This window comes from Anticarsia gemmatalis, chromosome 10, assembly GCF_050436995.1.
Source record: "Anticarsia gemmatalis isolate Benzon Research Colony breed Stoneville strain chromosome 10, ilAntGemm2 primary, whole genome shotgun sequence".
Classification (NCBI taxonomy): Eukaryota; Metazoa; Arthropoda; class Insecta; order Lepidoptera; family Erebidae; genus Anticarsia; species Anticarsia gemmatalis.
The window spans coordinates 7871735-8152315 of NC_134754.1; the positions used below are offsets into that span (position 1 = coordinate 7871735).

The window sequence follows — 280581 nt, forward strand, 5'->3', positions numbered from 1 at the left end:
ATAATAATTATATTAAATTGAAAACACTCTTGAGTAAATTAGGAATAATATGTATAGTCACATTAATATTGACTATAGCAATGAAAGCCGCGGCCCCTATACACAAAATGTCCTATTTATAACAAAATTGTTTGTGAGACATTCAGTAAGCCAACATTTATTACCATATAAATACATAGTTCAATATCACACATGATATTCTAGAAAGTTCATTCGTTATAAACTAGAGCACGCTACTTCACAATTGCTACCTAGTCACAAAGTTGAACACTTGTTTTTATTGCACGAACTTAGAGTAGTTTTAGAAGCATCCGGGTCCTCTAATCATGAGTATCATCGTGTTGAATCTTCAAACTTTGTTGTTAAAGTTCGCGCCAGTTTCTTGCAAGCTGTTTTAACACTTCTTTTTTTACACTACTCAGATGTTTTGAAGAAAACCTACTTAAGCTGTAAGTACTAGATGTATAAAAGTCGTGAGCTATTCCTATTTCTGCTTTCTTAGTTATATTAAGGAATTAACATACTTCCTTTCATTAATTTCAATTACGGGAACAAACTCGTGATGATGTCATGAATTAGTTCGCTTTCATCAATTACAGTCGATTCAAAGTAAGAGTATAAAGATTTCTCATTTCGTCTTAAAATAGAGTAACCTTGTCGTGTATTTTGTAATGATTTAAGCCAATGTCACTTACTAATGTAGTTGGCTAAGCACCAATTAATGCTAAAAGTAGTCTAAATATGAGTATATATGTTTGTGTAACACGAGGCCAACTTAGTAAACAAACTCCTCTACACCTTTGTACGCCACAAAATATTCCCGAGATCATAAAACAAAGACTCCCCATTTTTATTTTACATAAAATCTAACGTTTAAACCCGCAAAAGCTGTAAAAACAACCCTATAAACGGTTTTGCTTGAACCGTATACCGCACTGAAATCTACAGAGTGACGTTCTCTATATTGAATATTTGATAATGTCGTTAAAGAAATGATGTAAAAATATTTTTTGCGGCGGTTCTATCCGAAGCTTAAATTATTGTGGGTCCTTCGAGTCTCCGGGCAGTCGTAAAAACTTTCTAGGAAGTTTTATTATAACATAATTAGGAAGAACATAAAACGACGTCTGGATTTACGTTTTAAAATAAAGTATCTCAGAAGCTAATCGCGTTAAAAGAACATCCAGGCTTGCTATAAAAATTACCAATTAATACATTACCTCTTCAAGAATTTCTCGGAACAAAAAAATATATTTGAGTTCCTGTTTAAATATTCGTTACAGCAAATTTACTCCGCATACCTCATTCCTTGGAGCTTAACTTTTCTTGCGAAGTCACTTTTCTTCTGGGCAAGTTTAGTTTTTTTCGCCTCATTAAATACCTACGTAGCTTCCCAAGACATTTTTTGTGACTAACTCCAAGTCTCTAAGCTAGTGGAGAGTTTTTTTTTAATATCTTTTAAAACAATTGGGATCTATAAAACAATTTGTTTTCTCTTAAAGTGTTCTTTTTGTTTTTCTACTTACAATAAATAATTCGGTATTTTCGTTCGAACAAAATTATTGTCGAGTCGCTTTGATTTAATCGGGATTATCTCCGAAGTAATTATTTTTACTGAGCTCAATTGCTGCAACACTGCTCTAAATTAATGAAGACTCGTATTGCATTAAGAGTTTCAATAAATAATTTACATTGAAACAGTCGTTTATTTTCAACTTCCGTATCGTATAAACGTATAAAATTATACTAATTAAAATGTTACTTGTTGCTAACTTCGAAGAACTACATGCGAAAGTTGGAATAAATTATGTACTTTAAACTCAAAGGTAGAGAATATCATTAACATGTGAAATTAAAATGCGATAAAATGTTCTGTGTTAATTAAAGAAATTAGTTCACAGTACTTTTTTATGCATTTCCGAAGACGGAAAATGCATGGTACGATAATATGATTTGAATCCTTTAGATCCGTTTAAAGTTACTTTTATAAACAAACAACATTGTAACGAAATAGTCAATATAATGCTTATGATAATGAATACGTTAATAATCTATTTAAAAACATAATGGTTACGTCTCAGAAAACCCATAGCAATAAAGATAAAACTGAACTGCATGAATTGTTTTTACTCTATTGGGCACTTATTCAATTAATTAGGGGCTCTTTAAACTGATCCTTATAAAGCTTTGGTTTTAAGATTCAATTAAGGGCGTTTATAGGTTCAACGTGTTCGTTGAACCGATGAGTAAAATTACGTCACGGTTGTTACGTAAATTACCTAATTTACTATAGATGAGCCCCTAAACACAAATAAGTTGTATAGAGCGAAAAACTTTTCTTTTATAAAACAGATTATTTTTAAATTTAGCTTTTATGATCAAGTCAAGTGGACGTGACCGAAATTTCGTTTTGAAAGTTTAGAACGAAATGAGTTCTAATATTAGACGGTAAAACTGAAATATAAAATCATCTTGCGTATGCTTGTGTTCGCAAATGTGATAGTGTTATTACCAATTCTACGTGAATTGAAGTAAATCGAATCGAACATTATAAAAAATATGTATTGCTCTATATATTATAGTAAGACAATGATAGTAATTATTTGATTGGATGCGATCAATTGATTGGATAAAATCACAAAAATTGTATACCAAACTTTAATAGTGTCTGAATTATATTGTGTAATATAATTGAAATGTTATATTAGAAGTGATTATAATAGTCAAAAACTTCACTTCCATGTCACCCAGTACAAAACAAAGGAAATCTCAACCAAATTAATATTGAAATTCAAGTAATTTATACGCTAAAATAACACGGGGTTAATACACAACGTCTGTGTTACTGCGAATATTATAATTGACTTAGACTGATGTATTTGACTTGATCCAGTCTGTTTAAAGGATTTACGTAATATATTCTGTACTTATATATTATAATATAGACACTGTTAACACAGTAGGTTTTGAAGATCGATTTTAGCTTATGACGTGACATTGTGAACTTTCCTAATCACTCCTACACACATACATTTTTGACTAATTTATAGAATACCTTCCTCAATAAATCAACAATTTTGTAATAGCCAAATTCTCTGCTCACAAACGGCTACTACGTAAGTATTATAACTAGATTTTATCTTACTATTACTACAATAGTAAGTTATTATAACTAGATTTTTTCTTACTATTGTAGTAATAGTAAGAAAAAATCTAGTTATAATAATTATTTTCAACGCTCAATACAAACACGGTATCATGTAAAAGTATCCTAGATCCGTATCCCGGTACCTATAGATCAAACATTTTTGTCTTTTCCCGGCATTTAGTTTATAAAAATATCAAAAAAACAAAAACCATCTCATATAGGCGATGTTGCAAAACTTATTATTCACTTTTACATCTGCAAGTGTACTACGTGCAGAACACACAATAAAACAATGCATCTTTGTAATTGTTTTACAGTTATATAAAAAGGGATTCATGTTGTATACATGAATGGTAAGTCCGAACATCCTCGTTCAGGTGACACGATGACATTTCATTGTTGTTTCAAAAAGCACAAAGGGTAGGACGGACACTTTGAACGTGTCTCACAAATCAGAAACGCCTAGTGCGTACAAAACAAAAGCGTTGACGTGTTTGTAGGTCATATTTTGTTACAAAAATATATTCACGTTATCTAGTTGTAAAGTGCATAAATTCATAGCAAAAACTATTTATTTACATTGTTCTGTACTCTCGAAATATGTGACAGTTAAATGTTTTACTTCCGTGGATGGAATAATGTATTTACACAGATACGTCACACTCGGGCTTGTATTTCACTGTGTGTTTTGAATGTTTAGGTTAAATCGTAGATCAGGGTTAACTTAAAAAAATATGTAGGGTTAATTTGATAATAAAAATAAGTATAGGTATAGCTTATTTTTACTAGGGTACGAGTTTAAATGTTCGGTACTTGGTAGTAAACAACACTAAATAAAATCGTATTTTTTTCCATTTTAAAGTATTCAAAAGTTAGTTCTACCAGTACGAAGTCGTTTTACTAACAAGAATTGATAAAATATTGTGGATTTTTTTATATTTTTCGTGAAAAATTTACCTATCTTCGAGAATTAAGTACAATATCACGGCTTTGGCACCAATATCATAAGACCTAGTTAGACTGTAGGCTATCACATGTTCCTATAAATAATAGGTATCATAGAATTCCATTTCCTTCCGAGAATTTTATATTTCTCCGAGATAGTGGGCTGACAGATGCCTATTTGTAGTGATCTATATAAATTGGATGTGAAAACGTAACATTCAATGAATTCTGGTCTGTTTTCTCTGTGTTCCTATTTTTACAAGGACTTGTGTGAATATTTGATTTCTCACGTGTTTGTAGAACGAAGATTTGAACAAAGATTCTTCAAGGAAATCCTGACGCTGAAGTGTTAAGGTTGGTTTGTATGCTTAGGCTAAATAAGTTTATGATTTTGAGCCAGGAAAAGCACTGTGCTATTTTCAATCAAAATTTGGAACTACACATTGCACTTGGTCAGTTCACATGCATAGCATACTATTTTAAGTTCTCAAAGAATAATTTACAAGTCTGAAGAACTTCTTGTTGCAACTGAAATGTCAAGAAATCAATACTAATATAACGCGCTAATCTCAGGAACTACTGGTTCGATTTGAAAAATTCTCAAATTCAGTGTTAGATAGCCCATTTATTGAGGAAGGCTATAGGCTATATACCATCACGCTCCGATCAATAGGAGCGGAGTACCAGTTAAAAGTGTTACAAAAACGGGGGAAAATTTCACCCATTCTCTTTTATGTGACGCAAGCGAAGTTGCGCGGGTCAGCTAGTTAGGAATATGAATTTCTATAAAGAACTCGTTCTCTCCTAACTGGCAGTGCTGTATGACAAGATATATGAAACAAGTGTATGAAACACGGGAAGTTTGTAGGGTTCGTACTAAATAGCGTTTTTTGGTCTCTGCCTACCCCTACGACAACAAAGGCGTGATTTAATCTATGTATGTAATTTAGTATTAACATAAATTACCAGAACCGGAACACAGCTTCCTTATCTCTTATCAGACGGTAACAAAAGACTCAAGGTATCAACATAATCAAATTGATGGCTCTAATAAAAACACATTACCATTTAGCACGTAATATTGTTTTTTTTTTTTTTTTTTTTTTTTTTTATTTATTTAATGGGTTTAATCGCTTAGCGATTATATCACCCAATAACATTTAACAAAAAAATGTTACAAAACAACAAAAAATAATAATAATTCTAATACATATTACTCAATCAAGACACAACTCAGCCAACCTATACAAACATAAAGCCTCATCAGACAGAGGGGAAGCTAAGACACTATTGCAATACCCTAACTGCAATCTTTTGAACTTATCAAATAACAGTCTTCGATAAGATTCGTTCCGTACACACTCCGACAAAACATGCTGCACATCCTCAATTACATCGCACGCGGAGCATTTGGGACTAGTGACTCTCTTCATTAAATAATAAAATTTGTTTGTCGGAATGTGAGCAGATCGCAATCTGAGCGCCGTAACCAGCGTCTTTCGACACATTACATTATTATCAATCCAAGGAATCCTATAAATCTGAGGTTGAATGGTCCGAAACCAAATACCTTTTTCTTTTGATCTCTCATCAAAATATTCCTGCCATAAAACTGTACATCGGTTCAAAAGTAATTTAAAGTAATCAGAAAACAGAGGCAATATAGTCAACGGAATGCCATCAACAGACGCCTGTTTGGCTAAAATATCTACCCTATCATTTTCAAAAAGTTGAACATGTGATGGAATCCACTGTAAAAATACTTCAACATTCTTATTTTGTAACCGTAAAATAGAAGCTAATATCCGATACGCAATGGGTGTGCCTCGCACCGGCATAGATACACATCGAATCAAATGCTGTAAAGCACTTTTACAATCTGTCAAAATAACAAATTTATCAAAAGAAAGTGACTCTAAGTAAGACAGCGCTTCAGCTATAGCAATTAGCTCAATATGCATAATCGAAATATCTGAATCAATCTTAAGTTTAACATAACAATCCTGTATAGGATCAAATATAGCTGAACCTCCACTAACACTGTCCTTAGAGCCATCACAAAATATTTTGTAACAATCTTTATAGTGGGAATCAATATAATTAAAGCACAAAGAGCCTAGATCTTTACAATTATACATTCTCTTAGGACGATCAATTGAGGGCACAGAATCAAACACTACCCGTAATAAGTTAATATTACATAGCCACGTCTCTAATGAAAACATTTCAAGCTTATCACAACTATATACGGAAATATTATTAAAATCTAAATGTATTGACAGTAGAAGTGGATGTTTCTTGTTAACCCAATATGAAGAGCGTATATTAACGGATAATTTATTCAATAAATCAATGGTTTTGTTATTTACAAAAGATTTTGACTTTAACCAAAATTTACCACCTAAATATCTTCTACGCACTGATAGTGGCGGCAAACACAGATCACATTCCATAACATGAATAGGTGAACTACGAATATAACCTCCTATCACACGTAAAGATTGATTCTGAATGCGATCTAATCTAAACAAATTAGATTTAGAACTGTTGTCATACAAGAAACTTGCATAATCAATACGACTTCTTATCAAAGCAATGTACAGTCTTCTCAGATGCTTTTGATGAACACCCCAACCTGATCCTGACAAAACTTTTAGTAAATTAAGATACTTTAAAACCTGTTGAGAAGTCTCATTGATGTGCTTACCCCATCTCAAAGAGCTATCCAACCAAAGACCCAAATATTTATAGTTATAAACAATAGGTAGTGATACGTTATCTATTTTAAGTTCGGCTGTACCTCTAAATCCACCTTTCTTAAACACACATAATTTACTTTTAGATGAAGAAATACTAAGGCCTATTGAATTGAGCATAGAACAAAGGTCTTGACATGCAACTTGTAATTTGGCAACTGTTGTACTTAAATTATTTCCTGAACAGTACAAAACAAAATCGTCAGCATATTGAGAAACATTAACACTGTTTATAAATTTACAAATGTCCAACGTAGCAACATTAAAAAGAAGAGGAGATAATGGATCTCCTTGAGCCAAACCGCGCCCTGTAGACCTAACTAAATTGCATCCATCAACATTAACTGTTAGCCGTCTATGGCTTAAAAATGACCATAAATATAAGCAAATTCTAGATCCGACACTTAATTTATCTAACATAGAAATCAAACAAGGCACATCCACATTATTGTAAGCACTATCAATATCAATAAAACAAGCCGCAGTTATCAGATTTTTAGAAAATCCTAACTGAATCTGTGAAACTAAGCGAGACAAACTATCATAACATGAACGGGATTTCCGAAATCCTATCATATTATCCGAAAACAAAGATTGTTTTTCTAAATACCATTCCAATCTTTTGTTGATAATTGAATGGAAAATTTTGCAAATACACGATATTAACGAAATTGGACGTAATGCAGGCTGAGAATTAGAATTTTTAGCTGGTTTAGGAATTGGAATAATTCTAATTTCACGCCATTGTGTTGGAACAAAACTCTCACGTAAACATCTATTATAAATTGAAACTAAAAGAGATTTCCCAATATTTGGAAGATGAGTTATCATTGAAAAAGAAACACTATCACTGCCAGGAGCTGTGTCAGATTTTTTCGTTGAATAAATCAATTCCTGAATGGTAATATCAGCCTCCAAGCAAACATTGTTTATTCGAATCTCAGGTTCAGAAGGACTAACGAAATCAGGTGTCAAATCATTTAACAATTTCTCGGCTCTCTCTTTATCTACCGATCGATTAGTAGCATTCGAATGATGACCCTTAATCCATTTCATTTTTTGCCATAACTCAGAAGAAGTAGACGTTTCATCTAAACTTGAACAAAATTGTTGAAAAGAACGACATTTAGCTAAACGAATCAATCTCTGTGCGGTACTAACCTTACTTTTTAAAATCTGTAAGTTCTCAGCCGATGGACACCTTCTTAAATTTCTAAGGGCAAGACGACGTTCAGCCACAGCTTTAGATAAATCAGCGCTCCAATAAGGCTTAGGGCAAAATTTGTTACTAATATGCTGTGGAATTCTAACATAAGGAATAGAGGAATTGGCAGCCGACTGTAATATATTTTCAAATTGGTCATAAAAATCCTGAGAATCGGAAGGGATAGTAAAATTTAAAAATGCATTTTCAATTGCCGAAGAATAGCTTTTCCAATCACTTTCCTTAAAGTTGCGTCTTTTAACTAACTCTCGAGGAAGGCTCAAGGTTGCTGAAATTTTAATAATCAAGTGATCACTTCCCAAACACTCATTTGTAACTTTCCAAGAAAATAATGTCGCCAAATCACAAGAAACAAATGAAATATCTGGGGAAGACTGTTGCAAAATGCCATTAACATATTTAACTCTAGTAGCATCACCATTATTTAAAGAAATAAAATTATGATCTAACATACAATCAAAAATCTGTAAACCTCTTTGATCATTTTTACTCGACCAATTTAAATGATGAGCGTTAAAGTCTCCCAATATCAAAGTCTTAACAGAACAAAGTGAAAAGATAGCGTCCCAATCCCCGAATGAAGTGTTTACAGACGAAGGACAATACACCGAAAATATATTCTCAATATGCCGACAATTCAATAATTTTACTTGCAATATTTCAATACCCGAATTGTGACTACGCGATGAACACAAAATGGCTTTCACCGATTTATGAATCAAAATAGCCACCCCTCCATATCCATCGTCTCTATCCAGTCTAAATGTATTGTAACCACTAACTCTAAAATAACTGTCAGGTTCAAGCCAGGTTTCACTTAATACAGCTATGTGAATAGATTCTTGTGTAAGAAAGGATTCTAATGATAACGTCTTAGGTCTCAAACTCTGACAATTCCATTGGATAACATTGACGTTAATAATAGAATTACTATTAACCATAATTATTAGAAAAAACGTTCATTAACGTTGTCATTAAAAAACTAACCGATCCACTACTAATTTTGCTCATCAGCCATTCAAAAATGTTTTTAAATAACTGACTTAACTTCTCTTCAAATGATTGATTACTTACAAATACATTTTTCAGTTTGATTAAAAGTTGAACAATCGAGTCTTCTTTAAGTTTTACATTTTTAACGCAACCTTCATTATTAGAATCTTTACTGCCTTTGGAACACTCGACTTCATGTTGATCACCTGGTACCGAAGGAGGAGGAGTTGGAGCAGGAAGGGTCTTGCTGTGCTTCCTCAGCTTCCTCTTATTGAGCACCGGAATGCTAACTACCTTCTTGGCAGGCGACTTGACTACATCTGACATAAGTCGTGTACAGTCATTTTCAGTAGTTACAGGAGGCGGAGATAAATATAAAACTTCCGAATTCAAGACTGGAAAATTCGACTCTAATATTGGACTGGCTGATCCCTTCTCCACCTCTGTGCTCTGACGTATATATAACTCCAGTGCCTGTTTATACGTGTAATTATATTCGGCCATCAGCTCCCTGATCCTTCGCTCCTTTTTGTAAACTGGACAGATCGACTGTAAGGCTAAGTGATTACCGGTACAATTAACACAGCGGAAAGAACTTGTGTCACAATTTTCATGATTCTTGGTACATTTCGGACATATTACTCTCTTTGATGGACACATTTTCCAAATGTGACCAAATTTCCAACATCTTGAGCATTGGGTTACCGGAAAGACATACGGCTCGACCTTGATTCTCAACCCATAAACAAGTACATGCGGTGGAAGTGTAGGGCCTCTGAAACCAAGTCTCATTGTTTCGGACTTTATCCAAATAGAATCAGTTTCTTTTAAATTATTATTTTTCCTATTCAACCTCTTTACAGAAACAATTTCCAGATCACACGTAATACTTTTTTCAATGTCTTCATCTGTCACATCAAGATCTATGCCCTTTATGACGCCGTAAGACAATCCAACCTCCGTTGTCTTTTGACATCTCCAGCCGAGATCCTTAAAAGCTTGACACGTGATAAATTTTTCGGCATACGTCACATCATCAAATGTTAGAAACATTTTATGAGGATTAACATGCTTGAAATGACTTATAGATTTTATATCATATTCTTTAAATAAACGGGCAAGGCCAAACTGCTTGGGCAACACATCAGAACTGATCACGCACACTTGAACACCCTCCTTCTCATCTGAATAGGATGACCGTCGAACACTTTTGCGACCCTTGGAAACTGTCTGCCACCCATCATCCGATGAATTATCATCACGAGCTCGCTTCTCCGCCCTATTTAACACATCTTCAGCGAAATTGCATTGCATTACTGTTGCTGTACTAGCTTCTTCCAGACTGGCGTCACTACGGTAACATTCGTCCATGACGAAAAGTCGCCGCGTGGCAACGACTCAGTTATACCGTAACTGGGACAGTTATTGACAATTTCAACAATAAAATACAAAGAAACAGCTTGAATAAACTAATTATAGTGAATAAAAACGGGAGAAAAATTAAACACGTCCGTCACGGATGACGTCTGTCAATCCGAGGTAATATTGTTATGGCCGTCATTACAACGCCCTATGAGATAAGGTCGGTACTAAGACTCTAAATGACCCAAAACTAATGGCGTCTTCATTAACACTCCTCATAAGCGCGGGGAAATTAATTTATTGTGTATGTGTGCGTGACTGTAATGATGAGAAACAATCATTGTGTGATCCTCTAGGTCAAGATAATGTAATGGGACTTCAATAAAAGTGTTTTTTTTTAGGTAATTGCTTTCAGCAGACAGTTCTGAGAATTCCGAAGTGACTAGTATTTGATAATTGGATTGACACTTGTGGCCATGTCGGTGGTAAATAATAATAATTGTTACAGGCTAAAATGCTGTAATGTCTGCCGACAGCTAACTGTACCTTCTTTTTTATTGTGATTTGAACTTTGATTGATTTAAATGTATGTCTTTATGATCAGTATAACTCCATTTAATATAGGTATATGAACGACAACATAACTTTAAGCCAGTAATCTCACTAAAGTTAATGACTTAATAATAAAATTTACCTGGGAATTACTTGAAATACTTTCACAGATCTACCTTTTTTACATGCAAAGAAGAAAATGCGCGTAACTATTTGCATGCACGAGATTTTCTTAAGATTTGCCAGTGAAAATGTTGTTGTATTTAAACTGGCATTACAAATTTACATAATGGCAAGTTGCCAGTTCGATGTCCACGAACACTATGTAGGTACCAACTTTTCTTGTACACGAACGACAAAAAAGTCGTGTCGGAATCTCGGTCATGTTACTTCAAGCGGGTTTTACTAAAACGCCTTAAAATAGCCTGTTATTTTAAGCCCGGCTTAAAAAGTCGAGGTTTCGTCATGATTTTTTTTAACTCTCTTTATGTATACGTTTTTAAGGCAAATATTTTTTGGAGATTAGCTTTTTGGTAGTGAATGTTTTAATAAAACTAACCATAAAGATATAATCATTGATTCTCGTATTAAGAGAGGAGAATTATATTAATTTATGGTAATTTTGGCATAATATTTACAGCTTTATGCGCATTTTTATAAAACTTCTGTCACAATCACCGTCCGTAAATAAATTCCCTAATCTAACGGTTATTAACTTTCAGGCATTCAATTTGCTACGTATATTCCGGTACGTAATTTTTTTCATTAAGACCAGCTAATGAGAAATTTCGACGCTTCTCGACGTCAGACGTAGATGTGTTAAATGAAGGACAAAATCATTTAATTATTGACTTGATTACAAAAAGAAACTTCGTATAGCACAGATTTAAAAAAATTACCTGCGAAGTTACATCACCTATCACTATTCACATACCTATACGATTAAAAAAAGTTTATTTTGTGAAAGAACTATCAATCAAACTTTAAACCTAATTTTACATATTGTTACACCTTACTGTAAAAGTGCAATAAACGCTATTTAAGCGCTTCATATAAGGGCGTAAGTCATCCAAATGCATAACTAAAAAGCTGAACTTTACCTACTCAGGTAGGTGAGCCTGAGCCTGAGCTTGAAATCTTGACTACGTAAAACATTTAGATATAAGATTAATATTCTTAAATATGCAAACAAAAACTCAAATTTTACATAGAATAAAGTTAAAACTACCCAGCAAACACATCTCATTAGCAATTAAACCTCAAGTTAATCAAGAGTATGATATGTTGACAACACTAACTTCTACAAATATGAAGTACTATGTAACCACAGTTCCTTAGAGACTCGAGTTGTCTCAGACGTTTGCTATGCATTCATAACGAGAATGCATTGACGAAGCGCCTTGTTAAATCTTTAAGCGTACAGTTCTAACTTTGAAACAATGTTGTGGAATTATCAATGCAGTACCGTCTCGGGTTTTGAATGAGTAAAGGGAAGTATGTAAGTTGTTTTTCATTGTATTTTGGTTTGGATAAAATTAAGATACATTGCAGTTACTTTTCGCAGTGAAAGTTTCAGGAATAATTTTTATTCTAGTAAATAATAACCTTATATTGGTCCCTAATCACATTTCTGAACTTTTGCATCGCATGAAAAGTATCTAATATCACACTTGAATCAACTCGAACCGTATCCGACAAAACAAAGAAAGAGCAAAATCAGAAATAACATCTATAAACAAACAAATTGTATTGATTTATTAACGAATAAAATCAAAGAGAACTTGTCACAAACAAAACGTAGACGACGCGATAATTTCGCAGTCAAAATTGTTCTTCGCCGGCGGGTATAAAGTTCGTTTGATTTCTCGTACCGAGTCTATCTGAGACATCTGCAGTCTTATTGATCTTCCCTTATCTTGATTACTCGACACCGAAGCCAAAAGGGTAACGTATTCTTTTATTTACGTGCACATATTTCAAAGCCAAGCATTATTGTACAAAGACTCGACTTCTACGTTCGAAACAATAGGAACTCTCGCTTTGAATCTCACCACGGTTTTCTAAGGAAGGTCCTGATGTAGGAAAGTATGAATGAACGTCTCGGTTCTGTAGCTTTGAATGATGAATGCTGTAAGTACGTTTGCTTTGCAATAATATTCATTAAAATTGTGCTGTGAGAATGTTTTTTTCATGGTGTTTATAGGAGCGTAATGTAAGTTGAGGGTCCGATTTTATATTTTTTTTTGTAGCTTGCAACTATTTTAACCCACAACGAATATAATATCGTTGTAAGATTAAACTCATTTTAGTCTTTATCATCAGAAGAAACCATAATATATTTTTTCTTGGGAATATCATAACCGGTTGTTTTGGTAAAGGCGTCTGTTCAAATTGCTTTCATTCAAAGTTAAAAACAAACTGCACAGATGCAATTAATTCGTTTCGACCACCAACTTCGCCAAAGTTGTACTTCCGATCGCAACCACTATGATGTATTGTTTATGTTATTCAAACAATATAAGTTGTAGAAATATTATTGTACAGAACTTTGCATACCAACCGTTTATTATTTCCACTGACTTTACAACTAAAATACTAATAAACCACAACTGGGTGCCATCACATGGAAAACACAACTCTATGAGGTTCACATAAGGTTGATATTAGTGTAGTGGTTGTGTTTACCGTGTTTTATAGCCGCTCCCATCAATAATGCAACGTACACTCGCAACATTTAACCCTTCGGGATTCAACCCCTAATTAGCTTGGGTCCGCGCCACCACTGAGATATTACGAATGCAAAGCCAGTGTCAAAGTCGGAACAATCAAAGTAATAATGACGGCGCGGTGTTAAATGACTTGTGTCTGATATTATGTGAGTTGTTGGCACTCGATTGTGAATTGTAATTGTGATTTAAAAGTGCGTAAAATGTTATCTTAGTTAACCCCCGGCTTCTGAGGTCCAGTAGTTTATCTATTCAATAGTGTCAAAACTCATATAAAAAAAACGCTATTGAATAGATAAACTACCGTTAAACGTACTCAAAAACCGGGGGTTAATGATTGATCTTTTACTCTCTTGCCGTTCGGGTGCCTATTACTTAGCAGTACGCGAAAGGTGAAGATGCATTTTTTTGTTAAGCATGACGTATTTGTCATTGATTATAAAGATGATTGTTTATCTCAGTTACGTTCATCCGAAATTACTTTATGGTTAAAACTTTGTTTGTGAAGTCTAAGGCAAAGTAGCGTAAAATGCCTTCGAGATGTCGGTTACTCATTACATAGTTGATGATATAGTGAAACATTTTTAGTAATAAAATATTTTCCGTTGTATATTTTTATTAATTAATAAATCAATCTGTTTGATTCTAATTGGACTGATTGGAACATTGGCAATATTGATATTCAATTTATTTCGTCCGGAACCAATAAACAATTATTTCTATCAAAATAGAAATATTATTATTCTATTTCCATCTAGATTTTATTAATGTTTATAAATGTTTAGCCAAATATAAAACATTTAAATTTGTATAGTTTGTAAATATTTCATTTTAAAATGAACAACATAATTTTTCTTCCAAAATATGCCTATACCATATTATTATTTTTACCTTTTAACACTACCATTTTATTTAAAAAATAATATAATCAAACAAACGCACACATAGTTGTATAACTACGAATCTAATGCCAAAGGTATAACTTACCTTTTTTTTTAGTTTTCAGACCATTTTTGCCTGCGTATTTTAGGGTTAGGCCACTTTTGCGCTGACGGCCTGATATAGTCTGTTTGATAGACTGTCTCTCTCTCTCTCTCTCTCTGCCATTCACCACTTTTTCATCCGAGACATCTATGTATGATTTTAAAGCCTAATATTTGAAGGAAACGCATAGGTTTCCACGAGATCTAAACTCTCTTAGAAATACACATAATTTTGTGTCAAGCACAGAATATTGTTATCAGTATTGTTCTACTGCTATCTACTTAGGTTCCCAGAAAACCACTCAGTGATGCTTCAGCTCCACATGCTGCGAGCTTATCTAGACGTTCAATAGTATACTAAATATTAAATCAACCTATAACAAAGCTTCCCTGAAATTGATTTAGAATATTATGTTTTAGTAACTACTATCTACGTATATGAAAAATTAAGTTATATTATTACAGATTTATATTTTTTGGAGTTTTGGGGAGACTTTTGCTCAACATTGGAATAGTATAGGAAAAAATCTTTAAAAAGGAGTTGTATTCGTTTACTACAATTATGAGCGCAATACTTGCAATCCTGTTAACCCCTTCCAGTAGGCTCGAATCCAAACCTGTTACCATAACCACTGGGCTAACGCTGCTACAAATTAATTTCAGTTATATTCGAGGAAAACGTAACGTTTTTACTATAGATTCATAAAGTACATGTAAAAAAGACATGTAATATATCATCGCAAATAAAGTGCTCAGTAGTTAAATGTGGACATTCCTACAATTTATCATTTTCCACCGACTTGCCCTGGGGCATGGGTCGCTTTTATCTACCGCCCTTGCCACGCGGCCGAAAGAATAATTCTTTTCTCTCAACCCAACCAAGAATTTGATAAGCGAAGCCTGAAGGCTTTTGAAAAGTATTGTTCTGAATTCAAAATCGGTTCGACCCTCATTTTTAACATGAAAATGTTTATTCTATCAAAATATTATAATGGGATGATTATGTTGAGAATTCTTAATAATATAAAAACGAAAAGAAGTTTCTTGTTCATTTGAATAAATATGAAACGGGTTGAGAAAACAAAATTTTCGTCTTCTAGGTAACAGATTGAAACAAAAAAATATATTGCAATGTGCTAGATACTTCGATAAATTATTTGAATAGGATCAAATATTACAGCGCTGAAACATAGGAACCGACATATAACTTGTATTTAAATCACTTATTTAAATTCATTGTTCAAACACAACTGAGTCGAACAGTTGTATGATTGTCTACAAAGTCCCAAGATAGATGAATCACACAGGAGAAATAAAAAGTGTCGCGCAGTCTTTAGGGAGCAATTCACGTAATCGTACAAACTTGTTATACACTCGTGATGTCTCGTAACCAAAAGCTTTGCTAAACAAAAATACTTTTTATTGCATTTTAAACGCATAAATCAAGAATTATAAAAACATCATAGTAAAAAAAGACTATACCATTATTCAATATTAGAAGGAGAAACCTTGGCTGAAATCATTGAGTGTATGGGATTACTCAATTGTTCGTTAAAAAAATATGCAATACTGTTTTGGCTACTGACTGTCTAACCAAGTTGGAAAAAAGGATATTAGTATATTTTTTGTAAATACAAGTTAGAACTTTAAAAAAATATATTAAACAGTCGCTATCGTGCTATAAAAACGTAGGTATATTTTTATAGGATTCATGTGTCACGATGCCTGTGCAGGAAATTAATAACACATTCAGTCAAAAAAGTATTTGTAAATAACTAGTTTTCAATTTGACGGTGTCGTCAGTACATCAAACACCAGTGTCGCGCCGCGAGAGGATTATGAAAATATTGGATGTATTCGAAACATATATTCAAAAATATTTATCACCTGCTCTTGGGAAATATTTTGAAAGAGATCTCCTCAATATTTTCCATTTGAAATTCTAAAAAGTTTCACGTCTCAGAAATTGGTTTCGTATCTATGTTGAATTCTAAACTCGCTGTGCAAAGTTTTTGAAAACACCTTGGTAAATGCTCGGTAAAGTATTACAAAACGTTTTGAAGAAGTTTACTGAAATCTAGGTACATGGCGTGATATAAATATTGGCGGATTTATTGTAATGAAAAATCGTCGCGTTTTTAGTTGATACCCCTCTATTTTGCCATCTTTAGGCGTAGGTGTAAACCATTGTTGTATTAAACAACAAAACGGCTAATACCTAGTTTGTGCCTCAACCTGTCAATATTATTACATTAGTAAATATTCAATCTAAAATAACCAAAATAATTAACTGGAAACAAACATTTATTAGAATACTGTTTTATTATGCTAAATAGCCACATAACTAAAATATTTTACGCAAACAAACAGCTATTCCACAAAGCTGCAATACTCGAATAGTTTCATAGTTTTAATTACGTTTTCACTTAAATGTTGGTACGCAGTCATTGTATTTGCATTGCAAAAATTGCAAATGTTGTTGGTCTCACCGACCCGCGCCTGTGAGCACGCGATGCGAATACATACGGATTATGTTCTCATTCTGCTTAATAATTTAACGTGTGTTAATGAATATTAAGGCTTTAAATACATGCTAGGTTGTAAGATAAAAATATGCTAATTGCATTTGCTGTGTTCATTGTAACGATGAGCACGAACAAATGCAATAAAGACTTGTTTGGAAAACGATATTATTTGCTAGGAATGTTTTTTATACAAAAATATTTTCTAGATATTCTATGTGTTTTACAATCTACACAAGCATAGAATAGAAAGCAGTGTATGTTGTAGTTATGAGGAGCCCAATCAATACAAATAATTTGTCTTGGTCGAAGGAAGTGAAATAGCTACTTGAGGAATTGTATTCTGTGAAGATCAACCTCAGGATATTTATAGACATTTATATTTTTAACATTTCAGATCACGATCAGCGAAATAGTCAATCTATAAAATATCATACGCTATGTGACAAAACACGCTGTTAAAATTTAAAAAATAACTTAGTTACATAAATTTTACAGAGATCGACTTTGATATTCATATGTGCGTCCCGGGGCTTACAAATATTAAATCATTAATTATGAATACGGTATTCGTTTGCGATCTGCGGTCCGTGATACCTTCAAGCGGTCTATAGCATAATTATTTTGGCGTTTGACGTCATAAAATCAGATAATTAATTTTGCTAATACATAGAACTGTTGACGTATGAGTTGTTAATTAATGTTTTGAACTGTGCCTACTTATGTAACGATGGATAGGATTTGAAGACCTGCTAAAACTTAATTAATTCCTCATATTTTGCTTTACGCGTTACAGTAAAGTTAAATATGAGGAAATTAATAAAAAATAAAAATTTTGTTCTTAAAATAAGTAAAATGCTAAATTTTTATCCAGGTATGCAACGTTTCATGTAATGACTTATTAAAATAGTACTGCGAAAAAATACATAATGATATGACTGCCTCCGTGGCGCAGTGGTTTAGGTCGCCACGCCGATACCACTGCATCGGGAGGTCGTGGGTTCGATTCCCACACGGGACAATTATTTGTGCGATCCACAACTAATTGTTTCGGGTCTGGTTGTGCTTTGTGTCCGTTGTTTGTATGTTTGTAAAAGTCCCCGCGACACAAGAGCAATTCTTAGTGCGGGAGTTGTCTTTTAAAAAAAAAAAAAATAAATGAGTCTCTATCTACAAAGAATAATCTTTAATCTAAAGTCCAGTTCAGCTTCGTTGCATCCAACAGAAATTCCTTGCAGTAATTCCTACTACGGAATTCACATGCTCAATATATCATTTTATATGAGCTTCCATACTTCGCTGGTATGGCGGCTATATACGATTTTATACCCAGTACGGACATTATATTTAATAGTAAACCAAGTTGCATATTATCGTTATTTTTTCCGTTGATTAATATTATTTTATTGGTTTTGTTGTTGTATCAGTTTGTCAATAATACATACATAAGTATTAAAATGCCTTTTTACCATAGAGGTGGGCAAATACCATAGAACTCCATCCTCAGTCCTAATATCCATTAAATGAAGATGTTAGGTATCACACAGGGTTCGGACATTTGATCTACAAAACAGTAAATTTGTAAATTTTACTCGTCATAATAATATTATTCTTCGTCTTTGAAGGCTTAACCACTCCACTACAACTCACTCACTTACATGACGTAAGTAAATAGTAGACATAAATGTTAATTTAGATTCGCACCGAGAAATGTTGGATACCACATTTTCAGAGCTGTCATGTCCTGCAAGGGACAAGGATAAGTTTATAAGGATAAAAGTCGACCTTAACCTCGAGAATGTTTTATGCATACATTTCCCTAGAAGCCTTTATGCATAAAACATTCAGCGGGTCAATAAACTTCTACATTTAATAAGGGTCTAAATCCTTCTAAACAACTGCCGAAGAAAAATAAAGTACGACCGAATAACATACATTATTTTCACAAGCATTTCGCACCCATATACACCCTTTCAACACAATACGTTAAAAGTGATTGTTCATTTACATAAAAATACATCGACAGCTTAAAAACTCCGTAAATGCTTTCAACGCACTCTTAGCTTGACAGCTCTTTAGTTGTTTTAAGCAATCAACATTTCTGAGGCAATTGCGGTCTCCGACGATTTGTGCTATGGTATACGCGCGCAAAAGATATGCTTTTAAAAAACAACTTTTACGATATTTTACATTTTAAATGCCGACTTTATTTTTTCGAAATTAAAATGCGTACCTAGTGTACGAGCACAGGAAGCAGAACTTTTTCACGCGAGAAAATTAAACGGTTGAAAACGCAATTATTTTGCTATAACGATAATATTCCCGTTTTAGTTAGAACAATTATAAAATAAAAAGAGATTTCTTAACAATATCTACTCAGATACCGTAAAATGGACAAAGAGAAGTGGAACAAACCGTTTGGTAAAGTGGAATTTCCGTTTGAAACGTCTGTAGCGACAACGGCATTTAAACGAACTTAATTTGCGGGAATTTGCGATGTAAATAAGGAATTGTTTAATGACCTAAAAGTCCGTTTGGACATTTAAAAAGAGGGAAATGAGCCTTTTAAAGTTACCATTATGACGAAGACACTTATTAATAGGACGAGAGGGTTTTGTTTAGTTTGTCTTTTTATTCGTTTGAGTTAACTCTTTATTTCTGCGGTCTTTTCTTAAAAAGTTTTATATCTGTGTAAGATTATTCGAGTTCTTTTTGAACATGCAGTGTTTTGTTTTCAAAAATTCGAAACAACTGAAGTGATAATCCCGATTTTCATTACGTTTGAATAGTTAAGAGATGCTTGAAGTACTTCGTTTTAATGCCACTTTACATAGAGTTAGAGTGCTGACTTAAACGAATTTAAGTTTATGTAAACTGTCTTTACAAGACATTTGAATTGTAAAACGTTGCAACTAAAACGTGGTTATTAACTGCGAGTTGGTGTGTAGAATAAATAGTAATGACCTTTGTAAAATCTGTTAGATTAAATATGCATTTATTTGTGAGTGCTCTCTGCACCGATTAAATTTCAGATTTTGGTATCGAAAAGCTTTGTGTAAATAATATATTTTGCATTTTTAGTTTATTTGTTAAATCTTCTCGATGTTTTATTTTTAGTAATTCCTGTGTTTGTTATAAATAAGATTAGGTAAACAAATTACACTGTTATATGGGCAATTTGTGTATTGTAAAAAGGTAACAATGACATGTAAATAATATTTACTGATTGAAAAAGTAAACAAAGCGAGTCTCACAAAGGAGTTTATATTTTCAAGAAAAACGCGAACCCTCAGCAGCAATTCCATATTTTATAAGGATAACCTTACTTAATGATATTACAGCCATCTTTTAGTCCGGGTTGATTTTATAGACCTACGATAGGGTGCACGATTGTTCTTTTATGTCGGCATTGTAGCCAAAATACGCGTCTTTGATCTTTCATATCTCGACCGTGATAAGACATATCATATACGGTTATACCAGTTCGATATCAAACAAATTACGTCATACAGCTCAATTTAGGCGGCGTGGATCGAGGCGGATTCCTCACATTTAGTTTCAGTTCTATTAGTCTTGGATGTTGTCGCGATGCGTTCAGCTAAGGAGCTTTACTTTATCTTAATATTGTCAGAGTATGCCGCCTCATACATATTTAGTGGTAGGAAATCTCCGGTTTGATCTCGAGATTGAATTGTGCACGTATCTTGGGACGTGTTCGGTAAATGACCGTGTTACTTTAAAAGCATTATTAGGATTGGAGCGCATTAGGCACTCGGGATAAATTATCTAAAGCGACGAGTGACTTCATACGCTTCCTTCACGAGAATTACGATTGTGCGATGCCAATGTTTTTTTCACGACATGAGGGAAAACGCGGAAACGTGCGTATGCGTTTATGGTAAAAGGTTTTTATTTACTTTTTATATGTATGTTTAGTATACGCTGACGTTTGAGCGCTGATATTATTCATATGAATTGCTTCATATACTTTTATTGATTCTTAGCATTTTTTGATCAACAAAATACAACACATATATTTTACTTTCATAACATGTAACGAAGTCAGTAAGATCTGGTCCGGTCTAAAATATATTTTGCATGTAAATACCTTCAGGTCATACCATCTGTTTGAATTCGTTTATAGTTTACCGCAAGCAATACAATGAAAATTCAAACGACTACTACGTTTTCAACACAAAATTCCTCAAGTGTTTTATCAACGCAAATCCTCGTAAAAGCCACAGAACAAGCAATAACAATTCGCGAAACGACGTAACATCACAAACAAGGACATATTATTTTATAAACGTACGTGTTTACTTACGAACCGGTAAACCTTGTTCTACAACTACGCCAGATATCTAGACAAATGGTTATCGAAACAAATAATCCCATTTTGTAGGTGGAAAAGATAAAACACAGATACCATTAGTTGGAGAAAATCGCTTACGATTGTATCTAGTTATATTCTGAGATTTCATTCCCGCTATGTTTTTCATTCGTCTACTTTCTTTTACGTCATTTGCACGACAGATTATTGCCGACTGCTTTTGTTTGACGATTCTTGAAATTACAAGTACGACCTTTGTTGTTATTGTTGAAGGACTAAATTTATATGATAACATATTATTAAATGTGCGAATATATCGATAAATATCATATAGTATACATCAATAATCCACACTGGAATGTCTCAAAAGTTTGCAAATGAAATCTATTTATATGCCTTGATTTACTATTGACGAGCAGTGATTAAAAAAAGTTGAACAAACATTCTCATCTCATAATCTGTCTTGATGTCTTAATCAAATAAAGTAACGATATCAAACTTTGCTTCCACGTTTCCTTCAGTAAACAATGAATATAAACCGCCGCCAACCGATAGTAAGACCCCACTGCATTCAACATAAGCTCTTAAAAAGATTTTACGCGTTTTCCTTTCGTTTGCACAGCGATTGAATGCTAAATTGCTACTAAAATATGGTATCGCCGTAAAATATATGTTTACCCTTTCAAAGTAAAACGGTTTGATAAAGTAGGTTTGGGTCTGTTCATCTTTTAGCAGTTTGTATGTAGCTACATATATCAGTACCCAGTTGGTGTTTTATTCTGATTACAATATGATTTATTTTTCCATTTGTTTTAGTGGTTCCTTTGAAGTTATAAACATAAATTATTTTGCTACTTTTGGACTGGGATACTTGCAACAAGTTTGTATTACTTGGCACTGGTTTTAGTAAGTTAATTCATGTTTGTTCACTTTAATTACAGATGCGGAACTAAATCACTCCGGTGATGACGCAATCTTTATGACATTTTCGTAGTTCATTCCAAAGTTCATAGTACTAAAGTTTTATCGTAAAACATCTTACGTAAGAATACACTTTTTTTTTATTTTGGATGTTAACACCAATTGCAATAATTTCATGATTTATATTTTTAATCTTAGGTTATTTGGATCTGAATTGTAGAAGAATGCTCTTGTGACGTCTATATCACTCTCAAGTCAATCGCAGAAAATACTACTTCACTGTTTTACACAGAACTCTATAGAGGATTTGCGTTTAAAATCGAGTTTATGACGCGTAAAGTTATAAGTTATGCTCACAGTAGTAGGCTCTCGGGTGCACGTGGTGCAGTTAACAGCGCTCTTGCCGATACCTATAAACTTTATACTATCTAGGTTTTAATAGAGTGTTATGATTTTTCTTTGATTTTCTCTTATATCTTTAATTATAGTATTTAAAATGCCATTATCTTCCTTTTACTTTCGCTTAAAAGGTTTGCTAACGCAAAATAATTGAACTATAGAAAAACATTTAGAAAAAATTCATTTCATTCATTCATTCAATCTATTTATTTACGATAATAAAGGGCAATATGTAAAAATTTGTAAGAGAAGCTTTAAAACTGTAACTATTTTCGCTTTAATAATAAATTGATGTTTACAAAATAAAGAATTCTGTAGCAATTTAATTTCGTAAACAATGTTTATCTAATCTTAATGATAGATGAAAACTATTCTTAAATATTAAACTAATGTAATATTGTAGAAAATAAAACGTAGTCGTGATTAATGATTCAACATTTTTAATAATTGAATTTGAAAATTAATCTTGTCATCTAACGTATTTTTTCAGACTTGATTGATGAGTGAATTAAAAAGACCCACCAATTTCAACCCAATTTATGTCCTCCAATATTTTTTATTTTCATACATATACATAGCATCACGCCTGTTATGCCTGAACGCGTAGGCAGGGAGCAAGCTTAAAGCCGTAAGTACATACCCAAAATTCGAGCTACTTTTGGGAATAATCTAAAATTATTAGAAAAGATTAAATAATAAATAGCACTTTTCCCGACACCAATCATACTCGGGACCTTTAGTAGTCGCATAATTTAGCACAAGACCCCAAAAGTAGTATGTTTTCGTCGTGTATCTGTGTCGTGATGCACTCAATAATCGTTTTTGCTCATAGCTCACCCGATAAAAGGCAAATGTGGCCACTACATTTGTACTCCAATTTGCACCTAAGTGCATCGTGTCGGCAATTTGAGTATTTCAGAAAGGTGCCGAATTCTTTACGTGTAGCCACTTATATTCGAATTTATTTGCAAATTGCGGTTGAACGCAAAATGAGAAAAAAAAAACTTATTTTCAAAGATAATTTCGACTGCTCCTTTTGATGCCGTTAATAAAATAAAGGAATTTATTTACAGATTCGAAATAATCTCAAAGTCTGCATTAAAATTCTTAATTAAATTCGATCAAATAGAATATAGAATAACCTTAGTACTTGTTCTTAAACTTTTATCGTTATCACATGTATGATCGGGCAAAAAAAAATGTTACTATATGTACAGCAACATACAACAAGTGAAAAGTAAAAAATAAAAGTAACAAAAGAAACGAACGAATGGTGGAGCTGTTAATAAAATCAGCTTTTACTGCGCTCATGGAAATTACGCCGTCGTCCCATTGTATCCGGGACTGTACGACAGTTGCTCACAGGTCATTGCCTTTGAGTGCTTCTTCCTACAATATGTAGGAAACACAAGGAGACGCGCTTCCAGTCACTGCGCTCAGATTCGAGATATCGTTAGTATGATACTCGTAATATAATATGATATTGATATGAGTCTCTTGGATGTATTTGTCAAGGTTATCGGGAGTTCCGATTAAGATTACAATCAGTTTATGTTTTGAAGCAAAAATGCCAAATTTTTTTGGAAGCTGTGCCATCGTCAAAGTAAACAGCATTGATAAAAGTGACTAAGCAACCCTTGTCGTGATTTAATCATTTCTACTGTGACAATACTCATAAATTATATCATGGCACCCATTATTTTTTTGTTATTGGCTGATCGATGAAGTGTCCTACCGTCATCTACGAATATTTCACAATCCACATCTATACCAATTTCGATGGCACTACGGCGTGTAAAAATAGTTCATTCATTAATGTCTACACAGACATAACAGAAAATGACAGTTTCGGTTAAAATTAAGGTTGTTTGTGAAATGTTTTGGTAAAAAGCTGACTAATTTACGCATAAATAAATGTATAGTTACCTTACCTGTAAGTTAAACGCACGAAAAGGGGGAAAAGTTAGTCGGGGAAAACAAGTTTGTAAGGATAAACCTTTCACTAATGATCCACGAATATTTACCATGATTGAAGGTAGGGGAAATTTGTTAACAAACATTTACATGGTGAATTTATACTGCAGTTATAAAAAAAGTTTTCCAATTTTCTTTTTTGCTTGTTGTTCGAGTACAAGATTATATTTATAGTAACAGATTGCATTTATAAAAAATGGGAAACTATACTTCTGATATAAGAGAGATTATATTTTGTCCAAAATATATCACTGCAACAAACGAAAAAATAAAATAAATTTGAAAAATAACGTTATTAAACCACAGCAATGTACGACAATTACAAAAATAATTTGTAAAATTCAATCCGAAAAACGCAAGCTACGCACAGGCCAACAGAAACTCGCTGTCTACTTGTATACTAAAAGCAAGGAATTCAGTACAACGGACAAAAGCTGTATGTACCCCATTGTTCGGTCTTGCACCGCGTATGGATTAAGCGATCCACAATGCACGAGTCAACTGACTCTGTAGATAACATTATCTACTGATTATTTAGCGCTGGCTTGGGGTAAAGGATAAGGGTTTTTAGGTTTCATTTTGTAAGTAAACTTGAGTAAAATAATCTTATTTATGTTCCTACGTTACATTGTGTGAGTACATTAAAAATGTCTATAAGATTAACTCTAGTATTAATAATGTATGTTATGATTTAATGGTCAGATTAGGCTTACGCATTTTTTAAATAAATAAAGAGTACAAAGAGTGTGTGAGAGAAAGCTGCCTTTTTTGTCATAGTATTTTTTTATTTCATTTTCTGAACCATTTTTATTTACAAGACCAGTAAGTGCAACAAATGCATTTTTATTATTCCACCCATATTCTCAACGCACAAAAGAAAAATAGAAACTTAAAACTACGTGCCCTACATACTCCGAAGGTAGAAATAATATGAAATAGCTCGAGTTGCGAGCACAACACAAACTAAACTTAGTTTTTCAATCTGTTCATATAAGGCACGAAGGAAAATATAATTTCTCAAGTAGCGTAACTTTCATCTGACAACAATTGTTCCGTGTTATAAGTCCACTCAGTTATATTGTATTTTTAAAATACAGCATTCATTTTGAAATGTAATACTGCGTAGATGAAATAAAATTTTATTACACTTTATTTTATTTACAGTAAACGGTAAACGATATCTTTTGTACATGAAATAATACCATGTAACGTTGGTATTTACTTTATAGATAATAATTTTACTACTTACTAGTTAATATCAGTATAAAATAATAAAAAGAAATACCGTTTCACGTTCGTAGAAAATGTTGTAAACCGTCTTATTAAGCTAGTTTATTTGGACAAAATACACAGTATCATTAAAAGAGGCTCAGAAAATCTTTATTTAATGAGATAGAGACGACGCGACGTCCCTGGACAAAATTAGTCTACTCGGACAATGACCCGCTACGGTGCGTAGCTCTCTGTAGCGCGTCTACGAGAACTTCTACGAACGTGCTACGGATCAGAACTGTAGTATTTAAAAGCTGTTCATAAGTTATGACGTTAGTGAACTCTCAGTTTATATACTTTAACCTATCTCGAATATTACACTTTTAATTTTAATATTCTTTAAACCAATTATCAGCTCAAAGCATGGACATACAAAGATGTTATATTAATATTTGAGCTAGTATAAGCAAAATAGTACTATTATATTTTCAGGTTGATCGTATCATAACGTGAATGTTTTTTTTATTCGTGTTCGTGGATTTTCACTTTATGCTCCCGAAGCGAGTGGTAAGTTAATTTATTTGTAAATGCACTTTACATGATAATACCAACAGAAAAAACAACGGTGGACCGTATTAATAATTCCTCTGTTTCACCCTGTCGTCGCATAATACCGGTGCCAGCGCAAACCTCAAACTACTTAACAGTAATTGGATATTTTTGCAGCAACACTAAGTTCTAATGGGAGCCATGTTATCAGCTTAACCTCTCACATGGCTCTCTCCCAATTAGTAAAAAAAGTTTCTTTTCTCATACAGTATTATACCTATTACATAGAATTTTATGCACACTTTTGTAAAAACTCTACGCGCTTTTTATGTCAAAAGACGATATTCCTGGAGAAGGATTTGTCAAAATTCTATGACATATTTTAAGTATGTCATTTTAGGTATTTTTTGTTACACCGGACAACATCTAAACTGGCTAACTATACTTGAAAACATGGCTACAGAACAGCAGTCGAATTGCATCGCAGACAAAGGGCACGTAACATTGTTCGTACACGACACGCAATACAGACGGAATGACATTACATCAGGTATACAGCAATGGAACTGAATAGGCAGGCGTCTATTCGTGAAACAATGGTTGCTCCACGTCCCGAGTCCACTTCAAAACTCACCACGTTTTTGAGCCGAGCGAGGACATCCGAGGAGGTCCTTTAACACGTTCATGTCGCGTCAGCGGAGTCCGCAACTTGTTCGAGTATGTCGTTGGTACCCCTGGACAGCTCAACATTAAATTAGGATATACGTCTACTCAAAGCGAGGTGCGCTCGTAAATCATGAGTTTTTTAGCTTTCGACTTAATTTATTGTGTATTATGTTAATGTGTGGTTTACTTTTTGGTGATGTGATTATTATTCTGTGTTAATAAAAATATTGTGACATTCATATTTGTGATGTGTTATAAACTCCGATACAATGTATATAAATTTTCATATTTGATCGATGCCGATACACAAAAATAAAATCACGCCGTTCCCATGAGAGGAAGTCAAAGATCAAAGAACGTCACTTCGCTCATGCAGATTCGTTCGCTTTATTGATACACGAAATAAAAATAAGCCGTTATGTAATGTAATGCTAACAAATTAAACGAGAGCTTTTTCCTTTTTTTTAGCCGGTTAAAAATCATCGAAATGCAAATAAACTGTTAATCCATCCATACATAAAATCACAATGGACCTTTTGCTTGAACATTTTCTTTCAATTATTTTCTAGTACAGTTGTTCATTGCATTACAAATGTACCAAGCTGCCTTTAACAAGTTTTATTGTAACGACTTTATATGCATTTGTAAATATTCGCTTAGCTCAAAGCTTTGTGTTCTTTGTAAATATTAAACAAAATTAACTGAAGCTGAAAATTAAGGAACTAAAATTATTGTGGTTAACTAAGCAAAATGTAAACTCCAAAGGAAAAATTATACAATCTCTACTAATTTATTTTTGAGTTAACAATACTAAAAAAAAATACTATTGAAGCATATTCACCATGAAACTTTTGCTATTACGACAATCATAGAACTAACTGCATTGATGTTACTTTACCAATAGAAATTTATTGTTAGTATACAAACAAATCATTTTCCATTCATTGAACTATTTTTAGTCTACGTTTCTGCAAGTATTTACACACTGTTCAGACCCTTAAAGATGTGTAATACAAGACACTTGACCCTTATATATTTTCTTATTTGCTTTTCCTTCGATGGTCAACAAGCTTTAACAAGCGTCGAGTAATCCTACCAAGGGCTACAAAATTTCGCTGGAAAAGGTCTAAAATTTGCCCAATGACGGTGAGGTCCGAATTCGGTTTTGTCAAACTAATATTTGACAGACAGAGAGGATTTTAAGGGTAATGCGAGTTGGTAACTTTCAAATTATCTGCTGTTGTCAACTGTGAATGTTGCGTATTAAAGATTAAATGTTGCTGATGTTTTGAGTTTTGTTTAATTAAATTTCGTAATTGATATTTTTGTTTCAAGCCTAATTATTTTAGAAAGCCTTTATAAACAGAAGTTACAGTAATTATATATCTCATTATTTGACATATTACTTGTGTTTTTCAATTCTCAGAAAAAATATATGAATTTTGAACTATATTTTAATAAATCAAAATCCTTCGTCACTCTTCAAATAAAACGGTAGTGTATGCAGAGAAAATCGAGCGTGTCACATCTGTAATACATTTTTCTGTCTGTACCAAGTTCATGCGTCAAAGACAGATAGCACACGATAGCGTAATCTATTCCTTGTTTCTGAGAAAAAAGCCGTTGATACATTTACATGAGATTCGTACGTCAGTACTTCTATTCTCTGCCACTATCGACTACCAACAAACTGCTAGCCTTCGAGAAAAGTAGTGTTTAAAAAATTATCAGCGCCTCTAGCGGGCTCCGTAGGAACAATTTTCACAGTACATTTTAAAAATCAAACTCTCGATACTCGCCAGTACCGTCTATAGAGAATTGAGCTACAGGCGGTTTCGTGTACAGGCTTGTTAGCCTACAAAAATAGTCATAAGCTTGAAATTTGTATAACAGACATCCTCAAAAATACCTTTATTCTATTTACTTCGTTTCTTTTTGGAAACAATTCACATAAAACATGTAGAAGCTGTACACGGATCTCTATCCGTTACGGAAACAATTCTCTAGTTTTACCGACGCGTTTTTGAATGAATAACGAGATGCAATGGCCACAGCTTGTGTATTACCATATACCGTTTTTTATTTGTAATAGATTAAGCTTTTATTGGTTTACCGTTTCGCTTACTTAAGATTTATTTTTCATTTTAAATGCGAAACTGTAACGTGTGTATCTTTCAATCGTACTTGCAAAATAATTTCTTGTTTCTCTGAAAAGTGACTTAATCATTAAAATTATTCTCTCTGCCAATAAACCAACTATGAATATTAAAACGTAATTTGAGTGTAGTTTTAAATAAATGCAAAGCAGATGTCATCAAGCCTGACACTGATATGGGGGATTAAACGCAACCATGATATAACATACATGTCATAAATTTCACTTCGCAAAATGACAAATTAATGACAGAATCACCATTAATTTTGTTCGGTAATCACGCACTTTCGTCGTTGGTATTAATGTCAATAGTGTATTGTTCAAAATATTTTTATAAAATAATATTTCAATCATATGTGCTGAAGATATGATACGGTAATAAATATACTAAGAATTACTGAGTGACAATTTGCTACTACTATCGACTATTGACAACCGGCTAGTGACATAACCAATTATGTATAAAAATCACATCTGTGCCCCTAACAGGTCCCGCAAGAACAAATTTAACACTTGACAGAGCACACATTGCATTCTGCGAACTGAAAAACAGCCAAAAACAATATGGAAGGGTAAATACGAGAAAGTTGGTCAATGTTGTCGTTTCATGGTAATCAAGGACGGAAAAATAGCAACTTATAGAACTGGTGCCAAGGTTTCTTGAAGTGTAAGCTTTCTATACAACTATAAAAGTAGCAGATAACGTCCCCTATCTTGCACTTAATCTAACAAACCTTTATCTACCGATACTTGGCAAAGAATGGTCATCCAATTTGGTTAATGACCCATGTAAAAGATTCACACAAAAGGTGACCTACCCCATTAGGGGTGTGCAAACTTCGTAAAAGTTCTGACCCCCGCTAACATACATATATTTTAATATTTATAGTTTTGTTTGTTACGTGTGTTTTGAAAAATGATGAAAGTTTGACAAATTTTTTTTTTGGTAGTTCAGAATTACGTTTATTATTTTTTAAAAGTTTGTATAAACGGTGAAAACTCGCAATTAAAAATGACTTATTGCTAAATTGTTATTTTTCATTTTACAAATTTGAGAATACTCCGTATATAAGAAGAGGGTTTATTCTAATTGGGTCATACAAGCCGTGAAAATAATAGATCAACAAGATTACTTCTGTATCATGTGTAGTAAAAGAACCTCAAAAAAGAGTAATAAATATTGCAGCAGCTTCTGGGGTTTGTGTTTGGTACTATAACAGCAATGTACATATATTCGTTATATGTATAATGTTTCCAAGTTTTCGTAACATTTTTCACTGGTACTCTGCTCCTATTGGTCGTAGCGTGATGATATATAGCCTATAGCCTTCCTCGATAAATGGGTTATCTAACACTGAAAGAATTTTTCAAATCGGATCAGTAGTTCCCGAGATTAGCGCGTTCAAACAAATAAACAAACAAACAAACTCTTCAGCTTTATTAGTATAGATATCTCCGAGGAGTAGTCAAACAAATATATAACATTTTATTTTTTCAAACCAATGAAATGAAATCTCTACCTAGTTTGAGAGGAGACTCTTGCGAAACTGAAAGCTCTAGTGAAAGTGAGAGTGAAAATGAAATTAAAAATATGTTATTCACAACTCCTGTTTACAAAAATATTTGTAGTTTGTAAACGTTGTAAGCTTTCGTGAAAATTAATGTTATAAATTAATACCAAATAAATAATGATTAATTCATTAAAACATTACTCACCGATACAATTTCCACATCACTGATATTCAAAGAAACACTAACCAGTTCCCTAATTATATATTTCAGGTAATTTAATAAATAAACTCAATTTAACGGTACTTTATTTAATCCCTTTAGTGAATATTAAAATCATATTGATAAATGATTCGGCGGTTTATAATAGCCTTCAGCGAATGGTAACTCGAAGACCTTTCTTTGTTAATTCAACACAGATATAATGAATTTAAATTAATGAGAGAGGTATAAAACAAGGATCAACTCCTGAAAAAATACCGACCGAATTACAACATGAGCCGGGTTAAATCAAATATTCACGCAGAACCGGAACAAAAAAAACGGGAGCGCAAACGTTCGCACAATCCCATAACACTCGAAGGTCTTTAATCAATAACCCGAAGGAGGAATGGCATAATGTAGTAAGAGCGATCTCGTTAATCATCACGATTCTAGAGGAGTAAACGGTAAATATGCCGCCTCTGCCATATCTCCTCCATGGCTCTCGGCACATCCAATTTGCGGGTATGATACCCGAACAATCTCGCTAACAATAGAACCACAATGAATGGAGCGTGATCCAGCCGTAAATATATCAAAATTATGTTCACTCCCGGACGGTAAGTTGAGAAAAATTGTTCTTTTTCTTATTTTATTTTTCTTTTGTACTTTGTTATTGAAATTAATAGGTGTAGGATTAATTATTCGCAGCTTTATATTGGACTTTCAATATTCACGCTGCGGATGTAGATTAATTTGAATCGGAAAATTTTGTCGAAGGTTCGCTTTGTGGGCATTCTTTTGCCCGGAATTGAAGCTATGAATCGAGTATGGTTGATATTGAAATATTATACGAATAAAATATATGATACTTGTATATGATTTAAGACCATATTTATAATTATATAACACTCTTACACAAAGATATAAAACGATAAACGAACATAGAACGTTACTTTGGCACATCGCCGGTCATCGTAACATTCCCAACCTTTAGGATTGTTTCATAAAAAATGTAAAAGCGTGCGAATGGCTTCCTAGTGGGGGACGGAAGGGCCACGATGACCCGGAAATCTTGTACAAAGAGCAAGGCATTATGGAGAAGGTAGGAATAGCCATGATTTAACTGTAGGTTCAATTTCCCATAGCCTTTGGTCCGAGGTGGTAAGCGAGCCTTTTCGACTCGCTAAACCGGCGTTGCTAATTGGAATTCAAGCTTGTTAATATTCAACATCGCACTGGATTCACCAATCATCCTGCCAGGCTTTGAAATGGTACCTCGGTGAAATCTTCGATAATTGGCTGTACCTACTGCTGTTTAAGAAAACCCTATTGATGTTTTTTATTCGTTCATTGTAAGGTATGTTTATTTTAAAATTGCAGAACCCATTCTACCGGACCGACCTGAATAAATAGATTATGGGCGAACAATCAGTCAGTGTTTGAACGCGAAATTCCTTGATATTCGAATATAAATTACGTTTGTTACATGCTTCTAGTTTTTGGCTTCACGGATTAAGCTTATTAGGCTCTCCTTCTAACACTGGGCGGTTATGCTTAGCCATTTAAAAATTTGGCTTTGAAAAGTTAAGATTACTGATATGCCTAATATTATTATTCTCTATCTGGGGGCACGGAAGTGCCCCCGCAAGTCGAGCAAAAAAAAAGCGGCACGGCCGTAACATCCTTTTCTCGAAGCAATTCGGGCTATTTTTGACACCCCTATAATTTCGTAGTGGATAAAACAAGAAGCCTGGATTTTCAGCAACTAATCAGTCATTGTATAAACACGGTATATTTAAAATTTCATTCAATTTGATCCAGTAGTTTAAGAATGACAACTTGTTAAAATTTTGAATTTTGTCACTCACTGATTCACTGACTCACTGACTCACCGATCATCAAAAGTCTAAGGTACTTCTAGCAGACTTAGAAGCTTAAAATTTAGAATACAAATAGGGTTTAGTGTCTTCATCATGGGAAAAATTCAATATTTTCTAATTTCGGTCAAGTTTTCTAAATACACTAACTGCAACAATAACTTTGTAATCCCATATAAATGTATAAGATTACAAGGTTACATTTGCAGTTAATGAATTAAATTATTATTTCTGTAGAAAATAAAATAAATAGGTGTAAATATGTATCTACTATATGAGACATAACGGGAACAAACAAATAGATCGACTTGGTCATCGCAAGAAAACACAAATTCGCCATTAACATTTCAGGAGCATTAACTTCTCGTCGTGCTGTGTAGTGTGATACATACTAATAATCAAATCATGCGATGGCCAGGTCGGTCTATTTGTTTTAGAGGTATTTTTTTTTTAAATTGGCATGATAATAACATACGTAATAACTTAAGACAGAAGGTCCTTTAAGTAGAGACTAAATAGATTAATCGACTTGGTATTATATAGATCTCACAACTTTTTACGGCGAGACTTGAGGTTTTTACAGAATGTTTTTGATGGCATTAATTAGTCTATTAATAATTTAGTACTACTTAATCTTTAGTCCCACGTTATAAAGAAGCAACTTATCAAAAAAAAATTTAAACTAATATTTATTTTGTTTAAATACTTATGATGGTCAAAGCTCTGGATAATTATGTACCTTATTTATATACTTCTTGCTTTTTATACATATTTTTATTAAACATTTTAATGACTTTACTTGTTGAAACAGTCTGAAGTTATTTTTAATGAAACGTTTTCCTAGAAACACCATAAAACAGCACGTGTGTTGTAAAAAACTTATAATGGGCAAAAAATATTAAATTTGAACGTTAACGTCAATTTCAGTGGGTTTATAAGGAAAGCTCACGAAGTAAAATGGCTCTTAAAATTACTAAATTTGGCTGAAAAAATATTTTCCTTGGGATTAAAAATAGAAAAAAAAATAACTTGTATTATTCGCATTTATAATAAAAGAAGTATCGAAAACCTTATACTGAAGAGTAAGAGTTCGCGATTTAGCTATTATGGTTTATTTATGAGTTATCCAAAAGTTGCGTATGATGCCAGCTTGTAATGATATGATAAATTTAACTCATTATTGTCCCTGCTGGGCAAGGGTCTCCTCTAGTAAAGAGGGAGGGGTTAGGCCTTGAGTCCATCCCCCATTAAGTAATGATATTAGCTGTAGGTAAATTAAAGATCATCTTTCTTAGTAGTCTATTAAGCCTTACCCATTTTTTTTATAATAAGACAGTTTATCGTCTCCTACCTATAGCGAGAAATTGCAGACAAAACTTGTTCATTAGATTAAGCGATCCGATTATCTCTATTAAATTACCGAGTTATCTAATGCCAATTAACAATACATCGTACTACACTACCAGGTAACTAAGCGTTAGAGCACTAACACAGACCTCGGGAGAATTAGAGCAATTATGCCAGATAGTTCCCTTTGCTCCTAAGTGACTGCCTGTGTCATAATTTAATTTTAGGACAAAATAGCTTGTTATATGCAAGGAATAATACTCGTAGTTGCAGATTTGCAAAGATAATTATGGGATTTATTATTGTTTTAATGCGAAAGATTGTTTCGGATCAATCCAGTATCACTATGTAAGTTGCTGTGTTATAGTATCTGATTCATTTTGCATTTTACTTTTACATCGTACATTATTTGTTGTTTGAGAGCCCTTATTCTACCTTTGAGAACCCTTTAAAGGAAACTTTTCTTTTAACTAGTCAAAGACTACCTACTCAATCACAGTAAGTCTGTTCTAGTTTATAGAAAAGAAAACTCATTTTTAGGGGAAAATTAAACGTTATGCGCAAACTAATGTTTAATGATGAATTTATTTCAAGTACCAGCGGATTAATTTGTTTAGTTCATCTAGATGTCCTACAAAGTGAAATGCCAACTGCTCTCTACTACTTAATTAGAGAAGCTTAATGCTGAGTACCCGTAAGTTAAAGTTAAGCGGACTGGCTGAGTTTTTCTGGATTCGTTGACCTTTACAAATGGACGTAGTTCAACAGAAAGGACTCCATCCACACTTTGACCACAATAAGTATGCCGTCATTCTCCTGAGGGTCAAATCTATGATGTAGTGAAATCTCTATTTTTAAAATGTACATGGAAACTACTTTTCTTACTACCTCGACTCAACCCACAGTATGAAGAACAGACAGAATTTACCCTCAAGAGAATGATGGCATACTTAACTCCATTGTGGTCAAAGTATGGATTGAGTCCTTTCTGCTTAACTACGACCAAATGACAGAATTATAATTAGACTCAGGATTTCGGAAGATAAAATTGTAGGCATTGCTGTAGAATTATTTTAATAGGGATGTTCCATATTCTTTTCTTATTTTAGACTTACATAGCTTTGATGTTTATCATGATATTATTTCTATTTCGAAAAAAATGTTACGCAGTTAGTTGAAACCATCGTATTTATTTCTGCGTCGCGTTGGTGTTTACCTATCGCCTGCTTTAAACTAGTTTAATATCAAATATGTTACACATAAAGATGTTTGTGTCCAAACATAACAGTTCATTGTTATTTTTATAGCTATCATAAGATACAGTTTCTGTAAATTACTGCTTCTTTCCCCGATATGATTCCCCAATTTTGCGATGTGTCATTGCAACTTTTTGCTTTCTTCCCACTTTTTTTCCTTATTACTTAGATATATATATTTTGGGTTATAAAAACTCATATTTCTACCCGACTAAAGGATATGAGTGAAGGTAATGCCTTCCATGGGTATAGCCATATGTTTTGTATGACCCCATAGAGTCTAAACAGCTGTGGAAATTTCTATGATTGAACCATTCAATAGGGCATTTTATTGATGATTTCATTTTATTTTGTCAATAAATATGGTGTTTTGTTGTGCCGCTTTATATGGTGCAATGTTAGCTATTTTATTTGCACCCTTTTCCTTTATCAAATGCCATTGGCACGTTCCTAACACTTCCACAATGTAATAACGATAAAATAAATTTTGATAAATACACAATCGCAATTATATTTTGTGTTATTTTTGTAACACAGTAAGTATCAAAACTAAACTTAATTAGTATATGTATAGACTGGAAATATTGTTATAACATTTTGGATGTAATTTACTAAAATCTATACTAATATTATAAAGCTGAAGAGTTTGTTTGTTTGTTTGTTTATTTGAACGCGCTAATCTCAGGAACTACTGGTCCGATTTGAAAAATTATTTCAGTGTTAGATAGTCTATTTATCGAGGAAGGCTATAGGCTATATATCATCACGCTACAACCATAAAGGCAGACAAGCAATAAAAAATGTTACAAAAACGGGGAAAATTTTCTCTTATGTGACGCAAGCGAAGTTGCGCGGGTCAGCTATAAACTATAATGTTTACCAATGGAACTAGAATTTACCACAGAATGAGATTATATCAAAACGTTATCGATATTAAACACGTATAAAGCGCTTCATCGAGTATCACGTTCAAAACCACTATTATCGCCGCTTTCCTCAAAGTGACTTTACACAAGCAAAACATGCACAATCGCGTCTGCAAAACATGCACTGTCTCCGCTGTAGTAGCGTGGCGAGCCGCAGATGTTTCAGAGCGAGTTACGATGACTGTTAAGCGAAACGACGCGAGCATCCTCAACTCAAAACTTTATCTAACACTCTAACTTTCGTTCGCTGTGTCGTTGCACTGTACGTCTTGGAAGCGAAACTTTAAACTGGTTGGTTGTACGAGAAATTGGGCAGTGATATGACTTTGGTTTATGGTAGCGGAATATGTAATACGGGTGATGTTATTGCCTTACTTGGTGTACGGTTTGTGTTCATGTAAAGAGCATAGAGTATTATCTCAAGCTTGTTTCTCGAACTGATTCAAATTTGGTTGATTTATTTTAATTTGTGTGTAAGTGTAAGAGTAGAATTAAACATAATTGCATTATCTTTGCGGCATTAATAAAATTAAGTAATACATTAGTAAACAAGCAGTCATGCAAGATTCTACAGATTTATTGTTTCTTATTTTGAGACTCTGACATTCAAGCTAATACAAGGGGTAGGCAGAGACTACAGAAAATGTACACTCAAAAAGTACTTAAAAATTTGTTCCTATCCATTAAGTCAGCTGACCAACTTTTCATACAAAGTTTGTCAATAGCTAGCCTATTTTATTAATTTATTGCGCTACAGCTAGTTTTGTAACATTTCTATACATCGAGCTTTAGAGACAAAAATGGCACAAGAGTATCAATAATTCTATAGTTCCGTCAGCTCCACGTGTAAGCAAAAACAAAAAAAAACATAATAATATATGTATTTCCTTCATACTAAGACGTGGAATGATGTCTACAAAATACGGAACAAACAGCATATACATGACAATCAAACCACGTACAGTAGATTGTGGTACAATGCCTCGAGTAAATGTAATTGTTCATGTAACCATCCCTCCTAATATTGTCCCTTTGTTATCGTCAAGGACATCGCCGATAAGAGATGGGGTAGTCTATTTATAACTGAAATCAAATGGTACGGACACATGGGATAGATATATTATAATACTTATAAACAAATTTTACTATTCCTTAGCCTTCTTTTTAATAATGTGTTGAGTTTGTCTCAATAAAATTTAAAAAAAAAAAAATTACGAAATCAAGATTTTTTTGTGCATTTTGAAGCGTAATTGTATACGAATTGTGCACGAGTTATAACTACGTAAAAAAATAAATTTTCAAGCATTCATAAATTTGTATAAAGCGCTTATAACAATTGTAATCATAAAACAACGTATTTTTGACCTACTAACTTCTGTTTGTTTGATCTCAGTTTTATTTTACTTCGCAAGCTTAATAGAAACTATAAGTAAGTCAGTAGGCCAGAGTTCATTTAAAAAATCTGCTCGTGATTGTTCAACCGCTTTTCTTCGGCGACCTTTCAAGTGAGTAGAAAACAATGAATGTTCAATACAATACAGGGCCTTAATACAAAATACTTATACGTAAGGCTGACGGCGAAATTTCATTTGTCACGTTACGGTCGCCCGCCTATCTATACATGTCATCTAAGTAGGGAATTTCTTATCACCGAGGCCGTCATTCATTCAGATTTCGCTTCAGAAATAAACCCTTTATGAATAACCGATAGACTTGAAATCAAGTGGCCATTAAATAAAGGTAACCTCGAGGATCGCAAAGCCGATAAGTCGCCTTGACGCTGTTATGGAAAGCCCTTACTACGACGAAATGGTTTAAGGCGTAATACACACGAAGGATACTAGTTTTGTTGGGTGTTACACTGATTAACTTGAACCCCATGGACAATGGGGGATCTTGTTGAATGTTGTGCTAAAGTAAATGATAACACCTTGCTACTGAGTTAAGAGGACTTGTTTTCACATTTTATAGTTACGTATTAAAGAGAAAATCTACCTAAAGTTAAATCAACAAGTTACAAAAATACAAAATTCGAAGTGATTCAAATTATTCATCAAGTTGATATCAATAAATTTCTTTCGTAATTTTATGCCTTAATTAACAATCCTCAACTTGTGTTTTTTTTTATTAATTTGAAGGCAATCAACTAGAAGTTATCATATTATCATAAATATAATCATAATCCATAACTCTAAATCAATGTATGTACTCACCCTAAAGCAGTGTGACAGCTTTCCGTCCACAGAAAGTGCCTATAAATCGATGTACAAGAACCGCTATATACGATCCCTTTGGCTCACCAAAAGCCGCCAATTCTCCATAAAAGTAACAAAGTGACTATTACGAGTATTGCTATGAGTGTTCTTATAAAAATCTTTGAACCAAAGCACATAATGTTTTTAGCGACATTGTGTCGGCACTCCTGTGTTTTTTCAAATAGGCCTCGTGTTTTGTTACGAAAATTCCATTTTGTTTGAACGACACAAACAATTTAAGAGCATTTCAAGATTCTTATTTAAGAAAATAACGTTAGGGAATCTAACTTCTTTGTGTGGTTTTGTTAGAATATTTACACGTATTTAGATGTTTATGTTGCTTTGTTGTTTCAGAATATATCAATAAAGTATGATTATACCTACTTATTTATTATGAAGAAAGTAAGTTGGTCCATGATTATCAGATGGGTAAAGTATGACGACATATCTTTTCGCCCCATCCAGCAAATCTTGAAGGTTTAGGCTATAGAGGCATTTGAACCTCAACGTCTTGATAGCAAGCCTTAGTCTGATATTTTGTCAATACTACCGCTAAAACAAAACAAATTATTTAGTGTTAAGCAAAGCGTAAGACAAAACAAGCTTTATTCACGCTCAACAACACAAGTTTCGTAGTTACAAAGAACCGATTAAAACAACTGTACAAGCACTAAACAGAATTCGCTAAGACATTTATAATCCCCAAAGACAACATTTATCTCAATCTAAATGTAATTTTTCAAAGGGATTTTTCTTATAAATATCTTTATTTTAATACTGAGATAAACGGAAAGCAATTTGTTTTGTAACAATTTTGGGCAAGGATTTACGCTTTCCTAAAATACAATTCAATTTTTGATGACAATTCTGTATACTTTTATTTTAGACCTTGAATTGGGTTAAATTTCCGGATTACAAATAGGTTGGTACTTAATGCTAGGCTTACTGATACTTTTCGAAATGTCAAAAGTTATACGCAATTTTAGCCTCTGTACATACATATAAAAGCGTTGATTCATATCAAATTAGTGAGATAGAAATTTCAAATCACATTTTTTCTCGCAGCAAGTTTCATGTTTGACTTCAAAACTAACAAATCTGATCGAAAGGGTGTTTCATACAAAAAATATTGTCCCATGAAAAATCTATCACACAACAGAGCTCTAACGTAACGGTAGCGGAGCAAATTGAATAGACACGCTTTGTCAGACCGAGGCCGCACAAAAGATTGAAAAACAAACAAGTATAAAACAACGAACGACATCTAGTACCCACATCATCAATATTGCATCTAAACCTTCCCATGTATTGGAGTAGGCTTTTGTATTGAAAAGTTTAGTGGAAGCTTTGGTATAAAATGTGAACTACAGCTATATATTTTTAAACGAAATAGCTATCTATTTGGTAGTTTTGTTTGTCGTATATGTAATTATATAAGCTGCCAACGATTTATTATCCAGTGGTTGTTATTTTTTTATTGACTTCAGTAGCTCGATTCTCTACTACTATCAACTACCGACAACCGGCTACCTGTCGAGAAATTTTACACAAAAATCTGTTTAGTTCCTCTACCTAGCTCCGTAAGTACTATTTTGGCAGCAAATTTTAAATGTCAAACTCCTGTTGCTCGACAGTACCAACTGTAGAGAATTGCGAGACTGACCGCCTGGCGTTTCAGTGGGTTAAAAATAAGAAAACTATCAATGTTAAAGTAGATCTGACACAGATCTGAGATGACGTCCGATGCCAAAATTGCAGCGAATTTTATGCGTATTGATTCTTTCATCGCTAAAATGTATGATGAGTATCAATTTTAAACTGCTTTATAAAATGTGTCAGCTATATCTAGCAAACATTCGACTAGAAAATCCGAATAATATTATGTAAAAAAGAGTTCCATCTACTTTGGAAACTTCGGATTCGGAAAACTTTCGCCATGGAGGAGAAAAACTCAATTTAGAAATTCCTAGACTTAGTATACCGTGTGTGTTGCTGAAACTTAAACATAGAAGCTCTGCCAACTAGTTCAGTGAAAACTTTCCTATATTCTTTGTTTATCTTATTTTGTTTCTTTTAAAACTAATTGGATTATCTAGGAACTATCAAGTGTGAGAAAAACTGTTCAACTTTAAGTATACAATTTATTGCCAGTTAACATAATATGTTACTTTTGCAAACCAACTCCTCGTAAACTCGCTTGATTATTTCCTTTTTCATGTTCAAGTGAGTTACCCGCTCCAATTTTATAAAAGCCGTTTCCATTATGCTTTTGTTAGATCATTTTCAGTCCCTCGACTATTTCTTTGCTGGCTGGAAGTTAATCACTTATAGAATTTCCTCGTCGGTCACCGTCGGCTTGCTTCTCGTAAATCTTCGTCAACTAAACTGTCACCTTTATAAAGAGATACAACCTTTTTTTATAAAGAGACGAGACGGCCGAAAAGGTTCAAGCTCATTTTGACGTCACAAGCTTTGAACATCACGCGATATCGGTTGACCCCGGTTTTTTGTAACGTTAAAGCTAACAGTTTTCCAGCGATAAAATATAGACGATGTCTCGCGATACACTGCAGCTTATATTAAAACTTTGTCTCATAAATTCTGGTAGTTATTTGCTACCGTTTCTGGCTAATAGAATAATCTAGTGCGTGTCGCATAATGGATAAAGTATGCAAATAGGAATAATATCAGGACTCTATTTGTGGTAGAATTAATCTATTAAATTGAAGCTATTTAGCGGCCTAGGTTACACGTGCGTGCCCTCAGTCCGCTATCGGATTCCTTTGACATGAGTAATGCTTTGAACAGGAATCTCATCAAAATGGCCTAATTACAATCGCTATTATTACCTCTTAGGTAATATAAGCTCCAGCAGCTTATTGCAAGAATGTCAAACTAATAACGAGCCTATTACCTGGAATCAATATCAACGTAATTTGTGGGTGCTGATCTTAAAGCATAGCTACTTCGTCGCTTCTTAGAACTAGTTATAAGTTATAGGTGAACAACGCATGTCGACATTATTTTTAATGCATATTTCAAATACCGTACATTTTTATTTAGTATTCTTATGTAAATTCCTGTTGCCTTGAAAGTATCACATAAAGACAACTTAGACCGCCGTTTAAAAAAAAAACTAATTTCCTTAAAAACAATGATTGCACTGACACCACAATTCTCTAAATTTAGGTAATAGCACTGAAACTTTAAGCAACCAAGTCGTAACGTCAGCAGTAATATCTTACCAAATGAAATTGTCCTAATAATATTGGAGTAGTTCAACACTGCGCTACTCACAGATTGATGTTCTAATGAAAGTTAACTTTACGTCTAGGCTTAATCTTATCCCAGTCTAGTTTATTAACTCCCTAAGCTATAGCTCCAGATAATCACGGATTCTCATATATACGCAATAAAAATCTTTACGGATACTTACGAAGTTTATAACTGACGCAGGAAAGGATTACAAGTAATATCACATAGGTAAGTTTGGTTATAGTGTTGGCCATTTACCCCTATAAAACAAAGTTCAAGCCGAAACCTGCCCACGTCTAACCTATTTATTACAACTACCATCCTACCGGCTGCCAAGATAAACATGTTGAAAAAAATATGAGTGTAATTGAATTTTTAGTTCGGCCGATACCCGGAACGAAAGTGATTCTCACGACCTAAGGTGTTAGGGAGGGTCTTTTGATGTATGAATAGAAACCAATTTCGCATCGCTTTATAAGTGGCTACGTCAGATTTCACGGAAACCGTGAATTGAAAAATTGGTTATTTGAAAACTGTCACACGTATTGTATTGTTTTATTGCATAAACTTTGTTGTCGACCGTTTTGTTAGCAGATAAATTGTATAGTCGGGTTATTGAATTTTTTTAGATTGACAAAACAAAGAACTGAAGTTCTCTTAGGTAAGATCTTCAAACAGATTCCGAATAAAATTGAACACTTCCCGGTTGGTTAATTGAAACACATTTTACGGTTCAAAGATAACGGGATAGATAATTGAGAGTACGTTTATTACCTACAGCATCAAATAAACAAGGCCAACAACCTTCAAGCTAAGAGAATTGTCCCATCCTGCAGTAACCTTTTCCGAAATTCAGACATAACTTTTACAATATCATTGTGTTTGAGACACAAAATAAAGGGTTTCTTAAGTACTTTTTCGCCACGGACCGTAATATTAAATGGTACCAAAAGGACTACTTGTACTTAAGATTTCTTGATAGAAAAATCCGAGTAGGGTTGCGCCTTTGTTGTTTTCAGTGCGTTGTAAACACTCTAACAATTCCGTCGCGCAGTAAAGAGCTTCACTAAGCCCGGAAGAAAAAGGTATGTGAAACACATTTGGTGTAGTTTCCTTCCCTCTTACCGAAATAAAACGGTAATGTTATCTTATTTCTTATGTTGACTTCGTTACGCACCATTAGCGGTTCCCTACACGCAGCCAGAAAGGATTACGTTACTATAATACCTACATTCAACGGTTCTGTGGCTTTTGTATGAGCTGCCTTAATACACCTCCTTGCCGTCGAAACATCTCTGTTTATTCTAAATTTATAAAACACGATTTTCCCCTAAAACGTTTAAGCTCAAAAGCGTGTAACATTTTTATTGCAGTCTGAAACACAAAATGTTGCTAAAATTCTAATGAAAATGTACGGTTCAGCGAAAAATGTGATGAATTTTGACGTGAGTAACAATTTTTTTTATTTAATTTAGTATGTCAACCAAGTGAGGATAAAGCTGCGCTTTTCATTTTGCGACCACGAAATATAAATGTTAAACATGGGATAAACACGTACACATTTAGAGGTAAACTGTGATGATGATGGAGCTTACGCGATGCTGTTTTGTTCATAATTATTTTTGTGTTAGCATATTTTTTATGTTTGTCTTTTTACATTTAATAATACAAACAAAACACGCTTTTTATTTTGTCAAATTCTCTCTTGAAGAATCAAATCGTAACCAAAGAGACCCATCAGAAAACTGATTATGAAAACCATGCTAAGAGACTGTTCTGGTTATTTAGGAGGCAAGTAGGCTTGTCACTAAGCAAAGTCTTTAGTGCTTATCAACCTCATTGTCATTTCTACGTTAGGAAATGAGGAGCGAGCCAAATGTCTAGTTTAGAACATTGCAATCTAGATTCTAACTCATTGTATTTAGGCAGTATTCAGCTTGAAACAAAGAGAAGCAAGGCACACACAGATCTGCCACAAAGGATGTCAACGTCTATTCCGGTGTGATTGTGTTATCGTGATTTCTGACAACCAATAGCGTGCGTGTTTTTAGTGACAACCCTCAAATGTAAGATGATTTAGGTACATACTGTTTTGTTGTAAAAATTGTCTTTAGACCTATTTATTTATTTTATGAGTACTTCTAAATTCTCAATTTCACAACTCATCACTATCATGTATCTTAGGAACAGTACCTCGATTCTCTACCACTATCGACTACCGACAATCGGCTAGCTATTGAAATTTTGACATTTAGAATGTACTGCTAAAATATTTCCTACGACGCCCGTCAGAGGCGCTGATCAGATTTTCATACAAAATTTCTCGATGACAGTTCGGTTGTCGGTCGAAGGCAATCGAGGCACAGTATCTAATTGATATTCGTATATAGTTTGATACCTACACAAAGATTAAAAAATATTGAGTAAATTGTTATCGTATTTTTATATTACTCTACACGGATAATCATAAATTTAAATTACTTTCAACCGCAAAATAAATACAGCAACGAAATCCAATACAATAAATAGCTATCAACAACCAATCAACTCTTAATAATTCACTTCATAATTATGATGTTCATCTTTACTCCGAAACTGCATTCAAAAGTTAAATATTGAATCAATTTGCGGAACATAAAACTGATTGGACGAAATTTTTAATTTATCTGTTAAACGCCGACGAAAATATTTAATATTAATATCATCAAGAACGATGAAATGTATCAATGATTTATAGCTACGTTCAAAAGACGGATATTGTGCATATTAATTAAAGGCCAATTTTAAAGAACTCAATGAATTTCATGTAATTAAGATTCAGTTTTTCATAAGAAAGCGTTAAGCAAATTTTAAATAATGATCTACTTGCGGATTAATTCATTTATAGGGTATCTACTTGATTAGCACGTACTAATAAACATCTTTTTTTTTTGCATCATCTTACCTGGTGTGAAGGTAGGTGCCAAGAATGAAGCAATTTTTCTTTTATTCTATGTCTGAGTGCTCATTGAGTTAGGCAGGGTGGAAAGCCAATTTACTTGATTGAGTTATATTCACCGAGTTATCCGATTGTCCGGAGAAAAGGCTTAATCCCATGACGTCACCGATAAAGGGTATCGGAAATTTATTAACTCCCTAAAAGCGATTCGAAATGAAACAAGGTCGTTTATTTTAAAAATCCATTTAATGATGAGACTAAATAAATATCAATCATTTTATTTTAGTATTTACAATAAACTATCGTATGTACACCGTTATCGTTCGTGTATTTACAATAATTATATCCTGTACAAAATGCCGTAGAATCTTCACAAAACACAATTTATACCCGGACCTTTGGGTTTCGGCGATTCAAATTTCCGGGTACATTAATATTTACACTTGATATAAATATTTATAATTTAACGATAAACCAAACGATACTTAGGCGGGTGACATAATCTATTAGCCTTGATATTAGGTAGCGCCCCGTGATGAACGTAGCGGGTAGCGAAGCTGGCGAGCGTGGTGCGCGCTCATCTGACATGACGCTTGAAGCGACGACTATACGTCGACCGCTAGAACCGTCACTTCTCGTTTCATCTGCCGCTGATACGCTGCTCACTTCTGGAGGCACGCAGCTTTGAGGTTTTTCAACCTAGCAGAAAATAATGCTTTAAAATTTTTGCCAAATGTTCTTAAGGAACATTATCAATTTAAACACATTCTTGTAAATCGTTGTAAGATTAATGCAAATGTATATAAAAACATAGCAGATACAATTTTCAGGTTGTTACAACACACCGAAAAGTAGCAATTTAGTACAAAGTGACAGTCACGAAGAGAAAGAAGTTCGACATAACGCGATAAAAACTTGAACACTTCCGTCATATTTCCCTTTGTCTGAAAAGTTATTTATGCTAAAATGTAGACCGCAAGTGGAAAATATTCATGAAAAATATGACAAAAAAGGCAAAAGTTTGTCGTATTTTATTAGGTTATTATTTGAAGCTTACCGGCGGTTGAGTGAAGTTGATTTTTTCTTGACACCTTCGGGACTGGTGAGCGATGCAGGATGCATACGCAATAGCGTGAGGGATATAGCTTTGCTCGACCACTCCCGCAAATAAAATAGTTGCCATTGGACCTAGAAAAAGATAATTTTATAAGGTTTGCCGACGCAAATAAATTGCTAGATTACACGCCACTTTACGGATAGTTGACCTTAGTCGCCCTTTACTGAAACCGTTAGTTTTCATTTAGGTGTCTTTTTGTCTGTTTCAGACAGGCCCGTGTAATAGTAAATTCAGCAGTGATTTAATACATCGTCGTAAATTGTATAGCGTACCCTCTTTCTGCCAGCACATTTTTAATAGTTAATGTCCTTATCGTCACCTGATTGAAATATTTTTGCGTAGTTTGTATAATATCTTCACAGCTACTGATTCGGTACTATTTTCGATTCGATTTTCGATTTCAATTGACTAAACAATTGTTTTTTTTATACTAGGAGTGTTGATCAATTTTTATGCAAACATATCTGAATTGCAACTTGGTTGCTGATAAGAATTCACCCATTCAAAACACATTATGGTACCTATTAGAAGTTTAACAACATCCAACCAGAACTTTCAAAAATGTATAACCTCACCTAGAGCATAAATAGGAACATCCTCTCCGCCATGTGTGGCCCACTGCCTTGGCACTGCAGACGCGTGAACAGCATCAGCAGTTGCTGCAGCAGATGTCGTTGTATTTAATGGAACAGCCCTGGGCTCAGAATGGCCAGGACCGGTACCGTACAGCAACGTAGTGTAGCGCAGACCATCGATGTCGGAAGCCACAGTGTCCGCACCTATGGAGAAAATAGAGTAACTTTATTTTCTATTCTTCTAGAAAAATATTTAAATTTTGTCCATCATAACGTAAATTGATTATTTTCTTAACTTAATCTTAAAAAAAAAATATGTTAAGCTGTGATGACGTCACGTACTCCCTTTTGTTTATATTGTAATATATTGGGGAGAATTAGTTTTAATTGAAGCTTAAAGTTAGGATTAACGTCATATTAGATTATGAAAGTGGGTACTTGCCACCGATTTGTGAATTTCAATTTCAAACATCCAAAAAACATTTTTTTCGTCAATAAGGAAACTGAATTTTCGACGTTTCATTAATATTAATTTATGTTAAGCGTAGATTAAGCATTAAATCTTTTGTACAGCAATAAAGATTTCTAAAAACGAAATCAAAAATTATGGTAAATTTGTTTTTGGAACGTAAATGTATTAACATTTTAATTCCGCCTGGATATAAACGTATTTAACGTTTAACACGCTTTTTGTACCAAAAAATGTTGGCACAGGACTTCAATTAGTAACTTTGTTCGCAGTGCCAAATGTTGCCTTTCTTGATACAGTTTTGGCCATACACTTAACACAAATTTGCGCTTAGACGGAGTTTTATGAGGGAGACAGTTTGCGTATATTCATTGTACTCTAGGCATACTACATATTCATGGGTTTACTTTGTGGACAAAGATATTATGTGAATGCATACGAGTATTTAAGTATTTGGCTTTAATAAAATCATATAGCTAAACGCTTTAACATTAAATGTATATTAAAATAGTAAGGGACGTAGGAGGGCGAGTGATGGAGACGTAACAACGACGGAGTTGCTCTTCGACTTTTGTTTCCATCTTTTGCTTTCCCCACAACTGTTTGTTGCTATATTCAGAAACACAAAGTTAAATGGCGCATACAACACGTGTAGAAAAAAAAATTACTACTTATAAGAACAAACAAGGCATTGACAAATTTCAATCTACCGATAAAATATATTATGATATTCTCACCTAATACAGGGTGTCCTCTAGGCGTGGCCTGGCCGCCGAAAGTCATTACATGGCCATGATCGGCGGTGACTACGATCAAAGTTTCAGCGGGATTAACCCGCTCTAATGCCGCCAACAGCGCGGTTTCCAACTCCAAAGTCTCGTCTAGAGCTCTGTACGGATTGTTGTAGTGATGGGCGTGGTCTATCCTTCCGCCTGTTTGGGAAATGGTTTATCTATTAGATATCTTATTACAATAGAATTTTACACTTGTATAGGACCCCCTATACAAGTGTAAAACTATCCGAGTTATAGGACCGATCGTTATATAGTCATTTGCAGTAAAAAACAGTATTTAGAATTAAATAACTGTCCAATCACTGACGTTTACTGCATGTAATACATCTTTATTGCTCACACTAGAAAGTGATGATGTATGAAGCTTTTCTTGACACTCAAAGTTTTTTAAACATTACCTCTGAAAATTTAATACTTTATTTCGATGAATAATATTTTTTTAACTGCATTGTAAACGTTCATGTCAATATCGATTCTGAAAGCACGTACAAGTTATGATAAGAATAAATATTTATCTTTTGTATTTCGATAAAATGGATCAGGCGCTAGGGAATAATATTTCTCAAAGTTTTACCAACATTGAGAACATACAACGCATAATGCAAATATTGGTTATTGATCGAAGGGAACGAGAGTATAAAATATGCAAGTAATTGTACCAACCTTCAATGAGTAGAAAAAATCCCTTATCATTCTTAGTTAATATGGAAAGCGCGGCGCGAGTCATGTCCGCAAGCGATGGATCATCGGCTTTTACTGCCGACGTCGCTCCCGTGCCCTCTTCCGCGTCCGCTACCGCTCCTCGCTCCGCGTTGAACTCCATGTGAGAATATTCGAACAGACCTATTAAAAAAAATCTTTTATGAATGTAGAGATAACGTTACCAATGTTTATATAGTTCTTGAAATTTTAGACCTTAATGTGATTGGTGTCATGTTACTAAGTTACACGGTAAGCTTCTTCTATTTTTAAAGGTAAAACACTCCTTGCATTATTTCGTCACTAATAATTAAGTAAACCAAGCATTACAATTTCACCCCAGGAATCTAAACAAAAGCCATGTACTCAGTAGTTACAAACTGGTGTACTTAAATGTACTGTAAAATACTGTAAAAGTATTCGAACTTATATTTTTTGAACATTAAAGTGAATTAAGAACGGAATAATACATCAACGCCATATGAGAATAATAACAACTGCGAATAATGTGCACACAAATCACTTGAGTTTTACGACCGAAACCGGTAGCTATGAACTCTATTAAGGTAGTTTTACACCAGCCGATATCGCGATAAAAAGGATGACAATACTCTTATTATGGAGTACTAAAATTTATGTGAGATCTTAAGTAATGTGATTATTGAAGATAGCATAAAATTTTTATAACGGTCAAATAATGCTTAGTGGGCGTAGAGATGCGACTATGCAGTTAACTGCACATTCTATGAGTCTACAATAGCCAATCGTCTTTATCTTTAATCTAAAATTAATGTGCGTTATTTACCGCCAATCACAAAAATATTAATAATGTAACTATTTACAAGATTTTGGTCAACATAGAATTTTTTTTTCAAGACGAGTCTGTGACTTCCTGTTTTAGCGTTACGTCAAGGCATCGTCGATTTTCCGTTTTTTTCACATACTTATTATTATTATCACAACCCGTCAAGTCACATTGAATGGCGTTGTATTTGTTACTCTACGTTTTGGGCCTTGTTTTACACAGTATTCTATATTTCTGTAATAGTCTCCGGCGACACATAGTTCATTCTATGAGCGGAAACGGTACATTTAAAGATATTTTTTCCCACGTTGAATATAAATATCCATTTATAATGCAAAGACATTATCGCTTTATCAACGCGTAATGTACGAGTTCAGTCACTTTTGCGTGTTTGCCGACGATAACTTTGACAAATTACAAAGGCTGGTAGGGTTGCCACAATGCGTAAGTAATTATGAAAATTATTTACATCGTTTATCGTAATCGTAGCGCATTAAGAAAACGATTTTTTAATGATGGCAATACGGATATTTAGGTTAGTTTATAAGTCTAATAATATTACGTTATTTTGGTTTACGAGGTATTTATTACAGATTACAATTTACAGATAATTCTTAACGAAACGTTGAATAATAAGTGGATTACTTTTATAAATGGAAACAATTTCCTAAATACTTAACAAAATAAGGATTAACAAAATCTTTTCTTATTTTAATAATCTTAGTATTAAAGGATCAAAAAATAAAACGAGAGGAAAAAGCACCAAGGAGCGTGGTTAACAATACAATTCCTGAATTAAGAATGTTGGTAACAGCATAATCCATATTTGAAATGCAAATGCTACTTTATGTCGGTCGAGTGAGATTAAAAAGGATTCAAACGGGATTACAAAACAACGCGGCACTGATCATAATGTACATTCCGTAAACGTAATCTGGCCAAACGTAAATATTTCATAAACTCCCCTACAGTGGCTTCGCCGGAACCGTATTCATATATTTCGCACCTCCAAAACGAGAATGGTATTACGTGGCGTTATCGTGACTCCAGTCAACGTTCCCAACACATTATGCGAATTGCACTTCGTTTATTTAAAGTACTTTTCTGCACTAAAAATCAATTTCGGGTATAGTGCGGAGAACAATCGCGGAGTTCGATCAATAATGGGTACAAACAGTGGAGAAAACTAGACTCGAAACCAGTTTGATATACAGATATATTTTATGTTGTTAAGTCTACCGATTGTCACTGGTAAAGGAATAAACTACCTAAGATCGTTTGCCATGGATGCGGAACGAAAGCTTATGCGCTGTGCTCTTATTCCGCTGAGATGCGTTTCCTTAAAGAAAAAATCTACCCACCCTGTTGTTGTCGTTCTTATAAAATTTTGTTACGGAAAAATCTCTAATGCCCACCGTCCTCTGATATTTCCGCCTTTCAAGGGCTGTTAAATTTAACAAAGAGGATTTGCATAAGTAAAATCCGATTAGATCGTAATTATGTACCGCTTTTAATTGCGACATTAAAATATTACTTCACTAGCAATTCGTTCTTCGTAGCAATTAATATCGTGGTTTAATTAACGTACACTGTATATTTTATTGGTTCCACAGTGTGCATTCAACTATAAAGATATTTAATTGTTTGTAATTATCTATGTGAAATGAAATTCACAATTCAATTGGGTATTTGCGCTCATCACACATAGAAATTGTTACGAGTCTATTAATAGTCAGTCGTATAAATATTGTTCCTTGTAAACTACAAAACAAAGAACCGGGCTACCTGTTTATTTTGACTTTTAAAATTATATGCGTTCATTGTGAGGGTAAGGTAAGGTTTAAAACAGGAGCCACCTTAAAAGGCTTTGTGGGCACTCAAATTGCTGACTAAGCTTTAACCCTTAAACAAACCGAACAAAAGCACACAAAAGGCGCCACTTTCTTTAATATTCCGTCCGCTAGGTGAAACATTTTAGAAAATTTGTATAAAAACGCACTCTCATAAAAGTAATGGCTTTTAAACTGTGGTTTTGAGCCATAATTTAAAGACATAATAACGAGTTTTTGGGTAGTTTTGGCGTCGGTAAAAGTTTAATGTAATATTTTCCGGGCGTCAATAATGTAGACTTCGGCTATCTATTACACGGGGCGACCTTTTAATATTTCACAACTGTTACATCGAAATATTATAGGAATTCGTTCGTGCGTTACTTTTCGCTAAAATATTTCATCCGTTCGAACTGAATCAACAAATCCGGGCGACTAGGTTTCTGCAAATATTTTTCTTTGCGGTGATTAACACTGGTTCGACAGAAGCAAAATAAACAAACATATTTTCAATATCGAGAGAAGTCTCGCAACCCTTTGCCTCTTTATGGTCTCACATTTTACCCGCAATATACAGTGTATCGAATATCATGATTTATATCTCCATTCACATCATGTAAATAAACCTAGCAGATTAGATTGACTTTCTTGGCTATCTACTATGCCTATTGCGTATGTACTATGATCGTAGATCAATCCGATATTGTAGCCTTGAGGAATATATTATGGAAATGAAATTCCATCTAGCAATCTAGTTTAGTTTATTGCTAGTTTCATCTGGGTATCAATGGCTTTATGGCTGTGCAATAGCGATATCACGATTCATTTCTATAAAGATTTAGTTAATATTTTATCATGCAATTCAAACCAATCAGACAAAACCTCAATCTTAGTGTATACAATAAACGTAGGCTCAGAAACTGTGGTTTAAATTTACAAGTAAATCGATTTTCACACTTTATTGCAATGCATAGTTGAGGCAGGCACGTTTGCATAGTACTTAAAATTGAATGTTCGGGTCAAACGGATGTGAATAGAGGACGGCAGTCGAGCGCATCTGGGATTTCAACGTCCATCTGCGAAAAGCGTCTTCACTCGGAATATTCCCACAATTGAAACGATCATTGACTACTTTCAAAGAAATGCACTCTCGTTGTAGTTTTATATTGAGAAGAAAATGTTGCAGTTACTGCAATATATTGCTACTCGTAGGTTTTGAAAACGAATGTAATATAGCTAAATTCACTTATGTATTAGGAGACAATAGCCAGACCATTGGAAAAATTTATCAGTTTTGCATCGGTTATACGGTGTGATTAATTGTACCATACATTTACAAAAAGTCACTATAAAGTGAAATCAACGTTATTGTAAAGGTGACATCATCTTGTAATGAAGAATCTATATAAAACCTTGTATTACTTCAATAAATGTTCAGTATTTAGACAGCATTACATTGTTTCATTTCATCGGCCAGGGCCATCCTTATATGGCGACCCTGCCAGTGCGCAGTGACGTTGAGTGTGCGGCGATCGGGTTTAAATTACATTCATTGTAAAAGGACATCAGAATGTGTTGCGATATTAAGTTAATTGACTCTTACTTGGGTTGGCTATCACACAAGCCTCTTGGAAAAATACGAAATAATAGACTACAATATGGGAACTACTAAGTCAAAGGAGGAAATTATTGTAGCCCAGAATGCAGCAGGTTCCAACAGCGCATCAGTGGACCAAGTAACTTTTCACCTAAACTCCATCGGGATAATATTATCGATTTTGTTGCTGGTAATCACATTGGTATTTTTGTATGGGATATATCGGGTGTACCGTCGATGCCACAAGAAGTGGATACATAATGAAATAAATCGGCGTGACCTTCAGCTTTCGAGTTGGCGCCGCCGTACTGTGCGCCGTGAAGAGAACACAACTGAAAAAGTTTAAGGCGAAGACCAGCGCAAAGTCGGGTACTCCTACGATATGCCAGTGAAGTGAGTTAAAGAAAGTAAATAATATGCAGTGCAGTGCGTATAGATAAATGTTTATCGCGTTGTGTAACTCGTCCGGGAAATAGATAATATAAGACACTAAGTTTAACCTTGGAACAGACAATACTAGTAAGTGTCCATAAAAATAGTTGTTATTTGAAAGTGTATACGTAAAAATGTCTGGCGTACTGTTATGTCAATTAACTGGTAAGTTATAATAAATACAAATTGTTAGGTTGTTTATAAAACAAAGGATTTATGGCTCAGGAATTGAGGGATTTATATAGTAAATTGGTAGAAATAAGAAGATATTTAATAAAAATCGGTCCTACTAGACGTAAAGGCAATATTATTATAACGAAATTAGAGGAAACAGATAAGTTAATAAGTTTTTATAACGAATATTTAGGAGAAATAGGATATCTTAAAGGGAGTGTCAAAACAGAAGACTTTATATTAATTGAACAGGTTTGTTCAGACATAGATAAACTTTACGAAGAAATATTAAATTTGTGTTGCGAAGATAGTTCACAGAGGCAAACGGTAACTAGTAAAGGTATCGCAGAGACACTAACAATGGCGAAATTCGATTTAAAGACGGCTTTAAACTTGTTACCTATTTCAAAAGATGATGAGACCAGTATATTGCAATTAATTGACGGAATAGATTATTATAAGTCAGAATTGGACCATGAATCCCAGGGTAAATTAATAACATTTGTATTGAAGAATAGGCTTTCTCGTGCTGCGAAGCTTAAATTATCAACTAATTACAGTAATGTAGACGCTTTAATCAAGGACATGAGAGCATTCTTGTTACCGAAAAAGTCTGCAGTAGCGATACAGCGTAGGTTACTAAACGTTCGCCAAAATGATTTATCGATTGATGAGTATGGCAAACAAATATCAGAAATGTTTGTAGATCTGACGATTTCACAGTCTAATGGCGATGATTCTAACTTTAAGGCTATGTACTCTTTAAATGAAAAACAAGCTATTAAGACTTTCGCTGATGGTCTGCGAAACCGCAGATTATCAACCATAATTGCAGCAAGAAATCATTCTTCCTTACAGGACGCAATTCAATCAGCGATTGACGAAGAGGTGTCACAACCCTCAACTTCGGGGGATGTTATGGCATTGAGTAACTACGATAATAATGCTGGTTTTCGAAATTTTAGAGGTCGAGGTCGAAAATTTGTGTACCAACGAGGTTACGCCCACGACGCAACCCAAACCCGTCAGCTAGACCCACAGGCTACCACTCAGGAGTATGGTGCTCTGCGGGGCCGGCGGGGGCAGCAGAATTGGAGAGGAGCCAGGTCGTTTTACCGAAGCAGAGGTAAGTCAAACTTTGAACAATACAGGAACCAGGGTATACGTAACATACATGCTTTGCCAGAACAGGAGGACCAACCAGAGTCAGAATTAGAAAATAAAAATCAGTTTTTTCGTGACTGAAAAGTTAATTCTATCATGCAGTAACGAATGTTATATTAATATAAACACGCGTAGTAATTACTCATACACTCTTTTAGTTGACACGGGTGCTTCCATATCGGGCATAAAGTATAAACATATCATTGAACAAAATATTCCAATACATAAAGGGAGCATTGTCGTAAATGGAGTTGGGGGCAAAGTTCAGGCTATTGGATACGTTAATCTAGATTTAATGATTGGCAATCAAATTACAACACATAAATTTTTTGTTTTTAATTGTTTGCCATGTAAAGCAAGTGGCATACTCGGACATGACTTCTTAAATAAATACAAGGCGATTTTGAACTTCCAGAGTAATGACTTGACACTTTGGAATAATAATTGTAAAATATCATTCCCGCTACTTAGAGACAACAATGTACTAAATATACCCGCGAGATCGGAGTCAATACATTTTTTAAACACGAAAATGACAGGCGAGTGCGTAGTTATTGCAAGCGAATTGTGCGAAGGAGTCTTTATAGCTAGCTCATTGGCGACGCCCCGAGACGGTAAAATACCTGTTCGCATTCTTAACGTTACTGAAACTGATTTCACGCTAAAAGACGTAAGGCCCGTTGTTCACGAGGCCTCAAATTACCAAGTGTGCTCGTTCACAAACACAAAATTAAATGCGGAACGAGTCAAGAAATTATTTTCGTTGCTCAATTTAAAGCACATGAATAGTGAAGAGCAAGTCTCTATCGAGAATATATGCGCAAAATATGCGGATATATTTTACGTTCCCGGTGACACATTGACAACGACGAACATTTACCAGCATACTATTACTGTAAAACCAAACGTAACACCAGTCTACACTAAACCTTATAGGCTACCGCACTCTCATAAGACTGAAGTTAATAAACAAATTGATAGCATGCTGCAGCAGGGAATAATTGAAAGATGCAATAGCGAATGGTCTAGCCCTGTTCTTCTGGTTCCAAAGAAAGTAGATTCAAGTGGCGAAAAAAAGTGGCGATTAGTCATCGATTACCGTAAATTAAATAACGTCGTTCAAGATGACAAATTCCCCTTACCAAATATTACTGAGATCTTAGACTCATTATCCGGATGCATGTATTTTAGTCATCTAGACTTGCATCAAGGTTATTATAACGTAGAACTAAGTAAAGACAGTCGACAGTACACCGCATTCGCATCCGGACAATACCAAATGACTCGAATGCCAATGGGACTTAAAACCAGTCCAAGTTCCTTCTCCCGAATGATGAACATGGCAATGTCGGGTCTAACGTACGAAAAATGCTTAGTATACCAAGATGACCTCGTTTGTTTCAGCCAAAACCTGGGGACGCATATTAGTAATTTACAGGAAATTTTTGAAAGATTACGGAAAGTCAATCTTAAATTAAACCCACTTAAATGCAACTTCCTAAAAAAAGAATTATTGTATCTAGGTCATGTAGTGTCCTCAGCGGGTGTAATACCAGATCCGGAAAAAATTAAAGTCGTTGAAAACTATCCAGTACCTTCAAAAGTAGAAGATGTAAAAAGATTCGTCGCATTCGTAAATTATTACCGAAAATTTATTCCAAATTTTGCAGAAAAGGCTTACCCACTAAACATGTTATGTCGAAAAAATATGCCGTTTATTTGGGATAAAAGTTGTCATAGGTCGTTTGAAACATTAAAACAAAGTATTATTACACATCCAGTTTTACAATACCCAGATTTTTCAGACAAAAATACGTTTATTTTACAAACTGATGCATCTGGATATGCAATCGGTGCAGTATTAAGTAATGCAGATGGGAGACCGGTAGCGTATGCTAGCCGTTCATTGAATAAAGCCGAAAAAATGTATCCCACCATTGAAAAAGAATTATTAGCTATAGTTTGGTCCGTAAAATACTTTAGGCCATATTTATACGACCGGAAATTTAAGATAAAAACTGACCATAAGCCGTTATTATATTTGTTTAACATGAAAGACCCAGCTAGCAGACTATTGAAATTTAGAATAATACTCGAAGAATATGATTACGTTGTAGAATATGTAAAAGGAAAGGAAAACGCGGCAGCAGACGCTTTATCTCGGTTAACTATTTCATCTAATGACCTTAAAGAGATGACTGAATTTATATCCGTGATGACACGTGCACAAAAACGCGCGAGACCTGACACCGCATCAACATTTGATGCAAATATTGCAGAAAATAATGAATTTACCGACTTAAAAGTCATAGAAACACACATAGCACCCAGAAGTGCCGTAGAATTAAGATTTAACAATAAGACTAACTTAGAAAAATTAAGAAGACAGGGTTTAATTACCTATGAAAGTACCAATTTTTGTTATAATTCGTCAGAGTCAACAATTGAAATTAAACCCGCAGTTCTACCACAAGTGGCGCGAAGCGCATTTGTGAGAGAACTGGGTGATTTTTGTAACAAGTTAAACATAACTGAGATATTTTTCCTAAAGAATAATGAAAATAAAATATTCTTAGAAGAATTAGTGAAAGAGATTAAAAATATTGACTATTGGAAAGGGATCAAATTATTAGTTTTAAAACAAGTAGAAAGGGTAGAAAATAAAGATGAAAGAAAGGTAATACTAAATGACTTTCACTTGTTGCCTACAAGCGGACACGCGGGTATGAGGCGAATGCTGAACAGTATTAAAAGGTATTATTTTTGGCCGGGGTTAGAAACAGATATTAGAAATTTCGTAAAAAAGTGTCCGAAATGTCAAAAACAAAAATATACAACGCAAATAAAAGAACCTATGGTAATAACTTCCACTGCTCAATCAGCATTCGAAAAAATATTTTTGGACTTAGTAGGACCGTTAGATCGGGATAATCATAATTATACATATATCTTAACACTTCAATGTGAATTGTCAAAGTATGTTTGTGCGTATCCCCTTGTTTCTAAAACAGCAGCAGAAGTAGCGCAAGCTCTGGTAAACAATTTTATTCTTCAACACGGCGTACCTAAGGAAATAGCTACGGACAGGGGCACAGAATTTATGGCAGACACACTGAAACAGGTATGTACATTACTAAACGTAAATAAAATGAACTCAACAGCATACCATCATCAAACTATAGGGGCGTTAGAAAATTCCCATAAAAATTTGTCAGCTTATTTAAGGATACAAACGGAAGGAAGACCAGAAACATGGAGCGAATGGCTACCTTACTGGTCCTTCGCTTATAATACGACGGTACATTCGTCTACTAAATACACTCCGTTTGAACTAGTTTATGGTAAAAAATGTAACTTGCCTAGTAATTTAACAAAACATGTTGAACCTTTATACAACCATGAGAGTTATCCTTTGGAACTAAAATACCGTTTGCAAGTCTCACAAACAGAGGCACGAAAGAACTTAATCGATAATAAACTAACAAGGAAAAGTAGGTACGATTCTTACTTAAATCCCGTGCGATATAAATGTGGTAGTCAAGTTTTAATAAAGAACGAAACAGGTAACAAGCTTACAAGCCTATACTCAGGACCTTACAAGGTAATCCGAGATGTGTCTCCCAACGTTGAAATAGACATAAGAGGAAAAATAGATTTGGTGCACAAAAATCGAACTAAACCATTTCATACATGACCTGAGAATAAAAAAAAAGGTTATATAATTATATTTACGGTTCAGTGATTAACAATAATGGCAGTCAACTGCGAATATGTCTGTTCGAATCCGCAAAAGGTTGCCGGTTACGTCATTCATTGTAAACACACGACATATGAGCTACGACTTAAGACTAGGTACTTAATAATTAGATGTGTAGAAATGCAACTGAGCCATAACATAATAGATGAACACATATGCATAAAATATATAACGCGAGTAACATAACGCCACTTGTTGACTAGGAGATTGACATAATTGTTATAATATGTAATCGTAGGAGTACGTGATGTATTTAGAACATAAGATATTTACTACGATACATTGTAACATGTTACATTATTATAATTTTATAAGATTAACATATATATCCTTGTATCTTTAGACTATAGTATATAACGTAAATAAAATAAAATTGTACTTTTATTTTATTTTCTATAATGATGGGCATGTAAAGGTGACATCATCTTGTAATGAAGAATCTATATAAAACCTTGTATTACTTCAATAAATGTTCAGTATTTAGACAGCATTACATTGTTTCATTTCATCGGCCAGGGCCATCCTTATATTATCTATAAAAATCCATATCAGTCAATAAACAGCCAATTGTTTCAAACATGTAAATAAATAATTCGAAAACAATCAAATACGATACGCAATTAAAATAAGTAAAAATAAAATCATTGTTACTACTCGCAAAAGGAATAAAAGAACTATATTCCAACATTTTATTAAGTTTTGAACTGTTAACGAACCAGCGAAAAAATTTCAGCTTGACTACAGTTTATTCTCTACAACTTCTCTCGTGAACTGAATGCCTGTATTATACAATTACAAAGGAAAATTGATAAAATTCACGCCATTGCTCGTTGTGTTGGACATTCTTTTCATAACACGATTGGAAAGAACGAGTTGAAAAAGTACGAAATAAATAATATAGGTAAGTTATGAGTTTGTAGGCATTTTTATGTTATTTACTACGTTTTGTAAATAGTTTTAAACAACAAATGATAAATTAAAGCCGTTCGCCGAACTTGATGTCGGTTACTTAATACGAAAACCTGCCGTATTTTTTCTAAGGTTTTCGTCACTTCTATTAGTAATTTTAAGTTCTTTACACATTCTCTGATAGAAACTCTTTTATGATTTTGAAAAATAAAATTTATAAACAACGCTTAGTACATTACCTATCTTTTGAAAACATCAAGTCAATTCGTTGATTAACTTAGAAATTATTGAATTATCGAGTGGCACGATGCCCTAAAACTATCACGACCACTGAATACCTATCGAGAAATGATGTATGAATATATGATCAACGCCTCCAGCGGGCACTGTAGGAACAAATTTTACAGTATATTTTAAACGTCACACTCTTGATACTTAATAATATCGACTGTAGAGAGTCACGCTAAGCATTAATCAAAAGAATACTTGTCCTAGTTAATAAAACTTAAATTATTCAAAACAGACTTACCTAACAAATAATCCACTGTCCTAGGATCTAACTTAGCAAGTTGTTCTCTTGTATGTATGTATTGCGCTCGTAACCGCCGTCTCTTCTTTTCCCTAGCCCAGTCTTCTGCCAGGTTCCTTCCATCTAATCTTCTACCTTCACGGTTCGGATGCTCTGGATCTGGTGTCACTGTCGGTAAGAAGTGTCTTCTTCCACCACCCATTATAACCTGGGAGAAAAAGGAAGGTTAGTTATTGCAAGTGGAATTTAAGGAATGTGTGTATAATAATAATGATCACGCTTTCACGAAAACACTACGATAAAATTGTAAGGTGAAATCGATTTTATATTGCCTTAATGTCAAATACTCGATGAACGATAGCGATTTGCTTGCGACACATTCGTTGAGTGGTTAAATATAATAATTGAAATAACCTTTAACTAAATTTCATAAAAATACAACTAAACTATGCATTTATGCTTTCGTTTGCGTTTGTGCTTAACATTTAATTTTAGAAAATCTAGGTTGAACCACCTCAGCTGCAAAGTGCTACATTAGCAAGTACTAATATTCACCGGCGGTTTTATTCTGACTACGTTATGATAAAAGCGTTATTCCATCCATCACTGAATAGCTGTTCAGTGCTCGATTTTTTACACTCTAAGGATAATATTTTTCGTGTACGGGTTTTTTCACATTGAAGTTTTTATTTTTTAAATACGCACAGACCGAGCGTCGAGCTTTGAGGCCAGTAACCTTTTCCCGTCGTTCGATATAAGGCATGATATTTATTTAAGAGATAGACCATTGCTATTTTGTGAACTTCATTTACTTAATATTAGTTTTTTACACAACAAAAATGGTTTCACTGTAAGTATTTTAACGATTTTCAATTTCTATATGCCGTTGAAAGCAAAATTGTATTGAGAACATAGCCGGCACGTTTACACAGAAAATGACTACTGCAAACACCGCACAAACGAAAGAGATCCTACTAAATTGTGTGGTTTATATTTCTGTTGTAAGCACTGCAGATTGTTGCGAAGAACGCAAAAGCGGTCACGTTCTATAACTCAGAAATATACTTATATAAAACTTGATTAAATTCTGAACGACACTAATATTGTTAGGAATTTCATTTACATTTTTTAAACATAAGTAGGGAGCACTTCGTTTGTTTTAATTCTTTGTTCTTCTCGCTTTAACAGCGGTGATACTATTTTTGACAATGTGTGGGTCATTGACCGGCCACGCAGAGCTAACAACATTAAGCAACAATTAATTCGATATTTCAATTATGCATAACATGGTAAATAAAAATTCTAGCGAAATTATTTGCACAAATTTGAAATGATGTTACATTCATTAGTAGACCAACTATGATCAGAGAGGAAAATATTTAGTGATTTTCAGTTGCATTCCCATACTAAGTCCATGTTTATCCGCACAGTCATCGTACACAACAAATTGAGCAAAACCAAAGCTAGAAACTGCGATTGCGAACACGAATTCGTAGTATTCACGCGGGAATATCCGAATGTAATTACACTCCATCAACAGAAGATTAGCACCAACAGAGTATTCACGCGAAGTCATTAAAATGCGCAACCCGCTACATCATAACAGCCCTGATACCTCTAACACCAAGTTAAGCACTCGTATCTAATTAACTTTACTTACTAATTTACAAAAGAGCTTTTGTACTACTCAAGAATTCATTTTAATTTATCCCTCGACTGCCATTAATAAAAATAAAAAGAATTTCTTGTAGCTTTTTTAAAATTTCACAATCTCTCCTTCCTTTTCGTTCTGGTGAGCATTACAAGTTTCTAGCCTTGAGCCTTAATTTAACAAAACATTGCGTTGTATTTTATTTCGAAAACATTTCTGGGAGTGCGAGCTACAAGAAAATGTATTAGCATGGAATTTTTGTGAATAATAAAGTGATGTAATGCATAATTCTTTAAAAGAAAACAAGTATTTTACTTGGAAACGGAACATCACAATAAGGAAGAAGTCGGACAATAGCAATTAAAACTTGGCCAATTAGGGACTTTAATAAAGCTGAATATTATGTTAAAACAAAAAATAGTACAACATACTTACTGGAAACAAGCTAAAATACTTTGTAAAACTTTAAAAGGTCACGTACTAAATATTTCTAATAACGGTTGGGAAAAGTATGGTAAGTGTAGGCGTTGGTGGCCAACGATGTTCGATATAATACAAAAAAGAATAGACAGCTCATAGATAAGGCAGTACAAAACTAATACTAACTTTCTAAAGCTCCGTGAGTTTGTATAACTTTCGTCTATTTTCAGACAGAAAATTCTCTCATAAAACTTCGTAACGAATAATTGCCAGTTTCGCCGCTTACCTAAACTATCATGTAATAGATTAATGACTGTGAATGTAAATATGAGAACAACAGTCATCTGATAAGCTATTTAATATCGTTTACAATTTCATGATAGTTATCATCAGCTCTCCAGATTATAGTGATTTCATCCATTTTCGTATCTACAATCGACCTGTAAACGACGCTATCGTATCGTATTATCGATACGGAAATGGTGAAGTTACTAGTCAACAAAATACATTTGGTCACTTACACTCATACTTCTCCCCGGTTCATTTTCCACTAGCTGCATGGCAATATCCTTGCAGTCTTTTCTCACAGTAGGCGGGACTCTGCTGTCGTCTTCCCAGTATCGTGACGGCGCATGCGCATACAACGCGGCGGGCGTCGCGTGTGTTATACGAGCTGTCGTCACAATGCCGCTTGATTTACCTGTACATAACAAATTATAGTTTAAGCATTAGGGTTAACTAAAATGTACATAATATTTGCAAAAAGTGGTTTTAACTGGAAAGTAATAACAAGATACTTAGCGCGGTTCTCTACCGCTATAGACGACCAACTGGCTATCGAGAAATGTATGAAATCCTGATCAGCGCCTCTACCAGGCGACGTAAGAACTATTTCCGCAGTACATTTTAAATGTCAAATTCTCGATATTCTATACAAATGATTTCATTACTGTATGTTTGTGAAATTAATGACGACGTAATAGAATTTATGAGAGCAGTCTCTATCATAACGGGAAAGCAAAGACTTGTGCCTCTGAGTTTAAAACTAATTACAAAAACTACAGAACCTCAACTCTAAGCGTATGACAAAATTTTATCCCTCGTCACTTTACAACAAGCACTTTTACAACTCATTTCGCTCAAAACTTGATAGAATACTTAATTTACACACCCGCAAAACACTCACTTACCTAAAAAATATGTAAAAAACCCTTTGTAGAATGGTTTGAATATTTCAGAACCTTGTGAAACCTTGAACAATGAAGCCTTGAAAGCCTATTTTGTTTATGCTAAACTGTTTATGTTATATAAATTCTTAACTTTGCTTTCAGTCGTTGGTAGGTTTACGGTTATGATCCGTGGAGTTCGCGGGAATGTTGAATTTGACGACAAAGTGGAAATTGTATGAGCCGTGAAGTAAGACTATGGGTTGAATTAAGAATGAAATGTCGGTTATTTCAAGGCTCGACTGAAAAATTGACGCACATATGTAAAACGCAGTTCTTATGAAGCTGCTTGTGTGTAATATTCTAATAGTAGTAGTAGTCTACATTCGGATTGATAAGAGATACAAGTAACAATTTTGTATTTTTGCAAGTTGTCTCTGAAACAGCCGACTTCGACCGACGGAGGTTTATTGGTAAAAAAAATATTGTAAAACTTATTAATAGCATTATTATAATAACTAGCTGACCCGTGCGGCTCCGCTCGCGTGAATTTCGTACTGTTGCTTATTCGTTTGAGCACGCGAATTGCGAAGCACTCGATACACCTACACATAAAAATGTTAACAACTCTTTTGTCATCTAATGGTTATTTACGAAAGGGACCCGAAAGGCACACAATGTGACACAGGCTCAGGCAGGCCTGATTTCCTGTGGTTACCTTCTTTTCCGCTCTCGTCTGTATCCGTAGCAGTTTACAGTGTAAAATATAATACCTTATAATAGACTGACCATTGCGCCGGAGCTCTTCAGACGCGTAGTAATGTATACTTGCGATGATACGTCCGAAACCGCGTAACCCGTAATTATTTTTTATACTTATATCATCCGTTGTTTATTTTTTAAAACTTACCACATAGTCTGTTTCATAGCTATCCAATTTATTTCCTTAATGCAACCAATTAATTTGGTTATTAAATATTATGTGATTCGAACAACAACGCCATCTGTCAGTTGCGGCGAACAACGACAACAAACGAAATTACTCGGTTTGCCATCTAGGATATCCCGATCGCACCGGACCCACGTAAACCAACATTTTTGTGTAATATATCATACATAATTTATGTTTAAAAATCTTATAAATGTATAGCATGTTTCAAAGGTATTTTTTTACAATAAAGCCATCAAAATAAATTAATTAGAAAAAACATGCTTTGTTGCGGTTTATAACGCCATCTATTGGTTGGTGCGAACAACAGGTATCGATACGGCAGGCGCCGCGTTAACTTTATGTGAATGTTGTACAACGCCATCTATGGTCTCTATAGGGAAACGCAGGTTCCAACGATTTCTACGTATTTTTTTCAATTTTCTAAAAATCTTTAAAATTTTATGCTATAAAAAGTATCTTAGAAATTGCTCCACTACTTATTCTATGCATATACCAAATTTCAGTGCATTCTATCCGGTAGTTTTTACGTGATAGCGACACATACAGACGGAGGACAGACAGACAGACAGACAGAAAAGAAAATTATAAATTGCAGATTCGGTATCAGTATCCGTTACTAAACATCCCCCATTGGTTTTTTTTTAAATATATTCAATGTACAGAATTGACCTCTCTACAGATTTATTATAAGTATATGCTATAAAAAGTATCTTAGAAATTGCTCCACTACTTATTCTATGCATATACCAAATTTCAGTGCATTCTATCCGGTAGTTTTTACGTGATAGCGACACATACAGACGGAGGACAGACAGACAGACAGACAGAAAAGAAAATTATAAATTGCAGATTCGGTATCAGTATCCGTTACTAAACATCCCCCATTGGTTTTTTTTTTAATATATTCAATGTACAGAATTGACCTCTCTACAGATTTATTATAAGTATAGATTAAAGTTTATTTTATCACTTAATTGTCAACATCGCAATGAAAATTAATTTTAATTTTACAAAGTAAGCCGAGTATTTTATCGAATGAATTCAGTAAACTTACAATGAAAACAATATGCCATCAAAAACATTCTGTAAAAACCTCAAGTCTCGCCGTAAAAAGTTGTGAGATATGTATAATACCAAGTCGATTAATCTATTTAGTCTCTACTTAAAGGACCTTCTGTCTTAAGTTATTACGTATGTTATTATCATGCCAATTTTTAAAAAAATACCTCTAAAACAAATAGACCGACCTGGCCATCGCATGATTTGATTATTAGTATGTATCACACTAGACAGCACGACGAGAAGTTAATGCTCCTGAAATGTTAATGGCGAATTTGTGTTTTCTTGCGATGACCAAGTCGATCTATTTGTTTTAAAGGTATTTTTTTTAAATTGGCATGATAATAACATACGTAATAACTTAAGACAGAAGGTCCTTTAAGTAGAGACTAAATAGATTAATCGACTTGGTATTATACATATCTCACAACTTTTTACGGCGAGACTTGAGGTTTTTACAGAATGTTTTTGATGGCATCTCACTTCTTTTTGTAGAGCGAACATAAGTCCAATTTGTATGGAAAGACGTTATATTTTTTCATAATTCAACATATTTTCCTATGGGAATGTTGTTCAGTTTCATGAGCTAAACACCCTTACCCACCCTATTCCCCCTCCCGTTATGCCTCATATAGTATGTACCTATTTACACCTATTTATTTTATTTTCTACAGTAATAATAATTCATTAACTGCAAATGTAACCTTGTAATCTTATACATTTATATGGGATTACAAAGTTATTGTTGCAGTTGGTGTATTTAGAAAACTGGACCGAAATTAGAAAATATTGGATTTTTCCCATGATTAAGACACTAAACCCTATCTGTATTCTAAATTTTAAGCTTCTAAGTCTGCTAGAAGTACCTTAGACTTTTGATGATCGGTGAGTCAGTGAGTCAGTGAATCAGTGAATCAGTGAGTGACAAAATTCAAAATTTTAACAAGTTGTCATTCTTAAACTACTGGTTCAAATTGACTGAAATTTTAAACATACTGTATTTATACAATGACTGATTAGTTGCTGAAAATCCAGGCTTCTTGTTTTATCCACAACGAAATTATAGGGGTGTCAAAAATAGCCCGAATTGCTTCGAGAAAAGGATGTTACGGCCGTGCCGCTTTTTTTTTGCTCGACTTGCGGGGGCACTTCCGTGCCCCCAGATAAAATTAACAATACAAATTTCCTAGTATTCGATACATTTAATAACAATAACCAACAAAATTCATTGCCTCGTAATAAAACTTTAATTATTTCGTCGAACACTGAGAATGAATCTCACATTACACTGTACATTGCGACTGCGAACTATCATTGTACCAGCACAATGCATTTCACCAGAGAATATTATAAATTATGATGGCTCCATATAACTCTGGATATGTCTGTCCCATTGAGTGCCAGTCATCGTGGCAAAATTGTACAATGGCCTTCCATATCTGTTGCAACCATATTTTGTACAGAATGGACAATTTACTGTCCTCGAAACATTTAATAGAATAGTGAATTTATTTATGACAGTATAATTATTTTGCGGTATTTTATAAAAGCTTCAAATCCCCAATCAATTTGATTGGAGATTTAGTAGATTAAAAAAGTTTTATGTTGTTGAATTTTTCAGTGAAAATTGCAGTGCTTTGCAAATGTTTTGGTCGATAAAGACACATACAGACTGTAAAACCACCTATATAGAAATATTTTGATGTAAATATTTAATAAACTATTTTTCTCACCTCCTAGATACTGTACGTAAATACAATACAAAATGTTGACCTCAAAACATCGGTTCTGTTTCTGTCTATTTTTATTTTCAACACACCTGAATGTTTACGCGAATCGAAAATAAAATACAAAGAATTGTACAAAATAACAATCACGAACAATTTGTTATTCTAAATAAAGTGTTTGAAGCGACATGAAACTTTATTCTTTATCACCCTCGGGGCAAGTTGGAATGTGCTATTTTTATCTTTTAGGTCATACATTGTAGAAAAAAGTATTTGTCATCGAACGAATCGATGTAGCCGCAAACAATATCGCAAACATGTTATATTACACACACATTTTGGATAAAATAAGTGATATTTTGCTCAAATATTCTGTATTCCCTTATGTAACGAGTATCATTGTTATTGGATAGTTTCCTTTCTATCTGAAATATGTACCGAATTCCTAAAGGAATAGATACAATCAAACTTTGTTTTTGTGACGTCACTCTCTTAAGTGATAGGCACAGGTTTGATGTGTCGGGGGAATAGAGGATTGAGACCAAATCTGTATTATTAAATTTTAGAGGTCGTCAGAATTTATTGTTTCTTCATATCACTTCTCGTTAGTAACTGTCATTTGAGATTTATGGGTGAATGCTTCAAGTGGCGCAGTGAGAAGAAAAACAAAACACTTGCCGACTCCACTCGGATGGGATAAGGATAAAACCATGACAATGATAAACACGTACTACTGAGATTAATATCTAAGAAAGGATGGTTTTGTGGGTCTTAGAAATATTCCGAATAAAATCAGAATTTCAAAATATAAACTTCTTTCAGTGCCTTGATTTTCTACCACTATCGACTACCGACAACCGGCTACCTATCGAAATTTTGACATTTAGAATGTACTGCCAAAATGTTTCCTACGACACCCGTCAGAGGCGCTGATCAGATTTTCATACAAAAGGAGAATGGGCAAAATAGTATGGAGCCTGGGCGATCCGCAGCCAAACTTGATTTTTTGTTTTTTTAATGTAGTTTAGTCCTATAATTACCGTGTAGAAGTTTTATTGCCGCGACGCACTTATATGACGCACAAAATACATTTTTGTTTTTGAGCACTTTTAATAGTATAAAACATATTTTTGACTTATATTCGGAGATTAAATAAAAAGTACTATTTATATTATTGCATACAAATGTAGACATTATTAATATTCGAACAATCATAACATGTAAATATATAAATATCGTAACAAGTAAACATCTTGCTCTTCTATAATATATTCACTGAGACGACTTATCTGTCTTGAATGCTCAGCTTAAAAACGAGGCGTTCATAGCCAGTTGCGCTCAGTGGTCGGTAAACGATCTGTTGGTTAAGCAACCGTTGGCGCAGTCATTCTATAGATGGGTGACCGCATTGTGGTATTTGAACTGAGCTTCCGAGGGCGCGTAAAAAGTCGGTCCCGGTTGTTGTCAACTAAGATAACATTCAGGCGGCTTGAACAACTTTGAAACTAGGTGAACCATATGATAGATAGATACGAGTTACGATTATTGTTCATTTTGATGGCATTGCAATCGTTATAAGAAGATGTAACGTTATTACACAACATTAAATGCATTACAGACACGAAATAATTGTATTTGTTCTATGAAATTCCATTATATTTACATGTCAATATATTGTTTCCTGAAAGGATTGCAGCGAAACGTTCTTAGTAAAAGTTGTTCCTAGTTATCATTACTTTAATTTGACACTACTTTCATTAATGGCCGCCGACCGCCCAGGAGTGCCCATTCTCCTTTCTCGATGACAGTTCGGTTGTCGGTAGTCGATAGTAATAGAGAATCGAGGCACAGAACTAGTGTATTTTAAAGATTTTATCGTCAAAATGTCAAGTAAAAGCAAAATTTGACGTTTGATCGTCAACAAAAGTAGTTAAGAAATTAGCAGAAAGCTAGAGAATTTAGTCTCCATCGTAGTAGAGAGATATAATTTAACTTCGTAAAGTTAAACTATATTTACATAATAATATATAATGTTTATTAGATAGATGGATATTAATAAATCAAGTCTGCTCACTTAGATACACGATATGATATCTGTATTCACTACGTGCCCTCTGCTTAGGGATGAGGATTATGAGCCTAGTTAGAAATTGACGGCGGCTAATTCAAGACATATGAAGGTTAATAATTGCACAATTATGATTTTGTTTGAAGACAATCAATATCTTTTAATCACTACATTCTACATTGAGAATTATGATAGGACTGCAAAGAGTTTGTTCAATGCATTGAAAATACAATTTCACAATGTCAATTTTTGAATGCTTACTTCTACGTTTCCCTTGTCCGGACGAATACTATAACATGTCAAAATTTGGCACTAACTGACTGAGTTCGACTAAAAAAAAGTACGTTCTACCTTTTAAATTAGGTAAGAAATCGCTTACACCGTAAATGAAAAATATCTATTTATCTTATTTAAATACCACAATACTAATAGTTGAAACTTTAATTGCTTCTTCTGAAAAAGTAAATTTTTAGAGTTAATACAGTATTCTTGCGGGCAAGCGGTTTGTGTTTCACGTGTAATTGTTCAAAATTGTCTTATCGGAACTTAGAAGACGAATGGAGTTCAAAAGCTCTGAATACGATAAATGTATAGAATCTGCTTGAACAGGGTAACTAAGAGACAAATTACAGCATTATTTCAAATTCACAAGGTTTTGTTAGCTGTCCGAAGCGTATCTTAGCTTATTATATTAGTAAATAGGTTATGATTTACTTACCGGCTTCATGTGCCCAATCCACCAACGACGTAACTTTAGAGTTGATGGTAGACGCGCAGTTGTTGAACCTGCCTCCAGCATCAAGTCCTAGTGTCTCGTACCGAGCCTTCACTCCACATAGCAAGGCTGTGGCGCAAGCTGACGACTCTCCGGTTTGAGCGTCTATGTTGTATGTCTGTTGGAAAGAAATGAGCTTAGGGAATAGGTCGTCGTTGAAATGTACAATGTGTGGGAGAAAATGAGTAGAATACGTAAATTGTGTATTTACATAAATACCGAGGTGATTTTCGCTAGTTGGTAACTTTAGTGCGTATGTCATAATTTAAAGAAGCGTGCATTATTTTGAGAACTAAGAAATTAATAAATTTTACGTTCATTTAATTTGGTTTTCGTACAAAAATTCAAGAAATCATGTGATTTTTATTTTTTTTATTTTGTTAACTTTAAATTATAATGCATACGAAGTGTTACCAATCATAACGTAGAGTATACGCAAAGAAATGTATACGCAAAAGTAATAACAAAGGAATAATCCGTTGCCTTTCATCTGTTTACTTAACAATCGCTGATTATATACATTATGCATGTAAATTTTATACGATACTCCTTCCGTATGAATTTGAACAGTTTCATTTTGGATCTTATTTAGTTGCTAAGTACACTCGGAAACCACATCATCCTACATAAGAGCAGAGGGGAATGGAATTACCACGAGCAAAGACTCAACTCGCTAAGGCGTTACGATTTGATTAGTAAAATTCTACTGTGGAAGTCGACATTTTATATAAAGCTTATATAATAATATAGAGAGAGCCAAAACACTCAAAATATAAAGCAATTTTTAACACACGAATGTAACTTTCGCGGTATGTGAGTGTTTAACAAAAGATACGGATAAAAGGAACCTTGCCTAGAATCTTCTAAGACGTAAAACTAACTAAACTAAAGCACTCAACAAGGTCCATTTTTTCGCAGAATTTGTTCCATTATGTTTAAGAATATAAAATCCTTCTATTTCTGAGAGTTTTCCTCAGATATTGTACAAGATAACCAGGATTATCCGGGAGTAGGGTACACGCTATGTAACATTAGGTTCACCTCCTGTCACGCTGAGGCATTGCTTCTACTTCAGGCTTCAACTAAATTACACATTACGTTTACGGCCTGGCTTATACAATAAACAGTACGTAGGACAATGTAGGTATAAACAAGGTGAATGAAAATTTCGGAACATAACCATGTGCTTTGTAAGTGTAGGAACTATAAAACACCCTCTAACGTTGTAAGTACATTCAGTGTTTGAACTCATTAAAATTTTAGCACATACTTGCTGTTTACTTTATCCTTGGTACATTGTCATATATTCCGTTCTGTGTATTAACGGTGTTGTTATGCATTACTTGTTTTAAGCCATACCATCGTGACTAAGTAAATTTTAATGTTTTTATCAACATTGGGTTTGTTGCAAACTTCACTAAGGCTTTATTAATATAAATAAGGAATTCCTAAAGTAAGAACATGGGCCCCTTATCTAATAATTTCATAGTAGCTAGCTTAGTGGTTTTAATAATAATATACTAAGAAACGTAAAAATAAACAAACAGAGAATATAATCGCAATCGTTTGACGATTCGAAAGTGAGCTAACGTTCTATTTAAGGAATATTTTGTTTAGAAAATTCTCTCAATCATAATCATTTTCAGATTCGCCCACGGAAACATCAAAAGACTTTATAAGTCTGCTTTAATTCACAGAATTACGAATAATATTATTGAGTTACTGGTTACAATTCCGTCAAAGAAGGGCAAAAGAAACGAAATGAAAAGAAACCCTAAACTTTTAATTGCTTGGTAACAGATACATTTGAAACGAATTATAGGACAAGATCAATTGAATTCCGGAACACGATAGCACTCATAAGGCTTTAATTGGAAAAGTATTAATGAAGGCTATGAAATTAAACTCTGTCAAGTAGAATATACTCAATTATTGGAATATTCAAGATTTACAATTTCTTCTTCATACTTTCATAACGAATATGTAACGATTGATTCTCGGAAAAATGCTTTGATCACTACTTTTATTTAATTTAAGAGTCAATATCCTGATATTTATGAGAATATTATTACATTTCTTGGAATTCACCTGATATTTGACTTTTTCGAAACTAAGTAAGAATCTCCAAGTAATATTTATCATTCATATAAATATGATCCCATCAAAAACATTCTGTAAAAACCTCAAGTCTCGCCGTAAAAAGTTGTGAGATCTGTATAATACCAAGTCGATTAATCTATTTAGTCTCTACTTAAAGGACCTTCTGTCTTAAGTTATTACGTATGTTATTATCATGCCAATTTAAAAAAAATACCTTTAAAACAAATAGACCGACCTGGCCATCGCATGATTTGATTATTAGTATGTATCACACTACACAGCACGACGAGAAGTTAATGCTCCTGAAATGTTAATGGCGAATTTGTGTTTTCTTGCGATGACCAAGTCGATCTATTTGTTTTAAAGGTTTTTTTTTTAAATTGGCATGATAATAACATACGTAATAACTTAAGACAGAAGGTCCTTTAAGTAGAGACTAAATAGATTAATCGACTTGGTATTATACAGATCTCACAACTTTTTACGGCGAGACTTGAGGTTTTTACAGAATGTTTTTGATGGGATCTCACTTCTTTTTGTAGAGCGAACATAAGTCCAATTTGTACGGAAAGACGTTTTTTTTTTCATAATTCAACATATTTTCCTATGGGAATGTTGTTCAGTTTCATGGGCTAAACACCCTTACCCACCCTATACCCCCTCCTGTTATGCCTCATATAGTAGGTACCTATTTATTTTATTTTCTACAGTAATAAAAATTCATTAACTGCAAATGTAACCTTGTAATCTTATACATTTATATGGGATTACAAAGTTATTGTTACAGTTGGTGTATTTAGAAAACTGGACCGAAATTAGAAAAAAATAAATTTTTCCCATGATTAAGACACTAAACCCTATTTGTATTCTAAATTTTAAGCTTCTTAGTCTGCTAGAAGTACCTTAGACTTTTGATGATCGGTGAGTCAGTGAGTCAGTGAATCAGTGAGTGACAAAATTCAAAATTTTAACAAGTTGTCATTCTTAAACTACTGGTTCAAATTGACTGAAATTCTAAATATACCGTGTTTATACAATGACTGATTAGTTGCTGAAAATCCAGGCTTCTTGTTTTATCCACAACGAAATTATAGGGGTGTCAAAAATAGCCCGAATTGCTTCGAGAAAAGGATGTTACGGCCGTGCCGCTTTTTTTTGCTCGACTTGCGGGGGCACTTCCGTGCCCCCAGATAAAACAAGTACCTACTTCTATAAAGAACATGATAAGTTCTTGAAGCAATATGTTTTAGTCCCTGTCTTTCTTACGTTTTATACATTTTATTTTGTATATTCTCGACTTTCAATACAATAACAACTACAAGGTCAAGTTTCACAGTTAGTGAATAAGTGGGATAAACTATTCGATGGGGAGGAGTGGACTGTAATCCCAAGTGGAATTGGGCCGGTCATGTTCGCCGATTGCACCCTGATAGATGGGCTAACATTGCCACAAAGTGGGTGCTACAAGATGGTCGGCGGCGACGGGGAAGGCTCACACGGAGTTGGCGTGATGACTTAAACGCGTTCCTGGACAGATGGCAGTAAGCGACCAAAGGGACTGGGAATCCAAGAAATCTTTGCTCAGCAGTGGGACACAGAAACGGACTATTAAAATAAAAAATATTTGATTGATACAATGACAACATTAATGTAGGAAAGCTAGTCCATATTCCATCTGATTAGCTATGCTGAAGTAGTGAACTGAACCTTATATTCAATGATATTATAACGATAGAATAACTCTTAATCTGTCTCCCTTTCTCTAATCCTATGCGGTTGTCCCGTCGCTACTCACAAGCCAGAGGCATTAGGTGGATTAATAGAAATTCATTATCGCTATAAACTAACGATGAACACAAGTTTGGTTCTGTACATTGATCTCAGAGCTTCCTCAAACTATGTCGAATGTAATGGTTGGATTCCATATGTACGATACTGCAATGGACTGTAATCGTTTTGTGATTGGTTCTAGAAGAGAATATCTTGTTTAATTAACTGAACATTACTGTCACATGTAAATTATTTTGGATCACAAATGCCTTCAAAATTATTGAATTTAGCATGGATTTTTTTGATTCCTCAGGAATCAAACGAATATTCACCGAAACATAAAAAAAATACGAGTGTTCTTGAAGATTTCCGTAGCTTTTTATTAGTGTAACAATCACAGTTATAAAAACTAAATATGTTACAACAGAACACTTTCACCCATTTTATAGATTCATGAAATAAAACAATGTATGTATTACCTTAGCCAAAGCAACAGCAGGGAATGTATCCCACGCCAGGTCGGTGTCCTCTCCCGACTGCCCTCTCCGTTGACCTCTGAGGATCCTGGCTGCTGTGGCCGTGGTCAAGCTCATGCCGTCGCCCACCACCAGGATCACGTTCCTATTTAAAAAAGGGAGAAGAGTATTAAATATCAAATAGCCACGATAATGTGAGCATGTGATTTTAATCAAATTTGGTACACTGATAAAACCTAGATTAACACATAGCCTAGGATACTTGTCGTGCGGTCGAAGTCGCGGGCAGGTTTTACTATGTATATAACTACCTACTTTGTAGTAGGTTTTTGTGTTTAGTGTTTTTTGATAAAATAGTCTAAATAAGTGTCTCTTGATGTGAAATAGTTTTTTGATAAAGCGTCGGTAATCTATTTATTGCTGTTATAAAACAACGCAGGTTTATTTTTGTTCCGGTTCTGATAATTAATAATTGGGGTTACAGTAAACAGTAAAATATTATTTATCACTAGGTTTGTCGCTCTAATAAACTTCTTGGAAAATACATGATCATTCAATAATCAAGTTGATTATTGGCAATTATTTTTGTTTATAGATATTTAATTATATAGGGTATTTGAATTACTGAGTTAAATATAGCCTCCCTACATTTAATTATATGCGGTTGAACGCAACTAGAAGGACGATCCTTGGGTTGTATAAAAATAAAATGTTATACGTCCTTGAGTAATAGCTATGCTAACTTGTTGGGTTATAGTGAAATTGGGCATCGGTTTTTCTATTTTGTGGTCTAAGGTACTAAGATACTAAGAATGATAATGTGAAATTACCATAACCAAGAGGCGCCCGTAGCCTGTTGCGCTCACCGGTCGGTAAACGATCTGTGAGTTAAGCAAACCTTGGCGCGGTCATTCCATACATGGGTGACCGCATAGTGGTATTTGAACAGGGCATCTCCGTGCTTCGGAGGGCACGTAAAACGTCGGTCCCGGTTGTTGTCAATGAGATAACAGTCGTTAAGTTACGTCAAAGGCCTTTCGGGCGGCTTGAACAACTTTGACACTAGGTTGACCACTAACCATACGATAAGAAGAAGACCATAACCATATATTTAGTTTGCAGCTATACTACTAATATTATAAAAGCGAAAGTTTGTGAGAATTTATATATCCATGTGTGGATGTTTGTTACACTTTCACGCAAATACCACTAAACCGATTACAATGAAATTTGGTATATAGGTAGCGGAAGACCTAAAATAACATATAAGCTACTTTTTATCGGATAAGGGATCAGGGTTTACACGCGGACAAAGTCGCGGGTGGCCTCTAGTATGACATAAAGCTACGTCGTATAACAAAACTTGCCACTAATTACGATATTAGATACCAGAGATAGATACGTTACTAACTTACTTTTGGCAAAGTTTCAATACCGACTTAGTAAGTTTTATCTAGCAAAAAAAATTAACATAGTAATGATACATGTTTGGGGCCACTACAAAAGAAACGGCCGATGACCTTTTAGATTTCCTAATATTTGCTAAACAAGCAGACTTTGCTAGACTAGACTCCTGATAGGCTTATTACCTTTCCGTTTCAGTTTTGCTGCAAAATCAAGATAAAGCGTGAAAATGATGCATTTGATGATAAATTTATCGTTTTTATCAGAGTCATTTTTAAAACATTGTCAAAAATGTCTCTACATTGTGTAAAATGCAATATGTGTACATTTCCAACAATAAAACGAGGTAAATTTTCGTTAACCGACTACATTTCATACTCCATAAAATGGTACACCAAAACACAATACCAAACGCTTTGCATACTTTATTTCGAATCAAACGAAACCCCTTATTCCCAATCTGCATAACTCCACTCTGTCCTCAACTTTAGCGACATAACAAACAAACAACAAAGCCTTTCGTATTTTTTATATCACATTTATCAGTGTCAACGCTCCCTGAAGACTAATGTAGGGTGAAGTGAAGGGTCTGAGGGCTTTACTTGCCCTCCAAAGGGTTCCGCTACAGGTATGTAAACAAATTCATTAATTACATATCAATCTTATTCTATTCTGACGTTAGAATGAAGGGTTTTGTTCAAACCTTTTTAATCTCATGTCAGTGGTTTGTGTTACATTTTCAAGGTTTTCTCTTGTAGAAAGATGATTGACAGATATGATAAAGAAAGCGTCTACTTCATTATAAGTCTTAATAAAGTAAAAGCTTAACGTATTTCCGATGTATAGAAAAGAACAAGATATATCTTGAAGCTAATATCTTCTTAATGAAGCCTAAAATTGGTTAGGTGAAGTTACTTTTCATTACTTTGAGGATAAACATTTGATAGTTTCCAATCATCCCAAAATTAGCCAACCGTGGAAAAGAAAATACAATTACAGATGGTCACAATGAGGCTATAATACTGCACTATCTAAGAGTATACCATCGAATAACATAGTTCCAGTTTCCTCGTGCAATCTTCTAGAGCAGTAATACCTTCGTTATAATACCCAAAGATGTAATTGCTTGAACTGAGTATAGCTATTACCTTTCAACGGAATTATCTTCAACCCGAAGTGCCTGTTACTAGAATAGTTAGGGCTGTTATATTGTGATTAAATCCTTGAGTAGTTTGGTTTCTATTGAATTGTTTTCATAGGAACTGTAGTAAAGATTACGCGTGCCTGAATTAACGGAAACAATTTTCACTGTTTCCATTGTATTTACTTTAAGTGCGGGGGAAATGGCTACTGCCTAGCCATACTATACAAAAATGTATTTTTAATATGCATTAAGGGTGCAATGCATGTTTGTAGTAATTTCCGTATTATATCAAATAATTAGTAGATATGTTATTATTTTTGGACTACGGGTAGATTATCTTGTGTTTGTAGAAGCTTTGTATGATACGCAAATATATTTTACTCCGCATACGTAAACGAGCGTAAAGCTGGAATTATTTTAAGTAGATAGCTATCAAAAGCTAACCGAAAACCTGCTTAGTTATTTATTTGCTCTTGAAATAAAACGAGCGTGAAATTACATTACGTTTATCTAGAAGGCTTAAATCTTAACTCTCGTTACACACCAAGGACGTCTACTAATCTGTAATTCCTAGTAGCATAAGTTGTATGACTTTACTTACCTTCCAAAATGTTCAAGGCTAAAGGAAAAATATAGGAATCGCTTGTACTATGGAGAACTACGATTGGCATTGTATAAAGTAAGTAACGTAGGCTATAGTATAAAAAAAGGAAGAACCTGAACCATACGTTCTAAGGGAATCATAGTAAGATATCGTGCGATGAAACCATTTGCTTCGCAAACAAAGGTATGCGGCGCTTCGATAGAGCAGTTTTCAAGTTATGTGTGTTTTAGAAGTTAATTTTTACTATGTGTAAACATGGTTACATAATCGACTTAGTTGAAATCCCTTTATATCTCACTGGGGTGCTTTTTTTGCTAACCCATGAATCAGTGTAGAGTTTAGCCTTAGTATATCCTTGCCTCGCAAACGGTTTTTTAGGACCTTTGAGACAAAATTAAATGAGACCTGGAACAAACTAAAGAAGTTTGAACCAAAGAAATCACTCCTTGCAAACAAAGTAGCGGGCAAAGTTAAGTTAAGTTGTTCTTTTTTAAGTTTTTTAGTTATGTTTTTTTCTGTAAATATGCTAAATTAAAATATGTTCAATTTATTTTTCTCTTTTTGATTTATGTTTTTAGAAAATTTGAATTGCCTTCAGTTAGAAAATTAGTTTTTTTTTTAAGATTTTACTGTACACTTTGTTGTAATTTGAGTTTCCCTATGAGGCCGACATAGCCTTTTGTTGGCTAAAGGCCTTGACAATAAATATGATTAAAAAAAAAAAAAAAAGTAGCGGGCAGAAGTTAGTAAGTATAAAACAGTCTACTGAATCTAGAACACCGTTTTTAGTTCACTTATGGACAGAATCAGATATTGAAATGTTAAAAGCAAATATACAACTGATATAACATTTATTTACTTCAATACACTGAAGGCATTTTACTTATAAGGACCTTATTTGCTTCTAGTTTTAGTACTGTTTATCTTGTATTGTCTCCCTGCCTATAGTCTACCTACTTTGGGTGGAGTATGTTTGCTCGTATAATAAAGAAACAGTGTGAAAGTTGGGCTTCGCTTCGCCCTGAGTTCTGGAAAAATGGGAACACAGGCGGAAAATAAACACGATGAGAAAAAAGACAAATAATATGACTTGTAGCCGGTGGGTATTGGAATCTCATATGACTGTTTGTTTATTTCAGTTGTAGTTTTATGATAACTAATATAATTTTGTCTGGGTCATTTCTCTGTAAGACACGAAGAATTAATATAACTTTAGAATTCTTAATATTACTAAAGTATAAATATTTTATCTTTAAAATGACCTTCTACTGTGGAATTTATAAGTCACAAGAGTATTTAGAAAGAGAAGAAATCAAGTATTCTATACAATATCTTTGAACTTTAAAAAATATTTTTGTAACATACACACGATACCTATTACAAACATGATTATAGCATATAGTAGCGTTTAACAATTCTGCACTGCACAATATAATGAAGTTAATTGACCTCCGTAGTTACAAACTCTACATGAACATACGATTCATTGAAATCTGATCTCTCTCTCTTATCGTATGGTTAGTGGTCAACCTAGTGTCAAAGTTGTTCAAGCCGCCCGAAGGCCTTTGACGTGGCTTAACGACTGTTATCTTAATCGACAACAACCGGGACCGACTTTTTACGTGCTAGCTATAATAAGCTATCAATAGCAAGAAGATATAAATAATTCAATACCTAATCCTTGTAATTGTATATAAGTAACTATTCGTAGTGTTTGTCTAACCGCATTAACCGCACTGTCATAATAAAGATCTATTCTGAGTGTTATTCGCTACTAAAGTCTTCATGACTTCATAACTTGTATGAAACTATTGACACTGTGGTACGCGTCACCACCAAAGTTCGCTGTATTTTTGAGTGGAATCCGCTTAGGATTGAACAAATGTAATACCATGTAAACTTATGATATGGCATACCGCGGGCGGTAGCGGATGATGTTTATATACTTTCATAATACTCGCCTACGGTAACGACCAACTCAAGGAACTGAGATTCAAAGCTCCTGGAAAATATTGATGTCAAAGAGTCAGGTATATTCATACTTCAAAGTTTGTGGTCTTTCACGGAAACACAAGGTTTTCTCAGAATATAAGTGACATTTCTACACTGTTGAGTTATGTGTTAATGCTCAATATGGGAATGAAATTTGTCAGAATTCTTGCACGAGATGAATTTTAGCAGGATCCCGGAATTTGAGACTGACGCTATACGTCAGTCTCAAATGTGACGTAAATAGCAAAGCCACGCTCGGCCCTTTTAAAATCTCGATGTACCTTTTAGCATAGATACGAAGTGAAAATTGTACGTGAATGAGTAGATATGTTAAAATAATCATTTTCTGTCTCAAGTAACGCTTTATAATTCATGTGCCCACGTATTAAACACAAAAAATATTTACCTATCGTTGTACCTGAAAACATTTTTAACGGTTTATTTGCACTCTAATTAACAAAAATGTTAAACCGTCCTGCGTAAAATTTTAATTTCGCCCCAAAAATATGTGATGGCGAATGGATTTATCCGGCATGAATAAAGGCTTAATTATGCTGACAAATATTGCAAGCCTTTTCATTACAAGACAGAATAATAACAGCGCAAAGCCTACAACGACACTTTTATTGACACGTGAATGTATTAACGCTTACAGAAGAATGAGTTTATTGAAACTGTTCCACTGCATCGATGGACTGAATGTATTATGTCGTAAACGCGACGATATTTCATCGCGTTTTATTTATCGCACTGTTTTGGCACCTCACGTACTGACACGTCTGTGATATCGGTACTCAAGTTATTTACGACTGTTGCAGAGAAGACTCAATGTATTGGGGTTAAGGCACTTTTTATCTGCGAAAACAGGTCCGTAAGGTCCTCTTATCTACTTTTCTAACAGATGGTGATGTTTACTGAGACAGTTTGAGCGTGTAACTAACTACAAACAAAGATTGTATAACAAACCGTAAAAACTTACTTTGCGACAGGATTTTTATCGGCTGCGTATTGCAGACGTTTCTGCAATGTTTCCTGCGCTTGAGCGTACCAGTAGTGGCGATCTGTGAAACAAAAAAACATTTAGCAAATCAAAGATTAGGATGTGACGCAACACATATATTTATGGTTTAAAAGTAATAAAAATGTTGCAAAACAAACTTAAGAAAGTAGTTCTAAAAATTTCCTGATTAATTTAGCCAGCAAACTCCGTTTCCCCTTTAAAACTTTTTTTATTTACCGTTTTTTGTTTTCTTCTACACAATGCTGCATTGCCGTATTGGCTGCATTTTTAGAGGGATCACGTTGATCCTTGACCTATATATCAAAGTAAACAACTACATAACATTGGGGTCAGTCATCGTGAGTGATGGGCACTCGACGTATCGTTGTCATATCCGTGCCAATCACGTTCACTGTCATGACGTCATCAATACATGATCCATTGGGATCATTGTTGGTTTACGATCAAATGTCCATTACTGGTATTGGTTTTTTGAATATCAGAAAACATACGCCTACCAAATAATTAAGAACCATGTTTTAGACTGCGTGTTGGAAATTCTTATAGAGTACCTTTTGTATGCCGACTGTCTTTATTTGTTTTGAAACGGATAAAACAAACATACGTCTCGACACAAAAACGATTTTGAAAAACAGCTTACTAGTCTAGATTTGCTATCATACACATAAAGAACGTCTTATAACTACTCAAAGTAGTTATAAAGTTATTCTACTAGATCTAATATAACACGCAAAATATGAGTACATACGACAAACTTTATTCTAACGTTTCATAGTATCCAGTTACTTATAAGTTTTCTAAGCACCCCATATAACGTTCTAACACAAACAACTCGGCAATTTAGATTTTGATAAATATTTATTTCGTGAACTGACTTCATTGTTTTTTACGAGGCGAATGAAAAACGACGCTATTTAATCAGAATGAAACTGGAAGTCCGTTGTGTTGATGGTCTTATATAAATTTCTTTAATATTGCTTTATTCGACTGAGAGCTTTATTTTGAAGGGAAACTAATCGTTTTTATATTGATTAAGGCGTGTTATTTATTGTTAGGGGTTGAAACGTTTACGCTTCATAAACTCTGAATTATTATTGTGTCTAGTTTTTATGTTTTATCTGAAGCTTAGTTGTTTCGTGGCCAAATTGTTTTGTCAAGGTCATACAAATATTGATTGTTATAAATTATTTGTAGGTCTTTGTACTCGAGACCCAAAAATAATAATTTCACTTTTTTACTTTAAACATAATTTTAAGGTATTGCAAAATTTACCAGATTACGAATTAAGTAATCTGTCATGTAGTATTTTTAAAAAAAATTAGTTGCTTCACACAATACGTTGATAACACTATTAAACAGACTCGTAACTAATTGGCGAGTTGCCTTCATTACTAAAAGTAAGGTAAGGTATGGTAATGCTTACCGTAAGCTTCCTTAGCCTCAGTCTTCTGCGGTGCCGGTGACAGAACACTGGTGCTGATAGTAGACATCATGATCGCGATGCAACACCAAGCACTCATGGTTCACAAGCCTCATCGGTGCTGCAGTTATTGTCAGGCGTACCAAAGAAACTCAGATTTTGTTCTCACTGTCACACTACTAACGTTGATGTCACACTTGATGGTTTATCTGCAAAGATGAAAAAAATTAGGTTATTTATAGTTCATACAAATTTACATATAATCGTCTCTTTTTTAATGGACATGTGCGCCTCCACGTCAAAGGAGGAAACTAAAGTTTCATACCTTATATCAGCAACTAAGATTCGGAATATTGAAGAAAAAGTCGCCTATGTACATTCTCGGTCTTTCACTATATTTGTGCAAAATTGAATAATTACCTATCTGTTCTGCTACTAAGCCGTAAAATAATCACAAACAGTACTTCCCATTTAAAATGTTAGTAACGGTATTAAAAATAATTTATAGAAAAATAAGTTAACTCTACGTAATGACGCTGTAACGTTTCAAATAGAAACATAGCGCTAGATAAAGCAAACTAAATTTTCCAATAAATATAAACGCTTGCAAATAAACTCACAATACTCCACTGATATCAAGTTTATTTGCACTGCTACTCCATTTCTAGCTAAGTATTAACTCGTCAGTTGGATTTAAACCTTATTTATTGTGCAATAAAACACACATTTCCTCAACTTCCGTTAGCCTAGTGTTAGTATGTTCCTATATTTCTAAATTCCATCACTACTACATGACTTATGGACGAAAACAACACGACCCGTAGATCATAAAAAGTCCGTAAACGAAAAGCACAGGAAAAAACATGGACGCTCAATCATGCGGATCGCTGACATAAAATCTGTTTTGTTGATAACACATTCGCAGAAAATATGTGAAATATTAATGAAAACCAGGTACGAAAACACGACTGCCTATTGTAATCATAATATATGACAGAATCATTGCTCGTAGCTGTTGTTTTCTATAGCTAACAGCAACAAATACATTTTTACAAATAAATGATGTTTTTATATTGGTGTTATCGATATTTTTAATGAACATTCGAACTTTTCATATTAAAATAACGATTTAAACTATAAAAAAAATGCATTCAATGTGTAATACTCGCACCCAACTTCGTAGAGTCAAAATGATTAAGTCGAAAATTCGTAGTAGCGCTGACACATGACTCGATAAAAATAATATAACGTGTTACGAATACATAGAATATGACTACTTATTACTGTTATAGATGGTATCTCTAACCTTTGATAATAATATAAGTGGGCTGATATTATTATATAGGAATCTTTAGCGTCACATTATTTTTACGACGGCAGAATTACTGGAGCGTCGTAGGAATCACAGAAAGCTTTATATTTAGGTGATAAATTAGCACTGTAGGTTAAAGGTCACGGTACTATATTTATTAGATATAACATAGGTACATATAGAATTTCCTAAGATGGTGCTCCACAATACTTCTTTCCGTAAAATATAAGTTAGAAAAAAAAAACAAACTAGATTTCTACTACTACTTTTGAGGAAACATTGATTTTCGAGTTTTGCAAAGTTATTTTTGTTAATTGTTTTAGTGTTAGTTGTAATACAAGCTTTTATAAAATTGTATGCGGGAAGGTTGTCATCAAACTTCTTTCTATAACACGAATCGGAAAATAATGCTAAGTAAAAATTGAATTTATTTGTTTACTGATATAATATTATATTGTTTAAATCGCAATCACCGGAGGGTTTCCATTTAACCCAATTGAAAAAATGAGCGCGAATTACAATGATGGCCGTTAATATGGCTTGCAATTGTACGATAAAAAAAAAACATTTAAATTCCTTCTGAAATAATTCCGGAACACAAAAGAGAGGAACCCGGTTAAATACATAAGCTGGAATAAAAGAGTTCTTTAAAAGTGCTACAAAAGCAGCAATCACAATGGGTAAAATACGCAAGCGGTGTTCATCGCTTTATAATTGGAAACTATATTGTTTCAACTGTGGATTTTTGCTACGATTGCGGAAATGTAAAACAATTACGAATGCAGGATTTTAAAGCCGAGTAGCTGTTCCTACAATCCTACCACTTCATGTAACAGGAGCTTAAAACGTTCTACCAATATTATTATTTGTACATTGATCTGTGAATATATACTTTCGTTAATTTGTTAGCAAAAAATAAAGTTCTTCATGTAGAAAATATTTGATGTTACCTTTACTAGATATAAAGTCAAAGTTAGTTGAGGCGGCAAAGATTACAATACATATTTTTTCTTGAATACTACTACAAGTCTAACTTAATCAATAACGACGAAATGTTGTAACAAAACTATTTTGAGCTTCTCAAGCAGAAAATTAAATCATGATTTCTTGTGAAAATTCTAAGTCTAATCATTCAATTACCTTCACTCGAAGAAATCTTAAACAAAGTAATTAAACAGGCTTATTAACATTTTCTTTCACAATCATGATATCGAACTTGTTAACACGGAGCTCACTAATTAAAATCTGTGGAGCCGCGAGCAGTTGTTATTTAAATGCCTTGATAATACAAATTGTATTGATTGAACGTCTGTTCGTACAAAACAATTTTAAAGTTCCCCGTCCGTTTGACCGCAATCAGAAGAATGGAGTTTGAAACTTTACGGTTGTCTGTTCCTGCCACGGTCTTCAGAACTTTGTCTTATCAATGCGTCGCAATTCCTTCGGGATAAATGAGATTTCCCCTTGTTCTTTAATCGCTTTGTCGCTATATACTTCTGTTTATTCTGCAAGCGCGGGCCAAATATTAATTTGCGAGCTCACTTCCTTAAAGACGTGTACAGGAAATGAGAAACGTCTTTATAGTATTCAGAAATATACTTGTGTACACAGCGAGGGCCTTGGAAAACTCTGCACCGAAAAGAATTATATAACAAAATGTAAAGCCTGATTCACATTAACAATACACAGCATACCAAAAAAGAGGTAAAATAATCTCTTTTTTGGTATGCTAACCAAAGGATAATCTACATCATACAAGTTAGTTGTTTTTCACCGTCGCAAAAAGCATGTACAGTGATAGTAATACAACATCATTATAAAGTTCTCTTCACGAATAATCCCTGTTTTCTACCAAAAATAATATAAAAATTGTGAACGTAGCTCTATCCGTAAATAAAAATTTGTAGGCCAAATATGTTTTCTGGCCTTCGATCGGATCTAAAGCCTGGAGGATATTTAGCCGGATATTTACTGACGCTAAAATAATGAGCTGAAAAAAAATGTAGCTGTTCTTTTCAGTTTGTTCTGGCTTTAATCTTATTCATTCTTTTTATAGCTGTCCTGTCGGCGAAGTAATTTTTATTATTCAGTATCTCCCGTTTTCTTGCACCCCTCCAAGATTATCTGTTTGTTAAATGCTTCAACTGGTGCTCTCGTAATTCTCAAAATGAAAATAAGCTGTGCAATAACAATGGTTTCGCGCAAAATGTTGTAATTTTTACAAAGACTGCTACAAAGAAACATGGTGAACTTTTACACTGTTATTACTACTCTCGGAATCTGTTATTTTTCCAGTAGATTACTGTCTCGCGTCGATTCAAGTTCAAAGAAAGGTTGAAGGTCGTATTTGTAGTACATTATTGGGAGACGTTACCATAATTTCTCTTATAATGAAGTTAATGGATACCTGTCGACAGATTATTTTCTTCTCGGTATTTTTATTATGTAAGGCTGTAAGTTACCCAGTATCAAAGGCATAATAACGAATTTTGATGAAGGAAAACATTAGTATGAAAGGTTGATTTTGTATTGAATTATAAAAATAACAATGTGATATGAGTATTTACAGTTGTTATTCAACATTTTGATGAATAAATATTTAGATTTTGTTGATAGTTAAGTTAGGATCTAATACAATGGTTTTGAACACGATTTTGAGTTCCTCCTCCAATATTTGTTGCTAACTGTAACAATAAATGTAAATGTACACATTTTATATTGCCATTGAGTTATCAACATTACATTCTATAACCCAATATTTCTTGGCAAGCAAACTAAAGTAACAATATGGACTTAAAATACTCATAAAACTGTCTTGTCTATTTTATGACTGTAAGGACTCAATTTAGTTATGGTAAGACAATAAAACGGCCATATTAAATGTAAAGTCATTTTTGGAAGGCACTGAACGTACTCGTATATATTAAAGGACCAGATTGCCTAAAAAGACACTAGCCAAGTGCTGTCCAAGAAATTAACTGAATTTAATGTATTTTTTAGAGCAGAGAAAGTGGTTTGTATAACTTGGCACCTCAAACGCATTTGAATCAGAGGTCGAATCAATGACTCGACACCATTGGTGATGACTTAGTCATGTTTTAATTTGTGAATTAGACTTAATTATCTCTCGTTCTAACGGTGAAAGAAAACACTGTGATGTTACTTGAGAGTTATTTAGGACCGTTCTTGAAGTTTTAATTCCATACTTGGCCAGGGTGGTGGTATCAAGGCGTACCGTTGCCTAGCAGTGGGACATAAATGGGACAAATTGTTATTTTTATGTATTTTTCACGGATAATATTTAAGATGTTTGAATGTGAAACTGGCGTAATTTATAGTATGTCATGTATGAACCTGTATCTACTAATAATAATGAAATTATTTGTATCAAACATTTAACATTCATAACAGTTACCGACGTAATTACAAATTTATTTAACATTCAATCAACAACGTTGATCACTATTTATTGAATACATACATGGCGCTAGAAACTATTTCGACTAGTTTTTAATTAATGGGTTTTGTTTAAAATTCACTGATTTCTTACTTCAGTATTAGTTCAATTGTTCACCACGAATTTTAAATGATATGACATACTGCTTGCCTGGCAATTTGGGGGACAGTCAGCAGATATGACCTCTTCCTAGTTATATTTTCAATCAAGTCAAGCTTTTTGTTATTCTTATTCGACACAAAAATACTTTTACCCTTGATTACGGTTCTCTACATAACAATTCTGTAATCTGTTTATGTTTGATACCACATTCATGTTAAAAGCTATAAAGTGATGATAGGACGGATGTAAACCCAAGAGGGATCAATAGAGTTTCGCCGGACCCTTTGGGTACGGAACCTTAAAAACCACCGTGATTGATGGTGCAACACAGCCGGAACAATTAATTACTCGTTGTGGTAACTGGCAACACTCCAAAGAATTGTACGTTATTTTAACTTTAAGATGCATTACAATGCTGCTTTTGTATTAAATCCACACGATAAGAGTACATTAATCCAGTAACAAGATAAAAGAGACCGACCAATGGAATAATGTAGTCAGTCCAACAGCAGAAAATATATTAGAAAATACCATCGGACTTCCGCTTATCGCAGAGTGACCAAACATCATGATTGCCTACAAAGTTGTAGCGGGCCAATAACGTGAAAGAACAAACAGGCAAGTCAACCAGATTTCAATACATAAGTCATCACTCCAATTCCTTTGGAAAACTCCTTCTGAAGCAGATTAACATATTGCCGTCTGTAGAATTTAATCAAAAAGTACAACAATGTAACGGATACAACTGTTTCACACAGACATTCCATTAGCAAAGTTCAAACTCCAATCGGAAGTTTCCCGAACACGTTTCGTAACGGTCAATATCCGATACCCATCTCACGAAATATCCATTTCATTTATCATATTGTACCTCATACCTAATTACGTTTTATCCCGTATAAAAGTTACTTTAGGGTACTATAAATCTGTACAACAAAAGATTTCATTTCGGTCTCTTTTGCGGACTTCGTAAGTTGTGTTCAAAAGTTCTTTGTAAGGACTACGCCGGCTACAATGGTGTGGTCGAAGAGAATTCAAGGTGAGTGTGGAACTTGTACAAAAGTTTGTTTTCGAGCTTCACATAGTTTATACGTTAACATTTTGTTAATATTTTACACGGAATTATTACCTGCTGACATAGTTATTGTACTTTTTCGTGTGCCGAAGCGAACTTTTCGTTTTTATTTCCAAGCGTGACGTCAGATGGTATCCGTTGTAACCACCGTGATTCTTATAAAGCCATTTTGGTACTAAAATTGTTACGATGGCAAATAAAAAGAATGAAATAGATGATGTGGCAGCATTTGTTTTTTTAAACAACCTGTATATTTTGTTGCCATGCTGATTATTATGATGTAAAAAAATGTTAGCTACTAAAAAAAGTGGATATGGTGATGATGATAATGAAGTGGAGATGATGACGTACATGAACTACCTTTACGATTATTACAGATACAAGAATTTTATTATATTACACTAAAAATACACGGCTTCATTTTCATTCAAAAGAACACAATCTCTCGTTGCTAGGAAACTTCTTAATTAAGTTTTACATATCCAGTAATAATCCATTTATGTGAAATAAATTGGTGAATTTCTCTTACAATGAGATTTAAACAATGATAATAATCAAATCATCAAACGTTTGTTTAACAAAGCAAAACATCAACGTTCATATACATGACATCATAATAAAACCACTACTAAAATTTCCACAATCGAATGCCAATTCGAATTCGAAAACACTAGAATAAAGCGCTACAATATTTTCAATTTCACGTACTATAAAAGCGAGTAAGTACTAGTTATTACGTCAGAACGAGAATAATAGCACAATTAGTACAATTACCTTCCACGACGGCAACGGACGCTATTACTCAGTAGAACCAATTTGCACTTATCAGAGATCGCCTGTGAAATACTACGAGTAGTTCACGAGTGGTTTTAGTTGGCGGGTTCTGCTTATTCATTGATAGGATATAGAGAAGAGGATTTAATAAGTTTATATAGATTCTTGAGCTAATGCTAATAATAAGCATTCGGGTATTATGTCTGTATTTTATGAAGCTAGATAATAATTTATACGATACTAGCTTATGGCCGCAGCTTCGTCCGTGAGAGATGTTTTACCAGGATAAAAAGTAGAAAATGGATTCATTCAAGTTATAAACCATTTGTGGGTCATCAAATTCTCATAAATATGAAAAAAATGTGACGTGATTGAGTAGCAGACAAGCACCCTAACATCCAAAATTTCGCATTTATAATAAAGAGAGGAGTAAACTTACTAAGTATGAACATAAACTCTCAACCAATTCTATCAATCTTTGAACTTTATATAATAAAGCCTACGTGCCAATTGAAAAAGCCATTTCAAACCAACCCAAAACAATCAGTGCTAGTGAACTATGTACGGTGACCATCGTAACCACTGCAGACACACGGAGATAGATAGGATAGTAGCGGTAGTAGTAAGCAGTATCAGCAAAACGGCTAGTTAAGGCTTTTGGTCAAAGTAAAACTCTAGGCTTGGAGTAAAATTTTACCTTGTTATTTCTTACATTTTATTATGTACAACAAAATCCGAAATTCCTTCAATCTGTTAGCAGCTACTTGTTCTCATATATTATTCGTAAAGAAACTCCAGACAGAGCGGCGTTCCTATTTTTCCTACATATCTTATAGACTCTATATACCTACCTACATACAAAATTGAATACCGTCACGAATGGGCGGACAATCTGAAAGGAACTAGACTACCAAATGGACTTAGATAGACAAAAGAGCTTCCATAATGGCATTCCCATTTCGACGGAACCTTAAAAATACAAATATACCTTGGATTTCTGTTTGTCACGCGACTACCGGTATTAGACGACTCTATTCGACTTTGTGGATATACGCCCCAATTTTTATACTCAAACTATTAAAGCAAATACACTTAGTAGTTTACGAGTCTTTACGTTAATTTTATAGTATTAACCAGTAAAGACTTGAAACAAGCGGTCTTGTTATATAAAACGAATAGGCTATATCAGAGGAAAAAAGGCATAAGTGGACACTAATACAACATGACGCGTGCCTTTTTTACTCACTCAATTTCCCAAAGCGTACGTAAGTTTGTACCAGGTACTAGAGCTGACCGTCTTCGGTAAAAACCAAGATGGAGATCCAAGACCGCCTGGAACTGTTGCGGCGTGATATGAAGGCTTGTGAGGTCAAAAAAGACGACGTCAAGGATAGGACAAAGTGGAAGAAGAGTTTAAGGAAGGATGACCCCACCACCATATGGGACAAATAGCCACTAAGAGTGAGAAAGAAAGAGGGAGAGAGAGAGAGAGAATACATAAGTTTGTAAGTTTTAAAAGTATACTTCCGCATCGTGTATATAGTAAGCGCTTTAGCGAAACTGTTTGTATTTACTTAGTGTTTAACATCATTACCGTTATCTAAAAGAGCAACAGCTAATTAACATGCCAGGCAATATATTAAAAAGGTCGTAAGTACATACAAGTTTCGTGACTTTTATACCTTTCTTAAGCTTAGGTAATATTTGGTCTTTCAAATAGATTTAGTACATGTATTACGTGTGCTAATGTACGTCTGAGAACACTATCTGTATCTTCGGTACTTCAAGAGGTAAATATTTGATGCCTAGAAAATATCTCGCCATTATGAGTTAACTCGTGTAATGTACTATCGGGGCTTGGAGCGGTATCTAGGTAACATCGTAGTATCTTTTGTTGGAAATAGTAAATTAAATTCCTACATAATGTAGAGTTAAATTATTATATTATGTAAGTAACTAAACTTACTTATAATAAATTATAACAGTGTATTTTTTTAGTTTCAAAACATTTTAATTCTTAGCAAGGTATGATAATTCTCGTTAAATTTGGTCAAAAAAACAAAATTCACAGCTCAAAACAGTGATATTTTGACATATTTTGACAACAAACTTAATTTCTAAAATAATGAACCACAATAAACTTATAAATATCATTTACCATCAGCATTCTTGAAGATTATAAAGAAATACGCGCAACATGCCAAGAAAAATGTTCGTTAGGTATTTTATTCGAAATTCAGGTCATAACGTTCCACATTTAAAAAAAAGGAATTGTGTCGTGCCTGGTACAGCTATGAATGAGAAATAATATTTTATCTAGAAAATAATGAAAAAGGATTTGTGTTAGTTTTTGCATACAATTGAATCCCGGATATTTCTTTGGCGTGTACTTATTTCAAAAAAAGCTTCAACGATCGACCAATTGAAGGAAAGCACTGCAAATATTGAAAATATTTTAATATTAAAAGAATTGTTAGAACATTTAATATTGCTACGAATGCCAATACTGCTTGTTCTGAATATTGGAAAAGAGTCCAGTATTTCAAAGTTTAAATTTAATTTATAGTATCATAACCGTCACTCTCATCCCCATTTTACGAAAAAGTATGCTAAGTGGGGTTAAATATTTCCCTCGAATTTTCTTTCAAAAATCGCAAATGTCCGTGAGAGCTCAAAATCTTTTTTTGAAATTTAAAACAAGAATTGTTTTGTTATTAGGTATCATTATATTTTCAGCAAATTGTATCATTGAAAACATGAACTATAATTAATTTCAAAATTAACTCTTAATAAAATATTATCGGTCACAATAAAATTTCACCTCTCATTTTCGGAAAAGAATAATCCCAATTACATTTTTAAATTTTAAATTCGAACAGCGACCGATACCGACCCAAATCTTACTTTTTAATCTTTACTTTTTTTATGTCGAACGCAGCTGTTAGGCACAGGATGTCGCGGTCGTTCGGCCAGCTATTACAAAGTTATTAAGTGCTTCTGACCCGAAACATATTAATTTTGTATAGTAATCTGTTAATAATACTTTTGTAGGAAGGTTGCCATCGTAAAATTTAAGGAAAATTCGAAAACAATTACCGCTTATGTGTGCTACGTCCGTTGTTTACTTACTTATTAAGTTTGTTTGTTTGTCGTATGGTTAGTGGTCAACCTAGTGTCAAAGTTGTTCAACTTATTAAGTAGGATATTTGCTTAACCCACACTAATTAAATAGTAACTGAATTAACGTTTTGTAAACCAGCGGTTACAAAATGTAGTACAAATCTAAACAATAAGGGTAATAAATCAACAGCCGTACGGTGATCTCAATACCAGTAATTATCACGGTACAAATGTTTAGGCGCCAACACCGGCGACCTTTGTTTGTCCCGTGAGAAAATCCCTTCAGATATTCTAGTAATTAGGCTCAGATGTTGTTGATGTGACCCGCTTTGTTCACGGAACGTAATCGTTACCTGTTTTGTCGTCCTATATTTGGAATTGGCATACGGTTATTGGGAACGCGTGTGTACTCGTAGGTATTTCGTTATTATGAATAAACATTGTATGTTTGGAAACTTAAATTTACTTTTAGGGTTAGATGCCCAAAAGAGAAAAATAGGACTGTAGGAATCTTATTCTGAGACTTCGCTGTATGTCTGTCAGTCACCAGGCAGTATCTCATAAACCAAGATATTTAGTTAGCTGAAATGATCACAAATGAAGATTGATGCCTCTGTAACAAAAATACTAAAAAATAATAAAACAATTTCATATATATTTTGGAATAATTGAGATGGAACTAAGCGAAATGAAGGTTCAGATTTTCCAATAAATTGACAGCCTAGAGTCACTTAACGCAACTGTGCCAAAGGTTGCTTTTGTAACGATTTTTGTTAGAAATAGTTGATAAATAAATAAATAAATAAATATTATTGAACAACTCACACACGGTCATTTGATTCCAAACTAAGCAGAGCTTGTACTATGGTAACCAAATAACTGATAAACATACTTATATACTTCTAAATATATACTTATATAGATAAATTGACAACCAGGAACAAATACTCGTGCTCATCACACAAAGATTTGTCCCGGGTAGGATTCGAACCCACCACACGCGGCGCTACGGTTGTTACGGCGAGGCGACCGCTTAAACCACTGCGCCAAACGTGCAGTTAGTTAGTTGATGATATTAGTTGACTTTTGTCGGCACGACTGAACTACCGTCTGGTTTCATATCTGTAGCGCGTTTCCCTACCACAGTCAACAGTCAACAATTACAGACAAGGAATCGAGAAATTTTGTATAAAATTAGATCAGCGCCTCGAGCGGGCACCGTTAGAACTTTATTTGCAGTACATTTTAAATACCAAATTCTCGTAATCGATAATACCGACTGTAGAGAATCGCTCTACTTCTACAAGCTTAATAAATTATTTTAAGACTTTATTTTGACTTCTTCCCAAAATAGCGTTTATTTAAAAGCATAACATTAAAACGAGTTTCCTTGTACGAACAATGAAATATCAAGCCTTATAATAAATTTATGTGTTATCTTACTAAATGTAATGCGGTAGCTGTCAGTCAAGCTGCGTCACAATGCTAATTGATTAAGTAAATTGCCCATTGTTGTTCATGAATATCAATTACATAATTATATATTATTATGTGCTAATAATTAATTTGTTATCTGTAATAATGCGAAGTGTTTTATAATTATTACAATTTTCCTTGGTGTTTTAAACTCTTGCCCAATTATGCCTGGCTTTTGCTCCCGGATCCGCACTTTAATGAAATAAAGTTTGAAAATAAACAGCATCTGGGTATATGAAATCTTATCAAAATTTTACAAAATCATTATATTGCTACTGCTGCTTCTAAAGTATTACTATATTCATCTATTGATTTATATTATATTATCTATGGTATACGCATACAAAATTATTTTTCATATGCATTGCATGACAGACATTTTTGCTAATCTTAGAAATCGATTCTTTGAAAATTATGAATATGAAATTTCATAGTACTATGTTCAGTGATCCAAAAAAACTTCAAAGCCGTTAAAATTATACGAAACTTGTTAAAGTGCCTGCGCAAAGCGAAAAAATAAGCACTGAAGCTGAATTCGCACCTTCAAAAGTCTACCCAGATTTTCAATAGGCACTCCACAAATACAGCAAAGCACGCTTTGTATACCCAACTCACTAAGAGACTCAAATACTTTAATACTCAGTAAAGACAAATCGAATTTTCTTTTGAAGAAAAAACAAACGGATGAAGAGATCAGAACAATTCGTCATGTAATCAAATAAGTGCCTTACGCAACCGAAGATTCGATAACTTACACAGAAATAACGTTGAGACAATCATGTTTTCGTTTATCATCCTCTTTCCTAAGTATTATGGGACATTGTTTCTGAAACTATATCGATAGTTGTACCTACATAAATCATTGGGATGTCTTTTGTATGAAGGAAAACCATATTAATGGCATTACTGACTTTTGCTTGCGGTAATGTCCGCATAGATGTTTTTATGTACAAGGCATCCTGTGATCCTTTGCGAAATTTGGTTTTAATAATGCTGCTGTTAATCCGGAAGAACGTGGAAAACGTACGAATAATTTTCGATTTTAAAATATTGGTATTGATCCATAATTTAATGTGTTCTTTTGACGTTGAAGCTAATTAATAAACACAATAACGATATTATATTTATTTATGTATTTCAATAAGAATATTAGCCATCACCAATAAAGCTTCCAAAAATAATTTCTTACGCCGAAGATTTTAGTGGAATGAAATTCAGAAGCGTTGTAAAAGTCATGTCTACATAGTGCATCACTAGTTAACGGACTGTGAACGAACGTCCGGCTGAATTTCGGTTACCAACCAAAGTTAGTTCGGATATCGTTATTTATGCATGGACATATTTCAGTATGCAAACACTGGGTAGCTTTAGTAAACTTTATCTTCGTCATTTAAAGATAGTGGTTTAGTTTTCAGTTTTAGTTAGTTGTATGTTTTACTTACGTCTTCAGCAAATAGAAGAGCTGATATACAGTTACAACGATCGTTGAAACCAGCTAACAAAGACTTACTACTACTATCAAATCGGCGATCTATCGACAGATTTTGTATGTAAATCTTATTAGCGCCTCTAGTAGGCGCCATAGTATCTAACTATTTTTAGCACGTCATAAAAATGATAAACTGTCGATACCTGACGGTACCGATAAGTGTAGAAGATGTGTGCTACTGTGTATATTTGAGTCCGACCTCTATACAATCCGGTACAACCTGCGGCAGGCAGACAGGCGCTGTCGTGCCAATCCAAAAGACTGTAAGTCAACATACAGTGTTTTTGCTTAACAGAGTCCAATCAATTCCTTTAAGTCAGTTTAGTACTTGTGATCAACTTATTTATCATTTTAACTCTTATTACCAAGATAAAGCAAATAAAAGAATACAGTATTAGGGTCAGAATAAGGTAACAAAAAAACATTTTTGGCAATTATCTCAAAACGGGTTTTTGAAAGTTACAGTGTTTTGGTTTGGCAGGGCAGCGCAGCCTTAAATAGATCGCTTATTTAATAAAAAATCTGTGGAAAGATCACATCACAGTCTCTTTCTCTGTCTTTTTTACAAAAATAAATGTAAATGCGCCGCAAAACTACAAAAACGGCTATCTGGAGATGTTCTTTGGAAAGTGTCCAAGACACTTGATAACTTTTTCTTACATATCACATTGCGGCTGTACAAATTGTGCAGACGTAAGTTTTTATAGTAGTGATAGCATAGAAATACCTACTGGAACTATAAACGTTTTCAACAAATATTTTATAATGATGAAAATATTTGTACTTAGTTAACTTCACAGTTCACACTTGTTATTAGTTAACACCACAAGAAAGTATTGCGATAAAAACAGATTTATCAAAGAAAACTAGTCTTCGCAGGGAGCAAGAATTTAAAAGCAGTAAATAAGTAAAAAATATTCCAACTGAATCATCAAAGAGCGGTATAATAAAACATTCGGCAACGGTTGCCAAAGTAAGGCTTTTGTTAAATTCAAAGCCAAGTCAAAAGCCCTCGGGCGGCTTGAACTACTGCGACCCTAGGTTAACCACTAACCAAACGATAAATAACTAAATGCCACTTATATACAGTTGATATGAAAATAGATTTTCAATTATCAAGTTAGAATTTAACTTAAATACTGAACTATTCATAGTCATAATATTTTGATTAACTGATTGACCATGTTATTATACGAAATTATTTCGTTTGAGTAACTGCTAAATTATTAGGTGTTTAATCTTGTCTCTTATCGAATTAGTTAGTTAAAGCGTAGACTAGACATTAATTCAACATTCTTGGAAAAACTTAAAAAATAAATTAGAGCTATCAAGTGCTCATAAACGTCTAAATTATGCTTAAGTTTCTTACGCTATTTTTGGTTTTTATTACCACTAACCATACGACAAGACAAGAAGGTTTTTATTTAAAGTATATTATAATACTTACACAAGTTAATTATCTATTTGTTTATATCAAATATTAAGTTTTCGCAAACTTACGGGTCACGAAAACAGCAAACCAACAGGTTTCTTGACTACACTCGGAACTCAAAATATATATTTTTTTCTCTTTTTTTTCTCTTTTTTTAAAAGACAACTCCCGCACTAAGAATTGCTCTTGTGTCGCGGGGACTTTTACAAACATACAAACAACGGACACAAAGCACAACCAGACCCGAAACAATTATTTGTGGATCGCACAAATAATTGCTCCGTGTGGGAATCGAACCCACGACCTCCCGTTGCAGTGGTATCGGCGTGGCGACCTAAACCACTGCGCCACGGAGGCAGTCAAAATTGGCAAACTTAAAACAGAAAGAATACCAAAAATCTACCATGTTTTTTTTGAGTTTTTAAGTCAGACACCAAATAACCAATGCACCATACCTCTTGGACTACCGATGTACATATTTTTTTTAAACCCATAAAATCATTTTCATTGCTGTTATAGAACCGAAAGCGTTTTCGCCAACTTTTTCAACGTCATAAAGCCATTTCACTCACATTACACCAGCTATAACACAAGAGAAAGCCACGGCCATCAAGAATAAATTTATAGATACATCGTCCGTAAAACAAGCTTCATATAAAATGGCCAGAGCCTTTTATTATTAAAACGAAGCTCTAACACTCGTGGACATAAACTTTCAATATTTTTTCATGAGGTAAAGCAATCTCTCCGAGTCCCGGGACTCTCGTCAAAGGTGAGTGTTCCATTTTGTTCGGATCATTCAATTACTACGATTCAACTCATAAACGTTATGATCATGTTTATTATATTTTTTATGGAGACCATAACGATGTTGACTTCGTAATGTAATCATGCATGACGGTTAGGACTCTAATCTTGTAAAAGATAAGGACCTTAACTGTTTATTATTACTTTGTTTAAGACTGCATAAGAATTCGAAATTTTCATCCCTACAAATTACAATGAGAAGAAGGAGAATTAATCGATGTTTAGAAAAATGTTGATTGAAAATATTCAACATTTTATTAATTGTCGTCTAGAAAACGGTTTTAACTTAACGTTTAAGGGTTTTATTGTTTTTATGGAATACGGAACCGATTACCAAACTACTACCGAATTACGTATTTATTGGCACGCATACATAACCAAGAAAAACACTACACTTGAACGGGCAAAACATTTTCCTAACAAAAGTATTTAAATTAAATCGCAACATGTCAGGAGCATGTACAAACTTTTACTGTAGTAGAACTGCGCTTGACACTTTATTATTTACTGAAATTGGCTGCTGTCTCGCCCTGTAACCCAGATACCTGGAAAACGGGTAATTGAGTTACCAGTTTTCCGGCTGTCACTATTTTTCAGGCGGCTATCTCACTTGCCAGTTTGTAGGTTAACTTGTATTGACACATGGAACAAGAGACAAGGAACACACGAAGAAAATGGAAAGGAAGAAACCACAATAAAACGTGGGTAAGAAATTTTTAAGAGAGGTAAATTAATTTGTAAACAATAGAAAACATCCCATTATTTTAGATACCAATTTTCAGCAGCATCAAAATGAGAAATAATAGTCCAATTCGTTTCCTCAACCTCAAAGATTAAATTATTTATAGAAGCACATTGTATCAGTTAAAATAACTTAATTCTAACAAACAATTTCCAATTGATTTACTTAGATCTACGTTGAACGACTCATGTTTGTAACCACAGCAACGGTTACTCTCAAACAGCCTCAAGTCGGATAAACCGCTGCAACATACCGACAAGAAACTTAAGGGAATCAGAATCACTTTGTCTAACTAATGTTGCTGTTCGCCGAAGATAGAGCATTCATAAATGTTAATATGCACTTGCGCTGTACAAAGTCTAAGTATTTGTTAGTCTGTTGCAAGGAATTCAGTAAATAGCTGTTGAGCCAACACGGTTTGCGTTATCACACGTTTTGCAGAAGCCTGGGCGACGGATTACAACGGCATTTGTTCAAGCTGCCGTATTCTAAGAGGAACGTTGAAGGTTCTCTGTTTAATTCTACAAGTATGTTGAAATACTTGTTTTATGTTAAATGAGTGAAAGTTTTTCAGAGAGTGTGTGTTTTTCTGCTCCGTCACTTTTTGCACGTCTCGCTTTTGTGGCTTTAACTTACTACACTATAGTTTTATTGCTGTAATATAAAAGTAACATTAATGACACTTGTAGCTGTTACTGCAGTCTGTAGTTTGCGTGATAAAAATGTAAACTTGCAATTTGTGTTGCAATAAAAATACTGTGTACAAAGTTTGCGATCATATTTATGGATCATAAAAACTAAGCGTATTACGAAACCGGTCAATAAAAGGCAATCAGGAAATATGACTGAGGTCAGGCGGGAACCGTTCAAAGAAAACCAAACAAAATTAATCAGTATTAATCACTAAAGCAAACAAACTGGGAACTAAGCGCTACAATATAAATCGAAAGGTTCGCTTATCGAACTCCAAGCTTCTATAATCGCCATAAGCCGGTTTCGCTACCCGCCAAAATAATAGATTAACTTTTCTACACCAATTTCGTTTACCGTCGCTTAACTAAAGAGGTCGTTAATAATGAGAAGGCTTTTAGTGTTGCCAACCTTTTACATTATTCACATTTTACGTGCGTGACCGAGCTTAGCATAACATTAAAGTAGTATTCTTTAGTTAAATGTTTAAGATGCAAGATTATAATGCTGAAGATGAAATTATGTTGTTGACAATAGAACAAGAATTAAGATTGGTTTATCGTTGAATGCCAAGCGAATGAGGTGTTGTTTTGTTTTAAAGCTTGGCACTCTTTGTTGCTTTAAGTTATGATCTTTCACTTGATGGTTTGTTTTCCTCTGATTATGAACTCAAGCCTGCAGTATTTTATTTTGTACTAGCTGACCCACGCAACTTCGCTTGCGTCACTTAAGATAATCATAATTTTCCCCGTTTTTGTAACATTTTTCACTGTTACTCTGTTCCTATTGGTCGTAGCGTGATGATATATAGCCTATAGCCTTCCTTGATAAATGGGCTATCTAACACTGAAAGAATTTTTCAAATCGGACCAGTAGTTCCCGAGATTAGCGCGTTCAAACAAACAAACAAACAAACAATCAAACAAACAAACTCTTCAGCTTTATAATATTAGTATAGTATAGTATAGTATAGATAAAATTGAAATAGTTAAAAAGCTAATCAAATAAACATGGGTATGAATAGTTGTTGTACCACTTTATTCAACCTCGATCGAACAAATAATATACGTAAAAAGTATATCAACATTCATATCCATATTACAAAAAGCGATGTTGAATACAGGTATCAAACAAAAAATAACACGTACTACAAAAATACATCAAACGTACTTTTACCTTTTGGCAACGTTGAGGTTGAGTGAAAAGGTATCTCTACATGAATATTGATTGAAACCGAATACAGAATACTTTTAACAAAAATATGTATTTAATGTTACATATCTCTGATTTCGTTATATTTATTCATTTGTATACTAGCCCTTTGTGAAGGATATGATTTGATTACCTTAAGAGTTCTTTTCTTAACAAACGTTTATAGCTTACCTTATTTACTTAGACGATTACCTTATATAGAAAAGTAACATTTCTTTCGACTAACTTTAACCTGTGATTCTAAAAAACGCTATTTTCCAAAATTTGCTATTCGAATGTCACTATATCCTCAATCACATTTTAAATTCGTCATCTTAAGATAAGCAATTAGATGATTAATTTAAGACAGTTTAAATAATCAAGTCCAAACTATACTGCGAATTTACAGTCGAACTTTTTGCTATTCACCTGTAGGGCCTTATATAAGTGGATTCCTCGACGAAAGAGACCTTTTAACGACATTCAATTTACCAAAAGACAATACATCACAAGGTCTAACAATGAAAGATACATTTTAATTACGTAGAGAACAAAACCGAATACTGAGGTATTTTGTGGTCTTCAAACAAATGTATCTAAGTAACTGAATAGTGACTAATCCGATTATCTCCTTACTTTTAGTATCCATTTCACCTTCAAATGAACGCTTGTTAAATGTATTTAGTTGACGAGAAGACGGGTTCAACAAAAGTTGCGGTTAAATTCGCAAATTAATGACGAACTAGATATCAAAGTGAAGGATTTCTAGTGGAGTAAGTAGTTAAAATTATTATACAAGTGGTTTTAAAGCCACGTGTAGGATTCAGTGAGTGGGCAAGGTTTAATTTTTGAACAAGCTTCAGAAGTCTAAACACCTTAAATTTGATCTCTAAAGTAAGATCCTTCTAACATAACCATATTTGTCGATGGTAATAACAATAAATAGTCTGTATATATTGGCGTAATTTATAAATAACTGACGGTGTAAGGGTTATTTTATCCTTAAAATTTCAGCGGTACAGTATTCCATAAAACTGAGTGTTCATTCCCATAGTAAGTTAACTATTTAAAAGCAATTTCACTTATCTTTGAAAATAAGTACAGCTGTAATTCCTTTGAAGAAAATGTGCCATCTCGATACTATTATTAAGAGTAGTATTTCTATAAATACTCTAGAGTCTAGGTGGTATTTGATCTTACCACTTTATATATTTTCATTGAGAAAAGTTTCGCAAAGGCTTCAAGATATAAATAGATGGGTTTGTATGAAGAAGTCATAGATTACGTGTTATTATCTTGTATTTACATATTTATATACGTTCCTTTGAAGAGTATGCTTGAGAATGATCTCATGTCTTTATATTAATGAGTGGTAGAGACACGTGTAGATATCTGACTCGTGGGGATTATATTATTTTTGTTTCTCATGTACAACATAATTATAATGCTTTTCAGCGCCTGGCCAAAAAATATCGATAAACGTTGTTACACGAGTAATTGAGTTAATGATTTGATTTTTATTTTGAACTAATGAGTGTCACCTTCTCTACATGATTGCTCAAAAAATAAGTGTCAATGCAATGAAACTGTTTTACTAAAAGCTACTACAGGCTTCTTCAAACCACGTAGAAACTTCGATTCAACTCGCTACAAACCTATACAATCTTGATCAGCCAAAAGAACATCGAACAAGGTACCTAAGATAAAACACCTACAAGCAAGTCGCACTTCCATCGGTACTTTGTGCGGAAGTTTTGTTCAAACAAAATAACACACGCATACCCAGAAGTTTTCCCTCTCGTTAACACAAACACGTGAAGATAACAAATACTAACTCGACTCATTCGACTCAACCCAGTTTTACGTCGACAGTCTGACCGTTTAACCGCTAAAAGTCAGGACTAGTTAGCAACTAGTCCGTTTTCAAGGCAATTATGACTTAGGCTTAGCTTTGAATTAACGTGGAAATGTTTTGTGTACTTTTCTATTATAGATACGAGAAAATATAACCATTTAATTAGTTTAGCATTTTAAAACTTCTGTTTGAATTGGGAAGTAAAAATGAACTAGTGAATACTCTATACAATTTTTTTTTTCTAGAGATGTAAAGGCAATTTGCAATGCTCTCATTAATTACTCAAATTACGCACGAAGGTGCACTTTAGAATCAAACTATTTAATAGTCAAAGCCTAACCCAAACTTTGTAGACAAAAAAGTATTCTATACTTTTGACTTTTGACGTCCAATTAGGAACTTGGGCGCCGAAGGGATCGTAATCACGGCTTCGCATGCCATTCGGAATAGCTAATTAATTCATGTCCCTCACCCGTCCAAACGTGTGCCCTTTGAAATTTCAACAACATGCGAAATAAACAGGAATTTATGAAGCCGTTATGGGTTGTCTTTGTTAAAACATTTACTGTTCATTTCGCGTGTTAATCCAATGGCTTTGAGTTTACGGAGTTAGGTTCTGTGGCTCCACTCGAGTGGACAAAGTCAGCGAAATGGATAATTTTTGGTGTTCTCGCCCCTTGTGCATTGTAGCGCAATAATTTTCGTACGCTATTTATTGATGGCATGTGTGGAATGTGTAGCTAAATCGACGTAAAAAACGGCTGCTGTGTAAAAAATGCCCTATTAATGAATAAATAATTTTGCTACTAAACTTTTAAAAATTTTATTCCAGTAATCGGATAGGTACTAAGTGTACTTTAGTTACAAGTTTTGAATTTACAGCAAAAACGCAGCTTTTGAAAAAAGTATTAAAATTATATTTTGTCATAAATCCATTTCAAACATTCGTATAACATTGTCCAAATGATTATTTTAAATGACTGCTCAATGCTCCATGCACTTAATTCAAACTATTGTTACAAATATTTACGTGTTACAATTTAACACAATTAGTGTACATAAAACCGCATAGTTTCTATTCTGGTGTCACGTGCACATAATGATTTCATTATATAAGCACCCCATTTGCCGCTATTGTGCTCATTAGTGCTAAAACCAAACCAAATTGGTAACCGACATAGGAAATCATAATCCAAATTTCATTTCAACTGTGCAAATTTAGGCAATTATTGTTAGTAAGTACTAACAAGTATTAATACAAACAACGATGTTGTTTGTTTTGTGACGGTGCTGTGTTATTGATTGTTATCACTTTATTTTGTTTAGTATATTTTAGAGTGGTTTATAAATTGGAAAACTTTTTGAAATAGATTTTACATGGATCATCGACATGAACATGTTCATGTGAAACGGTTGATTTAAATGCCTCGGGTTTTATATCCAATATTAAGAAAAGTATATATTTTTTTCAATAATTGTAAGTTCTTCGCAGCACCTGCGTCATAAGTGAACAGTTATAATTATGTATAATTAAATTTTAAACGAATGTATCATCAATAAAATACTTCGAAACTTTGCCAAACAACTCAAAGAAGTTAATAAACCTCTAAATACGTACCTATACACATATAATAGATAAATGAGCAACTAAGCTAGGGACAGATACTCATGCTCATCACACAAATAGTCCCCTGTGGGACACAAAACTACCACACGCGGCGTTATGGTTATTGCGGCGAGTTTACCACATTACCCACTGCAACAAACTTGCAGCTATAGTCATATACATAAGTTACAATTCTAGAAAAAAACCTTCCCAACTTAAATCTTGAATCAAAGAAAGTAGTTTAGTCCATCGCAGGAAGACAAATAGACGTACACGTCGCACTATCTCTGAATACTATCGTTATTTACCCACCCCTTCTACTTAATGATTCGGAGACGCCTTAAATTTTGTAGAAACGACTATATATCCAAGAAAGGTCGCAAGTTAAAATTACGTAGGTAAACGTTTGTGAAGTTTAATGTTTATATATATTTAAGAGCGTATAATATAGTCGATTTTGAGTAAATTGGCCAATAACCTGTTTGCAAATTTAATATACCGTCCAGACAAGTCCTAATCCGTTATTTGGGTATGAAAAACTGACATCCGTACGTTAATATCGGTTTATTCGGTATAGGTTAAAAGTATAGTGGACAATGTTTTATTTCGCTATAATGAACAGCACTGGTTTATCTTAAGGAAAGCTCATAATAACAATGCCATAAACATTTACCATTCTACTTTTTACTTAAAAAAAAATGTTATCGTCGCAATTAGTAAACTAACCTAACCTAACCTAACCTAACCTATATTTTGTAAATGTAAAAATCATGTACCAAACTATTACGGGTAACATTTCTCAGTCATTTCTACAACCATAGCTTTACATTACAAACTAGTAAGCGGGTTTTTAGGCCAACTTCGTAAGCAAAAAAGCGGAAAGATTTCTAATCAACCTTCAAGCGGCATATTAAAGAAATATGCCATGATTTAGCTCACAATTTAGTTCGCGTGCCGCACGACTATAAAACTATATATTCGTTATATAAATGTAAATATGAACAAACAAAATCAGCAGTGATTCCATTAGAACTTTTTCTTTGAAGTTTAGAAGTATGAGCCAATCTTTTTAAGCCCACTCGAGCTTCAGTTGATTACTAACTTACTTTACTTTTTATATTCTGTTTAGGAGTTGACTATTATTATATTATATAAAACTTGATTTATTTTAAAAACCAAAAAAGTTACAAAACATATTAGAAAACGGCTGATTGAAGTGTGTACGTACTTTGAATAACGAAAAGTAGAGTAAATATCGTAGAATTATTAAGTTAAAAGTCTTAAGCAGATTATTATCACATAAAACTTATATTTTATTTCGACACTAAGACTCTCTACCTGGTAAACAGTTGGACTATTATAAAGGCTAAAGTAGCTCTCTGGCAAATTTCACGATTACAAAACTTGAGTTATGCACATGGAGATTGATTACATCCATCCCTAATATTGAGGATAATTACTACTTTAAGGCTTTCGAATACAGAGCCGAACACATAAACTTGTGTTTGAAATCATTTTCTTATACAATAAACTATTTATTCGTTCCCTACCAAAATGATATAAGTTATTCAAACATTGTTTGGCAAACAACTTAGTCCACCAATTATGTAAATAGTTGTCTCAAGTCTAACGACTTTTTAACTAGTTGTAAAGACGAAACGATATTCAAATATTGTGGTGATCGAAGTTCGCTTCATTAAAGAACCATTAGGGCAATTTGTCGTGAAGATAAGAAGTTCAGAAAACGGCAGAAATAAGTTTTGGAAAAAATATGCTACCCATCATTAGGTTTGAATTACCATAATACTAACTTGCTATAATCATAGCAGTACTTTCTCAAGAAATTCGTCATCGATTTAAGGTTAAAAGTCAACCAATACTAAATTGATATATTGTACTTTATAGTCAAGTAACTGACAACGCGTAAACACAACAAATAAACTAGTATGTGAATTGTAAAAAAGTTAACAAAAAGTTATCAAATCGATTTTTTACAAAGCTGAGTAAATTTTTTTCTTATAATTTATATTAAGGAGCGATTAAACAGAAAACGGTTCACATCACAACTTTTTGCGTTAGGATTAAAAGAAAACAAAAGGATATATCAGGAAAGAAATGTTTGTTATTTTATTATCCCAACCCCGTCATCTAGAGGGACACCGTTCCTCCTAATCGAATTTTTGTCGAACAAAATGAGTTTACCATTTTCTTCAACGGATTCAATAAGGTCTGGGAGGGCAACTTGAAAACAAGCTGGCCTAAATCTGGAATTGACGGCAAACTCAAAATTTGACAAGGCAAGTCGTTTATTTTTGTTTATTTCCCTTGGCTCTTGATATTTCAATTCAAAAGCGTTGAGAGTAAGCAAAAAGATTTGAGGGAAAGCAAAAAATCCTCGATGTTTTCGTCAGCCCTTTAATCATGCGCTGCACCGCCATCTCTTATGTGTACGTATAGGTATCAACAATATTAAGATATACGAACAGTGACCTTTTGTGCCATTTACTTAACTTTATGTGACCAATAAAAAGCTAAACAAGTGTTTGAATGTTGAAAACACACAATTATAATATGTGTATGATTCAGAACTATTTATAAAAGTAATAACAAAAATATGACCATTTAAGAACGAATATCGAGTTTATATCGGACTGTTTATCTCAGCAAAACGAAACAATTATTAATAGAGAAAAACTTTTTTGCCTAACAAAAACTTTTCCAATTCATACAAAATATGGTTTGCGGTCACAGCGTCCAGATTTACACTGTACATTAGAGCTGAGGACAAAATACGAGGAAATGGAACTTGGTTAATAGGAACACGAAGATAAAGTATTGCCGGTGTCCCGTTTCATTTGCCGTAGATAGTACGGTAGGGAACAAATACGTGAGAATGTGTGTTGTACAGACAAGAGCAAGAATGCGTATGAAATATGACATTATCCAACTTATTACCGTGCATGGAAACGTTGAATGAATGTCGCTATTACTTAGCGTTTTTTGTAAATGTGATAGTTAGATCATTTTAAAACCAAAAAACTTTTTGTACGTTATGGTTTCATTGAACATTTTTTGCCGCCTACCGTTCGGTAAACGATCAATGGTTAAAACAATCTAAGAAAAAGACATTTAATATTCTATAGAATTGAATCGCGGATCAATATTCAAAATAAGCTACTTTTAAACAGTGTCAAACGCTTTCGCGTGTCTTGAACTACATTTAATTAAGGATCACCATTTTATACGATAGTGAAAAATATTTTGTTCCACAGATGAAATATATATTGAAGATGTGACAGAAAATTCATATTTTGCTCTCAACTGTACTTATAAGAGTGTACGTAGCAACACGCCAGCAATATGGGCAGTGTATTGCTACACGCTATTCGATCGTATCGCTGCGTTTTCTATTTCTGCCGGTTATGCCGCTGCACATTTCACAGGCTTTTATTTAACGGCTGTGTTGTGTGAGGTAATAATCTCGTTCATTAGTGTTGTTTACAGGAAATATTGAAATAGTGCTGACGTATTATGGTTTAAATATAAAATATGATACTTTGTTAGATATTTATTTTGAACGTTATGATTTATTTTGAGGGACTTACAAAAAAAGTGGAGGCTCTCAATTGCATGGGAAAGGGTGAAAGGGAAATGATGACAAGCGAAGAAATTTGATAACTCACGGTCTTAGTAGTATTATAGATGGACAGAACCAGTCAAGACTTTTTGGATGAATTAAACAACATTTCTAGCGTCAAGCTTAGAGGTTTTTTGTGACTTATTCGGACAATTAAATAAAGAAACAGACTACTCATAGGAGGCGGACGTTGTTAACAACTTTCTGCGTTGCCAGCTCATGGTTAATTAGCTCATATTATAATCAATTAATTTAGGTAGCTTTAAACTTTGTTGTCTGAATTATTTTGTAAGATTTCCCGGGCCTCTTTGTGGCTATTCCTTAAATATATAGATTTGAATTGAATACAGTAAGACACGCTCCATTCTTTGGAATTACCTACGATTTAGCGTAGGTACTAGCAGCATAATCGCAGGCCGACTGACATAATACACCTGCAACGTGAAAGTTTAAAGCCCTTATAACTTTATTTCCGTTCTTCATTTACAAATATTCAGAATACACACAAAAACACGTACATTGAAAAAATGCTTGTAGCAAAAGCCTGATAACGAAGGTAGCCACAGCCATTACCAAGTGAACTGTTGTGTATGAGCCACTTCGCAGCAAACATTGTGTCGGGCATTTGCCAGGGCTTCGTTTCATGGGTCGTAGCTCAGTGTATTTGCGCTACGTATAACCGCCATTTTTGAACTGGTGTAACGGTATCTGGTGATTTTGAATGCTGATATTTATTGGGATAAACAAAATATATGACAAATATGCATACATATATAAAATGATGTCTTTTTTGCAAGGGATAGGCAGACACCAAATAATGCCACTTGCTACGACTCCACCTTACTAACTCCCTTTTCTATGTGTATGTATATTATTTACATGCCGTGGAAAGTTATAAAAACATTTTTCATAAAAGAAAACCAAACGAGCGGAGTTGCGGACAAAATGCAGTTTTATCATAAATCTACTTTCAATATAAAATTTTAAATTTTGTACAGGACCTAATATTGAATGAGTAAACACTAGAAGCAACACTAAGTGCACAACAGTTTATGTGCCATTCATGTCACTATTAGTTTGATCGTTTACATTACATCTCTCACAAATCCAGCATTGGATCTAAACCTCTGCGACAATCTCGCCACACTGCAGGTATTGAAAAGTGCTGAATACAATAGTACAATGCTTACATAAAGGAGGGCTGCGGTCGAACCAATCGCCTCACCTGTTTGCTCTCTGTTGTACCTTGTAATTTATTTTGTAACCATCAGAGTCGATCTGTAATGTAAACGTTCCGAGAACAATAGCCTTCTATCAGCTACAAAGGACTAGGCGAATATTGATTCAATTATCGAGTTCGCAGGTGAAATTGCAGCTTTAATATGTATGAAAGGATTTAGAGTGGGGTAACATTTTACAAGGTTAAAAAAACTTTGCTTTTTGAGGTGTCATTGTATAGACGACCAAAGTCATTAGATTCTTGCACGTTCATCATAAATCATTGTCAGTTGAGCCATCGACTTAGTATTATAATTAAATCGTCACTAATTATGTAAATGCAATCCAGGATTTGAACACCTAATTCGAGGCTAATAGCGATCGGATCATACTAAAAGACAAATATTTATTAGTATTCGAATTTGACTTCGACATAATTATACTTATTAATATTAAAAAGGCTTCAGGCGTAAAACATGTATAATATTGAAGCACATTCAATTTTCCATACTACAGTCAACGATACCTATTCACCGACAGGCTTGCTTGTAATTCGCAGTCGCCCCTCCTTGCAGGAAAATACTGCAGAAAACCCAAGAATATTATACCACAGATGTTTTTACGCAGAACTTACACGCCTCTAAAATCTTACCTAAGAAATAAACGTAAAAGGAAGTAAGAAGAAAGTTAATAAAATATTTTATTCATCGCTCCTCGTCACGAAACGGGGATTCATAGTATTAGAACGCACTATGCATTTTATAGTCATCATAAAATAGAGAAGGCTGTTTCTCTTAGAGTACGAGTAAGTCGGCACTCATAAATTCCACTTGAACGATTCCTTCTCAATTATTAGCATTTAATTTATTACGGTGAAGTAGTAAATGTTAGTGTAATATAAAGGTCTTAGCTAAAACCTTCTGAGGTGAATCTATTGAAGTGGATAGAACGACATTCAACGAACTGGAAGCTCTACAATATATTAAGGAGGTGGTTTTATGAAGGATTTTGTTGTAATGATTGCGTGAAAGATAAGGAAGAAAGACTGGATATACGATGCCTTAGGACAAACGACAAAAATAACATAACAAATCATGCAACGAATTTGTTTTGGTAGCTCAATTGTTGAATGAATCTCTTTAAAGTTCAAAAGTTGTTTACCAAAATAATAGAGATTTTGGAGTTAAAGTTTGTGTTATGTAAATATGTATTTCACATGATAAAGTCTCTAAAACCGGAGCTGATAAAAAACAAACTTTCTCGCACATAAAACTAGTGACATAAACTATGCAAAAATATGTAATAAATTTTGCATTTCTGATGACGTGACCTAGTTTTGCTGTAATCTGTACAAACTAGGCGCTTAATAAAAGTTTAGATTGCTATTTGTCTAACGTTGACCTGTGGGGATGCAAATACACTCGCGCAAATAGTGACACGCGGTAATGAGATGAGGACTTTGTTTAGTAATATCCCACTTGCGTTTATTTGTTTATATATTTTATAATTCAATATATGTAGTAGTAGTTAGGAAGCTAAGTTTCAATATAAATGACAAAGTCACCGACAAACTACAATAAAACAAATCATTTAAACAGTAAATAATAATTTTACTCAAATTATGACCATTCACCCTTAAACGAAGTCCCTCTTAACAAAGCTCAAGGAATAATAATATTTCGACAATAAGTACTCGAGAAAGATTCTCCTAAAAATGTTCCTTTGAAAAAAAATGTAAATTGGATTTCTTTGAACCCTATTACAATTCATGAAAAACGTTTTAATACCTGTTTGAACCTAACACGGAGGCTCGGGTATTCACAATTGTAAAATATCTGGTTCTAATAAAAATTCCACAAATACTTTTTCTCTAGGAGGTAGAAAATCCCGAATGACACTTAATTAGCGCGGCACTGTTAGGGCCGGGACGCCAAAACGGCTCGTTTTTTCAGTTAAACTTTTTTACCCGTCCGACGGTATTCAATTAGTTAAATTAAGCGGCGCAGTCGCTTTGCGCTTTTTTTTCAACTTCGGATCGTTTTACGAATAAAAACAGACAAAAAACAATGATATAACGGAAAAAGTTTTATACGTATCCTCATTGCCGAATTACGATCCTAAAATAATATTTTCAATCGCTGATACCTGGTATTATTGGAGCCCACCTTCCTTGAATATATATTTTAAAAATACATGTTAATTTCTCTCGATTTTGAATTCCAAAGCGCTATCAGTTTCAATGGGATACGTGAGTACGCATAAGAATATAATATTATTTAATATAACTTCTCCCCACGTTTCTCGACGTAGATTTTAATATGTGGATAAAAAGGCCCGTATGTTGATCCATGGCGTAATTTATAACCCGGTTGTAAAATGAAGAACGAAATACGTTTTATTTACTTTGTATTTCGTGCCGGATTATTATTTATTTAATATGTTTGGTTTGTTAAATATTTCTCTCAGTTATTTTAATAGAAGTTTATGTACAAACACATACCTAGAATTGAATTTAAACATCACTCCAATATGTCTCAAAAATACCGTTAACGTAAAAAATACTTAAGGTAAAATAAGTAGTCATACTAGAGAACTAGGATTGTTAAGAGATGATTATTAAGGTCACGATCTCTACAGAATTAAATCACGGGCTCGCACAATTCTTCAAATTAATTTTATTATTCGGTCTTTGACCTTGACTATATACAAATGGAAGTCACGAATATTAAGCCCGCTTCCAGCTATGGATATAAAAGTTTATTTAAAAACAAAACTGCTACTTTATTTGTGTAAAACAGTCATTTTATAACAATATGCATACTGGACAGTAAATAGTAAGTGACCAAACCATTTCTATATATTTTATACTCACCAAAAATACTTATTCAATTTATTACACGAACTAATAACAAAATCAAACCCACTGAGTACAGTAAACATAACACAAAAGTTTGTTAACACGTCATGTAAACACTGTCGCATACATTTTGTTTGTGTGCATATTGACAAGTATCGACTTCGAACACGTCCGACGGCGGTCTCGTGACGTGCAAATCCTATGCAGGGATGGCAAGAATGCACACAGATTCTGACTTAACCGTAAAAGATTCTTGAGAGTTTTCACACCAAGTGGTGACGCTGGTTTAACTGGATTCTTTTTATCTCAAAAATATGTTAGCAATGATCTGCGATGGACTTTTATACAAGGAAGTATCCGACACGAATTTTGAGTATATTTGTAGCGCAATTTTATACCACTATTGACTATAGACAATCAACTAACTGTCCATGAATCTTGTAAGAAACAATCAGCGCCCCTAGCGAGTGCTTTAGGATCTATTTTGTAAGTACATTTTAATCATAAAGTAAACTTGTGCCATTGATCGAAAGCAAAAAAAAACAAAAAAAACTTTGAGTAGGAATCAAAAACCATGAACTCAGATTTAGCAATGTGACAATATAATCAATGAAGCGATTTTCTAAAATCGGTATTAACCATTTTCAATAGAAAACCTTCTACGGTAAAGGAAATATATTGGAATAGTATAAACAACAATAAATTGACATTTTATTCAACCAGTCGCTGTCCAGTCCCACACTATTTGTTTAACTATTCTGTGAATGGTACACAGATACCAAACCTGTTAACTAACTCGCCGAACTGTATCTATCTTTCGTATTTGTATTGTAATTTCTGTGGATGAAAAGTTTTCCATTGGGTTCTTTTTATAAAACCCATTTTCCACGTATTCCTATTTCTACGTATTTGGTGTTTTTTTGGTACATTGCCGTATTGCATGGCTTTAATTAAGATCTGAAAATATGCTTGGCGTTTTTTTATTGGGGTTATCCAAATACAAGCCTTAAAACGTTTAATTAAACACATATGTTTTTAAACCAGAAATATGTAAGAACTACGCTATTCCTTAATTTATCTCATTAAAAGCTTATATATATAAGCTGACAAAAGCTGTGTCCGTATCATTTACTTGAAAATAATCTGATCCTTTAATGGACCATTGCATTTCTCCTGAGTACATTCTCCGTCTTTTGTTCTCGTAGACAGTGTCTACGACGTAGCAGGCTACGGCGTAGGACATACAATAACGGGCTGATGCTAAAAGCACTACTGTGTAAGGTGAAGGCTTTTTGATGTTTATCCTTGTTATAAAGTATTAAACAATGAAGTAAGTTTGTTTGCTTACTTTGTCACTGTTTCTACTTTTAGTCTTAATTCTTGTTGAGAACCAAAATATAAGGCACAAAATCTGTTACAGCTACATACTCTTCCAAAAATACGGGAAGCTACATAAATTGTCACCGGTTTTGGCGGTACAAGATAAGGCAACCTGCATGCCTAACAGTTATTAAAACAGTTTGACAATGTGCCAACTTTGCCAACATGCACTTGGCCAGGTTGAATACAACTACATCACAATTACACGACATCCAATCTTGACAAAATTCAATACAAAGTTATCTACACTACCTTATCTACCATTGTCTTTTTTCAGTATAAACAATTTTGAAGGTGTGTCTTGGAAAATATTGTCCTAATGTACGGTACAACCCGACACGAAAGTAAGCCGCAAACGAGAGCAAAGAAGCCTGCATGTAGGTCTCAAGTCGTGTCCCACAACAGGCAAATAAATCACTAGCTTTCACTTGTTCATGTTATGCATACGAAAATATTTGCGGTTTTCTAGTTCGTTGACCTCAGGTTAGAACTTGGTCTAAGCTGGATTTATTTGTGGGAAATTTTGGAAAACTGTTTTAGTAGTGTAGGTATGTGACGTTTGACGTCACAAGTCCTGGAAGATTTTCTTAGAAGTATTTAGAAAGCCAATCTAACTTTTTATCTTTCTATGTTGTTTGTAAGTCCTTTGATCTTATGAGATCAAGTTAAATATAAATATCTACACGGATAAACATATATTATGACTTATTTTTAATACATAAAATAACTTACTGCGTCATGACAGTAATATTTTGATAGAATACTTTTAAGAGAGAAGTTACCTTGACCAATCAAATAGAATCGTTGTAAGCAAAGGTTGTATCGTTTTGTACTTTCAGAAGAAAAATATTCAGAACTGTTTTACAAAATCAAGAACAAGTTTTGCATTTCATTTCAAGCTCGTTTCTTGATAAAATATATACACAACTACATCCATTAATTACACGAACTTAAACATGCGAACTCACCGCAATAAATCTCTCGCAATATATTCACTAAAGAAACTGATTTCTTTCTCTAAGCTCCAAGATCAATACAATATGTTTTACACTATCCCCATGAGTGCTCTTTTTCAAAGCTCATACTTATCTTCATTTATCACAGGAAGCAATAAAGACGGTCTCGGCAATATATTCCCGTCTCGGTCCCACACGTTGCGGCTAATGATACCGTTCGCAAATAATAGCGAAGCTTTTAGGTATTGTTGACACGTTTTCTTGTGTGAAAGCCTCTTAATAGCATGTGTTTATTTGGTTTTTGACAAATCGAGGTTCGTTACTATTGTTAAGATTGTTCCGGAATTCGGTGCGGCATGAGAAAAGGGCTGTCAGTTTTCGCGTGTTTTTGGACACCTACCGTGTCTAATGTTGTCGTGAGATGGGGCTTTTAATGATTATGTTCGGGATTGTTTATGACCGTCTAGGGGCTTTTGATGGGTATGAAATATTTCCAACGCTTTTAAAAGATATACTGTCGGTAAATTTACTATTTAGCCTAATTATACATGAGTACATACTTCATCTAATTGCGTATGGATACAATAAAGCAATATCTGATTTATATGGTCTATGCAATGTCTACTGCATCAATTCACTGTTCATAGTTCCGTAAAACAATATTATATATATTATCGGAACTGGCAACCTTATTTCTAGTACAACACCGTAATCTCTGATGCATGAACAATTAATCAAGATGAACGTCGTGTGATACGATAAATTACTTTAGTCTGTGGTTTTACAACATGGATTGGATTAAAGGATTATGTGGCATTATTTTCTTATATGAAACGGATTCTACTGGTTCTTGGTATGTCTGGATTATTAGTACTTATTGGAGGAGTATGGCAACGAAAACTTTGACGCGAGAATTTTATATATTAGATTGTTCTTTGTATCTTGTTCTTGACCTAATTAGTCGGCACTTGTTAACGTAAATAATTGATCTAATAAATAGTTTTCAGGCAGGGTTTAAAACAAACAGAAAAGGGAGTCCAGGAAGTTGAAGGTATTCTCATAAATAAAAAAACTAAGGCTATTAATACAACAGTAAAAATCAATGACTTCGATAACAAGGATGTTTTAATGAACAATTCATTACACCAACTTTTCCAATAATTTTGCGAAATAAAAGCTAATTAGTTTTATGAATATAAAATAACTGATTAGTCAAACATTGGCTTAATTTAATATGAATACCTGTAAAGTTTGAACGAATTAATTATCAAGTAAGTTATAAACATGATTTTGAGGAAATTAAAAAGAAAACCTTTTATAGGTAAAGTTTGTTCCACAACGTTGTAAGTACCGTAATAATGTCAGAGGTAAAATATTGCCGGGGAAATGCCCACAAATAATGACTGTAATTGTTATTTTTTGCGAGAGCACTTTGAAAGAATGGAAACCTTGAGGATAATTTGGAACATTTTGCTTTAGCTTAAAGGTCACATCTTGTAACACAAACTTTATATAAATTTTACTGTGAAGTCTTCTTTACAAACCTAGATAAAATTACAATTTGATACCGTATCGCTATTCTCAAAACTCAACTATGGCTTTCGTATTGAGAGTTTGACATTCAAACTTGAAGAACTTCTTTGAAATATGTTATAAGCATTGCAGTGGGTTTCTTTACAGTCGATACTAACGAGTATCCAGAATTTGACATTTAAAATGTACTGAGCAACTAGTACCTACGCCATTTGGTAGAGGCTAATCAGGGTTTTATACAAAACTACTCTATAAAATAGAAAGCCGGTTTTCGATAGTCAATAGTAGCAGAGAATCGCCCCACTAATCAACTTACTTGGAAATGAAGCCTATAAAAGTAAGCCAAGAATACTTATATAGTAATCAACAAAAAAAACACTTTGTAAGTTTTCGCAATAAGCAACAATCACCCTCTAATTTTGAAACTGCGAAGCCGAATAATTAAGTTAAAGTTATTGGTCAACCTGAATTAGACCACAAATTGTACTACTACCCTACTTCAGTTGAAATTCCAGCAATTTTCAATAATAGCTTATTTCTTTCGCTGTTGCATACACAGTCGCTTGTAATGGACTTGCAAATAATTTTCCCTAACACGCGAACATAAAATTACATAATAATTACTCATAAATACAGTACTTGCATTTCTTTGTATGACTATTTTATGACATAGTGGTATTATATATAACTTGACATTATATGAGTTCAAAAAAGCACATGACTTCAGTCTTTAAAAAGTGATATGTGCCCTTTTCGAAACAGGAATGAATTTCGATTAATTAGTCGTAGATCCATTTAGAGTTACTAGATGCCGTTCTTAGCAGACAAGAAATTTTAATGTGAAAAGTGGGCGGTATATCAAATATAAGGGTTTTTTATAAAGTATCTTCAAACGTATATTTCGTGTTATATTATTATCTGATGATTTTAAGACTCTATGAGTCAAAATATGAATATCGCATTAGATACTGCTTTATATCCTATCCGGAAATTCTATTCGTTCCATCAATTTGTGTTTCAGTAGAAGTTTGAAAATTCAAGCACCTGGCGATCGGTAAACGATCAGCAAAGCTACTCGTAAGTTATTTTTAACGCATTCAGTGTATGACGGATGGATTTTTGAATAATGCAGCATAGTCCATGTGAAAATGCAGGAGTAGCTTATAATGTATTAGCAATGTCTATATTGACCCTTAAATTGATTTGTCGTAGTCATATTTCTTTTGCCGTAGTCATATATTATGAGGTTTAATTGTGTATAATACTAAATAACTTAAGAAATAATTTATTGAAAGCAAAACCTACTTTCCTCGTATCGCTGTAATTTAACAGTAACTATTTAACTTCGTACTATTACTAATACCCTTAGTTACCTAACGTTGTTCAGAGCATAATTAAATTATAAAGTCATATTTTTATATTAATTTAATTTATCTAAAGGTTGTGGCTTTATGCTAGCCTTCAATGTGCCTTTCACTAGTTCCGCTATACCTTTCAAATGAGATTATAAATCCGTGAAACTCAATTGTGGCAGCGGCCTATAGAGGTTCGTGATTATCTGTAGATAATTACTAGATAATACATCTAATGATGTGGAAATTAGGGCTTGAATTCAATTATAGTAATTCAATATGATAATGGAGAGTAATATTACCTTCCTCACAATACGTACTATGAGCACGGTTAATGTGTTAAGAGCACATTAGTAATACGCACCGTTTCATTATTTTTTTTTAACTAACACGTTTTTTATACATAATACTTTATTACCAAACGGGTCTTAAATGCGATGACAATTCCAAAGGTTATATATAATACCTTATTTTGAATTTTTTGCGTGCCCGTGACCGCGACTGGTGTTACTCGATCGAAATGTCGAGTAGCAAACATTATTTTAGTACCTAACCTCTGAACTTGAATACGTTACCATTCAAAATCATCATTGCGTTTAAGACCGGTTTAGACATTTTGTATTTTATTGCTCACCCCTAAAAAACTAGGGCAAAAATTCAACAAAATTCATTAAGCTGCCTTTCCGAGTATGTAGCTGTTACACTTGACAGCCATGCCTAGTATTCGGCAACCAATGCGAGTTTAAAATGCCAATAACTGAATCTGGCATTCTAACTTTTTTGCATTTGGGTCAAGAACTGGACAATCAGTGGGTACTTTGTTCTACGAAAACGACGTTTGTATATCATAGATAACTAAAGTTTAAAACTCAAGTATTAAAGTATGCCTTAAATACAACTTAATGGAAAGCCTTAGTACGCACGGTTTGCCTAGATCATAAGTAATAATTCTATGTAATTAATATGATGTATCTTCACCTTCCTTTTGTGTATCAAACAGACCATCATCAGCTGCATAAGCCTACGGGTCAATGATGTACTAAATTCGGAATTTTGCATAACCCCGCCACCTGCAAACCTTGCTTACAAGGCTCTGTACTAACATGTAAACATGTTGGACTATAGAACGGTGTTTATTCCCTTAAGTAACCGTGAAGGATTCCCCTATAGAAATAATGCTGCAGTTCAAACAATGCTTGTGTTACAGAATTCTAGGTAATAGTTGTGAACATATTAGAATGTATGTTATCAGGGTAGTATCATAGAATGTAATAGTGTTACTGCTTTGCTACATCTAGAGGTGAATATTGCACCTTTATTGTAAGCTACATGAGTAGAATCTAGCCTCAATGGAGCCACTTAAATGCAGCTGCAACTTGGTATATTTCTTTAAAGATTTTTGTTTGTATAACATGATGTATTGACGTAAATAGACCAAGGAATTTTGTTAAGTTGTCGTTTTTAATTATGATACTGGACTGACAACAACAACACACAAAAACATGTGTTTTATACATACATATGACGACGCCTCGTCTCACAGGGGTAGGAAAAAACCAAAAAGCGCCACTTTTCATACCAAACAAACACACAAAACACATTTTATGTGTTGGTTAGTTCAGTATTATTACATCTCTTAATAGTTTCGTGACAAATAACAAACATGTTATTGTAAATTAAATTCAAAACACGATACAATTGGTTGGAAACAAGTGTCAAAATTCACCATCAATAGCACTAACCAAGTTTCCTGTCTTTGAAGCGAATTAAACAAGATTAGACAATCAAATTCGCTCTAAATGAGTACAATACGGCACAATTAGAACATCTTGAATCTCATCAAAATTTCAACTTGTTTTATCCTACTAATCCTACTAATATTACAAAATGCGAAAGTTAGTGAGAATGTATGTATGCATGTATGGATGTTTGTTACTCTTTTACACTAATACTACTAAACCGATTACGATAAAATTTGGTATATCGGTAGCTGAAGATCTGGATTAACACATAGGCTATTTGCACATAGGTTTTAATCCCGGAGTTCCCGAGGGGTCGGGATTTAAACGCGAAGGTTTTCGACGCGGACGAAGTCGCGGGCGGCCTCTAGTTGGTAATAGATGAACTTTAAACGCGAACTATGTCGGTTCTCGTTCATTTAGAATTAACGATCTCAATTCAACATCACGTCGACGTGCCTCACATAATATATTATTAAACACCGCAATATTTATACCGAACTTGGTTCAAGTATTTTCACGCTCGATATAATATGTTAGAATACGCTTGAGGTATTATAAAATCAGTATTCATTGAGTTTAAACATTGTTGAATTATACATAAACTTTAAAGGTTATATGAGCTGAGTTATCATGTATTGCAGCATTATAAACATTTATTAAGGTGAAAATTCGACTATAATTTTTAATGTCACAAGAGGCGAGCAAACTGTACTAATAATTCAATTATAATTAAAATTAAATTAAAGAAGTTGTTCAAATGTGTTTTTTTTTTCGAACTATACTTAAATTTACCATATTTGTACTTTATTATCGAAAAAAAAAATACTGGTCAAACTGAGTGTGCGTACAAAGGAATCGAAAACTATATATCTGGGGGCACGGAAGTGCCCCCGCAAGTCGAGCAAAAAAAAAGCGGCACGGCCGTAACATCCTTTTCTCGAAGCAATTCGGGCTATTTTTGACACCCCTATAATTTCGTTGTGGATAAAACAAGAAGCTTGGATTTTCAGCAACTAATCAGTCATTGTATAAACACGGTATATTTAAAATTTCAGTCAATTTGAACCAGTAGTTTAAGAATGACAACTTGTTAAAATTTTGAATTTTGTCACTCACTGATTCACTGACTCACTGACTCACTGACTCACCGATCATCAAAAGTATAAGGTACTTCTAGCAGACTTAGAAGCTTAAAATTTAGAATACAAATAGGGTTTAGTGTCTTAATCATGGGAAAAATGTAATATTTTCTAATTTCGGTCCAGTTTTCTAAATACACCAACTGCAACAATAACTTTGTAATCCCATATAAATGTATAAGATTACAAGGTTACATTTGCAGTTAATGAATTATTATTACTGTAGAAAATAAAATAAATAGGTGTAAATAGGTACCTACTATATGAGGCATAACGGGAGGGGGTAAAGGGTGGGTAAGGGTGTTTAGCCCATGAAACTGAACAACATTCCCATAAGAAAATATGTTGAATTATGAAAAAAAAAGTCTTTCCATACAAATTGGACTTATGTTCGCTCTACAAAAAGAAGTGAGATGCCATCAAAAACATTCTGTAAAAACCTCAAGTCTCGCCGTAAAAAGTTGTGAGATCTATATAATACCAAGTCGATTAATCTATTTAGTCTCTACTTAAAGGACCTTCTGTCTTAAGTTATTACGTATGTTACTATCATGCCAATTTAAAAAAAATACCCTTAAAACAAATAGATCGACTTGGTCATCGCAAGAAAACACAAATTCGCCATTATTAACATTTCAGGAGCATTAACTTCTTGTCGTGCTGTGTAGTGTAATACTTACTAATAATCAAATCATGCGATGGCCAGGTCGGTCTATTTGTTTTAAAGGTATTTCTTTAAAATTGGCATGATAATAACATACGTAATAACTTAAGACAGAAGGTCCTTTAAGTAGAGACTAAATAGATTAATCGACTTGGTATTATATAGATCTCACAACTTTTTACGGCGAGACTTGAGGTTTTTACAGAATGTTTTTGATGGCATTTATCTTGACAGCACGGACCATATAATATAAAAAAACATACTTAATGTGCAAGTTTATAATTGATTTTCGTAAATCGAATAAAAATCCATCTCGAGCTTCTTCAAAAGCATTTATCATCGTAGCATTAGATGTATCCATTTTATATCCAAGAGAATATTGAGGTGAAACTCTCGAACAATAAGAAACTTTGAAAAATAGCATCGTTGAAACTCTTTGATGTTTCCTCCTTTATTTTATTTACTTCTGTATCGCTATAACTTGTTGTATTACGGATTAAACTTTGTAAGTATGATGTTCTTACTTTTTGTATCAGATCTTAGTTTCTTCGGTCTATTTTGTAGAAATAAATTGGCAAAAGTTTAGTATTGCTTTGAGTTGTTATACCAATTTCATATTAAAGTTGTAGATAACTTAGCAGCCGAAGAGGAATATAGCACTTTATAAACGTAAAAATATGATAGCAGTGTACACATATATTTTATAACTAGCTGACCCGCGCAACTTCGCTTGCGTCACTTAAGAGAATAAGTCAAAAATTTTCCCCGTTTTTGTAACATTTTTCGTTGCTACTCCGCTCCTAATGACTGTAGCGTGATGTTATATAGCCTATAGCCTTCCTCGATAAATGGGCTATCTAACACTGAAAGAATTTTTCAAATCGGACCAGTAGTTCCTGAGATTAGCGCGTTCAAACAAACAAACAAACAAACAAACAAACTCTTCAGCTTTATAATATTAGTATAGATGGTATGTAAATAAATATCAAGGTAAATAAATAATTGTATAATTGTCTGCGCTTAATTAATGTTTGCGACTAGATCAAAATGAAATATAAATATGTACTCAGAGCAACATACACATTAATATGCATAAAGCTTGAACCATTAAACCGGGAACACACAAGAGACAAGGGAATACGAAAACCGAGGAAATGCAATAACAATATCGTGCACCTAAACAATCCTATCGAGCAAATAACAGTCACAATTCAAAGCAAATAACTGAGAAACGTTCTAATTGAAATAGCCAATTAAAACCGGTGGCCAGATGCGTCATTGTTTACTAACATCCGGCGTCTGGCCGGTTCAAACAATCGACGAATGAGACAATAGAAACAACGCGGAATATATTGAAATAGCAATAGCCGTCTAAAATAGATACGGTTGTGCAATTCAGATATTGATGTCACGATTGTGTGGAAAGGCAAGGGCGCATATCCGTTTCCTGGAAGCAAGGTATCCTACAAATAATTTAAATGCCGGTGTGGATATATGTATGTTTCTCTTTTAAATAAACAAAATTGTGTTAATTATCGAAAGGCCTTACAACTCTCTTGATTCTGTAGGAGACCCTTGTTCAGCAGTTGGTCAGTAATGGGACTCAAAAAAGGATATTATACTGGACTCAAAAGCTATTTTAAAAACAAGTAGATTTTAAAGCATAGCATTAGAAATACCGTCGTGACACTCTTGCAAGAATGCGCAATTTTTAATAGACAGAAAAACTATCTCAACGCCGGCATTTATATACTGTCAGCGTCATAAAAATACGTAAATTAAGTAAGTATTGAGTCCATGCGACAACTGTGACCAGTGCGTGACCAACTCACAATTAAAACCCTATAAACGAGAATTTTCTTTTATTGACTGTTACTATTTAAACTGACCGAGTGTAGCCCCGTTTTTTCCGGTCCAACACGAACATGAAAACGTTTTACATATTTCAAGAATCGTGTACCTGTTTTAATTAACACATAAAATGTCAGTAGTTGAAAGTTTGTTCTATAAATATTGAGTATATTTTTTTGTTTTTACTGGCTCATTTTTTTATTTTAACTTGAAGAAAAGTTTTTATTTAAACTTTAAAAACTCTTGAAATTTATAGGCGTTCCATAACTTAAAAAAGAGTACACATTTAATGTAAATTTATACATAAATTCACTCTTATTTGGAATTTGTATGTGTTTAAAATATGCTCTAGTTTCACCGCACATAATAAATTAAAACCCGATCTTTTAGTATTCTGATACTTCATAAAAATATTTTATGCCTTTACTAAAAACATAACTAATTTCTTATTTTTACAATTACTTTATTTACATTGAAATTGAAACATACAAAATAATCTCTTCTTAAAAACAACAAACTTAAAACTTACCAAAATCCTCTCCGTATTCCACTCGCAAAATCTGTAACACAAACAATACAATCAATCTTCAAATACTCCCGTGCAATACCTCCTATTTGGTTTTCTTCATCGCATGCGCATATGCAGTAAGCAATCGCCAAATTGGATTTCCCAGTACTGTGTATCGTTATTGAGACCCAATGTTTATAATTACTATCGTGCCATGTTATGTAAATGCAACTGGGTGATCCGCATAGCAATCAGATGCACTATACTGTGAAGGGTGTATAAGGGGCCGAAGCCTTCTGTATACTGTGTGTGGAATATTGCTCTGTGAAAATGAATTGGGTATAATATTTATTATAGTGTATATTTTTATTAACGGCTTGTTGCTGTTTTTTATTGTAAGTCGGATAAAGTTTTATGGTATCGTTTGATATAGAACATTTTAAGAACAATTTTCGATTGAGTTTAGGTAGTGTGTAAATGCAGTTGAATAATTATTATTTGTCTGCAACTTTATGTAGATAGTTGTTTTGTTCATCAGATTATTTCCTGGCTTAAAAAGTATGGTTTCGATTAGTATACAGTATTTTTTTAAGGAAAGTTATCAGGATTAAAAGTTAATTAAAAATACTTACAAATAAATAAAGGAAAACTTAGCGTCTCTATTTACGGGAGCTTGCATTTCTTTACTCGTTTTTATAAAAGAAAAAAATGTTTACGATGCTCGTGACTGAAACAGTCGTAACTATGTAAAGTAAAGAAAATTACAATGCAAACAATACATTATTAATTACAGACTTAATGTTTTACGAAGCAGAAACTAGAAAAAACTATTTATATTTAATAATAATAATAATAATATATTTATTTCACAAACATATATATTATTTATATTTATATTATATTTAATTTATATTTACATTACCTTACTTGAGAGGTCAGGTTATTTTAAAAGTTTTACATGCCCGTTACTTTCTAAGGAATCATGAGAAACGGTAGGCTTCAAAGCAGAAATAATTATATGATTATAAGTGTACACGCAATACTTGACTACAACGCAAGTTCCATTGAAGCGATCAATTTGAATAATTCGTAAATAGTACGTACTATAATATTCTGAGTATGAGTAATACCTATGCAGATGGGCAGATAGTTTCGTAATTATATTATAAGAATGGTTTTACAGCAGGAGCTAACTTTTTGGTAAATACTAATAAGAATAAAGTTATAACATATTCTTTCAGAAATGCATTGCAAAACAAATCCCGACTAATTAAGGATCTCCTCCTTTTTTTAAGACTGCTGTTAAAAATCTGTTTAAAATAACGCACAATAATTAACAATAAATATATCCAGGTTTCCAAATGGTATCAATATTTCTGACACCCGATCACCTGTATCAACGCGGTCTAAATATTATGATTTAGATTGGTTACAAGACGATACACTTGACGTTGACTTCAAATCAATCTAGCACAGTCAATTCTATCATGTATTTCCATTTACAAACATGCGTCAAACAGACATGCCTCCACACAAAGCAAAGCGTGACATTGTTCAACAGTATTCAGCTCGATACCACTCACGTATTCCAAAAGTTATGACATTTCAATTAGAAATTAAATTGTATTCGGTCCAACAAATATCTGTTTGTTTATTGTTTGCCACAAAACCGTGTATTGCGTGTTAATCGCACATCATAACACATAGATTTCGTTCCACAAATAGATTTAGATGTTTTATGTTCATCGTATAGTTAAATTAAGTTATGTTATATTTGAAATTGAATTATTAAATTTGGGTATTCTGTTTTAGTACATTTATTAATAACTTTAAATTGTTTTGAAAACTGATGCTATATTTAGATACGCTTATAACCAGTATGTTGTTTCTATAACGCTAATGTTAAGCAATCCGTAGCGGATTTTGCTTTCAGATGGATGACCCCAGAAAAATATTTGTGTGGTTACATAAAACGGTTCTACCGAAAACATCGTCATGAATTATCTAAGCCACTAAGCCTTCATTTCCGTAAAAGTCTTTTACCAAAACATGTACTAATGTTTCCTGTCCTCATTTTTTATGAAGGAAAGCCATATAGTAGGAGAAAGAAATGAGGTGTGCAAACATGTAGACGGATGTTTGCACAACCCATTCGCTTTCGTACCACGGTCGCAAACACTTGACCTTTGAGAACATCTTCAATTTGTTTAGTATAATATATCTCTAGGACTGCCTGGCTATTGTGAGAGCAACGACTATTGTAGCAACACAAAAAGAAAACAAGGCTGTTTTTTCAAGAAAAAAAAACAGTAGCTCGATTCTCTACTACTATCGACTACCGACAACCGGCTTGTCATCGAGAAATTTTGTATGAAAATCTGATCAGCGCCTCTGTCGGATGTCGTAGGAAATATTTTGGCAGTTTTTTAATGATTTTTTTTATGTATGAAAAGAAATTCTTTTCATACAGTCTAAATGTCAAAATTTCGACACTCGACAGAACCATCGGTATAGAATCGCGCTACAGTAGCTATCCCTTTCAACTATTGACTATCGACAACCGACTACCTATCGAGAAATGTTATATGAATAAATGATCAGCGCCTCTAGCGGTCGCCGCAAGGAACATTTTAAATGTCAAGATCATGATGCTCTACAGTACAAACTTTAAATAGTTTTCGCTCGCAACTGCACTGACATGTTCATAGTACAACTAGCTGACCCGGCGTTATCTTACTATATAAATAAAAAAATAGTGTCACTCAGGGGTATGAAAAATAAATGTTGGCCGATTCTCAGACCTACTCAATACGCTCACAAAATTTCATGAAAATCGGTCAAGCCGTTTCGGAGGAGTATGGCAACGAAAACTGTGACGCGAGAATTTTATATATTAGATGTAATGCAATAACTATTGCTATGTCTACATGCCACTTCTCTTAAAGGCTGCTATCTCGAAAAGAATTGAAAGTCACACACTTTTACTCCAAACATAAAATTTCGATGTACAAGTTCGAGTCGATAAAATGTATTTTACTTTACTTTATTTTCAAAGCAAATATCAACGCTGCTTCTATCAATGTAAACAAATATCGAAATGTATTTCCAGATACGCGTTTTGAATAAAATTCTAGTCATCTTTTGTTATATTATGTATGTATGTAACTTCTGTATAATATAGGAAAAGGAGCAGTCCCTTAGATAATGTAATCACGAAATTACAGCTCACGATGTATGAACTCATATTGAAGATCAAAGCTAAAGAAAATTACTTCCAAATTTTTACTAGAAGCAATATGCATACTTCGTTCCTGTGATAATAAACTTACTTTTGATTATCTTTTGGACGAATATTCTATTTAAATACGTTGTTGTTCATGTAATATGCTAAATTTAATATTCATATCTCACTAATAACACAATGTTGTAAATCAAAATACATCAAACTCGACGTAAGACTATAACCACACCATATTTAAACAAAGGGCATATTTTATTTTTTGTTTCTATAATATAAAGCGACCAACAAGTTTTTCATAGATTCTAAAAAATAAATATTTTGAGTTACGTCACTATTGTATTATTAGCGCGATAAATAATATAAAAACACGCAAGAGCCCCAAAGGCTATGCACATCATACTCATTTTGTATTTAATGCCATTCAGGTAATTACTTTACTGGAAAAATAAAGCGAGGTCATTAAACTCTTGCAGCTGAAAATGAATAAACCATGTAATAAAAGTCGTAAGTACCGGTAAAGAGGTAATATGTTGCAATTATTACCGCAACAATGTTCCAACCAGTCATCTGTTAAGTATTTTATGGGTAATAAACACTTTGATACTTATCTAATTACAGTAAATTAGTTCATAACTTTTATGGTCAGTGGTTAAAATAATGCAAAGGTTATTCGCGCTTTTAACATTACTACTGAGTGGATAAACGTATTACTCATTAAGATACTAAGACCAAAACGTATCTTCTTTGAATCGTGGATACTCTTAGCTCAGATATCACTTGCGGTGTCATACTTATTTTACCAAACGATAAGTGCAATGCGTTGCTTAAACTCATGAATAAAATAAAAATTCTATATTAGAAACTTACCATTTCTTGATACATAGAAATTAACTAAAATCTATCAATGGCAACCTATTTAAATATGCAGTAATAGTACGAATATAAGAGCGAGTTAGCTTGCAATTGATCCGACAACTCACTGTACAAGTTGTGTTTTAAGCTCCTTCCAACGGTTGGCGATTGTTGGCCTTAGCAAGCCAACATTGGCCACACTTCATCATAATTTACGAAGCTATTCAAATATAAATCGAAAGCGGTTGAATTTCATCGAAGTAGATCAATTGGATTAAGCGCTTGGGAGTTCAATCGACACTATAACTCCCGGTGGAAATAAAAAGCTTTTTTGTAATTGAACTCCGGTATGAAAACATTAATTCCATATTGTTCGGTTCAGAATTTGAATCATCAGTAAATAATATATTCAATTTGTTAGCGTTTACAATACGATAATATAACACCGAAACAGTATCACGAACTTTTTTTTTTGATATTTTTCGAAATTATTGCCGATGTACTTAAATTGCCATATAAATTGTCAACTGCGACTCGAACACATCACACACAGTCGCAAGTGGCCCGTAATCCCCTCTGCATGTTACGTATAGCTATTCCCGGCCCACTAATTAGTACGCACCCTTTCTTGCAATAAAGTTCTCGCCCCAAAGAATCCAATAAAGCTACATAACGTAGTTCTATCGCCTCGGAATAGTACTAAACGCCCTAAACGGCAATTCCCTTTACTCGTTTATCTTCGTTATTCGGGACAAAAAAGTTTTTCTTGTAATTCATCCTTTACTAAAAGTTTCCTTTGGTATAAAATTGCGGGTTTTTGTTGTCAAAAATGCTCGTTACTTTATTTTTTAAGTCGCTTTTTTTTTGTAACTTCCCTTCCGTCCCTAACAAATACAAATGAAAGAAAAAATCGTAATATCTTAAAGATTTGCAATTTAAACTTGGCTTTCCGATTTATTTGCACTAGCATCATTGAAAGCACGTCACCCCTAACAACAATCTCTTTACGCTATTTCCCACACTATTTTATGTTTCGATGGAAAGTTGAACTGAACTCTAGTCTATTCCAAATTCACGAAACTTGCTCCGAAAAGCTTTCGTCTCCCGTAGATAATTTCGAAATATCCTACCAGACTTGTGTTAGTGCAGATTCAGTAATCTCTATGAAACAAGCAGGCAACAAAGCCTTGCGGGTAAAACGACGGATTATCACTTACCACCACATTGTCCCCCAGTTCACAACTGAAAGCCGTAGCTCAATTAAAACAGGATTTGGTTTTAACACGGAAGCAAATATGAATAGGCTTTAGGGCTTCTAGGTGCGGTGTTCGCAATAGTGTTATCGGCTTCTCGTTACGTTGTCAAAGTTAATACTAAAGTTATAAAGGTAAGCTTGGTTAGTTTCTCTTTCAACTAACGAAATTATATCACTTACTGCTGGTAAAATGGTTTTCTACAAACCTTAGTGAGATAATGTGTTTTTTTTTTCATCTTTTTATAAAAACCACTTTTAATTTGGCTGCGTCATACCACATGTCCTCAGCTGTTAGTTAATTGCATCGATAAAAGAAAATTGTGGGTAATTTAAAAATCTCTACACATTTGAAGCGAAGAATACTCTGAAGATTTCACGCGTAGGTACTAAGATTATAGAAAAATAACATCACTTCTACTTCTTTGTATTTCCTCCACGATTAAACTACCAAAGCTTTTCACGAATTTTGCAGAGTGGTTCCTTGCAAGTTGAAAAGAATATAGGATACATTTCGTTACATAATACGAGAGTGGAACAGCGGACTACTGTTGTGTAAAGTGATGACGTCATGCTGAGACACGAAGACGCTCAATCTAGACTTTCCAATTTAGCTTGATCAATACTAAGGCAGGCCTTCTTTCTAACGTATCGGGAACAAATCTATCAGACCTTCGTCAGTTGCCCTCGTGTGATGTATTTAAACGGTGAATCAGTGTCGTCTTACATTCTAAACAGAGGGCTTATTTAAAAAATACATATAGACTAAAATAAAATAGCAATTATCTGTGACATTTTTTAACGCAAATAGTTAAGAATTTTACCTGATACCAAATCTCTATTAATCAGTCGCGCGATTCTGTACAGTTGGTACATATGGTATCGAAAATTTAATTATTAAAATGTACCAAAAAATAGTTGCTACTCAAAATTCATAAAATTTCTCGAATTTTCAAAACTTAAAAAGTTTTCTTACTCAATACGGTTATTTACAAAACCAATACGAGTTCATTTGTATAGGCAACATGACTGAACGAGCTTGTCCCACATTCGACCAATCCATTCGGCGATTACCCCACAATTGTCTCTCAAAGGCACCACTATATACAATGATTGTCTATCAAGTTCCTATGCACGACGCAATCGAAGCTAGACTGCAATGTACATTGCCGCATGCGATAAATTATACTGAATAGCCAAAGGTTGACGTCATAGAGAAGACGATTTGATATTCAAGTGATAAAATTGGAGTTCGCTCACTTGATATCTTCATAATATAATAAGTACGTTATGAATGTCCGTTACTATAAAATGATCTTCCAGTATTGACGAAACTGTTACAATAGTACTAACATTTATAAAAAATACTGTTATATTAATTACTTAGGAAGGAACTTTAACTGTGGGTTACAATTAGAAATCTATAAATAACGGCGAACCAATAAAAGCCAAAAGTAATAACGTATTTTTCCATAAACGCAAGTTAAAACAAGAAGGTCGTAACTAACATAATGTAAAATACTGTTTGATCCCAGTTCTCGATTGTCAATATTATTATGGTCTGATGAAAATAAACGGGATCGACGGCTGCCGATATTACTTCCAGCCAAATAAAGTGTAATGAAAAAAGTCTCAAGGACGCCTTGTATTCTGATGAATAGATAATAAAATAGAAATATAATATGATTGAGCAATATCTCGATAAATTGACGCTTTACATATTGAACAGTTCTAAATAAGTCTGACTTTGACATGTCCTAGATTATAAGATTAAGATTTTACGATTTAAATGATGCGTAATACCCAAGAGAGGTATCAAAGGTTTTAGTCATAATTGAAATCTAGATTTTCGTTTTTCGTAGAAGTAGCGTGCTTCAGCGAGCACAGTCGTATATTTTGTCAAACACATTGGATAATGTAATTTAGAACTCAAAGATTCTAGTTATCTTAAATAATCTAATATATGAAATTCTCGCGTCACAGTTTTCGTTGTCATACTCCTCCGAAACGGCTTGACCGATTCTCGTGAAATTTTGTGAGCGTATTGAGCAGGACTGAGAATCGGCCAACATCTATTTTTCATGCCTCTAAGTTTCAGTTTTTTTTTTAGTTTTTATGGCAAAACAACGTTTGCCGGGTCTAGCTAGTATAGTATATGAAACTAAACTCCTCGTCTCTTCGTCCCTCTTTCGCGGAGACTCTTGCCAAAAATATGTTTTTAATAATTCGTAAAATAGTCTATAATAATAGGTCATACGTTAAACTTTAACAGATCACTCAAATCAATCAATTAGCGTATAAAATATCGGCTACAATCAGTGATTTTTTCGTAATTGGACACGTAGTAATGGCAGGTTGTGAGTCCGCAGTTACCGCAATAACCTCTCCCAGTTCACAGTTGCATTTTACTCGCGCAAACCACTTTACTCGATCGTTTTTATTTCGATTCGAGTACCAGTAGTAGCTTTAAAAAACACTCGCGAATAGTTTTCAGGGAAAATCAACAATTGAAATGTCACATGTCAGTATAGTTCGTAAACAATATTTTTTTACTATTGTGATAGTTTTGAGATATTTTTAGATCCAGGGATTAATAAAAAATGTGTGTTTTCTCTCAAATTCCCACTATTTAATTTAAATAAACATGAAATATATCGGTTCAGCGGTTTATTTATAAACCGTGGTATAATAGTCGGACAGATTGTCGTATTTATAGAAATAGTGAGCGTCAGTAGTGAGAAAATTTAGTGGCCGAAATAAAATCCAGTAAAGACTGACAAATATGCAAAGTTTTTTACTTAATTCTCGAAAGACCGTTGGTCGGACGCCAAATAAACATTCAATAACTTCAAGAACAGACAACTGTCGCTAAATTACACAAGTTTATATACAACTGAGGGCAGTAAGTAAACAAGTTATTAGAAAAGTTATTTCATAAAGAGCACTAAAAGTGGCATTTAACTGTCTTTGAGATCTAAAAGTAGTGTAATTTACCATGTTGCTTGACACTTTCGAGATCGAGTCGAGTTCGAGTTCAAGTAGTTTTATTTGTGTAAACAAATTTCAACAGCAATATTTATGCAACTTATTGTTTCTTTTATAAGAAAAGCGTAAGCTTATATCTCGATAATAACTCTTCAGGGATACAGATACAAAAAAGTAATATGAAATAATTATGAAGATGCATAAAACGGAGAACTGCATTGAAAGAGCTGGTCAAAATCTATTAAAACCGTAAGAAAATAATATAATAGTAAGTAAGGCTTACTACACTTGCCTTTGCTGACTTAACAGCTTAAAAGTTCGCTAAAGCAAAATCTAAAGTGCTTACTACTGAGTCTACTGACAATGGTCTATTTCTGCGAGCCTTAAGAACTTGTGAAAACAGCCAGCTGTTGCATCCTGTTTTCCTTTGCCTCTGTAAAGCATGGAAATGTCATTAAGAAGTTAAGAACTTTGTCCTGATTTTCATACTATTTTCCCTTTGAGGTCAGCAATTTTTTGGTTCGCAATCAAAGCCACAGATTGTTTTATTTTGGTTAGGTATTTGATGAATAAAAATTGCAATTCAGAAGTTGGTTATTTTATATTTTCTTCCATGTTCGTGCAATATTTGGTTGCATGGACCTTTACCCAATTTTCAAAAGCAGTTGTTATGTAGTTTAGTAGAAGTATGTAATGTGGTTTAGTAGAAGGTTTCGGTAGGTTCTATTTTGGGTACTAATAAAGCATTGATATCCTAATAACAAATTCGGACTTTATTGATAAAGACCTTTTCCTAGAAACTTATATAAAATCTTGCTAATTAAGAAAACATGACATTACATGACTTCTGAAGAGGTTATAAACAGTAACGCTTATTACATATTAACATTTGAACAATCAAGAAAACCAGTACCAGGTGGTAGAAATAATCTAACTTGTAATTAGTTCTGAAAACGTTTGACATAATTACTTGAACCGTCTAATTTCATAGATACGTACTACGCTCATAAAGAAAATGTCCTAATTCAGGAACAGGCAGTTACATCGAAGTTGGCAATATCATCACGTGTATGTAATACCCAGTAATTGTGCTTCGGTGGCCGTTACTTTTTATTACTTCAGTAACTGTTCTTAATTTCTTTCGCTCGTACTATTTCTTCGAGTCCAGGATCAGTGAGACAAGAATGACCATGCTTGGGACTGAACTCAACGCCACCGTAATTTATAGTTTCTCATAAAAAAGAGAGATTTATTTGCCGGTCCTTGCGTAGTTTTCTTTGTGGGCCGGTCACTTATGTGTTAACATCAGAATTCATATATTCCGGTTATAACCGTTATTCTTACAAAAGAGTGACAATAGCGCGGTAGTTTTTATATTCGCTACTTGGCTTTTGACCGATGGTCATCTGTTAGAGAATCATCTTGTATGCAATGCTTTCATATATTATGTTTTGACGACCACGTATTACTTTTATAGGTTCGCTATGAATAAACTTAGAGACGTCTTTTTAGGTACTTATCCAACGCAAACAATAAAATATCTTTCTAAGTAAACTATATAGATCTATGACACACACAAATTATTATAATATAATTACTGTATTATAAAAATTGTTAAATGAATTATAGACCTTCCAATTTTTGGAATAGACATGGACGAAATATCTTTTGATTAAATCATTTGCCTCTCTCTTAGAAAAAGAAGATAATATGTACAAAATCACACAATAATTTTGATTTAATTAAGCTTGATTAAAAAATCTTAAAAGAGTTGTATAACTCAACACAATCGAATTCCAAAACACCGAAACTCGTTTATCTTTCTAATCAAGCATCAAATCTCGTAAGTACCTACCAAAACCCAATGAACTAAACATCACAACTAACCCATTTCCAATCTTGTTATAAACGTATTTCAGCATACCTGTGACATTACACTGAACATACGATCTGGATTAGCTTCAAACATAACAAGACTGTGCATGAGCCTCATTATTAACTTAGTAAAGCATGACGTTTAAGTTAAAGATGTTGATGTATCTCTTGAACATGATATCGTTGAATCTCATTTAGCAATAGAAATAAACACAATTTACGCGCATTTCTATACAAACAAACAACCATAGTTTCTTTTCAAAAATACAGTTTAAAAATAAAATGGTTTAGTTCCACCTTAACGCGTTAACAATAAATTTAGCTCTATATTTTTTCAACAGCTAAAAGGCGATCGTGGTGTATGTTGTAATTTTGAATAAAATAAAAATACAATCACTTTTTGCCTACTTATACATCATGGTTCAGTGATACATAAATATGTTGGTCAAAGTCCAACTTTTGGTCGATAGAAAGTCTTATTCAACCCAGTTTCGTTTCAGTGGAATAAGGCGCCGAATCTTAATACAAGCCAAACGGAGGCCCAATAAAACGTTATTTGCTTAATCATACAATCCGTTTAATTAAATGCGTTTTTCATACTAAATCGTCACGTCCAGCTGCGTCTACAATTTACAGTTTAATTGAATCGTCGGCTAATTTGTTGCAAGAGGATATTTTAGAGGCAGTTAATAAGGTTGGAGCCTCCAACGCTATCCAGATTTATTACAATAAAGTCGTTTGTCTTACAAATAAGGGTGTAGAAGGAATAAACTAAGGGTTTAATGTGTGGAGATTCTGAAAGTTATGTTGCCGTTTTTATTTTTTTTATATCCGAGTAAAAAGTTAATGGCGTTAAGTCAACTTGTTACTTTTATCTTTATAATCCATTTTTTCATCGTGTTAATAAAATACTTTGTTTACCGTTACTTAATAGCTCCTTAACTTAATAGAATTATCAAATGTCGATTTGATGTTTAAAAGAAAAATACACAAAGCTATTTCACAAAATAGTCAATTATTCACATAATTTGATTTGTATTTTGGATGTAAATATTATCACGATCCAAAATTATTCCAAATTATAATCACACTCAATCTAGAATATAATTAAAATTATTCTAGGGGCTAAAAAATAATAACACTATTTAGCTAAGCAACCATTTGTTAGTCTAAGATATTCTTATCACCATTTCAATGTTTACCATTCAATGTATTAACATTTTTTACTTTGAGGAAATTTAATTTCAGTAATTGCGTTCTTCAGTTGAAATGGTATTGGCTTTCCATTTCTGAAAGGACGATCGGGAGTTATAAGACGGGGTTCAGTGCTTTTTGCAATTGAAAGTGCGCAAAGGCTGTTTGAATTTCAATCTCCTAAAGTCTTTGGTGGTGAATGCGTAATCAGTAACGTAACTATCTCAGTCAACAATAGTTCCACAGAGATGAAATCGCAGTTTAAATTTTATTCATTTAAGTTTCCATTTCGCACTAGATCTTAAGTTGGTTTGGGAATTGAGTGAAAGCTTAAGGGCTTAAACTTTAATATACGTGCAGTCCTGAAATTGCCGTGGGAAATCCTACCCGACTTTCATCTAATTTGTCTAATTCAGTGTTTAACGTAGAAAAGTTTGTTTGTTCCCGGTCCATATAAGTTCGGTTTGTTTTGTTCCGGGTAAAAATAGGGGTACCTTTTTCCCTTCATGGCTGCCATACAAATGAGCAACGAATTTTACCCGGAATGGAAAACTGGACAAGGTCCAGAAATTCACTTGGCAGAGTTGCTGAATACGACAAAACATGGCTGTAAAAGTAACTACATGTGATTGCCTCCTTACTTTAACAACCGTATCAAAATATATTTGTAACGTAAAAATCAAGGAACTTAAGCCAATCGATTAAAATATATTTTTTTAGAAACAAACTCTAAATAATTTCTCCACTACGTTTCCTCCACGCAGGATAAAATGTAAATGACAACAATACCAGAGCAATAAATATGCAAGCAAAGAAACTCATTTATTGGAATGTGAATATTCATAGTTCAGACTTGAGACTTTGTTCAGGGACCTAACGAGGTTAATACAGAGACTTGCAGCTTTCAAACTTATAATGTTGCCTCGCTGTATTGCAGTTCCGTATATTTTAATTGCAAGCGGTTAATGACTCCTTTTCTTGATATAATTATGAGTTTGCTTAACGAGACGATTGTGTAATGTGATTTTTATTTGAGCTTTGTCGGCGAGGAGGAAATACTGTTGATTTTGTATTTTATTTAATGTAGTCCTCAGTAATTAAATTTTCATACAATTTTACTTTATAAGTTTTGATTAAAACAGCCTATTCATTTTGGTTTTCTTAGAGTCAATTTTTTCAATAGCACAATGTTATGACAGATTTATATTATATATCCGGTTTATTTATGTATCACTTGAGTTTGTTCTTTTTTATTTTGTAATTTGATGCTTTACAAATATTCATATAAAACGCCTACCCTTTACTATAAAGCTGCTTATGTGAAAAGCGTCACAAAAATTACTTTACGATCCAATCAATTATGTATGTCACAGGAACACGTGTTAAATCAAAATCCCTGAAGATATCGTAAAACGTCGGATTATGTCTGAATATATAACGTTACAAAATCATGGATTAGGCCGTTAACCCGCAGCCTACGCGGGAGAATAATGACTTACTGTCACAAAATATATTCCAACGTTATTCGTATCACTAGATTCTTTTGACAATTTAAGCTTTGAAGGTTGGTTAGGTACGCTGAAAGGGAAATAAGATAAGGCCTCGTGATTTTACCTGACATGGAACAAAATCTTTGAACTGTGTTTATGACATGTGGAAATTTGCTCTTAGAAGTGACGTCGGGTCATGGACCTTTTTTCAATCTAAATGTTTCAACTTACGTATTTGCTACTTACACGTTTAACTTACAGAAGAAGGAAAATATTTCGTCTTAAGTGTATGTAACTTGTATTATAACTATTCGCGTTTTCAAATATCGTTTATTGTGCTCAAGTACTGCAGATATGTAGTCATTTTTCATTGGTAGAAAGGTGACCTAATGCGTCTCTTTGCCAGGAAGTTGCCAGAGATCTTTAACTAAAGGAATATTATAACCTAATTGTGCTTTAATTTCATATCATATCTAATGAAAGGATCTACTTCTTTGTGCATACGTGACTTGAACAAAACATAACATTTCTAAAATACAGTCCAATTCATTTACATGCAGATATTAACCATGTCATACAGAATGAATAAACAGATACACAAGACAAGAGAATAATATGCGCAATATGTGTGCTCTTCGAAGCATGAAGAGGTCACAATATGTAAATAGAAATCACCCAGACAGTCTGACGACGGATCACTCTGTATTCTCACTGCGCCATGCCTTTAGATTATAGAGATTTATTAATTCTATTACGTATTCTATTATTAGTAGTATAAATATGCATCTTATATAGAATTCGACGAAGCGAAATATTGAATATGTTCTGTGACGAATGTATAGAATCAATTCGCTTTTTCGATACCAAAAACGCAATGAGAATATTAATTATTTTTGGTAAAATAAATAAGTCTTGATATTACGTGTTGCGGTAAACATGTATTCCCGATGAAATAAATACAAATTCTCAGCTTTTTCTTCTGCTTCTATCATCTTACCACATGTTGCCTAAACAGTTCTTGACCAGAACTTGGCAACGTCAACTACATAATGGGTCGCAAAGTTAAAGTTAATTCTCAGCTAATATTATAAAGTGTCAGTTTGTCTATTTCTATTAGAAACAAAAGTTTTCAAAGGAAAGTCTCATTTACTGGCCGTTAGTCTCCGATAGATTAGGACCTAATTCCATTATCGGCTAACAGAGGGCACAATGGAACAATTCTGTCCAAACTGTTTTGAAACTTCTTTAGCGGATTAAACAACTTTCGTACTGCTTAGGGGGACAGAAAGATTATTATAATCTATTGTAAACATAACTTTACGGTTATAATTTTGTGACGACGGGCTAGAAATGTTACAACAACAATATCTCGTGTGTAAAATATAGTAGAGTTTAATATACTTACATATTACCAGTTACACTTTGTTGTATGAAGATGTTTTAAAGTTATCATTTATATATTAAGTCCAACAATATATAAATAACAACTTTAAAATAAGTTCTTAAGCAAACAAAAACTCCAACAAAGGATTATAATAAGTCCCAACTATTGTGCCCGCAACATTCTGCTGTAGAGTCAGCACGCATTTAGCAGCACAATACTCGAGCATATTTCACTAATCAACCAATAAAGAACTTAATCACAACATCATAGAGCTCAAAATAGACTTGGCTTTTATAATATGTGCGACGTACACACTAAGCTCTTTGCACGCATTTCAAAGGACATGCTGTGCGAGCGCCTGAATAGAAGCGAGCTTTTGCTGAGACTTGCATTTGTATGGAAATCTATGGCTACAAGGACATGTGCTGCAAAACACCAGCTTGCGTTTGCATAACTTATACCGAGGACTACATGGGTTGTCAAAATATTTGAATTCTTTTAAAATTGTATGGGTGGTAGTCAAGTGGTCATCAATTTTAAATCGTATTTTAGGATTTTATACAAGTTACAGTGGAACGCGCTCGGAGATGTCATTGCCAAGCAGCGGGCGATATAGGCAAGAATAAAATAGTTCATTGAAATGCTAAAAAAACTAACTATTTTTCGGAACATACTCTGTTTTAGACTTACAAACAAATACAAGCAAGTACATAGTATTAAGTATTATATTGCTACCAATTAGTTTCTTATTTTTGGCACAGCTATAGTTTTTGCTGTTCTATCTAAGGTTCTCTCTAAATATTTCAAGTGTTTGATTATTCTAGCGATAGTTGTATTGACGGATGGTTTGATTACAAAACGCCTCGATTCACACTCGAAGAAGCTTGCAGTTGACAGCTAGGTCAAAGACAGGTCGGTATTTCTTAACTCAGTGCGAATCGTGAAGAGGATTGTTTCTGGATTCTTAATCGTCAGAACTTTGACCTATAAATATTTTTAATTGTTTTTCAATCTGCCTGTGACTTTACCTAATGATAGATCGGAAAATGGATAATTTAGTCGTTTCCCAATACTATGAAACCAAAACAAATCCTAATCGAAGCTAACTAAAAGGAATACTTCTAATCCGTCTTTTACTTAAGTAAGCATAGCGATAACGCCAAAAAATCTGGTTTCAATTAACGTGAGGAAACGCTTGGCAAACGGTTTTCAATTTCCTTTTTTAAATTATAATACCATAATCACCGTCACGTGTTTTACATTTTGCTTATAACTTATATTATTTAGGTATGTATGTAAAGCCGCATCGCTTCGTTAACGTCATTAATCCACTTACGGTGGTTGGTGGCTGAGTTTTACATAATACATCTACATAAACATACCCAAAGTATATTCTTATGTGTTTAACGTGTACACGTGTAAATCATTATTAATTAAATAAACCTTTCATGTAGAAAACGGGAAGAACTTGATATATTGTTTCGTCCTTTCTCTTAAAATTATAAATTGCAAAATTTATGGATACACGTCTACGTAAATAAATGCTTCTTCCTTGGTAACGTTATAATAATATCCCGAATCCTTGTCGCTGTTTTAATTAGCTTTTTAAATAATCTTTTCCGTATCCCAAAAATGCTTTGATTGAAGTAACTATTTAAAAGGCTCTTGAGAGACATTTTCAATATCATATAATAATATTAACAGATACTTTAACTACGTCATAGCTTCTCAAGCAAATGGTAGAAAGAATAAGTGAAATAATACTACTAAAGAAATGTTCTCAAAGTTGCAGAACAAACATATTTCATTGAAATAGATTGTATCGCTTAATGCCACCTGCTGCGTCTACTGCGTACAATTTACACAACGTTTGTGGTCTGACCTCAATCGTTGCGAACTATACCAATAACTTGACATTTTCAGTACATTGTCATTGTCTGACCTCTTTAACTCTAAAGCCGGTGTTATCAGTGACACTGCAACTAGGCATCAGATAAAACTATTTCTATTAAGATAGCTAAACTATGACTTGATACATATCGAATTAATGAGTTTGCTTTTCGCTACTAAGTAAGTAATAATATAATTTATTATTTGTTGTTAGGTTCGATACAGGACTTCGACAATGTGCATTTTCAAAATATTTCCAAGCATAACATAGTAAATTTCTAAGCTTTACGTTAATAAAGTTACAATAATAATGCACACAGCTGCTAGAAAAACAGGTCTTAACTTGGATAGATTTTTTTTCCTTTTAAACTTCTTTTTCAGTATTAGAATTATATTTGTACATCTTCTAGTATCATTTTTTACTTTTAAAGTAAAGTTTAATTTAAAATATTCCAAGAAGTGAGGCGTTCACAAACGGTACGCTTGTGAACGCCTCAATCATTTCAGTAAAAAATCTATAATAAAACGTAATAAGCATTTTAAAGAGAGGGAACGACGTCACGAAGTAAAATCAACAAAACGTGTCTCTCAGCATTTGTTTTTCCTTTAAGAAATCGTGACCAGCCCACGTATCTCGTTATAAATTCAAATTGGCAAAATTTGAACAAAACAAATTTTCGTCCAACACATTTTTGAAACTGCCTGTCTGCTGACTTAGCAAGACAAATGCGTTTCCTTCGAAATACGATCATTCGTTCTTAAGGCTCGTACATATTGCTCTAGCGGGACCGCTACAAATAGCAATAAACGTGTCATAGTGGAGTGAAGTCGTTAAAAAGACGCTTGGTAAGCGATTCGCCAGTGCGCTGCGCTGCAAAATAATATAAAGATCGTTGTCACTTCATACAGAATTTACGGAAGTGACGTATTAGAATTTTTACGACGCGATACGTTGCGTCGTCTTTCTAATATGCGCAAGCCTTTAGGAGGAAATTCTATAAGTGACGACAGTTTTACGAGTTAGATAAGATCTTCCTTCGGTACACTTCGTGGGTGGATTCGGCCATCTGTCAAACGCTGGTGGCCTCTTTGGCACTTTGTCATTGTAATAGAGGTTACATTATGCGACGTACGGCACAAGTTGTAATGGAGGTAAACACAGAATATTATTCAAAAACGTACATGAAAATCTGGCTTAACATCAGGACTTTTTGAATTAGACGCAATAATTTTTGTTAGGGAAATGTATTTTACTAGCAGACCCATTTTCCTCGAGTTGCAACGGGATAACCTTAATAACTTATACACTAAGACCTTCCTCGAAAACCACTGTATCTATTTGTAAAACCCGCATGAAAATCCCTTTAGTAATTTTTGATCTATTTGATAATATATAGTGATACTGATGACTGAAAATAACATTATCAGAAAATAATTTTCTCTAACGGCTACTGATTGCCAGTAAGAAAGACACTTCAGCCAAGATCCGGCTCAAAGTTTCTTAATCTTTTTAAGAGTGTTTAACGAAGACGTGGCTGGATCACTGCGTAAGTTTTGTTAGTAAACTTTTTTCTTTTGAGTTTGTTGCTTTACTAGTGCACAAACACTCGACACTCAGCGAGAGTGAGAACTTACTTTCTTTGTCTTCTTTTTACTACTTATAATACTCGTTACACTTACCCCCGGTTTCTGAGTACAGTTTATTCTATTCAATAGCGGTTTTTTGTATGAGTTTTAACGCTATTGAATAGATAAACTGCTGTTAAATGTACCTCAGAAACCGGGGGTTAGTGGTATAAAACGATACATTGAATATTAGGTGTAGGAATCATCTAGTATCTGGGGGCACGGAAGTGCCCCCGCAAGTCGAGCAAAAAAAAAGCGGCACGGCCGTAACATCCTTTTCTCGAAGCAATTCGGGCTATTTTTGACACCCCTATAATTTCGTTGTGCATAAAACAAGAAGCCTGGATTTTCAGCAACTAATCAGTCATTGTATAAACACGGTATATTTAAAATTTCAGTCAATTTGAACCAGTAGTTTAAGAATGACAACTTGTTAAAATTTTGAATTTTGTCACTCACTGATTCACTGACTCACTGACTCACTGACTCACCGATCATCAAAAGTCTAAGGTACTTCTAGCAGACTTAGAAGCTTAAAATTTAGAATACAAATAGGGTTTAGTGTCTTAATTATGGGAAAAATTCAATATTTTCTAATTTCGGTCCAGTTTTCTAAATACACCAACTACTACAATAACTTTGTAATCCCATATAAATGTATAAGATTACAAGGTTACATTTGCAGTTAATGAATTATTATTACTGTAGAAAATAAAATAAATAGGTTTAAATAGGTACCTACTATATGAGGCATAACGGGAACGGGTATAGGGTGGGTAAGGGTGTTTAGCCCATGATACTGAACAACATTTCCATAGGAAAATATGTTGAATTATGAAAAAAAAACGTCTTTCCATACAAATTGGACTTATGTTCGCTCTACAAAAAGAAGTGAGATGCCATCAAAAACATTCTGTAAAAACCTCAAGTCTCGCCGTAAAAAGTTGTGAGATCTATAATACCAAGTCGATTAATCTATTTAGTCTCTACTTAAAGGACCTTCTGTCTTAAGTTATTACGTATGTTATTATCATGCCAATTATAAAAAAAATACCTTTAAAACAAATAGATCGACTTGGTCATCGCAAGAAAACACAAATCCGCCATTAACATTTCAGGAGCATTAAGTTCTCGTCGTGCTGTGCAGTGTGTGACATACTAATAATCAAATCATGCGATGGCCAGGTCGGTCTATTTGTTTTAGAGGTATTTTTTTTATAATTGGCATGATAATAACATACGTAATAACTTAAGACAGAAGGTCCTTTAAGTAGAGACTAAATAGATTAATCGACTTGGTATTATAGATCTCACAACTTTTTACGGCGAGACTTGAGGTTTTTACAGAATGTTTTTGATGGCATTATTACTTTCTTGCATTCAAAATAGTTTATTTTTTTAACCCCTTAAGTTAATCTTCGCTTTGCTTTAATCAATTATAAAGCATAAAATGCAGTAACAGGGTGCAAAAGATGTCAATCAAACGGTAATTTTCGTCATTCAAATGAATTTCGGTGCGAATTTGTGGGAAAGTATTTTGCATACCTATATTAATTTAACCAAATTGTGAGTGGGCTTGCTAAACTACTATTACAAAAGTCATGGAACATTGGCTTCAATAACATTTCAAAAAGGATCGCCTACAACTATCAAAAGGCTTAAAGTCTAATCTGAGTATAATTTGAGAACGAATTTAAGCTAGACATTTAGCCGATCGGGAAGAATTTATAGAGCTTAATTGCTAGTTAATATTACTAAGCCTTGAATTCGTGACGTATCTAACGAATATAAACTTCAATGACGGCAAAAACTACAAATTTCTCACCATTTTTTTCAGACTACCTCTATTGATTTATAGAAGTCACGGCATAAACTATGCGCCAGAAGTAAATCCTTTTTATTGTGGAAACTCGTATCCTGAAGCTGTAAAAATTTCAGTGCATGAAAAATCACTGCCATTCGCAACCCGTTCTAAATTTAAAGTATTCACGGGTCTAAATTCATTCAGGCGGTCTAAATGGCCAATAAAAGTTGTAAAAAGTTTTAAAGTTCTTGGTAGAAATAGTTGTAAATTTTAAAATTGGACGACATTTAACGCGGCGTTTTGCTTCCATTGCCTCTAACGTGTTTGGTGTATTCCACAATACATTTGCACACCTTCCCTTTGTTATATTACTAATAAATTAAAAATAATTTATAAACCATTGTCCAGCGGACAAAATTGTGAATCTTAACCATTCTCAGATCCCCTTGAACACACACAAACAATTTCATCAAAATCGATCCAGTCGTTTAAGAGAAGTTCAGTGACATACACACTTACAGAAGAATTATATTATATTATATTGGTTGATATGTATGACAAAAAACTGTAATTTCATGGACTCAATTTTTCGAATCATTAATGGCGGCATGTCTGGCCATATCGCCATTGGCCAAGACAGGAGTAATATATATAAGTTTCAGACAAAGAGGAATAAAATGTTTTTATGGTCTGCAGATTGCTAAGTTAAAAAAGCTTTTTAACTTTGCAAAGGCCTTCACAAAAAGACAATTAGGTATACTTTATGCTTGGATAACATTAATTGAAAAAAAGAACTAATACAATTACAGGCTCACAAATTTTAATCGCCTTACATCGTTTACTTATTGGCATCAATTTCAACTGAATAATTAATTCTGTTTTGCTAGCCAAAAGTAATTTATTAAAACTACTATCTCAGTAGTAATTTAAAGTCAAACTTAAATTTAGTGGTTTTAATTTAAGTCATTTGTTATCGCCTCTTGTAATTAAATATTGCAGTAGATTATTTTAGTGTTGAGTCGATGATAGGCGTTGAAAAACCTTTAACACACATAACCATCAAATATTATATCATTTAGATTATAACATGTAATATTAATACAGCGAGATACATTGAGAGAAATCGAGAATACATTACTTTGGATTGGAGATAGTCAGTTGCGAGTTCAAAATCTCTAAATCAAACTATCAAGAAATTATGCCAGCAGTATAAAAATCCTCGGACTTTAGCAATCAACTATCTAATCACTTCATGGGTAAGTCAAACTGGCTGTTTATAAAATCTATTGACTGTAAAAGTACATTTTATGTAAAAAAAAAACACGAAACATTTAGACTAAATATTAATACTGAAATGTCCTGAATTGTTAAAAATTTAATATATTTTTTCACAATGAAATAAAACGATAAGCCACTGCTTAAAATGTAGCCACTTCCATGCACTCCACTCGCCAAACAATGTGGTAATCTTATCAGCCCTCCCCGCTCTTCTGACTGTCAGGTATCTTTTGTCCAAGTTATATTATTATGTAAATCGTTCAAAGACGGTCCCAAACATCTATCTACTATTATATAACTAAATATGTAGAGGATTAACTTCCGTAAGGAAGTATTATCACGTATTCATGTCCCAAGTTTGAACAAAGGCGACCCATAAATAACTCACTAAGTGTCGACGTGAATAATTCGTGCGAACTTTTGTCACTTCACGAAAACGTTAGCGAGTTTGTACACTATGAATTTACTACACTAGGCCCGTTTTAAAATTTCAATGGTAAGGGTCCACGTAAATATGTACCTACTTACATACAAATGTGATTTCATTCTCGTGTACGAGATATTATCTTAAAATTTGGCAGAAAAACTGTATAGGTTGGAGACTGCCAAGTTTCAAACGCCACTTGAAAGCCTTTGACAAAGGACGACAGAGGTCAAAGTTCGACAGCGATTGAAAATTCGAATTTAGAACACGAATTGAAAGCGACAACCCGCATCGTGACGCATGCGTCCAAAGGTTACATTCAATATCCGTAATGAATTGGTATAAAGACTATACAAGTTAAGTAGGCAAAATTTTAGATTCGTTTGTATTAAATCGCTCCATTTAGTCCTCAATCCTTCACTGCTCGCAGCCTCCTTTGGACTTTCAAAGTGTTTCCACTTCAATCATTGCCAGGCCAGCGTGAAAATTACACAAAAGATAAATCGTTCGGATACATTAGGCCAGATCCCGAGCGATTACTGTCTTTTTAATGGCCACTGTTAAAAAATAATTAAATCTAGTTCAAAGCAAAGGTTCTCAATTACACTAATCACTTTAAAGCGCTTTTTAATTAATTCTCTAGTCGACAAGTAATTTGTTTAGTTTTGTACCGACTGATATTAATTGATAGTGTAATTATAATGCCATTTGCAGACGATTTTATCATATTTTGAACATAATCGCGAAAATTATGAGGTAAATTAATCATGACAAAATAAACTGTTTTGCCAAAATGTTGTTAAAATAAACTCATTAAGTTTTAATTAGAAAATTGATGTAATCTCATCAATAAAGTAATACATCTATTTGATTGACACTGTTCTATTTATATCATTATTTTTATAGCTATTCCTAAACTAAAACCCAGATTTTGAGTACCCTCAAAAGTAAAAAAAGTTTTCCGGTACACGTCATCGAGAATCGATAAATTATTGTTCAGAATGACAATAAAATTCATCATAGAATTAACTAATTATTTACATCTTATCTTAACATTGAAAATATAATTTCTACTTATGTACTTACATATACCTTTCATTCAAAGTAAATTAGTGTATAACAAAGTACGTTTCCACAGTGGTTATGTTAAAGTATTGTTCCAAAATTTGATTATTAAATCATGTGAAATATTTGATAGTAAATCAATCCCTCATCAATTGTTCTCAATGAAAATAGACTTGCTTTATGATTGTGCCAATTAATTAAATATTCGTTTTGAATGTAATTAATAGCCAGTCTGTAAATCACTACTAAAACTAGAGATCAATGGATGTCAAACCACCAAATTAATTTAAGCTTTCATTTGATTTAATCTTGATTTTGAAATCTATTTTGAGAAGGCCTAAGTCTATAACGATTATAATAGAAATGATCATAACCTATACACACAATTAATGATTAGGAACATGTTCATGCCTGACAAAGACAGGGTGGCCTGTGGGGGAAGAATAAACATATGTACGGTGTTATACCCGAAAGCACTGAACGTGTTTAAAGCAAATCATCCATTATTTGAGTGGTACACTATATCAGGTAGACATATTTAAATAAAATGTATCTATCTATGTGTAAATTTATTATAGCTAAAATAGGCGAAACCGACGCGGACCGCTAGTAAGAACTACAAACAAATTCAACCACAAAGGATTTCTTTGAGCCCCAATAAATTAAGGAGAACGTGTTATTTGAATCATTGAATCAGAACGTACAACCCGTTACCTTGTTCCTGAACAATAGCCGCACCCGTAAATAGATTTCGATCCCACAACAAACGATCAACGAGAAGGGAAGGGAATAAATAAATCATCTATGTAATGTAGGTCAACTAGTTGAAAATATCGGTTAATCAAAATAATAATTATAATATCTGGCACCGATTTCAAATTTAGCACGTTATTTATTTCCAAAGCTATTGTGACTACAGTACGACCACTTAGTAGAAAGCTTTGGCTTTCACGATTTATCTAGATTATAGTTGATAGTTCTGGGTATTTTCAATAAAAAAAGTAGCTTTATCAAACAGAACACAGTCATCTGAACAAATCGGCGGCTTACGGGTGTTCTAAATTCTAAGAACACGATACAACATCACACAACCCGGAGCAATAACAAACTTTAAGGATATGTGAAATAAAAACAAATCTTACCACGATCCACCTACATACAAGTAAAGTAAAGGGAACATGTAATTAAAAAGCAAAATAGTATAGTCTAGAAAATTTTATATCGGCCCAGAACTATTATTAGAATCCAATTATATGAGATCAATAAATCAGATCGCCAATTAAAAAACAGTCAAATCTAGAAATAGAATTTCAATACCAGACAAGTCACAAAGGATTGAACACGACATAAAACGTGTGGTAGGAGTACTAAACAAAAAATAGCGCAATAGGGTCCAAGCTCATTACAATTCTACATACAAAGTGTAATCGACAACTCGAGTAAGACTTAACACGACTCGACCACAAACGGAAAAAGGCTATCCCTTTCGGCAATTATATTTTATTTGTCCCCAGACCCTATTCAACACTTTCCATTTACAGCCCACGGCTTATCTGTTTTTCTTTCTTTTATGATAATTTAAGAAACGGTCCCTTGTTACAAATCTGAAATAAGATTTTTAAGATTTCAAGATAGCAACAGATAAAATAAATTATTATTATAAATGCTTGACATTTAAGAATGATAAAATGTAAAATTGAAATATATTTTGATCGTTGTTGCTAACTTCCTAAAATAAGCTGTAAGGATTTTCAAGCGAATTGTGCCAAAGATTACATTAATTTTTGTCGGACGAAAAAAAAACTTTCACATAAAATTATCGTGGCATAGTCAGTAATCAAGCATAACATCATGTGGATGAAAAAACAATAGTACGTGGAAAAATCACACACATTTATTCAGCAACAATCAAGTGACCACCTAACTAGAGCGAGATTTCAAAACAAACGCTTCCTAGAAATCTACAAATCAGATAAGCATATTTTTCTCAAGTTCACCAAGTTACCTCAGAAAAAGCGGTAACATTTTAACCTCAAACAATTTAGTACATTACCATAATGTTTTCCGTCGAACTAAAACACGAGGTGTCGACAAGGTGTGTATTTTTCACTGTCGCTACGTCAATGGGAAGGAAGTAAAGAAGATGGTCGTCGTTATACTGAACAGGGGAGAAATAAATGAGTTTAGGGGAAATGTTGAGTGATAAAAACATAATGTGGCGAGTTTTGTGTTGCTTTTGTAATTTTCACCTCTAAATATGGTGTAACGTTAGCCATTATATTATTTTTGTGACCCATTGTGGAGTGGTTATAAAAGGAATTGCTAGTGTACTATGCTGAAGGTTCAGTGCTGAGTATGTAGCTGGTTGAATGAGCCATATGCACAAAGAAATATGTTATTTGAAGAAATATTCGACCAGTATTATATTAGCTCCATTGTAAATAAAATCCTTGTAGTAAAATTGTACTCGTTATGTAGTCAAGATTGGATTATATAGTTCTTTTTTTTTGTAGATATTGTATTATCTTGGGCCCTTTAGCTCAAGTAGGAAATAATAAAGTAAGTAAGCAAGGTAAAATTCATAAGTTATTTTTACAATATCTTGTTAATGAAGGAAAAAGAAGTACTGTAAATAAGGTACGTAAATCAAATACAAATTCAAGAACCATAAACAACCTGCTATTGTTCAATTATTTACCTATTCTCACAAACTTATATAACAATATTTGTTTGTTTACATAAACTCCATTTTACCGGAACAGAATCCCTGTTTTGCGTAAATTTATTCTCATTAATAATTCTGCAGGATCTATTTAATATTACAACAGTCTTCAAAGCGTATATTTAATACAAATTGCGAAGTGACCCTAACTATAAAAAAACTTTCGTTCTGTTTGGGTTCGAAGCAAAAAGGCTTATTAATATGAAAGTTTTGGTCACGAGTAGTTTATTTCGACGGTGGGTCATAAAGTTTTCAGAAACAAAATTGTCGGGATAACATTAAATAAGTTATTGCGAGTTTTTTGTTTTGAATATATTTCTGTGTGGTACAAATCTAGTTAGTTATACGCACAAACTCGTTAACAGTGGATTTGGGTTACATAATTGAAATGCATGGACGCTGAACATTCGTATTATAAAATCAAACGGACTACTACCATTTTTTTTAATCGCAACATCATCGCTCATAAATCCTAAATCGTAAATTATCGTTTCCTAAATCGTAAACTCTAGGAGTCTCTCTAACCCCCGGTTTCTGAGGCACATTTAGCGGTAGTTTATCTATTCAATAGTGTCAAAACTCGTACAGAAAAATAAAGCTATTGAATAGATAAACTACCGTTAAATGTACTCAGAAACCGGGGGTAAGAGTTTTCAGTTTACAAATACATATTAACCCATTACCAGCTCAAACAGACGATGAAACTTAGGCCACGCGAGTGATCTCGTACTAAAACATGTCATATAATATAATGCAAAATATTTATAGTAACATGTACTACGTAATGAGTACTCTGCTAATAACCTTACATTAACGACTTTTAAATTCTTCAGGTCCACTACGTTGAAAAAGACCCGAATATAAATCTGGAATTCGTCACTACGTTTCAGTCAAAGAGCATCACGATCAAAGAAATTTCAAACATCAATCGCAAAAGTGTAAAACATGCTAAAAGCTTATCACATACTCGACTCTGTTAACCCAATTCCTAAGTAGTGGACGTGTCACGGAATAATGATTACGTAGTGACATTTTTGTAGCTCCATCACCTTTATGAGATAGATAAAATACTAATATTTTGATTCTGTCATTCAATGGTTTTTATATGCATCTCTGAGAATAAACATGAATTGGGGCCTTTGACAAATATGCAAACAACGGTTATGCTGGATGGTTATTGCAAAGTTAGTATTCACTAAGCTAAGCTTGTACCTTACCCACATACATATGTATACAGTGTAGGATCTGTGGGTAATGCAACTCTTAACGCGTTCATTTCATAGATAGGCGTCCGATTAATAGTATTAATTAAAATGTCAGTCTTTAAGCCATTTCATAGGCGTTTGGGACGTTTGAACAACTTTGACAGTAACTGGTGGACCACTAAACGTACGATAAAAACTTTAGGTAACATTTTAAAATAAATATATAACCGTTATACACTCGTTGTTTAAACAATGAGTACTCTATGAGAAACTTACGATGCATAAAATGAAATACGTAGTAGTTAAACTAACATTTTCTTTGCGAATCTAACACGCAACAGTAACTTTTATTGTTTGATAAAATAACATTTACTTTTACCTTCTACCAACTTTTAAAATTCCGTTTTATTTCGAAACAAAACAATGTAGATTTATGAGTTAACATCCGACAAACGCATTTGTAACGTGTATATGAAGAAATTTAAGTCAAACATTTTATATAAAGTACGGCTATAAGTGAATAGCAAAGTGAAATACAAAACAACATACGAAGCCACACATATTTTGGCCCTTGTTATTACCAGATCAGACTCCCAACGATAAAATAAAAACGGTACAATTTATTTAACGCGGTTCTGCTTATAGGCGAGAACGAAATGTACATTAGTCCGGGCGATTATCGTCTGTGTGGGACACCAAGCAAAAACAACGTAAACGAGGGAAAAGTTTTTGCGTGGTCGACACCAAAGCAACGCGTCCAGAATTTCCCCCATTAATTTTGTCCTCAGGAAATCGTTTGACAGACCAGTGGGCATGTCATCAACCTATTATATCTATTTAAGCCTACGCACTGACCTTTTTATAAGTGACTTTCTACAAACAATGCCTACATCAGTTTCGGTACTACACAGTATGTTGACAAAAATACATTCGTAGTCGAAGAAAGAAATGAATTATTTTCTTGAACTCTTTTGTTTTGGTAGAAGGGTCGATCACTGTGACATGTCATGGAATTAGATGTCAAATCTTGAACGTAACAAGTCAGTCAGTTGACAAATGAAAAGACTTACAATACTTACATGCGGACGAAAATATCTGGTAAAAGTTCAAGTATTGTTGTAGGACACATACATCAATCAGATTTTTAATGACTAAATCATTTCTATTATCAGTTTAACTTATTTATTTAAAAAAGCAACTAAAGAATTTCTCGTAATATCTGCCTTATTGTTTTATTTAAACTATTCAAAAACTACCTAGAAGCCTGGTATTCACCAATATTTTACAGCTACACTCCAATAAACACCTCTTAAAGCTTTAAAAGGAAAACCTTTATAGGAACAAATAAACAAGGAGACATAACCATTAATTAACTATATCAGAACTGAACGCAATTGGAATCCGATTACATTTTCGACGTGAGTGGATAACAAAACGCGTAGATATTAATTAAACTTCACGGTTCCATTGGCGTACAAAAAAACTTTACCAGTTTAATTTAAGTTCTAATTTTAGCTAAAGTATCGAATTAATTAAAGCAATATAATTAAATCTTAATTCAATATAATGTATTTGTTTAAGCCGATCTAATCAGTTCCAATCTAATGAAAGGCCTTCAAATAACTTGAATACAAAAATAAATTTCCTTTTGAAATATTAAATTAGAAACCACTTAATATAAAAAATATGATCAACGTCCAAAAATCAAAGCCTTTTCGAAAGCCTAAAACAATTTTTACCCTGTCTTGTCAATAAAAACCATTAAGTTCAATTGACACTGTTCATAATGATTAATAATATAATCAATGTCGAGACTTGACAAGCCCGAAGATGCATAAAAGAAAAAATATTACAGCAGTGCCCAAACCAATCTGCTCACAGCCTATGAAGCTTCGACTGGTGCCAACACAATTAATAACAACGTCTCTTCAACTTAGCTTCTCTAATTGAGGAAAACGAGCATGAAGTCATAAATATAAATAATGCCTGCTAATAAACAAGAGGGTTTATGAACGTTGGTAGTAAGTCGACCGCTAAAGTTGAAGCTCCTACAGTTAGTAATTAGAATGGCTTGGAAACTGAAGGCTACATTTGTAAGTGACCGTAGACTGAATGTCGCGGAGTTTAAGCCTGACTGCGACATTAATATGTAAGCTGCTCTTCAGGTGAAGACTAAGTAATAAGTTTAGTGTGCATTAAAGTGTAATATGCAACTTGCATCACAGATGCTCTTTCCCATTAGGAAAATTACACAAGTTTGATATTTGAGACTTATTTTGTTTGTGCAATGCAACTAACTAACTTATAATGAAATGTTTAATCTAAGTTTTATCATCATTTGTACAGTATGAATCCAGAAAATATTAATTAATATCTGGCTTGACAAATTCGCCAGAAGATTTGTCAGAGATCTTCGATACGAAGCATTTAATATTTTTTAAATATGTGACCAACGTAATATATTCGGCTGAAGATATTATTATGTAAGACGTTGTTTGGGCTGTGATTAAGATATTTTAGTCTAAAATTGGTAGGTATATCATTCTCTGCCCCCCGTCAACCAAACCAAGCGCGAACTATGGACTCCGATAAACTTAATATTTTGACGTATAACGTAAGAACTCTGCTCAAAGATGAAAGACTCTTGGAACTAGAGAATGCTCTCAAAGACATAAAGTGGGATATTATAGGACTTGCTGAAGTGAGAAGAGAGGGCGAAAACACTATTGAGAGAGAAGACAACATATTCTATCATTTTGGTACCACCAGTGGGCAATATGGAGTTGGCTTTCTTGTCGCAAAAAAGTGGAAGGATAACATAATTGAATTTTGTAGTTACTCTGAAAGAATTGCTGTTTTAGAATTCCGAATTTCTCCAAAACACACTATTACAATGATCCAAGTTTATGCACCAACTTCTTCCCACACTGATGATGAGGTGGAAGACTTTTACGACCTTCTGAACAGGGCATGCGATGGACATCGGGGCACTTATAACATTGTTCTTGGTGATTTTAACGCAAAGTTAGGTACTAGGCAAGAACTGGACAACGATAGCGTTTTAGGACCATACGGATTGGGAAACCGCAATTCACGTGGAACTCGCCTACTCCAGTTTGCGTTTGGTCAAAGCCTAAAGGTCTGTAATAGTTACTTCCCAAAACCAAATCAGAGGCGCTGGACCTGGATATCACCAGACACTAACACCACCAATGAAATTGATTTTGTCCTCACTAAAGATAACGCAATAATTAACGACATAGGCATTATTAATCAAATTAAATTTAGCTCCGATCATAGACCCGTAAGAGCAAAACTAAAATTTGATTTTAAAATTCTCCGAAAAACACGCTTCAAAAAGCAGTTTCATAAAATAGATAACGCCATATTTGCTTCTTATTTTGATGAGTATAACTTAGAACTTCAAAACCAATTTTCACTTTTAAACACGGACGTCGAGGATGTAGAGATACAATACAGTAACTTAATAAATAGCATTACACAAGCATGTAGAAAACTTCCACAAAAACAGAACAACCGTAGCAAACTGTCAACACAAACAAAAATGTTAATTGATAAAAGAATAGCCCTAAAGTTTGGTTCATTAGAGTATCGATGCATAGATAAATTAGTAAAACGTAGCATTAGAAGTGACATTCGAAATTATAACACCAACCTTGTTCAATCAGCCCTTATAAGAAACCGGTCATTACGAGTAGCAAGACAAGGAATCAACAAAGGAAAATCTTGGATTACCTGTCTAAAAGACGATACAGGTAAGAAGCAAAGCAACCGAGAGCAAATCGTTAATATTAGCACCAAATTCTTTCACTCGTTGTATTCAGATCCTACAAAGATTAAAAACATTCAGTCCCAATTAACCAACAATGCCGCTCCGATAACTGGGGAAGAGGTCAACAAAGTATTACAGAGCATGAAATTTGACAGAAGTCCAGGTCCTGATGGAATCACCACTGAAGCTCTAATATTTGGAAAACCCACACTTCTACTCCATATCACAAAATTGTTTAATTCCGTTCTCCAGACTTCTCAAGTTCCAACAAAATTTTGCCACTCTAACATCATTTTGCTACATAAAAAAGGCGATAAAAGCGAAATAACTAATTATCGACCTATAAGTCTGAGTTCTCATCTTTACAAAGCCTTTATGAAAATTATAGATAATCGCATAAATGGCGAATTAGACCAACACCAGCCACCCGAGCAAGCCGCGTTCCGTCCCGGCTTCTCCACCACTGACCACCTCCATACCCTAAATCAGATTATTGAAAAGTTCTGTGAATTTCATAAACCATTGTATTTAGCATTTGTAGACTATTCGAAAGCGTTTGATAGCATTACACATTCTGCAATAGAAACAGCCCTCATAAATCAGAACATAGATCCTACTTATATCAGAATCATAAAAAATATATACAACAATAGCACGGCAGAGATTCAGTCTTCTGGTCAATCCTTCCCAATAGAAAAAGGCGTCAAACAGGGTGACCCGCTGTCCCCGAAATTATTTACAAGTACCTTAGAGGAAGTATTCCGTAGCCTGGCGGTTGCGTGGCAGACGAAGGGCATTGTTGTCGGCGAAAAAAGATTGACAAATCTCCGGTTTGCCGACGACATTGTCCTTTTTTCAACATCGGCATCAGAGCTCCAGCTGATGCTTCAAGATCTCAGTACAGCAAGCCTTCAAGTTGGACTTCATATGAATCGGACAAAGACTCAGGTCATGACCAATAGCACGACGCGTAGGATCGAGATAGATGGGCATGTCATACACTATGTCGACGAATATGTCTACTTGGGCCAGATAGTCTCGTTCAACAACCGGCAAAACAAAGAGATTGAAAGACGCATCGAGAACGCCTGGAAGAGCTTCTGGTCCATGAAGCATCTAATGAAGGGCAACCTTCCAATCACCCTAAAGCGGAAGCTCGTCGACATGTGTATACTGCCCATCCTAACCTACGGTGCCCAAACATGGTCCCTGACTGAGATTCAGAAGTCCAAATTGAAGGTTTGCCAGAGAGCTATGGAGCGTAGCATTCTTGGAGTAAAGAGGACGGATCGCGTCCGGAACTCTTCAATACGCTCCAAAACGCGTATTACCGATGTGGGCAAACAAACCGCCAGGCTAAAGTGGAATTGGGCCGGACATGTTCACCGGATGCACCCTGAGAGATGGGCTAATATAGCCACGAAGTGGGTGCCACAAGATGGTCGGCGGCAACGGGGAAGGCCCAAACGGAGATGGCGGGACGACATAGACGCGTTCTTGGAAGATTGGCCGGAAGCAGCAAGTGACCGAGGGGACTGGAAGTCTAGGGGAGAGGCCTTTGCTCAGCAGTGGGACACAGAAATAGGCTAGATAAAAAAAAAAAAAAAAAAAAAAAATCATTCTCTTGGTAATTATTCGTACGCAGTAGTAGTGAAAGTTAACCATCTCGCGATACAGTTGCTTCTTTACACTAAGACCGAGTAAAATAACAGTAACATTAATCTCTTCCAGAAAAACGGTGCAATACAACACTGACAAATCTGTCAGAAACACACAAAGAGCATGTAAAACATGTAATGTCAACACATTTATATTCAAGGCAGAAATAGAACACTTAACTCAAGCAAGAACGACGATAATAAAACATAAGACATACCATTTACTTTCTTTTGTCTGAATGTCAAATGAGCAATATACGGATGAGAATAAACTCATGAAAAATCACGCATAATTAGCTTTTGTGTTCTTGAAATTCGAGACGTTTTTGGTTTCATATTTTAAAACGTACTGTAGCGCGATTCTCTGCTGCTATCGACTGACAACAACCGGCTAGCTATTAAGTAATTTTGTATGTAAATCTCATAAACATGTCTAGTAGAATCGAAAAAACTACACATTTTAAATATCAAACTTTCGATTGTGGACAATTACTACTAATCTGGTACTCAAAAATCCATTTCATCATACATATCTTTACTTAAATGATGACCAAACTCTGCATGTCTCTCTATTGTCTTCACGAGTCATTTGCTAGACCGTCTTAAGTGAAATTTTGTAGAGTTATAGCTATTTTCGCAATTAAGTCATATTATTGAAAAGAATATTTGGTAGGAGCCGCAAGCAAAACCTTGTATTATTGAAGGTATAATAATTCAAGCTCTAAATAGAATATACTAAATAACCTGCCGACAAAGTTCACAACAAATTATATTAGAACAATATTTCTTTAGCGTCAGCTGAAGAGAAACACTTAAAATTTATTAAAACTCGTAAATAATCGAGCCTAGAATATAGATGAAAAATTTATATGTAATAAATAAAATCAAGTTTGCGAGAATTTATTACCAAACAACGGCTTATTAAAAACATAAATAAGGTCTTCTGTGCCTCGATTCTCTACTACTATCGACTACCGACAACCGAACTGTCATCGAGTAATTTTGTATGAAAATCCTATCAGAGTCTCTGGCGGGTGTCGTAGGAAACATTTTGGCAGTACATTCTAAATGTCAAAATTTCGATAGCTAGCCGGTTGTCGGTAGTCGATAGTGGTACAGAATCGAGGTACTGAAGATACCCACCTCTTCCAGCACACTTGAATATAGTAGCGTATATTATACTTTAAGAAATAATCTACCCACTGCCAAATTTTTGAGACGCTCATAGTTGAGCTCACCGGTTGAGCGATGGGTAGACGATAGAAAAATGACGGTAGAGTGGGTTAAGCTAGTTATTCCATAGATGGGTGACTGCGGGTTTTGAACTAAGCATCTCCATACTTCAGTGGGTAATTAAAATGTCGATCAAAAATTATTGCCAAATTCCACTGAAACTGGTAGTCATTTCGATTTAAAATAATGTTTCGCCCAAACACTTGTCTACAATTCTATATGAGTCTGGGGAGTATAGGTTCCACGATATCTTGTTACAAAATCTAAGCTATCCATTAGTAAACAATATTTGTCAAAGAATAACTCTTATCAACTACTCCAGACACGCCACATGATCGATTGAATGGAGCCTAATCGATCAGGCCGATTAAACTTGGCAAAAGATGAACGTTGGCGACAGCGAGGGGAATCACGGTCAATAGATAATAATATTATGGCAGCAAGAGTAAAGAATTATAGCCAGTATGTGTTTCATTCAATGTATTTACATATATAAAATCACACTTTTTTCATAGGGCAGAGATCTATATTTTTTTTTGAAGATAAAGAGATTTATTAATATGAAACGCGATTTGAATCAAAGGAACTAACTTACCTGGCTAGGTTGATAACTAATTGCTTAGTTTCTTTATGTAAAATAATACTAGGTACCAATTAGTGTTCATAGCTTGAGTCTTAAGACTACATTCACAAAAAGTTAAGCCTAGCGCCATCTATTGAACACAATCTCAAACTAAGCCTGATCAAATAAAAGCTAATTCTTAACTAATCAAGTAATAAGCGCCATTATTATAATTATAAAAACTGTGGTAATTATCAAAAAAAAATAATCACATTTTTTACTTCCTCTATTTTAATATTTTTTGTATGAAATAAGTGTACCATTTTCCACAGTGTACAAATAAAGAGATTTTTCATTTTCAGTTCTTTCATAACATAGAACAAAAAAGAACTCACGTTGAAGCAAACAGCAGTCAGATGATTACGGTGTGACGAACTCCAAATATATTTGTACGAAGTTTACGCGGGATTAAACACGCGAGGCCATGCGGGCGAAGTCGCGGGAACAAAGCCGTTTTAATTCCATCTCACAGACCTACTTTCCGAGATGTGGTATTTCTATTTTGTTTATGCCTTTTGTCTTTGTTAATTCTGTTTACTACTAATACGGACTAATGTACGGACGAGTATTATTATTCAGTTCTTTACTTAAATGAACTTAAAACTAAAACATGATTTTTCAAGCCAATGTATAAAAAACTATATTGAGTGGAATATAAATTTTACATCAATTTAACGACATTAAGTTGATATACATACTCATAGAAATAACTCTTCTGAAATAACGGTATTATACAACAAATACCTACATAAAATAATAGGGGTAAGCTGAAAAGAACGCCAAAAAATATCATGTCAATGTACGTATATAAATGTGCAAAACAGGAGCCAATATTTTTGCCACAAAAAAACGATTTGTAAAATTCAGCAGACAAATCCGTGTTTCAAAAGAGTTTGACGTTATAACGATTCTCTATAACTTTCTACTTTTGGACTATAGCCCAAAAAGCTGATACACAATACAGAACAAAAGCGGCTATCAACTGGAAACTGCCTAATGACGGTAACGGCTTCAAACTTGAAGCTCTCGAAAGCAACATTATGCTTTATTTTTACAACTTGCCCAAACTCTTTGGAAGACTGTAGTTATTGTAGATCTTTATCATAATGTCCGTTCTTTTCTTAACATTATTGCTCTTTCAAACCTTATTAAATTCTTTAAAGTATTTTGGAACTGTACTTGGAAAGAGCACAGTTCTGCTTTAATCATTTTCCGAAATTCAGTTTACACTCATTCCACTGAAATGGGAAATCATTAAAAACGGTGTCAAAAATAATGAACGCTCCGTCAGAAAGTGGACTGAAATTCGTTAACCGTAACGAAATACCAACGATAATACAATAGTATTAAACGAAAAAGCTGGCGTGACTAAAGACTGTATTGAAAATAGCTGATAAAACGTCCACGTGTAAAAGCGGTCGAAAGTCAATATTTTATTTTCAATTTCTTTGAAACTCAAACGAAACCACGTCTGCTTAAAACTTCTTCATCGCCTAAACACGCAAAAACGCGACGTCTTCCTCAATAACCTTCAAAACAGGGTTAATAAAAGCTTATTTCAAGTCAAACACCGACGAAACTTATTCAATTAAAATATCGTTCCTGCGTCCCCGGAGACAATTTAAAAACTTCCACTGGTTACTAAGCAAATCAAAAATTCAACAATCTCAGTCACCAAGAAATGAAATTAATAAAGTTTTATCGACAACTTAAAAACTAAGTCCTCAACTTTAATATTGAAATATCTTGGACGATAAAAGTATGTTAAGTGCTGTACAAGAACTAATTTATTTTATAACAACCATTACTTTATCCGCTCATTTTGGTGTATGCTTTTAGTACTTAGTTGGGTACTTTAAACATAAAACCTTTCATAAAATTAAAACTCACTAAAGTCAAAAACTTCACCAAAGTCTAATAAATTATTGACGTAAAATTACGACTTACCGCACAATTTTCAGCTAAAACTTCAAAGGCTCATTACATCATTTTAAAACTAAGAACACAAACGCATATTATATTTGAACACTTATAACGTAAGTCACACTTATTGTCAAGAACTCACTTTGGAACAATATTCAAACTATTTGAAAAGTTGATATGGTAATTAATTAAAATTTCCGATACACTATTATATTGTTTTATGACACTGTTTTTCATTTTATTTAAAAAATATGCATCGAATTTTATGCCGTGTTTCGTCTTTAGCCGGCTCTCGAGCTAATGCAGCCCTGTCCGCCTTCAAGCGAGTTTCAGAATAAACTGGTGGTACTGAAACGGTGCCAGCACCGCGCATGCGTGAAGCTACGGCTAATATCACGAACTGAGATGTTATACCGAAGTTTATGAGTGCAAGAATGATAAGAGACTTTTAAAATTAAAAATTAATAGATACAATTATGAAAAAATATTAAGTTTTAGATATTCAGTCTTGTAGTCGTGTCGTTGAAGACCTAAAAGGGTGCTATAGCAATTTTACAATTTGATAATTGTTTCATCAGATGCACAAATGGTTTTTGTTTTTCATTTAGACCAAATAGTTGTCGTTATTACCATGAAATGAATGTTCGATATCATTATATTTGGTATATTTTTTTCGTCGTCTAAAATAGCTACTGAGGAATGGAAATGTGTTTTTACACATTGTTCTTATACTGTTTCTGGGTTCCACTTTTACGTTTTCTTTGTCTCATCACAAAAAACGCTTTTTTTATCCCACAAACACCTCGTAAAGATCTTATTTTAGTCTGTTGATGTGCAAAGCTTTCTATTGTTATGGATTTTGAAAGTAATCTATGCTTTTGAACGACTAAATTGTTCGGCTCTTATAAAAACCTATAAAGCTAGTGAAAGTACACTTAAAAGTCTCTGTTTGTATGATATAATATAGTTTGTGTTAGCAATGTATTCACAATTTAACTTCTAAACAATTAATAATTTAAATGCTCATGCCAACTAGTGACATCAATATTATTTTCACATATTCAATTAATTTTAGTACAGTTACTGTCTATAATAAAATGTTACAATTTTGCTAAAACTACAGTTATGTATTAAAAGCCTAATATAAACAATGACAATTTGCATATGGCAGTATTTGGATATTGATATCAAATTCAATATATTTCTATCGGATGACCAATTAAGCCATACCGTAGCTTGGGGGCTAACACGATAGGCCTGATGACGTTTGAATTTACTGTGTGTATCATGCTCGCGGCGTTTTTGTTTGAGTAAATAATAATAATATATCGTATTTAGGCGTTTGACAGTGTTCTAGCAAAATATACAATTAAGGAATAACATAGTTTCTGAGTGAAAATTTATATATTCATGTGAAAAGTAACATAACTTCTTCATGTGAAAAGTAACAAATTAACCTTGTAAACATTAAAATTAAGTAAAAATAGAACCTTTTATAGTCAACAGTTGTTATATGTACAGAATGTTTGGTAGAATCACTTTTCCGAAAAAATATCCGAATTCCGAAAAACCAAAAGAACTTTACCACAATCGAACCAGTTGCTTTGTGATCCATCACTGCCCTTGCATCGACTAAAAACTCAGCTATTCTTTTAAAAACTGCACTCGTTCTATTTGCATGTCGCGCCTACGGCACTCAAATTGTTCGGAAGTTTCTGCTTCGTTTCACTTTGGCTAACCACATTTATCGGGATCCTCGAAAATGGTTTTAGGAAGCTTGTGAACCAAATAAACTCAGAAAATTGGTTCATACGATCTAAGAAAATTGGGGAAATAGGTCTCTTTGAGGCAGAATGTAAATAGCCAAAGAAATAACAAATAACATTTAAGTAAATAGCAAATAACATTTATAGCTAAAGCCTGAGTAAGTAAAGTCTTAATTCTAAACCTAGAATTGAAAGTCATGGATCATATTTAACTCAAGTAAATGTTGACTAGTAAGATAGTATCGAGCTAGGGATGGAAGTACATGGTATCCTGAACGTGACGTCACAGCAGCATAATGTATTATGTTATACATAGGCATAAGTCGTTGACCCACTAGTATACGTTTATTGGATTAATAGCCATTCTATGCTAATACAAACCGAAGCCAAAGAAACGCTAGTAATTTAGTTGTTACCACGAATATCCATGGTTCTTAGAGTGAAATAGAACACAGTTGTAAAGTAAGGTAGGGGACACTTTAGTTTCGGGAATAAGAATAGAAGGTCATGTTTTAAAACTTTAAGCTATTGATGTATAATAGAATACGGGAATTAACGCGAACACGCATTTTACCTTAAAATGCCTATTATAATGCGTGTTCGGCGTGTTCGCGTTAATCCCGTATTCTATTATACATTAAACATGCAACGCGAGAGTTTAAAAGTTTAAGCTATTGATTTAAGCATAAAGACAAATAAAAACCAACAGAATATTAAACTATCTCGTAAATTGGGGAAATATTGAGGGCTGAGGCTGCCCCCGTGAATATATTCTGTTGAAAAAAATGTCTGTGTCCTTTCAAAGGTTATAATTGACCACCGTGCTTATCCAAACAGGATCAGACACGTTCTTTCGCATTCATCATATTATTATAACAGTTAAAACTTTATAGAATCTTATTCTATTAGAGGATACTTTAATGATCCCATGAACAATGTTTATTAAGCATCATTCTTATTTAAATTTTCAATCACGGCTGTTTGCACGCCTTTATTTCGAAATTTAATTCACAACTGCCAACCAGAAAAAAGAGTTGTACAAATATTAATACATGATTATTTTTTTTTATCCGCGATGTCTCTCGATGTCCTCGATGTCGAGTCGTGATGACTACGTAATCAGAGATGTCATGGAATTCTGCTTTGTTTTAAAGGTAATGTGACGTGCAACAAAATTTGTGCCTATTGAACTGAACCCTCGGGAGTTTATTAATACCGATTGTGATATGATGGGGATAGAATGCGCAATTTTTTATTGGATAATTGTTTCATAAATACTGTCAGCTATAAGTAATTGTAGCTGTTTTAATTAGATATTTGAAAAAGGTAACGCTATCAAGCAATAAATTAAAAGTTAAGTTATTTCCAACAATCACTTTGATCGAAGCTTTTGTAATCTATGATTATAGGACTTTAAAATTGCTTTATATTTTGGAAAACTTCACGTAAAAAGTCACTTATTCCTTAAAATAAAGATCTTAAATATTTTTTACAAAATTCCAAACTCTGTGAATATATAAACCTTAGTAACTTACTTTAGTCCACACATTAACCCGTCTTCTACGCTATAATAAATTAATACAACATAAGGTACATAACTTGTATCCATACATATTCCAGTGTAACAACATCATTTCATTACATACAGTAGTAAAATGACAGACAACGGAAACTACGTCAGTTAAGTTGTCACGGCGTCGCCGGAACTGAACGTTTTCCGTATGGAAAATAGGCATAACATGTGCCATGTATGTATGTAGAAGAAAACATTGTTTGGAGTGCGTACTTGGTGGTTTTGTTCTATGAAATTAATGGCATAATTTTTTGATTGGTACTTATTATGGATTTAATTGAATATTGATTGCTAACATATAAAATCAATAAATAATTCGTAGCGCGATTCACTGCTACTATCGCCTAATCTACAACGGGAGAGCTATCCTGCATGACTGATGAAGAGCGGGTGCCATGGGAACTATTTTTGCAATACATTTTAAATGTCAAACTTAAAATAGGTACTAAATAGCACCGAGAGTAGAAAATTGCACTATTGTTGTTAATTGCACTGCTCAGTGATTTATTCACTTTGAACCTTATGAAGTGAAATAAATGAAATATGATCACAACGATAAAACATAGTTTTTATACGCCCTAGATGTTTAGTTCAATCTATTTGCTGTCAAAATTCAAAGCATTATACCATAAAATGCCTATTTTTAACAATACAAGTAATAGAGCCTCGCTGTGTAGAGGTTACAGACAGATTGCTAACATTTGATTAACTAAACTGTTCAGTCGATGAAGTCCATCCGTTGTCCTTTGGTTTAGTTATACAATGTGTCTGAAGTTGCGAAGTATTTTATTAAATAAACTGTTTTCGATGGGCCTCATCCGTTGGGCGTCAAATGCATAATTGAATGGACACTGAGTTCTGAAGTGTCTTTTTAGTATTGACGCTCTTGGGGAAGACCTTGGTCTTGTTTCTTCTTGAATTAAAGTAATAGTCCATGACATAGTAAACTAATAAATTAAAGAAGAAAATAATTATGAAAAAATTATGTACTGTGGTGACATTAAAAAAAAATTGGTAATCCCAACTCTCGTCTGCTATGACGTCTATTGGACAGATATTTGGAAAATATTACAGTTTTTGAATAAGTACCCTGTGAACGTGGAGTGGTTTCAAGGCCTAACCACTCCCTAATAACGGGAGGAGACCCTTGCCCAGCAGTGGGAAATTAATAGGTTAAATGAAATAAAAACCTAATAAAAACCTATTAAATGAAATAATGAAATAAAAGTTACAGAAAATGTATGAAAACTGCTCTAAAGATTCCTTTTGATAAGATAACCGTGACTCCAGTTTCACTACTCGTGAACTAGAGTTTTGAAACTGGAGCTATCAGTAATAGAAAAACATTATAATGCCTTTATGTAGACGTTAAGTAACTATATAAGCTCCAGAAAAGCCTATCATCTCAAACAAAATATGTGTAAAATAGGTTCGTATTTTATACTTCATAATATATCTTGTGGTTTTAGTACTTTATTTTCGTAGCCTAAATAAATCTCTTGTAACAAACACTGAGATTTTCAGCTTTATCTTAACGCTAGACGTCTCATTACGTTGAAGTTTTTATTTCGTTGACAAGTTACTAGAAAATCCTGACTAATACACTCTGTGGAATTTACTATTTCTACGTAAGAATTACATTTTGATACCACATAATATTTTTATCTCACGATTATTTGAAGAAGTATCTGAGGACATTATAAGAATAAAATATATTACATGAACGCCTCAGGTAAAGACTTATAAGTTCCATATTTTTACTCCCACACTTTATCATTCTTTGTTTCCACACTTAATAAGATTGAATTATTTGTAATAGTTTTATGTCACTCCAATTTTTTTTCTACTCATGAAAGACCTTAATTGCTAACATCTTTTATTATTTTTTGGGATAACACTGCTGCCTTACAAATTGTCAGATATTAAAGAAATTTATCAATCTCCTATAAATGCAAATGTGGTAATCCTGCAATATTAAATTGGTCCAAGATCGTCATTCCGAAAACAAAGCGCGAATGAAATTGGATTTTAAAACTTGAAATGAAACTGTCATTGCGGCCGAACATTTTTTTCTGTATTAACAATGCAAATTTCTCTTTTATCCAAACTCATCCAAACACTAATTATTCTTATGAATAATATCTGAGATTCATACTTTAATTTCCGCTGCGGCGATTGTTAAAGGACATTTTGTTGGAATGAGATTTAAATTGCCTTTTGTCGTGCTTTCGCATGATTGTGCTTATCAAGATCTGTTAGCGAGTAACGCGAGTTATATTGAATTATTAGGAATCGCTGCGGCTGTAATTCTTCGTATTCGGCTCGCTTTCAACCGTAATCTAAACTAATCTAAATACAGTTGTTTAGTTCCTGTCGGGCCTGTTATATTTAAGGTTGGATTACCTTACTAGTCGTGTACTCTAGGTGGATTATATTTGTAAATGTAAGTAACTTGAGCACTTACTGTTCTAGGAAACGCTAAGTTTGTTGTGAACCCAAGGTGCTCCTTTGTGTACGGACAATTTAAACAAAACGGTTCTGTGTTTGTACGTAATTCTGTTAGACGCAAGTCTGATGCAATCGTGTTAATATTGTAAGGAAACTTTCTGTTCTGTAAAGGTTTCGAACTAAACGTTTTAATTAAGCTGTTAAACAGGTAAGCTGAATCACGGTTGAAAGTGAAATAGGTTTACCTGGAAACGAGTTATTATAACTTAACAACAACGTAATTCTGAGAAATAGTATTTCATTGAAAGAAAAATCGTTGCAATGCTTCTTTGACTACTATACAATTAGTATAGTCATTGCTGTATAGTGCACACATAACATGTATGTCTCAAATCAAACCAAAAAGTACCTGAAGTCTTACCTATTGCCCTACACGTCAGACAAATAAATAGCGAGATTGCTCCTATCTGTGCCATTCCCAGAATATTCCAGTCTAGCAAGCCTTATAAAATGGGCACTGAAAAAACACTTTCTGCACAAAAAATCCTCCACGAACGTAATTCAGTTTCTACCTTTATCTTTATACCATATTTTGAGGGTGTCTACATGTTATATTTTCCACCGTGAGTCAAAGAGTAGCATCTCATTTGATTTGGTTTTCTTACGTAAAAACGTACAATATCTTTAACCTTTGTAAATAATTTGATCGGCGTTCAATTTACGTAATGTCGTTTGATCTTGAAGCAAGATTTTTTTTCAAAGATAAGGTAAATAAATTGTCTGTCGTGTATTAAAATACGTAATAAGACTGCTTATTTAATGTTATGTAAGGTATTTTGGAATCTTGATATATTTATGTCTAGTACTAGCGCCTTGCGTGGGGTGCAAATAACTAAGAATAACTTAGGAAAAACACTTCCACTCGCTGTTATCGGGTATGGAAGTAAGCAAGTACTCAATACTTCGAATAAAAATTGAGATTATGTGTATTAAAGTTAAACTTGGCATAAGCAATAGTGCAGTTTTTAAACAAGTTGAACTACAGTCGATCAGAATATTCGTCTTTCTTATTATGTTTGGCATTACTGCAGTAAATAACGAATTATGTTATAGTGACTTGCATTATGCTATAAAAATATCTTTCACTAATGTTTAAAATCCCCAACCAATCAACTTTAAAGCCTTTGTTAATTAAACACAAGTCAAAAATTTCCTTCATGATTTTTACCACAACACAAACAACAGTTTTATAAATTGCAGCAAGATGCAAGTAAATCCCAAGATTCATAAAAGAAAATCGCAAATGCAAAAAGCAATGTTTCACTATCTAGCTTGTATTCTATGATGAAGTGGTAGTCCATGATTGTAAGCAACGAAGCCGAGTGCCCCAGAGAAAGTTAATTTGTCCTCGAGTCCGCAACCAATTTAATCAGAAAAAGGGAAAGATAGCAAACCAACTTTCCTCTTTGGGGAAGCGGTAGATTACAAAATTGTCGCAATAAAAAGACCGTATTTAAAACACTCTAGAAACCGGTAATGTTATTTTCTGTTCTTTGTTTATCGTTTTAGTAAGTTTACGATTTATGTAATTGGGTTTCGGTGTAACCAAAATACAATATTTCTAATTTATACCTTGATATCGATCTATAGATTCATTAAGAGAGTATTAGGTATGTGATGTTACAAATCCAATCGAAGCTACCACTGAAGTTATAATATGCAACATACTCACTTACGTTTGGTCACATAGCATTTTTATATTTACTAGCAACCAAAACATAACTAAAACATTTCAAAAAGGTAAATAAAAACATACAAACTTTACATAGAATATTACTCGACTGTAACGCGAGGACCGGCGTCAGCTATACCTAAAAAGGCTCACACTATCATTCACACTTATCTGGGTAACCAGACACCACCGCCTTTCCTAAATGGGACAACCTCCACCTCAAATACCGGAACACATCAACACGACGTGACGTACCGTTGATATTTGGTGACGAACTTTTGTGGTTTTCCAGATTAACAAAGCACTTTTGAAATAAAACTTTAACACTACCACTATAAAGCTCAAAGTACTATGAGTCAGACTATAGACGGCCTCCTTAGTTCAGGTGTACTTTACCTATGTAATCTATAATCCGGCTTGCTTTCGTAACGGGCTCACAGGATAAAAGTTGTGTTCGGACTTTTAATGAGCTCTCGACATAGCCCGGTAAACTCATTTATGCAAACTCAATTTAAAAATATATGGGGATAAGTGTATATTGCGCAACTATTAAGGGCGTGGAATATTACTCTTGAAGAAAATTGTAGGGAGTATTTTAGTTTCAATATAATATTTTGCAGAAAATCTCTCGTGCATGAGACGCTACTCCACACAGTTGCTGGAAACTGCCGTAATGCGATTATCGATATCTAGAAAGTGCTGTGACAGCCACAATACACTGCGACTACTCGACAACTTTATGAGATAAATAGTGGAATTTAAAAATTAATCTTTACTTATGTCAGTTATCTTTTCGATATGAATCTAGTAAAATAAAATGAAAGATTGTTGTTATCAAATAGTTATTTAAATTCGTTAATAACTAGACACTGTACTAATAAACTTGCTGCCCTTTTTTGTCATGACTATCAATGGTAGACGAAGTTGTCATCTCATGGTTACCGCAAAACAAAACATCCCCTTTTTTGGCACAAATGTGCGTCATAAAAAGTACATTCAGTGAAATTATACAGGTGATTTTGTATAACGATGGTGGGTCAAAAGTTAATTAGAAAATATCTGATACATGTATGTAATTTGCAATAAAATTTCCATACACAAAACCATTAACATATTTGGCTCGATGTGCCGAAGTCTCATAATTAGAAAGGGTAAGTAGATGACTTTGTAAGCGAAAAATGTTGATCAGATCTTGTAAGGGTGAGATTTGAAATCACACAGGAACATTTGAGCATGGGCATCATAACATATTTTATTGCTTGCTTTACCCCTGGTTTCTGAGCAGGTACATTTAGCAGTATTTTATCTATTCGATAGCGTTATTTTTTTGTATAAGTTTTAACGCTATTGAATAGATAAACGGAGTTTGAGGTACATTTAGCGGTAGTTTATCTCATATAATTTAGGAAAACTAACCCCCGGGTTAGTTATCTTAAATAATACGAGGATTAATGAGGATATAATCTATTATTTACTTAAGTTTGTTTGACCAGATTGCACAAGCCGTGATTACAAGTTGTTTGAAGATTATTCAGTAATATTTTAAAGTCATTTAGTATTTTTAAACAAGGGTCAACGCTATACAATTTCAGCTCCTAGATTAAAAGTGTTGCTAATGAGTTTGACCTACGCTGCATTCATAATATTTTTTAAAATCAGGCGCCGCTTCTAAGAAATTCACTGTAACTAGATATTTAACAAAAACGCATAGCCTTTATTTTTATGCTATTTAGATTTTCTTTTAAATTAAAGGGTACATCAAAGAATATAAATTCTAATATGTTAAAAATTACGAGTATCTTTAAATCCACTATGATTCAGGCTATTTTTTTATTTCGAATCAAAACATAGAGTATTGAATATTGTCAGTAAAAATTAAATCTGAACTCTATATGACTCTAAATGAAATATTTGACTATTCCTTTTAACACAGTAATTTATATTTTGTATGTATTGTGATCATTCACAGAACGATTTTATTCAGTTTCACTATGACTAATTCGGCAAATATTCCCCACCCTTATTATGGTGAAGTATTTTATATATTCTAGTAACAGAATACGTTTGTTTATATTGCGTATTTGGATATACGCCAGTTATGTTTGGCCTTATTTCTAGTTCTGTGGGGCGTGACGTCGCTGTAAGCTCATATGTAGCGTTCATTAGAAGAATGGGCCGTAAAATGAGGTCCATTGCCCGTTTGGCCGTTGATCTTTGTACTGGACTTTTGTGGGATGTACAAATAAGTTATTTTTTTAGATCAACTACATAATTCCCTTAGACTTATGAGGGCAACATTTCTTATGTGGGAGAAAGATATTATTTGATAAGCATTTTTTTTTTGTTGTCACTTATTCTGACGATAGATTTCAGACACTGAAATCAGAATATTCATCACCCATATTTCGTTTTGTAAGTAGGGTATTTCTCAACACCTGTATCTTGCGAAGGCCATAGGAAGGAAACCATAAAACAGAAATGGACTAACTTATCGCTCAGACAAATCAATTAAAAGGGAAATAAAATCCACGAGAGGTGACCTCTAATCATGAATACATTTGAACTAATTAATAAATTTTCCACAAAATCAAAATCAAAATCAAAATCAAAATCAAAATCAAATCATTTATTCATATAGGTCAAATGTTGACACTTATGATAGTCAATGATACAGAGAGTGAATTTACCGCCAGTTCGGAAGGTAGGGCCAATGAGAAGAGCTGGCAAGAAACTCCAGGCCACTCTTCTTCTCTTTTTTCACATTCATCAAATTACTCAATACCATAGCTATATCATTCATCGCGCAATCAAAGCTTATGTTGCTGTAATTCACATAGTTTTGGTCGAAAGCGCACTCAATCAAACTAAATACTAATAAACATTGAACCTAAAATTTGTATAACATTTGTATGTTTGCAAATAAACAGGGTTGATTTTAATTGGATATTGCAGCTTCAAAATTGCGGCGCGGCCACTCAAAGTCCTGTTTCAGTGAAGTAATTTTATGGAGTAGCTACGAAAACTAGTTGGTTAGTGTATCGCTTAATTGAACTGGTAGTAATAAAACTATTTCTGTTTTCAGATGGGTTTGTAAGGTGTGAATGTTGTTGGTAGTTTTAGTAGTTATAACATTTTGCGAAAATTATTTCGTTGAATTTCTCTAACTTTGTTTAGAAAAGTACTACCTCCATTATGTATTCTCATTCGTTCTCGTTATTTCATTTTAGTTTTAATTTATATACTCGTAAGTTTTGCATTATTTATTGTGTGGTTGTAGTTTGCCAATGAGCAACAGAAAAATATGAAATAACGTTTATTATTTAGATGACACATTGAGACAAAATTATGTAGGTAACTAAAGAAATCTTGTTAACGTTTTAACAGCAAAGAAGACAAAGGTAAATTACAAGAAGTCCATAAAACTCCAACATAAATTCAGACAACTTTAAAACTCTCAATTGTAGGGACACTATCTGTCACTGCACTGGCCTTGTAAATCAGACGGTGAACAAACGTCAACGAATATCCTCGAACGATGTTATCGGGCCCAGTATTTATAGGTACAATTCAGAAACTTTTATTGCTCGGTCTAGATCATCATACAGTGTTCACCAAACGGGCTAAGAACTCAAATAAAACAGTCTACTAAGCCAAACCAACTACAACTTATAAACAAGTACCCAATTGCCGTCAATAATAACACATTTAGTACTTAGCAGACGAAAAATACGCGGAAAATAAACAACACGAACCAGCAGACTGTTGCATATTAAACCAATATTTATATTCTACCAGAAAAATAGGTAGGAATATTAGAAAACGATTTTCTTAATCCGTGAAAACATTAGGTGGAGTGAGTCGACACTACATCGAGAGCCGAAGTAATGTCCCAACTAGCACACAAGCGCTATAACAAGCTGTACAATGGCCGGTTAAAGGATTTTTATAACGCCTTAGGCTCCTTAGTAAGAAGTATAGTGGTTCTATAAGCGGCTACAGATCTCTTGTAGCGTCAAATAGGCCCATACTGTCCAGCTTATAGCTCGACATTGGATCTACAGTGGTCGTAAATAGTAATTATAATAGTACGCAGTATAGTAGTAATACAGGAGCGCTAAAATAAGATGAAGGTGGTATAATCGCGCTACAAGAGCTTTTTCGCAGCTTCGTGGCGCTTACCAGCTGTTGTACAGAGGTGGTTAGCGCCACGAGCGTTCGAAAAAGCTCTTGCAGCGCGATTATACCACCTTTACCTTATTTTAGCGCTACTGTGTAACGGTTATAAATGCTAACGCTCTAAATTAGTAATATAGTCGGTTTATTATGGTGTAAACTAAATATATTTTTTTTAAAATGAATCATCAGTGACAAATGAGGAGACATTTTATTTTTACGGATTGGATTATTAAAATAACAAGTAGTCTATCGCTTTTATTTCTTTGTGTACGTGATATGAAAGTGCGAGTTCAAGTTTGCTGTCAATATATATGTATATTATCGTCAATATTTTCATGCGCCCTCAAAATATTCAGTTTTAAGTGCAAAAATTATATAGATATGTGGATTTGGAAATTGTATTTTGAACATAAATAAGACTTTGAGGGTTACAGATAATTTAATAAGGGTTATAGGTAATAAAAAATGATTTTAATTATGTTAACGTTACCAGGCTATAGATTTATATGATCTTCAAAAGATCGTAATAACCTCAAAAAATATGTTTACCAAATGCTGTAATGGCGTCTCGATCAAGCACCTCTCAGAGTTGGTTACATCTGCTCTAGCGCCTTAAGCTGTACAAAGGCTCTAGTGTTTGCTGTTGTAGACCTCAAGGTTTTGCAGTTGTGGCATAGGAGTGCTTCAATATAACTGTTTTGGTCGCACACCAGCATTTTACTCGTACTTTTAGGGGTCAGTCGTTGAATATTAAAATAGTTTGAAAATCTTTTTTATTTTATTTTATTTTATTTTATTTTATTTTATTTTATTTTATTTTATTTTATTTTATTTTATTTTATTTTATTTTATTTTATTTTATTTTATTTTATTTTATTTTATTTTATTTTATTTTATTTTATTTTATTTTATTTTATTTTATTTTATTTTATTTTATTTTATTTTATTTTATTTTATTTTATTTTATTTTATTTTATTTTATTTTATTTTATTTTATTTTATTTTATTTTATTTTATTTTATTTTATTTTATTTTATTTTATTTTATTTTATTTTATTTTATTTTATTTTATTTTATTTTATTTTATTTTATTTTATTTTATTTTATTTTATTTTATTTTATTTTATTTTATTTTATTTTATTTTATTTTATTTTATTTTCTTTATTTTATTTTATTTATTTTATTTTATTTTATTTATTCTCTAAAAACAGTTGACAGACTGAACCACCACTGCACCTATGTAAATATATTATGATAATAATTTTAAGCTTTAGTATAAAGGTATATTACTCGGTTATAGCGCTTTAGGTGCTTAACATAATTCTGTAATCCCCATGGCTGTAAAAATGTTTCGAATGATACCTTATACATCTATTTGCCGTACAGAAGCCATATAAATATCTGATATAACGCTCAAGGCGCTATTAAAGACCTACGCAACTCTTTTATAGATGAGTAATACACTAGCCCTAAAAAAATCTGTTATAGAACCTAAGGCATTACAAAAAGCTTATTTACGCTCTTGAGCGCTATAAGCGCAACGCATAACTCCGTTTAAACTCCTTTATCTCCTAAAGTCCCCTTATACAGTTAACGGTGTTATAGAAGATTCCATTAACTCAGTTATACTTCCCTAGGCTGTCTAGCGATGCAATTACATGCTCATATATCACTATAAGTCATTAGTTTCCTACTAAACGGCTACTGTCCCGCCTAGCTGTTAAAGGGTTTTTTAAATAGCTAGTATACAACTTATAGAGAATTGTACAGCATTTGAACGACTCTTATGCAACTATCAGGCTGTATAACGACTGTATAAGCAGCTTGTGTGCTAGTTGGGGTCGAACACATTAATCTTTGACAATGGAAGGTTTGAATATGTCGTTATTAGCCTGGACAGCCGCCAGGGCGGTATCTCTGATCTATTTCTAATAATTCTTACAGCGAATCTGACGGGATTTATTCTGCCGTCTGTCAAGTTTTGAGCAATAATCCTGTAAGTATAATGGCTATCATGTCTGTTCTGCCTTTCTTCCAACTATGTTGAAGTCGGATTCCAGTCTCACCGGATGCAGCTGAATTTCAGTATTATACATGAAGCGTCTGCATATCGGACCTACATAACCCTACTACGTGGGTTATATAAGTACTATACAATACCCTACGGTATGACTGGTTGTCAGAATTTCAAGCTTCTGACTTCTTCTTTATTTGTTATTTTGGAAAAGTATAGTGGGTTTAGAAGATTAACATTTAATTCAAACGAAGCATGGAAATAAATGACATCGAGGTAATAACCAACCAAAATGTTGTGCGTAGTTTCGTTTTCACGGAATTATATCAGGCACAATGATTTTTACAACCTTTTATCCCTTAAATGCGTACATGGGAAATAATGTAAATAGTTTGTTCGTAATCGAAGCCATTAAGCAGATTATCACAACAGTCATTGATTGTTCGCTGAAAGATACTCTATCAAGTTCAGACAATAGCAAAGACATTTAAAGTTCACTCGGTGCCATAAAGATAAGCATGATTGATATTACTTTTTTCAATCTCTGTAGTTTATTAAATGTTTTTCCGTTTTCGTGTTCCTACATAAATGTTTTTGTTTTATATGTAATCATACTATCATTCAACGAATAAGAAATATTCAATGAAATCTCGTGCATTCAAAAATCGTAGTTTCATTTAAACTGCCACGTGAATATTTAAGTTCATCCCACATAATCCCAATATCTAGAACTACCTGGTCAACATTTTCCCCGTTTTTGTTACATTTTTTACTGCTGCTCTGCTCTTATTGGTTGTAACGTGATGATATATAGCTATAGCCTTCCGCGATAAATGGGCTAACACTGAAAGAATTTTTCAAATGGGACCAGTAGTTACTTAGATTATCGCGTTCAAGAAACAAACAAACAAACTCTTCAGCATTATAATATTAGTAAGATTAGTAGATAAGAAAAAATAAAGTAAACTCGAAGTAAAGTAAGACTTTTGTTAGCGTACGAAATTTTATTTCGAAGAATAGGAGTAGGCCTACAGCTTCTGTCAACAAATGAGTTCGAGAATTGCGCAATCTTTAGTAAATAGAGCTAGGTTTCGCATTACAATAGTCGACTCACAATTATTTCGAAGATCACTAATATCGTATTTCATAGGTAAATATTGAGGAACTTATTTTTTCCTTTCTTTATTTTTTTTCTGTTGGTTGTTATTACAATTTACTTCCATTTTCAATTTATCTTATTCGTTAGTTGCTTCATGACGCTGTTTCTAAATATTTTGGAACAGGGAACGGTTTATGTACCTAATAATTTTATCACAATTCAGTTGGTAATGGTTTTAGGAATATGGGTTAGTTCAAAAGAGTTGCTAGAATTCATTAAGTGTCACATATTTCAGTTTTAAAATTTTATACGGTTCATATTGGTATTGGAGTAATATCATCTCAAAAAATGTATCTTCAGCTATTCAATTACACATGTTCTAAATTAATTATTCTTGTATCAGGAAATATATAGGCAAAATTATGTTTCTGAAATTGAAGTTCATTGCTGTAGCAAACTTGCATAACCCACTCATGGTTTGCTGACGCGTGCGTCCCAGTGCGCGCAACTGGCTATTAGCGTTCCATAAATAGAAGAGTAACTTCTATAAACAATATAGACATAGCTGCGGTTGTCTATATTATATAACTAACAACTATGTATGAAAAACTGATTAACCTCCTTAAAGTGCTGCGCAACCTTTATTTTTTGTAATTTAAAGTGTCAATTGCTGCCTACTTAATATTATCAAGTGAAGAAAATAGCGTAACCGATAGTTCACGTTTTCACCGTTACATCAAAATATATAGATCCACAGCCTCGTTTGAAGGGTTAACGTGTAGTAAATTGTCGCGAATACCGCGGTTTTGCCTAGAGAGGAAGTGCTATTAGTGGTTAAATGAATTACACTTAGGGAAAGGTGAAACATGTTTGAGGGCGCGACAAGGGGCTCAATCCCGTGGGAAATGATCGAGTGTTATTGAGTTATCTCATACTGGTTTATACAATTTGCTATTTAGTTTAATATTGGTTTGAGAAATCTAAGACAGAGCTTACCTAATTTATAACTAGTTTTGTATTTGTTCAGCTAGACACATAGGTTATGTGTTCCGTTTTAACTGATGATAGTTATTTATGAAATTGGTAACTAAGAAACATTTGTTTGGTTATTAATATTAAGTTGAAATAACTTAATATCTTATAAATAAGAAGTGTTTTTAACTTAAATTTGATCAGTAATAAAGAAATTAAAATTGTAAGTTTGGATAAAAGAATGATATTTAATAAAATTTTCGATAAAATTATATATTCGAAAACAAAGCTGTTTAATTAATATCGTTCAACTAAAGCACTCTTCATAATAACTTTCAGCTCAGCAAGCAATTACCACATTACAATTTAACTCTCAAATATTTACATATACACGGTGGCCAAACATCAAAGAACAACCGAGCAATTAATTAGTGGCTAATTAAGGCTGCAGCCAAACGTGTAATAGTGTGTACGGGACCATTACTGGTTAATCGTTGTGGTCGCTGCTGCAGTGTAGCGCGATCCTAAGCTATGGCAATTCCTGGTATCATGTTCGTATATCGTAATACATAGTTACGATATACAACTTGTTGTAATACATGCTCAAGTTCAAGTTTTGGTATGACTGTGTGAAAGATTTGTATGACCCTGAATGTTTCATTACTGACGCATGTAGAAAAAGTATGAAGATGACTTGACCACTGATTTAAATCAAGACAAAGCAGCACAAAGTTGTAAAATACAACAAGACAGTTAACTTAAATCGTGGATTACGTAGAATATGAAAATTATATTTGCCGACTTCGAAGTGGTAATTAATTAATTACAGTTAAAATAGAATATTCTTAAATCATAACAATTTTGACGCTATATTTATTTTTTTTATTTTCACTCCCACCATATAACTCGTCATAAGATACCCCACGTAATAACTGCGTCAAAATTGCCTTCAATTTGGCAATTGATAAAAACCTAGAACATTTTCTAAGAAGCTTCACAACTGTAACAGCCTAAACCCTACTACAATACTATACAGTTAAGTACTTAGAAAACCAATACACGCAGAGGATTGAGGCCACGAGGGCATTGCAAACAGGATCCTGTAGTAACAGCTCATACTGAAACCTTACAAGATCGACCAACACTTAGCAATGTGTTGACTTGTCTTAAGCCTTTTAAGACACTTACATCAAACTATGATGTAATGAAGCCTAATAGCTGTCAGCGGCTTGTAGGCTGTTTTTTTTTAAAGAAAGCCGCCGACATTAATACCTAAACATTTTGTTCACTCCGGAAGAGCTACGAAAGTCCAGTAGTTTGTGTTAAAAAATAAATGATTTGACAAAATAATACGCACTTAAGGACATAGATATGATTTGCTTTTAAAAATATCAGAGTCAAATATACTCTTCTAAAGTCACATTACATATTTTTTTTTGGTTTTCCCCACTTTGTTAAAATATTATAAACAAAGACCAGTATGATTAAGTACCGAGAATCGGTCGTAAAACTGCAGAATCAAAATCAAGTGTTTATTTAGTATTGCTTACTACGTGAATTGTTGTATAACTGGTGCCTACTGCAAAATGCCGAAATGAAAGGCACAAACAATTAAAAAGCTTTCAAAAACAGTGGCCAGTCAGATGTCATAAAGAATTCTAAACGCTTTGTTAAACAAAATTCCAGGAACTAGGATTAGTCCGAACTACTCGGAAACATTTAATTGGGTCTCGATTCAGTTATAAAAACAAAGTCTCATTACACTTAAAATCGATAAATCTGAGTGCAATAATTATAATTTGACCTTGTCAACTGATATTCCAAAATAGCATAATAAAAGATAGTGGAAGCACTTTTTATCTCATTCACATGCTTTAAATGTGCAATATTTTTTACTTAACACAATTTCATATCTGGGTAATAACTCAGTAGATTGAGAAATAATATTAACCAGCTCGTACAAAACTGTCAGTAGTAGGAAAAAATATTGTAACGTCAATTTCAGGCTTCTGCGCGCTATTCCCTGTATCTTTCGAGTATAGTAAATTTAATGGTTGATCGAGTATACTGATCTTGATAGGCGATCGTCAACATCACTCCGCATAAAGCTCGCTTTAAATATCTTTGCGCAATAATAATAGAGGCATTACAATTTCTTGAATGACAACGCAATTCCTAAGAAGACATCTCTGTAACAGCAGAAATGAACAGAACAATTATTTAAGCAAAATAACAGAAGTAAGGCGACAGAGTGATGTATCGATCTCAATCCTTGAAGTGAGCGGACTACATGGACTGAATTATTTATACCAAGGACGACACAGCAAAAATAAGGTTGGATTGCTTACAAAACATGTAGAAACATTTATTCCGAACGTAGGCTATTTTCGCGTCCGAAAACGTTCGCTAGCGAAGCGAAAACTGAACAGTTGTGAGATAGATGATCTTGAGTTCATCTTTATTGGCGACCCTGTCGTCTCCTCAGTGCATTGAGAGAACACTTCACTCGTTTATCATACTGCTTTAGAACTATATCTTTGACGGTCGCGTAGATTGAAAAACAAAGTAAAGGCAGATAACAAGTCATGATAAGGATTTAAACTGTTCTGTGGTTTGCATGAATGTAATTGTTTTCATATTTTGTAATGGGCTAACACAAGAGCCATTTTAACATTAGTTGTTTTATTACTGTCTAATTTTTTCTTCTGTTGGGGACTAGATACTTTAATTCTGTTAAAATTTGTCTGCTTTCTTCATTAAAAATTAACTTAGATTCTTATCCCAATTTCAACAAAAAAATCTTATAAATATTTAAGTAGTTTATAGATTTTAAATTTATAATTCGCAGGAAATGAAGCAGACGTAAAAATGTGCGTTAAAAATATATTTATATTCAGATTAAAGAATGACGCCGTTAGCCTAAGGGTGCGTCCACATCTGGCGAACGTGCCGCGAATGTGCAGGTCGCAAGCCGTTTGCGAGCTGCCGGCGAGCTGCGCGCGTGCAGTCACGGCAATAGTTTGGTGCGCCTCTTTAGCGCAACTCATACAAGGCTCGTATAAAGGCGTGCGCGCGGCGCGCGATCTGCGCGTACTCAATCCTCGCGCTTACAGTTCCATTTACTGGCTCAGTACTTTCGAAGATGTCGGACGACACTAGTGCTTTTAATATAATTGCTGCATCATTAGCTATTATATTACTGACTAGCTGACCCGCGCAACTTCGCTTGCGTCACCTAAGAGAATGGGTCAAAATTTTCCCCGTTTTTGTAACATTTTTCGTTGCTACTCCGCTCCTAATGACCGTAGCGTGATGTTACATAGCCTATAGCCTTCCTCAATAATTGGGCTATCTAACACTGAAAGAATTTTTCAAATAGAACCAGTGGTTCCTGAGATTAGCGCGTTCAAACAAACAAACAAACAAACAAACAAACAAACAAACAAACAAACTCTTCATCTTTATAATATTAGTATAGATAAAAAGGAAAAAAAAGAGACAACGGCGTTAGGGGTGCGGGGATTGAGACGCGGGTGGAAGGAAGACGCGAGCCGCTAGCGCGCCGCCCGCGCGCTGATCGCGTACGGCGCTTAGGTTGCGCGTGAACTGCGCGCGGGCGGCGCAGGAGCGGCGCTCGAACAAAATTGTACGCGCGCAGCTCGCAAACGGCTCGCGAGCTGCACATTCGCGGCACATTCGCCAGATGTGGACGCACCCTAACACATAGACTATCTGCAAAGCCATTTATAGTTGAAAATATGGCCGTGACTGAACCACGGAAACCGCATGCGGATTTATAACTGCCCTCTGAATAGCGCAAGTTTGGAGCTAGTAATTTATACGAAAACTAGTTAATGACCTGGATATAAGAACCAGGAAACTGCAATTTGCATACAGGTATTAAAAAGATTTATTAGTACGGGGACCAAATCACCTTCGGCTTGTTTATTTTATAAAACTGGCTTCACCTATTCAATGGGTTGAGTTTACTAGCTGGCCTATTTAAATTAAATACTAAAGCTCGTCCATAATATGAAGACTTTGTTTCCGATATTGTTTTTTAAACACAATCGACAATTACTTTAAATACTGTTTAAGATCACAATATGAATTTATTTCCACAATAACTCTAGACCTAAACGTGGATTGAAAGGTATAACAGTATATATTATTTTTTATTGGCGTATGCACTGCAAAAATCAGTCACATTTTAACATTCCTTTTATTAAAACCTTCACTTAAGTTGCACAATTCTATACAGTTGGTACTGTCGAGTATCGAGAGTTTGACATTAAAAATGTACTGCCAAATTAGTTCCTACGATGCCCGTCAGAGGCGCTGATCAGATTTTCATACAAAATTTCTCGATGACAAGCCGGTTGTCGGAAGTCGATAATAGTACAGAATCGAGCTACAGGAACCTAAAACTACGCAAAACTACTTTAAAAATCGAACAAAATTCTTGAATTTCCAAATTGGAACTAGCGTGGTATCGAATGTATGGTTCAGTGAATTCTGCTTCGCATTGTATTGACACTGCGAGAGGGCGCATCGTAACCTCACCTCGACGTACCTCAACTATCGTATTGAGCTGTAGTTCCTGACATGAACAAACTTTATTACGTAGACTACGTATTTTGAAGTGAATTCTGAAATGTAAGCTACTTTCAAAGATTTGAAATGTTAGAACTATATAACTTTGTAGAGCTAGCTGATTTTAATGTTGAAGTCAAAATGATTACGAATTATGTTTAAAACTTTGATATTTTATTACTATTATTCGATTAGCAACTCCAAATTTGTGACAAACTTGAGGAAGTTCCAATTAATATATATTATATTTTAATAATATTGAATTTTCGTATTTTTTTAGATTAGAAAACAATCTGTATAATACCTATTAACGCTATAGGGGAAAGAGTTGAAAAAAGCGTTAAAATACGGCATAAGACACAAACATACCCGTGGATTTATTACCACCAAATAGTTAAATTACCCTCTTTCCGGAATGCGCACTCAAAAACCTAATTCACCTCGAATTCTAGACTACGTATCGGGAATAAATTCCCTAGTCACTATTAAATCAAGTTTAGTCGATGCAAGTACCAATAGTGTACGTAATAAAAACATGCCATTTCAACTTTACTACCATTTTACAAGTTTTAAAACCAAACTATAAAACTGACACGTATTTAGGAAAATAAAGCAATTCTTGTAAAGGTTCTATTTTAACGGTCTTTAAGCTTCGTGACAGTAAAATCCCCATTAATGTCGGTCCATTTCTCTTTATTTTCGACGAACAGACTAATAGACGTGAAATCTAAAAAACAGTTTATTTCGTTATAAGGGATCCTGATGTAATTACGCTAGGGCTTTTGTCTGCGGTATTAAACACTACACTTACTGTAGTGCCATAATAATTTTAATACCACTAAGGGTAATGCTTCGAGGAATTCGAAGTAGAAGGGTTATTTTACTGTTTCATAAGGTTTATGACGTCATCATTGAGCGAAGTGAACAATAAAGTACGAAAGCCCTAAGTAACAGTCCTTAATATTCAATTTTAAGAAAAAATTGGATTATTTGCTATTACGGGAATACGATCAGTGATTTATAGAATGACACGTGTAACTTGAAAGTGGGAGACCGTGATCATTTATTGAAAGCAAAAAATAAATAAAATAATATGAAATAAGTTAATCTCACTTCGACCTACGCGTAAGTACTTCCTGAATACCTTTTTTTAACCCACTACGCAATACGACACGTGTAATAAGTTTTACGTGTTTATCTATGTACAGTGAATCTGTCTCTGACATCTAAACATATTGACCGATTCATTTTTTTTACAATCAATCTTATATTTGACTTCTTCAGCCTGTGGGCTTATCATGTATCTCAAATTGCTGCTTTGACGTAACGTGTTAATCACTATTATCTAAGGAGAAAACAATGTACAGCATCGTGGTCTAAATAAATAAGTTGTCAACTGAAATGCCTAATACTGTTATTCTTTGTGTATGCGAGTTTGTGAATTTGCAGCATCTAAAATAAATGACATTGTAATCATCAATGTTAATTTTGACATTATATTTGTATTTATTTTACTCGAAAAAAGTACATTAACCTTTGTTATTTTCACTATATACGGTCGTAAATCTGGTTTCATCAAACAGGGACTCCTTAAGGAATCCAGATCGTATACCCTCTATAAAGGATTTGAAGTGTACTCGGAGCAAAACGCACGTCAATAACACAATCGCGCTCAACGCCGAGCTTGGCTTATTCTTGTGAGAGCCATTCAACGACTGCAGCTTATTTATATAGGATTAAGGATTATTGTACGTTGGTACTAGGGTTATATTACGTAGATTGGAAGAAGAAGAAGTTAAAGATATTTTCTAGGAGTTTTCGCAGTGCTGGTGGAGAAACAATATCTGTAGCCCAATAATTCTGCATAGTCTTTAATGTCAAATGTCGAGAGTTTGACATTTAAAATGTACTGGCAAAATAGCTTTTACGGAGCCCGGTAGAGGCGCTTAACAGATTTTCGTGTAAATTTCTCGATAGCTAGCCGGTTGTCGGTGGTCGATAATAGAAGAGAATCGAGACTGTGGTCTTTATTTAAACTATACTTCTGCAATGAATAATACTCACCCGAATTGTACTCTTTCCAAACAAAGGTATTTGGTTCATATCCATATCGTGTTCGTATTTGATTTTTTGGTTGACACAAACTTGATATCCTACATAGTGTTCCTCGAAAAAGCAGCTCTTGCATATTCTTTCGAGGAATACTTTTAACGGATTCTCTGAAATATTTCTTACTGGGAAAATTGTTTTTTATTAAAATTCCATCAAAATTATGCACTGTAACGAACCTACCGTACTCTTTTTGATGGAAGCACAGTCTAATGGTCGTATTTTATAATGGACGTTAACTTTGTCCTACCAGAACATTTGAACTCTTTTAACTTATTTATATTATTTAAACATTACCACAAATGTATATAGTCTACACCTGATTTAAACATATAGGTATATATGAATATGCCACAAAAAATAAAATCTAAAAATGATAGATTCATTATTCCTAGGTTTTATTCATCGCAAGCAAAACTCATTTCTATTTGATGTATTATCTGAATATTTTAGTGAACAATCGTATAGCACGTCGAATATATTCTTCGGCAATCTTCCCACAATTGCTTACTTGCATTATTAAGCTCATCGTGAGTTTGTTGCGGTCTGGTATAAAGGAGCTATGAAAGTAGAAAATTATATTTAGACGACCATTTATGCTTTAAGTATCACATACAAACATTAACAATTTGTTGTTGTTGGGTCGTGCGTCTTTCTGAGATGAGAGAGTGTGAAATTATGAGGTTGTTATGATACACACATCAAAATGTATTTTTTTATAAAAACATGGTTAATACAAGAATTTTCTTAAATATTTAAAAAGTGACAGCTTTCGAATGAAAACAACTAACCGGACAAAATTCTATCTGATACTTTTTTAGAAGTGGTAATAACGAGCCTAACTTTTGCACAAAAGCATTTTGTCGAATTCCAGTAACCTACTTGGCAAACTATTCCATGAATAACAATTAACACACCATAAATGTATTCAATGGCTAACACGTACAACAACAAAACAAGAATAATTCGATCATTATGAAACATTTGTTATTGCCAAATCGTATCATATTGTTCAAATCAATCATTACACTCATCAATCAAGTAGGTGTTGATTTATTGTTATTTATACGTTCGCATGATAATGCGTGTTTATTAGAAATACATAGCTTTGAGTTTGTGTGGAAATTATGTTTACATATTTTTTTATCGATGAATGAAGCGCCAAACCTTGGTATTTTGTTTATTTTCAAAAATATTAAAAACTACCTATTTATTTTTCGTAAAATAATATGCTTTTCATTACTGCGAACATTGTTTTATGTGTAGTTGACAGCGAAAATATGTATAGCTCAACATTTTAAACTAAAACAATTAAAACCAATTCTGCTGTTTACTAACTAATTTTACAGTTACTGTATATTTATTATTAATAATTAGCAATGAATAAATTAATATTTTCATACAATAAGCATTGTTCAAAAATTGCATTTTTTTTTTACATCCTTGCTCTACATACTTATATATAAGATTTAAATTAATACAGGTACAATACTAAAGTTAAGCTACACAAAATCAAGATTCGACCATTTTCATTTTCCCAATCATAACAAAATAGACGAAGAAGAATGTTATTCGGAACTTTATCAAGAGTTGTTTCAAACAAACTAGTGCAGCAACCCGTATATTTAGTAACATGTATTATCTTGAATTATATCCTAGTTTACACAGACGCCGTCGCCGCGTATTAGCCACGCTTCATGTGACATTGCACTGGCCTGTTTTCTTACATTGTATCGCATTCTGTTATGTATTGCATTTTGATTGGGAGTAGAAAACAAGTAGGTAGTTTGCGTTTATTTAGTTTTATTCATTCTATATAAATAATGATCACTTGCTATAACGCTTAAGGAAAACATCGTCATGAGACATTGAAAGCCCAAAAATTGTTAAACGCATTTCCTAAGGGCTTGCAAAGTCTGTAACCCGCCCTTGACCAGCAGCGTAATGGTCTCAATGACTTCACTTTTTCAGTTGAGGTGGAGACCTTTGCCCAGCGGTGGGACATTAATTTGTGAAAAAATTTAACATGTAAATTACAGAAGTAACCCAAGCAATATATTATTGAACGTACGTTTTCAAGTTTGATTATTGCCCACAAGTAGAATAAGCAACCATACAATAACTAAATAACTATTTTGTAATCGATTAATAGTTCTAAAGACTTACTTTGAAAATAATCAAAACTTCAAATCTATCTCTCCAAGTTTTAAGACAGTATCAAGCTTATCTAGTTCGGATATTGATATAGTATTTCAATCAGAGCTTATAACTTGAGATCGGAACCGACTGTGTATTACTTTACTTCCATCTCAGTTATCTTGAGAAAGTCTTCAACCTATGCTCGAAGCGAATCGGGTTAGATAACTCCGAACATTATTTACATGATATCAAATCAAACTTGGTGTATTCAAATATTTATGAACTAGACGATAGCTTGATACATAAACATATTCTAGGATTGTATTATAATAATAATTATTCCATGGAATCTATACTATATATATATTTATATATCTATCTATACTAATATTATAAAGCTGAAGAGTTTGTTTGTTTGTTTGTTTGTTTGTTTGTTTGTTTGTTTGTTTGTTTGAACGCGCTAATCTCAAGAACTACTGGTCCGATTTAAATACTAATATAATAAAGCTGAAGAGTTTGTTTGTTTGTTTGATTGTTTGTTTGTTTGAACGCGCTAGTCTCAGGAACTACTAGTCCGATTTGAAAAATTATTTATCGAGGAAGGCTATAGGCTATATATCATCACGCTAATACGAATAGGAGCAGAGTACCAGTGAAAAATGTTACAAAAACGGGGAAATTTTTGACCCATTCTCTCTTATATGACGCAAGCGAAGTTGCGCGGGTCAGCTAGTATTAAATATAGGGGTTTTAGCTAGAGTTTAAAAAAAATATATATAACAAGTTTCATATGTTTTCGTTTCGTTTCATGAGGAGTTCGTGGCTTAGTTAACGACATCCGCGCGGATCGATCACTGAGGTTAAGCCACGCTTGCCGAGGTTGTTCTGTGGATGGGTGACCATCTAACACATACCGAGTTCCTCCGTGTTTCGGAAGGCACGTTAAATTGTGGGTCCCGGCTGTGCCCGGCTGGCCGAAGGATATCGTGTTAATGCCTAAGTAACTGGGTTGTGGAGGTCAGATAGGCAGTCGCTCCATGTAAAACACTGGTATTCAGCTGCATCCGGTGAGACTGGAAGCCCACTCCAACATAGTTTGGCAAAAGGCTAAGCTGATATATAACAAGTTTCATAATTTTACCTCCTTATTATTACGTTCATATTTATACATTTAACGGCCCAATACATAACAAATGTGCAGTTAGATTGTATTACAAATTATATAATAGGATACTACTTGCAGTATCATTAACTTGTAGTAGACAGCGATCGATCTTTTCTTTCTTTATTAATAGTTTTCCTTTAGTACAAAGTATTTTCAAGTTACCTATGTATTTCTAGAAGCTATTGTTTGTCGAATGTAGTTCTAGAAGATCACAACGCACCTGTCACTAGAAACTTAGCACGACTTACTAAAGGTAATCCAGTTTGTGCGAAATTCGCTATCGATACGTTGCGGCTTTGTTACTAAGGTGATTATCGCCAAGCCGATAACTTCCACCGTCTTAACCGTGACTTAAGCTAAGTCTGCCCCTAGAGATTATTTTGTATCGACTTCTGGTAGCACTAGAACTAAGTAAACTTTGTAGTTCAGCGTTTTTAGGTCTTCTTGAGAATTCGTGGAAGATGAATAAAATATTGCTTTTGTTTGATAAATCAAATCTGACTCTAACGTGTGTCTCAGGAGATTTTTCACAGATAAAGTTTACTGATGCTAAATCAAACTAACATTACTAAATCAGGAAAATATTTCGTTCATGCCAGCTTAACTAGCAAACACACTATGCTCTGATTACTTTGAAGGAATAGCTTTTGGCGACAAAAATATGCCATCAAAAACATTCTGTAAAAACCTCAAGTCTCGCCGTAAAAAGTTGTGAGATCTATATAATACCAAGTCGATTAATCTATTTAGTCTCTACTTAAAGGACCTTCTGTCTTAAGTTATTACGTATGTTATTATCATGCCAATTTAAAAAAAAATACCTCTAAAACAAATAGACCGACCTGGCCATCGCATGTTTTGATTATTAGTATGTATCACACTACATAGCACGACAAGAAGTTAATGCTCCTGAAATGTTAATAATGGCGAATTTGTGTTTTCTTGCGATGACCAAGTCGATCTATTTGTTTTAAAGGTATTTTTTTAAAATTGGCATGATAATAACATACGTAATAACTTAAGACAGAAGGTCCTTTAAGTAGAGACTAAATAGATTAATCGACTTGGTATTATATAGATCTCACAACTTTTTACGGCGAGACTTGAGGTTTTTACAGAATGTTTTTGATGGCATCTCACTTCTTTTTGTAGAGCGAACATAAGTCCAATTTGTATGGAAAGATTTTTTTTTTCATAATTCAACATATTTTCTTATGGGAATGTTGTTCAGTTTCATGGGCTAAACACCCTTACCCACCCTTTACCCCCTCCCGTTATGCCTCATATAGTAGGTACCTATTTATTTATTTATTTTCTACAGTTATAATAGTTCATTAACTGCAAATGTAACCTTGTAATCATATACATTTATATGGGATTACAAAGTTATTGTTGCAGTTGGTGTATTTAGAAAACTGGACCGAAATTAGAAAATATTACATTTTTCCCATGATTAAGACACTAAACCCTATTTGTATTCTAAATTTTAAGCTTCTAAGTCTGCTAGAAGTACCTTAGACTTTTGATGATCGGTGAGTCAGTGAGTCAGTGAATCAGTGAGTGACAAAATTCAAAATTTTAACAAGTTGTCATTCTTAAACTACTGGTTCAAATTGACTGAAATTTTAAATATACCGTGTTTATACAATGACTGATTAGTTGCTGAAAATCCAGGCTTCTTGTTTTATCCACAACGAAATTATAGGGGTGTCAAAAATAGCCCGAATTGCTTCGAGAAAAGGATGTTACGGCCGTGCCGCTTTTTTTTTGCTCGACTTGCGGGGGCACTTCCGTGCCCCCAGATAATTAAATTGTACGTCAGTTTTCGATCGCTTGTAAAAATGCACTATAAAATAAAAATATTGTAATGTTTGATATGAATGCGATAGTGACTAGTCTAACGAAGTAACATTGCAAAAACGGCGAAAGGAGCTTCATTTTAGCTTTTGAGTGAATCATACTGTTGTCATTTCAGCGCATTTACTTTTCAAACCCGTTCACTTACCGCATACAATGTTTTTATAGCAAAATTAATTATTTATTTTATGTATTTATTAAGTATGTATTTTAAATATATTATTTGTGTATCATTTATATATATGTATGTTTATATTACTCTTTTATATACGTATATGTCAATATTTATATATTCACTATCTACACTCAATTGTACTGCCCTCCTTCATACAACTGCTTTTATATCTCTCCATCCAATGGTTGCCTGGAAGAGATTGCCACTGTGCGATAAGGCCGCCAATTGTACTTTTATTTTAAGTTTATTTTAAGTTTGTTCGTGTTTCCTTTATGTACAATAAAGAGTTTTCATTTCATTTCATTTCATTTCATTATAGCAAATGCTCATCAAGATGAGAATCGGATAGTAGAAAAAGAAGTATCAAATATAAAGCTTAAGTTTGAACGTTGCAATTGAACAACTTAATCATGTTGAAACTGGGTGCAGTGAACCGACATGATCGTAATACAAAACACCGCTTCGTATATGAGTTATAGTAAAAACGTGCTGTTGTATCAAACGCTAAGAGATCGCCGTTCGTAATGTAACTACGGAAATGGAATTTGTTATATGAAGCTTTATAAATGGGGGTGGAAAATGTTTCTTGCAATATATGATTGCGAAAATTCAATCTTGTATAGATCTTGAACGCACACACATCAAGGTATCGGAGTCAGTATAGACGCATTTTTTTTGTAACTGAGGGGCAGTAATACGTTGTAGTGGACAAAATCCGTTGTTATAAGTTGCCTACTGCCATGGGTGATATTTATTAGTGAGGGCAATGACGCTATCGTATCGTATTGCTTAATAGTACCTTATTTATCGGTGTAGGTGAAATAAATAAGCCAGATAGGCGCAGCAAATCCTAGACGATAGTTGGGAACAACAGTCTTATGTAATTATACAAGATCAATTAAATGTGAATATAGTAGACTAAATTATGTCTTGAGTGCATACAGCATTTGTTGAGGGCACGCCAAGTAGCATGCAAACCAGCGTGGTGGACTCAAGGTCAAACCCCGGAAAGACCCTTGCTCAGCAGTAAAAAATTAACGGGGTAAAAAGAATAACAAGATTTAGAACACTAATATAGACGGACAAGACTACGTCAATGCTGCATAATTTCACAGTTTTTACGTTTATGGGAACAGACACACCGTACTATCCTTGATTTAATGCTTCAGGAAACTCGGTCAACCTGTTGATACAACTACGCAATCTCTTTAGCGCATTTCACGCCAAAACAAACAATTAAATTTGCTTCCAATATACCGTGAAACTGATGAATTTACTTTCATTAATTATGGAAAAGGAGTATAATTCGATGAATCATTTAAATTTAACGTAAATACACATTAAGCTTCGTTTAAATGTTGAACAGGGCGCTGAGAAAATAATAACAGCAGAACAGTCGGTTCTGTGTCGATCCTGTGTATTTTATTACCACGCTTTTGGCCGAATGTTGGGGATAAATATTATTTCTGGTTTGATCCGGATATTTCCTGGTTGTACCGCGAACGATAAAACAACACCATTCCATATTTACTTCTACGGAAATAATTCTACGAAGTTCGTTTTTTTCTTCAATCTAAATCCATTAGAATATATGTTATATGTAGGAAGCTTTGATAAATGGAATCTGCTATACGTACCTTATACGTGGCGCTACTTATTTTGAAAATATTTTGAAGTCAAAATCACGGAGGTTTTGGACACTATGATTAGGTTTCTTAAATTACATACTGCTAATTTCCTCTGTGGTGCGGCTAGTAGTGTAACCGACTGCAAATCTTGGGTCTTAGGTTCCGTTCCCGGTTGGGGCAAAGTACTTTATTATGCCTCTGCCTAAACCTTCGGGTATCACAGGCGTGATATTATGTATGTTTGTATGTTCCTTACTTTTCACGAAAAATAAAGTGTTTTTCGTGCACGGGATGATTTTGTGGAAAACTTTTGTCCTCAAAACTTATGAAACCGTAAAAGGTAAGATTTTCATAATCTTTACACGTGCACAAATGTTATGCACAGGTTCAGTTAGAAACCCAAGGAAATAAAAAATTCAGACAAACAACACGTGCGATTATAATTGATTTTGTGTAGTTAGTAGTGTGAGAAAAATGTTGTCAAGAATGCAACTATGATTACGGATATCATTCGAGTTCCTTGCTAATAAACAACGAGAATTTATTCACAGAAAAATAAACATTTTATAAAAACATCGTGATTTTACGAATGTTATCATCTGCGATTTGCTATAGACAGACTGCGGTTCTGAACACTATCGACAACTAGCTAGCTAAAGACAATATTTGTAGAAAATCCTGTATCACGATTCTCTACAGTCGGTACTATCGAGTATTGGGACTATGACAGTCAAAATGTAGCGCAAAAATAGTAAAGTAAATTGTATAATTTTCGATTGACCGACTGTAGAAAATCGGGCTACAGTAGCGTGATTTTCTACATCTATCGACTATGGACATCCACTCAGCTAACGACGGATTTTGTATGAAATTTTGATCAGCGCCCTTATTGGGTGCCGCAAGAACGAAATGTAGAATTGCCGCAAGTAAACTTCAGTAGTTGATAGACATCAATAAAAAAATGCGCTATAGAAAACAATCAATAGAATCTTAAGTACGATGTCGCTCGCACAGAGATAATATATGTATGTACATTCTACTAGCAAGAGGTGACATTGTTTTATTAGAAACAGATTCCTTTTATTGGTAACTTATTCAAGTTAATTTGTAAGAATCGTATCAAGTGGCGTTTTTTTGGTAGAGACCAATATAGGGGTAGGTGTAATGCAGAGGGGTAGGTAGAGGGCTACTCCTATGCATATGTATACATTATATGCATATTGCATAATCACGCCTCTTTCCCATAGGGAGACAATCAACATACATGTATGTTTTTTTTTGTTAGGTGATATCCAAAAACTTCGCTATTAACATTTTGTCTGATAGAAGTAGCCAAAATCAGACGCTTTGAAAAATTTAGAATGTTTCTTTATAATAATATAATAAAGGATATCATAAATCAAACATTGTTTTGCTGTCGTAAGACAAGCACGTGGAAACAATAATTAGTTCCCAACAATTAATTGAACATTACTTTCTATGTTTTCAATTAATCAATTTTACACCTAGCTCAATAGCATAATATAAATAACGAAGTTTTAGTTTCAATACAACCACAATCGACACCGGTAAAACAATATGCCGTTTTTGAAAGTGACTTTAATTTTTGCGTTGTTTGTTAGTACTTTCGCAAAATTACGTAAGTAAAATTTAAGTACATTTTTAATTTTAAACATGTTTTGTCTATTAAGTAGAAACAGTAGTATTTTTTTATTTACATTACTTGGTCTTCTGCCTACCCCTATGGGAAAGCGTGATATTGTGGACGTAGTAGGTTTTTATGTAATGTTTTAAGGTTGGTAGCATATAATTTATTTTCAGCCAGACTCTTCCATCCATGTTATTCAAATGATTTACCATGCTTGAACAATGCCACCCATTCGTTTTTGTCAAAGACTTTCCGCGGGTATCCGAGTCTGCGGATTAAGCCTGTCGACCCATTGATAATTCCATCTTTGCACACCGTGGTCTTGGAAGGCAATAACATGATAAGAATATTAAACAGAGACATACAAGTAGTTAAGTTAAGAAACCAAGAGCTGGTCACTTACAAGTAAGTATTTAAATTTATACATTTTCTTTTTGACTGGTTTAATATGTACCAATAGCTCAATTCTCTACTACTATCGACTACCGACAATCGACCTGTCATCGAGAAATTTTGTATGAAAATCTGATCAGCGTCTCTGACGAGCGTCGTCGAAACTTTTTTGGCAGTACATTCTTAATGTTAAAATGTCGATAGCTAGCCGGTTGTCGGTAGTCGATAGTGGTAGAGAATCGAGATACAGGTGGCAGAATATATTTCTACTCTTATTAATCACTTAACCAGCCATACTTCAACTGTTTGAAGCAAAAATCTTATAGCGATATTATAATCAATTGTCTTAGTAGCAAACTTGGAAGATATTCGAAGTAGTTTTTGAACGACTCATATTAGACTAGTGATAAACCATTGCTCCAACCTCCAGAAGTCGAAGCCAGTAGGTAGTAAATGCTTATGAGACATTACTCTTTGTTTTCATTATTGGATAGATTTCCTATCTGTTTATAATACGGAGGGCTTAAAAGCAACAACAAGGGTTTCTTTTGATAGTCTCATTCTATTTGACTACTTATTTCTAGGATAAATAAGCGAAAGAAGACGATACTGTTGGAACTGCAGGTCGATCTAGCAATAAATAGTAACATAACCATTGGATATTATTACCCGAAAACTGCAAGTGGCTCTTATTTTGCTTTAGCAGGTAAGTTTACTTTACAATAACAATTAAATATCAAAAGAAGGTGTTGTGTATAAACATATTGCCTACTACCATGACCAGCAGTATATACATCTAAACTTTTATTTCACGCAAAAAATCACGCCACGTTCCACGTTCCAACAACAAAACCAACTTTTTACGTGCCCTCCGAAGCATGGAGAAGTTCAGTTCAAATACCACTATGCGGTCATCAATCTGTAGAATGACCGCACCAACAGTTGCTAGATTTGAAGGGACTCAGCAAATGCTAGGCCAGCGTGCTGAATTTAAGGTGTAACCCTTCACTCATACCGTGGGGGGATACTTACCCAGAAATGAGACACTTATCAGATAAATGTATTTAAAAGTTTGTTGTTTTTGTTTACAGTTGTTAAAGAAACCTTTCTATTAGACTACGAAATCAATGATCAAAATCATTTTGAAATTCAACCTTCATGGCACCAATGCAATGTAGTTGGAACTTCGTATGTTGAAATGAAGGATGAAGAAGGTAATGTAATAATTTTCAATTTATTTATATATTATACGTTAAGGTCATTTATACTCCGTTCACTCTATTCAAACTATTTCCGAAACACATAGTACTATCTTTGTCCCCCTAACTAAATACCTACCAGTTACCTACTGAAATAAAAAAAATAGTATCTTATCTCCAAAGTGTTAATTTGAGTTTAATCCAAGTATTAAACTTCCAAATAGTAGTATCTGGGGGCACTACTACAGACTAACATATATAGTACATACATACTTCCATCCTCACGTACTTTCACATTTATAATAATAAGCAAGATATAATGGAAATAATATACTTGCGTATAGGTGTTAAATGGACAATTAACCTGCAGAAAACAATTAATGTATGCTAATAGTCACCAATCATTGGCAGTTGAGACTCACACGTATCGATTATACATTGTACACGATTATCGATCCATTAACTGCTGACATTTTGGAAAATAGTGTCTTCCTTATTATAATTAATTGTGGGTTTCTACACACGTTTACATGATAATTATTGTCACGTGTTTGCTTTTTTTTTCTGCTTTTTTATCATCGAAGATGTATTCTTGTAGTTAGCTGTCGTATCTTTTTCAAACCCATTTGCCGTTAAATCTAAACTTTTTGGCGCATCTTGCTACAAAGACTGTGTATTTTTTACATTAATTAAGTATTTGTATATTTACTGCCTTTGTGGCGCGGTCGGGTTCGATTCCTTGGTCGGGAAAAGTACTTATATAAAAATATTTCTCAATAGTAGCCCAGAGTTTAGTAACAGTAAATATAATAGACATATATATATTCTGTTACACGAGACTAACATTGTTAATGGCGAAAATTGAGTGTATTTCATACGCATCTGCCTAAATATAACAGATTTGATTTTATGTATGTACAGTACTGTTCTATATTTATCACAACGTGATCGCTCAGAATATGCGTTAATCCGACGAATAACGTAATTTTCATAATCAATTATTTTTTCCAACAGGACGAAAAATGTCTGGACTGACAAACGATCAAGACCGGGCTTTAATATGTTCAATTGTGGACTGGGCCTTTGCAACTGTGATAGACAATCTACGAACTGTGGCAAGGGTCTACCCAAAATCGGCCTTTTTAATCGACATATAATATCAATGGAATTGTTGAATCTTTTTCAGTAAAAAACACATTATTCATTGTTAATAAAAAGTTGTTTATTTTACCCTGTTTCCTAATATGGTTGTATTCAGCTTTTGCGCCGTTTTAAAGCCCATTCTTGTAATAATTTGATAAGATTTTTGTCCGCTGACCAAAATCTGGGAATCACGAATAAAATAATGCGGTTGTTTTAATATTTTGTGCGCTGTATGCATTACAGTAGTAAGATATGTTTATGAACGACAAAAAAGTATTTCGAGGATTGTCACGTCTTAGTGCCAAAAGTTATAGTACCCAGATACTATCTACTTCGAGTTTAGTAGTAGTAATTCAAGTAGGTACTCTACCTACTTCAAGTTTCACGTAAAATCGCTCTACAGGTAGCTATGTATAATTCCTGGCACATTGCATCCATTATCGGAACAGCACGTATGCCACGAATATTTGATGCTATGCGTGCGTTGCGTCCGCAGGCAACCATCGGACGCGTGCCTTTGCGGAACAACGATTAACAAGTCGATTCCGCGGTCTATATTCCATCACGAAAATTATAATTAATGAATACGTCTGCGGAAACTAAAGAAAGTAAACAAATTAGTATTGTGAAATACAATGAAATGAGAACATGCTCATTTAATATGTCAATATTGTTTACCTGAATACACAATTACATTAATAATTTATTGAATACCTAAACTAATTCTTTAACATAGTTTTTCTTTCGAAGAGTAACAAACATTCAATTCAGTCTTTAATGCCTGTTATAGACCATTATCTATACACATAATAAAATAGTAACAATGTCTGAAAACTTCCATATTTACTAATCGCATTCATAATGTGAATATCAGCTGAATCAATTTTAGTGCATAAACAAAGTTGAAGACCCAGGATCAAACAAAACCTAACCTTATATAGTTGAAATCTATACTAATATTATATCTATACTAATATGCTGAAGAGTTTGTTTGTTTGTTTGAACACGCTAATCTCAGGAACTACTGGTCCGATTTGAAAAATTATTTCATTGTTAGATAGCCCATTTATCGAGGAAGGCTATAGGCTTTATGTCATCACCAATAGTAGTGGAGTACCAGTAAAAAATGTTACAAAAACGGGGAAAATTTTGACCCATTCTCTCTTATGTGACGCAAGCAAAGTTGCGCGGGTCAGCTAGTAAGGGATAAAAGTTTATGCGAACGATACTGCTGGATTAAGCTAGTTATAAACATAGCTGCGATGACCTAGTAAAATAAAAAAATAGACATTTTCATTTGTGAACACAGTTGCAAATTATAACTGAACAAAAGAAACCTTGAGTAACTTCCTGTAAGCATGTTGACAAACTCAGTGCAAATATGGATTCTGCGAACTCCATGCATAATTCAATCGTATATATAGATCAAATGAAGTAAATAATGTTCTATAATGTATTAGTGTCTGTAATTGGCATCATCTCGTGACAAATAAAATGTTGTTTTATACGAGTGTTCTTCTTCTAGTATGTGTTTCTTCTGTGTTTTGTATAGGTATGTGTACATATTTTTTATAACATAAGTTTTCTATTTATTATTTAATAAGCTTCTGCTTGCGACACCGAGTGAAAAAATATCAAATATCCCGGGGTTTAAAATATCCAACGTGTTCCAATGCAATCCCGTAAGTAGTGCCATGTTTGCATTTATAATAAGTGTAATTAAGAATTGCAAGACTAACCTTAAAGCCTTTTAATTTGACGCCATGAACGTTTACAACCGATATCGCAATAAGTGAAATCAAAAATGTATAAACAAATTTGAAAAGTTCATAATTTTCTATTGCAGATTTTAACCTTTTATTTCTATCATAATAATATGTAATACTGTTACTGTGTATTACGATTTTATATGTTTCTTTATTATTTTCGCAAGTTCCGTCCAAATGTTAATATTTAGATATCACTAAATGAATTAGCGTTAGGCGATAAATTAAGCAGTGTATTTTTAAATACTGGTTGAAGTCAAAAGTCAAACAAATAACGCGATAAAATTAGAATTAGACAACTATCGATCTCATACTTATTAAGTATTGCAAATAACTCATTAACTGATACCAAAATCGTGTTTACTTTCGTACACATTTATATTTGTCACATTTCTTTTTTAATTTTTCATTACTAATAAAATATCTTACTTTAAACTTAGTGACTAAAGCAAGCAAGCTAGGATTGTCTATATTTATCAAAAAATTTATTTGTTTTAAAATCAATTTTAAGTAAGTGTTTTAGCGCTACCAGAATCCAGCTAAGGACGTCTTATCTGATGATTTTATGCTTATAAAGGAAAATTTAAACTTTAGTTACGTTTACAACATCCATGACATTAAGAAGGTCGTTCAAGGTTCACAAATAGGTAATAATCATAATCATTATCTTGTGTTCCACCTAAACAACTGAATCAGTCTCAATATTTCATAGTACCGCTTATATACTCGTAATTATCGTTTGTCAACGCGTTCATACGTTTGATAAAACCTGACCTTTGTTATCAAATTCTTTCTTGTATTCACTTATATCGATTTATTTGTATATAGCGTTACACATAAATGAGAAAACAAGTGTTTAATGGTCAGTTCTTAATTACTCCTCTTTTGGTTAGAACGTCTGCAACATGGATTTTAAAAGCTTCTTGCTGCTTGCATTTGCTCTTGTGTCGGCCAATGGACGTACGTAATAATTATATCATTTCGTTTTTTTTTAAAACAGATAGAACATGTACAAACACATGTACATGAACATGTAAACAGATACAACAATTTTTTTTTGTGTTAATCTTGAGTCATTTTAAATTCATTGAAAATAGAATTACCTGCTTAAGTTGTTCCTTTATTTTGCTGCAGAAGCACTTTTCGAGCCATGTTACAAAGATGACATAAAATGCCTAAGTACTGCTTTGGAGGATTTCTTGTCAAAGACCTACGGTGGGGTCGCCAACTACAGTCTTGAGGCCATAGACCCATATGTCATCTCTTCTTTGGAAGTGGTTGCGGACGAAAACATGGGTTTGGTGTTCAATTTCAAGAACGCTAGACTGACTGGGATGAAGAACATGAAGATTCTTGATTACAAGTAAGTAACAGATGCTGTTTTTTTTTCATTACACCTTTATACAAGGTAAAAAGCAAATTTACAAGTCTACGTGATTTTGAAAATGTTGAATAACAGAATGTCGTGTGTAGTTTTATATTCAAATGTATGCTGTAAATCGAACAAATTCATGTTCACAAATCATAAAATCATTGAAGTAGAATTCAAATAACAACGTGGTACGAATATAAAATAACGTGATTTTTTTACTTCTTGATCTCTCTTTAACCTATTTTAAATTTTATGAATAATCTATTTATGTACCTTGCAAAAATTTCTTTGTTTTTGTAACATATAATGGAATATAGAACGCATCGAAGAATTGTATTAAGCATGGGTAATTTGATTGCACTTCCTTTAAAAAATGCTGGCATGAAATGAGTCAATACTTTACATAAGCCAAAACTAAGGTACAAATTTGATGGCAGGTGAGATTATTATAAAACACTATCTCTCTTAAAATAATAAACAGCACTATAATTACCGCGCAAAACAACACAAGATTTTCAAAAAAGGCTCAACAATCTCTCGAATGACATAATTGTTGTTATCAATAAGGAAAAACAGTACTTATTTGTTTATCAGAATGAACCCTTATAATATTTATCACGACAATTAATTACATAAACCTGTGTTAGATAATAACTTAGTATGAAAGATAGAATCATGTTAGTGGTAAAAAGTTACACAATTTTTCAAATTTTCCACAAACTATTTTAGAAGATGTGTACAAATAAGGTCAACTAGACCCAACTTGTTTGTTGTGGTACTAATATTATTTACATATTTCCATGGTATGCCAATAAAATGGTATGATTTTAGAACTCAAAATTAATGAAATATATAATTATGTTTTGCAGATATTATGCAATCATTTATCTGAACCCCAAATTGATATCAGGCACCAGTTGACAACAATGTATTTTTTACAATTTACACTTACATAAGTTGTTTACATTTAATTTCTAGATTAAAAAAGAAGTCTCATTATAACCTAAAATGCATTTTTGATAACACTAATTGTAGTTGTTTCAACTTTGTTATCTTGTAATGATAACTTTTTTTAGGATGGACACGGCCAAACAAACTGTTCTGCTCAAAATGAAGGTCAACTTGGAAGTAAATAGTGATTTCCAGATTGGTCTGACTAAATCTAGCAGAACTTTGAGCGGTCCTTATTCTGCTTCAGCAAGTAAGTAAACGCCAAAGATGTATAAAATATTAGGTCGGGGAAAAAGTCTTTTCGCATTATTATATGTATATATGAACTTGTAATAAAATCTCTTTGGTTTCAAGAATCACAAATGAGTACACGGTTCATTAGGTTTCTTTCAGTGAGCTCGTTAGGTACCCAAATATCGAGCTTTTTTGTGTAGAGAAAAGATTTTATTACAAGTTCATACATACTATAATGCGAAAAGACTTTTCCCCCGATCTAATACGCATCTTTATGTTATATCTTTTGTTATTGACCCCATGTTTTTTGGATTGTCAATAATATGGGGCACACTACCAAGCTTCGGGCATTTATATAGCCTTACTAGCTGACCCGAAAAACGTTGTTTTGCCATAAAAATTAAAAAAAAAGTGTTACTTAGGGGCATGAAAAATAGATGTTGGCCGATTCTCAGACCTACTCAATATGCTCACAAAGTTTCATGAGAATCGTTAAAGCCGTTTCGGAGGAGTACGGTAACGAAAACTGTGACGCGAGAATTGTATATATTAGATATTATTTTGCCGGACCTGCTTTTACTATCGGGATCATGGATGATTCCTAATTCTTCGTTATGTGATATCTGTAATTCCCACTCGGTTGTCACCACTGTCATAAGTGTATTACTCTACTTTTTATGTATTACTTAGCAATAAGTTATATAAATAATTTTCGTATTTACAGTTGTTCACGAGACCATCAGTTACAGCTACAAACTGTTTACCGTCAATGGAGAAGACTATTATGAACTCGGCCCAGAAACCAGCATATGTGAAATTGTTGAGGAACCCAAAGTGACATTAGGAGCTGAATTGCAACAACAAGTTGCTAGTGGTAAGTACTAAGAAAACAAAAAAAAAGAACATAATATGGGTAGGTTATTACCATAGACCGCTATTGCCTTAAGCAGTGACAGTAGATCGGAGTCAACAAATTTTTGGATAGGGCTATTGGTGGTCGATCGTCTGATCTATGGATCAGTCGACTGAGTGTACTTTGCACTGCGTCTACGTTCTGTAGCTCTACCATGAGTTGGCAACTATAGTCTCCCGCAGACACTGTAGTTGAAAAAATGTATGAAAACTCGAACAGCGCCTCTAGCGGATAGTTAAGGTACCAACATTGCTACCATGAGTCACCATAGTTAGTAACGTGTAGTTAAATCAAACAACAGTGGATGTAGATTGGCTTTGTCGTTCATTCTTTCCGTACGATAATGGTACCATGAGTTACGAATTTGACAGATGCTGTAGTAACGAACTATTACTATAGTAGTTGCGGCACTCACCGACTTTGAGCTTCGTGAGAGCGTATTGTTTTACAAATAATTGAAGTTATTTTCCATTAAAAAATGTTCGGTAGAACAAATATTGGTTGTGATATGTTTGAAACTGCTGCATTCAAAGATGAACGACGTGAACAAAGACATTTCAAAGTTGTATGCGTGAATTAAGTGGAAATCCCCTCAATCCCTCAATAATTGTAAAACAAAGTTTACAAAACTATATCGACTAACAAAGAAGTGTTTATAGAATTATGTGATTTATTATGTCAACACACGGGTTTAAAATCATCTCAAAGAGTTTCATTAGCATCAAAGGTATGCCTGTTAAGGTTACCTTTGATTTGTATGTATGTATATTGTATCAGCGTGTTGTTGGGGAGGCGAACCATTTTTTTCCCAAGAGGCCACAAGGGTGATCATTGTAAAAGTTACTTCAGCTTTAAACCATGCAGTTTTTGCAAACATGTTCATAAAGTTTCCTAGGACGCGGCAGTAAAGAGGATTATTTAAACAAAGGTGAAATTAAAATTAGTTGCTAATTAGAATCCTTGTTTAATTTTGAATTAGTTGTTAACTAGCACTAAAACGTAACTGAGGTGTTTTCTTTTGTCCCCGGCTGACAATAAACAAAAAGCAATAACACAAAATCAAAAATACACGAAAACGTACCAAATTATATGTAAGCGACGACTTCTTATTTTTGGTGGTTAATACTACCATATCAATTTGAAACGTGTGTCGTATTTTCTCTCTGTCTGTCTTATGTGAATAGAAGGAGATAGAACTACAACACTCAAGCTTAGTCAAGTTACAGATTGAATGTTGACATTATGTCGCAAAACCACAGATTAAAAATCTTACTACGAACGATACAGTTTTAACTATAACGAGAGTAGTTAACGTCAACACAACTCATGGTACGAACATTTAAGCCCACTGTTGTAGTTGCGTTCTCACGTTAACTACTCTAGTTAAGTAAGATGTTTTTACTACGCCAACTCATGGTAGAGCTACTGTCCGCTTCCTAGTAAAACTACTTATAGTTGGGTTTTTCGGCTGTATCTAAACTCACGAAGCATGCAAAAAGTAGGGTTTTCATATTCACTTTTAACCAGGTGAAATTCCCAATAATAGCAACTTTTGGGAAATAAATAATTGTTATAATTAGGTGATTAAGAATCACTTTATCACAGATATTCCTAACATACTATTGATCTATTAGCCGCAGGCGGTTTCGGAATTTTCCTTAAACATATCCGTGAAACTCCGTAAACACATGGATAGATCTGCTTACTACGGTTTGTTTCCATATTATTGTTTATGTTTACCGAAGATAACAAATGAGTGACAAACAAACTAAACTCCACATAGTATAACGTCATACAAAGTAATTATTACATTTGTGTTGTCTTAAAATTTTAATGGAGTGTACACATCGACTAAGCAAAGTGACGTCATGATGTCAGTGACTATAATTCAAAGGAATCACGTCAGCGACTCGTAGCAAGTCGTCGACACTTCTTCCTTCTTAGACTCCTTGACGCATATTATAGCAACAAAATACTTTTAACTTGTATATTATTATTAGCTAAAAAATATATATATTTTTTGTTAAGAAAGTTTCTACCGATATTTAGACTGAATCAAAACTGAACAGTATTGCAACGTGGCTGCAAAACGAGATTTTAACATAATCTAATCATTTTAATTGTCAACAGATCAAGACGCAGTGAGTTTGAAGCCTCAATGGGAAGCTAACAAGGTGGCATTAAGAAAGAAGACCCTGTGCAAACTCGCGAACAGCGCATTTGTGACCGTCATCCAAAACTTAAGGTCTTTGGCGAAAATCGTCCCTAAAAAGAACTTCTTTAAAGATATTTAAGCAATAAATGTGATATCAACAGTTACTTGTTAGAATTTTTATTACTTTTTGCTTTTTTTTTTTTGGTCGGACTTGTTACCTTACTTACCATATGATTTTTATTATTGTGCGCTAAAGAATATAACCACACCCTTACCCATTTAAATTTACGTATTATTCATGGCACAAAATAAAAGTTAGTGTATTTCTATCTTTTCCCAAAGACATAGTTCATTCACTTACTAAAATTGGTTCTTGAGATGCCATAAGCACGAACTCCGCTCCTAGTTACTTATTTCCCATTTTCCAAACACTTACCACACGCTCTTTTAATAAAGTATCACTAAATCATGAAGTGAAGTTGGCGTCATTAAAATTACGCCCGAATTCCACTACAGTCCATATTGCCGTCAGACGAGATAAATGGCCCAGGATTCGTTGCTAATGGCCTTTTTACGAAGGATAATAAACACTGATATAACCTAAAAGCAAGTACAAGTTTATATACCACCTATTGTTACGTAAACTAAGGAAAAATGCCTTATGGCCGGATTCACTACTTCTAAACATCAGCTAGCGTAGTTAGTAGTGCCATTCTCTACAGTCGGTACTATCAGAGTTTGACACTTAGATTGTACTGCAAGAATAGTTTTTAAGACGCTCGCTAGAGGCTCATACAAAACAAAACTTCTCGATAGCTAGCTTCTCGGTAGTCGATAGTGGTAGAGAATCACGCTACTGATGGGATATTGACAGTTTTTTTAACACTAGCTGTCGCTTTTAATAACGTAATGAACATACGTCATCCTCACAACACAAAGCTAAATAACTTTGTAGTAAGTATCAAAAACAACTAGAATATTATAACTGGTTGAACAGAGAAAGATTCATCGTATAATCCTGTATACGATTCTGTTTACAAATATTACTATTATAAACATCCTACAAAAAAGAACTTGTTTTTTCAAAAGGTACAGAAAAGCCTACGTAATAGCCTAGAGATACCTTTTATTTATTCCACATACATATTAAACATTACTGTATGACAGCTGACATCACAACTCCGTTGACCTAATAGAAAAATGGTACCTAGACAAATATTGAAAGGACAGGAATAGATTAGGATTATGTACTTGGTCATAGGAAAAATATTTTATCTGGAAAAGGTACTGAATCTAGATCACGATATGAAGAATACAAATGTTTAATATTTTTACGATTTCTCTTTGAACAAAGGTTCATACAATAGACAGAAACAATATTCAGACAAAGTTGTTTAAAAATAACTCTTCAAAATTTCAACGGAACGCTTTTAGAAAACATTGGTAGTTGGTGGTTGGTGTTTCTTTGGTACATTTTAGGAAGGGGACTTTTGTGTCCCTAAATGGATTTTATTTACCGATTTTGATTGCCATTGCTACGGTGATAGATATTTTTAAGAATATTTAGGTTCACTCGACTTATTTAAAACATTTGAAAGCAAAACAAGTGTCAAACAATTTAAATATAATTATATGTAAGTAAGTATATAAGTATCCAAAAATCTCCTCACCACATAATATCAAACATTATGTTGGGCACATAAATCTTTGATATGATATTGAATCATCAATACTGACACATATAATGCTCAAGTCTAATGGGAAGACCTATTAAACTAAGCATGTTGTTTTCATATAAGTATGAGACAATCTTTGGACTAATGACCTCCTGACTCGTAACTCAAGCGACCCGTGAAAGTGTAAGGTATCTTCATAATCTTACGCATGTAATATGACAAACATGCTGTTTCAATGTGGTTACTGATCGGTGTGATGATGTGTAATGTAACGCGTTACAGCGAACTTACATGCAGTCGGGACGGGGACATAAAGCGCTCCCAGCGAACAAATTAGACGTGTTATGATTGCTACACAACATAGGTATCGCGTAGAGCTGTCAAATACTCGAATCAATCGCTCGAATGTTAGGAACAAGTGACGCCGGCAAGCCGCATAACCGGCCAATTCGCCGGCACTGTTTATAGGAGCCCTTACACGGATTTTATAGACCAACAACTTAGTAGAGCGCCTTGCATGTAAAGTTCGCAGCTGGTAGAACTATTGAAAATCCAGAACTTAGTACATCAGTGACCCGTAGGGTCATGTAGCTGACAGTGCCTTTAATTATTATAACTATAACTTAGATAAGCCATGCATACCAAGACTCTCAACTAAGTAGTCACACTAAAGCAAACGGCTTTATATTTCGTGCTCGCTGCTAATGATACATAACTTCGGTACATCGGTTAATACTCACTTTAAGATAAGTATTACAATTTTTTTTTAAATAAATTATCATAGTCTGTCAGACTGACGACAAAAAGTATTAAAACTCTAGTTTTATACCAAGTCCAAAATATAAGGTATAATGTTTTGCCCGCACCTTACAAACCCACATATTCCTAGTTACTGAACTTCTTGTTGATTCTAAGAATTGGCTAACGAGAAACTCAATAACACTTCATCCGATCTATGCACCCAGAACTACAAATCAACACAATCTGTACTACAAGTTTGCTTCAAAGCAAAATAAATATAAAAAAATATAACTTTACTGATTTATAATCGCATAGTAACGGACTGCAGTTATTAAATCAATACCTAAGTAAATACTTAGTAATTAAAATTGTCTATAATATGTTTGTTTACCGATAATATCTTACACGTGTATGCTTGTTACGTATCAATGTTACAATGTCGACTTTTATGACGAAAGTGAAAACTGTCGACGAGTGGTATTCCTCCAGTTGACGTCATTGTAACATGTGCCCGTGCACTGAACATTATGCACTTGCATATAATTATGTAAAGTTATAAGTTTAATCTTTGTTGCTATCGGGATAATAGGTGCGTAATATTTTTATGGCTTTATGTTTCTCTCTCTCTTTACTTCTCCAGATCTATATAAATTAAAATTAATCGCCCATAACTTTAATATGAATAACTAAACTTTATTGTACTTTTAATTCCTATTTTATCTTGTTTGTAACGAGGTCGGGACAAGGTTTGTATGAGATCAAAATTTCCACGGGAATGGAATTAACGGGATAAAACTGTACTATCCCCGGACGGAGATGGGCCAGGCCGCTAGTGATAGATAAATATGTTTAAATACCCCCTTTTCTGCTAAACAAATTGAGTTAAAAACTTTATATGCATAGTAACATAAGAACGAGTTTCGAGTTTACTTGTCCGTAATCTGAAAGTCGAAAATATAATTAAGACTCCCGTAGGATGCAAATTCCCATGAACAACTGAAGCTGATTATAATTATGTTTAAATGCTTAATATACCTACTTTTTTCTACACAGTTCCCGGCAGCAAAGAGGAAGTAATAATCTGAAGCTACGCTCTTTCAGACAACAAAAGGAATATAATAATCCATAATTCCTTCATTGTATCTCATACATATGCCTTCGAGGCACAAGTAGCAATTAGTAACATATCCTCGAACATTACGATCGATCTCGAAACTCGATACGAAACATAATAAAAGTTTTTCCTTTGCCAGGTTATTTCTAGTGAAAGTAACACAATAGAGTTCACCGAAATTTCGGCCTCTTCGTCCCAAAATCCGAAAACCAATTTACAAACTCTATTCGAATAAAATTTTGGATAGTATTGATATAGTGAGTTGGATTGCTCATACATTTTTAAGATAAGACCTACCTTTCTCGATCGAAGATTTGCCAAATATATCTTTTGAGTTTACTGCGTTCACTTTGGAATCGCGTGATAAAATCTCATGCTATCAAAGGGTTTCAGTGAAATTGCGAGCGTAGAAAATAGAAGATTATTAAGGTGGATGGATTTTATAAAATTATAGGTTAATTTTGATAACCATGATGATGTTGTAAGGCTTGTTTCATTATAAATTTGCCAGTAAAATTACCATATTACATTACCATACAACGTATTGACCTAGACTTTGCAATAGACTCGCAGTTTTAAACTATTAAAAATTATAAGAAAAAATTTGGTTGTTAGAGCAATTTTATGATAATATAGTTTTGTATCTACTTTAAATCTGCAGCATAAATTTTATATCATACCAATAGCCACCCACATACGAGTACGTATCGAATTTTAAAATACCCAGTATTATCCATCACATACATATTCAATTTTGAATCTAAAAATATCTGGGCTGTTTTAAATATATTCTCATAATCCTTTCATTTACACAGGTCTCACTCCCACACATAATTATTATTCCTTCCATCCCTCTGTAAAATAATGCCTAAAGCACAGAGAGCATAGGATCTATCTATCAATAACTGTCACAATAGTACATGGAGTGGTTTCAAGCTGACACTCCGTTACTGCAATCTGCAGAACGATACATCATGTGAAATCAAATGCATCTCTATTGAAATGCCGCCTATATTCATACTCTCCTGGGTTTTGTGAAGCGCCTAAAGGAAGTTGTTTTAAGCGTTTTCTTGTTGGTTTCTTTTTCTATTCAGGCTCTCTTTCTACAAAGTCCTTTTTATATTCTTTCCTTATTTCTAAAACTTCGCTATCTGGCTGTATGTCACCAGACTGTATCTCATTACCCGTGAAAGTTAGATAGTTACAATTTGCAATGATGTATTGCGCTCTTCAACATTGAATAAACAAACTAAAAACCAGAAGAAAGGCTTTTGTTATAAGTGGTATGGGACCCTTGGTGCGGGAGCCCAAATTGCATTTGACGTGTGTTATATTATTTAATAAAATTTTCACCTCAGAAGAAGATGTTGAAATTCTCACATATCTAACTTAATGATCTAAATGCCCAAACCAGCTTCTGTAGGTCAGCGAACTAACCTGAGTGTTATTGTTATAGCGTAATAAAGCCTTAACGTAATGGTGTCTTTTTTACACAGCCGTATAAATTAATGACTCAAAGATGGGAGATCGTGTTATAATATAAGTTTCTTGGAAAAATATTTCGTTTTTATTATAAATGGATAATTTAAACGTACGATGGCGTTAAAGCATTTCTTTCAAATTACATTTTTCTAGGTATCAACAAAACAGTCCAGTTCGGAGAAATAAATTTCCATAATTTCCTTCAATTTCGCATTTAACAGGGAACTCAATAACATCGTTAAATTATTATTTATAGGAAGTCGTATTGTAAACGTAACACTTTACCATTTAGAAATTTACCTCGCTTATCTGACAATAATTAAAGGTTTTTGCGCTCTCAGCCTACATAAATTATCACCAAGCAATACTGGTAAGTTCTTTGTGAGTCAGCAAACCGCAAACTTCATTAATCATCCTCAAAGTTCCAAGGAAATTATTTTACAAAGGCCTATTTCAGTATCACAGAAACTGTTGGTAGATACTCGTAAGAAAAATTGAAGACATTTTTATATCTTAGTAAACGGAAATTGGAATTATAATTTAATCAAACAACTCGAAGAAAATTCTCGCCAGGTATGGCCGTATAATGAAAACAAAAACTCTGATATTTCTTTTTTTGTTGAACAAAAAGGACCAGCAAAATAAATAGGAATCCTTTTCTTGCGTACGCTTTTAAAGGTTAGTTGTGTTACTAAACAAAGAATGTGGTGTAGGTACATTAGCGATGTAGGTTTATAGTACAGTTTAAGTACTTAAACCGAACCTCTTAATGGCTTCGATCAGTACAGGTATAAATAAATACTAGCTTTTTTAAATCAATATGATTATGTGCAATTTAAATAACACTGGAATATCGTTATATCATGTTTTTGAAACTGATTTTAATCGTCATAATACCTATCTTGTTGGTTCTGATCTAACAATTCCCGCACTAAGTGTTACTCTTGAGTAGCGGGGACTTTTACAAACATACAAACAACATACACAATATACCACAAGACCCGAAACTACTATTTGTGGATGGCACAAATAATTGTTTGTGACCTGAACCACTCAATGCGCCACGGAGACATTAAAAAACATTGATGTGAGTCGAAATATACAAAAATATTTGAACAGTGATAGACACTAGGCTTTCCTAGTATAGTAAAGCTACCTTAATATCTTATTACAATTGCAAATAATACTATAGGAACATTATTTTATCAAAATGGACATTCCTAATGTAATTTAATCAACAGTGATTGTAGACAAACGTCTAGAACAATTGTCTTAGATGTTCCACGTGGATTTGATTACTTAGTCTATTCTTTAGATACACAATGAAGCACTAGGTCACATTGCGGTGGTCAGGGTATTTACTAGGCGTCCTGCTAAAACAAATAGTCCTTATTGATTTAGTCCGTCTTGATAGAAATAGTCTCTATTGGAAGGGTACAAGAAATAGTAATTTTAATAATCATATATTTACTGTGTTTATTAGTTATCTACGAAAGAAAATTCATTTCTCGTTTATGGTATTTGCAATTCCTTATGAAAAGTTTTTTCAAAGACAAATCATGGCTATCGGTTAACCTAAACCTGATCCTGTCAAATTAGTTCAAGCCGCCAGAAAGGCCTTCAACATCAGTTAAAGGCTGCTAACTTAAGTAACAAAAATCGGGACTGAGTTTTAACGTACAGCGCAAGCACCACATACAAGCGGCAAGGTTTCTTAACCCACTGATTGGTCACAGATCGATTGACGCCACTAACTTTGCTATGAACGACAGAGGAATATATATTATTATCAAATAACTTATATTTTACATTCAACAAATAAACTTTTGTACAATTAATGTAAAAATAAATCGTCATTCTCATAAATCACTTCAAAATCTTAACAAATGCAAAGTTCTCGACAAACATTGACTCAGTGTTGACAAAAACACCTTATTTATCGGCCATCGTCACGAGAATGCGCATTTTATTATCCTTTCCAAAAACTCATAAATAAAAAGGTACACGCTAAACTGTTGTGGCAATAAAATTTATTCACTCATTAGTCCCGTCTTATCAAGTGAGGACATATTACATGTACGATTATGTTTTAAAGTTGTTTGTGACTAAACCCTTTGAGTGCGCAATCATTCTTACCTCATGATAAAATCCTTTGAGTCAACAAACTTTGAACAACCCTATTGCGTAATGAACGACTGTTTTAAATTCTCCGAAATCTTGATTTAAACACATTTTAGTTAAGTTGATGAGGTAACGTTTTCTAATGAAATATAGGCATAATTTGACTAAATTAAAGGTCTATAAATTTAGATTGATTTATATTAGAATTTTTAACTCCTTCATCCTTACATATATTTTGTTACACATCGTCTGTTATATGCAAAGGCGTATGACCCATATGTTTAGCCATATAATAATATGTACATACATGGTTAATCCCATGTCATAGAGAGTAACAGCAACAGCAACAGCTTTCGCAATGTACCTGCTGAGCACGTGCTTCCTGGCTACTGTAGAGAATAATCTAATGTAAATAAAACCCGATCTGGAAATCCAACTCTAGACCTTAGGATCGGCAGTCGTATACATTACCGACCGCGTCGCATGTGCAGACTTCTTATGAATTTTATTAACCGAATATCGCTACTTCGGGGAAGAAAGGGCGTAAAAGCCAAAATAGCAACTTTACAGGGGAGCGAAAAAACGATTTTTTTTTGAAATTTTGGAAAATAACTTTTTTTCCAATAGAGTTAAATTCGAATGAATTGGTGATATTTACTTGCATTTAAGTGCTCTTTAATATCAAGAAGCTTAATTTTAAGTAGACCTTATGGTTTAGAAGATAGGATGGATTTACGACCCAAAATTTTAATAAAAATGGCTTTTACACCGTCTATAAATACGTACTATAGGACGTGAATCCACAAATATCTATAATGATAACATACATCGTGTCGTATAAACCATCTTTAGACAGTGAAAATGTCGTAATGACTGCACCACTTATAACAATTAACAATTATAACAAAACGAAAAAAAAAACAGAAAAGGAAATAGAAAAAAAAGAAGATTACTAATTATTGTCAATTTATTTTGATTTATGAATGAATAAAACTGATTTGCATCTTAACTAAATTTATTTATTTAATACACCAATACCTACCTAGTAGAATACATTACAAACATACCATTATTTTATATTATTTTATCAATTTTAGTTAATTTATACGTAATAAATATTGTATTTACGACCAAATATTCTTTCATACTATGGTGATACGCCCTTATTAATTTGAAATAATTAAATAATGTCATATACGTCAATTTTTTTAATAAAAATGGTTTTGGTGAGAAAGAAATCATGGGGGTAAAAGCCATTTTTTTTGGAATATTGAAATTTTAAATATACAGATCGATAGAGCGTCGAAAACTAAACAAAGTGGCATTATTAACTCATTTTGGCCAAAAGTGGCTTTTACGCCCTTTCTTCCCCGAAGTAGCGATATATTGAGAAACAAATAGGTACCAATGTGTCTGATTTATCTTATAAAAGGTATTAACTACAGTTCCTGGTCACTAGCATCGGGAATTTCCCTTTCACTATAGGTCACAATAATAAATTTATGAATGACTAAGTATATCATTATGCATGAACTTTACAAAGAAAATAGCAACCGATTATTGTCAGCATTCATAATTGTTCTGCAACCGGTTGCAAATATAATTGCAGGGTAAACCCCCATGAACTTGAACTTAAAAAATGTTGAGAGAATGTTAAAATTTGTTTTAATTGTTAAAATTATTATTCCGCAAATTAATTAGTTTGTAATACAGACCTTTTAAAATTAACAATTTCCATTCGGAAATTATTTTTGTGACTTAAACGTTTAAATCAATTAAATTATTAACACGAAGGAAAATATTTGTTTAAAGACTATCATCGGTCCGAATAACATGTAAAGAATTGAAGATACAATTTTAAAAATCCTGCCATTATGTCAATCGCATCGCTAAAAACAAAATGTCTTATTAATACTTATCTTTTTCGTACTAATACAAGGTAGCATGACTTAACGATTTATATATCAATCAATTTATAACAATATTTTGTGTAAACTTTACTTTTGGTAAAGGGTTATCTTACACAGTATATTGAATAAGCTTTCTGATCATAATAAAACGTACAATATAAAAACTTTTATTTGTGTATGACTCATTATTCCGTAAAAGAAGTAGCAAAAAACAATTTACTACTATAATAATACTGGTATATCCTTTAACTTATCGTAAGAAAAGAAACAAAGTAAGTAACAATCAATACCTAACATTTTTTTCTTGCAACTTATTGTAATCAGCAACCGGTCGCTTGTCCTACCAGTCATTCTAGTCTTACTAGTAATTAAAAGTAAATAAAATGCGAAAGTTTGTGGGACTGGATGTATGTATGTTTGTTACTCTTTTACTGAAAAACTATTGTTCGTATTTCGATGAAATTTTGTACATAGATAGTTTATAATCTGTGCTTACTCATTAGATACTTTTCATCCCGGGAAATCTTTTCACGCGGATGATGTCGCGGGCAGAAGCTATTGTTAACAATAAGGTTATACTTTGAACTCGATTTACAGGTACAGATATAAAAAGACAATTACAGCAAATTGACCGAGCTCGTAAATTTTATTATCAACAAATTGTCCATTGCTTGCTTGAAACGTATTTGTACTGTTATGAAACTTTATTACGACTTTTTGTAAACGCACGAAATTGTACGACGGAATAATTTAATGTAAGATTGTAACTGAATAAACAGATTTTTTAAAACTATTACGTTTTTAGGAAGGATATTTTGTGCGGATTGGAGCATATGGGTTTCTATGGTTTCTGCCTACCTCTTCAGAAAAAAGGCTTTTTTTTATATTGATCAACCATTTTTGTTATTTATTCGTAACATTGGTAATAAATTGTGCCTAAGACACATATTCAAAATTGTTAGCATGTGATACAATTTGGCAGTGCTTGATGTCACACAAAAAACATGCATATAAATGAAAAGAATTACATAATCTATACGCAGAAGCAGCATTCGTCATTTATCACAAATATTTATACCAAACGCAGATTTTCGAAACATTACTATCCAATGAAATAACGAGTGCAAAATAGTGGGAGCATCCGTTCACTAATGTTGCCAGATGTCCTTATTTTCCCCGGATGTGTGCCATGCATAATAATGTGTCGTTCTGATTCACGAATTTTACATAACATGCAAATAAACGTCAACCTCGATTTTAAACTTCATTCATGTTATGATTTAAGATTGCGTTTTGGCTTTTAGTCGCATAAATCTGTTTTAACCCTCACTGTCCCACTGCTGGGCAAGGGTCTCCTCAGAGTGCGGGTTGGGGACTTTGCATGCCCTCAAGAAATGTATTAAACAAAAATATTTGTGCACGGTTCCATAACGATGATTTCCTGCATCGTTTAACTTATACTTAACTATATTATAATGAATATAATATGTACTAATTAACTCACTTTCATTAGATATTAACCCTTGCATTAAATATTTATCTCCGTTTCTTCGCAAGCGATTTTAATTAAACAAGTCGCAATAATATTGCTTTTATCATGAGTTTTTCAAAATCTGTACCTACCGTGAATTTTGCGTGATACTCACGTGGACATATATGTATAATTTTATTAGGTTTACTATTTAATCAAATTATTTAAGTGCAGAGACTTATAAGCAATCTGTTTCGGGCAGTGTAGCAAAACCATTATTTCTATCTCCGGCGGATAAGTAATCTGTATATGCTTACACAGCAAAAGAAGCTGGTTAGATGAGAAAATTTGATCCATGTGGTCCGATCTTAACTTAACTTATACTTAACAAACACAAAATTATGATGATTGTTCAAAAACGTCATACAAAAGCGTAATTCTCTTGCAATATCGACTAGCCACAGCCGGCTAACTATCGAGAAATTTTGTACGAAAACCGGATTAGCGTTTCCAGCAGGTGGGAACTACTTTTACAGTACATTTTAAATATATAACTTTCGATAGCCGTGCTGCAAGTGTTGTACTTAGGTACACCTATTTCTAAAAATAAATAAGTATTTCTACGATTACGATTAAATTCAAAAGCACATGACGTACTAACATTATTTCAAGTAAATGCAGTCAAGCCAACCGCACGAATAGTTTTTATTTTGTCAGTGCCTTTCGACCTTCACTTTTCCATGGTCATTAAACTCTTTGTCGTTTTATATATTTCGTTTCCTTATCCTCAAAAAGCAATAAATGTATTACTTTTTCCTCCACTGTGGTAAAAGTAGTATGAATATTGGATTTTGTTTATAGAAGAAAGTTGGAATCTACTAAAGATTTCGTTTTCCTTAAAAATAAGTATGATAAGCTGTTTAGAGGGGACATATAGAATATACATATATTATTACAAATAAGAAGATTTCGCCGGCCTAAATACATTCTATAAATACGCGGCACGATGTTTTACGTAGATGCGTTACCCAATGAACAAAGAAATCCTATTGTCTGTTCATCTCTCAGAGTTTTTCATAAAGGGGGATCATTAAATTTGCACAGATCATTTATCAACCCGCCTCAAACCTAATTAAGGATAAGGGAAATAGTAAAATTCGACTTTTTTGCAACGTGCCCTCAGTAAAAGAACAAAGACTATGGTCCAACGGTTTTATTGACGTTTACATTGGAAATAAAAACGGTGCTCGATGCGTAGTTACAACTTTCGAAGGATCATCATAAAACCCTAATCATTTTTTAAGCTTCATTTAATAGCTTTAGAAATGGTCTTTATTTCAGATTCTAGGTAGAATTTTTAGGTCTATACACTCGCCACTCGAACAAAAGTTACGTCATGCCAACACACACGAAAGTAAGTGGGGTATCTACTAAACTACAAAACAAAAGTCAAACAACGGAAGCGTGCTTAGTAGCAATGTAGTAGACCGAAGTTTAGAATTGTACACGGTAGTTGACAAAGCTTTACATTGTAGGACCTAACTTAACTTTTATTGTAACAACTTACCAACCTACTCCTAACTCTGTCGTGAAGTTACGATATATAATTTCAAGCTTATCACAAAAACTGCTATTCTACGAATTAAATGCGTACATTTTACTGTCACCTTGATAAAAATAAAGATTTTTATTTAGGAACAGGGCACTTTAGGTTAATGTCCCGTATAAGCACTGAAGTAATGAGTGTTGACTGAGAGAAGTAGGTTAATTTGGTCTCTGCGAGCGACTAAGCTCTCATAACATTATAATAGTATTACACAAGAAAGGTTTTTACTCACATATCACTTGGGTACTAAAACTGTACTACTTTTAAATGCAGTAAATAAACGTATCTGATAATATTTTAAACTAAAAACGAAAATGGAGTAAACAGGAAGTCTTTAGTAATTTCCCTTTACAATTTTCCCTTAATGGACACCATCATAAAAGTGAACTGAAGTTTTACCAAATTTCATCTCGTTTGCGGAGGGTACGGGGTAAAACTGCCATATTTGACATGTCCCTCAGGGTAAAAGTATGTAATGAGGTTATCGGCCAAGGTGCTAAAAGGACCAAATGGTAAACATCAACGGTTAAGTTGCGTAAAGGGAAGCTCAATTAACAAATATAAAGCACCAAAAAAGACCATCATAATTAAAAAGCACGAATTTGAGACATAGGTATGAAAAGCCCTTTCAAGCTCTCCTGCAACTAGTCAATAGGTTTTTAGTCGGATTCCTTTCAAGCGAGCATGTTTTTGTCACAAATTCCGAGCAATTTCCGAATCACATGTCCAGATGAATGACCGCATATGTGATACGTTCCTAGTTCTAGATATCTTGTAATACCTGGAATTCGATCTCGATACGAGACCAATATTCTCGTAGATTCCCGTATTTTACCTTCAAGACAAGAGCAAACAACAATTCAATTTAATGTTCACATAAATGTGATAAAACGCTGCATTAAACATTTAGTTCAAGCATTATTTCAAAAAGACCGTTCGAATTTCGGACGAAACCAATTACGAATAAAAGGTGTTTGTTTATATTTCGAGATATTTGCATATCAACCTAATGCCAAAAGGTATCGGAGTACAAAAGGCGTTTGCGGAGGCAGTTTATCGTCCTTATCATCACAACTCAGTCAGTCCTAAACCATTGGGCGGATAATGACTCATTTACATTATGTTCTGAAATAGGTGCGACACTCAATGTAAGCAATAACGGTAAACGATATGCCTTTTGGCGTCATTGACAAATAAATTTTAATGTACACTGTATCAGCGAAATGGAATGATCATGCCAATGTGACTTATTAAATATCATATCCTAATATCCTATTTTAACTACATCCCCGTTTAAAATCCTCAGATAATATCATAAACCGTTTACTTAATAACAATCCAAGTATCAAATCAGAAATTAAAAGTAATATTATCTAATTGTTATGTAAGTATTTACCCAATACCCCATGTATGATACTCGTATCATAAAAAACAAGCAACAATCGAAAATGCAGAAGCTTTTCATTTATATTATTAAGTTATTTATCTCAGTATCTTTTACTAAATAAAAGGACAACTGCCACAAAACTACAATCTACTTCCAAAACTTATGAATGGCACGCACGAGACAAAACAATGTTCACGAAACTTTAATTCTACTCCGGGCATTGTCCGAAATCCGGTTTTTTGTTTTAAAGAAAATAAATTGCGGTATATAACGTACAACAGTCGGACAAGTTGGTTTTCTTCAAGTTTATTAGTGGTGGCAAGATGGTGTTCCCGTGTGTGAAGTTCGCCTTTTGTTTCCTTTTAACATTCGGAAGCGCAATGCTGTGTACTGGCCAGTTTGTTGCTACTAAGAGCCAGAAAATGATGAGTAAGTATCTCTTTCTTTGTCCAGTTTTCCGGTTTAGACTATTACAGCATTGAAAAGTTACCTAACAATTTTATGAAGAAAATTTACTTTGGAATCTGCCTATTTTTAAAGTCGATCAGATATGGTTCCGGCCTACTCAAATACGACTAATAAGTTTTAAATATAGCTTCAAGTAGACACCTTTGAATTTAAGGATATAAGTAAAGAGACTAGTGAGTGGATTAAGATTTTAAAACGTATTTAATTTAATTTTATCTATACTAATATAATAAAGCTGAAGAGTTTGTTTGTTTGTTGGTTTGTTTGTTTGTTTGTTTGTTTGAACGCGCTAATCTCAGGAACTACTGGTCCGATTTGAAAAATTCTTTCGGTGTCAGATAGCCCATTTATCGAGGAAGGCTATAGGCTATATAACATCACGCTATGGTCATTAGGAGCGGAGTAGCAACGAAACATGCTACCAAAACGAGGAAAATTTTGACACATTCTCTAATGTGACGCAAGCGAAGTTGCGCGGGTCAGCTAGTCTGACATAAAAATAATGCCACACGGAAACCAAACACAACCCTTTCAAATTATTTATTTGCAAAAACGTTGGTAATTATACTAAAGATCATAAGATTAAATTGTTAGCCTTAACACTTCCGTCAAAATATTATGTTGACATGCGAGTTCCTTATATTTAGTACAGTTTAATTAATTATACCGTTACGTGTAGGTATAATGAGTACGTAATTAGAAGCCATGTGCAAATATCTATTACCCAATATTCTCCGATTACTCGATGAGGGTTTGACATGTGACAAGGTCTTCTCATTTCTATACACCCGTAGGTAATATTATATTCCTTTATAATGAAATATTTATAGAACATAATAGATACTACGCTATTACTCTACAAGTACCTACCAGTATTCTTCAACGGAAGAAACAATTTTAATAAAGAGCTTTCAGTCTACAATTACGAGCATTCTGAAGTCTAATATTTCAAACAATAAACATTTTAATATCATTTAAACTGCTTGGGAGTATAGCAGCATTCATTTAAATAAACGTCTTTATGCTGAAACGCTAGTAGGCACTTAGGTATCTTGACCTAAATAATTGTTTGTCTCAATTCACACAAATTTATTCTTTCTCCATCTTGTAATAAGGAATTTATGTTAATATCAACTACATACGAAAAACGATACTGAAAAAGGTATTTGACTGTATTCATTATATTGTTGTTAAAACTAGGTTAGAATTCTACTCGGATATTTGGTCGAAGACCAGGTCGAAAGGCAGCCAAAGTTCTTTTAAGAATGTGTCACCTTAGAGAGAGACAAACATGTTCACCCGGTTCAGCTTCAGGCTGTTTTTTTTATTGCAACTTGCAGTCTGCAAATTTCTAAACCAACTGATTTAATATGAATTTCGCTTCCGAAAACATGACTAATCAGCTATAAAGCACTTGTAAAATGAGACCATTTACACCGAATGGGTCATAGTAACGAATATGGCACCCGTATGCTTAACAAACCCTAGCATAAAATTAAATATCTTGGAGCATTTTAAAGCTAATTAAAGTTAGCAGGCCATAAATTCTCAGTTAGTTAATAGTTGACAACTCCCAGCTGTATAATTTTGATTTATTTGGCAATTCGTCAAATTACAACGACGTTGACATCTAGGCAGTATGCCAAGATGTTGAGGTTAACTTATGATTGAAGATTAGAGCTAGAAGCAGTCCACCATTACTGGAGTCTACGGAGTATTACTAACTTAATACCTAGTTTCAATTAAAAGTTTCGGAAGCCTAAATACACCGGTAGTAAAATGAGAAAATAATGTAAATATTTTTATTATAAAAACTAGTAAGTAAATATATGTCTTAGGTTTTAACTTACCTTTTAATTTGAGCAATAAGTAGGAATTACTTAGCCTCATACCACGTAAAGTAGAAAAAAGAGAATGGTTACTGTTAATGACAGTTGAAAGTACCTAACGTTTGTAACGCGTATATTCTTGATTTAAAAAGGAAGTCAAAAAATCTTTGAGTAAACAGGAATTCCAAAAACTGACGATCACAATAAAATTGATATTTACTAAGTAAAAGTGTGATATCAAGGCACTGTGACAAGTCACTGTGATATCAAGGCCTTCAGCCTTGATATCACAGTGAACCAGTTATTGCCCCAGGAAGATCAACGTTCTATTTCGATTACCGGTCGTGCAAGGCATCGTGTTGTACTATAGGGCAAGTTTTTTTTTTATTACAGGCACATTACACTCTTTAAATGCAAAAAGTAATATTCGACTTGTTTAATAAGCTACCTTGAATTTTAATTACCAAAGCGTACTTCGTTGTAAAACTATACAATCGTAGAGGAATTCCTTATGTCTGAATTTTGTTACAATTGTTTCTTTAGTTCGATACTTTTTCTGAATCCAAGGAATTACTTACGCCTTAAAAGTTAAAGTGCTTTGGTATGATAAGTACAAGCGAAAGCATAAATACTTTTTTCAGAATATTATTGCTCCGCCTTTGTGTTAAACGAAATCGAACTAACATTTTAAGCAGGTGGCGATAGAACCACAAAATTTTATGGACCCGCATTTATTTTCTACATCCAATACCGACTTTGACCTTTTCTACAACCTTTTGTAAACTTTGTTGAAAGGTACCTAAAAAATAGGTGGGTATGTGAAAATGTAAAAAATCTAATATTCTGTCCCCTTTAAAAGGGTCAACGTGAAATATGCACATTGTTTAGGCAAAAGAAAAAATTGCAAAAAAGGGTTTCGCCAACTCAAGTAAGTACCAATATTTACATACACAAAGACTTTGTATGTTATTATGCATATGCCGCAGCCGAATTATAAACTCAGCTTTATCACGAGGTGTCCGAATATTATCTGCCTAGACAGCCGACATTTAATGTTGATGATACCTAAAATCGAAATTCAGTGAAACAAGATAAATAATAATGCATTCAATTATACCCACAAGCGTATTTTGAAGTTTTTTAGCCACAATAACCAAGTATTGTAATTAGCTTTATGCACTTAAGTTGTTCTATTTCCATAATTATCCACATTTACAGACATCTGCATGAAACAAAAAAACTTAAGTGTACCCCGTTTGGTACAAGCTCAATTTTTTTTTTCTTTCCGCTGCGTTAAAAAAGACACAACAAGCAGTCATATAAGTATGTAACAATACGAAATAAAATAACCTAAATACTGTCTACTTAATTAACGAAACCGTAGAAATTTTTGGGTAGGTAAACTCTACCGTATTTTAATGAGTTCAACGGTCGATCCCGCAATTTTTTTCATAAGTAGGTACCTAAACAAAAAACAATACAGCTATGATAGAAGCCAGTATGAGTAATTTCTTTTATGGCTGTGATAATCAACTGTTCAATCCGATGAAATGATGTCAATAAAATTTTACGACCTTAAACTAATCTGCCGCCTATTTTAGGATGTATGATTTTGTTCACTCGATCATAAAAATAGAATTACTTTTTTGTTATCTCTGCAATATAACTAGAATACAGTTATTATTATTGTTAATATAATAAAAAACAGAGATTCGCTTCAATTACATAACCTTAAGCAACATTAATATTTTACAGGAGGTAGGTAGGTACCTACCTACGAGCAGCTGTTAACTGGTTTTTTTTTTAGTTTTTTCTGTAAGAACTTCCTTGCCCACTTCGTTTCCTAACGGTACAGCTGGTACTTAGGTAAGTACTTACAGCTTGAAATATCTCCAAAGTGATATCACTATTAATTGTGTACATACCTATTATCTATTACCATCTATCATTGATCAGCGGGATATGTTTGTAGATCTATTCTACTTAACCACCTACATAAGAAAAGTACTTAGATCAGTCCTAGTTTTTCGTGTTACGAAACAGCACCACTCAATTAAACTCATGAATGTAAGTAAGAAATCACGATAGCAAAGCAGAATAAACGATTCAGAAGAAATCACTACACGAAGGCATACATTTCAATCTTTAACTAAACACACGCGAAATAAATTATGTATACGAATAAGAATTCCACTTCACTTTGACACGAACGGCCTTTGTTGGCATCACATGCCGTATTTTATCAGACATTCAAAGAATCTCATGCATTCTGTATCAACGAGAGACGAAAATTCGCAATATCTCTTAATCGTACAAAACCGTGTGTTCCTCATGTTTACAGCAAAAATAGATTCTGTAGGTGTAGGCCTCACAAAGCCTTTGGCTGACCGTACCTACATTATTTATTGTCCTCGGCTTCATTAATATAGTATTATTTTCTAGTTGGGTAAACTTTAGGTGGGCGTTATCTGCAGGCTAACTAAATGAAAAGAGTTTGTTAAAGGTTGTTAGAACGTCTAACGATACGGCTTATAACTACCTACTTATTTTAAGTCTATCCCAGTAGTCAGGGACTACTCAACGGGGCTGTGGGATAGATCTTTACTTTGAAAATGTCGTGATCCACTACAACTCCATAATAACTACTTGTTTAGGTACTTACCAATATTGCCAATAAAATTAAATCTAGTGCCTGAGTGCATAACCACACTAAGCGCACTAGCAAAGTTCAGGAAACGAATAATGGTTTGTATAGCACAGTTATCATCTCACGTTATTTACGCTAGACTCATTCTAAGTAATAATATTGCTGTTTTAGGAATATATACTTAGGTTAAATTGTGACAATAAATCACCTCTAAAATGGTTGTTCAGTAGAACGTCGACCTTCAGATGAAACCATTTCAATTGGAGCGTTGGTTTCGATCTATAAATATGGAGACGAGGGATGACAGCTAAAGCCTTATAAGTTTATATTTAGTGAATATCTACCGATGTTGGCTATTGGAGTTCAATGGTTCGATATAATTTATTGAATCGTTTGGTTTTATTGAATGGCTTCTTATTATTAAGTGACCTACTTATTTATTTGTTTCCTGAAAGCATTGTTTCTGAGAAAATACAATTCAATTAGGTGATAGAGCTAAATATTTTTATTTTTTTGTGGGAATACACTTCGTGATTAGGGTAAAAGTGCGAAATCGATAAGAATTAATTAGATACCTACATTATTAATGTAGCCTACAGTGCTCTGCAGTAAGTTACCAAATTAAGCTGAATTTATTTATTATTTTTAGTGCCACCTCTACCATTTCCGACATGCAGAGCAGACAACATCGAGTGTCTACGGCGAGGCATTAGGACATTCTTTTTTCTAATGGACTCAGGCCACTTCGGCATGAAGCCAGTCGACCCAGCGATAATAAACAGCGTAACACTGGCGTTACCCGAACAGCAAATGTCATTTTTACTGAGAAGGGTCAACGTGACCGGCGCCAGGTGGACCAAACTCGTCGAAAGGAGGTTTTATTCATTATTCATTCAGAATTTACTTTAATGTTGGGTGTAAAGGAGATTTGTGTTCTTTAATCTTATGGAATACTATTATTATAGAAGTTAAGCAGTTTTGTTTGGCATTGTTTGATGTATGCCCATACGGGCTTAAGCCAACTTTGTGATACGAATCTTTGAAGGATTACTTTTGTTTGGCATGTTAAAATCACCGTAAATATGACCTACATTTTCCGTCTTTTGCTAGTTAAAAAGTATAATGGCACATAATTAAAATTAATGAAGTGCCCCCGTTAAACACAACTCTGCCTGTGTACCTGTCTATTTATATTTCCCAATGCTTAAGTAGATGCAGATAGTAATCAACCTACTATTATGCATTATGATTATGACTCATTATTCACATAGCTAGTGGCAGGGTATTTCATTCGAATGACTAAACTAAAGCAAGAACCTTATTTTGATACTATCTAGTGATCATAAATTTGAACAGATTTATTATCGGGGATGTAACTCAGTGGTAGAGTGTCTGCTTCGCATGCTGAAAGTCCTGGGTTCAAATCCCAGCATCTCCAAATCCTCTTTTTAACACTCCATTTTTATTTTTAAACAAAGTATTGAAGAAGAAACATTTATTTTATATTTTGCATTGGTTGATAATTACATTTTTGTTTTCTTTCAGGTTTAGTTTGGAAGGTGGTAAAAGCGGGGTGATCTTTACCAGTGATTTACATGTTACTGGTCAACTAAGTATGGAAATTCCAGGAAGACGAGAGCCTCATATCACTTTTTTGACGATGGATATATGTCAGTAAACTTAATTGTTATTATATCTAAGTAATATATACATAAAGTACCTACCTGTTAATGTATTGTGTATTAACTGATTTAAATTAGTTATACCTACTTAGACTGTTTTTAGTTCTATCTATTTTTGTTTACCGATAACTCTTTGCTTGTGTCCTCAATTTCGTGGATTGTTGAAAACACCGCTTACCTACCTATTTTAAGAGTTGTATGTACTTACTGGGCAATAATTAGGTTACCTACTTCTGTTTTCACCCCAATTTTAAAGTTTCCAAAAATACGACTAGAACTGTTTGTTCTAAAAGCGACCGGGGCACCATTTATTATGTTGACACAAACAAAAAATGTGGTTAAAACACTTTTGTATGTACAAAACAAATTAATCCTTTAAGCCAAGGTAAACACCGGTCGCGTGCAATTAAACTTAACATAACTGCAGTTTGCAGTTTCGGTAAGTTGTAACGTAACAACTACGTTTTAAATTTCAGTGTCTGCGGAAAGCAACATTACATATCCATGGAGCATACAGCGCGGTATCGATAATGAGGATTATATTGTAATCGGTCCTGAGAGGATTGCTGTCAGGAATATGCGAACACCGACGTATTTTTTACAACCAAGTAAGCCTTGATTTATCTGTTCACGCAAAATTGGTTTGGCTGTTTATTTTCGGTTTATGTTTCCTGTCTTTTGTTTGGTGACTGATATCAAAAGTTATCGAAAATGCAATTCATTTATTGCTTTTCATAACAGAAAGCTTCAAATACCCATGATAGATAAGTACACGAAGACATAATTCTGTTAATAGAAACTACTTAAGAATACCACTATGTAAGCTAGCCTACCTGTTTTTATGTGGTAAGGGTCTCTGTATCTCGATTTATAGTCCATTAAAAATACACATTACGTAGGTACTGATTACTTTAATAAAACACCGTAATACGATCAAAAGACAAAAAACAGTCGACCATTTACGAGTTCTGTTGTCGCCAAAAATCACATTCATATATCATTCAAAACTTACATATTTTTGCTGAAACGCCCGCTTCCCTACAGAGTGCTAAGCGACTAATGGGAGTACTATGAAAAAAAAACTTAATATTTTCCCTACTTGAAGTTCACATTTATCATTCTGGATTTGTCAGTGAGTTATAAACGAGCTATCTCGTTCCAATACGTAATTTAATAAGCGAAAAGTGTTTCACACGAAAGGTTCAGGGGTTTACAATAGTAAAATTTAGTAGATGGTTTTGTCGTGTTGACTTGCACTGTCATCAGTCCTTATAAAATAGTCTATTGATTTGTACTTTTTGAGTACCGTAACTGTCAATAAATATAAGCTAAAATGGTCAATGGTCTAAATGGTCATATAGATAAATAGTATTTTCATACATTCTGTCACATTTATCTGTTAGATGATGTTATAAAACCAGCAGTTTCAAATAAATGCTATTTCGTTATTTGGTTCAATAATAACAATTTTGTTCACAGTTAATTTATTAAAGAAGATTATGCAAAAATACAACATTGTCCAATATATTTTAGTACTAACATAATAATATAAAGTAATTAAACACTGACTGTTTTCATCAACACATATTTAGCTTGTAACTTTTATTGTTTCAGATTCTGAAGATGCCAGGCTTATTGATGAAGCTCTGCAATTGAAACAATCTGTCTTAGATCATTTTTCCAATGAAATAACAGCAGCAGTGATGCATGCTATTGTCGACAACTTCAAGTTATTTTCATCAAGAGTACCAATTAGGCATTATTATAAATATTATGACTACAACATATAATATAAATTATTACTTTATAATATAGATTATTACTGTTTTATTGACCCATCCAAATAAAATCAAGTGATTGCATGAAATAACTTTATTACAATTATTAAAAAATAACACAGGCACAATTGAGTTGCATCCTTAACATTATCAAAAGACATCACCTAAAGATTCTTCAACAAACTTTTTATAAATAGCCATAAACTTAGCAACAAATGCTTCAAGGTGGAATATAGGTTTGTTGCCCAATCTCATTCTATGTTCAAAACAAGCAGCATGACTGGCCACTTGGCATTTCATAGCCATATCACAATTACGAACAAGTTCTTTAAGAAGTCCAGCAAATATCATGTCCGGTGGAACTCCATGTATTATCAATTCATACAATTTCTGTCTCACTTCACCCAGTTTCTTTGGAGATTGTTCAGACAATATCATTGAAGCAGTTTCTCGGATAAATTGTTGCCAGTCTGGTTCAGGTATCTTTTGATCAGGTGTGAATGGGTACTGTTGTACTTTACAAGCTTCACACATCAGCAGTGCTCTTCTTAAATTGCGGTCAGCAGTCTTAGCAATACGTAAGGCCAGTTCTGAAGGTATATTCAAACATTCTTTCTTACAAACTGTCTGTAGAACTGAAGCAATTTCATTTTCTGTCGGTGCGGGCACTCTGATAGTTAAACATCTGGATCTGATGGCAGGAATGACACGAGATATTGAGTTAGCGATGAGAATCAGTCGACATGTAGCCACGTACTTCTCCATAGTTCGACGCAAGGCGTGTTGAGCATCTTTAGTCAAATCATCTACTTCATTCAATATCACAACTTTGAATTCTCTCTGTCCTGATGTATCTATTTGATGTGTCTGGGCTACATTTTTTACCAAATCCATGATAACTACGCGGTCGTAAATCCCTACATCAGTTGGGTTAACTTCAATGTGATAATTGCTACTTACGGTCATGATCTCTATTTTCTTATTCGAAGGGGTTGTGAACGTCATGGTTTCCTGCCTTAACCTTTCGACACCGGAACCGTATAATTCTCTTAGTAAACACATTATTCTGGTCTTTTTACCGGCGCCAGAAGGCCCGTAAACAAGAAGGTGCGGGAAATCACTCTGCTGTACGAGACTCTTTAGCCGGGTGGCTTGATCTTTATGAAAATCTAGTTTCATTAAATCTCTTGGCCTGTGTTTATCAACCCAAAGACTCATGGTTGATAATTTGTGTATTGTATTTGTAAAATATAAGAAGCCGGATTATCGTTGAGCAAAATTTTAACCGCGCTTATTTGACATAGACAGTTGGACCGATTGACATTTGACAGTCAAGAGTTTTTGGCATGGCCATTTTCGTCGTTCAGAAATCTGAGAATCTCTAAACTGCAAGTCAAAAATTTTAGCGTACAGATTAAGAATTCATTTCGAGCAACAACAACTTATGGTACGATGTATCAAAACTTTTGCACACAAGCGTTTTGGTATCTCCTCAGAATATTATATTTAATATTATACCATTATCTGTCTTCTATACCTTGCCAAAAGACAAAAATACTTGAAAATGGACATTGATTATTGCAAATTGCAACTGTCTCTGTCAAGAGTGTCAAGACAAGTATCAGTCAGTACGTCAAGTGTCAAAGTCGTTTGTAGCGATCAATCAGTGGATTGGAAGTAAATATTTATTTAAAAATAAATTTATTTGTCGTCAATAAATTTAAGCAACATAGTGTTTTCGCTTCCGCTAACATATGTCTTACATTCATTGAAAAATAATAAAATGTTTATGTAAAGATGGAGGGGAAACTAAGTATTTTGTACATTTGTTTTGTTTGTTTGAATATCGCTTGTTGTGAAGAAATCAATTTGTACGGAGATGCTGGACAAGCATATTCTGTAGAGGCTTATTTGGGCCATCCACACCAAAAGGTACGTAAATTTAGTTTAGGTAAACAATAATTTAGAACAGATAAATAGTAATTAAAATCAGGTGATCTTAAATTGTAACCAATGATGGACCGCTGCGTCGTTTGGCCAGTATCCAATCAATATTCTCGTATTTAACCACAAATATGTTAAGGGAGGTCATGATGGAAGTTGCTAAAATTAGACACAACAATGTAACATGTATGAGTAAATAAACAGCTGGCCAGTGAAACATTCTTGACACATACTTAAATAAAAAAAAACTCAATGGACTTCTATTTATAAATTGATGTATGTATGTAATAGTCTGGGTATTTTGAAATAAATAATGTTCATTTGTTTTGACTGATATTTAAGTAAACATTTTTTTTATGAAGTTTGTTAAATATGTCTTTTGTTATTTTCAGCTCAAACTTTTGGTTGACACTGGTAGCACAACTTTAGCCATAGCATCCTATGCTCGTCAGAACAGCAAAGAGTATTTCCACCCAGACAATTCAAGCAGTATTTATGATAGTGGTAAAAGTGTAAGTACATATTTCTTATTAATGATTTCTTGTTGGACTCTAACAAGATTCTATTTATAATTTTTTGAACTTAATACATTTTTCATTAAAAGTTTCTTAAGCTTCTACAATAAGAACTTTTATTAAAGTGTGTAATAATTATTTGTCCTTGTACCTTTACTGCATGTGTAAAACTTTTTGTAAAACTTTAGTCTGTCAAAGATGTATAAATTGGATACAAATGCAGGTTGAATAAATGATTTTGAAGGGGTTTCCCTACTTCATAATATGTTTTGGAAAACCAAATAATATTAATAATTGTTACCCAGGTCCAAGCTGAGTATTCTCAAGGCATGTGGTCTGGTCGCCTTGTATCAGACTTTATACAGTTTCCTTCATTACCTACAATACCAGAAGTCAGGTCTGACATAGCACTTATAACACAGAGCCATAAGTTCTTCATGAATGGCTCTGGGTGGCAGGTAAGTTTAAGTGTTACTATTTTATTACTGTATATCTGTATTCAATATTAATTTAAAAGTAATGTTGTTTGCAATTGTTTTCTTTATCATCAAATAGTATTAAATTAACTGTTGTTTTTTTTGGCCTAAATAGGCTTTATAAGTTGAATGCTCATCATGCCATATTATGTAATAATATATCCGTTAAGTCATAATTGGTTAACATTGCAACACATTTCTTTCTTATAAAATAGTTATATTGTACATAAATGTACAATATAACACAATGTACCTGTTGAATTAACTGCTAATCTCTGCCAATTTATGTATAAATAATGCTGTTTACTGTACTGCTAATCTTACATTCATTTCAATAATATTTTCAGGGTCTTCTTGGACTAGCATACCTGCCAGTTGGAGCTTGGGGTGATGGTGTTGTGGTTGAATCATGGCTAGATTCAGTGGACCGCACTCTACATAAACAAATATCATTCTATCTTAAACTATGTGGACCTATAAGTATTTCGAATTCTACACATTATGGTTATTTTAAGATGATAGGTAAGTCTTATAGTAGTAGGTACATTGTTTAGCTATTTATTTCTAGTTTTATGTACTTTTCATATTACTAGCTTTTGCCTGGGACCTTGTCTGCATAAAATACTTCCCAGGGTAAAATGTAATCTATGTGTTAGTCCAACATTTAAGCTATCAATTTACCAAATTTCATTAAAATCCCTCTCAGTAGTCGTTTTGGAAAGAGTGACAAACATACATATCCTTACAAATATTCGCATTTATAATACATATTAGTAAAGCAGTGCGCTATTTGTTGCATGACCTTTTCACCCTAAGAAGGGCTTATAATAGGCTTGAGCTATTTTTAAAAAAGAATGCCTATTCAAGGTTTAGTTCATATTGTTGTGACATACATAGGTTCTTGTGCTAAGTACTCTTAACTGTATGATGTTAATGAAGCAGCAGTATTTAGGTATCATAGCAAGTGGAGTTCTTTGTTCTCTTCCTCCAAGGAGTATGGAGTATGGATCTATGGATTAAACAAACTATTATGGTATTAAAAATATTCATTGTATAATTTCAGATGACCACAAACCAGTAAAACCAATCAAGACATTCCGAACGCCAATCTTACGAAAGCGTTGGTACGAAGTTGGAGTGATATCTATCAGAGTTTTAAGTCCAGTGAACACTTCACCCAATGATAGTCAAATAGTAAGAGACACAGTGAATGTTCCCGATGAAGATATGTGTTTGAAACTGAATGCTGAGAAGAGTATTGTTGATAGTGGTACTACTAATATAAGGTTGCCAGATAATTTGTATAGACAGGTAAGGTAATTTCTGAAACCTATTATACCTACCTAAAATCGTAGGCAGTGGAGTTATATGAAATATACCCATGGGAAGAGCCTAGTGCAATAAAGAATAATACCAACAGGAATAAAAAAAACCGAATGCCTTTTTTACGACCACAGATTGAAACATGCAGTCCCAAACACTACACAGCTCAGGCAGTCTACAATCGTTATAAATTGACTATTGTTTGTTTTTAATAGATTAAGTCTGGGTGGTCTGTAGTTGTGTTGTTTATAGGTAACAATAGAACATTCTTCTAAGGTTTGCAATTTTTTTTGTAAGCACATATTTATAACGAAAATATAATTGTAAGAATATAAAATGTGTTTTTAATGTCCTTATATTGTAAATTTTATATTTCAGGTCGTAGATGAATTAAAAAATGTGTACCGGAATTCTCAGGTGTTTATATTAGACGAGTTTTGGTATCAAGGAGAGGTAAATATTTTTTTATCGTACTTATAATTTAAAAGAGGAACAGAGATTCAGATTATTTATTCACATTTAATTCATACTTCAACTTAAAATTTCAGGCTGGTTGCTGGCCAGAGCCTCAAGTATGGACATTGCCATGGCTGGCAATAGACCTACTGAGCGCTGATGCAGATAATCAGTACTTTACTCTAGAAATACCGCCACAGGTGAGGTAGAAGTGTTACCAATAATATAGTATTATTCTTCTTCGGCAAATTACGAATTTTGTAATTGGCATATTCAGGACGCAGGAACAAAGTTTTTTGTTTGCAGTAGAGATGTAATTTCTTGCATAAATTATACAATATGCCATGGTACAATTATTTTTCCGAATAAATATATGTAGTGCTTCCAGAGATTGACCTCTTAAAATCCGTATACACTACAGAATCTCTCTTTCTCTGTTTATAACAGTGCTATACTTACTTATAAATTATGTATTTTCTCATTTCAGAACTACATGCGAGTGGTAGGAGTATACAATAGCAGTGACAAAACCGGGACGGTGTCCGAGTATTGTTATAAACTGGGGTTGGAGGCGGGCGGTTCGGAAACTGTTCTCGGATATACCGCCATGGAAGGATTACAGGTAAGCTAAAATTACATGTTAATATTTTCGGTTAGAAGATAAATATCTTTTTCTAACTGTAATCTGTATATAAAGCAGACAAGATAGGTTAAAGATAAGCAGTTTCTATGATTTAGTTGCTATCGTTGATGGTAGTAGCCTTGAAAACAAAGATTGCTATCGTTTGCAGTAGTATATTAGAGAGATAACATGACTGCACACGAAAATAAAAAAATATCGTACTGTTTATCATACTCACGTTTTCTTCCGGTCTTAGACTTAATGTTGACTTAGCCACATGAAATTCAGTCTATGTTTATTACAAGCCAATATTCAGTCTGTTAATTGCAACAAAATAGATACAACATTGGGATGCAGGAAAATATTGTTTAAATACCCCTCTGGTGGTAACTTTGTTAAAGCTGACAGCTGGATAAAATCAGACATCTTGGTAATTTTTTTTCATAATTTTACAGGTGTTATTCAACAGATCAGCCGGCTGGATCGGCTGGCAAACATCAGACTGCGGTACAAAAGCCAGAATAACGGGTCCATACAACGTGACTAAGTCACTCAAAGACACTTGTCAGCTAATAAGACCGGTGTCTGAAGTAGCGATCTCGATTAGAGCGGCCCAATGGGCGCTATGTGCCATATCCCTTATCGCTGCGGCTGTGTTAATATATTTACTAGCTCCGTGTATAAAGACATTCTTTGTGAGAAGATTGCCGAGTTCTCAACAGATCTCGTTGTCTCAGGCTGCGTTGGTTGAACAGGATAATGCGTGAGGTTTGTAGTAAATTGTACTGTAAGTTGGTATACAAACGTCGAGCATACAAAGGTAAAATCTCGAAACTTATGATTATCGGAGTTTTTGCTTCTGTTGATTAAACAACTTACTATTGATTCTACCACCCACAGTAGATAGTCTATCTAGCAAGAATTAATGCAAAACTTCACTTGATAGTTAATGCATGGAGAATCTGTCACGACTGGGCCATATCATTTTCATTGGATGTTACCATTAAAATAATAGATGCAGAAATTATGCAGCATTTCCATTTTGTTTTATCGACCATGCTAGATAGACTATTCAACTATCAGCCTAGACCATGGTTTTTCTGTAAAATGTATTTATTTATTTCAACAAACATCACTTAAATGACTCAAACCTATCTATAAAACGAGAGTCATTTATCTAAATTATGTTGTAATAAATTAAAAGGAAAATGTACAAGTGACATGTAATTTTCAGATACAATCAGTGTAATTATGTAAATAGTTTTAATTGCAAACATTGTTCGACTTAGAATTGCATGGATATAATAAGTGGCAATTGTCGCTTGTTACATTTTGTAATTGGAGACAATTGATATAATAGCAGTATTTTGCAAGAGTGATTTTCTTATAGGATATAGTGTTGTAGGGTAGATCAACATTTTTCAGTTTAAAAACTGTTACCGAAAGCCGCTATTGCATGTATTTGATAATTGTTGGCTGAATGCAGAAACGTCGCACAGCTTTAATCAACTCTTATCAAGTTTCCACACGTATTTCACCGAACGACGACTTGATATGTTGACGACTTGATATCAGCAACACTTTATATTTAAAAGAATTATGCGACTTGTCGTAACGAAGTTGTCGACGGTCGTCGATTTCGGTGTCACGCTGTCTTTGTCACTTGCATTGTATCGCACATGTGTATCGAGGCGACAGAAATTCTTTTGAACATTTTATTATTATACTAACTTAGAACTGAACAATGTTTCTGCATTCGGCAGTTAGATAATTAAGCATAATGCAACGGCGGTTTTAGTAAATCTCAAACAAATGATTAGCGTAGCACGTAGTCTGGTCTGTTTAAATTATTTCATTTTGTAAATAATTTCTAAAATATAATACCAAAATTTAAAAAAGGTAGTGTGATATACTAGGATATTCAGGGCATTGTGGTATTAGTACTCTAAAAGAGTTGTGTTTTTATTTTTCTATAAGTCTGAATAGGCAGGTAATAGGTTAGTTAACTATTTTTAATATCACTTTTTAGATTCTAGTGCATATTTTTAAATATTAATGTTTTTTGAAATATGGCAACACTCATTTAATCGTGATGAATATAGGTATTTTAATGTAATTATTTAAGCATTTGTAATCATGATAAGGAATACAATTTTGAGCACTTTAGATAAGAAGTCGAGTTGTGAACTTTTGAATAATATGAATATCTCATTTCCTAAGCCACTTTTTGCCATATTTATAACTTAATATATTTTGTCTGACCTGGCAACTTATTTATCATCTAGGTATCTACGTAATTCAGTTTTGAATCATCCAATTTTCGTAAGTAAAATATTTTTAAGGGAATAGTAAAATTGTTTAGTACTTAATATTCTTAGTCATTATTTATGTATTTTTTACGCTTATATGTTTTTAGGCTCGATATACTCTTAAGTTATCATTGTCAGCTCTGAGAAATACAATATTTAATTAGTTTATTTCTTAATATTTGTTGAAGTATTATGTATGTTTGTAGTAACAACTAATTATGTAACTGTGAATTTGTTTCGCTTGGGTTTGCAATTTTGTAATAGATTTATGTCCCATTTCTTTGACAGCATTGCGGTCATTACTTTTGCTACTCCATTACGGTGTATGCATAACCCATCTTTTCGAATAATAATAGTAGTATGTTTCAAATATAATTGAATAATCATCTTCACATAAAACACCTAGAAAATACCGTCATCTAGGTATATCTAGAGTTCACATTATCTAGTGTAATTTTGACTGAAAACCACAGAGGCAAGTTTACTATCAATATATTAATATGCAATAGTTTAAGCACTTGTTTGAATAAACTTTACTTAAGATTTAATCTAGTTAGGGCCGGTTTTTCCATCGTCAGAGGACTGTAGAACGATTTTTTACAGTTTGTGCTATCGTCTGGTACTAGCGAGGGTGTTACATTTGAAATTGTTTGAATTGTTTGAAAATAGTTCAGGCGAGATACAATAGAGGCGCTATAAGGTTTTTCGTACAAAATTTGTCGCCCGCTAACCGGTTGTCGATATTAGATAGAAGTTTGAAATCGATGCATATTTAAAACTAATTTGACGTATTGACAACATATCAATATGACAAAATGATTTGTTAAAATATGGGCCAAACAACAACACCCCGCATGCGTCGGCGCAACGAAATGATTGTGGATTCATTATAGGTCATTAAGTCATCTGACTATGGAAAAGTTGAAGTATAAAAAATAAAATCAACCCAGTGCACAAATTAGTTGAAGTTTTAAAAAACATATTTTCAATGTGTATTTACTGTACTTATTGATATTGTGTAATGTATTATTAATGTCTGTCCACATAGCAGCTAGGCTTCGTCAATTTTATCGCGAAGAGTTCTCCTAAGTCCTAATATGAAAAGACATAAAGTGCGGGTCGAAAAGACGTAAGACTTTCCTTAGTACTACAGCATCGTGAGCATTAGAATTTACTGTCGTATTAGTAAGATGTAAGCGAGATGTGAGAGGGTTAACTGCTATGTGGAAGAAATAATAGTAAGAAATGTCCATCTGTGAATATTCGTCGTATCATTCATGCAAGGAGAGGACGTTAAACAATAAAATTAAATAAATGATTTGTCATCAACTATAAGATAATTTGGAAAATATTGTGATATTGCAGTCGCGACGTTTGTCTTGAAGTTGGCAGTTATTTTGGAATAAATTGCTGTAATCGTCTGCAAAGCTACGTACGTTGAGACGACTGACTGTTAACGCTAGAACTACAAGACGGATCATTAATGCATGCATGCAAAAGAAACTAAATTAAGTAATTATTTAATTACCACCATTGTTATGGTCCTGTCCTAGTGTGAATGTAAGACGACACTTTGTAACTAATAGACTAGATTTAAGATAAAAAGTAAGATATACAACTCAGCGTTCCAACGAAGTTACATTTAATTATTCCTACTTATTGTAGTTGTAAACAGTGGGTCGATCTATTATTATGTCTGTTTGTCGTAATTAGTACTGGGACCGGATTGACGTGTTTGCATGCGTTTGTTCTAAATAAGTACGCATACGCCATTTATCTTTGTATATCTAAATACAGCAACAAGACGCTGAAAGTACGACGTGATTTTTCGTCTTCCTTGTAGTAGCTTGCTGCTATTTTCAGACATACAAAGTTAAATGGTGCGTGCTTAATCGGATTTATCTTTGAGAGTAATAAAAAAGCTTAGTTTATTGCTGGAAAGTTTAAAGAGCAATCAAACGTTCAGTTTCATAATTTGTAACGGAACGATGTACGAATATGAACGATGTAACAAGTCAATCTGTATACTGTTTGATTAAAAGCATGCAAAGATGCAGGCAGCTCAGTAAAGAATTAAAAACGCAGCACTAAAATTTGATGGATTTAGTGAACTTAATAGAGAAGCTTACATCTGTTTTAAGTTCATTATGTATTGTTAAAAAAAAAGCAAAAATGTTTGATTGCTACTGTTTTGGGTGTGAAAATTCTTAACTAAATATCATATCATATTTTTCTCCGCCACTCAGCATTGTACAGGCCTTAACTAGTGTATGTATATTTATTTTTCTAAAACTCAGGTTGTATTTAGTCGATTTTGCCATTTATTGTGTGATATTATTTATCGAGTATTAATTTTCTTGTATTTTGTATTGTATTTTCTTTTGTGATTTAATAGTATTTCGTATTGTTTGTGAATTGCTGTCCGTATTTTAATGTTTCGTATTACCTAACTGTATTTATTGTAAAATATGACGACCAATTGAGGCAAAAGGGTGAAATGCTAATATTAATTGAAAAAATTTATTTACAATGAATAAAATTGATCTAACTTTTGTAGGCTTTTGATTGCAAAAATCCCTATGTTTTTAATTTTAAAACACTAACAATAGAATCTGGCTTTTATTTTTTTTATACATGTTATTTTCTTGTAAAGGATTATAAACGTAATGTTGTGAGTAATTATTATTATTATAAACAAACTATCGTGACGTCAATATAATAAATTAAGTATCACTTAATAATATCCTTATTCTAATTATAAAACGCAATAAAAACAAATAATATAATATTAAATTATACATACAAAAACGCATCGGAAAATTTACAAGGACTATGATCAAGTACTTACGATGTTGGTTGGCTTCATTTAACCGTTGAATGCGTAAACATAGAGTTACATATCAGATTTCTAATTATTGATTTCTGGCGCTTTGATATAAGTAGGAACACCTACCTACATATTTTCTGATTACGTTTCCTTCAGGAAACTTATCGTTAATTAAAACTGCATTTCGGCAATCGGTGCTCTGCACTGTACATGCGTGGTTGCTAGTGGTTTGTCTCAGTCTGTTAGAAATGACGGAGATACTCGTAGTTGTCCTATAATAAATAGTTTACACATTATGTACCGCAGCAGCTTGTTTTAGTTATGACAGAACACCGTGTGTGAAGTAGGTAGAAAGACGTAGTAAAAAGTCTACTATTACTATTAGCCTAGCACTAGCTTTCTTGCTAAGTATCTACTATTTACATTGAGGTAACATGAACTTATTTGGGTGCCTGTTGGCTTACCGGCGAAATTCCACTAATGCGGCTGCGAAAACTCCTACTTAGGCCAATTTTATCTTATGAGATAATCATCGTAGGTACTGATTTAAGTTTTCTTGCAGCTGTTTTTCAACTGACTGCGTGGTAGTAAGTACTTACATACCATTAAAATTAAACATTTTAAAACATAATAATTATCTTGTTTACATTATGCTTGGTCATCCCACTTTTTATAATAACTTAAGTAATAACTTTGAGATCAGTGAAGTTTCAGGGTCGAACCATGTTGTACCGATGTTGTTTCTGTTAGTTAAATTAAATGACTTCGTAGTTACGGCTACCACGACCAGAGTCTTTTATAGCCAATGCTGATATGATGATCGACAGAGCGAAGTAGACGTGTCCCTGTGAAACGTCTGGGTACCTACTTAATTTTGTATCGGCAGCCATAATGTAAATATTATCTACATATTATAACTTCTGCTTATTGTACCTACCTAGTAAGTGGCCTCAAGGATACGAGCACTCAAATATTACATAAGAAGGTGTAGAGCGCTGCAAAAAATCCCAAGATAATGCGTCATGTAGGTATCTACCTGGAGGTACCACAATCCTCCGAAGAGTTTGATGATTTCGACGTGTCCATCCATATCAAGTGTATGGAGTTAGTAATTAAATCGCATGACGTTCAATTAGAACTCGATGAGAAAATTGAGCAAAATAATTACATTTCAATTTCTGATCTACAGATAATTTCCTTAGAGTTAATAGCTAGGAATTACAAGACGGTATCTATTTCCGCACCGATTTCGTTTTCAATCCGTATAAATCAGCTGACCTCTTTGAATCTTCCTATATAAAATTCAAAATGACGTATGCAACTGCTGGTGATTTAGATACAAAGAAAAAATAATAGTAATGTTACCTCCCATTTTTGAAGTTCACATTAGAATTCAAGGTGCGATTTTTGAATTTACAAATCCGGTATAAAAAATAGTCGGCACTGAGTTTTATGGCAAGGTTGAATAAATTTTATAATTTTGATTTTGTTTGTGGTGATGTAGAACACGGCCCGATTAGGTGTGGATCCTAAGAAAATCTAATATTGGCTACATTTTCTCACCTAGGCTCAAATTTGCTTATGTCATATTGAAATGTTAGAAACACTATACGTGTTTACCTATTACAAATGTACATATGGTAGAGAAACTAATTTTATAAATATATATATACGGAACTCGAAACAAACCACAATAAGGTTACTAATGCATTTACATTCATTTTTTTTAAAGAGAAATATCTATTCAAATGGCTTTCGTTCGATTAAATAATTCAGTCGTCAAGCGTTTTGCGGCAATTTGCATAGAAACGAGATCAGACAGAAGTCGCGATTCGAAACTGAAATTAAATTGCGATTATTCCAAGATTGGAAAGAATCGTGCCTAATGCCTTGTAGATAGGGCTACCATTTGTCTAGCTGAGAACAGTGGATACGTGCTTCGATGTCAACAAACTTGCACGTAATAATAAGGTAAGTAAGCTAATATTTTCCCAATTTGATGTAGAGATTATGCAATTTTTGTATTAGCAGGAAACGAGCTTCATTGATTTAGATACTTTAAATTATACTATTGAATGGATGTTTTTAAAACAATAGGTAGGTTCTTTGAAATGTAATACTAAGATAACTATATTAACTTTATATGTATAAATTAATCTAGGTATCTGGGGGCACGGAAGTGCCCCCGCAAGTCGAGCAAAAAAAAAGCGGCACGGCCGTAACATCCTTTTCTCGAAGCAATTCGGGCTATTTTTGACACCCCTATAATTTCGTTGTGGATAAAACAAGAAGCCTGGATTTTCAGCAACTAATTAGTCATTGTATAAACACGGTATATTTAAAATTTCAGTCAATTTGAACCAGTAGTTTAGGAATGACAACTTGTTAAAATTTTGAATTTTGTCACTCACTGATTCACTGACTCACTGACTCACCGATCATCAAAAGTCTAAGGTACTTCTAGCAGACTTAGAAGCTTAAAATTTAGAATACAAATAGGGTTTAGTGTCTTAATCATGGGAAAAATTTAATATTTTCTAATTTCGGTCCAGTTTTCTAAATACACCAACTGCAACAATAACTTTGTAATCCCACATAAATGTATAAGATTACAAGGTTACATTTGCAGTTAATGAATTATTATTACAGTAGAAAATAAAATAAATAGGTGTAAATAGGTACCTACTATATGAGACATAACGGGGGAGGGGGTATAGGGTGGATAAGGGTGTTTAGCCCATGAAACTGAACAACATTCCCATAGGAAAATATGTTGAATTATGAAAAAAAAACGTCTTTCCATACAAATTGGACTTATGTTCGCTCTACAAAAAGAAGTGAGATGCCATCAAAAACATTCTGTAAAAACCTCAAGTCTCGCCGTAAAAAGTGGTGAGATCTATATAATAGCAAGTCGATTAATCTATTTAGTCTCTACTTAAAGGACCTTCTGTCTTAAGTTATTACGTACGTTATTATCATGCCAATTTAAAAAAAAAAACCTTTAAAACAAATAGATCGACTTGGTCATCGCAAGAAAACACAAATTCGCCATTAACATTTCAGGAGCATTAACTTCTCGTCGTGCTGTGTAGTGTGATACATACTAATAATTAAATCATGCGATGGCCAGGTCGGTCTATTTGTTTTAAAGGTATTTTTTTTTAAATTGGCATGATAATAACATACGTAATAACTTAAGACAGAGGGTCCTTTAAGTAGAGACTAAATAGATTAATCGACTTGGTATTATATAGATCTCACCACTTTTTACGGCGAGACTTGAGGTTTTTACAGAATGTTTTTGATGGCATTCATTAGTTGGGACTATAAACTTAATAAAACAATTTAGCCGTTGAACAAAACGACAGAAATAAGTAAGAATAGCGCTTTAAATTCAAAACCTGGACAGGCTTCGAATTAACATTCTATGACAGTTTGAAAGTGGGACATTGTCCGGGAAAGCCCTAATAAACGGTAGCCCGAGCTGTAGAAAGAAATTTAATTTTCTACGTTACAGAATTTCTCCTTGCTAGGAGTTGTTACAGATTGTTACGGATCACTTGCAGATGGCAGTATTAAGTGTTATTTAATTTTTAAAATAAAATGTACAACTATCTTGTACGTAACAATTTTGGTACCAGCTACTGAGAGAAAAAGGCTTCTGTTTGTCTTGAGGGATTGCTTTGAGTGTTTCAAATACAAGTTTTTTTGACAAAACAAGTTTACTTACACGTGTACATATAAGCACGTGCAGAGGTCGTTCAATGGCAACGAATTCCAAAAAAATTAACCGGATAGCACTGGTTTTCCCGGATTTTTTTAAATCTAGTACTAAGAAAATGTGTCATGAGAGATTTACACTAATGCCAGTTATTTAGATTTTATTTACAGAATTAAATTAAATTATAGTCTACTAAGATTTACTAAACAAAGTTTTCAGAAGCATGTAAGTTCTTCAGTACAGGCCAAAAAGTAGACGAACCCACTTGAGGGTCTCGTGAGTTAGCAGTGTCCAACCTGTTCGAAATGTGCCAAAATGTCAAACCAATCAAGGTAAATAGATAAGACTTTAAGCGTCGAACTTATAGACAATAGCCATATTAAATGCAACACGAAAAAAAAACAAATCTTATTATTCGATTTGAAATATTCAATTAGCCGTTTAAATATCGGACTCCCGAATTAATCACTAGGTAATTGGTCAGGGACCATGCTTTAAATTTTCATCCACTTAAAACTATTAGGTAATATGCTTTTAATAGGTCAGTGTGGGAATGGAAGATATAATTAACACTTTGAAGTACCTACCTACATAGGTATTCTATTTTTTCTTATTTCCGTCTTCAGAAGGAAGAAACTATTGAGTCATTTTCAATTTGCATTTTTTTTATAACTAATCAAGTTACTAGAAATAACTTATTCATCATTATTATGTAATTTTCTATTATATAATAATCATATTCTTGTTTTTTTTTTCCATTCGGGGTCAACAATCGGCTTTGCCTTTTTGCACAACATAATTTTTGCCTATTGTATTTAAATATTTTATTTGTTTTTACATGATCTCAGAAGCCACTAATTAACACAATCTTTGCATTCATTAGTAATAGTATGATAATTAAGATTATTAATATTTATTAAATAAAGATTTGTGTTCTATGTTGAAACGACATAAGATGTGAACGACTTGGGTAACCGACGTCAATGAACGCATCGGGTATTATTGAGTGCGTGAAATTATTCATGACTCAAAATAATAATGTCCCATCAGGTTACGGCGGTCAGTTTCATTGAAACTAGCCAACGGTGCAAGACTTTGTTTTTAGTATCCAATTGTGCGCAAGGAATACTCTATTCCTTGACTCTCATAGCCCTGTAGGACGGATAACCGACACAACTAGTCAGAGGTCAGGCGCAGGGCCGACGGTTTTTCGCGCTTTTCAAAGGACGGATGTCTACGACCTTAACTACTTAACTTCAAGGCAATCTGTGAGTAATTCCGAACAGAAAATATCAGAAGATCCTTTTTGCCCAACGCAGGATTCGACCCCGAGACTCCTTCACTACCGACCGCGCCACAGAGGCAGTCACATTCATGACTTATTGGATATACCTAACTATACTATGCTAATTTATTGGTGAAGGAAAACCTCGTAAAATCTGCATAGTTGTGAACCAGGTATATAAAACCTACTGCCCTTTAAAGGACTGGCTAGCTAGACACCAAATTGTCTACTAGTCGACATTGAGAAGTAAAATACATAGAATTTTCCTAACGCGATTATACTATCGAACAATACTTACAGTTACACTTGGGAGTTTGGGACTCTTTGTGGTAAATCATGCACATTTTTTTACCAATATAAATTGAGGCTGTAAAACTATGAAAAAATTAAGAAAATAGAAGCAATGATAAATAAATATCCTGATACAGTAGGGAGAACGTTACAGTAAAATATCGTGCATACTTTATTTGTGGTTCACAAAAACATCGTAAGCATGTAACTAATGAAAAGTTCGGTCGGGTAAAATACTATACTATAAATTTTAACCATATGAGGCTCCACTTATTTGCTACATCATTGAAGTGTTCTCAGAAAATACTGTTTTTATTTGGGGGCAAAAACCCAACTTGTTTACATTATGTTATTACGTAAACTTCCTTTAAGACACGTGATAAGTGAGTTAACTTCGTTACCGAGGATGGCTTAGTAGAAACTGTATACCACATACACCGCGAAACGTTTATCGGATATTTGTCGACTAAGCAGTGTAAATAGATAAAAAAAACCTTTAAAAGTCCCAGACAATGTCATATAACCACAATTTTTCAATGATATTTATTTATAATGGTATGCCAAAATTAGCACTTTGTCATAACTAACAATTAACTTCATCATTCTAATATTTAAACGGTACAAAGCAGACAACACTTTTTGTTTTGTTCTTATACCTATAGGAAGTTCTTCTAGCTTTTCATAAGTACTTCATCATCATCATAATTGGTCTGAATACATCTATTGCAGATGATTAAGGTGGCCTCAGGTAGAATTAGTGCACTTTCGTTTGTGACTCAAAAGGCCTATGCGGGAGTAACAACCGCGACTACATTTACGGCCGATAAAAATGCCAGAGGAAAATGAGTACTTATACACCTAAATATGTCACTGTAAATATATTGCTAAACCTTAAATGATTTCCTAATAACTAAAGTGTGTTAAAAGCAGTCCATGAAAAAGACCGACAGACTTAGTTACCAACATATCCCTAGATCTCTTACAAATCAGAACACGATTAATTTTAATTTCTATTGTAGTCAAGTATCAACTGAATTCAGTATCTATCTAGAAATCGATTTCATTTGTCGATTTTATTTCAAGTCTCTCTTGCCCCTGAGTGATAAATCAATAAAACAAACACTTCAATAAAGATTTATCACTTGTAGCTTTTCAAGTATGATGTAAGGATTTCCTGATATCACTTCCTTTGTCATCTCTATAGATGCAATAATTTTGAAGGCGACACAGTCGACACACATAATTGTTGTACTAAACTGCTTACTGTAACTGCGTTGTATTGATTAACCCCCGGTTTCTGAGTTCATTAAGCGGTAGTTTTTATTGTCATGTAACCACAGCGCCTTGACATTGGACGTTGATATGAAACAAACTTACTTCCGATATTATTTAAACTTTGGACTTTAATTTTTTTCATTTGTTTTATGAATTTCCAATGTTCTTTTTTCTTATATATGCATAATTTCACTTTAAACCATCCAATAATTTTTAGTATTTGGCATGATTGGCATAGGCATATAGCATTTTTGAACAGATACTGGATTCAAATCCGATAATTCTTGAACGGATCCCTAATAACGTCAGTATTCAAGTATTATGTGCAATTATTGTCAAAAAAATATTTTTAGTTGATAAGGATTCACTACATGTACATCCTCATCGACTAAAAATATTTTATTTTGTGATACACTAATAAATTATTACCTCACATAATATTACATCATACGAGTATGTGCTAATATTCAAAGTCAAGGCTCTGTACTTAGCAAGTATCGAGTTTGTTTAGCAAATCTGATTGTGACTTTGTGGCACAAATCACAACATGGAAGACAATTTGGTATCAGTAAAAAAGCGCTCGTGGCTAGTTGCACTCATCGGTCGGTTAACGATCAGTGGGTTAAGCACCTTGGCGCGGACATTCCATAGATGGGTGGCCGCATAGTGGTATTTGAACTGAGCGTCTCCGTGCTTTGGAGGACACGTAAAAAGTCGGTACCGGTTGTTATCAATAAGATAACAGTCGTTAAGCTATGTCAAAGGCCTTCGGGTGGCTTGAACAATTTTGGTTTGACCATACGACAAATGAAATGAAAATAAAAAAGCGAGTAATCTCGCCCTATTGTCCATAACATCTAGTAATATATTAACGGAAGAGTGTGATTTATAACGCGCAATCTCTAAAACTACTAGCTGGGCATAAAAAAGACTGGTTGTGATAGCTACATTCTTACAATCTTCGAGTTTAAATAATAAAAGTAGATGCGACTGAAACTGTGAGGCACAAATATTGCATACGATAATAACGAATCCGATGTTCGAATGACTGGAAAATTGATTGGTATATGGTAAATGAGACCTACACCCGCCGTTCAAAGAAAATCATGGAAAAACCAAATGGGAGCGGCAGGTCTTATTAAGAAACAGATTTGTTTTTTTGTTTTGTTTTTTTTTAAAGACAACTCCCGCACTAAGAATTGCTCTTGTGTCGCGGGGACTTTTACAAACATACAAACAAAGGACACAAAGCACAACCAGACTCGAAACAATTATTTGTGGATCGCACAAATAATTGTCCCGTGTGGGAATCGAACCCACGACCTCCCGTTGCAGTGGTATCGGCGTGGTGACCTAAACCACTGCGCCACGGAGGCAGTCAAAACAACGTACGTAAAACGTAACTTTTACACTACAATAGTCTATTTTTTAAACTTAAAAGCATGTTGCCCTTCAGGGATAAATATAAATTATTGGTATTTTCGTGCAAATAACTACGATCTAGAATTTGACGGTGTAAACATATTTATGCTCGTGGCTGAAATATTACATGAATTATACTATAATGTTATCTTTGGGTTTAATAAAAAGCGCACTTTTTATATAAATAATCATTTTATCATATTATATAATCGTGTTGCAAACTTTTTTGATACTTAAACTTTTTGTAGTAACAAAATAATATAAGTATTTTAGTTTTCCTTGTATTGTTTGTGTAATTTAACTATTAAAATTTATTTATGCATTACCTACATTTTTTTAAATATCGCGTGGGTTTTTGTTGTTATAAAATTCGCAATTTTTTATAACAGGTACATTGTTTTGATAAGGAAAATGTAATCTATACTAATATTATAAAGCTGAAGAGTTTGTTTGTTTGTTTGAACGCGCTAATCTCAGGAAATACGGGTCCGATTTGAAAAATTCTTTTAGTGTTAGATAGCCCATTTATCGAGGATTCTCTCTTATATGACGCAAGCGAAGTTGCGCGGGTCAGCTAGTTAGGTATATTATTCACTATTGTAAAATTGTATGGTCTGCTGTTCAAATATAATTGTATTTACTTACTTACTCTGCTAGGCCCAGATTAACTTTCTTCGGAAAAGCGATTCACACATGCAATCTCCAATCTTGCAAGGTCCTCAGGTTAACGATAGAGCTATAGCAAGATATTTTCTTGCTATTATCCTGAAGGGTGTATTTCGAATCAAACCCCAAGATATTCATATATACATATTATCATCCCTTTTTCCCATAGGAGTAGGCAGAGACTAAAGAGCACCACTTGATACAAGCGTTACAAACTTTCCTTGTCTCATTCGCATTCATACATCTAGCTATAATTTATAAAAAAATAAACAGAATTTTACCACAACTAAATAAAACATTAGTTCACGTGTTTTCTTCAATACAAATGTCTACTCTAACACTATATAATTATACGACAACTAGTAATTAGTCAATGAATATAGCGTAAGTAATATTTTAATTAGGTTAATCATCGGGACCTTGGGGCTGATTCTCAATGTTTATATATAACAGATACATTGCTTAAGGCTGTGTTAGTATAGCGGGAGCTTTTGAACAGTGTGTGAGCGAATAAGATATCGCAATGAGTGCTTTATTTAATACGATTTTATTTTTAACATTGCAGGCGACAATTGTTTTATCTGCATGTAAGTATTTACAAAATATTTTTGCAAATTTTGTAATAAATATATATATGCATTTGAAATCAAAGATTTTGGATTTCTAATTTAAATTTTTAATATGTAACCTAGAATTCAATGATACGTTTTTGCAAAAAAATATTTAACATCATTAAATAGCATAAATTATGTCTTTTAAAAATCGATTTAAAATAGATCAACTTCATTAAATCGGTGCAAAAATATACAAACAAATGTAAATGTTTATTTGTTTATTTAGAACTATTAAACTAGTTTTTACAAAATGCGTATAATATTATATTAATGAAGTAAAAGACAAGCAAAAAATCTTTAATAATTTTTATGTAATTTCAATTACATTATTACTGTACTTAAATTACTTAAGAAACACATAACACCAAAATTCTTAAAATCGCAACATGATTCAAAATCTGGTAAGCCTTGTGAAAGAACAATGACATAACGACTTTATATTAAGGTTAATTCGACCTAGACCTCTGTCAATTATACTCAAAATACCTTCAAAAATAATCTTTCAGAATTACTTCCTACTTCTTTCCTATTTTCCATACATTTTATTTCCGACTGTAACAAGTTAATAATATTCTTGTATAAGAGCCAAAAGTTCGAAGCTGACTTTGACATTGACCCTATTGAAGGTCACCTTAAGCAAGTACATGTACTGAGCAGTTGCAAATATCTTGCATATATTTTGGTCTGTTCCCTTATAAGGCTTTATTTTTTGTGCAACTGTTGTTGTCTTCAATTAACTTCAGTTCCTGGGTTGTATTAGAAAATCAGCGGGAAGAGCGAATACAACCTGCATTTGTAAATAAATATTTGATGTCAAAGCATTTTTTTTTTCAATATTTCTTTCACTATTCCAATGAGCATGGGTCTCTTGAACGCAGGATGGTATTGGGCCTTAAGTCCACCACGCAGACTAAGTGCGGGTTGGAGGCTTAATAGGAGAATGTTATATTATTTACAAAATAATATACAAGTATTACCTAGTAAATCGATCACTATTTCAATGATTTATTTCTATCAGTAACATCTATTTTCCGTGACAGAATTTTATCTTGAACTAGCTGACCCGCGCAACTTCGCTTGCGTCACATAAGAGAATCGTAATTTTCCCCGTTTTTGTAACATTTTTCACTGGTACTCTGCTCCTATTATTGGTCGTAGCGTGATGATATATAGCCTATAGCCTTCCTCGATAAATGGGCTATCTAACACTGAAAGAATTTTTCAAATCGGACCAGTAGTTCCCGAGATTAGCGCGTTCAAACAAACAAACAAACAAACAAACAAACAAACAATCAAACAAACAAACAAACTCTTCAGCTTTATAATATTAGTATAGATTCTCACTCCGATAATTCGGTTAATGGTAAAAGCAAACTGAATGATAAGGTACTAATTTATTTGTCAAATACAGTAGGTACCTACTACTTTGCCGAGCTACAATACCTATAGTGCAATGTAGTAGTATAGATTTTCAAAAGTAGTTATTTCTTTTATAAAAATATATGAACTAGTTTAAATATAGAATTTTGCTAGATGCCTAGATATATTATAAGGATGTTGACCGCATATTTCGACCCGCATCACGTACGCACGCCGGCGTTATATCCATGTCCAGTGGTCACGGTCAGCAAGGATTCAACAAGGGTACACTTCTCACCTTGTCAGCTCCTCGCTGACATAAGAGTATTGTAGGATTATGTTACATTGAAGTATTGATTTTTTGTTTATATTAATAAATCGATTACTACTGGTTCTTTTTATGAATATTATATAAATATGTTTGTTTGTTGATTCTGTGTTGGAATAAAATATCGATAAAACTTTATCTCACCATGTTTTCTCTCTTCAGTACTAATGCAATAAACATATTAAGTTCACCGAAAATGTGTTAAATAATGACTAACAAGATCAAATATAATTTTTAAGTCCAAGAAAAATAGTAACTGGCGGAAATAATTTCGGAAATAAAACGGAATAACTAGCAACGAAGTTACACGGTTTCAGATCTGAGATTACGAGAATGCCATCATAACAACTTAGCTATCAAAACTAGCAGACGCATAACTCTGATCTCAGTGAGATGTGAGAAAGCCCCAACGTTGTTTTCTGGCTTCCCTCCAGAAAATACTGTCACCAGTTCTAGCTACTGTTTTACAATTTAATGTTCTACCTTGTAATATTTTAAACGAAAATATTTCGAGGAAATGCACGTATCTTTAATCTTATGTGTGTAATGCTCTGAGAGAGCTGATAGGGAACGACTCATTACATTGGGAATGATTTACCGTAAGGTTCTTTAGGGTTAAGGCTTTCGCAGTTCAGCTGACATAATTATAATAACTTACCTTCGAAGAGGTAACTATACGTAGTTTATTCAAATTTCACAAAGGTAAACATGATAATGTTACAATTAGGAAGAAAAATAAACCTACTAAAGGAAATAGAATTTACTTCTATTTTTTAAAAAACGATTTCTGTTTCATAAACACCTTTTTTAATTAAAATTATTCAGCTCTGGTCAGGTGGTTGAAAGTTTATAATGTTTTAAGTGGTGTTTACACATGCATACAAAATTATAGTCGAGCTATCATTGAATCTGGTAAGATCAAGCCTTGATACACTTTGTTTCCGTATTTACCATACAATTATGTAAATGACTTCGCAGAAACAGTTAATTTACCTGTCCATTTCTTATGCAAGATTTCCACATTTTTTGTTTAAATGTTGCGTGCAAGCGTGTTTATTGTTCTTGATTTTGACTTGAATTTCCTTTTGTGCCCGCCTGGTTAACACTCCTTATCACTCTGCCTATTGGCGAAAATCCGCTTAGTCGATTTCAGACGCGACTTTGTTTTATAAAACGATCGGTAAGTAGTGTTGACAAGTCTGAGTAGTAAAATTAAAATTGACATGAATATTTTAAATAATTTGCGTTAACGTCACGGTCACGGTCATTAACAACGTTTAAATTTAATTAAGTTTGACATGCAAAGCTGCTCAGATTGAGAAAAAATTTAAAAAGACGTTAAAAAACTTCCGTACTTTTTCTTAGTTTAGTTATTGCATCGTCCATTTAGAGTTTATATAAAGTACTGCAAAATACGAATTTGTCGTTATAATATTGCTATCGGTCCCATCCATCCTAGAGTCAGAGTTGTCTAAGCTACCTTTGAAATTGTTAAACAACTGTTGTATTGATAACGGCTAAAACCAATAACGAGCCCATTAAAGCACAAAGGCATTCAGCTGACATATTCTTACTGAACAGTCACAAATCTTACCACTCATGGAAAGTCCCGGTCAAAGTTTGCTAAACCAAATGATTGTTGATCGTCCAGTGAGAAGTGTTGCGATGAGCATATAAATATTTTTATATGCTGGAAGATCTCATAGCGTGCGGGTAATTTAAAAAAGTACTTCGTAATGAACAAGAAGTGTGATAAAAAGCGGTTAGTACTCGACGGGAGCGTCTTTGACATGGTCAGCTAGTTTTTGTAACACAGAGCAAAGTATTATCATTAAAGGTTATTTTCCTTCATCAGTTTTCTTAGTAAAAAATGACAAGCAAGTGACAGGCATTATAACTAGTTGTATCTAGTTGATATTACACAATGCATTCACAGTTGTTACACGAACTCTTATTGTATTGTAATAACTATTGTCTTCTTGAAGTGTATGTATATGCACTGATTCAGCAGGTTTCCCTTGGGTATAATAGCTAGGTATAATAGCTGATTTACTATAAATGACGCGGAAATAATAATTGTATGTTATTACGTACTAATAATGGGTGCTAGTGATAAATTGCAATAAATTATATTGAAATATTAATTATTTTTACAACACGATCATATCATGAATATAAAATATGGACATAGCTGTTGTACTTCAATTTACTAGTTGACTATACTCATTTACACTCAATATACATAAAAAAAAATAATGTCACCGAAAAGACCATATGGAACGTAGCTCTATATACATATATAAACATAATCATTACATGTTTTAATTTCTTAAATTTCTATTGTTCACAGTACCGCAAGTAGACAAATGCTCGTTATCAGATGCCGGCTGTTTGAAGACCTCTGCCCAAAAAATAGTTACGGCGTTCACTGCCGGCATACCAGAAGTCGGCTCAGAGACTTTGGAACCTATCCATGTAAAAACTATCAAGATTGACTTGTCTGGTCTGAAGCTGACTGTCAAGGATGCTGTCATCACTGGACTGGGAACGTCGAAGATTGAGAATCTAGTGTGAGTGTTTTGTATTGTAGTTTTGGCAATGGGAAGTAGCCACGTCTGGTTATAGCAAAGCGCAGTTCTAAGTGATAGGTCTTCGTAGGAAAATTGGCATTGTTGTGAAAAACGCAGTTTGTAACACATAGATTTTTAAGGCGATATTTTTTTACAGCAATTGTTTGGTTTAAAACCAAAGACTGTTTTCAGACTATAGAGGTTTTCTTAGATCTGCTGAAAGTTTATTAATAAAATTTTAACAAAAATGTGTTTTACTTCCTAAGATATTATAATCAATTACAATATTTTTATCACAGGTTCGACACTGATAAGAAAATTGTGAAGCTCACGTTCGTTAGCACACCTATCGAACTGAAAGGACAATACAAAGCTGCTGGACGTCTTCTGATCCTGCCTATCTCTGGTGATGGAGATGTCACTATCTTTATTGGTGAGTTCATTTCGTATTAGTTTATAAGATAAACTGTTTTTCAAAAGAAAACTGGAAAATATTCAGAATTCAGATTATTTCACAGAATGATATGGATTAAACTGTATACACATATGAAAATATATAATTGATGAATGAGGTGGCTTCAGCAGTCACACAATAAAAATAAAATTACGTTTTATCTAGTTAAAATTTAGTCAAAAATATATCATCTACACTAAGTTCTCTCCAATATTCTATATTCATTAATAAGTCTAAATTAGCCCAACTCTATCTTAGCTCGCCAAATAACGAAATTTTCACATTATTTTAAGACAAACTGGTCCTCCACATGGACATGCCGTACGAAATTACAAAGAACGAGAATGGAAAAGACGCGATTGAGCTCAAGAGTTACAAATACACATACGAGAACACAGTGCGGACTCACTTCACGTTAACCAATCTGTTCAACGGAAATAAAGAGCTGAGTAAGTTGCTGTTTATCACATTTGCTTGATTGGATTCTCCATTTGTGAAGTTGCTAACGTTTGTTAGCAGCGTAACTGAAGTGGGAGAATTTATGCTTGTGGAATTAAACAAAAGTGTAACGGTATTATAAAGTCGTTTTAAAATCTGGAATTGACCAAGAAGAGATTCGAATTTCTTTTATTTTTGCGCACATTATTTTGGTTAGAGATGTTTAAGATATTTCTGTATCAAATTTTTCGTAATTTATGCTACCAAGTAACGAAGAAGTAATAAGGTACCATTTAATTCGAGAGAATGTGTAGACATTATGTGACTACAATTGATTTATAAACAGATATTTTGGCGTATGCAATGAAAATGACGCTTAGAATTTATTAATTGCAACAACTGTTATTGATGATATTGTTTTTCAACAGGTGACACGATGCACACATTCATGAACGAGAACTGGCAGGCCATTTCCCAGGAGTTTGGCAACCCCATGTTAGAGAAGCCCATGCAAAAGATCTTCACAGCCATCAGGAAATTCCTACTTGCTCAAGCCCTTGAAGATATTGCTGTTGTTTAAGTTATTGCCAAAAAATAGCATTAAGGATTATGGTTAGGGATATTTAAGACGACTATGTAGTGTAAACAAACTAAATACAAGAACAAAATATGTATATCGTACAAAAATATGAAACTTCAACTTTTTTTTCAAAGCAGAAGTATATAATGTAACATTTGTTTTTATTAAATTATGAGTTATTTTCATTTTTATGTTTTTCAAAACCTCAATTAAGTTTGGGAACTAGAAAAATATTTATGTTATAAATAAACTGTGATGATACTTGTAATATTGTTTTAATACTATATACCCTAAACTGGCGACAATACTCAATAGCTTTTAAAAATATTTCGACACCTAAAAGAGGAACCTATCACTAAGGCATGGCATAGCAGAAAATTATTTCTCTTCTGCGGTTAAAGGAAAAAGAAACAACTTTAGACCTTAGCAATGTGCCTATTTCAACTTAAGTTTCAATAGTTTATGATTGTTGCATGTAGTCTGCATCAATTATTATTTATGTGAGTATCAAAAATATTTGCTCTATGATTAACTAATAGCCATACAAACAATCGCTTACTGAATGTACCAATATTTTGTCCTATTATTTAATTAAAAACTTGTGATGTAGAATGTAAACAGGAACCGAAATACATTGCTATTTATACAGGACGAGGTAGCAAAAGTTGATAGCATTTATGCTGTTGTTATTATAGTAATGCTTTTGAAAAAAAGAGTAATTAAATCAGTGTCAAATTCAGGAATATTGAAATACGATTGTTCATTCCTTTGCCGATGCAATACTAATAATAGGCAATGCCGAGTACCGAGAATTCGACATAAAAAGTGTACTGCAATAATAGTTCCTACGACGGCCGGTAGAGGCACTAATATGATTTTTATACAAAATTTCTCGATAGCTATGCCGATACTACAGGACAAAAGGCCTAGTTCCTACAACACTTGCTTAGGGCTCTGCTCAGATTTCCATTCAATATTTATCAATAGATAGCCGATTGTTGATAGTCAATAAAAATATATAATATGGGGGCTAATAAAAGCCAAATTAAGTGTAAAAATAAATAAACGAAAAAAAATGTTTAAATTAATATGAATTATATTTAAGTATACCTTTTAGTGAAGCAGTTTCGTGACTGTTAGTAAAAGTTAACGTCAACTCCTGCTAAATATGGTAACTTGGTTCTACTCAAGGATTCAGAAAGGAGTCCCATATTTATCACTCATTTCCTTTGTTTGCACTTTGGTTATTAATAGTAGGCGTGCCTGCTGCCAATTTCCTAACACAATTCCAATTTCCAAGCTCCCTAACACTATGACAGCCATGGTGGGTATGAATATCATACAGAACCTCTTTAGTGATTGCGCTATGTAAGGAAAATCAGCACGAACTTCGGATACACAATGGCATGTTAGAAGTGCCTGTAATACCATGGTGATAATTAAAAGGAAATTGCAATATCAGCGTGGTAGGATCATGGGTAGCTAGATGAAGCTTTTATTTAAAAGATATTTTTTCAATATTTACTGTTAGAATTAATAAACAGAACTAATCAACTGTTTCAATAGTAGAAGTTTGGGTTATAGCTGAGACCACCAAATGTTAAAAGTACGTAAAATAATGGACAAACAATCTTCCTTTTATTTTGTCTATTACTTAAAATAACTTTTTACTTCGTTTTGACGTAGGTTCTTTCTAGGAGCAATATAAATATCGGAGCTTTTCAAAGAATTTGAATTTGAAAATAAAGCCATGACTATGAAAAAATATATGTAATTTTCCTGATTTTACAAACATTTTTAATCTGTTAACAGGTTTGCAGCATAAAAGGGGTCGGTAAGTACCGATATAATCTACTGCAACGCAACATTACCTTTGTTTTTTCCGTATGGTTTTATCCTTCCGGCAACAACACAGCATTTATACACATCCACATATTGCTGTTTGAATTTTGTTGAGATAATTTTATAAGGCACTACCACGAAGGAGGCAAGAAACTACCAAGTAACGAAACTGAACAGACCAATATTTACATTCTATACCACTATTGACTAACCAGGCAGCTTTCGAGAAATAGCGTACGAAAATGTTATCAGTGCCTCCAGCGGGCGCCGCAGGAACTATTTTTGCAGTACATTTTAAATGTCAAACTCTTGATACTCAATAGTTCTGTCTGTAGAGAATTACACTACTGATAAAGGGATTATATACTTTCAAAATATATTTAAGAGGAATTGAGCCTATGTACTATGACCTGCAGTAGGTTAAATTCAAGGCCACCTCAAAACAGCTACATAGGAAAAATTGCGATTTTCCCGAGAGCTCTCCACCCCGACAAATGTTCTTAAGCATTATATCATTTGCGCCCATTGTTTTGTTTTACAAGCGTCCAATATATTTATCTTCCTTTTGTACTATTGTCTGTGAAATCCAGTACATTTTGTAATTACCCGTCTTCTATTGTAACGCGTACCACGTTTAAATAAATCTTAATGTTAGAACAGTAAGTTAAAGATGTTGGTTTAGAAAATAAAAGACTGGTTTTATTTCTGTCAAGAATAAATAATTAGTTGCGTGACCTATGTTGAAAGGAGAATAAAATTGAAGTATACACTACATCTAGTTGAAGACGAAACGGAATTGGAATATTCGAGTGCATCATTACCTAAATGCTTAAAATTCAAACTACTAAAACTTAAATCCTGTAATAAAATTGCGATACGACCGTAAAATTTCCTATTTAGGCGGTTAGATAAATATACAAACTCCTCAAATACTATAAGCAACTATTATTTAGTCTTATAGTTTTGTGGTAGAAAGAATTGAACAGGCGTTAACTATGTATATTTATATTATTATCGTTTTTCTGTGCTTCTATTGCGTATTTAGCTTGACGACTGAAAGGGATGTAAGTACTGCAATGTTCAAATCACGTCCAAAAAATATTTAGGTAAGCGGGCAATAATATTTCTGATGATATTAATTATTTTTATGTCGATTCAGTAAAAGTAGTTTTCAGTAGAACATGTGGGTATACATCACTCGTTTGCTTCTACACACTATATCTAATATTACGAACAGGTATTTTAAGCACAGGACTCAGAGGTTGTTAGTAAACATAAATTAATTAAAGGTTACAAGGTTTAGCGTTTGAAAAGTAACACATTCATAAATGCTTCTTAGAACAGAAAATTCTATAGCAAGTATAGTCTACATAATATATTATTATTCGTCTTATAACCACATATGAGCTATAAAACTAAATTGAGGAAAACTAGTAAGTGTCCTTTTGCCTTGAACTAACGAATGTCGTCACATAACATGAAGAATATAAAATCCTAATAAAATATTGTCATGTAAAATATTACTATGTGATATTGCTGCGAAATGGTATGTACCATAAAATGCCGAAATATCGTTCCCACTATTGAATATACGGCACTTATAATATTAGTTATCTTTGTTTTTGAGTTTAAAGTTCGCACACAACTTGGAAAGGGCCGTAGGATCGACCTTAGCAACGGTTAAAAGATGATGATCACCATAACGAACTAAGGTACGCCAGGCAATGCGTTATTGTACTGGACTTAAGACCGGTCGCAACTAGTGTAACTTCGAGTGATGCACAAACGCATAGTTTGTTTCAAGTCTATTTTATAATTATTGGGTCGTGTGTCCTTAAGAAAATCTGTTAGTTTGGTACTTTGTTACTGTACTAAACAAAATGATGTTTCATGTTCACAGGTATTTATAGTTTTGGAAGACATTCGAGTATACTGAGTCGGCAAAATATAGAATGATATTTCATTTATTTATTACTCAAGGTCAAATTGCAGATTAAAAATTGCAAGTAATCGTTATACTGTACCGGTAGTGGCTTGTTGCCATCTACAAATCGATGAACGGTTTTTGTATTGCTTTTTTCAAAATCAAGTACACCTATAGTTTTTATAACCATTTAGTTACAAAGTGAACAAGGTGTTTTGATTTTAATTACATTATCAACTATGATTAGCTTAAAATTTGTTGCCTACCATATTGGCAATTCGACTCACTGGGCACAATGCGCAAGAATGGGTCAGTGAGGGAGTCAATATTTAGACTGCCTAGTTATTCAAGGGAGGTTATAAGTAAAGGCATTTGTAAGAAGAAGTTTCGATTGCTTTCTTCTGTCTCATCTGGGACACCAAAATTCTCACAAGCAACATTGGATAAATCTATACTAACTAATATTATAAAGCTGAAGAGTTTGTTTATTTGTTTGTTTGAACGCGCTAATCTCAGGAACTACTGGTCCGATTTAAAAATCTTTCAGTGTTAGATAGCCCATTGATCGAGGAAGGCTATATCACTACTAATAGGAGCAGAGTACCAGTAAAAAATGTTACAAAACGGGGAAAAAATTTATCCATTCTCTTTTATGTGACGCAAGCGAAGTTGCGCGGGTCAGCTAGTAAATATTATATGCAAATAAATTATTCTTCTCACTTCTTCAGTAAAATTGGGATCATATTAAGTTACAAAATCTCTTTTTTATTTCAGACGTCTACTAAGTGATTGATAAGACATAACAATGACTAAAGTACAAATATGATTATAATTATCATCGCGTGCTAGCCTTAATATAACTAGGTACTATTAACTCTGTAACCAGTTTTACTTGTATAACACACTGAACTTAGTTACACAGTTTATAGTGCGAAACAATGTTGATCTTTATAAGTTATTGTTATTGATCATCGTAATTATGCAAATTATATGCATTTGGTATGTGATTAGAATTACATATCAGTGAAATAAGGTGTTGTTGTTAGTTTATCAGAATGTTAGCTGAGATTTTTTGAGTATATAGAAGAAGAAATATTTAAGTAGTTGCCATGTAATAGGGGACTCGCTAATAGGTTTGACCCTTACTATATGGCATCTACGATATTAAAGACGAAATGTAGAAGTTTTCATACACCTCTGCCTACACCTTTGGGTATAACAGGCATGATGTTTATGTCGTATAGAAGCCAATATTAGCAAACATTTTAATTATGCTACTTTAGTTAACATGAACCATTTTAAAAACTCACTAATGAGTCTTGATTTAGGGGGAGTACACAGTTTTTATCAAATAAATATAACCTATTAGTTATACATTTTAATTGCACCTTATTTCGTTTCAACTGACATGTGAACTAAAAAAGGTGCAATTTTTTTATCGCGGAACATTTTTGTTTTCAAGGTCAATTTTAAGATTTTGACTAACCGCAAAAACGATGGGAGCTTTTGAAACTTCAGTTTTTTATTGCGAAGATTGTTTTGTTATTATTTAGGATAAAAAGATAGGTGGTTCATTATTACATCATATTATGTATGTATACAAGTTACGTACGTTAGTCTTAGATGCAGATAGCTACAAATAGACAGGTTATATTATTTTTATTTATCCGGCAAAGGAGAGACCGTATCCGTTGCCGGCTTTACTTTATTAACCAAATAAACCAACAATTCTTTGAGAATAATTAAGGGATTCCTTGCATTTCATTGTAAATTTAGTTATTTATTCAAATATTGCTAAGTAAGAATGAAGGAAATGCATTTATTGATCAGTTGTTTGAAGTAGTGACTTTAGAATGACCTTATGATGTAATGAAAAAGCAAAAAAATCTAAGGTCAGGCTGAAAGAAATAAATTGTAAGCGTTTTATAAAATCGCAAGTCATATACACTCTTAAATTCATATTAAATTTATATGATTTTAATAAAAATATATTTAATATGTCTGTTGAATCAATATATACTCCTATGTATTTCACTACTGTTTCAAAGAAAATAGTTCGATTCAAATATTCCTCTATCTGACGCCACCTGAATCATCTGCAATAGATTGACACAGGCCAATGATGACGAGTTATTATGTACGTGATAAAAAATGATAGGACATTTCAAAATTGTAATGGTAATTTAATAAAGAAAACTTGTCGCGCTGTTCCAGAAATATAACAGAATAGCTTCAGTATAAATTAATTGAAATTTCCGGTTTGAATCTCACAAATTACATTGGCTGACGTGAACCCACTTCTAGCACAATCCTTCAAGCTCAGCGGGATGGATTTTCAAGACGACTGTTGTGATTCCTAAACTCCTATTCCACGCCTCCATGTTCTTAAACGCAAGAGTCATAAGAAACACAATTAAATTTCAATATCTGCTGTAAATTAATAACTTTTTAGTTTACTAATATTTTATAGTTTCGTAGACAAAGTTTCAATTTCAACAACACTGGTCGGATTGGGGGTCGATCCAAACAAATCTGTGCCAAGGCTTGCTTTAGTCCGGCATTGATTGAAAACCGAGCGTTTATCAGCTTAAAGCTAGTTGATCAGGCATTGTATATTCGTACACTACTAGTGCAACGATAAGCACCAGTTACAAATGGCTTTATTGTTTGAAAGTGCAGTTATTCATCGATGAATAATAAGCGTAGAATCAGGTTGATAGATGATTTTCTCAACAACTACTCGGTAGTTGTTGAGAAAATTATATGGAGTATAACTTCAAGTGTATTGTACAAGAACTATAATATCATACATGCTCCTCAGTTAAATAGTACCGAGCATGAAAATATAGAAAACCGCGCTCAAGGAGTGCAAATGTTTTCTACTTTTTTTTCTTTTTCTTTAATGTTATTCTTTTCGTGTTTACTAAGCATAGATTTGGACATATAGGATTGCTAACTGACAAAAAACAATTGTTCTTGCCGAATACCTATTTATCATTTCCTGCCAAAAACTTCGCGATAGCTATTTGGTTTGCGACCGTAGTATTAAATTACACCTATGATAGACACCATAGGTGTAATTTACCCCATGGATTGTGCTTATACTTTTTATCATTAAACCTGTCAATTATATCAATTCATCAATACCAATTAATAAGTTTGTTGTGACAAGTTGTCAGTTTTAGATGTGGAATATTCCCTTCCTGATCTAATATTGTGGTCACAGTAATCAGAGTTCAAGGTCCCATCATGTAAATTACCGTGTCAACGTGTATGTTTTTATTTACAACAAAATTAATCGGTTCTGTATGCAAAATACTTTTTACATTGATTTATTCATTCTTTTTTGTGCAGTTTGCTGAGGTTTTCATGACACCTAATAGCATTTTCAGTAATGACTATTTAGTATTTTGATAGCGTGTCTGTGATGACGGAAAAAAGTTAGAAATAATTATTCAGATTTTCTTGAAAATGCAGGGGAATGGCCGAATCTGAAAATTACTTGAAGGATGAAAAGGACGTGACATCTACTACGAAATATACTGAACTAATATCGTTATAATGACTAAAGCTACTAGGTTTTAACCTATAGTATAAAATGTTTTTGCGTATGTCCTGTATTTTGTCTCTTTGCATGGTGTATCCTACTATTGGCTGTGGTCAGTGAATAATATGAGCATGTATGGTAATTATTGGTTTGCCTCAGAATATTTCATAGTTCCAGACTCAGACTTATGTGACACTAAAAACCCCTTCTTTCTGAGGTACATTTAGTGGTAGTCTACTTATGCAATAGCGTTTAAACTCATATAAAAAAACGCTATTGAATAGATAAACTGCCGCTAAATGTACTCAGAAACCGGGGGTAAGTGATAGTTACTTCATCGTTTCTTGGATCTAATCGATAAGTGCATAATGTTTAATAGTATTATTATTGATGCACGGGTTTCTCATATGTGACGTTATTAGTTAGTTCATATGAATAAATCGTAGATCATTAATTGAATAAGTTTACGACTCCAATATAATTACGGTTTATTTATGTCGTAAGCCATACAATTATGTTCTACGTAACTTCGAATAGTAGATGCAACAGCGGACATGTCTGACTCCCCCCTCAAGTTTCCACTCAAATTTGAGTATCACTCGTTTTTCAGAGTACATCTTTGGCATGGAAAACTGCTACCTTTACGGTTGTGTGTACAAAACAATGAATATACTCACGGTAAACGATTAAGTATTGAAAATAAGAGAACCCTAAAATTGTATTTATTTTCTTTTTGCCGTACTTACGTTCATGATATAAGTAAGTAAACTGGTTTAAACTGTGGTCGAGAATTCATAGGATAAATAATATGTCGCTCAAATTCCGGTCTTGAATGCTTCCCAAACAACTGATAACAAATCTTATTAATGTTATGAAGCCTACTCTTTAAGGAAAAAAGATTATCTATTTAATTTGCCTGCAGTTTTAAAGTGATTTACAGTTTAGCGACCTCAAGTGATGGTCAAGTGCAGTAAAATGCAAGACAATTACCTTGAGGGCATGAAGGTATTATTATAAACTTTTGTTTATGGGTTTGTACCTACATTATATTTGTTGAATCCTTCCTTACTTTAGAAGGCCTTTACCAACGTGCCTTTTTACCTCCGTAATTGTTGAAAGGAAAAGGAAAAGGAAAAATCTTTTATGGCGTGGACTGAAAATCCAATGTGTTACCTATTTTAAATACTACACCATGGAGCAGAGGTTCAGGTGGTCGTCATGTCAATACCACTTCGTTGGAATATTATTATCGTGTGTCCAACACAGAAAAATATTTGTGCGATCCAGAAATGGTGGTTTTAGGTATGGTTGTACTCTGCTTTTCCAAAAATAACAAATATAATGACTTTCGCTATTATATTATGAACTATTAGAACTGTTACTAAGGCTTATCTATGGTTTTAGTTAGTCTATAGCTTCGAACAAAAATTATGCGCATTTGTTTAGAGTTACAAAAAAGTGAAGTGTCTAATTGGCTGACATGATGATAGGTACAATTTGTTTGTAATTTATAATTATTGCACTGAGACGTGATTTTGAGTAGGTAGAAATAATTTTGATTTTATCATAATAATATATAAAGAATCCTAGAAATATACGAAATATTAAATTTAAAAAACTGTAGTATTCTGGCAATTAACAGTCTGCAATATACAGCGTGTTCCAATTTCATATGTTCAGATACAGGTTGACGATTTTTAGTTTCTCAGGAATATTATAATATCTACTCGTATATGATTCGAGTTGGTACCATTTCGAAATCGAATCATCATGACGAAAATCTATTTTATGCTTGTAGTCTAGTTTTATTCTAGGGTGGTTCAAGTTTAAATTTGTACCATAATAATATTTACTTAAAAGTTACGTGACCTCACATAGGGAACATTTTAATCGTGCATTATGAAATTTGAAATACGGGCCTTATACGAATTATTAAGTCGTATTTTTAAGAAGATATCTCGAAACACCCAACCACGGTTAGTAACTAATATTTAGTGTGTTATTAAAATAATACGTTTTTTTCTGCCAAACTTAAAAATAGCTAAATTGTCATCATTCTTGAAAGCAATCTATTAAAATATTAACTTGTCAAATTGCATTCGTCACGAATATTTTTTTACAAGGACACATTACCTACGCACATGTTCAACAAACAAATTCCTGTACTACTCTTAAAGTGAATTTGAGCTCTGTAGCAGCCAAATATAAATTTAACAATTATCTTTTTGCTGTCTCCCATCCTATGATAATTCCCATTGAATGATGGGTTAATTATTTATAAGATATTATTATAATGATATTTAATATATTTGTGTGAGTGATGATTATAGTGGCTAGTATATTAAGGGAGCGACTCCTTGTTAGGTGGACAGTCGTCTTTTGACTTCAGTAAAGCGTGTGTTTGACATCATGGAAGTGACACTTAAAGTTTTGTGTTTGGCTTTTTTGGCTATCGGCCATGTTCAATCTGCAGGTAAGAGTAGTTAGATAACTTAACGTTAGTATTTTGTACAAAGTGTTAGATCACTAGCCCCCGGTTTCTGATGTACATTTAGCGGTAGTTTATCTATACAATAGCGTTAAAACTCATATAAAAAAACGCTATTAAATAGATAAACTACCGCTAAATGTATTCAAAAACCGGGGGTTAGATGTTTGTCTTATATTTCTAATTGCGAATTACCAGAGACTATAACCAAGATCGTTCATATCCTTGCTTAGTACTTTCTGAAGCTTCCAAAAATTCAATTTGTTTACAACTTTCGTTAATTTTAAAGATTAATAAGCAAAATTAAGGAATTAAATTAATAGCGTAGCAACCCCGTGATGAGGAAACTCATTAATTTTACAGTATCAATATCCCTTAACGTAAATAATTGTAATTTTAGACTAAATAGTGAAAAAGTATTTTGAAAATTTTAATATAAATAACTACTACTTAACATTATAGTACAAAAAAGAATATATACGGTTTTAGTGTCGATCAAAAATTTCATAAATTTATTAGAAATTTAATCTTTTTGTAAACATTTTCTTATTAATTTTACATACATAATAAAAACATAGTTATACCACGGTAGATCCAATGACGTTAAGAACTCGGGTTGACCGTTCGTGTATTAAACAGACAAAGTTGCATGGTTATGTAAATTGTAATCACGAATAATAGAACTTATTTTGTTTCTATTTTGTACTAAAAGAACAATACCATGTTCGTTTAGTTGTCATAATGAACAAAAGATGCATATGTCTGGTGATACATTACACATGATGTGATTCATAATTATAATGAACAAAAGATGGGCATCTCTTGATACATTTTACATGATGTTCTGTTATTTAACGGGAAGAATATTATCATCCATACTAATATTATAAAGCTGAAGAGTTCGTTTGTTTGTTTAAACGCGCTAATCTCAGGAACTACGGGTCAGATTGAAAAATTCTTTGAGTGTTAGATAGCCCATGTATCGAGAAAGACTATAGGCTATATATCATCACGCTAAGAAATATAGGAGTACAAGTAAAAAATGTTACAAAAACGGTGAAAAATTTCAACCATTCTCTCTTATGTGACGCAAATCATAAAATTTATAATGGCTAATTCCTCTTCGGTCTATAAAAATACATTGTAACGCATACAGTCTTAAGTTTTATTATATACTGGTACAAAACAATAGACACGTGATTTTATGTACTGATATTGTGTATGTTTATTATTGCTAATCAAAACTAATATAATAATTTTGAACAGCCTATGTCAATATCTTTTCAATATAAAGCAAAAGGAACTAAATATTTTTGATTTAAGATTAGTAAGATTTTTAAAATAGCTTTTTAGCGGTTTCACAGTAGTGCATGGTCTCTCTTTTCTCTTCCCAAAAATATGCGTCAAATCAATAGAGACTTTAAAAACCATCGCGGTCAGTTGAGAACCTTCCTTCTTTTTATCGAAGTGAGTAAAAAAATCTCTATTTTCTTTTCCAGCGTTACCCGTAGATAAATGTACGCTCTCAGACAAAAAATGCCTGACTTCTTCCATCCAGAAGATGATTCCAGTCTTCATGGCAGGAATACCAGAACATGGTATCAAGTGTTAGATACTTTGAACATGGACGACATGGCGTTTGACCTGCATGGACTACAGTTTACCATGAAAGACGGCACGCTGAAAGGACTTAAAAACACTATTATTGATGGAGCTGAGTAAGTGCTAATAAAATTAATAAGCCCGTTGTTAATACTATACTACGGTAGCTCGATTCTTTACTGCTATCGACTACGGACAACTAGGTAGCTATCGAGAAATTTTGTATAAAAATCTGTAAAGCGCCTCTACCTGGCTCCATAAGAGCTATTTTGGCAGTACATTTTCAATGCCAAACTCTCGATACTCGATAGTACCGATTGCAGAGAATTGCGCTACAGTGCTGTGGTCTTTGTCCAAATAAAACGAGAGGTTACGTATTATTTTATAGGTAGTGCAAGTAAAGCTCTAAACCAACAAGCTGTACTTAATGACAAGTATGTATGAGGTAATAGTTATTTAAAAGTCTACCTTGAACGGCCATTACACCTGGAATCTTCGATACGTAAAGAAATAACAGCAGTCCGATCACATTATCGACTGTGACAACCGGCTAGCTATCGAAAACATGTTGTCTGAAATGCGCTACAGATGCCGCCCAAAATTTAGGTACTGCAAGATGCAATTCAAAACAGTGCTCATCATAATTTTTTCTTCATTTTCATTCTAGATGGGACGCTGGAAAGAAGCATTTTACTATAAATTTCCATACTGACGTTTCCGTGAAGGGAGCATACACAGCCGGTGGACGTGTACTCATTCTGCCGATCACTGGTGATGGCCAGCTCAAAATCAAACTGAGTAAGTGTACATGCGTTCTAACTTCACTACTTCATGGCTTTTGTAGCCCATTGTATCGAACTGCGTGCCGATTCCCCTGTCTGGAAAACTGTTATTGAGTTTTTTCCAATTTTCGTTGAAATATTCTCAATAGTGGCCTGGAGTTTGGCAACGCACGCCGTATATGATAATGGACCAACCTTTATTACACAGCACCAAGTAGCAAACGGTGAAACTTCGTCTGTCTACCCATTTGGGCGAAAACTGCTCTACCATAGATAGCTGTTCCCCGTTTCAAAGAAATACTATCCAAAAATAATGATTAAAATTTTGGTATTCTTGTCAAAAGCTACTAGTGTCAAAAGCTACGATTTTTCATTGCACCTACTTTTGTTTGGTTGATCAAGACGAACAATTTAAATCGTGGAATATCTCACAATTTAGGGTCATTTAAATCTTCACATCCAAAGTAATGAGAAGCTTTGATTAATTATTCAGTAAGTAATATAAAAATATTTCTTTTCTCCAGAAAACCTCCAGATCAAAATGCAGATTGACTTCGACACTGTGAAGAAGGGTGACAACGAGCACGTGAAACCTAAAAAGTACAGCTTCGAGTTCGAAGTCAAGGACGACGCTCACTTCCACCTAACCAACTTGTTCAACGGAAACAAACAACTTAGTAAGTATATGATATATCCCTATCCAATATTTTATTGAAAAAGACTACGGAATTTATTAACAAATACATTTAACAAAGATTTAATTATTCTAGCACGGCATTATTTATATGACCTCAGCATTGATAAAAAACCACTAATTGCACCCTCCCGAGACTTAACCTTTTCAATTCCAAATAGATCCATTGCAGGTTTACAAGTTCGTTACTTGTCATATATTTTTAATGATTGCAAATAGGTTTGAATTAGTAACAAAGAGATGTTAGTCATACCCTGATTACCGAATACATTCCGCCGTTTTGATTACTATTAGGTACTGTAAAATCGTAATTATTGCTTTTTCCATCCCTCCAAACACAAGACAATTTTAAAGGTTTTTACTTTAAATATAATGTATTGTGTTAAATTTTTCCAGGTGAGGCTATGTTGACCTTCTTGAATGACAACTGGAAGCAGATTTCATCAGAATTCGGCCAACCTTTGGTAAACAACGTTGCTAAGAAACTCTACAAGAATATCGGCGTGTTCTTCGACAAAATGCCTTTGAACGAAATCGCAAATGTTTAAAATACCCAAAAAACGTAAACCAATGTTATCACTGAAATGTTTCATGATTAAATAAAGTTGTTTCGAAAAAATATATGTATATGAATTATTATTCTTTATAAGATTATTCTTGTTCACTACTAATTTAACATAATCACAAATATTAACTGCGGTTTAAGCAACTACATACGCTTAACAACAGTAACAACTGGAATGACTGACTAGTTATCAAGAAAAATAACAGAAGTGATGATGATAATCTGTAAGGCTGTGTGCTATCATCATAGCCTCTTGTCAGCGAGCGTGTCCCGTATAAAGTACTAATCTGTGGCGCGTCCCGTGAGAGGACACATCACCGGTGCATTGCAGGTGTTTACAAATAGCCTTTTTTTTGACTAGTGATATAGTTCATACTCTTTCGTACTTATAACAAACTGTGTAAGAATTCATGAGTTCTCCTTTTCACAAATAATTTAGCTTGTCTGTGGATCAACCAATAGTTGCCATTTTTCGTAGATAGCGACAGTAGATGCGAAATTTGGCTATAGGACCAGCAAATTACCCCTTTGATATTATAAAGTTACAATAGCATTCAACTTTGACTCGAAATGAAATAAAAATATTAAACAGTGTAAGCTAAGAAAAAAAATCAGTGAAGTAACTATGAGCTCTGCAATTTACTTACTTCAGTGATATTAAAAACAGTTATATTTCACAGTTAATTGCGCTTGCTCTAAATCGATAGTATGACAGTTCTAGCTGTGGACATAATTTATCGTACCTCACCATTCGGCCAAATGCTTCAGGAAAAACTATGCATCTGAAAAGCGTCGAAGGCACTTTGTTAAATTGCATTGTTATCGATTAATCGTATATGTTTAATGAGAATTTAACGATAAATAGGTACTCCAAATCAAATAAAACTGGGTCGGTCTAGAACCTTTCTGTTATTTTTTGAAGTCGGTTGTCGAAATGCGAGGAACCAATCATGCCCAGCCCACCCCTAGATTTACAAGTGTAAGCTTAAAATACAGCGGCCACGTAACGTGAGTGGGATCATGCGTCAAAGCGATGGAAATCGACTAAACTGGCCTGTTGAATGATGATAATAATAAATTTAGCCCAAAATAAAACTCTCGTAGATCTAGACTGCTGTTAAAGGCTGATACTAAATAGTGCACTGTATATACACTGTGTATAGTGGCACTGTAATTCATGTAATTAAAATTTGTAGACTGTGATGTATGAAGTGATTAGTATTATGTCTGTCTCTACGAATGTGCATTATATGTATCTTAAAAATAATAAATACTGGAAATCATAATAGTACTTCAAAAATCGGCAATTATTAATTAGAAACTAAACAAACAGCACTTGAATCTTAAATTACAGGAGTTTGTTTTATAGATGCCAAGTGAGTGCGTATTCTCTATAGCTCGGTGTTGACGATGGCACGCCCACGGTAGAGCGATTTAAACAACAAGAGATCAGCCGCTAGACTACCAGTTTACCATGTCTATCTGAGTATGGAAATACTGACAGCATAAATAATTGAGTTAATAATTAAAATAATTGTAGTATTATAAAAAAATATACAACCTAATGCAACAAAAATAAAACGTCTGATACAATACTAATGAACAGATAAGGTAAAATGCGTGCTCGCGTTATTTCACGTATTTTATTGTACATGGAACATGGAATATTAAAATTTTTGATAAATATAGAAGCCAGTTCTAAAAAGGCAAGTATGAAGACGAGTGTTCAGGTTTTCTGAGACAATAATTTGGTATTAATCTTGATAAAAATAATACAAAACGCTTCAAGTTCTCTAGAATTTTCTCCAATATTAAAAAAAAACTTAAAGAAAAACGCTTCGTTTTTCCTGCCGTGCAAAAATCTATTAGCTATTTGTACCACATGTAATAATATTTAAAGTACGCAGTTAATAATTAGATGACATGCATTATTTGTATTCATATAAAAATGGTATGCACGTATGCACATGTTTGAGGTCCCGTAAAATAAATACTCATAAGTATGGATAAGGACTTTACGTTCTTTTCAATCACAGGATTACGATGATGACGAAATGATTGTTTCTTACATGCCAGCAATAATGATAGGAATTTTTATTCGAAAGTTAGTCATATAAACTATAAGTTATTAAAGACTAAATGAAATTAAACAAAGTGTTCCTACGTTACATATATTTTTTAGACAAAATAAAGCATCAATCTCAAAAGGTAACGTCTAATCCCGGAAGATAAAACCGTTGATAAATTACTAAAAAAAAATCAGTAACAAAAAAATATTGCACCTATTCAAAGATTAATCTTGAACTTAAGCACTAGCCGAATTTGAAGGCTCGTGTAGTAAGCTTTTTTGCTTTTTTTGTCTGCAAGTGAGTGATGATTCTTAACAAAATATCGAATGAATTTATTTTTTACATATTATAGATTATTGTTTATCTGTGTGTGTAATTATTGTGCTGACTAGTATATTAACGGCTGGATTTCTAGCTAGGAGTACAGTCGTCTCTTGACTTCAGTAAAGCATCATCATCAACATGGAAGCAGTACTCAAAGTGTCTTGTTTGGTCCTTTTGGCCATCGTACATGTGCAGTCTGGAGGTAAGGATTTTACCTATTTTAGACTGGAAGCGTTTGGTCTCTTAAGTAGATGTAATTGAGGGCTACAAGTGATATTTTCGTATGATGTAAATAATATCTGAATAATAGAAATAATTGAATTTACAATAATTAATCAAGAACTAGTCCCTAATTTGGCTTGTTTTAAAAAAATATTATTTGCTTGTTCCAGTATTACCTGTTGATAAATGCTCGCTTTCGGACAAAGGATGCCTAGTTCCTGCTGTCCAGAAGATGTTGCCTATATTCTTGGCAAAAATGCAAGAATATGGCGGCGGCGATGACTTGAAACTGACTCCCATTAACTTTGACTTGGGTGGCCTTAAGTATTCTTTGACCGGCGCTACTTGGAATGGACTGAAGGGATCCGTCATTGATAGTGTTAAGTAAGTACATAATGCGCCAGATTTCTAAAATGTGGCTTTATAAATATCAGGTCGGGGAATAAGTCTTCTCGCATTATAGTATGTATGAACTTGTAATAAAATCTTCTTGGCTTCAAGAATGACAAATGAGAACACGGTTTATTAAGTTTCTTTCAGTGAGCTCGAGAGGTACCCGAATATCGAGCATTTTTGCGTAAAGATTTTATTACAAGTTCATACATACTATAATGCGAAAAGACTTCTTCCCCGACCTAATATGCACAAATTTACGTTACCTGATAATTATTTCAATGCTGACACTAATGGCTTTCTTCCAATTCTAGCTGGGACGCAGGAAAGAAGGCTTTGACTATCGACTTCCACACTGATGTAAATGTCAAGGGCGCGTACACTGCTGATGGAACTATCATGGAGAAGCCTATCACTGGCGATGGCGAGCTCAACCTGAAGCTGAGTAAGTAGAAGCATGTTCATATTTTTAACTAAGAAAAAACATATCACAATTTTAAGTCTTTAGCCACACTAAATCCACAAAAATAAATATACGAAAAATACTGTACAGAGTTATCAAATTTTGTTTGAGTAAGATTTTACTCGTGATATTATTAAGTGTTCTTAAGGTTTATCTAAACTTGATATTAAATATAAAAATATGTTTACAGAGAACCTGCAAGTCAAACTGACCATTAACTTCGAGACAGTGAACAAGGGAGGCAAGGATCACCTGAAGCCTACCAAGTACAGCTACGAGTTCGATGTTAAGGACAACGCTCACTACGACATGACCAACTTGTACAATGGAGACAAGGCGCAAAGTAAGTTTATATTTATTGTCATCAGATCAAAAGTTATTTTCCTCTTTACTTGTTTTGGAGGGTTGATATCCAATAGCTTGACCAATGATACTAGATTGCAGTGATCAATTTCTGAGTCCGCGACGGCTAAAGCAATGAGCTTCAACTACCCGACTTTTAGATCAGTCGACTAATCCCCGGTTTCTGAGGTAATTTTAGCGGTAGTTTATCTGTTCAATAGCATTTTTTTATATGAGTTTTGACACTATTGAATAGATAAACTACCGCTAAATGTACCTCAGAAACGGTGGCAAGTGTCCTCTCCTCTGCGCCTATCACCTGTTTGCTTCCTACTACATTTGCTCAAGTTGTGGCTGCATCTATATTAATATTATTATCAATGTTACAGGTGACGATATGTTGAACTTCTTGAATGGAAACTGGAAGGCTATCTCCACCGCCTTCAGCCCTCCTCTGCTGGACAACGCTCTGAACATCATCCACAACCACGTTATCAGCTTCTTCGATGAACACTCCGTCGGTGACATCTCTAAGGAATAAACCACTTTATAAATGTTAACTCTTATTAACTCTGTAAAGTTTGTTTGCGATCAAATAAAATTGTTCAATTAAATATTTTCTTTTAATACAACCATTATTGTTATGACCGATATTGTATTTAACACTATGACTTAACATTCACTTGAATATGACATTTCTCTACATGCAATACTAGGAATGAAGTCTTATTGCAGTAATTTTATAATATACATAGGTGAATATGAACCGAAATACCTAGTATGAACTGAAAAAATGCTAAATATTATCGGTAACTCGACGCCATTTTTTAAATAGTAGAAGCTTCTTAACCGAGTCTCTCTACCAAGATTTATCATTTTTAAAGCTGTTGAGAACCTAATCTTAATTGTTACATTTGGCTTAGTGTAGCTTAAGATATATTTAGAATACAAAAATATGTAAAAGAAATATCTATTTTTCTTATTTCTTTTGCAATTTTGATCTTAGTGCCTACTACTTTTATGCTAGCAATAGCAAGAATATCAACAATTAATTTTTTCGCCTCAATCAGAGTAACATATCACGACATATATAACTATCATAAGTGCTTAAAATACGTTATACAAAATCATTAAACTGAAGTTGACAATAAAAAGGGACCAAGTATTGAACCTTGTGGTATCCAGACACAGAATAAATTCTAAATTGTATTATTTCAGCAAAGGAGAGCCAATGTCGTTCTTTAGACTTCATACACAATGATCTTACCATGAGTGCTAAATTATGTTTCAGTGCAGAGCGTAACAGAATCAAAATCCTTGGATAGAACTAGTAGAAATTAATTTGTGAACATAAATATAACCGATTAATGTCCATGACCAAACCTCTCCTCCCGTAATGAGGCACAAGGCCTAACCCCGCCCGGTTAGGCCTTGTGTCCACCACGCTGACCAAGTGCGTGAAGATTTTGGGTTTTTTCAAGAACTGTTTTAATGAACCCTCAGGCATGCAAAGTTCTATCACGATATTTTCCTTCACATTTAAATCCGAAAAATCATTGATGCGGCTAAAAGTCAGGTGCTGAAACAATACTAATAAAAACATACATAACAATAATACATAGATTTTGCAGTTTCAAATTTCATTTTCATATGTTGACTGTAATTTAGTTTCAGCTGTTATTTTTTATTATAGGTAAACTATTTATTGCGGATGTAAAACCCCTAATCTGAAAGTTCTCATATACACTCAAGCCCCAGAAATATGTCATAATATTCAAGCTAAATATTTGTCCATTTGAATTTAGTAATGAATCATAGTTATTGAATGAATTCTGCACGAACAGAGTGACTACCGTGGGTACTCATTTAATGTTCATAGCCATATTTCAAGTTGTCAGATTTGACTGTTCAAAATATTATACAGGCTTACGTTAAACAATGTATTCAATAAGCCAATATTAATATGAAACGATTGTACTTAACAAAAACAAACTTTATAATTTATAAGAAAAAAATACAAGCGTTTTGATTTAAAAACTTTGAATAATTAATACAATCGATTTTTTTTAAATTTATTGACTTTTAGACCCATAATAATTCTACGAACCCGATCAAGTTTCCTATAGTTTTAATGGGTAATTAAAGACGTTAGTGAAATTCGCAAATCTACCATTCGTATATCGGATTAAAAACTGTTGGTACATAACTGCACAAAAAAGTTTGAATAAGATGCATAACTTGATTGTTAATAAAACGTGGAGCAGCGAAGTCTCTTCGTTAGTAAAAACGAAAGGACTGTCAGGGTATTGACAAAATTATATTTTTTTAAGACACCTTTTTTAAGAGAGACAACAAACTCCCGTTTTCAAAATAATTGCTATTATGAGCATTCATACGGTCCAACCGTACTAATATTAAAAAATTACGTCGTCCCATCCCGGAAACCAATAGCCAATAGTGTTAATAAAATAAATTACATTAGCACTAGTAACAAAAACTGAGTTTTTAGTTGCATTTGCGTTCAAGACCAAATCCAGCATCTAGATTAAATACAAGCTTAAGTGCTAATGGATTTTTTAAATGTGACTTTTTTTTCTTATCTGCAAATGGGTGATGATTCTTTGCTGATGATTTTTTATTGATTTATTGCAGCTTAATTAGGTTTCTGTGTGTGGGTGATCTTTGTACTGAGTAGTATATTAACGGATAGATTTCTTGCTTAGAGTACAGTCGTCTCTGGACTTCAGTAAAGCGTTTATTCATCAACATGGAAGTGGTACTCAAGGTGACGTGTTTTGCGCTTCTGGTCATAGGACAGGTCCATTCTGCAGGTAAGAGATTATTGAAAATGGTATAAATAGTAATAAGCTAGGTCTTTTTGATCAGTCACAAATTATATTTCGTAGTCATTACTAGCAATATTGAGCTTTAAAATTTTGTTTTGATAAACATAGTAAATAATTTTAATCAAAGATGCCGCAAAGTAAGTTATGCTGCCCTATCTTATTATTTCCATACGTCCTAATATTTATCATGAAATAATTAACTGATTATTATTTTTCAAGTTTTGGTACATTAATATAATCGATCTCTTGTATTTTTATTTCAGAATTACTAGTAGATAAATGTTCGCTGTCGGACAAAGCATGCTTGGTACCTGCTGCCCAGAAAGTGCTGCCTATTTTCTTAGAAAGAATGCCCGAATACAATAGCGGTGCGGACAGTTTGAAGCTGACACCTATTAACTTTGACTTGAATGGTCTTAAGTTTACGTTGAATGGTGCTACGTGGACTGGACTAAAGGATTCTGTTATCGAGAATGTTGAGTAAGTGCTGCTTTTATTTTGATCATGCTGATATTAATAACGATGGTACTCATCGAACCTTTAAACGCCATATAACTAATCTTTCCTAGGCTTTTCTTCATTCCGGACCCTTGTCCAACAGTCACAGTGGGACAGCCATAGTGGCGGTCATATCTGTGTAAACTCTTTTCTGTTACTAAAAGTTTTTTTCTAAATTCGTACTTATGCCGGTTGTGTTATTTTTTATCATAGATGGGACGCTGGAAGCAAACTATTTAAGGTCGATTTTCACACGGATGTAGCTGCCAAAGGAGCGTATACTGCTGATGGTCACGTGATGAACAAACCTATCAACGGCAATGGCGAACTCAATATGAAGCTTAGTAAGTACTGAAAAAATGTTTTATTTATCCGCTTAGCAATATTTGTTACTAATTCTGGACTGCTTAAAGTCAGTTCCACAAAATATGGATAAGTATAATATAACTCATGAAATTTGTATAAAAATAATTTGATCTGAAAGAAAAGAGGGGAAGTTTTCGCCCAGCAGAGATCCTGAGCGCTATTGACTATTTTGAATTAACTTATCAAATAGATTTATTGACATTTAAGAATATGAATTTTCTATCAATACTCCGTTTGTAAAGTTCACTAATATAATATATTCAGGAGTGCTGAAACTTCATTATTTTCCTTTAAAATGCTAATGAGTTTATGATTTTATATTTTAATGCAACATTTTGCTTCTATTTTTGTTTCCAGAGAACATACAAGTCAAAATGACCGTTAACTACGACACCGTCAACAAGGGAGGCAAGGAATACATAAAGCCTGCTAAATACAGCTACGAGTTCGATGTTAAGGATAGCGCTCACTACGACATGTCGAACTTGTACAATGGAGATAAGGCGCTGAGTAAGTTGACTTTTATTTTTATCAATCCAAAATATTTCTTCTTCTTTGTTATAAGACAAGCTAATATGCGTCCGTTAGACGTGCACGCGTGTCCATTGAAGATGATTTTAAGAAAAAGTAGCCTGTTTGACCCCGGCTCTTGAACACAAATGGATAAAGTTTACCATAGAACTAAGCTAAACTTCATGGAAATCTGTTTAGCAATTTAGCTGCGTAACAGACAGATCATTATATCAATATGGAGAGCAAGGTATTAATTATTTCCAATGTTTCAGGTGACGACATGTTGGGCTTCTTGAATGGGAACTGGAAGGCTATCTCGGCAGCTTTCAGCCCTCCTCTGTTGGACAACTGTTTCGACATCGTAAAGAACCACCTTGTAGGATTCTTTGATGAATACGCAATTTCTGAAATTGCTAAAGCTTAAAATACCAAATTTTGATGTTCTAAAATGCTGGCTTCTTCAAGTTTTTTTTTGCGTTCAAATAAATTTGTTTTGTTGAAGTTATTATTGTTTTTTATCCATTTTCGTCTTTGATCTTCGTTATTATGTGAAATTTGTCAGGCACATTCCCAAACATGATTCCCATTTTTGTTATCTATAACCTCTTAATAGGATTTGTAAATTGTAATTTGTAAATTTGGTCTCTCATCCATTAGATCAAGGAGTGATAAGCTTATTTTAATATCACCTTGCATTCATGTCTTACTTGCACATCCAAGTTTATAGTTCAATTTCTTGAAAAGTAAAATCGGAACTTTCAATAAGTAACACTGAACGCAGCTGTTGAGAATATATTCTATTGAAAATATGCTACGCTATGTTAGCCTTGTCCGCTTGCGTATTGCCGAATTAGTCTAGTTATAGACAGAATTTGGTTGAATGGGTTAGCTCTGCAGATATCGAACTGATTAAAAAAGGACAATAATCGTTTAGACAAAATTTGAACACTATTATGTTCATCAAATGTACTTTCGTTATTTATAAATAAAAAGGAACTGCATAACTTCCCATTCATCCTCTTTTATTGGCGATAATACGGAATTTAAATCTTCAGATTATAAAGGAAATAATATTGACCAGGATCCTGATTCAACTGAATAAAAATATAAGCAAAATGTTATAAAACCAGATAACAAAAACACTATTTCACACACGATTCGCAAAAAGCAACGTTTTAATCATACATTACCCGTCACTCATATTTTTTGAAGCACTTTTTGTTAGAGAACGGTTTTATTAGCACCTGGGAAACCCATTCGTCCGCCGTATGAATATTTTATTGCGACAAATCGGATTACGAATGAAATGGGCATCGTGGGCGAGTTTCCCCCATATCTAAAAGGTGTAAGATTTTCAAGTTAATTTTAGTTGTACGCGTAATTATCTTAATGCACTAATATTATTTTGGAATGGTCGATCAAAATGAACGTTGGTATATTTCTATCTTAACATAATTTCAAGTGTAATGTTTTACAGTTTATTTCTATTTATTAATTTCTAAAACTAACCATAGATAACAAGCTAGTTATCGAAAAAAAACCATGAAAATCTGATCAGCGCCTCTAGCGGGCGCCGTAGTAACTATTTTCGCAGGTCATTTTTAATGTCAATCTCTCGATACTTGATAATACGGATTAAACTAAATAGCCCTAATATCTATTAATATGGAGGTTGCAGATAAATATTGTCATATTTGCTTTTTTAGAAAGGTTATAAAGAGCGTATGCGCGGATATTGCTGTGATTGACATTCGATTTAAATACGCAAGTGCATTATCACTTCTGATTGGATTGGAATACTGATTGTTTTACGTGCCATACCTATTTATCGCTTACCGGTTTAAACTAGTATTTCATTGAATTATGAAAATTCTATTACCCCAAAGCTATGAGTAGAGTAGCATTAGCCAGATATTTGCCTAGTAGAATTAAGTAAAACAATTTTCATAAAAATTAAATTGACGCCTAAATAAATTCACCTCTAAGCTTATAAGTCGTTTCACTTAATCAGCATTATTAACGCGCTGACATGAAAGACGATAACGCAAACGTGTGCGTTTAAGTCATCGCTCTCTGATCTTAAATAAATCGATTAATCTTCAATTAAATTGTCACGTCCTATTTACGAAGGGACTACCGAGGTTTGGGATTGACATTTAACATGGGTGTCGGAGGTCATTCGAATGTTTTAATTATTTTCATATCCTGGGGGTATCACAATCGGGATTGAAAAACTCGTTAACTTTGGCGAACATTGCGATTGATTGTAAAGCCTGTATTAAGTAAGATATAAACATACTCACGATGAGTTTGTATTGCCCGTGGCTGTTGTACATTTTTAATTTTTATTTTAGAACGCTTTTGAAGTTATGAAAAAGGTTTGTTAATATTTTTTCGCGGAATTATGAAAATATTTTGTATTTTTCCCCCTTGTGGTAATTGAAGGCCTTGTGGGTGTTTGTCTGGAAAATAACGTAAAAGATACGATCAAGGAAATAAATTAGCTATAGGAGGTTGAATTAGCAAATCTTTAAAATGTTTAAGTGAATGATAAACGAGTTAATAAGTATGAAGCGACAGGCGTTACGTCACTTTAGTTGGCCTGCCACTGAACCACTATAGCATAGCTAAAATATCAAGACATGCGGATGTTGAACAGTGATGATGTCACAATTGGCACATATAACTCGTTCAATTCCTGCCTACAGCAACATACAAAATAATACCCAGATAATAAAATTAAACATATCACCCAATGTTATTTACACATCGTCGTTGACATCCGAATTTCACGCTCATTTCGTACAAAATCCCCAACTTATTCGCTTTGTCGCTTTTCACGACACCCGTGGGAACCGATGGGGTAAGCCTCGTTAGACGTCCCATGTAAATCATAATGCATAAATCAAATCCTTTTTTTTATTTTTATACCAATGTTAAGGTTTTTGACTGCCTTTGTAGCGCGGTCGGTATGTATCTGACTGCTAAACACGAGGTCCCGGGTTCGATTGCCATTTCGGAAAAAGTGATAATATTTTTTTTTAGATCGAATGTTCAATTTACCTACTATATATTATTTATTACTCTACAGTGTTCTGTAAGCTAGGCATTTGAAAAAGCTAACAAAATAAAACACACGGTACTTCCTGTAGAATACAAAAATGTATACGCAAAAATACCATCCTTCATTGTTTTTATTTGCGTTACAATTATGAATTTCATCATAATAAAAAAATATGTTGTACGAAAACCAAATTCTACAAAGCATTGGATTCCGTTAAAAAAATATTGCAAACTATTCATGAAAACAAATACAGCTTCAAAAATGGACATGAAAATAATTTCAATACATTGGTTTCAACAATGGTTACACCAAAAAATACCAACACATTTTGCGTCAGTAATTATGTTTTCACGTTTACACCGACATGTGGATATTTCTTCACTACAGCTGTAAAGGCGTATCCACACCTCTGTCATTCTTAACATAGCATAGAAAATTAAAAACAATACGGAAACTCATAACAAACATTAGCACGAAGCGAACTCGCAAATGACAACGCTGTGACGTCCGCTTCAAGCTTACGTCAATGGGTTTATCTAAGTCAGCGTTTCGAACGTTTCTTATTGGTTTCCAAACTGTTTGTTTACCATACTGTGGCGTCTCCATTCGCCCTTAGTAGGCGCTATATCATTTTTTCCGGACATTCGGCCATTGATACGACTGCAGTATTAATATTTTATTTTGACGCAGTTGCTTCATACGGATGTCCTTACAATGTTTGTATTAATTTTTAATCGCGTGGACACCCTCGTTTATTTTTTCCGGTAGCGTGTTTTAGAAATTAACAAGGATTTGCTATAGGTTTGTCTGAATTTTATTTTGAAACGTGGCATACAGATAAGACATAATTATTTTCGTTTTGAATAATAAGTTAAACTTTTGTTTAATTATTGAACAAGAACTATTTATGAATAATAATATGTAAAACAAGAAGCCGGGCATTAGGAGTTTCAGGTGTTTTCCCCAGTTCTTTATTAATACACTTTTTATTTTATTTTTTTAATATATGGTGTTAAGGACCATCCCAAATATATAATTCCACCTATTTCTAAACTATTTGATTGCCAATCAATAATAAAGCAGAACCGTATTCTTCCAAAACAATTATTTCTAACTAGCTGACCCGTGCGGCTCCGCTCGCGTGAATGTCGTGCTGTTGCATTAGTTGCAGCTCACTTAGACCTAGATACTTTCAAGGTTAGATGCCAAATAAAATAATGCACTATAAAATAAAATTTATATCAATTTCCACAAAAATCTAAACAAAATCCATAGAAAATGTTTAAAAAGTACTTTGAAACGTAAAACAGTCACAAAAAGTACTGTCTCCGATGAGGTTCGATCCCTCACCAAAAGGATTAAAAATTAAAAACGGATCTATAAACCAATACGCCACAGCGACGCTTGTAATTTAAGCTAAAATTTTCGCTTATATTTTTATGTTACCTGTGAACGATTTTTACTACATATTTGCAATTTTCTAGAAAACTAAGAATTTTTATGAGATAAAAAGTTTCCTATAAGTTGCTCCACTACTTATTCATTAAGATTTAAAATATTGAATAACCAAGTAGGTACCTACTTATACTTTCAAAAGACTGCGGAATTTATGACAACAAAAATATTCGCTCACTCAATATTGTGATAAAAATGTTATTTAAATAAAAAAATATGTCAAAAAAATTATAATATTGAATTAAATCACTTAAAAAAATTAACACAAAATTTAAAAAAATAAATAAATTGTACAAAAATGAAATGTCACTCGTTAGGATTTGAACTTACTCTCTCATGACAAAACAAAAGTTCATCCTTGAAATGTAACTACTTCGACCACGAACACTATTAATATGTCAGATAAAATTATACGTTTATTCCAAAAAGGCGATGCGATTTTTTTTTAAATATTATAAATATCCTAAATGTTAATCAGATAAAAAAAACATACTTAGTACAAAAAGATATCCTTTTTGTACTAAGTATGTTTTTTTGTGAATAACGTTACAATTTTTTTTAACGTATGGCCATTGACCTAGTTTTAGAATTAAGTATTTAAAATGGAATTATTTGGAACGTGATAACACTTGGGTTACTGGGTCGTTCTCCTGAAAATAAAAAGCAAAACATAGAACTACTTAGATTTTAATTCCAAAATACATATTATCCTACATTGATTAGGGTTGCCATAGATTTGGCTAGGCATTTTTAGGACCGCTTGCCTGACCTTGGCTCTTCTTAAAAATTCAATAGGAAATTTAGAGGGGAAATTAGAGCGATGATGAGTACTATGCAATATGGAAATTTGGAATTGGGGTGGGGGCAAGACTGCCGGACTCTGCTGGAGTGTAGAAGGCGCTGATACAGGAAAATTATCCGTGAAAGTATAAATTTGACGCATATTTCACAACATCACTGTATTACCATACTCAAAGAGTAGGTATATCTTTTGTGTTCAAACCATGTATGGTCACTGAGTTCGTACTCAGTTTTAAATGATTCGTATTTAAATTGAAACATTGTTGGTCGACCTTCCGGTATGAGTTTTGTACGCCCTTGAATTTTATATCTGAGGTATTTTTCTGAACTAATGATGCCTAAACACATTTTATGCTTAATAATGTATAGGTACTTGCGATGATACGTCCGGAACCGCGTAACCCGTAATTATTTTTTATATATCATCCGTTGTTTATTTTTTAAAACTTACCTATAGACTGTTGCATAGCTATCCAATTTATTTCCTTAATGCAACCAATTAATTTGGTTATGTGTTACGAACTACAACGCCATCTGTTAGTAGCGGCGAACAACGACAACAAACGAAATTATTCGGTTTGCCACCTAGGATATCCCGACCGCACCGGACCCACGTAAACCAGTCAACATTTATGTGTAATAAATCATACAACATTTATGTTTGAAAATCTTATAAATGTATAGCCTGTTTCAAAGGTATTTTTTTTTACAATAAAGCAATCAAAATAAATTAATTAGGAAAAACATGCTTTGTTGCGGACTATAACGCCATCTATTGGTTGGTGCGAACAACAGGTATCGATACGGCAGGCGCCGCGAACTATATTGCGAATGTTGTGAAATGGATTCGCAACGCCATCTATGGTATCTCTAGGGAAACGCAGGTCCGAAAGATTTCTACGTATTTTTTTCAATTTTCTAAAAATCTATGAAAAATTATGCGATAAAAAGTATCCTAGAGACTGCTCCACTACTTATTCTATGCATATAGCAAATTTCAGTGCGTTCTATCCGGTAGTTTTTACGTGATAGCGACACATACAGACGGAGGACAGACAGACAGACAGACAGAAAAGAAAATTATAAATTGCAGATTCGGTATCAGTATCCGTTACTAAACATCCCCCATTGGTTTTTTTTTAAATATATTCAATGTACAGAATTGACCTCTCTACAGATTTATTATAAGTATAGATATAGATTTACTAACTCCTCGAAGCACGAATGTCTCAAATAAGGTAAACCTCTTGTTACCGTCCTTACCCGTATTCCATCGATGTTACGGACATTGATTAATACGTTTACCCCACTGTAAAGGCGACTGACGGTAATTAGTCTGAGATATCGTTTTATCTTGCTACTGATATCGGCAACTGAATTCATAGGCAATGCATTGAAGCGATGGGACAAACTTATGGTACGGATCATCATAGTTTAACTAGCAGTCGGATTTATATTGTGTTTTGTTTATTGATTATAATGAACAAGGTGTTATTAATCAAATTCTAATGATTCTGAAATGTATGTTGTTAAAAAAAATACTTTTTAAACAGAAATTCGAAACATAGTAGCAGAAGAGTACCTGAATATTACCAAATCAATTAAAAGACGTTTTCTTTATTCACTGAAACCAAAATATTCAGGAGTTGACTAATTTTGCTTCTGAAATATTTTTTAAGGTGAAAAAAAAATTCGACGTTCAGAAATCCCGGGAAACACAAACTTACTTTCAAAGCTAGCGATGCAGCTCTTCTAATGCTTTTATGATTATATTGGTTTTTAAACAAACACCTGTATTATTTATTTTTCCGTTTACTTGACCAGAAGTTCAATCCGATGTACTGTAGGACTATGGCACATTATCACAATATAGTGATAACTATTGTTATGCATTAGATCCGCATTGGGTTTCGCGGTTTCTCCGTGTCCCCACAGGAAACAGGTGCGATATTATGCATTTACCAGAGCGGGCACGATTGAATATTAATGGCAAATTGTGAAACTGATTGAAACTAACATGTGCGTCTAATAATACATTACTACTAACAAGATCATTAAACTTTCAGATGATGACACATTAGAAATGTATATTTTTTAACTTCTTGTACAGTAATAAATATATACCCTACTGTTTGACATTAATTTAATTTGACGGTTTCGTGGTTCCCACCGCTAACATTGCGGTGCTAGGTCGAAGGTTGTAATTGTACAATCTACAAATAGTTTTCTCCCGTTGCACTTTTTGTAATTCTTGTAAAAATGTCATGTCATGGAACGCGATGTGCAAATTTTATTGTGAAAGTTGTATTATGCAAAAGGAACTTTTTAATAAATTAACAGAAATTCTAATTAATCCTTTATTTTGTAGACTTTTCACAGATATCGTCGCATATAATGTATAATTTCGAAGCGAATGCCATGAATGTTGAGACAAGCACGTCTACGAGAGGGTTGATTATTCATTCGAATGTAATAAGATTACATTACTTTGTCCCATCAACAAAGCAACAAAGTAACGAGCTAAAACTTATTGTTATTATACAATAATAAATTCACCAAGAAATCAAAGTAAGCGCCAACAAGAAAAGCGCGAAACAAACAAGTTGAGGCGACAATCCGTATTGTTTATGTTTCATATTTGAAATAATTACGAATTATTTGAACCTTACACGAACAGTGCGGCTCTGCTTACGAAAAACTTTATTTTAACCCTCAGGGGAGTTTTAGAGAATAAAACCAGTAGTCTAGATTTTTCCGGAATTTCCACTTTCCCCCAACAGCATATTTTAATCAAAATATTTCTGCTGCGTAAGGATTGTTTTTCCTAAAAAATACTCTATACTTATTACATTGCGGTCTTTAACTTAACCTTTGCAAAATTTCTATAAAATTGTTTCAGTAGTTAACTGACAAAAACGAAAAGCCTTCCAGACCGACAGATAGACAGACAGACTTAACATTTATAATGTCAGTATGAAATTTCAAAATTTAACAATACTTGGAATTCGTTAAAAAGATAAACAAAAGATATAAAAGGAAAGGCTAATAAGTTTTATTGACGTCCTTTATGATGTATTTAAAATTCATTGGCTGTAAATTGTTTGATTACAGCTTTTTAATTACTTACAAATTGGCTTTTCTGATCTCGTTAAAACTCATGTAAAATGCGTGTTATTAAACTGTTGGTCTTTTCGTAATTTCGTTTTAATTAACTTTTAATCGTATCGGAATTTTTCTTGATAGCTTTTTTGCACGTCTTGTAGTTAAATGAAGACTTAAACTATTATTAGTGTTCATTTAAATTTTATGAATTAAAACATTTATTTTTATAGCTATAAAAAAATGAATGTAAAATTAAAGTCTGCTTCAGAGCCTGTTAAAATGTAGCTGAACAAAATGGTTAAAAAGTATTTGATTATATTCAATATTGTTCTCGGAAAGCTTAACATAGAGTGTTTGAAAATCCATATTAGTCTAACAGATTTACTGAATTCGATGAAATTGTCCCGATAGCTTAAAATTCAATAAAACCCTGATTCGAACTGCCAAAATTCTAATATGGCATTTTTTCATAATTAATTATACGATTATGTATACGATTCCACATTTCAAACTTAGTATATATGAAAAGAGTAATATTATTGTGTCATCTTGTATCTTAAAAATGAAAAACACGTAAAAATTTAACTGCTTCATCTGCATAAAAATAAAACTTGAATGTAGGAATACTGACATATTTTTGGTCGTATTATTATGTGGAGATCCAATTTTTCATAATAATATGTGACACAGTTGAAGTATTTTCGTATGTAACCACGGAACCTGTCAGTCACGTAGGTCTACAATTTATTTAACTTTTGTACTGAGGTGAATTTCTACGACTTTTTCTGTTATGAATATTTAAACGAAATTATTATTTATTATTACTTATTAATGTATACTGTCAGCGAGCGTAAGTTTCTTGTCAAATGACGTGGCTATACAATGACGTAATCATTATTACGTATTCTTGAAGTAAGGCTTTGAATACATAAGATTATTTTCTAAGGTAAGTTCATACCAAGTAGATGTTTTGTTTTAAGTTTTAGGTGTAAATTGAGGCTGAGTAAAAAAATGATGAATAATAAAAGCTAACAGTACATTGAACAATAAAACTACTACTTATGCTAGTCATAAGTACACTTAAAATATTTATACACGTAGGAAAAAAAATATAAACCTTTCGATTATACAATAAAATACTGATTACAATTTTAGATACACAATGCTTATTATAATATACAACTAAGCAGTTTAATCGTTCCAGCACAATTTTGTTCTTAATCCAATTATCCAAGCCCTCATTTGACTTCCCGTAGGAGCTTACGTAGTTCAAAGATAAGGGATGCTGATTTACATAAAACAATTATTAATTATATCTCATGGGACCCACCCATTACGTTTGAATACCAAACATAGGTACTATTGCACATGTTCAATTGATTGTCATGCTAATTTTATTAATTTAGACGATGTATTCATACATTCGGCCTGTTGTAATCGTAACACAATTGGCTAAGTTTAATTTTAATATGTTTTTGTAGTCGGCTTGATAGAGGTAGAATCGTCTTCATATGGGATTTAGGGTTAAGAAGCCGTGTGTACCGCCACGTTTAGAATAGCGCCGTTTGAATCAATAAATCGTGTTATTGAAGCTTTAATACACGTATTAATTGTTGTTTACAATACAATACACATTGCCATATTGTGTCATTAACCGAGATAGCAAATAATTGTAATAATTGTGTTAAACTAATCCTCAGCCATTATAACTATATTAATTACAACGAGCTACATTGTGATTATAAGCCTACATTTATTTAACAAACTTATTTAAAATCAACAAAATCGACCCAGAGTATCGACATTAATTACAAACGATAACTAAATTCTCTACATCACTATTTTACACACTAATTTTCGTTATGAATGCCAACTACAATCCACGAAATTAATATTCAACCGAAATACGGACAGTTCAATTTTAAACTCTTTCAACTTTGGCCATTATTCATGGAGGCACCATGTTTCAAACTCGGCGTGTCAGTGGTCCATACAAAAAGTTCCACGGAAAATATGAGCTGGGTAATAAGAGAAATGTAAAATGGTTGGTGAAACAGCGAATTATACATTTGCCTTCCTTTTAGTCAAACAAATTCGTGCGTTTGCAAACACATTTTCGGTTTACATCGTTGTTTTTGCTAGTGCTAACATTGCTATGTGGCGTTTCGTGATTTTACTTTGAATATCTAGACTAACAAATTCTGCTTTTTCTCTGAACGCAGACGATTCAGCAAGTCTTTGAAAGTCGCACGAAAATAATAGTTGCGTAAGAATTTTTTGTATCATTTCGTCTCGTTAACTTGATATTATTTCGTGAACTTGTTGCAAATGATAAGTACGACCTTTAAGTTGAAATTTTTTACATGATATTACACAATGTTAAGACAAGTCTGTAACGATTTTGACAAAGTTAGTTAGTCAAGTAGATAATCTGTATTTACAAATCAATTTAAATCAATCTATATTTTGATTGGTTCTGTTTTAGAAAACACACGCCAAATGTGGTGAATTCAAAACAGAAATGAACATTACAACTCGCAAAATACAATTAGCTTACAGATTTGCGGGTAGATATGAGCAAATAATGAACACCGTGATTGTGGTATCGGTCTATTGGAAGCCGAATCTGTTGCATAAATCATTTGTGAGAGCAAACTGTGGTTAACCTCGTTAGGACACTGATTTATTATTGAATTAATCTGCACGTTACATAGTTATTTTTTCTTCTTTTACTTCGTTTTGAATAAAATTAAAGCTTATTCTCATTGTCATTGAAGAAGATTGTAAATGTAATGAAATATGCTGTAGTTACTTCGTTATTCTTTTTTTAAATACAGCTGGAGCGTTCGTTTTGTAGAATATAAAAGCTTATTTAAGCTGTGATTATTAATTGAAGTAGTTCGAATTGTTATAATAATAATGTATTAGTTCGCAAATGTAGTTTTTATACTGTTCTTAGATTTTTTTGTTCTAATATAGCGGTAACGTTCGTGTTAAATAATATTGAAGCTTATATTTAAGCTGCGTGTAGTGTGTGTTATTGAAGTGGTAGATTTAAATTATTATAATACTTAAGTATATGTCACTGAAATAATAGTGTACTTTATTATTAAATAATTTGATGAAAATTAGTTAAATTTCAATACAGTTTCTTTTATTTTTTCCCAGCTAATTTATAGTTCACTAGCTGACCCGCGCAACTTCGCTTGCGTCACATAAGAGAGAATGGGTCAGAATTTTCCACGTTTTTGTAACACTTTTTTACTGTTACTCTGCTCCTATTGGTCGTAGCGTGATGATATAAAATAATATGTCTTTTTTCACGAAAAATATTCTTAAAATTATTTATATCTCTTAATATAACGAAGTCGCGCTAAGGCATATCCGCCATTAAAACAGTTGCCATGACAACGGAATTTTGTTAATTTCATGTCATTATAATGGATTATTCCCGACTTCGTTCGCCATCTGAATTTTCCCGGGAAATGGGTCATTTTCCCGGGGTAAAAAGTAGCCTATGTCCTTTCTCGGGTATCAAAATATCTCCATACCAAATTTCATGTAAATTGGTTCAGTAGTTTAGGCGTGATTGAGTAGCAGACAGACAGACAGACAGACAGACAGACAGACAGACAGACAGACAGACAGACAGACAGACAGAGTTACTTTCGCATTTATAATATTAGTATGGATGTGGTATACTTAGAAAGTGTGTGTGTAGTTTCTGATTTCAAGTAATTAACACTTTATACAGTATCCAAAAAGTAAGGATCTGTTATAACATTCCGATGTGATTTTTACGTTTGCATAAAAAAAATTTTGAACCAAGTACGAAAAAGGTCTTTAAAATAAATTCACGGAAATAAATTTACTTCAGGTTTAGTGTGCCAAGGTTAATCCCTTATGAAAATACCACTTTAAACCGCTAATACGATAATACATACGGCACTTACTTGATTCCTTGTAAGTTAACCTCCGGATTATTGAGGCAACTCGATATATTAAAGGATAAGCCAATTATCTATAATTAAACTGCAAAATCCAATTATATTTAATTAGGTTAATCTGTCTCAAAAGTTTTATTCACGTAAGCGTTTGTTATATTTAGACACGTGACGTAATTATATTAATATAGATTTAGAAAATAGTTTTTTTGTTTGTAGACGTCACTATTTCCTTTTATTTCTCCTGATGAGACCAAAAAGTTAAATAAGATAATATAAGCTGCTTAAAAGCATCGGGCTCAAACTTCAAAGAGAGAACAACATAAGTCAAACATCCAGAATGCCAAGTATTTTTAAATCGGGCTTATTCCCAGAGGTCTACGACTCTATTGTATCCACAAAGTATCACATACAAAACAATAGAGATTTCTAAAATCGCGTGGGTATATTTTCTGCCACAGTTTCTGAGTTTTTTTGTGAAAGAATCCAAAATAAATGTCGTATAATAACACCACAGCTAGGCGCTCCGAGGCAGTAAATATAAATATTCCATTATACGTCTGAAAACACTATCCCACAGGTTGAAAAGGCACTTCGCGATACTGTTGACCTTTTCTTCAACCAATACAAAGTAATAGTTTCACATAATATTTTCACCAACCACCGAGCCGTATAAAATAATTGCGACATTAGTTTGCCAGTAAAGGAAAAACTGACATCGTATATTTTATAAGAACGCGTCCCCTCAAGATTCACATCTTCGTATATCGCCCTTGATATGAGAAAGAATCGATTTCAATAGAGCCTATTGTTTTTTAGGAGGGCCTATACAACCTGTCAACCTTGGCTGTAAAAGCTTGTGACTTCACATAACACGGGAGGTAATCAAAACCGCGGCTATATACATAGCTATATTATCGCACGTGTCAAATTGGTCTTATAGATATCTAATAGATGTGTATTTTAATTGTATAAATGTTTTAATGAAGTGTACAATAAAATAAACACCAATAAAGGTATGTTTTCTAATAAAATAATAAAAAAACACTTTTTTATTTT

The 280581-nt window shown here is 33.5% G+C and overlaps 10 protein-coding genes and 1 non-coding gene across 13 annotated transcripts; 9 read left to right on the plus strand and 2 right to left on the minus strand.

The window, feature by feature from the left end:
• Nucleotides 1-45242: 45242 nt before the first annotated feature.
• Nucleotides 45243-157436, minus strand: LOC142976107 (alkaline phosphatase-like). The gene is made up of 13 exons (XM_076119340.1): nucleotides 157090-157436; nucleotides 121571-121601; nucleotides 81588-81793; nucleotides 80123-80204; nucleotides 74003-74144; nucleotides 69597-69771; nucleotides 62428-62606; nucleotides 59836-60043; nucleotides 48604-48783; nucleotides 47884-48078; nucleotides 46678-46881; nucleotides 46043-46173; nucleotides 45243-45684 (listed from the first exon to the last, which is right to left on the minus strand). Exons 3-13 carry the CDS (start codon nucleotides 81682-81684, stop codon nucleotides 45442-45444), a joined length of 1836 nt encoding a protein of 611 aa, XP_075975455.1. The 5' UTR covers nucleotides 81685-81793; nucleotides 121571-121601; nucleotides 157090-157436; the 3' UTR covers nucleotides 45243-45441.
• Nucleotides 157437-188059: 30623 nt separating this feature from the next.
• On the plus strand, nucleotides 188060-190969 carry LOC142976076 (juvenile hormone-binding protein-like). Its single transcript, XM_076119292.1, has 5 exons — nucleotides 188060-188151; nucleotides 188334-188565; nucleotides 189138-189259; nucleotides 189645-189767; nucleotides 190767-190969. The coding sequence occupies exons 1-5, from the start codon at nucleotides 188091-188093 to the stop codon at nucleotides 190907-190909; spliced, it is 681 nt and encodes a 226-aa protein (XP_075975407.1). The 5' UTR covers nucleotides 188060-188090; the 3' UTR covers nucleotides 190910-190969.
• Nucleotides 190970-192334: 1365 nt separating this feature from the next.
• On the plus strand, nucleotides 192335-198450 carry LOC142976179 (juvenile hormone-binding protein-like). 2 transcript variants are annotated; one of them, XM_076119435.1, is made up of 5 exons: nucleotides 192335-192447; nucleotides 193796-194024; nucleotides 195110-195234; nucleotides 195943-196092; nucleotides 198262-198450. In XM_076119435.1, the coding sequence occupies exons 1-5, from the start codon at nucleotides 192390-192392 to the stop codon at nucleotides 198423-198425; spliced, it is 726 nt and encodes a 241-aa protein (XP_075975550.1). In that variant the 5' UTR covers nucleotides 192335-192389; the 3' UTR covers nucleotides 198426-198450. The 2 variants fall into 2 exon arrangements, with proteins under 2 accessions (XP_075975550.1, XP_075975551.1); XM_076119436.1 differs by lacking the exon at nucleotides 192335-192447 and adding an exon at nucleotides 193462-193621.
• Nucleotides 198451-212112: 13662 nt separating this feature from the next.
• LOC142976197 (uncharacterized) lies at nucleotides 212113-220327 on the plus strand. The gene is made up of 5 exons (XM_076119463.1): nucleotides 212113-212223; nucleotides 217388-217613; nucleotides 218284-218408; nucleotides 218897-219028; nucleotides 220035-220327. Exons 1-5 carry the CDS (start codon nucleotides 212118-212120, stop codon nucleotides 220208-220210), a joined length of 765 nt encoding a protein of 254 aa, XP_075975578.1. The 5' UTR covers nucleotides 212113-212117; the 3' UTR covers nucleotides 220211-220327.
• On the plus strand, nucleotides 218105-218176 carry TRNAA-CGC (transfer RNA alanine (anticodon CGC)). The gene has a single exon. It is a non-coding gene; the product is annotated as a tRNA-Ala (tRNA).
• Nucleotides 220278-221509, minus strand: RfC38 (replication factor C subunit RfC38). Its single transcript, XM_076119462.1, has one exon. It carries the CDS (start codon nucleotides 221414-221416, stop codon nucleotides 220349-220351), a length of 1068 nt encoding a protein of 355 aa, XP_075975577.1. The 5' UTR covers nucleotides 221417-221509; the 3' UTR covers nucleotides 220278-220348.
• Nucleotides 221510-221841: 332 nt separating this feature from the next.
• Nucleotides 221842-230395, plus strand: LOC142976169 (beta-secretase 1-like). The gene is made up of 9 exons (XM_076119422.1): nucleotides 221842-222130; nucleotides 222535-222654; nucleotides 222963-223115; nucleotides 223481-223655; nucleotides 224197-224444; nucleotides 224835-224909; nucleotides 225005-225112; nucleotides 225400-225534; nucleotides 225990-230395. Exons 1-9 carry the CDS (start codon nucleotides 221996-221998, stop codon nucleotides 226299-226301), a joined length of 1461 nt encoding a protein of 486 aa, XP_075975537.1. The 5' UTR covers nucleotides 221842-221995; the 3' UTR covers nucleotides 226302-230395.
• Nucleotides 230396-239791: 9396 nt separating this feature from the next.
• On the plus strand, nucleotides 239792-245806 carry LOC142975908 (circadian clock-controlled protein daywake-like). The gene is made up of 5 exons (XM_076119052.1): nucleotides 239792-239920; nucleotides 243985-244204; nucleotides 244504-244637; nucleotides 244952-245107; nucleotides 245525-245806. The coding sequence occupies exons 1-5, from the start codon at nucleotides 239857-239859 to the stop codon at nucleotides 245674-245676; spliced, it is 726 nt and encodes a 241-aa protein (XP_075975167.1). The 5' UTR covers nucleotides 239792-239856; the 3' UTR covers nucleotides 245677-245806.
• Nucleotides 245807-255319: 9513 nt separating this feature from the next.
• LOC142975959 (circadian clock-controlled protein daywake-like) lies at nucleotides 255320-259150 on the plus strand. Its single transcript, XM_076119122.1, has 5 exons — nucleotides 255320-255462; nucleotides 256977-257195; nucleotides 257747-257877; nucleotides 258386-258538; nucleotides 258952-259150. The coding sequence occupies exons 2-5, from the start codon at nucleotides 256993-256995 to the stop codon at nucleotides 259101-259103; spliced, it is 639 nt and encodes a 212-aa protein (XP_075975237.1). The 5' UTR covers nucleotides 255320-255462; nucleotides 256977-256992; the 3' UTR covers nucleotides 259104-259150.
• Nucleotides 259151-261573: 2423 nt separating this feature from the next.
• On the plus strand, nucleotides 261574-263547 carry LOC142976186 (circadian clock-controlled protein daywake-like). Its single transcript, XM_076119443.1, has 5 exons — nucleotides 261574-261715; nucleotides 261906-262119; nucleotides 262443-262573; nucleotides 262782-262934; nucleotides 263323-263547. The coding sequence occupies exons 1-5, from the start codon at nucleotides 261652-261654 to the stop codon at nucleotides 263472-263474; spliced, it is 714 nt and encodes a 237-aa protein (XP_075975558.1). The 5' UTR covers nucleotides 261574-261651; the 3' UTR covers nucleotides 263475-263547.
• Nucleotides 263548-265613: 2066 nt separating this feature from the next.
• Nucleotides 265614-267661, plus strand: LOC142976063 (circadian clock-controlled protein daywake-like). Of its 2 annotated transcripts, none has more exons than XM_076119270.1 (5): nucleotides 265614-265764; nucleotides 266043-266259; nucleotides 266491-266621; nucleotides 267001-267153; nucleotides 267429-267661. In XM_076119270.1, the coding sequence occupies exons 1-5, from the start codon at nucleotides 265701-265703 to the stop codon at nucleotides 267578-267580; spliced, it is 717 nt and encodes a 238-aa protein (XP_075975385.1). In that variant the 5' UTR covers nucleotides 265614-265700; the 3' UTR covers nucleotides 267581-267661. The 2 variants fall into 2 exon arrangements, with proteins under 2 accessions (XP_075975385.1, XP_075975386.1); XM_076119271.1 differs by lacking the exon at nucleotides 265614-265764 and adding an exon at nucleotides 265817-265916.
• Nucleotides 267662-280581: the final 12920 nt, after the last annotated feature.

Coding starts and splice junctions, on each gene's coding strand:
- LOC142976107 (XM_076119340.1), bottom strand. CDS start 81,684: ATGAGTGCTTGGTGTTGCATCGCGATCATGATGTCTACTATCAGCACC. Junction 60,044..62,427: donor AACCGGGGAGAAGTATGAGT/GTAAGTGACCAA, acceptor TTTTTCTCCCAG/GTTATAATGGGTGGTGGAAG. Junction 46,882..47,883: donor TAGAGGACACCCTGTATTAG/GTGAGAATATCA, acceptor TTTTCTCCATAG/GTGCGGACACTGTGGCTTCC.
- LOC142976076 (XM_076119292.1), top strand. CDS start 188,091: ATGCCGTTTTTGAAAGTGACTTTAATTTTTGCGTTGTTTGTTAGTACT. Junction 188,152..188,333: donor TAGTACTTTCGCAAAATTAC/GTAAGTAAAATT, acceptor ATTTATTTTCAG/CCAGACTCTTCCATCCATGT. Junction 189,260..189,644: donor CTCTTATTTTGCTTTAGCAG/GTAAGTTTACTT, acceptor TTTTGTTTACAG/TTGTTAAAGAAACCTTTCTA.
- LOC142976179 (XM_076119435.1), top strand. CDS start 192,390: ATGTTGTTTTATACGAGTGTTCTTCTTCTAGTATGTGTTTCTTCTGTG. Junction 192,448..193,795: donor TTCTTCTGTGTTTTGTATAG/GTATGTGTACAT, acceptor ATTTTGCTGCAG/AAGCACTTTTCGAGCCATGT. Junction 195,235..195,942: donor TCCTTATTCTGCTTCAGCAA/GTAAGTAAACGC, acceptor TCGTATTTACAG/TTGTTCACGAGACCATCAGT.
- LOC142976197 (XM_076119463.1), top strand. CDS start 212,118: ATGGTGTTCCCGTGTGTGAAGTTCGCCTTTTGTTTCCTTTTAACATTC. Junction 212,224..217,387: donor TAAGAGCCAGAAAATGATGA/GTAAGTATCTCT, acceptor TATTATTTTTAG/TGCCACCTCTACCATTTCCG. Junction 219,029..220,034: donor GACGTATTTTTTACAACCAA/GTAAGCCTTGAT, acceptor TTATTGTTTCAG/ATTCTGAAGATGCCAGGCTT.
- RfC38 (XM_076119462.1), bottom strand. CDS start 221,416: ATGAGTCTTTGGGTTGATAAACACAGGCCAAGAGATTTAATGAAACTA.
- LOC142976169 (XM_076119422.1), top strand. CDS start 221,996: ATGGAGGGGAAACTAAGTATTTTGTACATTTGTTTTGTTTGTTTGAAT. Junction 223,656..224,196: donor TGGTTATTTTAAGATGATAG/GTAAGTCTTATA, acceptor GTATAATTTCAG/ATGACCACAAACCAGTAAAA. Junction 225,535..225,989: donor CCGCCATGGAAGGATTACAG/GTAAGCTAAAAT, acceptor ATAATTTTACAG/GTGTTATTCAACAGATCAGC.
- LOC142975908 (XM_076119052.1), top strand. CDS start 239,857: ATGAGTGCTTTATTTAATACGATTTTATTTTTAACATTGCAGGCGACA. Junction 244,205..244,503: donor TCGAAGATTGAGAATCTAGT/GTGAGTGTTTTG, acceptor TTTTTATCACAG/GTTCGACACTGATAAGAAAA. Junction 244,638..244,951: donor AGATGTCACTATCTTTATTG/GTGAGTTCATTT, acceptor CATTATTTTAAG/ACAAACTGGTCCTCCACATG.
- LOC142975959 (XM_076119122.1), top strand. CDS start 256,993: ATGTACGCTCTCAGACAAAAAATGCCTGACTTCTTCCATCCAGAAGAT. Junction 257,196..257,746: donor ACTATTATTGATGGAGCTGA/GTAAGTGCTAAT, acceptor TTTTCATTCTAG/ATGGGACGCTGGAAAGAAGC. Junction 257,878..258,385: donor CCAGCTCAAAATCAAACTGA/GTAAGTGTACAT, acceptor TCTTTTCTCCAG/AAAACCTCCAGATCAAAATG.
- LOC142976186 (XM_076119443.1), top strand. CDS start 261,652: ATGGAAGCAGTACTCAAAGTGTCTTGTTTGGTCCTTTTGGCCATCGTA. Junction 262,120..262,442: donor TCCGTCATTGATAGTGTTAA/GTAAGTACATAA, acceptor TTCCAATTCTAG/CTGGGACGCAGGAAAGAAGG. Junction 262,574..262,781: donor CGAGCTCAACCTGAAGCTGA/GTAAGTAGAAGC, acceptor ATATGTTTACAG/AGAACCTGCAAGTCAAACTG.
- LOC142976063 (XM_076119270.1), top strand. CDS start 265,701: ATGGAAGTGGTACTCAAGGTGACGTGTTTTGCGCTTCTGGTCATAGGA. Junction 266,260..266,490: donor TCTGTTATCGAGAATGTTGA/GTAAGTGCTGCT, acceptor TTTTTATCATAG/ATGGGACGCTGGAAGCAAAC. Junction 266,622..267,000: donor CGAACTCAATATGAAGCTTA/GTAAGTACTGAA, acceptor TTTTGTTTCCAG/AGAACATACAAGTCAAAATG.